This window comes from Chlorocebus sabaeus, chromosome 12 (assembly GCF_047675955.1).
Source record: "Chlorocebus sabaeus isolate Y175 chromosome 12, mChlSab1.0.hap1, whole genome shotgun sequence".
In the NCBI taxonomy this organism is placed as follows: Eukaryota; Metazoa; Chordata; class Mammalia; order Primates; family Cercopithecidae; genus Chlorocebus; species Chlorocebus sabaeus.
The window spans coordinates 13,774,669-14,034,241 of record NC_132915.1 but is presented as its reverse complement, the minus strand read 5'-3'; the positions used below and the strand labels follow the sequence as shown (position 1 = coordinate 14,034,241).

The 259,573-nt window shown below is 39.7% G+C and overlaps 3 protein-coding genes and 1 long non-coding RNA gene across 12 annotated transcripts; 1 reads left to right on the top strand and 3 right to left on the bottom strand.

The window, feature by feature from the left end:
- Positions 1-34,745: 34,745 nt before the first annotated feature.
- GKAP1 (G kinase anchoring protein 1) lies at positions 34,746-115,744 on the bottom strand. 3 transcript variants are annotated; one of them, XM_073021493.1, is made up of 13 exons: positions 115,459-115,744; positions 114,921-115,052; positions 104,322-104,580; positions 99,593-99,736; positions 88,997-89,074; positions 84,534-84,657; positions 80,255-80,277; positions 63,969-64,125; positions 48,537-48,634; positions 43,566-43,629; positions 37,832-37,902; positions 37,246-37,323; positions 34,746-35,068 (listed from the first exon to the last, which is right to left on the bottom strand). In XM_073021493.1, exons 3-13 carry the CDS (start codon positions 104,535-104,537, stop codon positions 35,021-35,023), a joined length of 1,101 nt encoding a protein of 366 aa, XP_072877594.1. In that variant the 5' UTR covers positions 104,538-104,580; positions 114,921-115,052; positions 115,459-115,744; the 3' UTR covers positions 34,746-35,020. The 3 variants fall into 3 exon arrangements, with proteins under 3 accessions (XP_072877594.1, XP_072877595.1, XP_007967795.2); XM_073021494.1 differs by lacking the exon at positions 115,459-115,744 and adding an exon at positions 115,157-115,411; XM_007969604.3 differs by lacking the exon at positions 63,969-64,125 and having other exon boundaries at positions 48,537-48,638; positions 115,459-115,743.
- Positions 115,745-115,812: 68 nt separating this feature from the next.
- Positions 115,813-144,564, top strand: LOC119624385 (uncharacterized). 2 transcript variants are annotated; one of them, XR_005240464.2, is made up of 5 exons: positions 115,813-117,797; positions 118,235-118,363; positions 128,800-128,849; positions 140,352-140,878; positions 142,130-144,564. It is a non-coding gene; the product is annotated as an uncharacterized lncRNA (long non-coding RNA). The 2 variants fall into 2 exon arrangements; XR_012094741.1 differs by lacking the exons at positions 115,813-117,797; positions 118,235-118,363; positions 128,800-128,849 and having other exon boundaries at positions 139,127-140,878.
- On the bottom strand, positions 134,344-220,022 carry KIF27 (kinesin family member 27). Of its 6 annotated transcripts, none has more exons than XM_037998559.2 (19): positions 219,870-220,022; positions 219,370-219,441; positions 212,737-213,117; positions 205,277-205,477; positions 200,495-201,453; positions 194,437-194,580; positions 185,830-186,036; positions 183,613-183,782; positions 183,024-183,127; positions 180,994-181,149; positions 177,837-178,042; positions 174,424-174,621; positions 165,398-165,511; positions 162,567-162,743; positions 154,839-155,054; positions 149,341-149,547; positions 146,120-146,318; positions 139,944-140,108; positions 134,344-135,199 (listed from the first exon to the last, which is right to left on the bottom strand). In XM_037998559.2, exons 3-19 carry the CDS (start codon positions 213,032-213,034, stop codon positions 134,715-134,717), a joined length of 4,206 nt encoding a protein of 1,401 aa, XP_037854487.1. In that variant the 5' UTR covers positions 213,035-213,117; positions 219,370-219,441; positions 219,870-220,022; the 3' UTR covers positions 134,344-134,714. The 6 variants fall into 6 exon arrangements, 5 of the variants coding, with proteins under 5 accessions (XP_037854487.1, XP_007967797.1, XP_007967796.1 ...); XR_012094740.1 differs by lacking the exon at positions 219,370-219,441 and adding an exon at positions 136,140-136,244 and having other exon boundaries at positions 135,093-135,199; XM_007969606.3 differs by lacking the exon at positions 219,370-219,441.
- Positions 220,023-237,056: 17,034 nt separating this feature from the next.
- On the bottom strand, positions 237,057-253,063 carry QNG1 (Q-nucleotide N-glycosylase 1). The gene is made up of 4 exons (XM_007969611.3): positions 252,541-253,063; positions 251,760-252,019; positions 243,155-243,350; positions 237,057-237,542 (listed from the first exon to the last, which is right to left on the bottom strand). Exons 1-4 carry the CDS (start codon positions 252,875-252,877, stop codon positions 237,310-237,312), a joined length of 1,026 nt encoding a protein of 341 aa, XP_007967802.1. The 5' UTR covers positions 252,878-253,063; the 3' UTR covers positions 237,057-237,309.
- Between the last annotated feature and the right edge of the window lie 6,510 nt (positions 253,064-259,573).

Sequence of the window (259,573 nt, the reverse complement as noted above, 5' to 3'; positions counted from 1 at the left end):
TAGTGTAGTGACATAGATGATTAATTCAAAGGAAGATAGATGTATAGATACATGCCTTAGAACTTACTTGCTTTACAATAGAAGTTCAGAGAAAGGAAACATTGGGGCAGGGGAATGTGGACAAGTCAGAGGCTTTTGAGGGAAATGATTTTGAGCCAGCCCTTAAGGAATGGATATGATTTTAAGCATGTTGAGAGGGACAATGTCTTGAGAAAGAGTTCATAATGGAAAATAGAACCTCTCCTAGAACACCAGTCTCAAAGTGGGTCCATAGCCTAGGAACAATTGGAACATTTCATGAATATCTCTAGGGCTACTTAGAAATCAAAGGAAATAAAGTGTTCCAGTTGTTTCTGAGTCTTCGGGCTGGAGAAGAGGTGGTGGTAAAGATGGGTGTTTATTAATTTGCCAACTAAAACTTTAGACCCTGGGTAGAAGGTGCAAGTATTAGGTTGGTGCAGAAGTAACTGCAGTTTTTGCCATATTTTAATGACAAAACTGCAGTTACTTTTGCACCAACCTAATACATGTACAGCCACTACAAACTTTGGATAAAAGGTGCTAAGTAGGATCCCACAGTTTTCTTGGTGCTGTACCAAGCACTGCATAACACACAGAAGCAAAGGGGGCACTGGCAGCAGCAAAAGGTAAAGAGAGCCTCTTTGAAGAACACAGCTGGGGCTCTATTCATTTTTTCGCTTTTTATTTTGAAGTAATTATAGGAAGTTGCAAAAATAGAACAGAGTTCTGTGTACCCTTGCTTCCCCCAGTGGTAGCATTTGATATTGTTGCATAATATCAAAATTAGGAAATTGACATGTTGACTACAGACCTTACTGGTTTTTATCATATTTTTTACCTGCATTTATTTGCATGTGTGTGTGTATGCATGTAGCTCTATGCAAAATTCCATACATAAATTTGTGTTACCATCACTGCAGTCAAGATAGAGAATTATTCTATCACCAGTCTCACTATTTTTAATCTTTCCTGTATTACAGGGTTTTTCAACCTTGATACTATTGACATTTAGGGTCAGATAATTTTATGTTGTGGGGGGCTTTTCCGTGCATTGTAGGATGTTTAGCAGAATCCCTACTCACTAGATGTCAGTAGCAGTCCCACCCTACCCCCATCATGACAATGAAAATGTCTCTAGACTGTGCCAGATGTCACATGGGAGGCAAAATTGCCCCTGGTTGAGAACCAATGCTGTACAGAGAGCTGGTGAAATCATCCTTACCATCTGCATCTTTCCTCTTATTTCCCCTTACAAAGTGGAGTAGCAAATGTTACCAAGTATCAAAAGAATGATATTTCACTAGGAAGTCTTTTTAATTCTGAGTCTATTAGAATACCCATGATAAACTTCATTGCGAATTTTTCCCAGTAGATGGTAAGTGTTGCCAGGATTCCATTATAAACTTAATCTCAGTTACTGCAATCTCACCTACTCATCCCTTATCAAGAGTCTGGAATTTACTCAGGTATTATGAAAATGCCTGAAAATATTTGAAGACTATTCTCCTTTGACCTCTCTTACAAACAGGTTACTGCTAATAACCTAAGACACAGTCCCTAAGGCAAGCATTGAATATTTTGCAGAAGTGTTAAGACTGGTTCTCCTGGAAACATATGAATAGAAGGATATATATTTTGGTAAGTAGACTCAGGCTTGGTCTTATTTTGTGTAAAACTCTAAGCCTGGTGATTTCAGTGGACAAATGTATTCAAAACAAACATATTTGAAATGTGTTTCTTGACCTTAGGAGGTTACCTTATGTGGAGAGTCTGCCATCATGTATAAACTAAGCAAATGAGCCATGGGGAAATTTTAGGTGATTACTGAGGACAGGAAAAAGTGGTTCGAAATTTTCAAAATCTGCAGTAAGAAGTATGATGCCAATCATCCAAGAATTCCAGAGGATACTAATGCTTCTGGGGGGAAAAATATAATGCTTCTGGAAGCTGAGAGGTGTTTAAAAAAGAAAGTATTGTCTTCCCATCATTCATTGCACTTGAATAATTCTTACAGCCTTTTTCCCATTTGAGAATGGTCAATGAGTTGAAAGGTCAAGGCAGAACCTGTGGCTTATCCAAGTTGTTCTATAATCTGTCAAATAACTGTGAAGGATCTGAGTCCCTACTTACAAGCTATCAGTTTCATGAATACTAGCAGAAAACACAAGACTCCTACATGAGAAACAAAGGTCTTTGTTACTCACAGCCATTATCAGTGGCCACTGTGTCAGCATTTTCTTGCATCAGTTACCCAAGCCCTAATTTCCACAGGGTGATACAAAGAGAGCTAGGTGACACCTGTACACACAGTGGTTTGCATTATAGGAGAGGAAATCCAAACATGGGAAACCCAAATCTTTTATAATAGGCAGTAAGCATGACTTCCATTTGCTCTGTAGGAAGATACTTTATCTTCTAAGACTGTTCACTATAGAAATACCCTTGAAAAAATAATCCAGGCCAGGTTTGGTGGCTCATGCCTATAATCCCAGCACTTTGGGAGGCTGAAGCGGGCAGATTGCTTGAGCTCAGGAGACCAAGACCAGCCTGGGCAATGTGGCAAAACCCCATCTCTATATAAAATGCAAAAGTTAGCTGGGTGTGGTGGCACACACCTGTTCTCCCAGCTACTCAGGAGGCTGAGATAGGAGGATTGTTTGCACCCAGAGGTTGAGGCTGCAGTGAGCTGAGATTGTGCCACTGCACTCCAGCCTGGGCCATAGAGCAAGACCCTATCTCAAAAAAAAAAAAAAAAAAAAGAAAAGACAAGACAAGACAATTGTCCAGAAGAAAGACAATGTATTAGTTTGCTATTGCTGTTGTAACAAATTACCATGTACTTAGTGGCTTAAAACAACAGAGATTTATTAACTTACAGTTCTGGAGATCACAAGTCCAAAATTGATCTGAAAAGGCTAAAATCAAAGTCTGTGTTTCTTCTAGAAGCTGTAAGGGAGACTAGATTGCCTTTTCCAGTTTCTAGAAGATGCCCACATTCCTTGACTTGTGGCCACATCACTCCAACCTCTACTTTCATTGTCACATCTCCTCTGACTCTCTGCCTCCCTCTTTCCTTCATAAGGATCTTTGTGATGATGTTGGCCTACTGAGATAATCCAAGATTCTCTTCCCATCTTAGTATTCTTAATTACACCGTGCAGAGTCACTTTTGCATGTAAGGTAACATATTTTCAAAGGTTACTTTTTTCTTTTTTCTTTTGGTTTTTTTTTTTGAGGGGGAGTCTCACTCTGTCACCCAGGCTGGAGTGCAGTGGTGCGATCTCGGCTCACTGCAAGCTCCGCCTCCTGGGTTCATGCCATTCTCCTGCCTCAGCCTCCCAAGTAGTTGGGACTACAGGCGCCCGCCACCATGCCCAATTAATTTTTTGTCTTTTTAGTATAGACGGAGTTTCACCGTGTTAGCCAGGATGGTCTCGATCTCCTGAACTCGTGATCTGCCTGCCTCAGCCTCCCAAAGTGCTGGGATTACAGGCGTGAGCCACCGTGCCCAGCCAGGTTTTTTTTTTTTTTTTTTTTTCTTTTTCTTTTTCTTTTTTTTTTTTAAGAGATAGAATCTCACTCAGTCACCCAGGCTGGAATGCAATGGCACGATCACAGCTCACTGCAGCCAAAACCTCCTAGGCTCAAGCAGTCCTCCCATCTCAGCCTCCCCAGTAGCTGGGATTACAGGTACACACCACCATGCCTAGCTAATCTTTTTATATATATAGAGAGAGAGATGCATTCTCTCTCTGTTTCACAGGATGGTCCCAAAATCCTGGGCTCAAGTGATCCTCCCACCTCACTCTCCTAAATTGCTAAGATAATAGGCCTTTGCCACTGTGCCCAGTCTCAAAGGTTCTGCAGATTAAAATGTGGACATCTTTGGGCAGCCATTGTTCTATCCACTATAGCCGGGCAGTGTCTCTATTCATCAGATGTGCAGAATCATGAAAGACCTATAAAGAATTGTCTTTCGACATCCACCCCTTGTTTCTGTACTTTCTTGACTTCTGGCAAACTTTCCCATGAGTATGCCACACTGATAGTCACTTTGATGAATCTTCACCAGAGGCTGGGACCAAATCTATTCAATTTGTTTCATACAGCATTAATAAGACTGGTCAACAAGACTACTGGTAGCAAGATAAGGCCAACCTGCAATATTAATAACCATGTTTTCCAGGGTTCCAGGCCCAATCAGCTGACAAATCTCATAAAGCTTTAGGGTCTACTTTGGCTGCCTCCTTGGCATTATGTATTGATTTTTTCCACTTGGCCCAAGGAATATATCCAAGTACAGCAAGATGTATTAGCATTTGCACATATTTCATCATGGCCTGTAAGGAGGAAATCTAAGGCAATTACATCAATCAACAACCCTAAGCAGTGAAGTGAGGCGGATTTGAATCCCTTCCAGAGCCAATATGATATCACTGATCATTTCAGCTGAAGTTAGGAAAAATTTTGTTTCATTCTTTTAATTGGCTGGCTCACATTGTAAGAGTAACTGGCACAGGTACATATATACATAGCAAGTCAGTTATCCCTCTGAGAAAAATCTTCTAAGTAATCTAGAATAGCCTCATTTGCACAGTTCTCCCAGTTATCTACTGATGGTGTTTCCTGAAACACTGGAAGCTTTCTTATGACCACCTCTACAGTGTAAGTCACTGTAAGGTGTTTTGGGGTTTTGTTTTGTTTTGAGATGGAGTCTTAATGTGTCACGCAGGTTGGAGTGTGGCGGTGTAATCTCGGCTCACTGCAACCTCCACCTCTTAGGTTCAAGCAATTTTCCTGCCTCAGCCTCCTGAGTAGCTGGTACTAGAGGCGCACACCACCACACCCACCTAATTTTTGTATTTTTAGTAGAGATGGGGTTTCACCATGTTAGCCAGGCTGGTCTCAAACTCCCGACCTCGAGTGATCTGCCTCAGCCTCTCAAAGTGCTGGGATTACAGGCGCGAGCCACTGCACCCAGTCTGTAAGGTGTTTTTAAGATAAGGCAAGTTACTGGCTGACTTCTACATAAGAAATTCATGAGGCAGGCGGATCACTTGAACCCAGGAGGCAAAGGTTGCAGTGAGCCAAGATCGCACCACTGCACTCCAGCCTGGGCGACAGAGTGAAACTGTCTAAATAATAATAATAATAATAATAATAATCAATCCTGGGAGTATACATTGTGCACCTGGAAAGAAAACATTGTTTATAATTATCAGAGCCCCCAACATGTGATTCGCATTAGGGCCTCCCAGATGGTTGGTGGGCCTTAGGATTCCCAGTACAGTTTGAATAACTAAGCCTAGTTTTTATTTATGGAGGGACTGCCTAAGGGCCTTCAGTCCATACCATTCTATTTGTCCTTGCCACCAGCCAGGTGGTATTCATCTACTCTATAGAATGACTAGCAAAGTTTACAGGAACAGGAGTGGGAAAGATATCCAGAGATGTCGACAGATGTTTTGCATGAGAGATACAGGAGCTGGGCCATTTTCTGCTCTTTTCAGTAGTTTTCTTATTAAAGGTGAAGGAGTATGGCAATCAACTGCAGTCAGAGCTGTCTGGCAGGATGTGGCAGACACAGTCAGTTATATTCAAAGTGTTTGCTCGTTCAGGAGAGCCTCACCAGAGTATTTTCCTTCATGAGTAAAGATTCAGTGATGGCTCTGAAAGATATATCATTGATGTTTCTACCTTTCCTATGCCTCCCAAACTCTAACATGTTCCTTCTCCTAGTGCTGAGGTTGTTTAATCTACCTCCTCCACCACCACGCTGGGTGCGGTGGCTCATGCCTATAATCCCAGAAGTTCGGGAGGCTGAGGCAGGCGGATTATTTGAGGTCAGAAGTTTGAGACCAGCCTGACCAACACGGTGAAATTCCGTCTCTATTAAAACACACACACACACACACACACACACACACACACACACACACACACACAAAATTAGCCAGGTGTGGTGGCACATGCCTGTAATCCCAGCTACTCAGGAGGCCGAGGCAGGAGAATCGCTTGAACCTGGGAGGTGGAGCTTTCAGTGAGCCAAGATTGCACCACTGCACTCCAGCCTGAGAGACAGAGCAAGACACCATCTCAAAAAAAAAAAAAAAAAAAAAAAAAAAATCAGTGTATCTCAATCCAGACACACTGGATTTCACCTTTTTTTCAAATAATTTCCTTCTCACACCCAGACCTTGTATCCAGAAAGGTAAAGTGTAACAACAACAACAAAAGGACATTTTTCTAAAACATATAGAGTCCCATTGTGTCCCCCATTTTGGTCCACATGGGTTACTATAGGGAGAAATGTTTCCAACCACGTGGTCATTATCCTTATGACCTGGGACCTTGTTAAACAAGAGCTAAGTAGCTGAACCAGAATTAAATCCCTTAGGCTCCCTTTTGGCTGGCCGCCACCCAGAGGATGTACCAACTGGGTCAGCCTGTGATTGCCATTAGGGGAAAGAGAGAAGCATCATGCCCAGGAATTCCCAGGGTAGAATTCTGAATTTTCAAGGCAGATTTATAAGCAACACATGCCCCACCCAATCCCATCCCTTTTGTCCTGATCATTATCTAGGAAGTGGCCAAGAAAAGATGATCCCTTTCTGGGGACAGCCCCATTCAGTGACCAAAATACCTAGTACCAAAATGTGTGGACTAAGAAGAAATGTGAGAGATAGAGTGAGAGATCTTTTTGAGTTAATTTTTGAGGTAGTTGTTCCAATGCTCACCAATACCAAATGCCTGTGGATAGTGGGAGCATGGAAGGTCCGTTAAGTATCTTGATTGTTAGCCCACTGAGGGGCTTTTGCCATAAAAGGCACAGCAGTACTAGATTGCAAATGGTCCAGAAACTCAAAGGCATGATGTAAATTAGTTTCAAGGACCACAGCAGTGTGGCTAAAGTCAGCTGATTAGACTGGACCAGTTACACTATAACGTGAAAAAGTGTCAACAGCAGTTAGGCACCACCAATATCCACGAGAGGGGGTCAAAAGTCCAGTGAAATTAATATGCCAGGAGCATGATCTTGTTCACTGTGAGACGAATGTGTCCACTTTTGTCAGGAGTCACAGGTTTGGCGTGCAATGGTAGCCTTTGCATTAGGTGTTTAGATTACTCTGCCTTGTCTATGATGCTGAGTGTGTGCCATGTCTAGTACAACGATGCACACAGGCATCTGTGTCAGGGCAGTCCAAGCTTGATCAGTGCTTGACTCCAATCAGCCTCATCAGAGATTGGGCTTTTACCATGGACATCTACTTAAGGCACCCACACAGTCGAGTCAGCGGCTGTGATTTGTTTCCACAGTTCATGGCCCCAAAGAGGAGAGTTTTCAGTCTGCTACTTTGTAGTTTCCAACTGCAGACCAAAGAGCTAGGCCAGTGCAACAGCCCAAGAGTTAGTATTAATATAACAAGGTTCATCAAGAGGACTATGGTCAGAGATAAGTCATTGGCCTTGAATTCTGCCTACTAGTACAGTAACCACATCCATTTTTGGTTCTACATAGTCAACACTGGGGTTGAATAGCCACCACAGCTCAGAGAACTCCCATCAGGTTTCAGTTTGGCCAAACCATGAGTGAATTAGGCACAGGCATTTAGGATAATGAATTGTGACTTGAGGGCACCACTGAGCTGGTGGCTTTGGTTCAGATAGAAAAGTCAAGAGGAAAGGGGAAAGATAAGGTTTCCCCCAGAGAGATAGGTGCCACTTTCTCCTATAAAGCCAAGATGCTTCTAGGGCCAGAACAGTGGCATTCTTGAATATATTGTTTCCATTTGACAAACAAGGCTTATTGAGCCCTTCCCACCTTGTTGGTCATTCTGTCCAAGTTGATGCCCCCCAAAATGGGAATATCAGGCTGGAAGTCAAAAGGCCTTTATCAGTCAGGCACTGTGTTTCAGCAAGAGCCCAGTAGCAAACTACCAGGTGCTTTTCAAAATGGATATATATGGTTGCTATGTCAGGGAGGCTATGAGTCCTAAACCCCAAGGGCACCTCCAGATAGAAGCTGCCCCCCTTTGTCAGAGACTTCAATCAGCAAAATCATCAACTTGTAACTTAGAGGGGTCGTTACGACTATGGAGCCTCAGACACTAGCACTTTTCTACCTGCAGCTTTTCCCAATCAGGAGACTCTCCTATGGCACTTACAGGATGAGGGAACACATCAATTCCTATTACACATTCATATGTAAAAGCAATATACGATACACTGATTGAACCATGGGTCCCACCTACCTATTAGCTCTCCTTCACCAGGTAAACTCTGCCCAGATTCCATTAGCTGAATCCACATGCTAGTGCCTCCCATGGAACTGGGTAGAATAATGACTCGGATGCCTATATCCAGCAAGACCATAAGAATTGGAATTCCTCCCCTCCCCAAAGTTCCCCAACACACTTGACAGGTGCCTAGACCTTTGGTCCCCCTTGGTGACCAGGAGACTCCTAATCATCTATTCCTTAAAGCAGGTTGGGGTAGTAGGGGAGGGAGAGATTGAGAGGCACAGGAGAGAGTGACTATGTACAGTAAGCGAGGTGCATTTTAAGCTATGCAGTGGCTGACGGCAGCTTAACCAAACAAACTTCCAGTGTTTTCCGTCCACTGAAAGCCATATATAAGGTTGCAAAGTCTTAATTCTGTGGCAGCCAGAGCCACATTTTCCAGGTATGTCTGGGGTTTGTGCCCTTTGGGATTGGCTCACAAAATATGACCTTTTTGAGGAGTCCACCTTAATCTGGGATATCTACTGCCCCATTATGAAAATAACATCTCTTAAATTCAACATAAGTGATAGGTGGAGTTTTCCATGATGGCAGGGCTGATTACAAGAAGTTATCTAGATTTCTTTGGGTTTGTTTCTTATTCTTCAGTTGGTTACCTCATCAACATTGTAATCTCAGTCTAAGGCAGTTTCTTAGAGCCTTAATAGTAATCTGAATGCCTCATTTATCATTTCCCACAGGAGTTATCTCTCAGGAAAATCTCTCTCAGAGGACCAAAGCTTTTTGTAGCAGTCCATGTGCACTGCAAAAAATTCCAAGACCTTTTACTGTCATCTCCAGATGGATCTAAGATTAGTATGATAGACTAAAGGAAGGCCTGAGCTGTAAGATAGCGTAGCTGTTGCCTTTCTTATCAAGCATTACACACCTACTCCCTCATCTCCCAAGTAAACCAGTCAAAGTTCTAAAAATGTATTGGGTTTCTGCCCATAGCATTTGCATATTTCCCTTTTATGTTCAATGTAGGTGTTTGAAAGAAGGCAAAATTTAGCTGTAGTTACAATGGAGTAACTTGCAGATTGACAAAGAAGTTCTCTCACCCAGAGGAGAGTCAGCAACAACCAGGCCACCATTTGCGTAGCTGTCATTAAACCTATTTCCCAGTAGTTGGCCTGCGACCACCTTTCCAATTCCTCCTCATTAAGAGGCAGTAAAATGGAGAACGATGTGTAGCCTGATTGAGAATACAATTTAATCAATAGGTTCCTTTGGACTTCCTGATGATTCCCTAAAATCCCATTGACCAAGCCACAAGACCCCTATCTTTCCTCTTCCAAAAAGCCATATCTCTGACAGCATCCTATCCTGGGTATCAAAACTTCCAAGAACTTTGAAGCATTGAGGTTTTACTCTACATGCCAACTAAAAAGTTAGTCTGGGGCCAGGCATGGTGGCTCATGCCTGTAATCCCAGCACTTTGCGGGGCTGAGGCAGGTAGATCATCGGAGGTCAGGAGTTTAAGACCAGCCTGGCCAACATGGTGAAACCCTGTCTCTGCTAAAAATACAAAACTTAGCCAGGTGTTGTGGCATGTGCCTGTAATCCCAGCTACTGGGGAGGCTGAGGCAGGAAAATCACTTGAACCTGGGAGGCAGAGGTTGCAGTGAGCCCAGGTCATGCCATTGCACTCCAGCCTGGGCAACAGAGTGAGACTCCATCTCAAAAAACAAACAAACAAACAAACAAATAAACAAGTTTATCTACCACAATTTTATAGATGTGGATAGAAGACACAAGACTCCTGAAACAAAGGACTTTATTACTCACAGCAATACAGTAGGCAAAGTATCAGCATTTTAGTGTGCCAGTTCCTCAAGGCCTAGTTGCCAGAGGGCAACTCAAAGAGGGCCAAATGTCATCAGTACATGTAGTAGATTGCATTACAAGAAAGGAACTCTGAGCTTAGGGAACCCAAATCTTTTATAATAGGCAGTAAACCTGCCTGCCCTTTGCTCTCACAGGGAACACTATCTTGTAAGACTAAGTATTTTGAGCTTTGCATGCTATACAGTCTCTGTTGCAATTACTCAGCTGTTGTAAGCACTAAAGCAGCCATAGACAATATGTAAATGAATCAGTGTAGCAATCAATGTTACAATAAAACTTCACTTGTGGATATTGAAATTGGGATTTCATATGTTTTTCATATGTTATGAAATGTTTTTGTTTTGTTTTTTTCAACCATTAAAGAATGTAAAAACCATTATTACTCACAGGCTGTAGGAAAACAGGCAGCAGATCTGATTTGGCCTATGCTACTCTAAAGAATAAGACCCTCAAATTAGCATCAGTCCAGCTAAGAAATGGCAACACTTTAATTAATTTATTATTTATAAGTACATTCCCCACATTGGGAGAATTTAGAGTTACAGAAAAAAGAAAAATCACTTAATTACTAAGGTTTACAAAAATGCTAATTGTAAGAACTCCATAATAGTCTTTTTTTTTTTTTTTGAGATGGAGTCTCGGTCTGTTACCCAGGCTAGAGTGCAGTGGTGTGATCTTGACTCACTGCAACCACCTCTGCCTCCTGGGTTCAAGCAATTCTCCTACCTTAGCCTCCTGAGTAGCTGGGACTACAGGCAGGTGCCACCATGCCCAGCTGATTTTTGTATTTTTAGTAGAGATGGGGTTTCACCATGTTGGCCAGGCTGCTCTCAAACTCCTGACCTCAGGTGATCCACTGCCTCAGCTTCCCAAAGTGCCGAGATTACAGGTGTGAGCCACTGTGCCTGGCATCCTAATAGTTTTGTTTTTTTGTTTTGTTTTGTTTTGTTTTTTTTGAGATGGAGTCTCGCTCTGTCCCCCAGGCTGGAGTGCAGTGGCGCAATCTCCGGCTCACTGCAAGCTCCGTCTCCCGGGTTCACGCCATTCCTGCCTCAGCCTCCTGAGTAGCTGGGACTACAGGCGCCCGCCACCACGCCCGGCTAATTTTTTGTATTTTTAGTAGAGTGGGGTTTCACCGTGGTCTCAATCTCCTGACCTCGTGATCCGCCCGCCTTGGCCTCCCAAAGTGCTGGGATTACAGGCGTGAGCCACTGCGCCCAGCTATCCTAATAGTTTTCAATTAAGTTCAGGGTGAAATGCTCAACTGTTTATAAGCTAAACTCTGAAGTTTCATGAAAGATTAAACTCTGTCTCAATTGTGTATAATCAAGGTGCAATCCCTGAAGAGTACGACTATATTAATATACATATTGACTATCTTAGTCTGTTTTGTGTTGCTATAACAGAATAGCCAGGGCTGGGACATGTTTAAATAGAGGTTTATTTCACTCATAGCTCTGCAGGCTGGGAAGTTCAAGAGAATGGCACTGGCTTCTGGTGAGGGTCTTTCAGTTATGTCATAACATGGCAGAAGGTCACAGGGGGCAGTGGACATGTACAAAAGGGAGCCAAACAGGAGGAACCTCACTTTGTAACAACCCACTTTTGAGAGAACTAATTCACTCCTCAAGGGTGAAAACTCACTTGGCATTAATCTATTCATGAGAAATCTGCCACCCATAACCCAGACCCCTCTCACTAGACCCCTACCTCCCAACACTGCCACACTGGGAATCAAATTTCAACATGGCTTTTGGTGGGGACAAACCACATCCAAACCATCACTGCAAGACAGTGTCATAGCTTGACTGGGATAAGCAAGAAGTTTATGTATGGGATTGGTAACCTAAATGTGGAAAGCAAAACTTAATAGCTTTTAGAAGCTAGCAAAGGATTTCTTTAAAAAGATGCAAAAAGCACAAATCATAACAGAAACACTTACATAATTACATTAAAATAAAAAAAAAAACCTGTCTCTACTGAAAATACAAAAATTAGACAAGCACAGTGACCAGCGCCTGTAATCCCAGCTACTTGTGAGGCTGAGGCAGGAGAATCACTTGAACCTTGGAGGCGGTTGCAGTGTGCAAAGACCACGCCACTGCACTCCAGCCTGGGCAACAAACGGAGACTCCATCTCAAAAACAAAACAAAACAAAGCAACTTCTGGCTGGGTTCAATGGCTCACAGCTGTAATCCCAACACTTAGGGAGACTGAGGCAAAAGGATCACTTGAGCTCAGGAGTTTGAGACCAGCCTGGGCAACATAGTGAGACTTAATCTCTACAAAAATAAAAAACAAAAATCATTAGCCAGGTGTGGTGGTGCATGCCTTGTAGTCCCAGCTACTCAGGAGGCTGAGGCAGGAGGATCACTCGAGCCCAAGGGGTCTTCAAGGCTGCAGGGAGCCATGATCACATCACTGCACTCCAGCCTGGGCAACAGAGTGAGACTTTGTCTCAAAATAAATAAATAAATAAATAAATAAATAAATAAAAATAGAAAACTTCTGTACATCAAAAACTTTATAAACAAAATGAAAAGACAAGCCATATGCTGCAAAGTATATGTGGGAAACATAAACAACAATTAGTATCCAGAATATATCAAGAATGCCTGCATATAAACAAGAAAAAAATACCTAAAAGAAAAATGGGCATTTCACTCAAATGTAAACACCTAAGAAATGCTCAATCTCATAGTTTATATGGAAAAATACAAATTTAAACAAGATATTATTTCATACCCATTATACTTATAGGCAAAAACAAATCTGACAATTGTAAGTGTTGTTAAGGATGTGAAGAAAAGGGGAGTATCACATACTGCTGCCGGGAGTGTAAATTGGTATAGCCACTTTGGAATGTAATACTGACAGTATCCAGTAAAGTTTCTGATACTCACATCCAACAATCCAGCAATTCTACTTCTAAGTATAGGCCTTAGAAAACTCCCTTATAGTATCACAAGAGACATATACAAGAATATTTATTGCCACACTGTTTGTAATAATTAAAATGGGAAATAACATATTTACATATTCATGTAGCAGAATATGATACAGCAAGTAAAATAAGCAAACCAGAGATATAGGTGTCAATTTAGTAAAATCTAAAAAACATTCAGCAAAAAGAAATGCAAGTCGTATATCACTACATATAGTATATCATTTATATCAAGTTTTAAAATATGCAAAATAATATATTATGATATAAAAACATGAATAGGAATAACAACAAATAAATGAAGATAGTAACCACCTTTGAAAGAAAGGGAATGGAATTGGGGAAGAATACATGGAAAGTGGGGTCTCAATTGTACCTGTATTACTTTATTCCTCAAGCTCAGTGAGACATACATAAATGTTTTATTCTCTACCTCTGAATACCTCACTGATTTAGACAGATTCTTTTTAAACTTTCAAAGTGAAGTAGTATCCTTCTCCTTTCTCTTCCTAATTCAGTCCTGAAGTCAACAAGTGGGTTCAAGAGTGGAGGAGAAGAAGGCGGGGGGCATGGTGGCGGGCACTATAGCCAGAGCTGAGTGTCAGAGACTGAGCAGGGTGAGAAGGGCATTCCCACAGTGGAGTGGGGAGGCAGCACCAATAGGAGATGGGTTACAAATGAGGACATTCATCAAATAAATACAATTGATCCTCATTGCTTGTGGATTCCATATTTGAGAATTTGCGTCCTTGGCAAAATGTATTTGTAACCTCAAAATCAATACTTGCGATGCTTTCGTGACTATTCACGGACATGTGCATAGCAACAAAAAACTTAAATTGCTGGATGTACACATTCCCAGCTGAGGTCTTCTTGTTTCATTTCAGCACTCATACTGTAAACAAGTATCTTTTCCACGTTTATTTAGTGCCAAATTTTTTTTAAAAGGCATTTTTTTTTGTTTACTTTTGTGGGGATTTCACTGTTTACAATGGCCCCAAGCATAGGGCTGAAGTGCAGACCAGTGTTCTTAAGCACAAGAAGGCTGTGATGTGCCTTATGGAGAAAATACACATGTAGATAAGCTTTACCTAGGCATGAGTTATAGTGCTGGGGCCATGAGTTCGATTTTAATGAAAGAACAACATATATTAAATAAGGGTCCTTAAATAGAAACACACATAAAAGAAGGTTATGTATTGATCAGTGGATAGAAATGTTGTGACCAGAGACTTGCACCAAACCCTGTGCTTCTGCTCTGACCAGTTGTTCAGTATTTAGTAATTCGGTGTTCCCACGGACTTTATACAGTGTAACTACTGTGAGTAATAGGACTCAATTGTATGGATATAAAGGACAATGGGAGCCAGGTCTCTTACTGTCTGAGAAGGGAATTACAAATACGGTAAGGGAGAAAACTAGAATGAAATTTACAATACTGGATTAGAATCAGTTGAACTCATGGTTTTCAGTATAGATACAGATATAACTACAGATGGAAATGTATGTATGAGTGTATGTATTCTTCTTCTTAAAATAATTTCAGGCCGGGTGTGGTGGCTCACGCCTGTAATCCCAGCAGTTTGGGAGGCCGAGACGGGCAGATCACGAGGTCAGGAGATCAAGACCATCCTGGCTAACACGGTGAAACCCCGTCTCTACTAAAAATTAAAAAAAAAAATTAGCTGGGCGTGGTGGCGGGCACCTGTAGTCCCAGCTACTCGGGAGGCTGAGGCAGGAGAATGGCCTGAACCCAGGGGGCGGAGCTTGCAGTCAGCCGAGATCGCACCACTGCACTCCAGCCTGGGCGACAGAGCGAGACTCCATCTCAAAAATAAATAAATAAATAAATAATAATAATAATAATAATAATTTCAACTTTTATTTTAGATTCGGGATACACGTGCAGGTTTGTTACAGGGGTATATTACATGATGCTGAGGTTTAGGGTATGAATGATCCTGTCACCCAGGTAGTGAGCAGAGTACCCAACAGGTAGTTTTTCAACCCTTTCCCTCCTCCTTCCGTCCCCTCTCTAGTAGTCCCCAGGGTCTATCATTGCCACCTTTATGTCCATGAGTACTCAATGTTTAGCTCCTAGTTATAAGTAAGAATATGCAGTATGTTAATTTGCTTAGGCTAATGGCCTCCAGCTGCATCCATGTTGCTGTAAAGGACATGATTTCATTTTTTTTTTTTTTTACAGCTCTGTAGTATTCATATAACAGAATATGATACAGCAAGTAAATTTTTTTACAGCTCTGTAGTATTCATATAGCAGAATCTGATACAGTGTATATGTACCACATTTTCTTTATCCAATCCATTGTTAATGGGCACATAGGCTGATTCCATGTTTTGCTATTGTGAATAGTGCTATATTGAACATACACGTGCATGTGTCTTTTTGGTAGAGCAATTTATTTTCCTTTGGTTATATACCCAGTAGTAGGATTGTTGGGTTGAATGGTAATTCTATTTTTAGTTCTTTGAGAAATCTCCAAACTGCTTTCCACAGTGGCTAAACTAATTTATATTCCCACCAACAGTGTATAAGTGTTCCCTTTTCTCTGCAGTGTTACCAGCCCCTACTGTTTTTTGATTTTTTAATAGCCATTCTGACTGGTATGAGATGGTATCTCGTTGTGGTTTTAATTTACATTTCTCTGATAATTAGTGATGTTGGGCATGTTTTCATATGTTTCTAGGCCACTTATATGTCTTTTTTTTGAGAGGTGTCTTCATGTTCTTTGCCCACTTTTTAATGGGGTTGGTTTTTGTTTGTTGAATTGTTTAAGTTCCTTATAATTCTGGAAATTACTTTGTTGGCTGCATAGTTCATCAATATTTTCTCCCATTTTGAAGGTTCTCTCTTTACTTTGTTCATGCTTGCTTTTGCTGTGCAGAAGTTCTTTAGTTTAATTAGGTCCCACTTGTCAATTTTTGTTTTTGTTGAACTTGCTTTTGAGGACTTAATAATAAATTATTTCCCTAAGCCTATGTCCAAAATAATGTCTCCTAGGTTTTCTTCTAGGATTCATATAGTTTGAGATCTTACATTTAAATCTTTAATTCATCTAGAATTAATGTTTGTATATAGTGAAAGGTAGTGTTACAGGATCCTTGAGGTGTCACTTTTCTGGGCAGAAACCTCTGTGGCTGGTGGTGCCTTTGCCTGAGTTTTGCCTGGGCCTGCTGGATTCATTCTGCCCACTAGACCTAGAAAGCTGCCCTCAGTTCATACTACCAGCCTAGGTCCCCTGCCTGCCAAGGGCAAGCCAGGATGGAGTGGCAAGCGTTGTGTGACTGAGACAGCATGGGGTCCAGCCACTGTGCACAGTCAGGCACACCGGCTGGTGCAGTGGGGCAGGCAGCTCCAGGTGCTGGCATGGGTGATGGTTCTCTGCAAGGGTGCGGATGGACCAGGCACATGACAAGCAGCTTCCACAGCTATCAATAGGGAACGTAGTGGTGCCTGGAAGCTTGGAGACTCATAGGGCCCCAAAGAGGGAGTCACAGCCCTGGCTCAGGGAGCTCCCAGGTCTGGGTTCCCTGAAGGGCCACAGCTCTTCTCTCCTTATCTTCACTCTCAACACCAGGAAGCAAGGGGTGTGTTTCAGCCTTGATTGTGTTGCAGCTCTTTCAGCCCTGCCATGCAGCAGGTTCCAAGTTCTTGTCCTGTGTCCAGGAAGAATGAAGTATGAAGACAAGTGGAGGGTGAACAAGGTGAAGAGGAGCTTTATTGAGTGACAGAATAGCTCAGAGGAGGCCCTGAAGTGGGTAGCTCCTCTCTGTAGCTATTCATCCCAAAGTCTGCTCAGCTCTGGCTGAACCCAGGGCTTTTATGGGCCTCAGAGGGGAGGAAGTACACACTGATTGGTCTATGGGTGGGCCTTGGGCAGGCCTGGAAAAGGCACCACAAGTTTCCACTCTGGTCTGTGGGACTGGCAGCCTGGCCCTCAGGCTTCAGGCCCTCCTTGACCTGAAGGTGGGGCGTCATCAGGGACCTACCCCATTCCACCCAGGAAGCTGTCTGCCTCCTGCTGTAGGTGCTCAGGCTGTAGGTGCCAAGGGGTGCCTGTAGGCCTGTGTCAAGCTTCTCTCAGCACCCCCATTGGCTTCCCTCCTATGCTCATTAGTGCCCAAAATCTAGAGGGGGCCAAGGTGGCAGAGACTGGCATGTCAACACTGCCCCAAGCGTGTGCACACCTGGCCAGGCTGTGACAGCACCTGGGGTTGATCCCAACTTTGCTCTGAGACTGGAGCAGGTATCAATAGCATGGAGAAGCCAGGCAGTGGGAGCAGGCATTTCTGCGCCTGTGGGGGCGGTGGGCAAGGCCCCCAAGAGTGCAGGGATACCTGAGTCCACAGCTGCAGTTTGGGCAGCAGCAGCTGCACCTGGGGCAAGGCAGGGATCCTGCCTGCTCTATGCAGTGGGAGGCCCATGTCCACAGTCACAACTTGGGCAGCCGTGGCTGCACCTGGCAAGCTCCTGCCCCACCAACTTGGAAGGGGTGAGGTACCCACTTATCCCTGGCTCCCGCCAGCTCCACAGAGTGTACAACCTCAGCCACACCTCCTTGCTGCAACCAGCATGATGGCAGTGGCCACTCCAAATGGGTTGCCACTGCCAACAGTAGGGGTCCAGTTTCATTCTTCTGTATATAGCTAGCCAGCACCATTTATTCAAAAGGGAATCATTTCCTTATTGCTTATTTTTGTTGACATTGTCAAAGATCGGATGGCTATAGGTGTGTGGCTTTATTTCTGAGTTCTCTATTCTATTCCATTGGTCCACATGTCTGTTTTTGTACCAGTACCACGCTGTTTTGGTTACTGTAGCCTTATAGTATAAAGTTGGGTAATGTTATACTTCCAGATTTGTTCTTTTTGCTTAGGATTGCATTGGCTACTTGTGTTCTTTTTTGGTTCCATATGAATTTTAGAATAGTTGTTTTCTAGTTCTGTGAAAAATGCCATTGGAAGTTTTATAGGAATAGCATTGAATCTGTAGATTGCTTTGGGCAGTCTGGCCATTTTAATGACATTGATTCTTCCAATCCATGAGCATAAAACATTTTTCCATTGGTATGTGTCATCTACAATTTCTTTCTGAAGTGTTTTGTAGTTCTCTTTATAGTGATCTTTCACCTCCCTGGTTAGATGTATTTGTAGGTATATTTTTTGTGGCTATTGCAAGAAGGATTTATTATTGATTTGCCCTCAGCTTTAACGTTATGAATATATAGAAATGATACTGATTTATGTACATTGGTTTTGTATTCTGAAATGTTACTGAAGTCTTTTCATCAGTTCTAGGAGCCTTTTGGTGGAGTCTTTAGGGTTTCCTAGAAACAGAATCCTACTGTGAAGTTGTTAGCTGGTTGCCTTACAGTTTCTGTTATGTGGCTGCTTTGTAAGGTGTGTGGGCTATGTACTGGTCTGTTTTTTTTTGATAGTAGGTATCATTCTGTCATTAGCATGTTTAGGACTCCCTTAAGGATCTCTTGTAAGGCTGGTCTAGTGGTAACAAATACCCTTAGTGCTTGTTTGTCTGGAGAAGATTTTCTTTCTCCTTCATTTACAAAGCTTAGCTTAGTAGGATATGGAATTCTTGCCTGGAATTTCTTTTCTTTAAGGATGCTGAAAATAGGCCCCAAATCTCTCCTGGCTTGCGAGGTTTCTGCTGAGAAGTCCACTGTTAGCTTGATGGGGTTCTCTAAGAATCAATGTCATTAAAATGGCCAGACTGCCCAAAGCAATCTACAGATTCAATGCTATTCCTATAAAACTTCCAATGGCATTTTTCACAGAACTAGAAAACAACTATTCTAAAATTCATATGGAACCAAAAAAGAACACAAGTAGCCAATGCAATCCTAAGCAAAAAGAACAAATCTGGAAGTATAACATTACCCAACTTTATACTATAAGGCTACAGTAACCAAAACAGCATGGTACTGGTACAAAAACAGACATGTGGACCAATGGAATAGAATAGAGAACTCAGAAATAAAGCCACACACCTATAGCCATCCGATCTTTGACAATGTCAACAAAAATAAGCAATAAGGAAATGACTCCCTTTTGTGTATGATCTGACCTGTTTCTCTAGCTGCCTTTAAGACTTCTTTTCTTTAGTGTTGACCTTGGACAGTCTGGTGACTATTTGCCTTGGTGGTGTTCACTTTGTATAATATCTCACAAGTGTTCACTGGATTTTTTATATCTGGACATCTACCTCTCTAGGAAGATTATGAAAATTTTCTTGAATTATTTCCTCAAATACATTTTCCAGGTTGTTTACTTTATCCCCTTCTTTCTCAGGAATGCCAATAATTTGTAGGTTTGGTTTCTTTACACACCCATATTTCTCAAATACGTTGTTCATTTTTAAAAAGTAGTTTCTCTTCATGTTTGTCTGACTGGGATTATTTCAAAAGACTATTCTTCAGGCTCTGAAATTCTTTCTTTAGCTTGGTCCAGTCAACTGATAAAGCTCTCAACTACATTTTGAAATTTCTTAAGTGAGTTTTTTAATTCCAGAAGCTCTGATTGGTTTCATGTTAAGCTGTTCATCTCTTCCTTCAGTTCCTGAATTGCTTTATAAGTTTGTGTTGATTTTCAACCTTGTCTTGGATCTCATTGAGCTCTCTTGTAATCCATTCTTTGAATTCTTTTTCTTTCTTTCTTTTTTTTTTTTTTTTTTTGAGACAGGTTCTCACTCTGTCACCAGATCACTGCAGCCTTGAACTCCTGGGCTCAAGCAGTCCTCCCACTCAAGATCCCACCTTGAGTATCTGGGACCATAGGCAGGCACCACTACACCCAGCTGATTTTTAAAATTTTTCTAGGAACAGGGTCTTGCTGTGTCATCCAGGCTGGTCTCAAACTCCTGGCTCCAAGCGATCCTCCTGCCTTGACCTCCCAAAGTGCTGAGATTACAGGTGTGAGCCACCACAAAGCCTTGCTTTGAATTCTTTACCTGTCATTTCTGAGTTTCCATTTTGGTTAGGGACCATTGCTGGAGAGCTAATACAATCCTGTGATGGTGTCTCTATATTCAGATTTTTCATGGTGCCAGAGTTTTTATGACAGTTCCTTTTCATCTGGAGACACTGGCACTTCTAATTTTCATAAGTATTTGTGTGCAGGTATATTATTTTCCTATAATATTATTGGGTGTTTTTCTCCATTCCCTTCTCCAACCCCCACTGCCAACCCTGGGGGTGTGACTGTAGAGAATGCTGGGTAGGGTCTTTTGACTTTGCTTCTATAGCCCTGCATACTTCTTTTGGCAGGTTTTATATTGCATTGTATAGTTTGACTTGCAAGCCAGCGGATAGTACTTACAGGTAAGAGTCGTCTGCAGCCAACATGGATGGGTATATGCTTGATCTTATTTACTGGAAGATGTTCCCTGTTGCCTCAGACAATGGGCTGATCTGTGGAGTGCACAATCGTCTGAACTCTCTGCTCAGTCCTGAGGGGGCAGGGCAAAATGGGCAGGGCCAGACAGGGCAGGCCCATGTACAGGTCCCTTCATGGCAGGCGCAAGCATCAGCACCAAGGGAGTATCCAGTGAGTGACCACCAGGCACCCAGAGGTGTACCTAGGAATGGAGCTGAGAAACTTCCTCAGTCCCAATTTCTCTGCAAGGGGTAAGAGAGGGGACTAAACTCCTCATCCAGGATAATGGGTACTCCAGATACTTAGAGGTCTGCCTGGTTTTGGAGTGTAGAGGGCCCTGCTGCACCAGAATCTCTGCAGTGGAAAGGTGGGGCAGCTCAGGCTGCTAATCCAGGTCAATGGGTGGTTTAACTCCCTGGAGATGTGCCTGGCTGTGGGGCAGAGAGGGCCCTGTTTCACCACAGTCTAAACACAGGAAGGATGGGCCAGCTCAGGCTACTGATTCAGACAAGTGGGTACTTTGCATACCTGGATATCTGCCTGGACATGAAGTAGAGAAGGCCCTCCTGCACCAGGATCTCTGCACAGGAATGGTAGGGAAACTCAGGCTGCTAACCCATGCAAACAGGTGCTCTGAATGCCTAGAGATCTTTCTGGGTGTGGAGTGGAGAGAGCCCTGCTGCACCACAATTTTTGAAGAGCAGGCTGGTACATCCAGCAATGACATACAGACCAGGTTTAGGTCATCAATCTGGCCCTGGCTGCAAGTCTTGTTGCCCAGGAGAAACTGCAGTGGTAGCTTTTCCTGCCTTAAGCCTGTGGCAGGAGAGAACACAATTCCTTCACCTACTGGTGAGGCCCTTTCTACAATTCTGGTTGTAGAGGCCCCTAGCCCACTCCAGAGCAGGTGCTACAATCTCTGGCCTAAAACTAAAATTCCTGCATGACCATGTTGCCAGGTCACCAAAGAATGACTAACTTTGTATGTGCCTGAATTAAAAAATGGCATCCTGCTCCCAGCCCTCACTCTAAGAAAATGCCTGTAGCTTTTCCCAGTATCTTTCCCTCTCAGTGCCTCCAAGCCTTTCCCCAGGCTAGCTCCAGGGCCTGGGACAAACAACATGCCCTCCTTCATCCTGGGTTGCTTGGATCCTAGTAGAAAGGTAATATGGTTTGGCTGTGTCCCTACCCAAATCTCATCTTGAATTGTAGCTCCCATAATCCCCATGTGCTGTGGGAGGGATCCAGTGGGAGGTAACTGAATCATGGGGGTGCGTTTTTCCCATGCTGTTCTCATGATAGTGAGTAAGTCTCACGAGATCTGATAAAGGGCAGTTCCCCTGCACACGCTCTCTTGCCTGCCACCATGTAAGATGTGCCTTTGCTCCTCCTTTGCCTTCCGCCATGATTGTGAGGCCTCCTCAGCCATGTGGAACTGTGAGTCCATTAAACTTCTTTTCTTTATAAATTACCCAGTCTCGGGTATATCTTTATTAGCAGCATAGGAACAGACTTATACAAAAGGTAAGTCACAGAGGAAGATTCTCTGTCTCACATACTGGGGCATCACTCACTTTTATCAGCTAGATGCCATCATGGGGGCTATTTGCTTGTGTTCTCCTCCCTGGGATCTGGGGTGTCCATCATGATTTTGGTAGATTCCCATTTTCCTTCTTGAATTAAAGCTCACAGAAGTGTTCTTTATGTACTATCTTGCTATTTCCTAGTGGCTGAGGCATACTAAAAGCCTCCTACCTGCCATCTTGGAAAAAGAAAAAAACAAAGACATGCATGTATATTCTTAGCTCTGTACACCAAAAGACCTAGGAGCAGCAGTATCACAATAGCAATCAGCATACCTAGCACACAGATCTTGGCTTTTAAATACCATTCTCTTATAAAAGAAACCAGGGTTCCTTGGAGAATGCCCAAGTCACGGGGCTGATTAGTAAAAGTACATCTTTTTTGTTGTACCAGAAAGCAAAAACGTGCTAAAAAAATTATGGGACATGTCTAAGGGGCACCAAAAACAGCTGAGAGAGGCTCCCAATAACCAAACTGAGGACAATTCGAACAACAAAATAATAGATTACAACTCACTGAAGGAGAAACCATGAGTCCACAAAGATATAAATAAATGAATACATCAAAAACTTGGTTAAGATAGTATATTTACATAGTTTTAAAGGAACTGACACAAGTTGTTAAACAAAGGGAAAAAGAGTATATGGGAAAGGCCAGGCAGACACCACCTTAATCAAATCATCAAAGTGAACATCATCAGGAATGGGACAAATCTGTCTCATGCATCACCTAATAGGATGCAGTGAGAGGAATGTGGCACCACTATTATGATTTTACAGCCTAAAATGCATAATTTAAGTCCAATCATGAGTAAACATTAGACAAATGCAAACGGAGAGGCATTTTACTAAATAAATGGCCTGTGTTCTCCAAAAGTGTCAAATTTATGAAAGTCTAGGAAAACTGAGAAACTGTTCCAGACTGAGGATGACAAATGAGACATGACAACACAATGTAACATGTGATTCTGAGCTGGATGATTTTTTAATAAAAGACATTATTGGCCAGATACAGTGGCCAAAATTGTGCCACTGCTTGTGCCTGGGCGACAGAGCAAAACTCTGTCTCAAAATAAACAAACAAACAAACAAACAAAAACTTAACAAAATGAAGCAGTGACCTCTAAAAGACAAATAAATTTGGTGAGAATATTGTATTGTGTTGGAGTAGCTTTATTCACAAGTTTTAACAGAATAATTGGGCTGATAATTGGGCATATAAACACAGTAACTCTGATTTCAGCAAGATACTTGACAAAAACCTCTTACAATATCTGATACGGTTTGGATGGTTTGTTTCCTCCAAATGTCGTGTTGAAATGTGACCTCCATTGTTGGAGATGGGCCTAGTGGGAGGTGTTTGGGTCATAGGGGCAGATGCCTCATGAATGGTTTGGTGCTATTCTCGCAGTAATGAGTGAGTTCTCATTCTGTGAGTTCACGTGAGATCTGCCTGGAACTTCCTCTCTCTCACTTGAAAGGAAGTCTCCAGCAGCGTACACCAGGACTTTGTACTTTTGCTTTATATTCTGTCCACTATTACTTTCAATGTGGATGACATGAGTGATCTTGATCAAATGCACAGATATATGTATACCTATTATGTATCCACAAAATTTTTTAAAAAGCGTAGAGGATAGCATTTAGAAGACTAGCTAATATAGCAGATGACAGAATCATTTAAAATTTCTGTAATGATAGGCCAAAGCAAATTTAGGAATAGTGAATAGACATAACTATAAATAAACAAATACATTCTAAAGAGCTGGTTTGATGGTAGTGCAACCGAAAAAAAGACTTGGTTTTAGTCAACTAGAAACTTAAGTAGCCTAGCTACCGAAAATAATTTAAGTGTAGGCTGCATTAAAATGGGTTTGCCATCTAAGATAAGAAAGATTTTTGTACTATGAACTATTCAAACTACATTAAAACAACTAAGTTAAGTTCTGAGAGCCACTTATTAAGAGGAATAATGACACACCAGAGTGTACCCAGAGGAAAGTGATTTCAATGAAAGATCTATAAACTACACGAGAGACATCTAAATATAAGTTGCTATTCTTTCGGTGTTCACTATTGACTAGGTCCTGTACTAAATGCGTTACATCCATTATCTGATTTTATCTCCTCACAAGGGTCCTATGAAAGTGTTGTTATGCTTAATTTACAGGTAAGATCACTGATGCTTAGAGAAATTAGGTATCTTTTGTCAAAACATAGGACTAGTAGTAAATGGTGTACCTAGGCTATAAGCCCAGGTTTGTTTTGGTTTTAAAGCCTGTGTTCTTAAACCCTACTACTCTGCCTTCAAAAGGCTGGGAAAGTTCAACTTGGACAAGAAAAAAGTCTCAGTGTGAACACGATAATTGTTTCTGAATACACTACAACCAATTATGTGGTTCCTGAGCACAGAATTATGATCACTGAATGGAAACTAAAAAGAGGCAGTTCAGTGCATCCCAAAGTATATTAGTTTGTTCTTACACTGCTATGAAGGAATACCCGAGAGTGGGTAATTTATAAAGAAAAGAGGTTCAATTGACTCACGGTTCATAATGGCTGGAGAAGCCTTGGGAAACTTACAATTGTGGCAGAAGGGGAAGCAAGCATGTTCCTCTTCACATGGCAGCAGCAAGGAGAAGAATAAGCAAAAGGAGGAAAAGCCCCTTATAAAACCATCAGCTCTCATGAAACCTCACTCACTACCACCACAAGAACAGCATGAGGGTAATTGCCCCATGATTAAATCACCTCCCACCAGGTCCCTCAAGCAACACGTAGGGATTACAGGAACTACAATTCAAGATGACATCTGAGTGGGGACACAGCCAAACCATATCATTAAAAGGAGGAGGCTTTAATAATTAGAAGTGCTCAACAATTGACTAAATTTGCTTGTGAATGTTCATGAAAGCCAAATGAAAATATAGTACTGGCTGGGTGTGGTGGCTCACACCTGTAATCCCAGCACTTTAGGAGGCCGAGGCGGGTGGATCATGAGGTCAAGAGATCAAGACCATCCTGGCCAACATGGTGAAACCCTGTCTGTACTAAAAATACAAAAATTAGCTGGGTGTGGTCGCACACGCCTGTAGTCCCAGGTACTTGGGAGGCAGAGGCAGAGAATCACTTGAATCTGGGAGGCGGAGGTTGGAGTGAGCCGAGATCACACCACTGCACTCCAGCCTGGAGACAGAGTGAGACTCTGTCTCAAAAAAAAAAAGAAAAGAAAAGAAAATATAGTATTACAGATGTAACAGAAGGATTCTTGTATTGGCTGAGCCTGGCAACCTCCAATATAGTTCTCACTTTAAAATTTGGTGGAGAAAAAAACAACTAAAATTTTTCAGCACAAATATTGTTTTTTCAACCTAAAAAAGAGGCTGGGTTTCCCCTACGAAACTGTGAATTTAAAAAAAAATCAGTATAAAAATACATCTAAGTGAACAGTGTAATTAGAATGTTATTCTAAATATAGGCTGAATTTGATAAATGAAAACATTACAGGCAGGCTAGACTGGGCTTAGACCTATTTTTGTAGGAGTTTAGACTCCGTAAAATATCTTACACAACAACTAGCCATTTTTTTTAGAAGGCTGTATCTTAAAATTCACTGCTAAGCAAGCCAGTACAATGCAAGGGAGGAAGGGAGAGAGGAAAGAGAAAGAGGAGGAAGAGCAGGAGGGAAAGTATGCTTTCAAAAGGAGTAACTTTTCTGCAAAGTGGAAGCCAAATCTCTTAGGTTCAGTGTACTAAACATACAAGTTCAGCCACTGTGAAAAGCAATTTGGCAATTTCTCAAGGAACTCAAAGCAGAATTAGCTCTCAACCCAGCAATTCCATTATTGGACATATACCCAAAGGAAAATAAATCATTCTATCATAAAGACATATGCATGCGTATGTTCATCACAGCATCACAGCACTATTCACAAAAACAAAGACACAGAACCAACTGAAATGCCCATCAACGGTAGACTGGATAAAGAAAATGTGGTACACAAACACCATGGAATACTGTGCAGCTATAAAAAAGAACAAGATCATGTCCTTTATAGATACATAGATGGAGCCAGAGGTCAGTGTTCTAGTGAACATGGGAACACAAAAGCAAATACCACATGTTCTCACAAGTGGGAGCTAAACTTTTGAGTACATATGGACACAAAGAATGGAACAACAGACACCAATGCCTACTCGAAGGCGGAGGAAGGGAGAAGTGTAAAGATCATAAAACTACCTATCAGGTACTATGCTTATTACCTGGGTGGATAAATAATCTGTATACTAAACCCCCATGATATGCAATTTACATATATAACAAACCTGCACATGTACCCCTGACCCTAAAATAAAAGTTGAAAAAAAAAAAAGAATTAAAGAAATAGATCACATGGCACCCAAAGTAAAAGTGGGTGAGGCTGGGTACAGTGGCTCACACCTGTCATCCCAGTACTTCAGGAGGCCAAGGCAGGATTACTTGAGCCTGGGAGTTTGAGACCAGCCTGATCAATGAAACAAGACTGCCACCTCTACAAAAAAGAAGAAGAACCAAGGTGGAGAAAAAGGAGAAAGAGGAGGAGAAGGGGAAGAAAAAGGAAGAGGAAGAAGAAAACATAGCCTTTATTGAAATGCAGAAGTTATTTTTGTCTTGTTTAGTGTTGGACCATTAAATCTATTCTACCACTTTATGCTTCAACACTGCCTCTACCCCAACATGCTCCAAAAGATAAATGCAAATCTTTATGAATTATATTATCAGTATTTTAAGTCTAAGTCTTAGAATGAAGAGACTGAGGCAAGGGACAACTAAATGGCTATCATCGGGTAAATGGTCAACACAGCCAAAACATAGTCTGGGTTTTCTGGATTTCCATCCCATTTTCCTTCTTATTAGACATTAACTCACTAAAGGCCACTGCATCTCACAATTATCTAGTATCTACAGCTCACTTCAGAAGGGCTATTATAACTTTTTCCATTTGGTGGAAAAGCTGGATAAATAATACTTCTGTATCCCTGATTAATACAATAGCAGTAAAACTGTAAAGGCCTTTATTAAATAGCTTCAGGGAGCTGGGACAAAGACAAAAAAACTTTACATCAAATACTAAACACATTCGCCCCAAATTTCATAATATTCCCAATATGGAAACTGCCTCCATGTTTTCACCTCCAAAGAACAGAGGACAGTTTTATTTTTTCCTAAATAGAGCAGTTGGAAGTAAAATTCAACTGCTGAGCAAACTGCCTAAAAGGGAGACTATTTTAGTAATTTTTCCTTTTCATATTAGCAACAAAATGGGAGGGGCATGGTCTAAGGCATGCCAAACTGTGTTTATTCTTCCATTTTTTCTACATTTCAATTTACTCTTTTCTGAGTTTTACATCAATTAAGTTATCTTGTTAGAGATACATATTTGTTTTAGTCCTAAGAAATACTTGACTGCCTTGACAGAGTTGTTTGTCAAGTAGGTTAAGCTTCTCCAAAGATAGGAAAACTAATGAAAAAAAAGTTTAAACTTATATTCAGAACTCTTAGTCCTTAAGCAGTGGTGTGCTGATAAATGTTTAACAAATGCCTGGGGTGGGGATGGGGGTGTATTTGTAGCTTGTATCATTTGCCAATTTCCATGCTGTAAATATTCCATCATACTCAATTTCAAGATATCAATATGATATGACATTGCTGAGTATGAACTTGGGAAAAGATGCACACAATCAATGCTCTAAAGCAAGTAAGAGCTATGGCCAATGCATTACTTTGATCTTAAATCAAAGATTACTACTCAACATATAGTATTCCCATTTGCAGTCATGTATACTTTTTAAAGTACACTTTTAAAATTTACATGGTGTTCAAAAATTCCCCCTTTTGCTCATTATTAGCAAAAGGGCAAAATTGAGAATATTTTTAAAATCACAAAAAAGGCAAAATGGACATTTAGAGTCTTCCAGGGCCCAGACACATCCATACATTTTTAAGAGGGAGCAAAAAACCTAATTGTTTCTTCCTAGAAATATTTAAATAGTTTATTTTATTTAAGGGTCTAGGATCTAGGATTATTTTAGTTTTCTAACATAACATGGAACTGCCTTATAGAGAGTATTTAAGAGATGCTTGCAAACAGTCTCCCCTTTATGAATTAATTTTGTGATATACATTATATGGTACATAAAGCACATCTATATATAAATATAATTTAGATATATATTAAGATATATGTAAGTATGTAATTGTATCCAAGGTCAAGGAATAGAACCAGCAGCCCAGAAGATCCCCCTAGTGTGTCTCTTCCTATCATAATCCTCTCCCAGTCCCTAGAGGTAAACAATAACATGATTTTCATGGTAATCATGTATTTGATTTTGTATGTTATCATCTGTAAAATATCAATATGCAATTAATTTTGCCTATTTTCAAATTTCCTATGTCTAAAATCATACTATTTGTATTTTCTTTCTTCTTTCACATAATATTGTTTGAGATCCATCCATATTGTTACTATATAGGGGAGGCTTGTTAATCTATTTCAGATGGACTTCTTTTCCCCAGTTTTTTACTATAACAAATGATGCTTCTATGAATATACACACAAGATTCTTCAGGGTATATATACTTAAGGGTGGAATTGCTGGGTTATGGGATCCATGAATCTTCAGCTTTGCAAGGTAATCCCAAAATATGTTCCAAAATGGTTGTAACAATTTACACTACTGCCAGTTCTGTAAGAGAATTTTGGTGGGTACAAATTTCATCAACCCTGGGTATTATCAGACTTTTAAATTTTTGCCATGTTGGTAGAGGTATTCTGTTGTTGGATAGAATGTTCTGTATATGTCTGTTTGATCTAACTGGTTTATCCTGTGGTTCTATTTTCCTTATCTTCTGTGTGGTTGTTCTATTTAATATTGAGAGTGGGATATTGAAACCTCCAACTACCATTATAGAACTATTTCTCCATTCAATTCTATTAGTTTTTGCTTCATAAATTTTGATAGTTTATTAAATGCATAAATGTTCATTATATCCACTTGCTGTATTGAACATTTGATTAATATATAATGTCTTGTCTCTTGCAACCTTTTCTGACTTAAAGTCTATTTTGTCTGATATTATGTAACCACTTCTATTCACTTTAGGTTACTACTTGCATGGAATATCCATTTCTATCCTTTTGCTTTCAAACCTATTTGTGTCTTTGGATCTAAAGCAAGTGTCTTCTGGGGAGCATTTAGTTGGATCATGGTTTTTATCTACATCCATTTTGCCAGTCTCTTTTGATTGGATTATTTAGTCCATTTACATTTAAAGTAATTACTGATAAGACTGCTGTCATTTTGCTGTTTGTTTTCTATATGCCTCATAGCATTTTGATTTCTAATTTCCTGCATTACTGTCAGAAACATTTAAATTCTTTCTGTGTATATTCTTTTTTTTTTTTTAAAGACGGAATTTCACTCTTGTTGCCCAGGCTGGAGTGCAATGGCACAATCTCAGCTCACTGCAATCTCCACCTCCCAGGTTCAAGTGATTGTCCTGCCTTAGCCTCCTAAGCAGCTAGGCTTACAGACCATTTAGATTTTTCTTTATATGAAGAGCCTAATATTCTGTTTTCTCTACTTTTTATTGTAGGGAATACATATAACATAAATACACATAGCATAAAATGTATAATCTTCACCATTTTTAGGTGTACAGTTTAGTGACATTAAGTACATTGATATTACTGTACAATTATCACCACCGTCCGTCTCCCATCAGGTCCACGGCTTTTCTTTCTTAAAACAAAAGTTTTATTATTGATTCAATCTTCTATTTATTTGTGGTTTAATCTTGGTGAATTTTCTGTTTCTAGGAAGTTTTCCATTTCATCTAGGTTATCGAATTTGTTGGTGTACAATTGTTCATAGTACTTTTATCCTGTTTTATTTCTCTAGAATTTGTAGTAATGTTCCCACTTAGATTTCTCATTTTAGCAATCTGAGACTTCTTCCTTCGTTTCTTAGTCTATCTATCTGAAGTCAATTCTGTTAATCTTTTTGAAAAACCAACTTTTAGTTTTGTTAATCTTCTCTTTTTCCGGTTTTTATTTATCTCTGCTTTAGTCTTTATTATTTCCTTCCTTCTACTAGCTTTAGGTTTAGTTTGTTCTTCTTTCTCTAATTCCTTACTCTGCAAAGTTAGGTTGCTGATTTGAGATTTATTTTTTAAGGTAAACATTAATTTCTCCCTTAGCACTGCTTTCACTGTGTCCCTTATGTTTTGGTATTTTGTGTTTTTTTCATTTGTCTCTAAGTATTTTGCAACTTCTTTTGTAATTTCATCTTTATTCCATTGGTTAAGAAGATGTTAATTTCCACAAATTTGTGAATTTTTCCATTTTTCTTTTGTTACTGGTATCTAACTTCCTGTCTTTGTGGCTGGAGAAGATACTTTAACGTCTTTTAAAGTCTACTGGTGGAAGATGAGTCAGATGAGACAAAACAAACTAACAAAAAAATGGAAAGTCTTTTGAAATTTAGCTTATGGCCTAATATATGGTCTGTCCTGGGAAATGTTCCATATGCACTTGAGAAAAAACAGGTATTCTGTTGTTGGGTAGACTGTTCTGTATATGTCTGATTCAATTGGTTTATTCTGTGGTCCAAGTCCTCTATTTTCCTTATCTTCGGTGTGGTTGTTCTATTTATTATTGAGAGTGGGATATTGAAATCTCCAACCATCACTGTAGAGCTGTATCTCCATTCAATATTATTAGTTTTGGCTCCATATATTTTGATAGTTTATTAGATGCATAGATGTTTATTACATCTACTTGCTGTTTTGAACACTAATATATAATGTCTTGTCTCTTGCAACCTTTTTTGACTTAAAGTCTGTTTTGTCTGATATTATGTAGCCACTTCTGTTCTCTTTAGGTTACTATTTGTGTGGAATATCCATTTTTATCCTTTCACTTTCAACCTATTTGTGTCTTTGGATCTAAAGCAAGTGTCTCGTGGACAGCATTTAGTTGGATCATGGTTTTTATCTACACCCATTTTGCTAGTCTTTTGATTGAATTATTTAGTCCATTACATTTAATTACTAAGACTGCTGTCATTTTGCTGTTTTCTATATGTCTTATAGCTATATGCCTTTGCAATATTCATATAACCTCATGGGAGAGGCCAGACATATATAAGTGATGAGGACAATTTCATTACCTTTGTGTTTTTTTCTTCAAAGACAGTCATGAAGTGGAATTTTTCATATAATGCTGGTTTTGGAGGCCAAGACCAGCATTTTAAAAAATTTTAAGTTCAGGGATACATGTGCAGGTTACCTAGGTAAGCTTGTGTCACAGGGGTTTGTTGTACAAATTATTAAATCACCAAGGTATTAAGCCTAGTACCCACTGGTTATTTTTCCTGATCCTCTCTCTCCTCCCACTTTCCACCCTCTGGTAGGTGCCAGTACATGTTGTTCCCCCTATGCGTTCATTTAGCCCTCACTTATGAGAACATGAGGTATTTGGTTTCCTGTTCCTGTGTTAGCTAAGGATACCGGCCTCCACTTCCATCCATGTTCCTGCAAATTTTTGCTTTTTTTTTTTTTTTTTTAAATGGCTGCATAGTATTTATCAGGTATATGTGCCACATTTTCTTCATCCAGTCTGCCATTGATGGTCATTTAGGTTGATTCCACATCTTTGCTATTGTGAACAGTGCTGCAATGAACATATGTGTGCATATGTCTTTATGACAGAATGATCTATATTCCTCTGGATATATACCCAGTAATGGGATTGCTGGGTCAAATCGTATTTCTGTTTTTAGTTATTTGAGAAATCGTCACACTATCATCCTCAGTGACTGAACCATTTTACACTCTCACCAAGAGTGTATAAGCATTCCTTTTGTCTCCACAACTTCGCCAGCATCTGTTATTTTTTGACTAATAGCAGCCATTCTTACTGGTGTGATGTGGTATCTGTGATTTTGATCTGCCTTTCTCTAATGATCAGTGATGTTAAGCTTTTTTTTCATATGATTGTTGGCTGCATGTATGTCTTCTTTTGAAAAGCATCTGTTCATGACTTTTGCCCACTTTTTAATGGTTTTTTTTCTTATAAATTTAAGTTCCTTATAGATAGATGCTGGGTATTAGACCTCTGTCAGATGCATAGTTTGCAAAAATTTTCTCCCATTCTGTAGGCTGGCTGTTCACTCTGTTGGTAGTTTCCTTTGCTGTGCAGAAGCTCTTTAATTAGATCTTGTTTGTCAAATTTTGCTTTTGTTACAATTGCTCTTGGTTTATTCATCATGACATCTCTGCCTATTTCTATGTCCAGAACAGTATCGCCTAGGTTGTCTTCCAGAGTCTTTACAGTTTTTGGGTTTTACATTTAAGTCTTTAATCCATCTTAATTTTTGTATATTGTATAAGGAAGGGGACCAGTTTCTGTTTTCTGCATATGGTTAGCCAGTTATCCCAGCACTATTTATTAAATAGGGAATCCTTCCTCCATTGCTTATTTTTGTCAGGTTTGTTAAATATTAGATAGTTGGAGGTGGTGCGGCATTATTTCTGGGTTACCTATTCTGTTCAATTGAAGATTAGCATTTATGTGTTCATCTTTGTTATCACACACACAAAACTGTACTTTATTTTTATTTTTTTTGAGACAGAGTCTTGCTCTGCTGCCCAGGCTGGCATGCAGCAGTGTGATCTCAGCTCACTGCAACCTCCACCTCCGGGGTTCAACCGATTCTTGTGCCTCAGCCTCCCCAGTAGCTGGGACTATAGGCATGCACCATCACAACATTTTTGTATTTTTAGGAGAGACAGGATTTCACCATGTTGCCCAGGCTGGTCTGGAACTCCTGGCCTCAAGTGATCCACCTGCCTCAGCCTCCCAAAGTGCTGGGATTACAGGTATGAGCCACTGTGCCTGGACTAAAATCTTGTATTTTAATGAATCATAATTGTATTTTGCTGCCTTTACTAAAAACAGTTGAATCCCATAAACTAATTATTACAGCAATTAATCAGACCAGTGAAAAATCTCTCATTTATTCCTCCTACACACCAATGCCCTCCACCCTTTTTTCTTTTTTTTTTTTTTTTTTTGAGAGACAGTCTCTTGCTCTGTTGTCCAGGCTGAAGTACAGTGTTGCAATCACGGCTTACTGCAGCCTCAACCTTCCAGGCTGAAGCAATCCTCCCACCTCAGCCTCCAAAGTAGCTAGGATGACAGGCACGTGCCACCACACCTGGCTGATTATTTAAAAATTCTTTGTAGGAATGGGTTCTCACTATGTTGCCCAGACTGGTCTTGAACTTCTGGGCTCAAGTGATCCTTCCACCTCAGCTTCCTAAAGTGTTGGGATTACAGGCATGAGCCACCAAACTCAGCTACCAATACTCTTTCTATTCCCAGTGAGGCATGTTCTCAAGCCAAATTTTTTGTTTGTTTGTTTGCAATCTGTATACCTTTTTTTTTCTTGCTCTACTGCATGAGGTAGGATCACCTATACGATACTGACATGGGGGAAGTGTGGAGATTAGACAACCTTGGCTTAGCCCTTATCTTATGGTGAAAGCATTCACAGACATTATTATTATTAGTTTTATAGAGACAGGGGGTCGCCATGTTGCCCAGGCTGGTTACGAACTCCTGGGCTCAAACAATCCATCTGCCTCAGCCTCCCAAAGTGCTGGGATTACAGGTGTGAGTCACCGCAACCGGCCCTAATTCTTTTTTCTTTGTCACCCAGGGTTCAGTGGTAAGATCACAGCTTACTGCAGCCTTGACCTCCCAGACTCAAGTGATGCTCTCACCTGCGCCTCCTGTGCATAGCTGGGGCTACAGGCATGTGCCACCATGCCTGGCTAATTTTGTTTTTAGAGACAGGGTCTTACCATGTTGCCCAGGCTTGTCTCGAACTCCTGGGCTCAAGAGATCCTCCTACCTCTGCCTCCTAAAGTGCTGGGATTACACACATGAGCCACCATTCCCAGCCCACAGACTGTTTTTCATTCTGCCTGCCTGGAATGCCTGTCAATAAATTTACAGAAAAAGTATCTACCCTCTAAAAGTTATTTCATGCAAGTTTTTTCAATCTCCAAACAATGTGATTTCATACTCTAGTATCTATGGTAATTATTTTTTGCTCTTGTTTTACCCACCCCCACCCTCTTTTTTTTTTTTTTTTTGAGACAGATTCTCTCTGTGTCGCCCAGCTCACTATAACCTCTGCCTCCCAGGTTCAAGCAATTCTCCTGCCTCAGCCTCCCCAGTAGCTGGGATTACAGGCGTGCACCACCATGCCTGGTTAATTTTTATATTTTTAGTAGAGATGGGGTTTCACCATGTTGGCCAGGCTGGCCTAAAACTCCTGGCCTCAAGTGATCTGCCCACCAAGGCCTCCCAAAGCGCTGGGATTACAGATGTTAGCCACCGCACCTGGCCTACCCACTCCCACCTTCTATTTCCCCTAAGCATAAGCTACTTGAGGGTATCAGCCATATTTCCTCTTGCATGTCCTGTAGGGTTTAGTGTGCAGAAAGTGCTGAGAAAATATTCACTAAACTGAAAGGACCCAACTGACTGGCTATGTTGTAAGCAAAAATACTTTCATGTTTCTGAAACTTAACAAATCAAACGTATTAGTGGAAGAGTAAATTAATTTTATTGACTGATGAAAAACTAAAGTGATAAGAAGTATGGATAGTAAACAATAACCACTGAATTCTGCTGGAATTCTCTATTTCTTCTTTTTCACTTTAAGCCAAAAGAAATAAAATTATAGACCATTAGTGAGCTAGTTGCTTTTAGTTCCTTCAACAAAAACTGCATAGTTTAGCAGTTGCACGGCATTAAATATATACAATTTTGCAAAATCCTGAAAGTTTTAAACTTTGTGTTGACTTCAAAGGCTAATTTAATCACCTACACTGGTCGGATTCAGAGTTTCTTTTCCCTTTTCTGCCACCCTGTAAAAAAAAAAAAATAGGGCAAATTATTTACGACATACCATTTTGGGGCCACTTCATTTTAAAAATATAGACCAAAGGCATCTTGGGGTATGAGAAGGAAGCAATTTCTTTTTTGATTTTGTTGTAAATTTGAGTCTACATACCGCTACATTATTTTAATATGGTTATTTTTTATAAATGGTTAAAGTCGGTTTTAGAAAAGTTACTTCTATTTGAATAAGAGTTGTGCCTTAGTAAGGTCACCGATATTTTATTTTTTTAGAACTCATTTTGACTATTCCAGAATTAAAGTTTTTGATCAATACTAAAATAAATGATACACTTAATTTGTTCCATATGATCAGTAAATTTAGTAATTCAGTTCATTACCTTTTGGGTAATTCAATTTATAGTTCAAGTTCTGTTGAGTTTTGCTCATATTAGCATTAGAAATTTGATTGTGTTCATTAGTGGATTGAAATCTAGGTTATGGTTTTCATATTGCTCAGTTGCATATATAAATTTAATGAAACATCACTTATGGTATCTGACTTGAGCCAAGGAAAAGGAAAGGCAGCATAAAGGACAAGAAGAGTTTTACATAAATATTTTAACATAACATAAACATAGTATTTTCTGTTTTATTCTGATTTAAAAAGCAAATGCTCATTGTAGGAATATGGAAAGTACAAACATGCAAAGAATAAAATTAAAATCATCAATAGCTACTCTACCCCCTTCAATTTAACCATAAATAATGGTTTGATGTATTTACCTTATCATAGTTGTATGTACAGTTTTTCCCATTTTTATAAACTATGGCAATGGTATCCAAACTTAGTTGATCATCAGAATTACCTAAGCAGTAATATTTTTAGAATTCTGACATCTAGGCTTTGTCCCACACCTATTTAATTGGCTAACAATCTTTCAAAGTTTCCAAGTGATCCCAATGATCAGCCAAGTTCGGGAACTATTTTTTCTGTGGAAGTGCATTTCTGAAAGAGAGGTGGTTGTATCAGGGGCATATGGAGCCCAGGCTCATTTGATAATGATGGCAGTTTCTCTTTGTTTCTTTCATTCTTTTTCTGACTATAACTATTTCTACATCAACATTATAAAACAAAATGAAACAATACTCGAGCATAAGAATGCTGTCATTCACTCGTGACCACATAAAAATTTTGCAAAGATTTTATTCAGAGAAAAACAGTATGAATAGGTTTTTTGGAACATGAGATGTGTAATGACAAGTATCAAAAACAAGATTTATTTCCTGTTAGCAGAAAAATGAAAATAAGTTTAGCAAAAATATTTTTTGAAGTAGATACCCACTATACATAAAACTCCTACCATGCTTCTCGATGAGATTTCTTAAAAATCCAAAACAGCAAACACACAAGAATCCTTGTCAAGGTCTCCCAGGTAAAGGGAATTCTCCTTCTGGGACTGATTCAATTTTAAAGCCAGGGCTAATCAACTGCTATGTTCTCCAAACCATCAGTGGCTTTTGAGCTTTTTTGGCTATGATTCCAGTTAATGTATTTTATATTATGATTTAGAAGCACACATATATATACACACAAATATATATGACACACACACACACACACACACACACACACACACACAAAGCACTGGTATTTTTAATTGCTTAATCCTGGAACAAACTGCTCAATGCTAGCTTGTAAATGCAGAAGAAATGACAGAATTAGAATATCACTATTTTGCAATCATAAAAAAAAGACACAAATATCAATGGATGCTAAAGCCACTAGGTGAAAAGGATATTCATACAATCTCAAAGTATCACCTCACATATTAATTATAAAAGGGAAAATATATATTTACAATGGAGATATCTGGAAGATATTGCTGTACCCAAGTGATCAACCTTATAAACAGGTTAACTGTCCTTTTGTGCCTTTCCCCAGTATGATTCAATGGCATGCATGCTGTATCATCTATGTAGTCCCAAGGATTTTCCTGAATTATGCTAGTTATTGCTGTATATACCAATGTGCAGAATAACTTTAACATCTTTTACATTGTAAATTATACGACCAATAACAAAATTATCAATATATTTAGTGAATAAATTTTGGCCTATGAACAAAATACTGCATTTATTCTACACAGTATCTACTCCAAATGTGTTATTTGTGATAAAAACACTTATAAATATAAAAGCATACCTGGTATTTGGCTAATTCTGCTTGTAATACTTTCACTTTAGATCTTTCTTGTTCTAATGCAGCATGAAGTGAAGTCACCTGTAACCAAATATTCAATAAGAAAAAGACATTTTGGGGTTTTTGGCAAATACTCTAATTCTTAACATATTCACAATGATAGGTTTTTGACAACTAAACGGATGAGTAACAGAGGAGAAACTCCCCCTATAATTTCCATTTGGTATTGTACACAGCTCTATATTAAAGATGGGGCAAAGTGTCCTGAGAGAAGAAGACAATAACGATGTGAAGGGGAGAAAAATCAAGCCCAGATACAGGGTAAGTTCTGTCTGTCCTTTCTGTCTCTAAATTCATGGTTCATTAAAATACAACCTCATCATCCCCCATTCTTCAGTGGGAAGGACATACCTACCTCCTTTAGTGTTGTAAACAGAATCTTCATTCATGTGCTATTACATAATAATAAAGTACAATTTACACTACTTCCTTACAGTGCTGATGGGCTGTATTTGTTTAGTCAAGTTTAATAATTCAAGACTAAAGACAGCTTAAGAAAACCAGTCATGTATGCTCCACAGTTCCTTACCTGAATAGTGAGCTCATTCTTGATACTTTGTGATTCATCAACTTGAAGAAGTATTTCTGCCTTATCTTTCACTGACAAAAAAGGAAAAACAGCAGTATAGATTTCCCAGTCACTCAAATACTTTAACAATACTTCAGGGAACTAAGACATAGTACTGCAATTAGAACAATGATTTCTTGTCATACTTAAAGAATGTACTTCTTGACCTTGCATAGCTCTTACTTTTCACTGGTAAATTCTTTTTTGTTTGTTTGTTTTACATTTTCACCAGTAAATTCTGATCATTATCACCACAGCATTTTTTTCTTAGAAATTTTACATTTTTTGTGGTGTCAAAATATTTATTGCTGGGCATGGTGGCTCACACCTATAATCCCAGCACTTTGGGAGGCCGAGGAGGGCAGACCACTTGCCAGGAGTTGGAGACCAACCTGGCCAACATGGCGAAACCCTGTCTCTACTAAAAAATATTATACAAAAATTAGCCAGGTGTGGTGGCACATGACTGTAATCCCAGCTACCTGGGAGGCTGAGGCATAAGGATCCCTTGAACTGGGGATGTGGTGGTTGCTGTGAGCCGAGATGGTGCCACTGCACTCCAGCCTGGGCGACAGAGTGAGACTCTGTCAATAAAAAAATATATATTTTTTAACTGCACAAATATGGTGCAAGATTAATTTTTACATCTACTCTAAATAGGACAACGATACAAGAAAAAAAATTCACACATGGAAAAAATTTTAAATAACTTGACTAATCTTAAAGCAAGATTTTAAAAACAATTACAGTAGCTCACGCCTGTAATCCTAGCACTTTGGGAGGCTGAGGCAGGCGGATCACCTGAGGTCAGGGGTTTGAAATCAGCCTGGCAAACATGGTGAAATCCTGTCTCTAGTAAAAATACAAAAATTAGCCGGGCATGGTGGTGCATTCCCGTAATCCCAGCTACTCAGGAGGCTGAGGCAGGAGAATCACTTGAACCCATGAGGCGGAGGTTGCAGTAAGCCAAGATCGTGCCACTGCACTCCAGCCTGCATGACAGAGTGAGACTCGTCTCAAAATAAATAAAAACAACATAGAGTGCTTTTTTGTTGGATTGTTGGGGTGAGCATACTATAATGCCAACAAAATTATTATTCTCTGACTTTTCATACCAATAAAGCAATGTCAACTAAATGTAGCTCATATGATCACAAATGATCATATGACATGTGTGGTCTCTTAGAACTATTCATTTTTTTTTAGGGGCTTTTCTCTCTTGGTGGAAGCAAGATAGCTATAGTTTGGCCCTATGTTTCCTAAGCTTCAGAAAGTTTCACATGGCTGACACCTTAACTCATGGTAATGGCTAATATATGAAAAACTAACTCCTCACTTTGAAAACAAACTAGGAGAGACTAGAGAGGTAAAATTGTAGTAAAATTAGCAAAGGAGGAAATGTTCAAATATATGAGTACTGACATCACCACAGCTCTGCCAACGTAAGATTGTAGTTCAAATTTATTTTCATAGTTTAATATGATAAGATGAAACAACCTATCAAAAATCAATTCAGTCTCTCAAGAATCAACTTGGGAACTTTTACAAATTATGCTTTCTACTCCTCCATCCCCAGGATTATAAACACTTGCTGAAAACTAGTGATTTTAAATAGTTATGTAATATTTCAATTACAGTCAGTTATCCTATAATGCTTGTTTTGAAAACACAAATTTGTTTCAATGAGGTTGATGTATTAGGTAACAACCTGAACATATCACAAATTTTCAATCCACTTAAGAACAATTTTATGAACAGAGAAAACCACACCCACATGTACTCCTTGAATATCTACCAGCTACCTTGGTTCACTGTGTGTTAGGAATCACACCCATCTGGCCTGACAACTTTCCATCCTTCCACCATGTAGCAGTAACACACAAGCTGTAACCCTTCTGAGACCTATTTCCCCACAAGCAAACTTTAGGTTTTCTTCAAGGTAAAGTGCTGTATTTATGTAATATTTATGTATTTAACCATTTTAGCATGTGTAAAACTGTGTTACTGTTTTTAGTTTCCCATCTTTTTTTCATGTGTCACTGACAACGTTTTTAAGTGTTGTGCTTCTAACCTCCCTTTTTCTCATAAGTATTGTGGGTTTTTTTTTTTTTTGAGATGGGTGTATTAGTTCATTCTCACACTACTATAAACAACTGCCTGAGAATGGGTAATTTATAAAGAAAAGGTTTAATTGACTAATAGTTCCACATGGCTGGGGAGGCCTCAGGAAACTTATAACCATAGAAGAAGGCACCGCTTCACAGGGTGGCAGGAGAGAGAATAAGTGCTGAGCGAAGGCAGAAGCCTCTTATAACACCATCAGATCTTGTGAGAACTCACTATCACGAGAATAGCATGGGGGAAAGCACCCCCATGATTCAATTATCTCCATCTCGTCCCACTCTTGACATGCGAGGATTATTACAATTCAAGGCGAGATTTGGGTGGAGACACAGAGCCAAACCTTATCAACAGGGTCTCACTCTGTTGCCCAGGCTGGAGTGCAGTGGCATGATTACAGCAGTCTCAGCCTCCTGGGCTCATGCAATCCTCCCACCTTAGCCTCCTAAGTAGCTGGGACCACAGGCATGCACCACCATGCCAGGCTTTTTTTTTTTTTTTTTGAAGCAAAGTTTTGCCATGTTGCCCAGGCTGGTCTCAAACTCTTGGGCTCAAGCAATCCACCTGTCTCAACCTCCCAAAGCTGGGATTACAGGTGTGAGCCACCATGCCTGGCTATCTTGTGTGATTTTGCAGAGACTAGTGATTTTTAGGAACACATGCTGCATTATTACAGAATGACCATATTTACATTTACATTATAAGTGTTACAAGTATTTTCATGTAATGATCCTATATAAAATTCTACCTATCGGATTACTTATACTATGGACACTGTTGTTACTGATAGAGATTCTTAATCTATTTTTGAGAGCAAGTTTTTATCAGTTAACTTTCTCAATTTCCACAGTATTTTATGAGGAAATATTATTTTATTTTTACATATTTAGAATTTATACATCCAATACACAATGATACTCTTCATTTCTGCACTTAGAAATATATCTTCTAAATAACTTACTTTTTTATTTTCATAATTTTGTTCTTTAAAAGACCCACATGGAGATCAATAACATGCACAGGTCTAAATTAATCTCAAGATATAGACATTTAAATGTCCAAATAATGTCTTTCCCCATAATTTTTTTTTTTTGAGACAAAGTCTCACTCTGTCAGCCAGGATGGAATAGAGTGGCATGATCTTGGCTTATTGCAACCTCTGCCTCCTGTGTTCAAGTGATTCTTGTGCCTCAGCCTCCCAAGTAGCTGGGATTATAGGCACGCACCACCACACCTGGCTAATTTTTGTATTTTTAGTAGAAACAGGGTTTCACCATGTTGGCCAGGGTGGTTTCGAACTCCTAACCTCAGGTGAGGAACACCTCTGCCTCCGAAAGTGCTGAGATTACAGGCATAAGCCACTGCGCCTGGCCTCCCCCTATAATTCTTTAACTTCTATTTGTATAATAACTAAGTTATAAAAAACATAAGGTTGAATCTACTTCAAGAGTATTCATGTTCTGTTCAACTGGACATGATTTCTGATTTTTACTCATTGTTTGACAACTACTTTGTAATACAGTTTAAATTTTGTTTGGACAGTTCTATTCCAAGTATAGTCATCCCTTGGTAAACAATTGCTTTCAAGACCTCCCAAGGATACCAAAATCTAAAGATGCTCAAGTCCCTGATATAAAATGGTCTATATCTGCATAAAACCTATGAATAGCCTCCCATATGCTTTGAATCATCTCCAGATTACCGGCCGGGTGCGGTGGCTCACGCCTGTAATCCCAGCACTTTGGAAGGCCAAGGCAGGTGGATCACGAGTTCAGGAGATCAAGACCATCCTGGCCAATATGGTGAAACCCCATCTCTACTAAAAATACAAAATTAGCCGGGTGTGGTGGTGGGCTCCTGTAGTCCCAGCTACTCGGGAGGCTGAGGCAGGAGAAGGGCGTGAACCCAGGAAGCGGAGCTTGCAGTGAGCTGAGATCGCGCCACTGTGCTCCAGTCTGGGCGACAGAGCGAGACTCCATCTCAAAACAATAAATAAAAAAAAAATAAAACAAATCATCTCTAGATTACCTATAATACCTAATATGGCATAAATGCTATGTAAATAGCTGTTACACTGTATTGTTTAGGGAGTAATGTCAAGAAAAAAGTCTGCACATGTACAATTTCAAAAAATATATTTTTGATCCACAACTGACTGATCCACAGATAGGGAACCCATGGATATGGAGGGCTGACTGTACCTTCACAGCTGAAAACAATCTTTGGTATTTTTTCATTTTTCAAGGTGAATTTCACAATTTCTTAAGAGCTATACAATATTCACAGGAGCTATCTTTGGAGTTTCATTAGCATTTATTAATAGGAAAATTGTTGATTACATTTCATTTTGTCTATTCAGAGAAAGATTTTCTCCTTTATGTCTTAAACTCTGTTTCTTTTATGGTTTATAATTTCCTTTGCCTAAGTCTCATATTTAAAAATTAACATATATTTCCTTTTTTATTATGAATGGAAAATTTTCATAAAACTTTCAGGATAAATGTCACTAGGTATACACATAGTGAGAAATGCAACTGATTTGGTGGGCTTTTGTATATCAGCTTTACTAGTCTTATAATCTGTAATCATTTTTTGGATTGATTTCCTTGGCTTCCTGCTGGTAACCTCTTGTCAAAAGTTTACAGAGTAGCAGCAAAAGTATGAAGAGCAGTGGCGAGGGGAGAAGGAAAGAAGAAAACAAAAAAGAAAACCTCTAGTGATGACAGGCTGCCTCCTTCAAGAGCTGAAAAGCAGAATCCTAAGCAAATATTAGGCTTGTTTTCCCTCTAATATAGTTCAGTAAGCTATAAGAATTGAATTTTAAGAGTTTCTTTTACCCAAATAGTTATAAACTGGTATAAAAGGTGCTGTAAGAGTGATCTAATAATAACTTTATGAGCAACTATCCAGCTTCTTTTTTTTTCTTCTTTTTAGACAGTCTCGCTCTGCTCCCCAGGCTGCAAGTACAGTGGTGCAATCTCGACTCACTGCAACCTCTGCCTCCCGGGTTCACAATTCTCGTGCCTCAGTTTCCCAAGTAGCTGGGATTATAGATATGCACCACCACGTCTGGCTACTTTTTGTATTTTTAGTAGAGACGGGGTTTCACCATGTTGGCCAGTCTGGTCTCAAACTCTTGGCCTCAAGTGATCTGCCCACCTTGGCCTCCCAAAGTGCTAGGATTACAGATGAGCCACCATTCCTGGCCAACTCTCTAGCTTGTATCACTCTGGGAAGCCTTTCTACTTTGTTGAGTCCCTTTTTCAAATGTTTTTATTGGCACATAATAATCATATATATTTATGGGGTGCATGTGATATTTTGATACAGGTATACAAAGTGTACTGATCAAATAGGTATTTAAGATATCCAGTAATTCAAACATTTATCATTTCTTTGCGTTGAGGGCACTTCAAATCTTCTAGGCATTTTGAAATATACAAATTATTAACTATAATAACCCTATTGTGCTACCAAACACTTTTGTTGAGTTGGTAAATCACACATTTGAAAAAGTACCTTCAGATATTATTTAAGATAAACTTTTAATTACAAAAACGTAAAATCCACTTACTTTCACCTTCCTGAAGCATTTTCAATAATTGTGCATTTCTTGCCTTTACTTCCTTATACTTTGCCTAATAGTCAAAGAAAAAAGATTTAGTTTTTTAAGTAAGTGATATAATAATTACTTACTGTCAACTTACAGAGCTCTGAATTCTAGGCTTGCTCAAAGATATAATTATTTTTGAAACAAACAGGATGGAGGAAAATGTATTCGGAACTATCTACAACTTAAATTAAATCCCTGGCACAATTAAATCCCTGGCACAATAATATATATCAATATTATATGTGATTGAAAATTAAAGAAGAGAAGGATAAAAGTGGAGAAAACTCAATTTTCCTAAAGAATCTTCTTTTCTTCCTCAGATAAAACCCTTATACAATTCAAAATCATTTAAATGAAAACCAAAAGGAAAATGAGCCACAGTTCTAAAGCAGTGTTGTCCAGCAATACACTAGGACTTTCTACATCTGCTCTGTATTTGCCGCTGTCCAATATGCGACTACTGAAAGAACACTAGCAATGTGGCTGGTGTGACTGAGAAAAATTAATTTTTAAACTTTAAATTTAAAATGCAATAGACTTGTAGCGGATACTGAATTTTATAGGGCAGTTCTATACCTTCTCAGTTGAGGATTCACTAATCATTTGTTACTTCACTGACTAAATAATCACTGTTACAATTTTTGGTTGGCATGAATTAGTACTTTATCCAAATATCTTTCAACTCTTTTTCAATTTCTTTTTCCAGATGGCTTCTTCTCACATTACATGATGATACAAGTACACATTTATGAACAAGAAGGATTGTGTTCCCACATTCGCATCCATATTTTAGGCAATTTTACCCCCATGCTACCCTTATTCAACACATCTTATAACACTCTCTGTATCACTTATTTATTTACTTTTTTTTTTTTTTTTTTGAGATGGAGTCTTGCTTTGCCGCCCACGTTGGAGTGCAATAGCGCTATCTCAGCTCACTGAAACCTTCGCCTCTTGGGTTCAAGCGATTTTCCTGCCTCAGCCTCCCTAGCAGCTGGTACTACAGGTGTGCACCATCATGTCTGGCTGATTTTTGTATTTTTAGTAGAGATGGGGTTTCACCATGTAGGCCAGGCTGGTCTTGAACTCCTGGCCTCAAGTGATCCACCCACCTTGGTCTCCCAAAGTGCTGGGATTACAGGCATGAGGCCACTGTGCCCAGGCCTGAATCATTTATAAAGATTTAATACATTAATACATTAGAGAAAACAATGCATTTAACATATATAGAAAAACAAAAACCTAAAGAAAACATTAATATAAGAAAAATCATTTTTTCCTCTCAACATATACATAGATATGTATAGTAGTTACCAGATTCAAATCTTTTTTAAAAAACAAATTAAAAAGTGTTTTAAGTCCAATAAAGATGGCTTTTACTAAATATTACTCTGTCCATTAAATCGCTGATAAGTAAATAATGTTTACTGAATAATACTGCAGTCAATACAATAAAACAAAGTAAGCGCTGTACTGAATATAAAGGTAGGAGGACTGGTGAGAAGCTCATAAATGAACAAGGGAGACCAGTCAAATGGAAACATAAAAATATAACGGGGGAAAACACATATACTCAACTACAACTATATTCGCTATGAATATAGAAATAGTCATTGTGAATATGAAACTACACTCACTACGAAATTCCCAGCCTCAGGGCTTCAACCTATGTTAGTATTTCACCAAACCATCTCTGGCTCAAGCCTTTGTTCAAGGTCCAGATCAGTCTTCATGGAGGTACCTCTTACTCAAGGTTTAGGGTCTAAAATATCTCACAAAGCAAAAATTGCAAATCAGCATGATTACCTGTGACAATTGTTTGCACTGCTTAAAAACTGCATATATAAAAATATAAATGTATAAAATACCACTAACATACAGCTTATAATAAAGAGCACATATGAAATACATAACATTTTTGCTAGTATATTTAATTTCATGACAGAAAGCATACAAAGTTGATAAAATTAAATATTCATGTATTGTTGCTGCGCTGTGTCTAAAAAAACTAGCCATTTAAAACGCAACATGTCCAAAATGAAATCTATTAGTTCCCCTTCCCCAAACCAGTTAAAGATGTGTTTAAAACGCAACATGTCCAAAATGAAATCTATTAGTTCCCATTCCCCAAACCAGTTAAAGATGTGCTCTTCCTCTTACACTCTATACTTATCCATTGTTTTAGCAGGCTGTCTTCACTCCAAGCCTCAGCAACATGCATTATCATCCCAAGTATCTTCCCAGTGCCATCCCACAGCAGCTGCGTCATTTTACATTCCCACCAGCAGTGAACAGGTTCCAATTTCTTGACATCCTTGCCAGCACTTGTTATGTATACATTTTATTTTAAACCACAAATCTTAACTCCTCCCTTAGGCTTTTTAAAAAATTGATTTTTAAATCTATTATTCATCTCAAGTATTCTTTTTTGACTAATATTAACTCACATAAAAATTACTTATTCAATGCCTGTAACATGCCAGGTACCTAATAATCATCATGCCACTTCCCTTCTAAAGATCTTTAATGCTATTTTATTTTATTTTATTGAGATGGAGTCTTGCTCTGTCACCCAGGCTGCAGTGCATGGCGTTATCTCAGCTCGCTGCAACCTCCGCCTTCCAGGTTCAAGCAATTCTCCTGCCTCATCCTTCCAAGTAGCTGGGACTATAGGTGTGCGCCACCATGCCCGGCTAATGTTTTGCATTTTTAGTAGAGACGAGGTTTCACCGTGTTAACCAGGATGGTCTTGATCTCCTGACCTTGTGATCCACCCGCCCTGGCCTCCCAAAGTGCTGGAATTACAGGTGTGAGCCACCGTGCCCAGCCTAATAACCTCTCTAAAATCCAAATGCCTTCGAATTCTGACCCCAACTCATACCTGCAATCTCAACTTCTAGTTTCCCATTTCTCTGAATGTCAGCCACAATGTACTTTCCATCATATTCCCATGCTTTTGTACACATAATTCTCTCTACCTGGAAAAATCATCTTTTCTATGAGATCCTTACCAATTTTTGATAGCAGCAACTCATTCATTCCTCTGTCTGTTCTTCTGGAGCACTCTGTCATATCCTACACTGTACTGCAACTATTTACATGTTTATCTTCCCCCATTAATCTATAAGCTTCTTGTTAACTCATCTTTGTATTCTCTGTGCCTAGTACAACAAAAACGAAGGGAAATGTAAATGAAAAGCTAAGGTAAATGAGTGGGTGCAGTCAAAAAAAGTTTTAGTAGGGATGATTCTTAAAGGCATGAGTAGAAGGAGGAGGTAAATTTAAGAACCATCAGGGCTGGAACTTGATTTATTTTTTTTCACTACCACATGCACAGGGTGCAAAAAGTATCTGGCACATTATAGGCACTCAATAAATAATTGAGTGAATTCATATTAGTCAAAAAAGAATGATACTTGATATGAATAACAGATTTTAAAAATTGTTTTTTTAAAAAAAACCTAAGGGGAGAGGTAAGATTTGTAGTTAAAAATACACTGTATACATCACAAGTGCTGGAAAGGATGTGGAGAAACTGGAACCCTCGTTCACTCCTGGTGGGAAGGTAAAATGACGCGGGTGCCATGGAAAAGTTTGGCAGTTCCTCGAAAAGTTAAATGTGGAATTATATAGTCCAGCAATTCCACTCTTAGGTGTGTACATACCCAAAAGAACTGAAAGCAAGGACTCAGATACTTATGCACCAGTAAACAAAATATATACACACAATGAAAAATTATTCAGCTATAATAAGGGATGAAATTCTGACACACGCTACAACGTGGATGAACCTTGAAAACATTATGCTAGGCCAGGCGCGGTGGCTCACACCTGTAATCCCAACACCTTGAGAGGCCGAGGCGAGCGGATCACGAGGTCAGGAGTTTGAGACCAGCCTGGTCAACACAGTGAAACCCCGTCTCTACTGAAAATGCAAAAATTAGCCAGGCCTGGTGGTGCATGTCTGTAGACCCAGTTACTCGGGAGGCTGAGGCAGGAGAATTGCTTGAACCTGGGAGGCGGAGGTTGTGGTGAGCCAAGATTGTGCCACTGCACTCCAGCCTGGGCAGCAGAGCAAGACTGTCTCACAAAACAAACAAACAAACAAAAAACCACATTATGCTAAGTGAATATGCCACACATAAGAGGATAAACACTGTATGATTCCACTTACATGATGTACCTAGAATGGGCAAATTCATAGAAATTAGAGGTTACCAGGGTGTGGAAAATGAGAATGGGGAGTTCTCTGTGGGTAAGAGTTTCTGCCTGGGATGATGAAAAAGTTCTGGAAATAGACAGTGGTGATGATTACACAATGCTGTGTAAAGATACTTAATGCCCCACTGAATTATACAGTTTAAATGGTTATATGTATTTTACAACAACAAAAATACATTTTATACTATGTGTAAACTATACCACAATAAAGTTGATTTTTAAAAAACAAAATACGACCAGGCATGGTGGCTCATGCCTGTAATCCCAGCACTTTAGGAAGCTGGGGTGGGCGGATCTCTTGAGGCCAGGAGTTCGTGGACAGACTGGCCAACATGGTGAAACCCTGTCTCTACAAAAAACACAAAAATTAGCCAGGTATGGTGGCTCATGCCTATAATCCTAGCTACTCAGGAGCCTGAGGCAGGAGAATCGCTTGAACCAAGACAGAGGTTGTACTGAGCTGAGATCATGCCATTGCACTCCAGCCTGGGCAACAGAATGAGACTCAAAAAACAACAACAACAACAACAACAATAAATAAATAAATAATCAATCATTCAGATTTTAAACCATTAATCAAAGAGTTTAAGAACATAAAAAATAGAATGACTATTCCCATGAATTGCATATTAAACATATTTACATATAAGAAAAACAAAATGTGAAAATATATAGAATTATTTTCTTTAGCAACAGTAAATGGACACAAACCTCCCACTGAGTGATTACATTTTTCAGCTTCTGGATTTCAGCATCTTTCCTTTCTAGCTCTAACTTTAGTCTTTCAATTCTTCCATCTTTCAGAACCACTTCCTGAAAAGAGAGAAACAACATTTTAGGACTTTGATTATTCTGCTAATCCTGGTTTATAATATTCCTTTGTGAAAAGTTTAAGAGGAAAAATTCTGACCGTAATTTTCTGAGGCCATCTTATGCTGTTGACTACATTTCCATTTTCACTCAATTATATAATCTTAATATATACAATGCAAGCAGGGAAGTATTTATAATTAACCCAAACATACTGACAAACAATATCAGGGCTTTCAAAGGATATTTCCATCCTGGAACAAACATATTAAAAAGTGCTCTGTGACAAGTTGTTATTAGTCTATCTTAAAAATTCAAAAATTCAAAATATGACTAAAAATACAAAATAAATAAAAAATATAAAAACTAAAATAAATAGCTTTTCTCTATATTAGCAATTAACAGGTAGAAGACATAACTAGAAAAATAATTTCCTCACAACAGCAAGAAAACCTAACCAGAAGAATAACACTAAGAAGTGATTAGGACCAACACTAAGAAAATTATAAAATCTTGAAAATGACACAAAGTATGGTTTGTAAATAGGAAGGCTACAGGTTACTTTGTAAGTTCAACTAACATTTCAATAGAAATTCCAGTAGGATGTTGTTCTTTGGAACTTATAAAGATAGTAAAGACTTCATCTGGGAGAATTCAGGATGGAAGCAAAACAAAAAGTTAATCTGATGAAGAAAGATTTGCCTACCAATTACATAAGGCAAAATAAATAAAATCATGGCACCTAGGTTGACAGAACAATGTACCAGAAAACAAAGTCCAGAAGGAGACTTGAGATATAAGAATTTATTGTAAGTAAGGATGATACTTTTAAAAAGTGAGAAAATGCTGAATTACAGAATAATGGTAGGTTATAGGACAAATGGCTAACTGGGAAAAATCAGATTAAATCGCTGTCATCTTGCACCATATACCAAAATAAACAAATTTAGTGTAAAAAAAAATCACCCCAAAGTCATACTTTTGATGAGAATATAAATGGTTCTGTTTATCTAAGGAGTAATGTGGCAACATCAACGTAGTACTCTACAAATACTCACTGAGCATCTAACTTCTAGGAGCTGGGTACACCATGGTGAACCGAACCGAAAAGATTCTGTGCTTCTTTTCTAGATTAGTAAAGCTCTTTAAAGTGGTGACACTTAAACTGAACCTTGTGTGATGAGTAGGAATTGGCTAAGTAAAAAGGGGAAGTGAGAGCTTTCCAGGTAGAAAGAACAGTATGTTTAAAGGCCTTGCAGGAAGGAAGGGCCTGGAGAATTTGAAGAAAAAAATAAGCCAGTATGGTAAGATAGTGAGGGGGAAGATGGTCCAAGATGACTTTGGAAAAGCCAGTAGAGACCTGATCCTGGAGGACCTTGTAAGCCATAAGAACAATCTGCACATTATTCTGAATAAAACAGAAAGCAGTGAAGGAGGACTGCTAGGTTAGATTTGATTGTGTGAGACTTATGTTTGTAAAGGATCCCTTTTCATGCTGTGTGGAAACGAAATGGAGTGAGGTAAGACAGGTAGAAAGATCCTTTAATAGCTACTATAACCCCAGGTCAAATAAGATTATGCTTTGGATTAGGGTGAAAGCAGTATAAATAGAGAGAAGTATATTTGAGAAATAATTTGGAGGTAGCATTTGATGAAAGGTTGAAAGAATGTGGCAGGTGAGGAAGAAGATGGACACTACAATCTAAGTGTCTAGTTTAAGTAATGAGGTGAATAGGTCAAAATTAGAAATATACTACTATTAAGTTCCAGAATCTCACTTTTAGGAATTTATCTCCAAAAGATAAATGAGGTAGCGAAGTATCTATGAAAAGTGTTCATTGTAGATTTATCACAACACAAAACTGGACATCAATTTAAATGTCAAACAATAGGATATAGGTTAAATATATAGTAAATTCAAAAACTGAAAACTAAGTCACTAAAAATGCTGATATAGAGCTATAAAATAATATCTGCATGATTCCAAAATTGTAGTGTGTGCAAAGAAAAAATTCTGGAAGAACATACACCAAAACTTTAAATTATAACTGTGTGAACATGGGATTATGAAAGATTTTACTTTATTGTTTAAAATTTCCTTTTATCAAAATTATTTTATACTGAGTAAATAATCATGGAATAATACTGTTTTACTTTTGAATAAAAATAAACCATTATGTATTTTTAGAAATCTTGATGAATATGATTATCTTTGAATAAGAAGCCCTTCTGAAATTGACATAAAAAAAGAGGAAAAATGGAAAAGATTCATAGATGTGATTTGATGAAAGATCTCAGAAAAAAAAAAACTGTAACAAAATAAAAAGGTAAAGGAAAAACAGAAAATGCAACCAATATGATAGACATATGACCAACAAACATGAAAAAAAGTACAATCTCGCTAGTAAGCAAATTCAGGTTTTATTAAACTAGTACTTTTTTTTCCTTCTTCTTGAGACAAAGTTCTCGATCTTATCTCCCAGGCTACAGTACAGTGGTGTGATCTCAGCTCACTGCAACCTCGCCTCCCAGGTTCAAGCAATTCTCCTGCCTCAGTCTCCCAAGTAGCCGGGATTACAGGTGCCGGCCACCACTCCTGGCTAATTTTTGTATTTTTAGTAGAGACAGGGTTTCACCATGTTGGCCAGGCTGGTCTTGAACTCCTGATCTCAGGCGATCCACCTGCCTCGGCCTCCCAAAGTGCTGGGATTACAGGCGTGACCCACTGCACCAGGCCAAACTGGTACATTAAAAAAATTTTTTTTCTTAGTATAAGTAATTGGAGGCAATTTACCTATAAACTGAATTATTTCATGTATAAGAATTAATGTCCCAGGCACAGTGGCTCATGCCTGTAATCTCAGCACTTTGGGAGGCAGAGGTGAGCAGATCACCTGAGGTCAGGAGTTCGAGACCAGCCTGGCCTGTAACATGGTGACCCTCTACTAAAAATACACAAACTAGCTGGGGGTGGTGGCACATGCCTGTAATCCCAGCTACTCGAGAGGCTGAGGCACAGGGATAGCTTGAACCTGAAGGGCAAAGGTTGCAGTGCGCTGAGATTTCGCCACTGCACTCCACCCTGGGCGACAGAGACTCCATCTCAAAAAAAAAAAAATTAAAAAAAAAAAATCAATGTCCTGAAATGCTCACCATTTGCGTTTAACTGAAAAAGTGGTCCATCTAACAGTTTCTACATTGATGAGGGAAAAAGTATATATCCATAGAAAAGTAAGACCACACCAAAATATCAGTACCCTAGCTGTTTTCTCTAGGTGAATGAGATTAGGGTCATTTTTCTCCCACTACAACTGAAAATTGGGGATGATAATGATATCCACCAACTTCATAGTTAGTTGTTAATAATCAAATGAGATCATACATTTTAAGTACTTAACACAGTGCCTGGCATATACATAGCAAACTCTCAAATATTTATTTTTGCCATTATCATTTCTTCATTTTACTTATCGGTAGTTCCCAAAATTTCTACAAGAGATACTACTTTTTAAAACAAAGTCATATTGTTTTAATGTATACTCATTTTTAATGAAGTCCTACATTTCAATAAAAACCTTTTAAAAAGTATCTTCTAAGTAAAAAATATTATACTAAAATGAGGATGAAAAGATGTACAAGATAAAGCCTATGCCTACAAGGCATCTGTAATCTATTAAAAATGACAGGGAAAATGTGTGATGTGAAATGTGCCATAAGAAAAACGAAATGCTATGGGGTACAGAAAAAGGAAAATTATATCCAGGTTTTCTGTGTCTCGGGTTTGGGGTTCAGCTGAGGCAGTGAGAGAGAGCTTCTGGGAGGAGATGGCATGTGAAATGAATGAAATGAACCTTGAATAAAGCTGGGACGCACCCAGCATTCTGTGACAGGAGTGGTCTGCTCCAGCTAGAAGAAAAATTGGAAGAGTATAAACAGCTAAAGATAATTAAGGATATCCTGTATAACAAGGTTTTCAAACTTATTTGACAGTGCCCTATGATAGGAATGTTTTACATAGACACACAGACACATGCACACATAGAAACAACTTTCACAAAATATAAATAGGTGTCACATACTCTGACATTTTCTCCTTTCCCATTTTTTGGTAGCAACCTACTAAACCGATTTTAGGACCTACTGAATGGGTTGGGAAACTCAGTTTGAAAAGCATAGCCTAAGGACTTTAGGTGTCAGGTCAAGGACACTGTACTTAATTCAACAGACACTGAAGTTTAAGGGCACAGCATGGCATGATGGAAGTAATGATTTATAAAAAGGCATTTGTTAGCAGGGTGTAACACATTATCTGGCATTAAAGGCAAGAAGCATGAAGATTGGTTAGATTACTGAAATAATGCCAGTAAGAGATAATGAGAGGCTAAATTAGAGAATGTTGGTAAGAATGGAAACAAAGATCTGAAAAACATTTCAAAGATTTAAAACTCTAAAAATCTTGAAAAACAGAAAAGTGAAAACAACAACAACAACAACAACAAACACACACTGTAGAATCTGGATACCTAGGTAAAATGAGGAAACCAAAAACTGAAATGACAGAAGTCAAGCCAAATGCTTGGTGTGGAGAGGAAGATGATGAGCCTGGGTTTGAACACAGTGAGAGTAAGGTATGCATCAAACAACAGGATGGAATATGCCACAAAGATAATTAATAAAACAGAGCCCCAAAGGCCACAAGAGGGGACGGGATCAGGGATGACTGATCTACCTAGTGCTGGTGCAGTTGCGGAGAAATTAGTAAGCTCACATCCTGCTGCTAGAAGACAGTATGTTGAATGCACCAAGAGCAACACAGACGCTTATATCCTTTGATTCAATTACTATCTAAAACAATCTACTCCAAGGAAACAATTCACCAAAAAATTAAATGTATGATCAGTGACTATCAAGCCATCAATTCTAAACAATGTTCAATAATAGGGCAAGTACTAAGCAACTTACAGCATGTTGATTTGGCAGGATATAACACCTGGTTTACAAAAGGGGTTAGAAAACTAGATTCATTATTGTTATAATTATTTTAAAATACCTATGCATCTAGGCATTTTCCTAGAAAAACACTATTAACAAATGAAACTAGGCTAGGCATGGTGGCTCATGCCTATAATCTCAGTAATTTGTGAGGCTGAGGTGGGCAGATCACTTGAGGTCAGGAGTTCGAGACCAGCCTGGCCAACATAGCAAAACCCTGTCTCTAGTTTAAAAAAAAAAAACAAAAAACAAAAAACAAAAATTAGCTGGGTGTGGTGGTGCATGCCAGTAATCCCAGCTACTTGGGAGGGTGAGGCAGAAGCACTGCTTGAACCCAGGAGGTGAAGGTTGTACTGAGCCAAAATAGTGCTACAGAACTCCCGCCAGGTGACAGAGTGAGACTCCATCTCCAAAAAAAAAAAAAGGAAACTAAATGTCATGTTAAGAATGACAGACTTAGGGTTGATTTACTTTTCACCTTTAAAAATGCCTAGTATATCAATGTATGCACAGTTAAAAAGGATTTTAACCTTGGAAAGCAGAAGAGTTTTCTTTCTCTGAGAAAGAAGCACAATGGGTAGAGGAAAGAGGTATACACAGAAAGAGAAGTGGATAATTCTTTAAATGGCATGAATCCTCTTTCCTCTCCTTTACACTTAATGAAATGCTATGAAAAAATTCTAATTTTTTCACTTAGGAAAAACTTCACATATGCAAAAGAATTTTATGTATGACACATTAGGTAAAAAGAAAAATAAACCAAAAAGCAGATTAAGAATTTGAACATTACCAATACCTTACCAATACCATATGCCTCTCTCCAATCATACCCCTTTTCCCTCCTCTCCTGAGGATATCCATGATTACAGATTATGTCATTCTTTTCCTTTGTTAAAGTCTTTTACTACATGTATATGAAGCCCTGAATAATGTATTACATTTCTATTTTTAATTTTTATTTATTTTTTTGAGACAGGGTCTTGCTTCAATGACCAGGTTGAAATACAGTGGCATGATCACAGCTCCCTGCAGCCTTGACTTAACAGGTTCAATCAATCCTCCTACCTCAGTCTTCTGAGTAGCTGAGACTACAGGTGCATGCCAACACACCTGGATAATTTTTTTTTTTTTTTTGTAGAGACAGGGCTATTTAAAAAAATTTATATGAATGTCATCAAATTATTATTTGGTGACCTGTGTTTTTCATTGAATGCTATGCTCTTGATATGCATCCATGTTGCTATGTATAACTACAACTTACTCACTTCTCTTATTCTTTTGCTATTACAAACAACTGAGTTTTGAACACTTTTTTTGGACATGTCTTCAAGGTTTAATCTAGGCATAGAATTTCTAGACCATAGTGTCATGCCCATTATCTTCAACTTTAAAAGTGAGTATCAAATTGTTTTCCAAAATGGTTATACCAATTTACATTCCCACTAGTGGTATGTTAATGCTGTTCTATATCCTTACTAATAATTAGTAGTCTTTACCTTCCTTCGGTTTTTTCCTAGGCACTGCAGTGAAATTAATATTACTGTAATAAACTTTGCTTTCTGCTCAAAAACCTTCAAAAATTCTTTAATGTCTGCTGACTAAATTATAAACCAGTCTTTAAATTCGCTACAATCTTTTCCAACTTAACTTACCAAATTTATATTACATTCCTCTATAAACCTTCTATTTTAATGAAACTGGTTTATACTTCATTACCTCCATACTTTTACTCAAGGCATCCCAGTTTCTTCTTCATCTCTGCATGTTCAAATTCTATTGTCTTTATAGAATGGCTGAATGGATTAAGAAATAAGACCCAATGATCTGTTGCCTACAAGAAATACATTTCACCTATGAAGACATACATAGACAGAAAATAAAGGGAAGAAAAAAGATATTCCATGCCAAGGGAAACCAAAAAAGAGCAGAAGTAGCTATATTAACATCAGACAAAATAGATTTCAAGACAAGAACTGTAAGAAGAAACAAAGAAGGTCGCTATATAAAGATAAAAGGGTCAGTTCAGCAAGAGGACATAACAATTTTAAATACATATACACCCAACACTGGAGCATTCAGATAAATAAAGCAAATATTATTAGAGCTAAAGAGAGAGATGGGCCCCAATACAATAATAGCTGGTGATTTCAACACTCCACTTTCAGCACTGGACAGATCTTCTAGAAACAAAATCAGCAAAGAAACACTGGACTTAATCTGCACTATAAACCAAAAGGACCAATAGATATTGACAGAACTTTTCATCCAACAGCTGCAGAACACACATTCTTTTCTTCAACACACAGATAATTCTGAAGGATAGACCCTATGTTAGGTCACAAAACAAGTCCTAAAACATTTTTAAAAATTGAAATAATATCAAGCATCTTTTCTGACCGCAATGAAATAAAACTACAAATCAAGGACAAAAGGAATTTTAGAAACTATACAAATACATGGAATTTAAACAATATCCTCCTGAATGATCAGTGGCTCAACAAAGAAATTAGGGAGGAAACTGAAACATTTCTTGAAACAAATGATAATGGAAAAAACACACCAAAAGCTATGGGACACAATAAAGGCAATACTAAGAGGAAAATTTATAGCTATAAGTGCCTACATCAAAAAAGAAGAAAAACTTCAAATAACCTAACAATTAATGTTAAAGAACTAGAAAAGCAAGAGCAAACCAAACACAAAATTTGAAGAAAAGAAATAATAAACATCATAGCAGAAATAAATGAAACTAAAATGAAATCAATATAAAAGAAATAAATGAAACTGAAATGAAGAACCCAAAAGTTGATTTTTTGAAAAATTAAACAAAATTGAAAAAAATTTAAAAATTAAAACAAAAAACAAAAGAAAAATTAAAATTGACAAACCTTTAACCACATTAAGAAAAAGAGAAGTTCCAAATAAAACAGAGATTAAAAAAAGGGACATTACAACTAATACTACAGAAATTCAAAGGATCATTAGTGGCTACTATGAGCAACTATATGCCAATAAATTGAAAAATCTAGAGGAAATGGACAAATTCCTAGACACATACAACCTACCAAGATTGAACCATGAAGAAACCCAAAATCTGAACAGACCACTAAGAAGATTGAAGCCATAATAAAAAGTCTTCCAATAAAGAAAAGCCCAGGATCCAATGGCTTTACTGCTGAGTTCTACCAAACACTTAAGGAATTAATACCAATCCTACTCAAACTATTTTGAGAAAAGACGAGGAGGGAATACTTCCAAATTCCTTCTATGAGGCCCTGATACCAAAACCAGACAAAGAAACATCAAAAAAAGAAAACTAGAGGCCAATATCTGATGAATATCGATGCAAAAAACCCTGAAAAAAATACTGAATTCAACAACAGATTGAAACAGAATGAAGGGCAAAAACCACATGATCATTTCAACTGATGCTGAAAAAGCATTTGATAAAATTCAACATCCCTTCATGATAAAAACCGTCAAAAAACTGGGTATAGAAGGAACATACCTCAACATAAAAAAAGCCATACACAATAAACCCACAGCAAGTAATATACTGGATGGGGAAAAACTGAAAGCCTTTCCTCTAAGATCTGGAACAAGACAAGGATGCCCACTTTCATCCTGTTATTCATTGTAGTACAGGAAGTCCTAGCTAGAGCAATCAGACAAGAGAAAGAAATAAAAGGCATCTAAATTGGAAAGGAAAAAGTCAAATTATTCTTGTTTGCAGATGATATCACTTTATATTTGGAAAAATCTAAAGGCTCCAAAAAAAACTATTAGAACTGATAAACTTAGTAAAGTGGCAGGATACAAAATCAACCTTGAAAAATCAGCAGCATTTCTACAGGCCACAGAGAACAATCCGAAAAAAAATCAAAAAATGTAATCCCATTTACAATAGCCATAAATAAAAGTAAATACCTAAGAATTAACCAAACAAGATCTCTGTAATGAAATCTATAAAACACCAATGAACGAAACTGAAGAAGAGATGACAAAATGGAAAGATATTCCATGTTCATGGGTTAGAAGAATCAATATTGTTAAAATGTCCATAACACCCAAAGCAATCTACAGATTCAATGTAATCCCTATCAAAATACCAATGACATTCTTCACAGAAATAGAAAAAACAATCCTAAAATATACATGAAACCACAAAAGACACAGAACAGCCAAAGATACCCTAAGCAAAAAGAAGAAAACTGAAAGAATCATGTTACCTGACTTCAAATTATACTACAGAGTTATAGTAACCAAATACCAAGGTACTGGCATAAACACACACACACACACAGACCACTGGAACAGAACAGAGAACCCAGAAACAAATCCACACACCTACAGTGAACTCATTTTTGGCAAAGGTGTCAAGAACATACACTGGGGAAAAATGTCTATTCAATAAACGGCACTAGGAAAATTGGATATCCATATGCAGAAGAACGAAACTAGACACCTATCTCTTCCAAAAACCAAATAAAGCTGGAGTTGCCACATGATCCCACAATCCTGCTGGGTATATACCCAAAAGAAAGGAAATCAGTATACTGAAGAGATATCTGCACTCCCATGTTTATCACAGCACTGTTTATAATAGCCAAGATTTGGAAGCAACCTAAGTGTACATCAACACATGAATGAATAAAGAAAATGTGGTATTTATACATGATGGAGTACTCTTTATCCATAAAAAAATTGTTATTTGCAACAACATGGGTGGAACTGGAGGTCATACGCTAAGTGAAATAAGCCAGAAACAGAAAGGCAAACATCACATGTTTTCACTTACTTGTGAGATCTAAAATTCAGAACAACTGAACCAATGGAGTTACAAAGTAGAAGGATGGTTACTAGAGGCTGGGAAAGGCAGCGAGGGGGTGGGCAGGAGGTAAGGATAGTTAATCTGTACCAAAAAATTAGAAAGAATGAACAAGACCTAATATGTGATAGCACAACAGGGTGACTATAGTCAATAATTTAATTGTACATTTAAAAATAATTAAAATAGCATAATTGGATTGTTTGTAACACAAAGGATAAATGCTTACAAGATGTGCTCACGTAAGCATTGCATGCCTGTATCAAAATATCTCCTGGAACCCATAAATATATATACCTACTATGTAGCCACAAAAAATAATTTAAAAAAAAAACGCAAAGAAAACCCAAATCCTACTCTAAGTTCCTAATTCAAATGCTATTTTCTCCTCACAAAGCCATCTCTGATCCCCTTTCCTGTGAATTACTATAGCATTTTAACAGTGTATCTTTTCTGGGGCTTACCATTTTTTGCCTGTACAAAAATAATTATCTATTAAGTACATACTGGTGGAAAACATGTTCTGCTAAACATTTTAAATCATAATCTATAACTTCCCTAATAGTGTAAGAATGGCAGGTAATTTCATCCCAATGTAATACAACTGATAAAACTGTTTGATTTCAAAGTTTGTTCTCTTTGCACTATGTCACACTATCACTTCGGTTTTATATCATACTGCTACTTAATTATTTAAACGTGTTAATATCAAGTTATATACCCAACTTCTTTCTATAAAGGCCTTGAGGAACCTAATTATGTGCTGAAATATACAAATATCATTCCTTCTATCCAAAAATGATCTCAGGTGGCTTTAAAATTTAAGAAGATACTACAAAGGGGAAAATCATAATGAAAAAGGAAAACCATACTCAATGAAAAAGGAAGAAGTGAATACACTAACCGTAAATGTTAATTAACATGGTTGCTTGGTGATATAGTTTGGCTCTGCCCCCACCCAAATCTCATCTTGAATTATAATAATCCCCAAATGTCAAGGTGGAACCAGGTGGAGAGGGCAGTTTCCCCCATACTGTTCTATGGTTAGTGAGTGAGTTCTCATGAGATCTGATGGTTTTATAAGGGGCTTCCCCTCTTTGCTCAGCACTCATTCTCTCTTCTGCCATCCTGTGAAGAGGTGCCTCACACCATGATTGTAAGCCTCCTGAGGACTCCCTAGCCACACAGAACTTTGAGTCAAACCTCTTTTCTTTATAAATTACCCAATCTCGGGTATTTCTTCACAGCAGTATGTGAACGGACTAATACAGTAAATGGGTACCACAGAGAGTCAGGGGCTGCTGTAAAGATACCTGAAAATGTGGATGTGACTTTGGAACTGGGTAACAGGCAGAGGCTGGAACACTTTGGAGGGTTTAGAAGACAGGAAAATGTGGGAAAATCTGGAACTTCCTAGAGACTTGTTGAATAACAATGAAGTCCAGGCTGAGGTGGTCTCAGATGGAGATGAGGAACTTGTTGGGAACTGGAGTAAGGGTCATTCTTGCTACGCTTTAGCAAAGAAACTGGTGGCTTTTTGCCGCTGCCCTAGAGATCTGTGTAACTTTGAGCTTCAGAGAGGTGATTTAGGGTACCTGGTGAAAGAAATTTCTAAGCAGCAGAGCATTCAAGAGGTGTCAGAGCATAAAAGTTTAGAAAATTTGCAGCCTGACAATGCAGTAGAAAAGAAAAATCTATTTTCTGGGTAGAAATTCAAATCCACTGCACAAGTAAGGAGGAGCCAAATGCTCATCACCAAGACAATGGGGAAAATTTCTCCAGGGCATATCAGAGACCTTCACAGAAGCCCCTCCCATCACAGGCCTGGAAGCCTAGGAGGGAAAATTGGTTTTCTGGGCTGGGTCTAGGGCCCCTATGCTGTGTGCAGCCCACAGACTTGGTGCCCTGTGTCCCAGCTGCTCCAGCTGTGGCTAAATGGGGACAAGGTATAGCTCAGGCTTTTGCTTCAGAAGGTGCAAGCCCCAAGTCTTGGCAGCTTCTACATGATGTTGGTCCTGTGGGTGCACAAAAGAACTGAGGTTTGGGAACCGTTGCCTAGATTTCAAAGGATGTATGGAAACTTCTGGATGTCCAGGTAGAGGTGTGCTACAGGGGCAGAGCCCTCACGAAGAACCTCTGCTAGGGCAGTGTGGAAGGGAAATGTGGGGTCAGAGCCCCCACACAGAGTCCCTACTGGGGCACTGCCTAGCAGAGCTATGAGAAGAGGGCCACTGTCCTCCAGACCCCAGAATGGTAGATCCATCGACGGTTTGCACTGGAAAAACCGCAGGCACTCAATGCCATCCGTGAAAGCAGTCAGTTAGCAGGGGTTGTACCCTGCAAAGCCACAGGGACAGAGCTACCCAACGCCGTGGGAGCCTATCTCTTGCATCAGCAAGACCTGGATGTGAGATGTGGAGTCAAAGGAGACCATTTTAGAACTTTAAGATTTAATGACTGCCTTATTGGATTCCAGACTTGCATGGGGCCTGTAGCCCATTTTGGCCAGTTTCTCCAATTTGGAATGGGCGTATTTACCCAATGCCTGTACTCCCACTATATCTAGGAAGTAACTAACTTACTTTTGACTTTACAGGCTCAGAGGCAGAAGGGACTTGCCTTGTCTCAGATGAAACTTTAGAGTTGGACTTTTGGGTTAATCCTGGAATGAGTTAAGACTTTGGAAGACTTTTGGGAAGGCATGATTGTGTTTTGAAATGTGAGGACATGAGACTTGGGAGGGGCCTGGGGCAGAATGAGATGGTTGGCTGGGCCCATGTGTCAAAGGTGGGACCAGGTGGGAGATAACTGAATTATGGGGATGGTTTCCCCCATACTGTTCTTGTGATAGTGCGTGAATACTCATGAGATCTAATGGTCTATAAGGGGCTTCCCCCTTCACTTGGCACTCATTCTCTCTCCTACCACCCTGTGAAGAGGTGCTTTCCACCATGATTGTAAGTTTCCTCAGGCCTCCCCAGCCAAGTGAACTGTGAGTCAATTAAATCTCTTTCCTTTATAAATTACCCAGTCTTGGCTATATCTTCATAGCAGCATGAGAATGGACTAACATGCTTGGATTGCACATAAAATTTGGAAGTCGAGGAAAGATAAGAAAACATTAAATTTAATTCAGTGCCAGAAAGAACCTCATGAGTACATCAGGGTAGGCAAGGGTTTCCCACTACTAAGTTGAGAATAGATTTTCCATAAGAAATAGTGTTATTTATAAACAAATCTTATTGCTGCTTTAGAGTAAAAAGTTCTTAAAGCTTCTCCTGTATACCATATAACACAAACATTAATAGATGGTGTTAATTTGCTATATGACTGAATTTACCAGTCTTTGTGGTAAACAAAGAGATAACATCCATTGAAGAGAGGAAAAGATGGAAAACAGATGGGAACCAGATTCCGAATTTGGAATGGCTATTGTAGGAATTTGTCAAAGTTAGAAAGAGATCAATCAAAGGACCATTAAGAAGAAATGAGACTATGGCAAAAGTTACATAGCACTGATTTTCAGATAACATTAGCAGTGTTTTAAAAAATACTTTTTAAACACCTGGTGGCTGGAGAATTAAAATAGGCAAGGTAGACAATATTCTGAGAGCCAGTGCTACATACTGGCAAGAAAGGAATCACAGAAAAATTAAGGAAGTAAGGGTAAAATGTTCATGGGGACATTACTGAAATTACTACAAGTTTCAAGCTGGGAGAATTGATGGATTGGAGGTCAATATAGGGTAAAGAACAGGTTTATAGTTAAGACGAAGTAAGAGACTAGTGGTTATGGTGAGAAAAATAAATGCAGACATAGAGGTCTGAGAGGTAACACACTTTCTCTGTATGATGGAATTTAAGATGTGGCAGTGAGGATCTTGGAGTATGTCTCACCTCTTCCTGGTCCCATATAACCAGGACCAGGGTATGAGGAGAGAAAGCATTTTTTTCTCCCTCAAATAATATATTTTGGGTAACACCGGCATGTAGCAGAGGCTGGCAACTTTTTCTGTAAAGGGTCCAACAACAAACATCTTAGACTTTATGGATTTTATACAGTCTCTGTCACGTATTTTTGTTGTTGTTGTTGGAGTCTTGCTCTGTTATTCAGGCTAGAGCGCAGCGGTGTGATCTTGGCTCACTGCAATCTCCGCCTCCTCGGTTCAAATGATTCTCCTGCCTCAGCCTTCCAAGTAGCTGAGACTACAGGCACCCACCACAACACTCGATTTTTTTTTTTTATTTTTAGTACAGACAGGGTTTCACCATGTTGGCCAGGCTGGTCTCGAACTCCTGACCTCAAGTGAGCCGCCTGCCTCAGTCTCCCAAAAGTGCTGGGATTACAGGCATGAGCCACAACACCCAGCCATATTCTCTCTTTTCTAATTTTTAAAATTATTTAATTTTGAAACACAGTCTTGCTCTGTCACTCAGGCTGGAGTCCAGAGGCACGATCTTGGCTCACTGCAACCCCACCTCCTGGGTTCAAGCAATTCTCATGTCTCAGCCTACCAAGTAGCTGACATTATAGGCATGTGCCACCATGCTTGGTTAATTTTTGTATTTTTAGTGGAGATGAGGTTTTGCTGTGTTGGCCAGGTTGGTCTTGAACTCCTGGTCTCAAGTGATCTGTCTGCTTCAGCTTCCCAGGCTGCTGGGATTACAGGTATGAGCCACCGTGTCAGGCTCTTTTCTCTTTTTAAAATACTATTTTGAAAATATGAATGCCATTCTTAGCTTACAGCCCTTGTAATAACAGACCACTGACCAGATTTGATTCATGGGCTATAGCTTACTCTGTTGTATAGGATAAAATTCTAACTTCTTAGTTTCACAGAAAAGACATTTCTGACATAAATCCAATCTATTTCTCCAGTCATGTCATCCCAGACTTGCTTAACCGTAAACTTTTTAGTTGCAGAATTTTTCAGTTTCCTAAATATTTAGTCTAGGGCCTTTTATATTTCAGGACGTCTATTCTTGCAGCTCCCTTAGACCCAAAGTCTTTCTCTATTTCTCAGCTTATACAGTTCCTCACTATCCATACTCCATCCCAAATGTCACTTTTTATATAACCATCACAATTCACCCAAGCAGTGATCAATTACCTTCACTATTCAAAACCTCTTTTTTATTGTTCATATCTCCCTTAAAGTCTTCATTTGTGCTGAATGATGATCCTTTTACAGGTCTACCTCTCCATATCCCACAATTCTGAGTGTCTAAGGGAAGAAAGGTCTTATCCATCTTCATGTTTCCACTCCCTCCTATGAGTGCCTAACAGTACATAGCTTATGGCACATGCTCAGCAAATAGTCATCAACGAATGAACTAGTTCATATAGTATAAGTATACTTCATACTTTCTAATATAAATATTTGAGTGATAATTACTAAGATCATATCCTAAACTACTACTTTACACAATAATTTGATTCTACTGCTTACTTGTTTAAAAAATAAAAATTACATTTCAATTTACTGTGATTTTAAGAGAATTTTCTATTTTACATGCCTGGTTGTGTTCATGAGCTGTACAATTATCTGTTCCATTATATTCTGTAAGCTGTTCTCTTCGTTTTTCTCTAATAAGAATTTTATGAACATCATCTTCCAGTCTATTGAAGAATCCTCCATCATGTGATAAAGTCTGAGAAGAACTCAATTCCTGTCAAAAATGAATTATGATTTACTATCATTCAACATGCATTGTTATGCATTTAATACACCTAGTCAACCACTAGAAGGGATACGCATTTGGTACACCTAGTCAAGCACTAGAAGGATTAAAAAAAAGAAAGAAAAATGACAGCTAAGAGACAATCAACCACTTAGTCCTTCTCCATCTCCAGAAGATAAAACAGTAGAGACACATTTGGAAATTTCCTTTCATCGTATTTTTTGGACTTAGATATTGCTTTTTAAATTTCTGTTATTTATATACTGAACAACTCACCCATTTAATGTGTACAAGACAGTGGTTAATATATTCAGAGTTGTACAACCATCACCCCAATCAACTGTATGACAATTCCATCACCCCAAAAAGAAACTGTACCCATTAGCAGTCACTCCCCATTTCCTCCTAATACCTGCTGCCTGCCCCAGGCAACACTAATCTATTTACTGTCTCTATAGATTTGCCTATTATGGACATTTTGTATATATGGAATAACCCAATATGTGAACCTTTGACTGGCTTCTCTGACTTAGCAAAATATTTTCAAGATTCATTCATATTATGGCTTGTAGCAGCACTTCATTCCTTTTTATTGCCAAATATCTCATCCTACATTTTATTTCTCCATTCACTGGTTGATAGACATTCAGGTTGTTGCTACTTTTTGGTTATTATGAATTATGCTGCTATAATATTCATGCACAAGATTTTGCATGGACATATTTTCAATTCTCTTGCATATATACCTAAGAGTAGAACTGCTGGTGACTCTATGTTTAACCTTTTGAGATATCACTAGATAATTTTCCAAAGCAGTCCATCATTTTACAATCCCATCAGCAGTCTAGCGGGTTGCAATTTATCCGCATTCTTATCAACACTTGTTCTGCCTTTTTCATGATAGCCACTGGGTGTGAAGTGCTGTCTCACTGGGGTTTTCGGTTGCATTTCCCTGACAGCGAATGGTGCTGAACATCCCTTTTGTGTGCTTATTGGAGATTTGTATATCTTTTTGGAGAAATGTCTTCTTAGATCCTTTGCCCATTTTTAACTGGGTTACTTGTTTTTTTGAGTTGTAACAGTTCTTTATATATTCTACATGTCTATATCTTATTGAATATGATCTGCAATCATTTACTCTCATTTCGTGGGTTGTCTTGGCATATTCTTGATGGTATTCTTTGTATCACAGAAGTTTTTAAAGTTGATGAAGTCCAATTTTATCCAAGACACCACTGCCTAACTCAAAAATTTACTTCTATATTTTCTTCTAAAAGTTTTATAGATTTAGCTCATGTGTTTAGTTCTGTGATCCATTTTGAGTTAATTTTTGTACACAGTGTGAAGAAAGGGTCGAAATTCACTCTTCTGCATGACGATATCTAGCATCATGCGTTGAGAAGACTATTCTTTTGCCCTTTTAACTGTGTTGGGACTCTTGTCCAAAATCAATAGTTTGTTTCTGAACTCTTAATCTTATTCTACCAATCTGTAAATGTCTATTCTTATGCCAGTACCACACTGTCTTGATTATCATAGCTTTATGTTGCTCAATCTTTTACATTGCTTTTTTTTTTTTTTTTTTTTTTGAGACGGATTTTCACTCTTGTTGCCCAGGCTGGAGAGCAATGGCATGATCTTGGCTCACTGCAACCTCTACCTCCTGGATTCAAGCAATTCTCCCACCTCAGCCTCCTGAGTAGCTGGTATCACAGGCATGTACGTCCAGCTAATTTGTATTTTTAGTAGAAACGAGGTTTCACCATGTTGGCCAGGCTGGTCTCGAACTCCTGACCTCAGGTGATCCGCCCGCCTTGGCCTCCCAAAGTGCTGGGATTACAGGCATGAGTCACTATGCCCAGCCTTACATTGCATTTTAAAATAATTTTTATATAAATTCTACATGCCAATAGAAGATTTGTAAAAGGTAAGATTTTTTATCACTGTCTATCCAATTATATAATAGAAATTTTACATTCTCCAAGAGAAGGAGCATTTCCTCTTCAACATCCGGTTATGAAGACAGAGATTGAAGAAAATATTCCTTTCACTCATTGGTTTCACCTATGTCCCACATTCTCTCTCCCGATCTCAGCTCACTACAACCTTCACCACCCAGGTTCAAGCGATTCTTGTGCCTCAGCCTCCCAAGTAGCTGGGATTACAGGCACATGCCACCACTCCTGGCTTTTTTTTTTTTTTTCCAGTAGAGATGGGGTTTCACCCCGTTGGCCAGTGGGTCTCAAATTCCTGACCTCAGATGATCCACCCGCCTCAGCCTCCCAAAGTGCTGGGATTACAAGTGTAAGCCACCATGACTGACCCCACATTCTTGAGCTACAGTTATTCACAATTTCACAATTTTACCCATCTCAATTGTATTTGTGGGCAAATGACCCCAAGGTTCAATAATTGTTCATACTTGTCACTTCATATTATCTTAGAAAGTAAAGTGTTTGAAAAAAAATTTATTTGTATATCAGTGCTTACTATATGAATGACATTAAAAATGATTGTACAACACTTTATATTTTGCAAAGCACTTAAACAAACATTACCTATTTGAATTTCATAAACATCATGAGAAGTTGATAGAGCAAGTATTATTTCCCCACCAAGTAATTATGGCCTTAAGAATGCATGTGCAATTGCTAAGGGATACAGGTATAACTCTAAGATTACTGCTTCATAAAAATAGTTCCAGTATATTCTTGTAATATTCTATTTTACAGCAATAAATACAGAAATGCTAAAAACACTGCTGAGCTTCTGTGGAAGGAATAACATACTGCTACCAACTAATCAGCCTCTGGATTTCATATCACTAGAGATTATAATTCTAGCCAATGTCCCTGTTTGTTGATAGTTGCTCCTATTACCATCATGCCTATCACAAAGGGTATGCTGTCTCTTAAGTATTTTTGAGTGAGGCACGAAGTTTCTTTCTGATCTAGAGATGGGATTTTTTTCAAAAGATTTATTGATAAAAAAACTACAGGGGGGAGAAAAGCAAAAATAAATCAACTACTACATCCCACACATATCAGAAAAAAAGATAAAAATATGGCAAATGTAAGAATATGAAATATTTAACTTAATAAGTCTAGTCAATTCAATTTCAGTTTAATTCAAATTCTGCACACCTATTTGGTACCAAGCATACAATGAATAATTCAAATTCTGCACACCTATTTGGTACCAAGCATACAATGAATAAGACACTATGGTGCTTATATAAGTATAGACATACAGATCAATGGAACGGAATTGAGGATCTAGATACGAGCCTTCATATCTATGATCAAATTTACTTTTTAAAAAGGTGTCAAGGTATTTTATTAAGGATATAAGAGTGTTGTGCTGGGAGAAGTGTCTATGCATATGCCAAAAGGTAAATTTGGACTTTCTTCACAATTCACAAAAATTAACTCAAAATATGGATCACAGACTTTAAAGGAAGAACTAAAACCATAAAGCCTCTAGAATAAATCATTATGGCTTGTGTTAGGCAAAGATTTATTTAATGAACACAAAATGCACAATCCACAAAGTGACAAACTAGACTTGATAACAATTTAAAATTTTTGTGCTTCAAAACACACAATTAAAAAACCAAAAAGACATCCCCAAAATATGTACGTCTATTATGTATCAATAAAAAATTAAAAAGAAAAGGCAAGGCACAGCCTGGAAGAAAGTATTTGCAAATCATGTATCTACAGCGGATTTGTTTCCAGACACATAAAGAAATTATACAAATCAATAAGAAAACACACAAAAATGAACAAAAAATTTGAATAGATATTTCAAGAAGATATAAGAATGGCTGATAAGCATATGAAAAGATGTCTGAAATCACCAGTTATTAGGAACATGCAAATTAAAACTACAATGAAATACATTACATACCCACTAGAATGGCTATAATCAAAACAAGAGATAATATCAAGTGTTGACAAGGATGCACAGGAACTAGAACTCTCATATATTGCTGGGGGGAGTGAAAAATGGTAGTCATTTTGAAAAACAACTTGACAGACTCTTCAAAAGTTAAACATAAATTCACCATACAACCCAGTCATTTCACTCCTAAGTAACCACCTAAGAGAAATTAAAACATATCCACACACAGACATATGTCAAATGTTCACAGCAAGCCTATAACCGGTGAATAAACAACATTTATACAATGAAATACTATTCAGTGGTATACTGCTGCTGCATGCTACAACATGGATATACCTCAGAAACATTATGCTAAGTGAAAGAAGCCAAACACAAAGACTACACATTCTATGAGTCCATTATAGGTTACAAGAAACTGCAAATCTCTAGAGACAGAAAGTAGATCAGTGGTTGCCAGGGGCTGAAGGTGGGAGTAGGGATTGACTACAAATGGTTATGAGGGAACTTTCTGAGATTATGGATACGTTCCAAAACTAGACTGTGTTTATGGCTGTACAACTATGAGCAAATTACATACTTGCAATAGGTGAATTTTATAGTACTTAAATTATAACTCAATACAGCTGTTAAAAAAACAAACAAAAAAACACCCTTGATCCCACACCAGTCTACTTAAAAACTAGAATATTACCTATAGACCTTCTGGCCCATCCATATACTCTTCCCTTAGTCTCATCTTCGTGCCTCCAGGAGGAACCATTACCTCAACTTAGTGTTGATCATTTCCATGTTTCTGTTGTTTTACAGATGCACCACTAAATAATAAAATTTCATTTTGTTTGGTTTCTTAACTTCTTATTACGAAAATTTTCACCCATATATTCTACACTTAGATTTAAGGATTTTCTATATTTGAACCTCCTTTTTGCGCCTAGGTACTTTATACTAAAGTACAGTTATTATGATAGTTCATCTCGAAATTCTTTCACATGCAGCTATAAAACAATTGTCCAATTTAACCATATTATCATTATCATAACTAACAAAAATCATATTTGTTAACATCACCTTATTCCTACTTATTATTATTTTGTAGACAGTTTTGCTCTAGGCATGTGCCATCACACCTGGCTAATTTTTCTATTTTTAGTAGAGAGGGGTTTCACCACGTTGGCCAGGCTGGCCTCTGACCTCCTGGCCTCAAGTGATCCACCTACCTCGGCCTCCCGAAGTGCTGGGGAACTGCGCCTGGTCTATACCTACTTTACGTTTAAATTTCAATTGTATAAAAGTATTTTATTGCTAATCTAATAAAAGCCTACACATATTGCATTTGATATCTCTTTTTTTTTTGAGACGGAGTCTCACTCTGTCACCCAGGCTGGAGTGCAGTGGCGTGATCCACTGCAAGCTCCGCCTCCCGGGTTCACGCCATTCTCCTGCCTCAGCCTCCTGAGTAGCTGGGACTACAGATGCCTGCCACCACGCCCAGCTAATTTTTTTGTTTGTTTGTTTGTTTTTTAGTAGCGACGGGGTTTCACTGTGTTAGCCAGGATGGTCTTGATCTCCTAACTTCGTGATCCACCCACCTCGGCCTCCCAAAGTGGCCGGGATTACAGCCGCTACCCACCGCGCACGGCCTGCATTTGATATCTCTTAAATCTTCCTCAATCTAGAGAACCTCATCCACACCCAAACTTTTCTTCTCCATAACAGTTTCTTGTTGAAGAGACCAGGTCAGTTGTCCTACAAAGTTATCTCTCTTCTAAATTTGCCTGATTGTTCCTTTTAGGTATCACTTAACTTGCACTTCTAACTCCTACATCTCCTGTAAAATGGAAGTCAGATCTTAAGGTTTGATTTACATATAGATTAAACATTTTTAGCAGGAATACTTAGTTCTGCTGAATTTTAAGTTTTATAAAATTGGTATCACTCTGATGCATTCCTCTGAGACTGGTTCTTCACTCAACATTCTCTTTTGGATTCATCCATGTTGTTACCTGGACTTAAATATTCATTTGCTTTCACTACTACGTAATCCATTGTGTGATTATACTAAAATTTATCCATTCTACTGAAGATAAACATTTGAATTTTTTCAAATTTGTTTCCTGAGTAGTATGGAGGTCATGATGCTGGGCCATTGCACACATAAATATTTCTGTACATGGTTCCTAGGAAATACATGCAATCTTCTCTAAGGCATGTGTACCTACAAGTGAACTGCTAAATCATAATCTGTATCAGAGGTGAACACACTACAGCCCAAAATGCTGCCTCTTTTTCACAAATGAAGTTTTACTGGAACACAGCCGTGCACGCTCATTCATTTAAGTATTGTCTATAGCTGTTTTTATACTACAGTGGCAGAACTAAGTAGTTGTGGCAGAGACTGGATGTACCTCAAAGCCTAAAATATTTGCTACCTAGTCCTTCACAGAAAAAAAACTGCTGACTCCTGGGCCATAATGAATATTTGACTTTATATGAACACCAAACTCATGCAAAATATTTGTACTAATTTGCATTCCCACCAATATAAACTGATCCAAAACTCGACTGATCTATAATCTCTGAATCTTTTTTTCTGTACACTTTGTAATTTCTGCCTGCCTGTTGAGTGGAAAAAAACCAGTATCTCAGTGTGATCATAACTGCATTTCTCTGGTTAGCAGCAAAATCGAATATTTTGTATGTTTTTGCTATTCATATTTCCTATTTTGTGAAATGCATAATGTCACTTGTCTATTTTTTATATTTTTATGAGACAGTAATCATTTGATTGGAGTTCTTTATCTGAATACTAATGCTTTATCAGTTCTGTTTTGAAAATAGCTTTTTCCCATTTGTGCCTTGTCTCTTTATATCCATTCTGGTATGTTGTGGAAAGTAAGTTATTCATTTTGAGTGACATCTACTTTATCAACCTTTTGTTTTATGGTTAGTGTTTTTGCTAAGTATTCCCCTAACCCTATGCCACAAATATATTTTACTGTATTTTATAGTTCTAAAAGTTATAAAATTTGCCTTTCATATATGCATTTAATTTATATAGAACTGATTTTAATGTGTGATAGAAGGCAGAGCTCCAATTCGGATTTTTTTCTAATATGGCTAAGAAAGAGTCCCTTGCTTTTTCATATATAAGACATTACGATGTTAGAATATTTAACACAGTGTAATATCAGCACAGGAATAAAGTCACCAGCAGAACAAAATAGCTCAAAAACAAACACATGCATATATGGAATACCGATAAATGACAGAGTGACATTATATACGGTTCTTCTTTAGGAGTTCTTAGCTACTTTTTGGCAATTGCTTTTCCATATTAGTAACTTGTTGAGTTTTTTTTTTTTCTTTTTGACACTCCTGCCTCAACCTCCTGAGTAGCTGGGATTACAGGTGCCTGCCACCAGGCCCAGGTAATTTTTTTTTTATATTTTCAGTAGAGACAGGGTTTCACTGTGTTAGCCAGGATGGTCTTGATCTCCTGACCTTGTGATCCACCTGCCTCGGCCTCCCAAAGTGCTGGGATTACAGGCGTGAGCCACTGCGCCCGGCCAACTTGTTGAGTTCTTAAAACTCCAGGATTTTCACTGCAACTGCAAAGACCCTATAGATCAATTTGAGAAAAACTGTCACTTTCATTACAATACTTTCATATTTCCAAGGGCTCCAAAGTCACCTTCTCAAGGACTAGCCTCTCAGCTTTACAGTTTTAAGATACCTTAATATACAGTAACACGCAAACTTCAAAACGGTCCATGTATATGTGCTATTTCTCTTTTACCACTCTTGAGTGCTTTTAACTTATTTCAAGAGGGAATCTAAACAATGATGTTCTGGCCAGGTATAATAGCTCACACCTATAATCCCAGCACTGTGGAAAGCAGGAGAGTTGCTTAAGTCTAGGAGTTCAAGATCAACCTGGGCAACATAGCAAGACCCCATCTCTACGAAAAGTAGAAAATATTAGCTGGGTATGGTGGTGTGCACCAGTAGTCCTAGCTACTCAGGAGGATGAGGCAGGAGGATCACTTGAGCTCAGGAGATTGAGGCTGCAGTGAGCTTTGATCACACCACTGCCCTCCAGCCTGAGTGACAGAGCAAGACCCTGTCTCAAAAGAAAATGGTATTCTTCCAGTCAGAATGGCTATTATTAAAAATAAAAAAATAACAGATGCTGATGAGGTTGTGGAGAAAAGGCTTTTACACTTTTGGTGGGAGTGTAAATTATTTCAAAGACCTAGAGGCAGAAATATGATTCAACCCAGCAATCCCATTACTGGGTAGATACCCAAAGGAATATAAATCATTCTATTATAAAGATACATGCATGCATATGTTCACTGCAGCACTATTCACAGTAGCAAAGACATGAGATCCACCCAAATGCCCATCAATGATAGACTAGACAAAGAAAATGTGGTACATATATGCCATGGAATACTGTGCAGCCATGCACAAGGATGGAGCTGGAAGCCATTATCCTCAGAAACTAATTCAGGAACAGAAAACCAAATACTGTTGTGTTCTCACTTATAAGTGGGAACTGAATGGATGAGAACATATAAACACAAGGTAGGGGGGAACAAAACACACTGGGGCCTGTGGAAGAGCGGGGGATGGGGGAAGGGAGAACATCAGGAAACACAGCTAATGGATGCTGGGCTTAATACTTAGGTGATGGGATGATCTGTGCAGCAAATTGCCATGGCACACATTTACCTATGTAACGAACCTGCAAATCTTGCACATGTACCCCTGAACTTAAAATAAAAGTTGGAAATTGAAAAAAAAAGAACACGGTGTTCTTCAATGAGCTATTACATTAAGTATGACATTATATACAAGTTAAGTTTACTTTTTCTCACCCCTAAGATGAACCTGATGGACTCAAATTTTGAACTTGACTTGAAATAATTATTATTAAACTCTTGTTATGCAAATAATACTATGCTCTGCATGGGCTACTCTCATGGAATTCACAGTGTACTGAGAGAGACAACTAGTACATGAAAGAGTAACAGACCCAATAATTAAGCACTCTTCTGTACATCAGGGATGGCAAGAATCTGTAAAATATGCACCAATTTCTTCTTTTGTAAATGGCAATATAATTAACTGATAATTGTACTTTTTCTTGCTGAGCAACAACAGTATCAGAATTCTTAACGCAAAGCTCCATAAAAGCCCTAACAATACACTTCAACTGGCAGACAAAATGAAACCTACTATGTGCCTGTTATATCATTAAAGTCCGGGCGCGGTGGCTCAAGCCTGTAATCCCAGCACTTCGGGAGGCTGAGACGGGCGGATCACGAGGTCAGGAGATCGAGATCATCCTGGCTAGCACAGTGAAACCCCGTCTCTACTAAAAAATACAAAAAACTAGCCGGGCGAGGTGGCGGGCGCCTGTAGTCCCAGCTACTCGGGAGGCTGAGGCAGGAGAATGGCGTAAAACCGGGAGGCGGAGCTTGCAGTGAGCTGAGATCCGGCCACTGCACTCCAGCCTGGGTGACAGAGCGAGACTCCGTCTCAAAAAAATAAATAAATAAATAAATATCATTAAAATGTACAGGAGAGACAGACCAAAAAAGTCTAGAGAAGGTTTTGGTGAGAAGGCAGAACATTTATTCATCAACAACATTCATTTACATTACCTACTACATGCCAGAAATGAGGACTACTGGGGACAAAGTTAACAAAAATAGGCAGTAAGGAAAAGGACTCTCTATTCGATAAAATGTGCAAGGATCGCTGGCTAACCCAATGCAGAAGACTGAACTGGACCCCTACCTATCACCATATACAAAGATTAACTCGAGATGGATTCAAGACTTAAATGTAAGACCTAAAACTACAAGAATCCTAAAATAAAATCTAGGAAATACCAATGCGGACACTGGCCTCACGAAAGAGTTTATGAACAACTCCTCAAAAGCAACTGCAGGTCGGGCACGGTGGCTCATGCCTGTAGTCCCAGCACTTTGGGAGGTCAAGGTAGGCGGATCACTGGAGCCCCGGAGTTTGAGACCAGCCTGGACAACATGGCGAAACCCTGTCTCTACCAAAAATACAAAAAATTAGCTGGGAGTGGTGGCATGTGCCTGTAGTCCCAGCTACTCAGGAGGCTGTAGTAGGAGGATTGCTTGAGCCTCAGAGGCAGAGGTTGCAGTATGCCGAGACCATGCCGTTGCACTCCAGCCTGGGTGACAGAGCAAGACCCTGTCTCAAAAAAAAAAAAAAAAAAAAAAAAAAAGCCAATTGTAACAAAAACAAAAACTGACAAATGGGACCTAGCTAAACTAAAAAGCTTCTGCACAGCAAAAGAAACTATCCACAGAGTAAACAGACAACCCAGACAATTCTTTTTTTTTTTTTTTTTTGAGACGGAGTCTGGCTTTGTTGCCCAGGCTGGAGTGCAGTGACCGGATCTCAGCTCACTGTAAGCTCTGCCTCCCGGGTTTACGCCATTCTTCTGCCTCAGCCTCCCGAGTACCTGGGACTACAGGCGCCCGCCACCTCGCCCGGCTAGTTTTTTGTATTTTTTAGTAGAGACAGGGTTTCACTGGGTTAGCCAGGATGGTCTCGATCTCCTGACCTCGTGATCCGCCTGTCTCGGCCTCCCAAAGTGCTGGGATTACAGGCTTGAGCCACCGCGCCCAGCCTCTTTTTTTTTTTTTTTTTTTTTTGAGAGAGTCTTGCTCTTGCTCTGTGGCCAGGTTGGATTTTTTTTTTTTTTTTTTTTTTTTGAGACAGAGTCTGGCTCTGTTGCCAGGTTGGAGTGCAGTGGCATGATCTCGGCTCACTGCAACCTCCACCTCCCGGGTTCAGGTGATTCTCCTGCCTCAGCTCCCGAGTAGCTGGGACTACAGGTACACATCACCACACCCAGATAATTTTTGTATTTTTAGTAGAGATGGGATTTCACCATGTTGGTCAGGATGGTCTCGATCTCTTGACCTCATGATCTTCCCACCTCAGCTTCCCAAAGTGCTGGGATTACAGGAGTGACCCACCACGTCCAGCCCCCCATTTTTTTTTAAGTCATGGGGTCTCACTCTGTCACCCATGCTAGAGTACAGTGGTGCTATCATAGCTCATCCTGGAATTCCTGGGCTCAAACAATCTTCCTGCCTCAGCATCCAGAGTAGCTGGGACTACAGGTGTGCACCACTGAGCCTAATGTTTTTTACAAAACTTTTTAAGAGATGGGATCTCACTATGTTGCCTAGGCTGGTCTGGATCTCCTGGCCTCGAGCATTCCTCTTACCTCAGTCTCTGGAGTAGCTGGCATTACAGGCGAGAGCCACCATGCCTGGCTCTGGGCTCATCTTGTGTACTCCCTGTCATCACTCTAGATACAGCTATTTCTCCAAGGAGTCCTGGTTCCTTTTATTGGAGAATGGTTTTAGAACCAGTAATCAATTTAACATCACAAAAATAACCTCACATTCTATGGCCCCTGATGTGATATGATAGGAAATATATCACACCATCTAGGAAATACTCTTGCCCCTTGACTCAACTCCTCAAGAAAACAACTTGATGGATGACAGAGCCTTGGCAGATGATAAAAAAGGAAAAAAAAATTCTTTTTTTAAAGAAAACAACTTGAGTCAGGCACAGTGGCTCACTCCTGAATTCCCAACACTATGGGAGGCTAAGGCCGGTAGACCACTCGAGGCCAGGAGTTTCAGACTAGCGTGGGCAACCCAGCGAAACCCCGTCTCTACTAAAAATAAAAAATTAACTGGGTGTGGTGGTGGGTGCCTGTAATCCCAGCTACTCGGGAAGCTGAGGCACAAGAATTGCTTGAACCCAGGAGGCAGAGGTTGCAGTGAGCCAAGATCGCGCCACTGCATTCCAGCCAGGACAACACAGAGAGACTCTGTCTCAAAAACAAAACAAAACAAAAAAACAGAAAAGAGAAAAAAAAAAAAAGAAATGACTCTGTCAAATCTCAACAGCTAATTAACGGTTTGTAAGAAATTCTGTAAAGCTATAACCCCAAGATCCTCAGGTAATCATGTGATCTCGCTTGAAGTGAAGGAACAGATAGCAGCTGAGAGTAGGGAGTGAAATGGAGAGTCCTAAAGCTGTCTAAATGCTTGGATCCAGTCAACTATGAGGTCAACTCTCCCCCTATTCTTCCATGATGTGGTTATATGAATCAAATAACTGTCTCTGTTTTGTTTATGCTGAATTGAGTTGGCCTTCTGTTGCTTACAACCAAAGAGAGCTAACAAATGTAACACACACAAACAAGGAAGGGCTTAGTAACAAGAATGAGCTCAATACACTGAGAAGAAAAGAGGTTGAATCTTTAGGTAAAACCAAATTCTAGGTGAGATTTATTTAAAGCTAGATTAAATTTATTTGCTTTTAAAATTTAACAGTCTAAAAAAAAAAAACAAGAAACAAAATTTAAAATTTAGGCCAGGTGCAGTGGCTCACACCTGTAATCCTGACACTTTGGGAGGCTGAGGCGGGTGGATCACGAGGTCAAGAGATGGAGACCATCCCGGCCAACATGGTAAAACGCCAACTCTATTAAAAATACAAAAATTAGCTAGGGATGGTGGTGCACGCCTGTAGACCCAGCTACTTAGGAGGCTGAGGCACGAGAATCGCTTGAACCCGGGAGACAGAGGTTGCAGTGAGCACTCCAGCTTAGCAACGGAGCAAGACTCCACCTCAAAAAGAAAAAAAAAAAATTAATAGTCTAATTTTATTACTGCCACACTCCTGTGTGTTGGTAGCATTAACTAACAGGGTTCACTATTTGGTGTATTTTTCTTTATTCCTTATTTTCAATCGCACTCTGATCATTTATCATAATTTTAGAAATCAACAGATCCAACATTACTCTTCATAATATAACTAGGGCCTAAAGTGAATAAATTATTTGTCCACACTCATAATCAGCTAAAGGTAGACATGTGGAGCATAGTGCTAAAGCACAGTGCTGTAAGAAGGAAGTAGGTTGTAGAGACAGTTTGGACTGGGTTTGTCCCCTGGTTCCTTTCTTCACACAGTCCTTTTCATTTTTAATATAATTTTTACATAAGTAGTACACGGACATGACAGAAAATTCAGAAGCTTATACTATAAAAAGCAAGCTATTTCTTGTATCCCTCTGTCTGATATCTACCCCACCGTCGCCTTTGACAACCACTGTTACAGTTTCTTGGGTACTCTTCCAATGATAATGCATTCAAGCATATTGAAGACTTGATCGTTTAGACTTCAAGACACACGATGGTCACTACGATTTTTAAAACTAAAACTATACTAGAAGGACCAGAGTTTGGAAGGCCAGAAAAAAGTAGGACTAGAGAGAAATGAGGATCTATGAGATTCCCTTCCTAACAGTTCTGGCATTTAAAAAGCAACATATTAAAAAACAAAACAACTTCAGTCCAACAGAAAAAGACTAAGAATCAAATAAAACTCCTGAAAAGGCACGATTTGTTGAGATTTTATAAAGAGGTATGTACAAGCACCTACTCTAGACAGAAGAAAAAAGAAATAATGAAATTAACCTGAGAACAAGTTTAGTTAACAGAGGAATATATATGCAGTTCAAGTACACCTCATCAACCCTCAATAAAGTAAAATCTTTTCCCTCCTGAATTTTATCCAATAAATATCTGATTTAAGAGGAGGTAGGTAAGAAGAATATTATTCTCCACAGATGTTAAGAACTTTAGAGTAGCCATGAAAAAAAATCCCTTGGCCTAAGTAATATATTAAAGATGGAATGAATTAAGTCAATCATTCAGCATACAATGTTAACAAAACCAGTACATTTGTAGGAGCAAATAACATTTTATTTAAGAGTTCAAATGAAAGTTTCTTTAGGGTTTTTTGGATTCTCTGTGGAAAAAAAAAGATCTTCTAAATTCCTAGATCAATGGTATAACCATTGTAACATTTAAATATTTAAGTCCCAGAAAGTAATACCTCTAATGGAAATGGAACATAATTTTGGCATGCTTTTAACATGCATCAAAAGGTACACCAGTCAGAATAGCTATTATTAAAAAGTCAAAAAATAACAGATACTGACAGTGTTACAGAGAAAGAAATGCTTATACACCGTTGGTGGGAGTGTAAATTAGTTCAACCATTGTGGAAAACAGTGTGGCGATTCCTCAAAGAACCAAAACCAGAAATACCATTTGATCCAGCAATCCTATTACTGGGTATACACCCAGAGGAATATAAATGGTTCTATTATAAAGACACATGACGTGTATGTTCACTGAAGCATTGTTCACAATAGCAGACACAGAATCAACCTAAATGCCCATCAGTGGTAGACTGGATAAAGAAAATGTGGTACATATACACCATGGAATACTATGCAGCCATAAAAAAGAATGAGATTGTGTCCTCTGCAGGGACATGGATAGAGCTGGATACCATTATCCTTAACAAACTAATACAGAAACAAAAACCAAATACTGCATGTTCTCACTTATAAGTGGGAACTAAATAATGAGAACACATGAACACACAGAGGGGAACAAGACACACTGGGGCTTACCAGAGGGTGAATGAAGGGTGGAAGGAGGGAGAGCATCAGGAAAAATAACTAATGGGTACTAGACTTAATACCTGGGTGACAAAATAATCTGTGTAACAAACCACTGTGACACAAGTTTACCTATATAACAAACCTACCCATGTACCCCTGAACTTAAAAGTTAAAAAACAAAAACAAAAACAAAAGGTAATGTGAATTACGTATTATTATAACCAATTTCTTAATTTAGTTATAAGGGAAATAAATTATAATTAGACTGTATTTAGAAATGTGGAACTTAATCATTAGAAATCTTCAAAATGAATGTTATGTATCAGGTAATTTAACAAGACAGAACACAGTTCTAAAATTATAAGGAAACACAAAATATATTATTCTACATACAGAAGCTTGTTTAAATACAACTCATCTTTAATAATTAAATAGGATCTTGTCAGTTTGCATTTTTTGTCTTCTTTCAAATCAGGAAAGAAGAAAAGGCAAGCATCAGACAGTTTATAGAGTTATCTTGCACTATTGTAGAATAATGCATTACACAATGTATACCTGCCTTCTTATTTGTATAACAGTATCCCCCAAATAAATCAATGGAAAAAAATAAATTGGAATCAGTTCAAAAGTATGTTTGCCACTTTCAAACATGGAATTAATATTCAGTCCACATATGTAGTCATTTAAATTTTAATCTAAGAAATGATGACAATGGTGCAAATAACTTTAAAAAAAATCAACCATCTGTTTTAACAACAAATCAATTCTGTGTTTGCATGCACAGTAGTGAGGAACTAAATTAATAATATAATCACAGAATTATTTAGATGTGATTTTTTTAAGAGAGAGATTTCATTTTCCTAGCCTGTCAAGCAAATGTCTGAAATAAACAAAAAAATGGTCAGAAGCCATATATATAAGTGAAATCAAGGACCATCTGACCATAAAAAAAAATTAAACAATGGAATTACTAATAAGAACACATATATAATAGAAGAACAAAACTTTGAAATTATTACCTTAAAAGATAAAAATAATTTCAACATTTTGTTATTATCTTCCTCAATGTTACAGGATTTTTAAAATAGCAGAATCTCCCAACTAAAAGATTTGGAGAGGCTGTACTACAGTATTTAAATAACAGAAACAAAAAACCCCAAATCCCCAACACCAGGAAGTGTAGGAGACACTAACAGTGAATGGTAAGAGAAGTATATAATCAGGTTACTCTACCCATGAGTACATTTAAAGAATCACAGTTCATTTCAAATTTCCATAATTCCAAAATACTATGAGACATCTTCTCAGGATAAGTTTTTAATAAAGATTAAAATACAAAGTGGGAGATTAAACCACTTTTCTCTGAGATTTTAAGCTTGGCACACACAAAGTAACCTTTGGCTCATACACACATATACACAAATTAGGATGATAAAGCCAAATGATATTATGCTTCATGCAAATAATCTTGTTTTTATTCTATAGTAATGCATTTTACATCTTTATATAATGGCAGAAACATGACTGGGTGCACTCAAGACAAACCTATGGGTTGTCCTTTAAATGATTATGTCTCAAAAAAGACTTACTGCTAAATATTAAAAGTATTATTCTTAAAATCATCAGTGTTTTCTACAAGATGGCTACAATAAGACTTACCTCAGTCTTTTTACTAATGTGATCTGTAAATGAAAAAGAAATAAAGATGAAACTTTATTGAAGGAATTTAACATATAAAAATGTTTTAACATGTAAAAAAAAAAAACACCAAACGGACAGAATTTCAAAATTATCTCATATGAGTTACAGAATTCATTTAAGAGTTTTCTAGGATTCTCATCTGATTTACTTTTCTAGGTTTAAGATGTTAAAATTCAGTATATAATTACTAATTTACTCAGCTTAAGGATCAAGTCTTATTATCCTAGTAAATGACACCCATATCAAGGGATATTATTGCATTTTAAGCATAAGAATTCCACAGTTCCACATAATTTAGTTTTTTGATCCACATAATTTGGGAGGTGGGGGGAGCAAGTTAAGGGGACACAAATATGTCCGAAATCAAATTACAGGCTACTACAACTACAAAAAATGTTCAGATTGCTGCTTTTGTGTAACGAAAAGGTAGAATAGTAATTTATGTCCTTTAAAACTATTAGCTATTTTATTTTTAAAACATACATCAAGGTGATTTAATAGTACTATAAAAAAACCTAAAACTTGATATATATTTATACAATTAACACAAAAAATAACCCATAACAAATATATCTAGATGAAAGAAATTACTGGCCTAGAAACAACACAGCATTTCTGGAAAGCAATTACCAAGAGCAGAATGAGGAAAGCGTAAGGGAATTTAAAGTACAAATAAGGCCAGGGGCGATGGCTCACACCTGTAATCCCAGCACTTTGGGAGGCCCAAGCAGGCAGACCACCTGAGGCCAGGAGTTTGAGACCAGGCTGGCCAACATGGTGAAACTCCATCTCTACTAAAAATACAAAAAATTAGCTAGGCATGGTGGTACATGCTTGTAATCCCAACTACTTGGGAGACTGAGGCATGAGAATCGCTTAAACACAGGAGGCGGAAGCTGCACAGAGCCAGGATCGTGCTATTGCACTCCGGCCTGAGCGACAGAGCAAGACTCTGTCTCTAAATAAAGTACAAATAGTGAGCAAGTATTCTTATTTAAATTGGAGATGATCAGGATGGATATCTAATACTTAACAATGCTTCTTGTCTACAGCAGAAGTTTTCTATTCTCAAGGACTAAAAATAATATAACTTTCTTACGACTCAGAATCTAAAAGTTGGTCCAGTTCTCTAAAGAATTTCTTGATCAGAACAGTGTCCATAAACACAGTAAATGCCAAAATCACCAACTTCAGATCAAACTACCAAATCTTGGTAAGTTACACAGTCACTCTTCTAGCATGTTCTATTTAGCATACAATGTGAAGCCAGAACCTAAGGAAGAACCTCAACTGTGTTAATCATGACTTGCAAAAGCTGTGTAGCTTCTCTTTAATAACATATTGATAACTCGGGAGGCTGAGGCAGGAGAATGGCGTAAACCCAGGAGGCGGAGCTTGCAATGAGCTGAAATCCGGCCACTGCACTCCAGCCTCGGCGACAGAGCGAGACTGTCTCAAAAAAAAAAAAAAAAAAGAACAACAACAACAAAAAACACACCGATGTTTTTCTTTTTTTTTTGAGATAGAGCCTCACTCTGTCCCCCAGCCTGGAGTGCAGTGGCACGATCTTGGCTCACTGCAAGCTCCACCTCCCGGGTTCACGCCATTCTCCTGCCTCAGTCACCCGAGTAGCTGGGACTACAGGCGCCCACCATCCCCAGCTAATTTTTTGTAGTTTTAGTAGATATGGGGTTTCACCGTGTTAGTCAGGATGGTCTCGATCTCCTGACCTCGTGATCCGCCCACCTCGGCCTCCCAAAGTGGTGGGATTACAGGCGTGAGCCACCGTGCCTGGCCATACTGATGTTTTTCTAAAATTTACATACTACCTAAGAAATTAAATATGGAAAAAAGGAGTTTTAGAAAGCATTATTTCCATGTTTCTGCCTAGTTCTTAATAAAATGTCTTTTTTTTTTTTTTTTTTCCTGAGACAGAGTCTCCCTCTGTTGCCCAGGCTGGAGTGCAGTGGCGCGATCTCAGCTCACTGCAACCTCTGCCTCCCGGGTTCAAGCGATTCTCCTTTCTCAGCCTCCCGAGTAGCTGGAGCTACAGGCATGTGCCACCATGCCCCGCTAATTTTTTGTATTCTTAGTAGAGACAGGGTTTCACTGTGTTAGCCAGGATGGTCTTGAACTCCTGACCTAATGATCCACCCACCTTGGCCTCCCAAAGTGCTGGGATTACAGGTGTGAGCCACCGCGCCCGGCCATATTTGTTTTTTTAACTCCCAAAGCAAAGCAACTTAATCACTGGCAGCCTACAGGGAAAAACTTTCTTGATCCTCAAAGGAAAACAATATAATCTTCTAAATATATTCTCTGATTTTCAAAGTAAGGCTTATTTCTGAAAGCAGTATTTTAGGTTTTTTTCTTTTTGAAATTATTGCTAAGGTAGGCCGGGCGCGGTGGCTCAAGCCTGTAATCCCAGCACTTTGGGAGGCCGAGACGGGCGGATCATGAGGTCAGGAGATCGAGACCATCCTGGCTAACACGGTGAAACCCCATCTCTACTAAAAAGTACAAAAAACTAGCCGGGCGAGGTGGCGGGTGCCTGTAGTCCCAGCTACTTGGGAGGCTGAGGCAGGAGAATGGTGTAAACCCGGGAGGTGGAGCTTGCAGTGAGCTGAGATCCGGCCACTGCACTCTAGCCTGGGCGACAGAGCACGACTCCGACTCAAAAAAAAAAAAAATTATTGCTAAGGTAATATTTATCCTCACAGAACAATGCCCAATGTACTAAGGCTGAATTCATATGAATCAAATAAAATGCTCTGTCAATGAACAAATAGCTGTCCATACGGTGAGCAACTATTCTGACTGGGATAGACAAAGCGCTGTTCAATAAAATTTTCTGTGATGATAGTAATGTTCTATAGCTGGACTAATATGGAAGCCACTAGTCATATGTGACTACTGAGCACTTGAAATATGGCTGGTGCAATTAAGAAGCTACATTTTCATTTTAATTTTTACTTAAATTGCCACACATGAATAGCAGCTACCATACTGTACAGCACAGGCTAAGTATTTTTTAACATTTCCCACATTAAAAATAATGTGCTTTGTGGTTTTTCTTCAAAAGTTTAGTGGATAGTAAAATTCCTTCTGTCTTCTCCATTTGATAAAAAACACAAATGATATTATAAACACTTTCCTGGTAATAAGTCTTGCCCTAAAATTTGTATTTTAATTTTTTAAGATGCAGTTCCAGGTAACTTGAAGACATTGACCAATAATGGCTGAAATATGAAAACATTATTCCTGGCTTAGTGTAAGCAAAATCAGTTCATGTATAAGGAAAATAATATGTTTCAAGATGACTCAAACTACAAATGTCAATTTTTATTTTCAGTAAGTTTTAGAACAGAGACAAACTGAAAAACACAAAAAGATAAATTCTTACTAAAGTTTTATGGGGTTTTAATGACTGATTTTAAATTACTTTAAGACCCCAAATGGTTTTAGTTTATTTCCCAACAGTTTTGTCCCTTCCAAAACTCATGTTGAAATTTAATTGCCACCAGGTGTGGTGGTTCACGCCTGTAATCCCAGCACTTTAGGAGGCCAAGGCGGGCAGATCTCCTGAGCTGAGGAGTTTGAGACCACTCTGTGCAAGATGGTGAAACCTCGTCTCTACTAAAAAATACAAAAGACTAGCTGGGCGTGGTGGCACAGGCCTGTAGTCCCAGCTACTCAGGAGACTGAGGCACAAGAATTGCTTGAGTCACAGAAGCGGAGGTTGCAGTGAGCCACAATTGCACCACTGCGCTCCAGCTTGGGCTACAGAGTGAGAATCCATCTAAAAAAAAAGAAGAAATTTAATTGCCATTGTAACAATATTAAGAGGTGGGATCTTTAACAGGTAATTAGGCCATCAGAGCTCCACCCTCACAGGTGGGATTGGTTATAAAAGGGCAAATTTCGCCCCTTTTTGCTCTCACTCTTGCCATGTGATGACTTGTCAAGAAGGCCCTCACCCGATGCTGGCATCTTGATACTGGACTTCCCAGCTTCCAGAACTGTGAGCCAATAAACTTCCTTTCATTATAAATGACCCATTCTCAGGTACTCTGTTACAGCAGTACAAAACAAACTAAGACACAGGTTTACATTTTTTACATTCTACATGATACATGAACAACTTTTATTGTTTAAAAATTATAAAGATATTTACAACTGAAATATAAAATAGATGTAGAATAGTTCTTTTAGCATAATAGCATTGTATATATATTACCTTCCGAATGAAAATCTTTTAGTGATACTGTGAGAGGTTTGTCTTTTCCCTGATGATTCTTTCTTTTATCTTTTTTATTCATAACTTTGGACTGAGTTGAAGTATTTTCAGCATTTTCATACTCCTAAAAAGAATTACCAACAATAATTAAGTTCAGTTTACAAACTGTAAAATAAACTCACCAATAGGTAATATGTTTCTTAAAGTTTATTTTTTTAAAAAATAAAAGGCAAATAAAAAACCAAAATTTAGGCCAGCCAAATTGTATAAACGTATACCTCTTTATTCATTTACTCAATCCCTTACATCTTAAACATTAAAATGAAAACAAAAAAAGTTACACCTTGGTCTATAACCCCCGCCTCGTTGCTACCTTCCTCCTTTCAAGTCCAAATTTAAGACAATAATCAGCAATTTCCTGCCTCATCCCACTGAAATCTGGCTTCTGCTGGTCTCTGACACTAAAATTAAAATCAACCTCCTCTTTATCGCCAAATCCAAAACACTTTTTTTTTTTCCAAGCATCTCTTGGTTTTCTTAATACATTTCTGACTACTGCTAAGCTTCCTTTGCTGGCTTCTTTTCTCAACCGTCTCAAAAGCGTAGCAGGTGTTCACATTATCCCACTCTTAACCTATTTAACCTTTATACCCACTGCTCTTCAATCTCAAAGTTTAAAGTTCTACCAATAAACTAATTATTTCTCTATAGACAGACAACTGAACTGGAATGTTCAATAAGCATCTCCACATGAAATATATTCTATCTTTCCATCTCACCACCTTGCCTTCCCCACTCGATCCTTTATGAAGTACCTTGTTATGCCGCCACCATCTGCACATCTGTCTAAGTTGGAAACCTCAGAGTATCCTTGCCTACTCTCCTACACACCTTACAGCCAATTAATTACTAGGTCTTGTTTAACTTATCTCCTGAAGATCTCTTAAATTCATTCTCTGTTCTTTGTACATTCAGTCATTTCCCCAACTCCCTTTTGCTTGGATACTGCAACAGTCTCTAATTTTAGCTCCTCAATCCATCTTCTACACTGCTACACATGAGTTTCTAAAATGAAAACCCAAAATCAATCTAAAAGTTAAAATGATTAGGGCCAGGCACGGTGGCTCACGCCTGTAACCCCAGCACTTTGGGAGGCCGAAGTGGGTGGGTCACAAGGTCAGGAGATGGAGACCATCCTGGCTAACAGAGTGAAACCCCATCTCTATAATCCCAGCACTTTGGGAGGCCGAGACGGGCGGATCACGAGGTCAGGAGATCGAGACCATCCTGGCTAACACGGTGAAACCCTGTCTCTACTAAAAAATACAAAAAACTAGCCGGGCGTGGTGGCAGCGCCTGTGGTCCCAGCTACTCGGGAGGCTGAGGCAGGAGAATGGCGGGAACCCGGGGGGCGGAGCTTGCAGTGAGCTGAGATCCGGCCACTGCACTCCAGCCTGGGCGACAGAGCCAGACTCCGTCTCAAAAAAAAAAAAAAAAAAAAAGAAACCCCATCTCTACCAAAAATACAAAAAATTAGCCAGACGCGATGGCAGGTGCCTGTAGTCCCAGCTACTCGGGAAGCTGAGGCAGGAGAATGGCGTGAACCCGGGAGGCGAAGCTTGCAGTGAGCCAAGATCACACCACTGCACTCCAGCCTGGGCAATAGAGTGAGACTCCGTCTCAAAAAAAAACGATTAAACAGCTTTCTGCCAATGGATGTATAAAAACCAATCTCCTTGCCTAGTACATGAAGTAATTTATGTCCTATCCTTCTGGCTGTATCTCCAGAAGTTCTAGGTGCTTACATGACAGTTTTTCAAATATGCTATATTCTTTCACATGTATACTTCTTATATACTTGCCACTCCTTCCTTCAGAATGCCTACTTTCCTCTTGTCTACCTCATGAACTTCTAATACATCTAATAAGACTCTTTTTAAAGAATCCTTTCCTAAAACCCATCCCCATTAAAGGCACTGAAAAACCTAGTTTTCTGAATTTCCACTGCACTGAGAACATACATCTTTCAATACTATACACTGTGTCTCCCTCCACTACACTCAAGGGGCACATTTTGGCTATTCAATAATTATTTGGTGAAAAACTGACAGAACAGAACAGAAAATGCCATCTCAGTCAGGCATGGTGGCTCACTCCTGTAATCCGAGCACTTTGGGAGGCAGAGGTGGGCAGATCACCTGAGGTCAGGAGTTCAAGACCAGCCTGACCAACATGGAGAAACCCCGTCTCTACTAAAAATACAAAGTCAGCCAGGGTGGTGGTGCATGCCTGTAATCCCAGCTACTCAGGAGGCTGAGGCAGAAGAATCGCTTGAACACGGGAGGCGGAGGTTGTGGTGAGCCGAGACTGCGCCATTGCACTCCAGCCTGGGCAACAAGAGTGAAACTCTGTCTCAAAAAAAAAAAAAAAAAAAAAAAAAAGAAAAGAAAAGAAAAGAAAATGCCATCCTAAACTTTATCTGTTATAAAAATCCTTAGGCTAAAACAAATGTATTAAGAGTTGTTTTATTGAATATTGACTTTTATCTCAATGACTACACATCAATACAATCCCATCGAACTACCCATTGCATACAAAAGAAGTTCTTCCCTTCTCTTAGTCATTATTATCTGCTAAAATCAGTGATTTTGAGTATTACACCTATGACTGTGCAAAGAACACTGGCTGGGAGTATGACATTTTATCAACACTATTTACTCTATTTCTCCTCTAAGGATACAGGTAATCCTTCTAGCTTTAGAATCTAGACATATATCCATAAATCTAACAGCAAGAAGTCACCTTTGTATAATATTCTATTTGATAAATTTTATCTCCTAATTGAGCAAAACAGGATTACTTCTCCAGTGTAACCTGATAGTCCATTTAAATGATTAAATCATAGTAAAACTAGCTGTATCAATTTTTGTAATTTTCCTGCTTTGTGTCTAAATGGCTATGTAACAATAATGGTTATAGTTCATTCTTCATCATTTGGGGTAACGGAAAGAGGGATATGGAAATGAAACACATATAATATACACAGCCCACTTTATTAGCAACTTTTTTCCTTTTCCCTGGAACTAAGTTCAATAACTAGCAAAAGCAATGCTGTGAATTTTTTTGTTAAGATGGGATCTCCCTTTGTTGCCCAGGCAGGAGGAGTACAGTGGGATGATCATAGCTCACTGCATCCTCTAACTCCTGGGCTCAAGGGGTTCTTCCACCTCAGCCTCCCAAGTGGCTGGGAATACAGGCTCACAACACCATGCCTAGCTAATTAAAAAAAAACATATATTTAGAGACAGGGTCTTGCTGTGTTAACCCAAGCTAGTCTCAAACTCCTGGCCTCAAGCAATCCTCCTGTCTCAGCCTCCTGAGTAGCTGCTGTGAATTTTAATTATTTGCTTCTTTTCATTTTGGATGAAGACACTAATGTACAAGGACATGGCCAAAATGTCTTAAGGATGACCAGAGACCATTTAAGATCAACCACTGAGTAATCACAGCTTGAACAAATTTTATAAACCAAAAAATAATCCCAATAAATATTAAAGAATAAAATGTTAAATGATATTAATATAATGAATACTCACACAACTTAAATACAGAAACTGGAAACCAACACTTCTTTTTACTCAAATCCTCCTACAATAACAAGCTATAGAATGCATTTCAGCACACAACCTAATATCAAAGTTCAGTGACAAATGCTGAGCTTTCAAGGCCAAAATTTCAGAAATGGCCTCCTACTTTGATTGTAGTGTATCTCTGGCAGAGGTCTCTTAAAAAATGCCCGTGTACTATAGTAGCCCATATTAAAATTTTAAATCCACTTATTTTCTATGTTCATTTAAAATTAAAATAATCAGCCGGGCACGGTGGCTCACGCCTGTATTCCCAGCACTTTGGGAGGCCAAGGCAGGTGGATCAGCAGAGCTCAGGAGTTCGAGACCAGCCTGGCCAACATGGTGAAATCCCATCTCTACTAAAAAACAAAATTTAGCTAGGTGTGGTGGCTCACGCCTGTAGTCCCAGCTACTCAGGAGGCTGAGGCGGGATAATTGCTTGAACCTGGGAGGCAGAGGTTGCAGTGAGGTGAGATCATGCCACTGCACTTCAGCCTGGGCAACAGACTGAGACTCGGTCCCAAGAAAAAATAATAATAAAAATAAATTAAAATCATCTGTTGTGAATTTTATTCTCTCTCTTCCCTTCATCTTGGGTGGGGAAATTCCTTAACTAAACGTTCCAAGTCGCCAAAGCTTTAGACCAACTGTTTCCGTTCTATCTCAAAACTTGAGAAGGAATCCTATTATAAACACTTCTTGGTAATATTTTATTACGGTAATGAATTTTTGGATAAACTTTATAGAAGAAATTTTATGTAAAATTCAAATAGGTTGATTTTAACCTTACCACTTAAACTTCTAAAATATCTAAATCATTAAGTATGTAAATACCTTTTTGTGTTCTTCATATTCTAATTTACTTAGTAATAATGCCTTCTCAAGATCTGCTTCAAACATTTCAGATGTCAGCTAAAAAAAAAAAAGTTTCACAATAAACAGACAGTATCATTACATCACAAAAGCAAAATAACCACACACATTACTATATATAGAGGAAAAGAAAGCAAACATGTTAAAAAACAATATAGATTCTCCAAAGTTATATAACCATGCCAAACTAGGAAGCCTATACTCTATAGAAGACATCAAAATACAAACTTCCAATTTTGAGATTTTCATTTCTCCTCTTCATTGTTAATTATCTGTTGTATATGATATAATCTTACTTTTTACCTTAATAAAAAAAATCTTACCAAATTATTGGCACTATAATAGATGTCAAAGGCAACATTCAGTTTAGGACACCAAGAATTATGAGCGATTATTACTCAAAAATATAAGAATACTAAAAAAAAACTCAATAAGCATTATTGAACACAGTATACCACTTCCTGGATATAGAAAAAACCAGAGGTACAGAATAAGGTTGCCAAATGTCCTGGTATATGCCAGGTGTTACAGAATAATTGTTCATAGTGCATCTTTTTACTCTCAAAATGATAAACTATATGGTTGCTTTAAGTCATCTAATAATGATTCTTTGCGATATACATTTGTTCCTCTTTTTCACTAATCAATCTCACTTTTTTTTTTTCCTGAGACGGAGTCTCGCTCAGTCACCCAGGCTGGAGTGCTGTGGCACGATCTCGTCTCACTGCAAGCTCCGCCTCCCGGGTTCACGCCATTCTCCTGCCTCAGCCTCCCGAGTAGCTAGGACTACAGGCACCCGCCACCATGCCTGGCTATTTTTTTTTTGCATTCTTAGTATAGACAGGGTTTCACCGTGTTAGCCAGGATGGTCTCGATCTCCTGACCTCGTGATCCACCCGCCTCAGCCTCCCAAAGTGCTGGGATTACAGGCGTGAGCCACCGTGCCGGCTCACCTAACTTTTTAAAATCTAGCTTTCACCATCCTCCAATCCAATTAATCTCTACAGGACTTACTTTTCCTAATTGCCAAAGAGAATGCTGCAGTAGTTGGATGGAACTTCGGGTTGTCCACTGCGGGGCATAGGTGAGTGTGTTTGCAGCTGTATATAAGACAGTTGCAACATGACAGGTGTAAACATCCTGGATTTGTATACATGTGTGTGTCCATATGTACAGGGTAACAAAAGCATAAATTTAGTGGGCATCTCTTTTTTTTTTTAATCAGTCCAGAATCCCTTCCTCCATTCCTTTAAATGACTGCAATTCATTCCAAAGTCCCATGGTCTCAGCAGGACAGCCAGTCACATAATTCTGTACACTAAGCACTGCCATACCACACAAACACCCAAGCTATCATCACCAATGACAAAAGATGGGGGCAAGTGATCCAATTCCTTTTTTTCCTCCCAGGAATTTTGAGAACAAAGAAAAAGCAGGTGGAGTTTAATTATCTGATGATAACCGTCAAAAAATGACATCTACTAGCTCATGCTTCTCAGCACTCCCAAATTCCTTGGTTTCCAGCTTTCCCAAGACCTAATTATTTAGTTTTTAATTCAAATCTGAGAATCACTCAGTATCCTTCAAAAAAGTTTTTTTTTTACCTAAGTTAATCATAATTATTTCTGTTGCTTAATAATTTTTAAAAATCTAAACTAAAATAGAAACCAACTACAAAAAGAAGTGATCTGTTTCAAAGAGACACCTTAAAAACTAGAAAAATATTAATACTGGACACTATGAACTAAACATTTCTAAACAAAGTCATCCCTTTGAAAGCATCTCATCTAATCGTATGCTGATACAATAAAAAGAGAGGAAAAATGATTAAGCTTACACAGAAAAACAATCTAACTCAGAAAAATACAATTAGAATTAAAATGGTAAGTAAGGATATATAGGACTAGAAAATCAGATTAAGCCCAGTGTAAATTATACATACTTTATGGAATAACTGAAGTGAAAAATTAATCTAAACTAGAAATTAGCAAGAAAAAGTAATAAATTAATCTTTTAGGCTTATTATATACACTTATGTATATGGGTATTCAACGGTTATAACATAAAAGGAAATTTACATCAATTTCTCCACCTAACCTCATGGCAAACTGATACAAAATGTTTCACTACAGTTAAAGGACAGTAATCATCCTAACAGAAAAAGTAACAAAACTAGGCCGGCACAGTGGCTCATGCCTGTAATCCCAGTACTTTAGGAGGTCAAGGTGGGGGGATCACCTGAGGTCAGGAGTTTGAGACAGCCTGGCCAACAGGGTGAAACTCTGTCTCTACTAAAAAAAAAAAAAAAATCAGCCTGGCATGGTGGTGCATGCCTGTAGTTCCAGCTACTCAGGAGGCTGAGGCAGGAGAATCGCTTGAACCCAGAGGTGGAGGTTGCAGTGAGCTGGGATCGCACCACTGCACTCCAGACTGGGTGGCAGAGTGGGACTCTATGTCAAAAAAAGAAAAAGTAACAAAACTACTTGTTTATTCTGAACAAAGTTGGTTCAATTTGCCACTAAACTTTTAATCCCTATTGATGGCATTTAATTATTATAGAAAGGGCATTTGAGATTATTTTTAATATGTCACATAGTCTGACGATATTCCAGAAATAAGGTAGTGGGCAGAACAGGTTAGGAAGTGGAAGTCTTGTTAGACGTCATTTTTATTTTTCATATTAACTCACAGAATTTAAATATTAAGGCAGCTCATTCTAATAGCTTGATAAAAACTGAACGACATCGAAATTTTAAAGTAAAAAAATATGGCCCTCCCAGTAACTGATTCTAATAGTAGTTCGGACTTTAAATTTACCTTTTAATTGTTAACATAAACTAGTATACGAGAAAATGCAGGTAGACAAAAATGATTTAAATTTAAATTTTTGAAAACTAGAACAAATCTTCCAAAAATTTCACTGTATGATCAATCAGCCACTAAGGATTCATTTAGAGTTTTCTAGGGGCTGTGCCCTCCCTGCCTATGGGGCTTAATTTAAAGAAGCAGCTTAATTTTGGTCTTTGCCCTTGAAGAATTCCTACCCAGTTGAGGATGTAAGATTAACGTGTATGAGCTACAGGAATAGAATAAGACATTAAAAGAGCCACAGAAGTTGAGAAAAAGAAGACCAACAATAAACGTAATTTTACGTTGGTATTTAAATGTAGATACAATTTGGATAGGCAGAAACAGAACTGCACAAAGAGCCACATTATGTTAATGTTACAATATTCAGAATAGCTATACTATGTGATACTAAGGAAAGTCATTCTGACAAAAAGTGAATTTTAAACATTACAAGAAGAAGACGTGGAAAAAACACAGGCTTTGGGAGATCACAGAAATGGATAATTTAAATTCCTATTCCACCCATGCTAGTTGTGACTTCGAACAAGTTATATTAACTTCTGTGAATCTCAGAATATTTAAAAAGATCATTGGAATATCAACTGTACAAGGCAATTTTGAGGATTTAAACTTGTAATACGTATGAAGTACCTAGCACAGTTTCTGGCATAAGAGCAGTACCAAATGAATTAGAATTACCCTCCCATGTTGCAGAATAATAGAAAATAAGATTGCTTAGTTAGGGCAGCATTAGGTTCCAGACACTTCCTAAAATTTAAGGATATAGGGCAGATAAAAGAGGAATGCTAACATTAAATAAAAGTAATTTTTAAGACATAAACTGGAATATTAGAAAAGCGAGAACCTAGAATCAATGTGTCTGACTAAGCCATTGTAATCTCAGACAGTATATGGGCACCTGGACCAAAATGTAGCAGTGCAGAAAATAAAGAAGAGACTGATCAAGTTTTGGAACACTGACAATATAAAGTGTGAAAGAATCAAAGATAAGGTTTTTGACCTTAGATAATAGGGAGAATGGTAGCACAAGACCAACACATATCAGAAAAGAGAAAGAAAACATGATTCGAAATTCTCTAAACATATCTTTATTCTCTGTCAAAGACTGCTATAAATATAGCTGACAATCTACTTAATCAGTAAATGTACAAGTAAAAGAGAGAGGGAGACAGAGACAGAGACTGGGCCTATAAGACAGGCTCCAGGCAATAAAATGCAAATAAAAGCATACTTTTAAAAAAGTACCTTGTTTAAGTTTGCAAATGGTAAGTTCCTTATTATTTTCTTTTTATTTATGGGAGGAGGAGGAAAGGAAGAAAAAGAGGAAACAGTAGGCCTAAAATGCCTACAGAATTCAAGAAGATACTTACATGTGCCCAAGATGGAGTACTTCAGATCCCCTTCCTCTTGACTTCCTCATTGCTTCCTACTCCCCATCTAGTAGTAAAACATTTTTTTTTCTATTTAAGCAAACCTATAGCTCAATCAGTTAAAGAGTATGAAGAACCAATGAAAAACCTAAAGGACAGTAAATATTTTGGTGCTAACATTTTTTAAAAATTAATTTGTAAGTCTAAGTACCATTACAATTTTACCCATTTAAATCCAAACAAAATAAATTCCAAATGAACAGTCTTCAATTATCATAGGCAACATGGAAATATAGTTATTATAAAACAAAAAAGATCCTCATTCTGAAGATATCTAATACTTATAGCCAACTGATTACACTTAATAGCAGTAGTGCATAGTGGTCCTCTAACCCATTAGATTTTCAAAGTGTAGACTACATATCTTTCAGTAATTTGGAAGGCAAGATTATTTTCCCAGAAATCTTACAGTAGTCTTATTGAACATAATTACTCCAAAGGTTGTCAGAGTTCTACAAAAATGACATATATCATTCACATTCATCACCACATTCAGTTCATCTCAGCTAATGTATTTTTATGTCTTCTGAGTGCTGTTTGCATTTACTAAGTGTGCATTTTTGTTGTATGCTTTATCATACCCCCAAGCAATAAAAATGGTTCATGAGTCATGAAAGAATTAAAAGTAGTAATGAAAATAGAACCATAAATAATGCAACTTATAAAAACACAATAAATTTTGAAATTAACAGGACTCCAATACAGTGAATATAGAATATAAATGTGTATGTGTAAGGACAAGAGTGATGTCACAAAAGGAACAGAAATTTACATTTAAGAGTGATGTCACAAAAGGAGCAGAAATTTACAAATTAAATTGTAAATTTACATTTACATTTAAAGTTATAAATAGAAAATTAAGATAATGAATAAATTTTTCATTTGAGTCATCAATCTTTTGCTCTCAGCTACCTGTCAAGAAATCTGGTCAGAAGACTGGGTGTGGTGGCTCACGCCTATAATCCTAGCACCTTGGGAAGCTGAGGTAGGTGGACTGCTTGAGACCAGGAGTTCAAGACCAGCCTGGGCAACATGGCAAAACCCCATCTCTACTAAAAATACAAAAAATTAGCCAGCCATGGCACAGTGTGCCTGTAGTCCCAGCTACTTGGGAGGCTGAGGCGGGAGAATCATCTGAGCCTGGGAGTCGAGGCTGCAGTTAGCCATGATTACACCACTGCATTCCAGCCTGGGCGATGGGAGTGAGACCCCGTCTCAAAAAATACACGAAAATTTTAAAAAAAGAGAGAAAGAAACTTGAGGAGACCAGTGGCCTGAAGATATCACAGTTTTTGTTTCACTTTCGAACAAAGCCTAGGGACCTGTAGGAGTCTTTCCAGAACAACTACTAAGTAATGCTTTCTAGCATAAAAGTGATTAATTTTGTTGCTAAAGAGCCAAAAATACAATGGATTAATTTGAATTTATACCCCTTATAAGGAAACCAGGTAGTCAAACTACTGCCAAGGGATTTATTACACCAGTCACACAGTTAATGATAAATATTACACTCACGAACAAACAAAACCAGAACAAGTTATTGGAAAAAAACCTTTATCAAATGAACTGAAGGATGTCACATAAGAGAGAACTTGCTATTGTGGACATACTAACAGACATTTCACATCAGAGTGAGAAAAATACCAGTGACGTGTAGACTTTGAATCAATAAAGTAACAGAAGAAACACACAATAAAATTCGGTCTGTTAATCACTGAAACCCTTAAGAGATTTTTCTACTTATTTTTTGAGTCATGACTTCTTAAAAAAGGTACACTGGAATCGATAATATCAGTGCATCATGAATAAAACAGATTATACCTAAAAAAATCTACACAGAGATTTATTCATAGACAACAGCTGTTGGTGAACAATATGTTTCTTGATCTTGATTTAATCATTTTAAAAAACAGTGGCTGCGCATGGTGGCTCACGCCTGTAATCCCAGCACTTTGGGAGGCTGAGGCTGGGGGATCACCTGAGGTGAGGAGTTCAAGACCAGCCTGGCCAAGATAGTAAAATTCTGCCTCTACTAAAAAAAAAAAAAAAAAACAAAAAATTAGCCAGGCGTGGTGGCACATGCCTGTAATCCCAGCTACTTGGGAGGCTGAGGCAGGAGAATCGCTTGAACCGAGGAGGTGGAGGTTGTAGTGAGCCAAGATCGTGCCACTGCACTCCAGCCTGGGCGACAAGAGAGAAACTCTGTCTCAAAAAAAAATTTTTTTTTAAGTGAAAATTATGCATACAACCAAGTCAAAACCATGACTTACATGTTTTTTTGAAAAACAGCTTTACTGGGATATAATTTACATATCATTTTATACATCATATATCATATGACACCCATTTCAATTAAGAAACATAAACACCTTTTGATATATACATCTAAGCAAATAAATGGGTAGCGAATATAAGACCACTTTTCCACAATGAAGTGTGCTGGGATAGATACAAGTTAGCTACTACTTAGAATTAATTATTTATTGAACTAGCTTACTCACCACTAGTGTTTTTTTTAATTGTACTCTTCATTTAGATTTCCTTTTTAATTGGCAAGAGCACATCTCAGAAAAATTTGCAGAAAGGATAATGGTGGTATACTCTCTCAGTTATTGTTATGTCTGAGAGTGTCTTTTTTCTTTTTTTTTTGAGATAGGGTCTCACTCTGTCACCCAGGCTGAAGTGCACTGGCATGATCACGGCTCACTGCAGCCTGAGTAGCTGGGACTACAGGCATACGCTACCACATCCAGTGAATTTTTGCATTTTTTTGTAGAGATGGGGATTTGCCATATTGCCTAGACTGGTCTCGAGCTTCTGGGCTCAAGTGATCTGCCTACCTTGGTCTCCTAAAGTGCTGGGATTACAGACATGACCTGCTGCACTGGGCCTGAGTGTGTTTCTTTTACATTCACACAAATGACTTCTAAGCTAGATGTGGAATTCTTGGTCCTAACATTTTGGTTCTAGTATTTAAAGTAGCCAGCCTGATTCCTCATCCTGTGTAGGCAACCAGTTTTCTCCTGTGCATATATTTATACTACTATTGCCTTATTCCTCATTCTTAAAATTAGAATCTAATTCTTAAAAGACTTAAATTTGGTGTTCTTTTCAAGCTTAGATTCAAGTCTTAAGCTTAGGGAAATTTTTATCAAAATAATCTTTTTTCTTTTTTGTAGAGCTGGGGTCTCACTATGTTGCCCAGGCCAGTCTCAAACTCCTGGCCTCAAGCAATACTCCTGCCTCAACCTCCCAAAGTGCTGGGATTATAGGAATGAGCCACTGCACTCGGCCTATCAACATAATCTTTAATACTTGCCTCTGTTCTATTTGTTTCAGGGACATTAATTATGCCTCTGTTGGATTTAAATTCAGTGTTCCAATCTATCATGTCAATTTTATCAGAAAAACTTATCTCCAATTTTCCTTCACACAATTGGCTCAGCTTTGTAGATACTCTGGTCCTTCTAATTAAGTTTTTAATCTGCTATGAGTTTATTTTGCTAAATTTTAAAATTCACCCATATCACTTTTGTTTTGTTTTGTTTGAGACGGAGTTTCACTCTTGTTGCCCAGGCTGGAGTGCAATGGCATGATCTTGGCTCACCACAACCTCCGCCTCCTGGGTTCAAGATATTCTCCTGCCTCAGTCTCCCCAAGTAGCTGGGATTACAGGCATGCGCCACCATGCCTGGTTAATTTTGTATTTTTAGTACAGACAGGGCTTCTCCATGTTGGTCAGGCTGGTCTCGAACTCCTGACCTCAGGTGATCCACCCACCTAGGCCTCCCTCCCAAAGTGCTGGGATTACAGGTGTGAGCCACTGCGCCCGGTCCTGTCTCAGTTTTAATTCACCCATTTCCCTTTTAATTTCTCTCAGTCACTTTTTCATTTTAGTCCATTATTTTATCTTACCTTGTTATATAACATTACTATCCCCTTGACTTTTATAAAATGTTCTAGCCTCTTGATTTTTATTAAAGCAAAACACAGGTGCTATCTAAAATTGACTTCCGTTTCCTGCAGCAAATCTTTTTCAAGGTGTGCTTTCACTCCAGATACTAAGTACAATGTTCTTTTCCTTCATGTGGCAGAAACTTTTCTTCCATTGACATGAGATCAACCATGATCTAGTGTTTGCTCATAAATAGGCGAACTGGGTGCTTTCCTACTGTCCATCTGGTTGTGTGTTTAATTCTAGCTCTCAGATTGTATGCTGAGACTTAGTTGATGTAAATTTGTATTATCAATATGGTGATTTAGGATTAGGAAACTTTGTTCCTAGCATAATTTCTCTTTTGTGTTTGACATAAGCAGCCAAATAACAGCTAAGTTTTCCATGTCCAGCTTTCTGTCTGGCTCAGCCCTCCATCCCCGAAATTTCTCATACTGTGTCAGGAAGAACACCCACCATACTGTATGCTTTCTGCCTAGTATATAGTCATTGCGTGATCCCTCTAAATGTAGCTACTTTTGAAATCTATTATTAATTTATTAGTAATAATAAAATAGATTCCAAACAGTATACTGTCCATCAGTTGCAAGGCTTGCCCTTATCTCTTCCTCACCTCTCAGTGTAATTATCCCAAGATCTACTCTACTACCACACATTATCTTCTTCCAAGTGAGGCTCCCACATAAGGTTCTAAGTCTTCCTAAGTGATCCATCAGTAGTATACTCAGCAGAAATTCATCAAAGTTCCTGGGCCTTCAATGGCATCCTTATATAGGATCAGGGCCAAGTTAGACTATTTCCTTTTCATCATTACCTGCTCATTTCAGCAGCAATCAGTGGAAGCAGAAGAAAAGGCAATCAGATATCTGTGATCAAGTTCCCATGTTGCATGGAATTTATTTTGGTGCAAATTTGAGTAGTTTTCTTCCATTAGTTCTCCAGTGCACTTTAGGCCACTGGGAGAAATTCTCTCCAATGAAGACACTGGCAAATTCTATTACTGGCTAAACAAGTAGATCATTAAAACATTTATATTTGTAAACAAGAATCGGTCATAATGAATATTTTATAAGGAAAAAAAGAATCAACCCCTAGAAACAGTACAAGGTGATTTATCCAGTATACCAGTGCCTGGAACTGCCATTTGAACAGCACTACTGCATGGCTCTATAGTAATAACTGATGCTCATAATGATGAGCCTGAGGCACTGCAAAATCCTAAAGAAAATGTTATAATTAGCATAGTTTGTGTTAAGAGAATAACTTAGTATAGTCTATTTACTTTAAAACTGATAATCCAAGAATGACAGAAATAGCCACTCTACTAGACCTAATATCTGCTAGAACGATACTCATTCTGAATGTATCAAATGATAGTCTGACAGGCAAATAAATAACTCATCACTTACTATATACATACAGCATCTCCTAGAGTACATTCCACGCTTAGTATGTTATTTTCCTAGACTCCACACACAAAAAAAGATATGTATTGGTCTTAATGAGTTATCTATTTTATTTGGTTTTTAATGACATTTAATAGAGACATAGAAGAACAAAATATCATGTAAACAGGTTAAAGAAACAACAGTAAAGTTTCCCAAAAGCTTTCTTTTTTAAGCAAAACTGTCACTGGGTATTATTTGTTTTGTTTTTTGTTTTAAGACAGGGTCTCACTCTGCTGCCCAGGCTGGAGTGCAGTGACAAAATCACGGCTCACTGCAGCCTCCACCTCCTGAGCTCTGGTGATCTTCCCACCTCAGCCACCTGAGTAGCTGGGACCACAAGTGTGCGCCTCCCTGCCCAGCTAATTTTTCTATTTTTTGCAGACAAAGGGTTTTGCTATGTTGCCCAGGGTGGTCTCAAACTCCTAGGCTCAAGTGATCCACCTGCCTCAGCCTCCCAAACTGCTGGGATTACAGGTGCGAGCCACCACTCCCAGCCTAGACACTGTGTATTTTTAACAAAAGACCTCTGCCCTACAAATGTGATTTTCTTACCTGGAATAATTTAATACTGTTCCCCTACCTTCCCTGTCTCTCCCTGATTTGTAAAAGGCAGATGATTTTTAAAACCACAAAATAACTGCTTCGTATTGCCAAAACTAACATAAACAACAAATGTATCAATTTTGTTTTTGAGTAGATCAAAAACAGAACCCCTTATTAAAAGCAGCAAATGTGAATTAATCCAATACAAACTGCTTCTCAGAACAGTGGTGACATGAATTCAGAGGCACCGCCATCTGAAAAATCCATAAATTCAATGAATAACGAAGCAATTTTATTTACTTAGTTGTACCTGCTCATCTCTTTGTCTCCACTCTTGCCAATTTTCTTCTCGTGAATCCTTCTGTACTGGGTTTGACAATGGAAGATCATGTTGAGCACTACAAACAGCATGGGAGGATTTCTGGGGAATTTTCTTAAAGGCAAGATTCCTGAGCTATAATAAAACAAAGAAAAAATATATTAAATTCAGTTTACCAATCCTGGGATACTAATGATTTTTTTAATTTAAAAAAATGGTATTTTTATACTTCTACTTCACTTGTTTTGCTAACTCACACAACTAAAGTTATTATTTGTGTTTTGTATAATCTTTGTAGAACGTTAATTTTGCCAGCATTTGAGATAATATTGGTAGAGAAATGAACTGATTAAGTGAAAAATGTATTATACTCTATTATACCTCCATTTTAATCATTCTTCTTTACTAAAGAGAAATTCATAGGAGTAGAAAACAGTAAAACAAGTGTGCTCTTAAAATGCAAAACATAGCCGGGCTCAGCAGCTCACCCCTGTAATCTCAGCCCATTGGAAGGCTGAGGCAGGTGGGCTGCTTGAGCCCAGGAGATTGAGATCAGCCTCAGAAATGTGGCAAAACCCAATCTTTACAAAAAATACAACAACAAAAAAAAACTAGCCAGGTGTGGTGACATGCACCTGTGGTCCAGGCTACCCAGGAGGCTGAGATGAGAGGATCACCTGAGCCTGGGTAGCTGAAGCTGCAGTGAGCAGTGATCATGCCACTACACTCCAGCCTGGGTGACGGAGTGAGACCCTGTCTCAAAAATAAAAATAAAATAAAATGCAAAACAATATAGCTAAGAAGCATACACATTTAAAAGTTTAAATAGTGAGAGATCGCCTAAACAACTCTGACAACTACTTTGCTAGTGCTAAAAAATACAGGGCCTAGTCCACAAAGTAACATAATCAACTAAAACAGTATGGGCCAAGCCACTCCCAACAATAAAAATAATCTGAGACAAAGTAGTTGAAACAAGAGAGAAAAATACTGAGAGGCTGTTATGAACTGAATTTGTTAAATTAAGTTTAGCCAGCAGACTGGGCATACTGCCTATGAGCTAGCCCTGCTCTGCAAGGAGCAGTTAAAAAAAAAAAAAAAAAGTTTAGTCTAAAGCTGCCTCCTTACATTTTTTTTTTGGCAGAGTCTCGCTCTGTCGCTAGGTTGGAGAGCAGTGGTGCGATCTCGCTCACTGTAACCTCCGCCTCCCAGGTTCAAGCAATTCACCTGCCTCAGCCTCCCAAACAGGTGGGATTACAGTTGGATGCTACCATGCCCAGCTACTTTTTGAACTCCTGACTTCAGGTAATCTTCCCACCTCAGCCTCCTAAAGTGTTGGGATTACAGGCATGAGCCACCGCGCCTGGCCCCCACTGCTTCTTTACATATTTTAAGTTCAACTTGAAAGTTTCCCCATACATAGTGAACTGTAACCTAACAATATATAAACAAACTGTAACCTACTTTTGTACCAATCACCCAGTTTTAGCCAATCACAGGTGGCCAACTGTCAAACTATGTTCAAATGAGGCAAAGGTGGAGCTGTAACCAGTCCAGCTGTTCCTGTACCTCACTTCTGTTTTCTGTCCATAAATACTACCTGACCATCTGACAGCCCAGGAGTAGCTCTGAACCTATTCTGGTTCTGGGGGCTGCTGAATTGTGAATCGGTCTTTGCGCATTTGAACTGTTCGATTTAATTTATCTGAAGTTTTTAACAAATTGTATTCTCCCTAAAGACACCTTGAAGCCCTAACCCCCAGTGTCCGTGAATGTGACCTTATTTGGAATTTGGGTCTTTAGAGATGTAATCAAGTTAAGATGAAGTCATGCTGAATTAGGTAGGGCCCTAATCCAATATGACTGGTGTCCTTATACAAAGAGGTGAAGACACAGATACACAGAGAATGCCACATAACAACACAGGTAGAGATTGGGGTGATGACACAGCAAGCCAAAGGAATGCCATGGATTGACAGCTGCCACTCAGAAGCTAGAAGAGGCATGGAAATATTCTACTCAGAGTCTCAGAGAGAGAATGGCCCTGTTGACGTGTGGATTTGAAACTCTACTAGACTCTAGAACTGTGAAAAATAAATTTCTGTTGTTTTAAGCCACCAAGTTTGCGGTATTTTTTTATGGCAGCCCTGAGAAACTAATAAAGAGGCTTTCAATTGTGGATTAACAATTTTAACCAGTAATATCAGGTTGGTGCAAAAGTAATTGCAGTTTTTACCAAGTACATTGTTCTATAAAAGGAAATAAGATAGAAACAACACCAGTAGCTGGTTTCTGACTTGGAAAGGACATTCAGGAGGAGATGCTGCTGGAAATGAAGCACTGGTAGGTTGGCTGCTGTTTGCTTTACAGAAAGTAAAGGCTGATAGAACTGCAAATGGCTGAAGTGCAAAGGGCGGATCCTTCACACTCATTTTGTTTTACATTTTCTGATTCTCTAATATAAACTCCATTATTGCCTTATTTTCTGTTTCCCCCAAATCATCTTAATTCCTAAAAGAAAATAGTGGGCAATCAAAAGTTCTGAAAGATCTGACTTCTGAAAGGTTATCATCTAGTGAGGAAAATGTCTTTCCTTTAAAGTAACTGTGTGGATAGCATTGTAAAGAATATTTAGAAAGCAATGGAGATGGAAATTTAACAGAAAAATATAAAGTGAAAATACTTTTTTCTAAGTCTTGGGACATTACTATGGGAATAAAACACTTTTACTACTTCTTTCATTAAACAATAATAAGGAAGGTCCTTATATACCCAACTCTTCCTTCTATTAAAACAAAACACATACTAGAGTTGTATTTTAGCATTTCTTTTAAAAACAATGGGCACATTAAATGTTGGTCATATAACTAATGCTAAGGATGTCTAGGAAAAAAGGGCCTTCTATACAGTTTTTACTCTGAAGAAAAGAAATGGGCCGGGTGCAGTGGCTCACACCTGTAATCCCAGCACTTTGGGAGGCCAAGGCGGGTGGATCACGAGGTCAGGAGTTCTAGACCAGCCTGGACAATACTGTGAAACCCTGTCTCTACTAAAAATATAAAAATTAGCCAGGTGTGGTGGCGTGCACCTGTAGTTCCAGCTACTTGGGAGGCGGAGGCAGAAGAATCACTTGAACCCGGGAGGTGGAGGTTGCAGTGAGCTGAGATCATGGCACTGCACTCTAGCTTGGGTGACAATGCAAGACTCCATCTCAGAAAAAAAAAATGACCATCGAATGCATAAAAATGTACATTCAAGGCGAGTCACAGAGGGTCAGAAAGAGAGCTGCACACCTGTAATCTCAGCACTTTGGGAAGCTGAGGCAGATGGATTGCTTGAGGCTGGGAGTTTCAGAACAGCCTGGGCAATGTACTGTGACCCTGTCTCTACAAAAAAAAAAAATTAGCTGGATGTGGTGGTGCTTGCCTGTAGTCCTAGCTACTTGGGAGGCTGAGGCAAGAGGACTGCTTGAACCCAGGAGTTGGAGGTTACAGTGAGCTATATGCCACTGAACTCCAGTCTGGGCAACAGAGAGAGGCCGGCGCGGTGGCTCACACCTATAATCCCAGCACTTTGGGAGGCCAAGGTGGGTGGATCACCTGAGCAACATGATGAACCCTGTCTCTACCAAAAATACAAAAAATTAGCCTGGTGTAGTGGCGTGTGCCTGTGGTCCCAGTTGCTTGGGAGGCTGAGGTGGGAGGATCACTTGAGCCTGGGAGGCAGAGGTTGTAGTGAGCCGAGATCGCACCACTGCATTCCAATCTGGGTAACAAGAATGAGACCCCGTCTCAAAAAAACAAAAACAACTAGTCATATGATTTTTGCCTATAACAGTAGAAAACAGGAAACAACCCAAATGCTTATCATGAGTTCAATTAAATAAAGTATGAAATAACCACATAATTAAATATTGTAAAATGTGGATTCATTTAAAATAACAGAGATCTGTATTTACTAATACGGAAAACCGCTCATGGCTAATATTTTTTAAAAGCCAGTTATGAAACAGTCTATTAAATAATCCCATCTTCATTTAAGTATAACATGGATATATATATACATGTATATATTCATATAAATTTATATATGTGTACAGAAAACACATACCAAAATATTAACTGGTTATATTTCTGGTTATATCTGTAAGTGACCTTTGCTTCCTTTTAAGACTTTCCTAAACTTTATGCAATGAACACACAAACTTCCACAGTCAGAAAAAAATGTATTTTAAAAATGTTCAGGCAGGGTGTGGTGGCTCACGCCTGTAATCCCAGCCCTATGGGAGGCTGAGGCAAGCAGACTGCTTGAGCCCAGGAGTTCAAGACCAGCCTATGCAACATGGCAAAACTCCACCTCTACAAGAAATGCAAAAATTAGCCAGGCATGGCAGTGTGTGCCTGTGGTCCCAGCTACTCAGGAGGCTAAGGTGTGAGGATACCTTGAGCCAAGGAGGTTGAGGCTACAGTGAAGTGTGATCATCCCACTGCACTCCAGCCTAGGTGACAGAGTGAGAGCTTGTCTCAAAAAAAAAAAAAAAAAAAGATCATTACATTTGATTTTAAATATACACAAATTCACATCCATTCATTGAAGTAATATTTACAGAATACCTGTGTAACAGGTACTATGAATACATAGGTGAACAAGATAGTATCTGTTCTCAGGATGATTATCGTCTATTGGGAAAGCAGACAACACAAATAATTTTAAGTGTTACCTCATTTGCTTCACTCTGTTGCTGTTCCTTCTTTTTTCTTCTTTTCTCTCTTTTTTTCTCATTTGTAGTTGACTTGCTTCCTAAAGTTTGAGACTTTCCAGTATTTCGACCTTTACCTTTTCCAGGTTCTGAATCAGAACCACTGCCACTATCCACTTGTAACAGGGCAAAACGAGAAGCGGTAGTGGGAACAGAACTAAGTACTGCTGAGGCCATCGTAAAGATTTTTCTTTTAAGATACTTCTGTCAAGAACAATTTCTGTGGGGAGGGAGAAGAATAGGCAGATGGGTAAACAAACACTCAGTAAAATCTGTTGTAGATGCTAAAACAACCATATGTATATGAAGTAAATTTCTTCTGACACTGGCTTTAGTAAATTTGGATTAATACCCACAGCACTATTAGCAGTAACATACTTTTATATTTAAGCAAACAATGTAACATTTTACAATAGAAAAATGACATAAGATTTCACAGATATAATGTGCTCATTTTTCCATGTATACTTTAAAAATGCATGGTTTTCCTCTCTCAATAATTCTGTAATATATACATATTTATAAAGAACATCCTAAATCAATATGGTTTACAGTGGAAAAGAGTATCATTTTTTCATTATACACAAAAAAGGATCTTTAGTCCAACTACGTGTTAACTCCCAACTTCCAATAAAAGAAAAAAAAGGAGTAAAGACAGAATACCATTTTTATCATATATAAAATATTACCGTAAGTTTGATTCTGGAGACTGTGATTTAGAACTGACAGCAAAAATAAAGAGCTTAAATTCTCTTAACCAAAGGAAACTTTTCAAAATGCCTTCTGCATTATGTTTTAGTTCACTAGCTTCCATGCAAGCATAGGTGAGTGTAGCTTCATGTCATGTGCTGTCAGCTTTTCCACAACCGTTTAGACTTAGAAGGGACCTTAAAAGTCCCCCAGTAGCTCCTAATCCAAATCCTTTAGTTATACAGCTAAGGTAAGTGGAGTTTAAGTTGGTTATGTGACTTCCCTTAGTTCTTTCTGGAAGTTAGTGGCTGAGTCTCCACTTGGACCTAGATTTGCTGAACCTTAATCTGAAAGTCCAAATTAAGAAGCCCTGTAACAACCAGAAGACTAAGTACTCTTCCAACTAAAAAAGACACAGATTGTCTTAACAGAACAGCAACTCAGAAATTTGTATTTTGAAATGTTTCAGGTACACAGAAACTGAATAAAGTATTCGGTTTGAAAAAATTAAGATGAACACTCCAAGTAGCCAGCACAAAGGTTAACAAAACGTTAACTGACTCCTATGCTTCTCTCCAACTGCATTCCCCCACTGCACCAGCCAGAGGTAACAAGTATCCCGATTTCCGTATAACTTACTCCTTTGCTTTTCTTTATAGTTTTATCCTATGTCTTGATTCGCAGTGCTCATATCTGAATGAACTGCTGTCATTTCCACAATATCCCACTGGTTACATATATATTTCTTACTACATCACATTATCACACAGGTCCACCCTATTCATTGTGGGAAAGGGCTATGTAAAGGTGAATACTAAGAAGTAAGGATCATTAAGATCCATTCTGAAAGCCAACCATACACTATCGTTTGTATGTTTTCAGGAGGAAAGAAAAATGAGCAGCACATATTCAATCTTCCACCTTAAGTAACCAGAAAAACATTAGGAAATCTTTCAAGTTTTTGGTACACAATGAAGAAAAATCACAGTAAGAACTGAGGTCTGAAGATGCTGTCTAGCCGTCATTAAATCATTGCATTTTTATTACAATATCATGTTAAGACAAATTGCTTCTGTGTCTAGAAATATGCAAATCAAGACAAAATATGACAATGTACAAAGATGATACCACATGATAAATTGTGACAGATTTTTGCTTCCAATCTTTCCTGCAAGCATGGGAATGAAAGTTTCATAAGTTATGACAAAGGAGAAAATGTTTCAAAACGGAAAAGAAATTCCAGAAATATTATCAAAAAGATGAATTCTGCTTCAACCTCAACATATTTTATTAAAATAATCCTATAGGCCGGGTGCAGTGGCTCACACCTGTAATCCCAGCACTCTGGGAGGCTGAGGTGGGTAGGTCACTGGAGGCCAGGAGTTTGAGACCAGCCTGGGCAACATAGTGAGACCCTGTCTCTACTAAAAATACAAAAAATTAGCTTGGCATGGTGATGCGCACCTGTAATCCCAGCTATTCCAGAGGCTGAGGCATGAGAATCTCTTGAACCCAGGAGGTGGAGGTTGCAGTGAACTGAGATTGCACCACTGACTACAGCCTGAGCAACGGAGTCAGACTCTCTCTCAAAAAAATAGTAACAATCCTATATAAAATGTTACTTTCTTGAGCACTCAAGGTACAATAATCCTATGTAATTGTTCAACTATCATTATATTCAATTTTAAATGTTGGGGCTATTAATTGGAAGTGGCAGCTGTATTACTGTTCACAAATATTCACTGTCCCTCCCTGAAGGGGAATTACACTATACATCACTTCTCTGTTGAAGGCAGGCATAACTAGGTAACTTACTTTGGCCAGTGAAATATAAACTTTAAAAAGCTTTACAAGTCAGTGTGTGGTTCAACGTGTCCTCTTTTCCTTGCTTCTGTGATTGCAGAAGCATATACTGAGATGGAATCTCTATCAGCCAGATCTAATAAAGTCTGCAACCACAGTGAACAAAGCCCCCTTACTAACCTGTGATGGACATATAGCTTGAGCAAGAAAGCAACTTTGCTGCTTTCAGCTGCTGAGATTTTCAGATTGCTCTTGAAGCCTTATCATGACTTATAACTTACACAAAGAAATTTCTTTCTATTCTAGGACTGATATGAAAACTGTGAATTTCATATATGGATTATTTGCATGCATTAAATGTTCATAAATTTCTATTCTGAAACATCTCTCCAAGGCTCATAGAAATTTTATTTCTGTAGCATAAGACAGCTATCTTACCAGGATATCCTTAGACAGTCTCCCTTGGGCCTTGGGGCAGCCGGAAACCCCTGAAAAAGTAAGAGCCTCTGTTCCAGTCACTTCCAGATACAAGCAACCTCATCCGGTGCTCCTCAGTGGGTAGCTCCTGCACATGCCACTCTGGAGTTATGTCAACTATGAAAAGGGAAGTGCTCCAAGTCCTAGTAATCTACCTCAGCAGACAACTGCAGAATGCACTGTTACTCATTATTATAGACAGGCTTGTAAAACTGTTGGAAGATTATGTTCAAGGTGCCTAAACAGCAAGGCACAAGGTAGAATAAGCAGGAAGTCAAGAACAGGGGAGCCCAAAATCGAGGGAGCAAGGTTTCCTTAAAGTAACAGCCTTAAATCTCTGTATTGATTATATTTTTCCCCATTTGCCAGTGACATCCATTTTCAGCAACATCAAATCTAGCTGCAAGGTGACTGCTCAAACAATGCATATGCTTTCTGTCACCTAGAACTTTGTCATTACTTTTAAACACTTGAAATTAGAAAGTCCAATTGAATCTGAAATCCTGTCATTCACTGATTTATTCATTTGTTTATTTTTGAGACAGGGTCTCGCTCTGTCACCCAGGCTGGAGTGCAGTAGCCTGATTATGGATCACTGCAGCCTTGACTTCCTGGGCTGAAATGATTCTCCCACATCAGCCTCCTGAGTAGCTAGGACTACAGGTGTGTGCCACCATGCCTGGTTAATTTTTTCTACTTTTTATAGAGATGGGGATCTTCCTATGTTGCCTAAGCTGGTCTCAAACTCCTGGGCTCAAGTGATCCTACTGCCTTGGCCTCACAAAGTGCTGGGACATGAGACATGAGCCACCGCAACTGCCCCAAATCCTTTCATCTTTATCACAAGGAATTTTCTATTACATTTTTGATGAAAAGAGCTGTTAGATTATTTAAAAATAATTTCAACTGTTGCAAATTACTGAATGCTTAGATAAAAATTGCTTGTTTTTATTACCTCCTCATACAAATGAAGTTTTAATGGACACTCAATCCTAAGAAATCATTATTTAAAAGTCTAGATCAGGAACTGAATATTTTCATTGGTGGATAAACTGATTTTAAAAATGAAAAGTTAATGTTCACAGAAGCAAGTACAATTATCTCATTAGAAACCCTGAAAAGAGTCTGAAGTTTTATAGAAATTCAACATTTAGTGTCTTTCCTATTAATTTATATTGTTTTACTTATCCTAATCATATACTATAACAAAAACGTTTTTCACATTTTTTTCCATCTAGTTCAATACAGACACCTTTAAATCTCTTTCCAGTTTTGGGAGAATGAGATGCCTCTGGTTCTTTGTGTCAGTAATGCAAAAAGCAAATGGCAGGGAGCACCAGCACAAGACCACTGACCTGGAGCCAGAATGCCCATCACACCCAACCTGCTACTTACTGTAAGTCCTTGAGCAACCTACTTGATCTCTCTGAGTTGTTGTAAAGACTGAAGAAGTTAATATATGTAAAGTACTTAGAACAGTAGCCAGAAGCACTCACTATAGTCATGCATCACTTAACGATGGGGACACGTTGTGAGAAACGCATCATTAGGTGATTTCATCACTGTGTGAGTATCACACAGAGTACTTACACAAACCTCACTGGTACAGCCTACTATCCACCTAGGCTACATGGTATGGCCTAGTGCTCCTAAGCTACAAATCTGTATAGCATGTGACTGTATCGGAGGCAACTGTAACACAATGGTAAGTATTTGTGTATCTAAAGAAAAAGTACAATAAAAATACTGCTTTATATGTCCATCATTGACCAAAACAAAACATAGTTAATGCAGCACATGACTATATACGCATTTACGGGTGTTACTATTATTATGACACTGAAATGTGCCACGAGACACTATGAGACATAGGAGAATTGGTACAAACTATTTAAAAATTTGACTAAGCATGCCTGACTCCACTGCAAAGTGTTTTGAAACTTAAACAACATGTGGCCCCTATACAAGCTAAGGCTTTAATCTTTGAAATGAAAGAAAAAAGTTTTTAGGCATTGAGTAGTAGGTGAGTGGTCAGCCAGTGAAAAGAGTTAAAGACCTAAAGATTACACATAACATACTACAGAAGGAAAATACCTATCTACCAGAAACCCAAGAGTCACATTTGAGACTATATCTTAAATAGTGGGCATATAATAGATACTAAATGTTTCTTGAATGAATGAAAAGTAACAAAAGAAAGACAAAACAAAAAGAAAGTATTATGACAAATACTGTTAATCAAGAAAAAAATCAATGACAAACACTCAAAAGACAAAATTATTTTTCTGGTAAAGCAGCTACCTATGCTACGTCACATCAGCAACCTATGTGTTAACATGTCTTAACTTCCGAAAGGGTAAAATGGAAAGGGGGAAATGCTCCTTTAATGATCCCTTGTTTGATCAGGGTAAGGTGCAAAAAAAAGAGTAAGACAGTGGCAGCCACTTGCCATTATATTACACTTTACCTAACAGTAAATATTAAAGACAAAAAATACTACTACTTAATCTGCAGCTAAGGGGATAGGAGATGAAACAACTGGAAGGGCTCAATCATGTGCTATGTTATACTTAAAAAAAAAATAGCCAACATATCAACACATCATCCACCTCAACAGCCTTGACAGAAATCTACATACTATGTCAAAAGGTACGCTGACCAGTACTTCAGAAGTGGAAAAGAAGGAAATGTAATTTTAAATGAAAGAACGGACTAAAACTTAATATGAAAATAATCCCCAATTTCTAAATATGTCTATTATTTATACACATACCAAAAAGAAGAAATACATGGGATTACTCACTAATTTTCCTTACTATAGTTTTTACTATTTCCCCAAATGTTCTATAATGACTATATATATACACACACATACACACACACACACACACACACATATATATATATTTTTTTTTTTTAACTGAGACAGGGTCTTACTCCCACACCAAGGCTGGAACAGTGGTGTGATCATGGCTCACTGCAGCCTTGACTTCCTGGCCTCAGGTGATTCTCCCACCTCTGCCTCCCGAGTAGCTGGGACTACAAGCATGTGACACCATGCCTGGCTAATTTTTTGCAGAGTCAGGGTTTTGCCATGTTGCCCAGACTGGTCTTGAACTCCTAGGCTCAAGTAATCCCCTTACCTCAGCCTCCCAAAGTGCTGGGATTACAGGAATGAGCCACCATGCCCAGCTCTACAATGATCGTATTACTTTCAAAAAAAAAAAAAAAAAAAAAAAACCCAGAAAGAACAAATGGTTATCTATACACAAGTTGAAAAAGTTAAGCATAATGTAATCAATACAATATTGATTTTTTTGCCCTGTGTCAAAATTTAGAAAGGGCAACTACAGGTCAGAATTGACAATGAGACGCCTTTGGCCATTCATATCAGTGATGCAGAAGTCAAATGACAGACAGCAACTATCGAAGACTAATATGTTGCATACTTTTAAGAGAATATTACCCTCATTAACTAATTTTTCAGAATTTTCAAAAAGATAATCATGTTATGCAATCCAGGAATTCCTCTGTAACTTTTTTTTTTAACCTTGATGAGAAAGAAATAAACAGGGAGACTATGAAAACATTAGGCTTTTAAAAGATACTATATTTCAGGTCATGGCTAGGTAACGTTAGTATTCCTTCAGTCTTGTGTCCTAAACTTCTGCATCTCCACATACAGTCACATCTAAGAGATGTTAGGATAAACAGATTCAAACACAGCTCTTCTCCCTCCCTCTCTATACTTCTTCAAATACATTTGGTCTTTAAAAGTTAGACGCTTCTATGCTCAGTCATTTATATACACATTATAATTAAGGCATACAATGCAAATGAAAATACACTGGACTGCCAATTAAGTTACATATATTAGTCTATGAATATGGTGGCTAATACTGTATATTAAATATTTGCATATTATTAAAATACTACACAAATCAGGTTTTTGGTGCAGAACTCTAATGATTATTTTATTTATATATTTCCCCTCTTCCCTTGGAGCTCCTTTTAAAAACAATTTCAAGGATATCTGGGCTCAGTGGTGCACACCTGTAATTTCAGCAACTTGGGAGACTGAGGCAGGAGATCACTTAAGTTCAGGAGTTTGGGACAGCCCAGGCAACATAGCAAAACCCTATCTCATAAAATAAATGATAAAACTAATTTCAAGGATAATGTATAGTTGAAGGAAGACAAAATAAATCTACAAGATAATTTTAAAAACAGAAACACTTCAGGGCAAAATGTGAAATAAACACACATTCTCAATATGCAGGCAGTTCACCATTTATAAATATATATTCTACTATCTTCCACAATGTAAAGACTACCACTAGTAAAAACTATTAATTTATACTTAAGATGGCAGCAGGCCAGGCGTGGTGGTTCATGCCTGTAATCCTGGTACTCTAGAAGGGCTGAGGTGGGCAGACTGCTTGAGCCCAGGAGTTCAAGATCAGTCAGGGAAACACGGCAAAACTCCTTCTCTACAAAATGTACAACAGTTAGCAGGCATAGCAGTGCATGACTGTGGTCCCAGCTACTTGGGAGGCTAAGGTGGGAGGATCACCTGAGCCTAGGGGTCGAGGCTGTAGTGAGCAGTGATTGTGCCACTGCACTACAGCTTGGGTGACAACCTGAGACCCTTTGTCAAAAAAGAAAAAAAAAAAAAAGATGACAGCAATGTCAAAAGTATAACAAAGTCTCTATTTTACAAATACTTCATACCCAAAAAGCCAATTATTTGACTTATTAAATGTAACAGCATGTTAGCGCTTTCTACGGCAACCCTCTTTCTTCAGATTTTGCATGTACTCCAAGAAAAAACAACTTGAAATTTCTTGAACACACCATCAGTTTACTTGTTCATATCTTTAACTATGCTGTTCTCTTTTGTCTACGATGCCATCTATCTCTTAAATGAAAAACTTCCATTTATTCCTCAAAATCATGCTCAGGTGCTAGCATATCTATGAAGCGTTCTCTGACCTGTTCTAGAAGTCAAACATTCCGCCTCTGTAATATTTCCATATTTTAAACTTACTATTATTGAATGAACTCCAAAAAATTATTTCTTTATTGTTGTGCCTAGTCCCTAAGATCCTGGTTTCAAGATCCTGAAAGACAAACAGTTTCTATTCACCACAGAACCTGACACACAGAAGACTCATTTATTGAACTTAGTGTTTTCTTCAAGTTTACATTCTTCAAGTACACAGCTATCTATGCAGTGAAAGATGTGCTCTACAAGTAGAAAAAGAAAAACATGAGGTACACAATAGACAATCCTCAAGTCCCATAATGCAGATGTGCATGAGCAATTATTAGCAGTTCAAAGTTGTTTCATTACGGTAAGTGCCATTCTAACTAATCGCCACAACCAATTTTGTCTAGGAAGCATATCTGGTTTTAAAGTGTTGATTTAAGCCAGCTGGGCTTGCTGGCTCACGCGTGTAATCCCAGCAGTTTGGGAGGCCAAGGTGGGTGGATTACGAGGTCAAGAGAGAGAGACCATCCTGGCCAACGCAATGAAACCCTATCTCTACTAAAAATACAAAAACTAGCTGGACGTGGTGGTGCGTGCCTGTAGTCCGAGCTACTTGGGAGGCTGAGGCAGGAGAATCGCTTGAACCTGGGAGGCAGAGGTTGCAGTGAGCTGAGATTGCGCCACTGTACTCCAGCCTGGCAACAGAGCGACAGACTGTCTCAAAAAAACAAAAAACAAAAGTGTTAATTTAAAAGAATTAGGATGCATTGGTTGCTTAAGTAAACTGCTTCTAAAAATGAATAGCCTAAGCTACAAGCAAGAGAATTTCTTTTTTTTTTTCCTCTTTCCATATACATTGGGTCTCACTATGTTTCCCAGGCTGATCTCGAACTCCTGAGCTCAAGTAATCCTCCAGCCTTGGCCTTCCATAGTGCTGGGATTACAGGCATGCACCACCACGCCGACCTAAGCAGAAGAATTCCTAAGAAGCTGGTAGTCTTGGCCTCTATCAAGGTTTGGAGGCACACTGCCATTATGACCTTATCCCTCTCCACTATGACCTCACTAGAATCAAGACAGACAGCAGCAGTCATACCTCAGTCCAGAAGACCACAATTAGGGAACTTCAGCACACACACACACACACACACACACACACAAATTATATATATAAACTCCTTAAGAACAACCAAATATATCACTTTTTATAAGATGAATGATAGCCATCTTATATTAACACTACCAATTAGCCCGACCAAAAAGGTATCAATGTAGATGCCAATTAGTGTGGCCTCACTGAAACATAACTTAGATCTAAATTAACTGAGCGTAATACGAAACGGTATAACTTAGATCTAAATTAACTGAGCATAATATGAAATGGCACCAAGTATCACTGATTTAACACCTGGTGAAATAAAAAATTGTGTTATTTCATGTTCTGTTCTTCAAATAACCAGACAGTATCTTTCACTTTGGCTTCTTAAAAATTAGGGTTCACAGGCTGGGTGTGGTGGCTCACACTTGTAATCCCAGCACTTTGGGAGGCCCAGGTGGGCGGATCACGAGGTCAGGAGTTCGAGACCAGCCTGGCCAGCAAGGCGAAATCCTGTCTCTACTACACACACACACACACACACACACACACACAAAATTAGCCGGGCGTCTGTAATCCCAGCTACTCAGGAGGCTGAGGCAGGAGAGTTGCTTGAACCTGGAAGGCAGAAGGTGCTGTGAGCCAAGATAGCGCCACTGCACTCCAGCCTGGGCAACAAGAACAAAACTCCGCCTCAGGGAGGAAAAAAAAGGGTTCACAATCAGCAAATGTGAAGTGCATACTAAAACTCTGCTCCAAACACACTGTAAATAAAGTAAACCCAATGGGTATGCCCCAAACTCCATTTTTTCCTCATCGTTAAGTACTGCCATCCCTCTCCAATCTGCAGTTCCCAATTTCTGTACGCCAAGAAAGTTAAAAAATACAAGCAGGTACTGAGTGAGGACCTGAGGGATTCTCCCACGAGTAAAGTACATATATTTTCATTTGCCCACAATGTTCTTTTGGTCAACTTCTGGGTTTTGCTCTTACTCCAGAACTGAAGCTACTGTAGTGTTATAAATCTGTTGAGAAAGAAATCTAGATTTCTATGAAGATTTTTAATATTTTAATTAGCCAAAAAGCTTCTCAAATATTTTTATAACTACAAGTCACATTTATTAAATGATTCCAGTTACAATCCCAAGCACATTTACTACACAACAGACAATGCTAAATGGTGAAGACAAGTGTCTCTGGCTTTTTAGTATAAGACAGATGATCTTTCATTAGTCCTTCCAATTAAAGCATTAGCATCAACTCTGAAAAATCTGGTGAAAGAGTGAAAAAGAGGATGAAGAGAAAAGGCAATCAGACAATTTGATAAACTATTTTTGTCATTACTGTTCAATATTTATGAAGCACCCTAATGCTCGAGATCTGACAAAAATTCGGAAACGCTGTTCCAAACAACAACAGAAGAAAAAAAATCAAATTCGTTTACTTTTCAATAGCTGGCGGGGGAGGAGGAGGAGCACTATATTCAAAAAGTAATTCACTATACCTCATTCATGAATGAAAGCCAAATTTCACCCATAGGCTGTTAACCGATGCTCCGAAACTTATTCGCAAAGTACACAGAGAAAGAAATTGCGCTGGGCGACACCTAACTCGGGCAGAGAAGCGGCTTCAAAACCTGAAAGGGAGAAAACGAGTCAGGTCGTTGCTCCAGAAATTTCCGAGCGCCCAGCTCCCTGGGAGGGAGCGCGGGCGCCAGCGGCGGGGAGGGGACGGTGGCACCTGTCACTCGAGCGGCCCCCGCGGGGTCTCAGGAAGCTCAGCGGCCGCCGGCCTGGGAGTCTGGTGCGAGTCCCTCTCCGCCGCCCGGAGCCTTGCGCCCAGCGTCGGGCCGCGGCCCTTTCCGCGGAGCGGCCCTCCCGTGCCCTCTGCCCAGCGGCTCCGGCCAGTGGAGCCCGTCGCCTCAGGCCGAGTCCCCGCCACCCGAGCCCCGGGGCGCCGAGGGGAGCGCTGTCGAGCCGCTGCCTACGCCTCCGGGGCGCCGAGCGGACCACCGCGAGGCGGGCCCGCCTCCGCGTACTCACCGGGCCTCCCGGGCCGCCGGCTCGGCCCTCCTCTCCCTCCTCCCCCCGCCGCCGCCTCTCCCGCGGCTCCCCGGGCGGCCACACTGGGCGTTGAGACTGGTCTGGGTCAAGTGTCGGCAGGGCTGGGGGCAGGCTCGCGCCGGGCTGGGGTCGCGGTCGGCCCGCGGGCTGGGCACTAACGGGTCCCGGGGCGCCGGGGCGGACCGCGGCGGTGAGCGCGGCTGCAGGCTGCGGTGAGGGGCGGGGAGAGCGCGGCTGCGAGCAGGCGGGCGGGCGGAGGGTGGAGGGAAGCCCGAGCGGAGGGGGCGGCGTGAGAGCCTCGGGGCGGGGGCGGGGGCGGGGCCTGGCGCGTCCGCCGTGCGCGGGGGTTTGTTTATTTTCGCGGTTGGTGGCGGCGCTGGCGCTGGTTAGAGGTTCGCCGGTGACGTGCGCGCCCGAGTTGGGGGAGAGGACCAGAACCACCTGCTGGAGAAGGGGAGCTACGGGGGCCGGGCAGGGTCCAAACGCCTCACGTAGGCGGCGGCACCACGGTCTTCGGGGTCACAGGGAAGAGAAGGGCCCTCGAGCGGGTGGAAGGAAGGAGGCCTCCCGAGGGAATGAGACTCCAGGCCACTCCCCCGCAGCAAGGCAGGATCACCTGCGTCTCGGAGAGCAGTTAGAGGGCCCTGGAGTGGAAAAGGGCGGTGGGACCTGGTAGCCCAGGTTCCCTGCAACGTGGGGTTCGACCTCCAGGCAGTGAAGTAGGGATGGTCCTGCAAGTCAAGATTCCAGTAGCAAGACTGCATCAGCTCTCTGTGAGGAAAATAACTAACATTTCTCCGTTCCCTGTAGAGTTGCAGGGCGCTTTAACGTTATCTCCATCAGGTAGTAGTGGTCTAACTTTACGGGCGAAGTTAAGTGACTTACCCAAAGCCTCACAGCTAATAAACGGGAGAGCCGGCACCCAGCCGTACTGGCTTCCAATTCTGTGAGCTTACCAGTGCATCACATTATCTCCATAAATCCCCCTGATTCAACTAATAGTAGACGCCCCACAGGTAAGATGCTGCAGAGTTACAGAGGGGAGTTGAAGATATCTTTGCCTTCAAATAACTAAGGAATAAAACAAAGATAAAATAGACAATAAAAGACAAACCATGATAGGTTCCATGTGAAAAGTGGCAGAATACTGCTGGGAATCAAAGAACCGTGTATATCTGTCTTGGGGATAAAGAAAGAAAGGCAGCGTGAAGGAGTAGGCATTTGGGATTAACCTTGAAGGAGACAGAGTTTTACAGCAAGAAGGGATAGCATGAGTATATATATGAAGGCGAATCAGTGAAAGTTGTGTTGGGGAAAGAGCAAAGACTCCAGGGTATGTTGAGAAGTGGCAGAGACAAAGGAGTATGGGGCCTAAGATACCAAATGGATGAATTTGTATGTAATTCAGCATTTTGAGTTTTCATGGTTCAGAAGTTTGGGGGAAGAAAAGGAGGTTTTTTTTATTTGCGCTATTGATTTATCTGTGAGGAGAAGCAGAAATTAGAGGTGGAAAAACTGACAGTTCTACTGTAGGCCAGGTAAAAGGTAACGATGAGTCTGACCTAAAGGGACAGCCAGGGGAATTTAAAAGAGCATGGTTGAGAGATGATGTGCATGCAGAATCTATAGAATTTGGCAACTGATTGATTAATTGTGGGTAGGAAGAGAGAAATCAAAGAAAGTAGAGGTTTTGAGTTTGTAGGTAATTGCAAGATTGAAAAGAGACAATTACAAACAAAGGAAAGGAGAAGCTACTTCTTGAGAGAAGATCAGTTTAGATTTGGACATTTTAAGAATTCAAAGGGTTGTCAAGACAGCCAGAGAGCCATGGACACTAATATGTTAGAAATAAAGGTTTTGTAGTGCGAGAAAGAGGACCGAACTAGAAAATAGACTCATTAATAATCAGCCTAGCGGTGATATTGCTGTGAGATAAAAGAAGAAGACAAAGGTCAGAATCTTGGAAAACACCCTCTTTAGAGTCTCACTCCTCAAAACGTGGTCAGTGGCCCAGCAGCACTGACATGAGGATGTTAGTTAGAAACTCAGAATCTCAGGGCCCGCCCCAGACCTGCTGAACCAGCATCTTCCACTGAACGAGAATCCGAAGAGATTTGTGCCACATCAAAAACTTTGAGAAGCTCTGATCTAGGTGAGCGAAGCCAGCAAAGAAAGGGTGTAGAACAGAAAGTGGGAGGAGAATAGGGTAATGCAGAATCATCAGCAAGGTAAATTGGAGTTTCACAAAAGCAGGACTGAAAGGAGTGTTGATCAACAATATCCAAAACCACAGAGGTTGAAAAGCACAAGGAAAGAAGGTATGTTTGCATTTTGTGATTAGGTAGTAGGGTCTTTAAGACCACATGGTTCTCATTGAAAGCCTGGAAAGAAAGATTCCCTTTCTGGTCGAGGTTGGTCTAGGGATCCCATCTTCCTCAGTTCCTACATATATGGGACATACCGAGATACGTAGATAGATTTGACAGTGGGAGAAAGTAGTTTCCCTTCCCGTTGCTTCTATTTTCTCAGCAAAATGAGGAACAAGATCATTTTGGCAGACTGCTAATTGTCCATCACAATTTAGTCTCCCCTTCTCCCTGAAAACACAGACTGCTTTTCTCAGCCTGTCTTCCAGTTGCATATGGTCAAGTATTAAGTTATAGGACGTGAGCAGATGTTATATCTGCCACTGTCAGGCCAAGGCGTTTACTTTGAGAGTACTTGTGCCTCTTTCATGCATTTTCCTTTCTGCCAGCTGGACCGTGGACACAGTGACTCTACTTCAGTTATGCAGATGACCACAAGCCTCTGGAGTTGGCAGAGCCACAAGAAAGAAGGTGCCTGGATGAAGGAGAGCTACCCACTGACCTGGACACCCAATTATGTGAGCAAGATATATTTCTATTGAGTTGGAGCCATAACATTTTGCAGTCTATTTGTTATAGTAGTTTAGCCTACTCTAGGTAATGTAGTCCTTAATGGGAAGTAATGAGAAAAGAAGAGAGAAGAAGGGAGGTGAAATCAGAGTTTGAGTGAGGGAGAATGAACTGACTAAAGAACATGGTAAAGTTTCCAGGCATTACTAAGAGCCCCATTGAATAAGTGGTCATGAATTTAGAGTGAGGCTAGCCACTTGGTTATGCAATTTTCTCCAGCCATAATCAGTTGCTCATGTGCAGGCACTGAGTAGGCAGTTTTGGCAGTAACCAGGACTGAGATTTGACCAGGCAAGCATAATGAGGAGCTAAGGGCAGAGTTGGTGATGGTAGACGCAAAGGAGGCCTTATAATTTCAGAAGTGGTAAGAAGTAAAGTTACGAGAGGAGTGAAGAACGGTGGAAAGATGGTAGAGTGACTGAATTGGTGTTTTTGATTAGGTTGAAGAATTGTTGAAGTTTAGTTACTATATGGAATGACCTTGGAACGATAAGAGATGGATGGAGAGTGGAGGCTTGAATTAAATTAGAGGAGGGGCTGTAGTTATCAGTAATATTAGAGTGTACGGAATGCATTTGAGAATGGATAATTGAGGTACCAGAGGGTACCAGATCCTCTGAAGGGAGGTCAAGGAATTGAGATGCAGTAAGGATTTTGAGTGAACATCCACCTAGTTATATATATATCTATTCTACATATGTACATACATATATACACATACCCCTCACAAAGAATTACCGCAAGAGTAATACCACAATAGTGTTGTAGTAGTGTGTAGTTTTGGAGAGAGTGATAGTAGCCCTAGTACTAAAATCTTTCATCTATGAGTGAGGGGTTGAATTCTTCAAATTAGGCTGCACAGGGACATCAGTGGTTTAATATGTTAAACTCTTGCAAATATCACATTTCATTAAACAGATGCTTTCACGTTTTATGTTGCTAAAGTAAGATTTCTAATTGCTTCTCTCCGACCTCTCAAATTACAATGGTAACTGCCTTCTTTTACAGGAAATGCCCATCTGTCTGTATTATAAACCAGACACATGCCAGGTTTTCCAGTTTAAATGACAGTGCTTTAAAACTTGTCATAGACTACTCTGTCCTACCTCCAACGTGTATTTCAAGTAGATACATCTACAGTGATGCTAGCTCTGCCACATCAAACAATGCACAGTAAATGTTCAAAATCTACATTAAAAACCTCGGTTATAAAGAGCTAGATACCCTGTTTTACATGATGTGATTATTATTCATTGCATAATCAGAACATCTGTATCAGAACATCTCATATACCCCATAAATATATACACCTGCTGTGTATGCACAAAAATTAAAATTACTATTATTTTTGAGATGGAGTCTTGCTCTGTCAACCAGGCCAGAGTGCAGTGGTGCAGTCTCAGCTCACTGCAACTTCCGCCTCCCTGGTTCAAGCAATTATCCTGCCTCAGCTTCCCAAGTAGCTGGGACTACAGGTGCATGCCACCATGCCTGGCTATTTTTTGTATTTTTAGTAGAGACAGGATTTCACCATGTTGCCAGGCTAGTTACAAACTCTTAATCTCAAGTCATCCACCCACCTCAGCCTTCCAAAGTGCTGAGATTACAGGCATGAGCGACAGCACCTGGGCCAAAACTTAAAATTAAAAATTAAAAAATTAAAACTTCAGTTATAGCTTAAGTTAACAATAAGTGGGGATTGACTAAAGACCTGATAAATTGAAAATAAGATTACTCGTACCTTGGGAAATGATGTACTATGTTATATAACGTAGGGGCTTTGGACTCAGACTGCTAGGGGTAGAATTATGAGGTTATTGTGAGGATAAGACACGTTACACACACACACACACACACAACCATTCTAAAGACTGCAAGTACATATAAGCATTAAGTTAGGTATGGTTATTCTATTATCATACTTATTTCTAATTATTATGGAATTGCTTTGACTGTACATGGACTTTTCCTACTTAGAAAATGTTCATTACATCTGTACATGTTAAAACCCAGTGGCAAGGGGACTTCTGGTTAAGCATAGTTCATTGAACACACGTTTGTCTCCACTTACTCCAGAGACCTCATTAAAATGACAGTAAAGGAATAAAAAAGATATAAATCTATAAAGAAAAAGCACACAGGGAAAGAGCTCCCCGCTGAATAAAATGCCAACAAAACTTAGGAACATGGAAAACAGATGAATGAGTGATCACTGACTTACCAAAGCCTCCAAAGTGACTACTTAAGCTTTTGGGAGGAGGCAGAACCAGCCGTTAAGTGAACCTATCCATGTCGCAGCACCCTGGAAAGGCTCTAAAACTAGAGCTGCCTTCTCTTCGAAAGTAGAGGGAGAGCAGGGCTGAAAAGGAGAATTCACTGTGAATGTTTTCTAAAGAGAATGAGATCCTGCCTCCCCTATATACCCTACTCCATTCCATGCTGCCCAAATTCACCAGAAGATAGGTGGTTTACTTTCTGGAGAGGTTGATTCAGAGCTTTCCTGGGCACCAGGCAGAGCTGAAGACAGGGATGACTCACTACACAGAAAAGCAGAATTAAGTGAACTTGTGCATATTAAATTATCAGGCAGACCCCTTTCCCCCAGCTTCATTCACAAATTCAGATCCTAGAATACTGGGATCCTGTCAAGAGACTGGAAGCTTCCTCTTAGGGGAAAACCAGCTGCTCCAAGAGAAGAGGTCTCCAAATACTGAGGTTTGGGGATCGCATGGTAAAGAGTGTGGCTTGTTGCCTGTCTCCTACGGTCAGCCCAATAGTCAGCAATCCCTGATTGTACCTACGAGGGCTCTCATCAACATTTGATTGCCTCATTCTTTTATTTGAAAAATTTTGGCTGGGCGCACAGGCTAACACCTGTAATCCCAACACTTTAGGAGGCTGAGGTGGGAGGATCACTTGAGCCCAGGAGTTCAAGACCAGCTTGGGCAACATAGTGAGATCCCATCTCTACAGAAAAGAATAAAAAATTAGATGGGTCTAGTGGTACACACCTGTAGTCCTAGCTACTTGGGAGGCTGAGGCTTGGAGGATCATTTGAGCCAGGAGTTTGAGGCTGCAGTGAACTGTGATTGCACCACTGTACTCCGGCCTGGTTGACAGAGTGAGACTCTCTAAAATAATAATACAAATTTTAAAGGTTTTTTAAAGATACGGTATCTCTGTGTTGCCCAGGCTGGCCTCAAAGTCCTGGCCTCAAATGATCCTCCTGCCTGTGTAAATTAGTTCAACCATTGTGGAAGACAATGTGGCAATTCCTCAAAGATCTAGAACTAAATACACTATTTGACCCAGCAATCCCATTACTGGGTCTATATCAAAAGGATTATAAATCATGCTACTATAAAGATACATGCACATGTACGTTTATTATGGCACTATTCACAATAGCAAAGACTGGGAACCAACCCAAATGTCCATCAGTGACAGACTGGATTAAGAAAATGTGGCACATATACACCATGGAATACTACGCAGCCATAAAAAAGGATGAGTTCATGTCCTTTACAGGGACATGGGTGAAGCCGGAAACCATTATTCTCTGCAAACTGTTACAAGGACAGAAAACCAAACACCACATGTTCTCACTCATAGGTGGGAATTGAACAATGAGAACACTTGGACACAGGGCGGGAACATCACACACCGGGGCCTGTTGGGGAGTGGGGGCTGGGGGAGGGATAGCATTAGGAGAAATACCTAATGTAAATGACGAATTGATGGGTGCAAGCAGACCAGCATGGCACATGTATACCTATGTAACAAACCTGCACGTTGTGCACATGTACCCTAGAACTTAAAGTATAATAATAATAACAAAAAAGATCCTCCTGCCTCAGCCTTCCAAGTAGCTGGGACTACAGGCATGAGCCACCATGCCCAGCTATCACCTTATTCTTAAATGTGGTGAACAGCTGATTATCTCCATTTATTTGAAGAAACCTCCTTACATGAAAGACAGAACCTACAATGAACAAACAAGAAAAGAAAAAAAAAAAAGAGCTTCAGTGGCCAGGTGTGGTGGCTGACACCTATAATCCCTGCACTTTGGGAGGCCGAGGTGGTTGGATCACTAGAGGTCAGAGGAGGGTGGATCACTAGAGGTCAGGTGTTCGAGACCAGCCTGGCCAACATGGTGAAACCCCATCTCTACTAAAGATACAAAAAAGTAGCTGGGCGTGGTGGCACACACCTGTAATCCCAGCTACTTGGGAGGCTGAGGCAGGAGAATTGCTTGAACCCAGGAGGCAGAGGTTGCAGTGAGCTGAGGACAAGCTACTACACTGCAGCCTGGGCAATAAAAGCAAAACTCAGTCTCAAAAAAGAAAGAAAAAAAAAAGGACCTGGAGGAAATAAAAGCAGTGCAGAAAGCAAGAAAACATGTCAAAATCAAGAAATTCTCAAAAATTTTAGCTTCCATATACTCTTCTCCCTCAGAAAACTGCTGGAAGGAGCACTCCATCCAAGTAAAGGTGTATATCAAGAAACAGAAAAACATGTGGCTAGGCACAGTGGCTCACACCTGTAATCTCAGAACTTTGGGAGGCTGAGGCGGGTGGATCACTTTAGGCCTGAAGTTTGAGACCAGGCTGGCCAATATGGTGAAACCACGTCTCTACCAAAAATAAATAAAAAAATTAAAAAAAAAAAACAACCCGATGTGGTGGCACATGCCTGTAATAACAACTACTTGAGAGGCTGAGACAGGAGAACCACTTCAACCTGAGAGGCAGAGGCTGCAGTGAGCTGAGATTATGCCACTATACTCCAGCCTGGGTGACAGAGTGACAGTCTGTCTCAAAAAAGAAAAAGAAAAACGTGGGATCTGGTAAACCGGAACTCCAACAAAGCAGAAAACAGAGAATTCCCTAGATCAAGCTTTTCCAACCCGTGGTGTGTGGCCCAGGATGACTTTGAATGTGGCCCAACACAAATTTGTAAACTTTCTTAAAACATACTTTTTTGTGGTTTTTTATTTTATTTTTTAGCCCATCAGCTATTGTTAGTGTATTTTATGTGCGGCCCAAGACAATTCATTTTCTTCCAATGTGGTCCAAGAAAGCCAAAAGATTGGACACCCCTGCCCTAGATGAAGGTGAAGAGAGGTTCCAGGAGGTCAGCTGTGTAGCAGGCCTGGAGAGCACACTAGAGGATGGAAGCCTCTAGAAGGGATGTCTCCAAGAAAAGAAAATGGAAATGATGGATTACCTAATATGTCTGAACCTTTTGAACAACATTTCACAACTCTGGTGGAAAATACGGGGATGTAATTGTGATAGGTATAGAGAAAACTAAGTAACCTGCAGGTGTGGTGGCTCACATCTGTAATCCCAACATTTTGGGAGCTGAGGCGGGAGGATGGCTTGAGCTCAGGAGTTTTGAGACTAGGCCAGGCAACATTTTGAGACTTTGTCTCTACCTTAAAAAAAAAAAAAAAAAAAGTCAGGTGTACTGGTACACATCTGTAGTCCCAGCTACTCAGGAGGCTGAGGTGGGAGCCTGGGAAATTGAGGCTGCAATGGGCTGTCATTGCGTCACTGCACTCCAGCCTTGGTGAAAGAATGAGATCCAGTCTCAAAAAAAAAGAGAGAAAGAGAGAGAGAGATAAAACTAAGCTACTTAAGAAAAAGGGAATAGCCAGACACAGTGGCTCACGCCTGTAATCCCAGCACTTTGGGAGGCCTAGGCGGGCAGATCAGGAGTCAGGAGATGGAGACCATCCTGGCTAGCATGGTGAAACCCCGTCTCTACTAAAAATACAAAAAATTAGCTGGGTGTGGTGGCGAGTGCCTGTAGTCCCAGCTACTCGGGAGGCTGAGGCAGGAGAATGGTGTGAACCCAGGAGGCGGAGCTTGCAGTGAGCCAAGATCACACCACTGCACTCCAGCCTGGGCAACAGAGCCAGACTCTGTCAGAAGAAGAAGAAAGAAGAGAGAAGAGAGAAGGGAGAAGGGAGAAGGGAGAAGGGAGGAGGAGGAGGAGGAGGAGGAGGAGGAGGAGAAGAAGCAGCAGCAGCAGCAGCAGCGGAGGAAGAGGAGAAGAAAAGAAAAGAAGGAGGGGGGGAGGAAAGAGAAGGAGGAAGAAGGAGAAAGAAGGAAGGAGGAAGAAGAAAATAATAAACTCCAAGAAAAACAAAATAGTCATAGCCATAAAAAACAACGAAATAATGTCCTTTGCAACAACATGGATGCAGCTGGAGGCCAATTATCCTAAACGAATTAGTGCAGGAACCAGAAAACCAAATACCATGTATTCTCACTTACCCCTAAAAGTTAGATGCCCTTCCTCCATACTTCCACAGTACCCTCTATATTTTTACCAGAGTCATTATATTCCTCTTTACTTTGTGAGCCCTTAAAAGTAGAGACCTGGTCTGTTTTACTCGTTGGTATGTCACTACAGTGCCAGGCTCATTGTTTGCATTCAAATGGTTGTTGCATGAACAAATTCAAATGTAACTGCCTGTTTACTTGTCTTTCCTCAACAGGCTGTATGTTCCTTGGCAGATGGATCTGTGGTTTATTAAGCTTTGTTTCTTTTAGCATTTAGCACTCAGCATGAAGACCTAGCGCATAGAAGTTTATTGAATAAATTAACTTTGTCAGCAGTATAATCTTTAAAATACAGTATATAGCATTGAGGAATATATAGAAAGTATTCTCAAGATACAGAGAGACATGGGTTGCTCAGGATTGTTCGTTTGTGTTTCACTTATAGGAAAAATACATATGAAAGATCTCATACTATAGACTACAAATGCCAAATGACCTGCTGTGCTCTTACCACCCTTAGCCTAGAAATAAAATAGAAACAATTCCTAAAGAAATAGTCTTTAAAATAAACAGCTAAAATTTTATCAACAACAACAAAAAAGTAGTTGGGGTTTCTGCTCATTAAATTAGTTTGTATGGTAAGCACCATCTAAGTTTCTTGATTCATGGCATGTGTTCTTAAACCAATTTACTATCCACTAAAAATAAATAGTGATCAATATATAAAAAGCAGTTGTATTTCTTGACACTAGCAATGAACCATCTGAAAATGAAATTAAGAACACAATTCCACTTACAGTAGCATCAAAAAGAATATTTAGAAATAAATTTAACCAAAGAAGTGTAAGATATGTACACTGAAAACTAAAAAACATGGTTAAAAGAATGGAAAGACAGCTGAAGTTCATGGATTGGAAGACTGAATATTGCTAAAATGGCAGTACTCCCCAAATTGATCTATAGATTCAATGCAATTCCTATCAAAATTCCATCTCCCTTTTTGTAGAAATCGACAACTGGTCCTCAAATTCATATGGAAACTTAAGGGACCCCAAATAACCAACAAATATTGGAAAAGAAGACAAAGTTCATGGATTCACACTTTGACTTCAAAATTTACTACATAATCAAGATAGTGTGGTTCTTTCATAGGACAGACATATAGACCAGTGGAATAAAATTGAGTGCAGAAGTAAACCTGTATGGTCAATTGGTTTTCAACAAATGTATGAAGACAATTTAATGAGGAAAGAATAGTTTTTTTCAACCAATTATGTTGACACAACTGGATATCTGCATGCAAAATAATCAAGTTGGACCCCTACCTCATACCATGTACAAAAACTAATTCAAAATTGATCAAAGACCCAAATGTAAGACTTAAAACTGTAAAGTGCTCTTCTTCTTCCATCAAAGCTGGTTGGGTGTGATTTCCATGTTCAGATACAATTTATGATACTTGCTCCTTTCGAGCATGCATACATTACAGAAGCATTTTTTGATCAGTATGTTTACATGTAGTTCTTACAGCTTTATGTATATATGAGCTCAGAAACATTATTACCATCTGAAAAAGCACCCCTAATTTTCTATTTCCTTACCCTGATTTACTCTCTCCATAAGTAGTATCACTGGACTATAAGTTCCTTGAGGGATAGGGCTTTTAGTTTTCAACTCTATCAGCAAAAATATAAAGGTTGATAGAAAATACAAAGCAGGGAAATGCCTATAAATTAAAAGCCTGTAGAAATTCCCATCTTTACATTTTAGCATGTACATATAGATGCCATTTTTTAATGTTTTCAGAAAATAAATAACTTTAGCTACCAGCCCACCCTTTGGAAGACTTACAGATTATTTCCCATGTAAGAACTTAACCCCACAGTGCTGGCCCATGTCTTGAAGGGTGAAGGGCCAACTAAACTCACATAATCAAATGCTTAAACCTAGCTTCCTTTCTCATGGGAGATACTGAATTTTGTAATAAACCTTACTAAGAATACCTCATACCACTTAAGGTAACTCAGGAAAACTGTATGTTAGTATTCTTCTTTTCTGATTTATTTGTTCACAATCGACTAGAATACTTATGATTGTAGGTTCCATTACCCTTAAAGTCTTGACTTTCTCTTTACTTGGCTGCTCAAGTCATAGGTGCTGTGATCTAGAGAAAAAGTATTCCTTACACTGGCAAATACTTGCAAACTAAGGGGAATGAGTTTCCCTCTGAATGTTTATGAAGGACAGGCCACTATGGTAATGTTAAATTTAATTATAATACACTTCTTGTATTTAGGAGCTAAAAGTCTCAGATGCTAAATGAAGACTGATTTGCTTTTTATTTGATCATATACCTATACTTGTGCAAAAAAATTACCTTCTTGTTTTATAGTTTCTTTGGGGGGAAATAGGGTTTAAAATTCATATCAGTTTTAAGAAAAGTTATTTTTCTAGACATAGTTCAACAACTTACAAATGTAATTGTTACTAAAAAAGTAAGTAATAAATAGCCAAAAACCGGTGGTCAAAGATCCAGTAGAAAACATCCTCTTTCACTCATAAATCAAAGAAATAGTCATGAAGCATTTCTATGCCTATAAAAATAGATTCAGCAAGTCTTTAAAACATTTTTGCTAGAATTCACATGAATCTTCCCAGAGAATACTCTTATTTATACTGTTGAAACATATATAACTAAAATTGAGAATTTGTTTAGAAGATATATATAACTAAAACTGAGAATTTGTTTAGATGTCTTATGATTTGCATATATATAAAATAAACAACCATGTGTGCCAGTTATCCCATTTTGACATCCAACTGTATAGAAAACCTACTTATAATCTTAAACATATATGACGCTTCAATTTTCAAAGTGCTTTCATTTGATAAAGCATTTATTTGATAAAGCAAGACTATTTACTATGTAGCAAAAATAGTAATTTCCCTCCTAATTACTTTGTGTTGCATTTGAAAAATATGATTTTGATTTTAGGTGCGGGGTAGTGATTCATAAATAGTTTTTTAAAGACTGGTTTAGAAAATATCATTTAATGTACTCTATTAATAAAATTACAGCCTGTGTCATTCTAGTCATGTCTAACAGCTGGTGACACCTGGAGCTAGCCAGGAAAGTATCTGGTGAAACAGATGGGCTTAGCCCCAGGCCTTGAATGGAACAATTCAGATGCTGCCCAACTCTCCCAGGTGATGGAAATTTCAAAAGGAGATTAACTCCTCAGTATTAAAATACCTTGCCCTGTTCTCATTATTCCCATCTAGAAAAAGCATGCTAGAAAGTAACGACAACACTTTGACTTTAATAGTTATAAATTATGAAAATGATCATTTAGTTGAACTCAGATAACTCCTCACTGCTTTTCACTCCTAGAGGATAGGATGAAGTTCAACTACAGCCCACAAATGAAAATGAGTAATGTTAATCCAGCCTCTCAAGGCAGGCCAGTAGCTGCTGGCTTGTAATCTTGAATTAAAGTTTTTTATACACAGGTTTTTCGGTAGACAAATTCAGGGATATTTTAGCAGAGGGAAAAAATAAGCAAAATAGTTGAGATATCATTGTTTTGCAAAAATAAATCCCATTTTGCCTACAGCAGTTTTTCGTTTGTTTGTTTTGGCATATCATTCATGGTTCTTCAAAGGTAAGATCACTTAAGTCCTGACTGCCTTCCTTCAGTGTATGTTTGTTAGGTGATTGGAATTTACCACAAACTGCTATTTCTTGTAATTCTCTATTGAATGGCTCCATAATTTATATTCAAATATGATCTAGGATGGCTTCTTTTCATAATATCCTGAGTGAATAGTAAATATAGGAAAAGGAACCAGTATAAAAATATACCAGTATAAAAAATAAAAACCAGTACAAAAAATAGTTGTCTATTTTTAAATGGCAAAGCCAGTACTAATCAAGAGTATTCTTTAGTGTCTAGAGATAGCCAAAGGTTGAATTTAAGTTTCAGTCCTTATGCTAGAGAAATATATTCTCTCAAAATATTTTTTGAAAATCCTTTGCTTGTCTATGGAATGCTTTCAAATAAATCTCCTTCCCTCCTGTCTCCCTCCCACTCCAGTCATCTGTCTTAGAGCTATTGGAATCCTGGATCATTGTGGGAAATGAAAGGTAAGTAAGTACATGCCTATAATTTGTTATTGGTAAGTGTGGAGTGGGGTCCAAGGAATGGTTCGTTTAAAAATAAGACACTTCAGACCACATAACTTTTTTTTTTAATTTTTTGAGATGGAGTCTCCCTCTGTTGCCCAGTCTGGAGTGCAATGGCGTGATCTTGGCTCATTTCAACGTCTGCCTCATGAGTACAAGCAATTCTCCTGCCTCAGCCTCCCGAGTAGCTGGGACTACAGGTGTGTGCCACCACACTTGGTTAATTTTGTATTTTTAGTAGAGATGGGGTTTCACCATGGCCAGGCTGGTCTTGAACTCCTGACTTCGTGATCTGCCTGCCTCGGCCTCCCAAAGTGCTGGGATTACAGGTGTGAGCCATTGTGCCCAGCCAATCACATAACTTCTAACAATATTTACCATATTGGACTCGAAAAATTGTACCTTGCTTTGTATATGTACTGTAGTAAGCTTGAAAACACAATAATACAGTTTACAGATAAGGTTTAAAAATAGTTCCTTTTGGTCTACTTTAATTATATAATTATTAATAGTTTCAAATTTCCAAGAATCATTAAGTATACATTTTTAAAAATATATTGAATTTTATTTTCTTTTCTTTTGTGAATGATTTTGTTCCTTAGGCATATAGGGATCTTGCTCTTTATAACAGACTATGAGATTGTTGTGTTTTTCTTTTTTTTTTTTTGAGATGGAGTCTAGCTCTGTTGCCCAGGCTGGAGTGCAGTGGCACGATTTCAGCTCACTGCAAGCTCCGCCTCCCAGGTTCACGCCATTCTCTTGCCTCAGCCTCCCCAGTAACTGGGACTGCAGGCGCCCGCCACCATGCCCAGCTAATTTTTTTGTGTTTTGAGTAGAGACAGGGTTTCACCGTGTTAGCTAGGATGGTCTCGATCTCCTGACCTCATGATCCACCCACCTTGGCCTCCCAAAGTGCTGGGATTACACGCGTGAGCCACAGGGCCGGGCCCTGTATTTTTCTCTTAAAGTACTGTAGATAACTGAATAGAGTTGTGTGTTATAATTAACCAGTAGAACATAATATGTAAGTCTAATTCAATATATTTGGTTTCAATCAAATTACAGTTAGCATTTCAAATAGTGCCAATTCTGTTGACTTACTGTAGAAATTCCTGAAGGAAACATAAAAACAGACAAATGAGAACTATGCAAAATATCAAAAGCTATCATTGTAACATCAACTTTTTCTGGGATTTCTTTTCATAATTTCTTTTGTTCTGATTACCTCCATGTTGAAGTCATGTTGGGGTCAACATGAAAGCCATTATAAAAATCAAACACTATTCCAGTATTTGATGCTTTATCTTTGTATGCAGTACAGTCCAAGGAATGGAAGGAATCGCAGCAGTCAACCTTGGTGTAGGCAATAAGGGATGCATTATTTACAGATAATTTAAAAACAAAAAAACCTATGAAAAGTGAGCCTGCTTTTATCAGCAGCAATGACAGTGATAAAATACTTCTCCTTATTGGGCAGAGGCTCCCCAGTACCCTACCCTTGGTGTACGTCTGCCAACATAAGCTCAAAAGTACTAGATGCCCAATGCTTTTGAGATGCTTATTGCAGATGGATCTCATTCTCGCCTTTATTTTCAATTTTTGAAAATATAAATGTAGAAGAATATATTATCAGTGTTAAGGCAGCCTACAATCTGTTATAACTTTAAATGTAAAATATACATAATGAATTTTTTTAAAAAAATTCCAATGAAGTTGAGAGAGGAATTGTGGACATAAGTAACTTTCTACCTGAACTTTTAAATACTGATACCCCACTGTTTGAAAGTCACGACTAGGTGCCTAAGGAAATAAGTGAAAAATCAAAATATGTCATACTTGCATTTAATGTATGAGAATTTGTTTTGACCACAGAACCCAACTCCCACTGAGGATTTCACTCCCTGATAGTCATTCCAAAACTTAGTATAAGACTTTTATTTTTTTTCTATATAAGGAATTTAGTCTCAAATAAGCATTCCTCACTTTATTGGCCTAGACTGAACAAGGCAATGGCTAGTGGCAATCTAGTCCACAATTAATGAAGATCATATTTTTGCTGACTCCTTGGACCCTGAGTTCATGAAGATATGAAGCACTGAGGCAACAATAAAAAAATACATTAACAAAAATAAAGCACACATTAAAGCACAAAAGCACCTTCATCAATGTTCTCACCACCTGTGGTTCCCACCTTACAGAATTTTCCATCTGTTAGCTATAACACTCTAGAGTTAGGAAAGTAACTAGTACTTTACAAATATTTTTCCTTTCAAATGCTTTGTTACTGTTAGAGAAAAAAAGAACGTAATAAAAAAAAGAAAACCACAAACATTTTATATACATGCAAAAAGGCAATAAAGTGACAAAATGTTTAGAAAAAGCATGTGAAAAAGAGTAAAATCATTATTAGTAAATGTAAAACAATAATTTTACTTGCCTTGGTTAGGTGTCTGATTTTTTCTTTCCTTTGTGAGAACACTGACTAAACTAGAATGACCAGAGGTTCATTTCCAGAATATATTATTCATGACGTTATTTATATGTGTGTTTGCATATGTGGCATGAAATCTGTCATACTATGTAAAGGATATATGTTTCACCAAAAGGCAGGAAAAAACCATACCTTTGTTATTTAGAAATCAACTCACAGTTGCATAATCAAACCTAATCATTGTTGTTTTCATATAAATTTTGCTTTATTAGTGAGTTGGCTTTGAGGAAATGTGTATTTCCACGGTAAACCAAGTATGTGTTAATTTCTTGAGCAAGTAGGATTCCAGTATCAGAATACATTCTTTTTTTTTTTTTTTTTTTTTTTTTTTGAGGCGGAGTTTCACTCTTGTTGCCCAGGCTGGAGTGCAATGGCACGATCTCGGCTCACCACAACCTCCGCCTCCCAGGCTCAAGCAATTCTCCTGCCTCAGCCTCCCTAGTAGCTGGAATTATAGGCATGCGCCACCACGCCCAGCTAATTTTGTATTTTTGGTAGAGACGAGGTTTCTCCATGTTGGTCAGGCTGGTCTCGAACTCCTGACCTCAGGTGATCCACCCGCCTCGGCCTCCCAAAGTGCTGGGATTACAGGCGTGAGCCACTGCGCCCGGCCTATCAGAATACATTCTTAAATACATTATTTCTAAATAAGGCATAGCACATTACTTAATCTTACAAGGAACTTATAATTAGGATCTTCATTAATAAATACATATTTATAAATATATGATTGCTATGCTTGTTAAAGGCACTGACCGTTGACCATTATATATTATTTCTATATGTATATATACAAAGTGTATCTATATATAACTATGTATCATTATATGATATAAAATATATAACAAAATAATGTATAATGTATACCCTATATTTATATACAAGTATATATACACTATATATATACACAAGTGTTTATATACAAGTGTATATATATAGACAATGGTAAAAGGTCAGTGCCTTCAACAAAGCACAGCAATAATATATTTAAATAAATATGTATTTATTAATGAAGGTCCTAATGATAAATTCCTTGTAAGATTAAGTAATGTGCTATGCCTTAATTAGAAATAATTAATTTACATATACTTGTTTTACCTGTGGAAATACACATTTCCTTATATACCTGTATATATACAAGTGTGTATATACATATATAAAATATATATATATAAAAAATGGCAAAAGGTCAGTGCATTTATACATATTTATAATGTGTATGTTTTACCTTTGGTTTATATGACTTATATTTATATATATGAATATACATAAATTTATAAAAATGGAAGACTAGCTGGAAACCAGAATCTGACTTCAATCTGGTAAAAATAAAATTTCCCAGTTAGTTTGTAAATTAGTTTTTTGAAATTTAGAAAATAGTATCTCATTGGACCAATATTAAAAATTGTTTCATTCCCAGGTAAGTCTACAGAAATCTATTTAATTTAAATAAATGTTAGTACCATGCTTAAAAGAGAAACTATTTTCCTTTTTATAAGCTGGTTTTGTTTTGATTTGTTTCCTAAAGGAACTGGTTTTTAGCAAGGAGACCGAGAAACTCTACTCCCTAGGGGCTAGCAATGAGAGAAAGGAAGCCTTAAGTCTTTGAGCACAGGGTGACAGTTTGGGTCCTATGTGAGGTGATCAAGTCCATAGTAACAGAGGGAAGGACAAAAGGAAAAGGTCTGTAGCAGCACTACATTAGAAAAAATGGATTCAGCAAGGAAGTGGGTGACTCTGAGTAAGCATCCATGTCAGGATGGTTTTGCTACAGCCCCCACCCAAACATTAATTTAAGTTTAAGAAACTCAACCTTGGTTGACAAGTGAAAGTTTGGAAAAGTAACAAAGAACAACTTAAGTAACAAAATAATTTCTCAGGTCATTACAATGGATGTTTCCTGTAACTGAAAAATATAGTTAAAAAGTACAAGCTGGCCGGGCGCGGTGGCTCAAGCCTGTAATCCCCGCACTTTGGGAGGCGGAGACGGGTGGATCACGAGGTCAGGAGATCGAGACCATCCTGGCTAACACGGTGAAACCCCGTCTCTACTAAATATTACAAAAAACTAGCCAGGCGAGGTGGCGGGTGCCTGTAGTCCCAGCTACTCGGGAGGCTGAGGCAGGAGAATGGCGTGAACCCGGGAGGCGGAGCTTGCAGTGAGCCGAGATCTGGCCACTGCACTCCAGCCTGGGCGACAGAGCAAGACTCCGTCTCAAAAAAAAAAAAAAGAAAAAGAAAAAAAAAAAAAAAAAAAGTACAAAAAAGTACAAGCTACATTTGGTGGGTAAACTGTTTAGTTCTTAATTCCAAACTAAATTGTACATTATATAGTAAAATTTTGGCCAGAAAAACTTGGAGATTTTAGTAAAAATTTCATTGACATATTTACAGCCCCAATGTAGTTTGGCCAGTTTGCAAAGCCTGACTAAGGAGGTTGTAGAGAAAAATATCAGACTTAAGCCCATCAGATCATTAAAGATGCTTTGGCGAGACTTCAGGCTTTACAGACATACTCTGTATGACCGGAGATGTCATAACCAGTGTTCTTTCTCTTGAAATGTTACAGTGCTTTAGTTTTATTCTATCATTTCCCTATTCCATGGAACAGCATCCACTTCTCCCAATTTTAGTAGCATAGTGAGAGATATATTGAGTGTATAGAGCAGGAAAGGCATGAAAACTTATATTGCATAATATTAGTAAACAAAAAATATAACATTATAAATTTTTAAAAATCCAAAAAAATTCCAGAAACAGAACAGTGAGCATGTTTAAAAAGTCAAGACTGACCATTTCTGGGAGCTCTGAGGACTGTAAATGAGCCTCAATCCATAAAGCTGAGAGGTTGTCTTAGCCCACATATGCAGCAGGTGACTCCCTCTGACAAAAGCAGTATTTAGCTGGATCTTTTAAAAATAACAATATACTTGTATTTGAGAATAACAATAATATAGTTATATTGTAAAATACTTTTATAATATAATGTACATTTATATTATATAATAATACATACTTGATAGATATTTTAGTCTATTATTAGTTTTATTCTTCAAATATGCCTGGAAAAACATTTAAGTGTATTTATAAATGTAAATATTTAAATGTTATCAAGTATTGGAAAACATGTTTGATTACTATGGAAATATAAATTAAACTCCCCAAGTATTCTATAGAAGATGTACACATCTATAGTATATAAAAGAATTAGAGATTCCTTCCTCCCCTTCTTCCTTTATTCTGAGGAAAGAGGTAGTGAAATTGAGCTTTAGTTTTTAACAGGTTAGAAAAAGGAATCTTTTTACATATCTACTAAAAGTTCTATTATTAAATATCTAAGTTTTTAAGTCACTTGGTTTCCTAGATACTTCGATGGAATCAGCAGCCATTGATACAACCCCAACTCCAAGACTGGAACGTCGCAATGATAGTTCTAAGGCGGAAATTTGACGTAATTCTTTTCGACACAGTTTTACCGGTGTAATACCATGAAGCTGTCCCACATTTCCCGCAACCAGAATTTGGGATGATAGTCGACTGTGAGATTTTGTAAACTGATTATCACCTATTTCTGTTTTATCCTCATTACTTAACATATGCCCACTGGGGGGTGCTAAAGAACTATGAATTGGAGGTAATTCTGGGATATCTTCCCAGAGCTTCTGAGGATTTGGCTGTGTTCTTAAGCTGCTTGCTGAACTGTCCATTTCTCTTTCTCTTCCACTTAATTTCATACTTTCAGGTCTGGATGCCCATTTTAATTCTTCTGAAAGCATGCCTCCTCCTTCTGGCTTCAGGACTCCATCTCCAGCCTCATGATCTAAAAATAATCCCCAAACCAAAAAATTAGATATTATTTCCTCAAAATTAGGTGTTTTAATCAAAACATCTTAACATAAATACATTATTATCACCCAATATGCATAATATTTTTCAACTTTTTTGTTAAATGACTTATTTTAGATGAACAGATGTGTGAATATATTTTTATTTCACTTATAGGCATCTTGCATGTGAATAACTCACAACTTTAATTCATGGAACAAAGTTGAGAAATAGTCTTTCGGGGGTTTGGTACTCCCTGGAAACATAAGAGTGCTTTGGGCGCCTCTTGTGCCTTTCCATGCTTGCCTTCTCTGCTGGTCTTGCTACTAGTGAATTCTAAATCATGGCCAAGTGATGCCAGCACTGGATAATATTGGCTCTGCCCCGTATCTCAAGGGAAAACTCTGGGACTTGGCATTATATGTGTGGAAGTCTGGTCTTGGTTGGCACTCCCAGCATGATAGCAGTGTTCTGCTGTCTGAATGTACTATGGGGTGTGTGCCACAATTTCTGTCATCAAAATGGAAATGAGAGAATACGCCCTAGGTGGGGACACCCCACTGGAATTAGAGGGAAGAGATCAAAGCTAGAGGTTCTTAAAGAATATCTGATATCAAAGACAAAAACTTGCTTAAGGGAAATGCATTATAGGTACTAGACCTAATATGATGAAAAATGCCAACTTTAACATTGATGCATGCTTAGTATACTTTTCATCCTGCGAAGACAACGTTTTTCTTTTCTTTTTTTTTTTGAGATGGAGTCTTGCTCTGTCGCCCAGGCTGGAGTGCAGTGGCACGATCTCGGCTCACTGCAAGCTCCGCCTCCCGGGTTCACACCATTCTCCTGCCTCAGCCTCCTGAGTAGCCGGGACTACAGGCGCCCGCCACCACGCCCGGCTAGTTTTTGTATTTTTAGTAGAGACGGGGTTTCACCGTGTTAGGCAGGATGGTCTCGATCTCCTGACCTCAGGTGATCCGCCCACCTTGGCCTCCCAAAGTGCTGGAATTAAGGCATGAGCCACCGTGCCTGGCCCAGTCCTGCAAAGACAAAGTTTTAAAACACAGGTTGCACATTGGCAGCTCCCAAGACAAATCTGGCCCAGAGACATGTTTTGCTCAGCCTATAATGTTAGTAATACTTGACTCAAAATTTAAAAATTGAAAAGTTTCTTATAAAAATAGAGATTTACAGCTTTTATAGAAAAACTGTAAGAGTTAACAGTTTCTAAATTGCAACAGCAGCTGGAACACAGTTGCCACTGACCATTTAGATGACTGCTGCAGTCCCCACTGCTCACTGTGGCTTCCCTGGCTCAGGTAGGCATTCTAGTTTGTAACCCCTGGTTTAAAACATAACTGACTCTCTAGTTTTTAAAATTACCTCAAAATCAAACAATCTAAAATAGCAAATGATCTAGATCCTCGTACATGGAACTCATACAAAGTTGACCACAGACAGTGGCTCCCAGACTTTGCTGTACTTCAGAGTCACTGGGAAGCTTTTAAAAATGTTGCACCCTAGCTGGATGCAGTGGTTCATGCCTGTAGCCCCAGCTACTCGAGAGGCTGAGGTGGGAGGATTGCTCAAGCCCAGGAGTTTGAGGCTGCAGTGAGCCATGATTGTACCACTACACTCCAGCCTGGGCAACAGAGCGAGACCCCAACTCTAAAAAAAAAAAAAAAAAAAAAAAAAAAAAAAAAAAAATTCGTGCTCCCCAGATGACAGTATGTGGGGGAAGGAGTAAGACATCTTATTTTCAAAAGATGATAAGAGGCTCATTGCTGAGGCTCACTCCAAAGCCCAGTTGGATTCTTCACAAGAAAGTTTCCCTTTTCCAGAATTTTATAATTGAGGGAACCAACTAGGGAAAGATTAATTTGCCCAAGGTCAGATGACTAGTGAAAGAAGTAAGGATTCCACCCCAGATCTTTTGACTCCATTATCCTTACACATAGTTTTATAGTGATTTAAATTGATACGAGGATAGGTTTAAATATAAGTAGAGAGAATGCAGGTTCATATAAAACTGATTTTATCCTGTTAGAAGACATATACACTGTAACATAGGATGACCATCAAGTGACCCAAGATATTTTAGTCAAAAGATGAATTTTTCTGCAATATGAAAATGCCAAAAATATTCAAAGAAAATATAAGTCTTGTAGACAGTCTTCTATCAAAACCCACTGAACTGCCAGGCACGGCGGCTCACGCCTGTCATCCCAGCACTTTGGGAGGCCGAGGCTGGTAGATCACCTGAGGTCAGGGGTTCGAGACCAGCCTGGCCGAAATGGTCTCTACTAAAAATACAAAAAATTAGCCGGGCCTGGTGGTGGCACCTGCAATTACTCGGGAGGCTGAGGCAGGAGAATCACTTGAACCCAGGAGGTGGAGGTTGCAGTGAGCTGAGATAGCGCCACTGTACTCCAGCCTGGGTAACAAGAATGGAACTCCATCTCAAAAACAAAAAATAAACAAAAAAACACTGCACCAAATACCAAGATAGTTATTTATTAACTAGGATACTGATTATTAAGCATGTAAAACATTTTCTGGAACTCAAGAGTTTGATATAAATTGCTACATTTTATAATTCAAACAAACCTTGTTTCATGTCATTATATTAGAGTAGCATTATGAGATAGGATGTAGTGTAAACTATATCCCCAATATAGTTGCAACTGTATATTTTAAAGCATGGGGAAAATATGAAAAGAATTATGCTCAAATGTGGGTAGGATTATAACTGATTTGTTTTCTTCATTTTCAGATTTTTCTATAATGACTATACATTACTTTTTATAGCCAAAAATAGAAGTATTTTAAATGTTTCTAGGTAGAATAGCAAATTAGCTGAATAGTATCTCCAACGTCATTATCAAGACTAGACTCCTTGGGTTAGTTGGTCAGAACAGTGTTATTCTCATTGTACACCTCTCCAAAATTAACTATGTTTTAGATTTGTGTGTTTGGTTAAAGAGCAGGATGAAGATCCTGATTTCTTAAACCTGTATATCACATTGTCATTTTAAAGAAATGTCTAGTAGACTCAGTGGCATAAACATGGGCCATTTACAAACTAGATGTCTAATATCAGATACCTCAAATTTGACAGTAGATTTTTTTTAAAAGCTAAAGTGGTCTTATGTTGATTATTCTGTTTCTTACTTGATACCTGTTTACTTTTTAATTTTTGGCAAGTAATGTTTCAAGTTAAAGTTTTAGCTATATATAGCCAGCAGTATTTCAAGTAAATGAGTTTATCGGTAAGTACCTCTGTATTACTATACTGAGAATCAGAAAGTGTCATCTCTTTGGCAGGATTTATATGTTTGTATCACATCTTTATCCTAAGGCAACTTTTATCCTGGAATACTGAACCAGCAGTCAGAAGATGAGGGACAACATTGACTATGTTATAGTTATTGTTCTGTCCATACGTCACTTGCCTTCTCTAAGCGTCAATGGCCTCATCTGAAAATGCAGTTAGCAGACCTCAGCCTATCCTGAGTTTGGGGGCTAAAGGGAATTATTTTTGAAAATGTCTATACATGATAAGTGTCACAAATATAAGTTAGCATTTTTTTGAGACAGAGTTTCGCTCTTGTTGCCCAGGTTGGAGTGCAATGGCATGATCTCGGCTCACTGCAACCTCAGCCTCCCAGGTTCAAGTGATTCTCCTGCCTCAGCCTCATAAGTAGCTGGGATTACAAGCATGCACCACCACACCCAGCTAATTTTGTATTTTTTAATAGAGACGGGGTTTCACCATGTTGGTCAGGTTGGTCTTGAACTCCTGACCTCCAGTGATCCACCCGCCTTGGCCTCCCAAAGTGCTGGGATTACAGGCGTGAGCCACCGCACCTGACCAATTCTACTTCTATGACATATTCAGCATGTATCACTTCATTGCTCATCCATATTATTTTTCACTGGTCTTCTTACATCTTGTGTGCCCATCTTTAAGTAGTTTTCTTTCCAGGTAAAAAATCAGTGTGTGCCTAAAAGATTTTAAAGTCAAGCTTTTCATAAACTATACTTAAATTACTGAAGTTATTACAATTAAGTTATTAGCATTATTAGCTAATTCTTTTATACAATGTAGACTTTATTATTTTAGAAATATTGATTCCTATATATTCAGCTATCTTAAAGAGGGTATATTTTAATCATAGCAATATATTACCTTCATAGTATTTTTTACTTTTGCAAAGTATATTTTGTCATATGTTATCATTTCATTTAGGAATGCGCTAAATCTACATATCTACATATAATTATACAAGGAAACATCTTCATCTTAAAAATAGGTTCTATTGTATTTTTTAATTTCCAGGGATCATGATATATAAAAAGACCTGATTTATCTTAAAAATACATACTTTTATCTACCTTACACCTTTTTAAATGATAATCAGAAGGCTTAATTTACTATAAAATTGAAATACAACAGCTATGTTAGATTATAGAGTTAATTTAGGGATTAAATGAGTTAAGGTCTACAAGCCCCTGGCACATGGCAGACAATCAATAATTGATCATTTCCTTTGCATCTATAAGTTTGTTCATTCATTCACTTCTCATGTGGTTCTATCTTAGACAACGATTTTTGTTTACAGAGACAAACAGAAGTATCAATCCTAAGTAACCCAATCAATTGGTAAAGGCTACACTACAAAGCTGGCATGACTTCACCAAACGCTAGAGAAACAGAGTGACAACACTAAAAGTCTTACACTCTGATGGTGCTAGTTGCCGCCGAATTGCTTCGCCTACCAGTTCCTTAAGTTTCTTCTTAAGATCCCGGCTGGTTTTCTTATAGAAATAAAGATCTTTTTCCAACTGCTGGATTTTATCTTCATATGTTTTGAAAGTTTCCATAATGCCTTCTTCATCTTGTTCTATACAACAAAAATTTGCATTTAAAATCAGTTTTACATAAATGATGCAAAATTATGTTTTTGTTTGTTTGTTTGAGACAGAGTTTCACACTGTCGCCCAAGCTGGAGTGCAGTGGCGCGAGCTGCTCGGCTCACTGCCAGTTCCGCCTCCTGGGTTCACACCATTCTCCTACCTCAGCCTCCCGAGTAGCTGGGACTACAGGTGCCTGGCACCGCACCCAGCTAATTTTTTTGTATTTTTAGTAGAAACGGGGTTTCATCGTGTTAGCCAGGATGGTCTCGATCTCCTGACCTCGTGATCCACCTGCCTCGGCTTCCCAAAGTGCTGGGATTACAGACATGAGCCACCATGCCCAGCTGCAAAATTATGTTTTAACACAGCCCCTGGACTATATAAGCATGTTACGCATATCTGTTACCTGAATGGGTTTGTTTTCAGCCACAATTTGGATGTCAGGTATTGATGCCAAGTATTGACTGTGTCTGTGAGGGTGTTGCCAAAGGAGGTTAACATTTGAGTCAGTGGGCTGGGGAAGGCACACCCACCCTTAATCTGGTGGGAACCATCTAATCAGCTGCCAGTGAATATAAAGCAGGCAGAAAAACATAAAAAGGCAAGACTGACCTAGCCTCCCAGCCTACATCTTTCTCCATGCTGGATGCTTCCTGTCCTTGAACATCAGACTCCAGGCTCTTCAGTTTCGAGACTCAGACTGGCTCTTCTTGCTCCTCAAGCTTGCAGACAGCCTACCATGGGACCTTGTGATTGTGTAAGTTAATAATAAACTCCCCTTTATATATATATGTAGACAGATATATTTATAGATAGATATATTTATATAGATATCTATATATATTTATATAGTTATCTATATATATATTTTTTTATATATATATGTATTCTATTAGTTCTGTCCCTTGTCCCTCTAGAGAACCCTGACTAATATAGGTTTTGGTACCAGGAGTGGTTCTAGAGGAACAGAATATTAAGGATGGAGTTCTTTTGTTGGTTTTGGGGTTTCTGGAGTTAGCTGCTTAATCTGATTAGACCCAGAAATGCTAAGGACTCTACTTCTAATAGTACGGAGAATACTGATAGTCCTTGGCATGAACTGTTTAGGGAATTATGCAAAATAAATGCATTTGACACTCCTGATTCACTGCTCATGAGAGGCAAGGAGTTTAGTGACTCTGTACGTAATAAATTTGACCATATGTGGAGAACCACGGAACATAATGAAACTGGTTGGTTGCTCCTAAGTTCAGTGGACAAAGTGATGAAAGAAGATGATGAACTCTTCTACCTCAGTAAAATTTCTAGGGGTCCAGTGGTGTGGGGCCTGTCGAGATATTCCTTCTAAGGTGAAGGATAAGTTTCTGCATTTGGCCCTTCCTACAACCAAGAAAAGAGGCACAACGCCTAGTGGGCCTATTTGGATTTTGAAGGCAGCACATTCCCCATTTGGGTGTGTTACTCTGGCCCATTTATCGAGTGACCTGAAAGGCTGCCAGTTTTGAATGGTGTGCAGAAGAGGAGAAGGCTCTGCAGTAGGTCCAGGCTGCTGTGCAAGCTCCCTGCCCCTTGGGCCATATGACCCAGCAGATCCAATGGTGCTTGAGGTGTCAGTGGCACACAGGGATGCTGTTTGGAGCCTCTGGCTGGTCCCCATAGGTGAATCACAGCAGAGGCTTCTAGGATTTTGGAGCAAGGCCCTGCCATCTTCTGTAGATAACTACTCTTCTTTTGAGAGACAGCTCTTGGCCTGTTACTGGGCTTTGGTGGAAACTGAATGTTTGACTATGGGTCATCAAGTCACCATGTGACCTGAACTGCCCATCATGAACAGAGTGCTTTCTGACCCATCTAGCTATAAAGTGGGTCGTGCACAGCAGCATTCCATCATCAAATAGAAATGCTATATATGTGATCAGGCTCAAGCAGGTCCTGAAGGCATAAGTTACATGAGGAAGTGGCACAAATGCCCATGGTCTCCACTCACCACCCTGCCTTCTCTCCCCAGCCTGCACCAATGGCCTCATGGGGAGTTTCCTATGACCAGTTGACAGAGGAAGAGAAGACTAGGGCCTGGTTCACAGATGGTTCTGCACGATATGCAGGCACCACCTGAAAGTGGACAGCTGTGGCACTACAGCCCCTTTCTAGGACATACCTGAAGGACACCAGTGAAGGGAGATCTTCCCAGTGGGCAGAAATTCGAGCAGTGCACCTGGTTGTGCACTTTGCATGGAAGAAGAAATGGCCAGATATGCGGTTATATACTGATTCATGGGCTGTAGCCAGTGGTTTCGCTGAATGGTTAGAGACTTAGAAGAAGCATGATTGGAAAACTGGTGACAAAGAATTTTGGGGAAGAGATATGTGGATGGACCTCTCTGAGTAGTCAAAAACTGTGAAGATATTTGTATCCCATGTGAGTGTTCACCAACAGGTGACCTCAGCAGACGAGGATTTTAATAATCAAGCGGGTACGATAACCCATTTTGTGGACACCACTCAGCCTCTTTCCTCAGGCACCCCTTTCATTGCCCAATGGGCCCACGAACAAAGTGGCCATGGTGGCAGGAATGTGGGCTCAGCAACAGGGATTTCCACTCACCAAGGCTGACCTGGCTACAGCCACTGCTGAGTGCCCAATTTGCCAGCAGCAGAGACCAACACTGAGCCCTCAATATGGCACCATTCCTCAGGGTGATCAGCCAGCTACCTGGTGGCAGGTTGATTATATTGGACCTCTTCTGTCATGGAAAGGGCAAAGGTTTGTCCTCACTGGAATAGACACTTAACTCCGGATGTGGGTTTGCCTATCCTGCATGCAATACTTCTGCCAAGATTACCATCCGTGGACTCACAGAATGCCTTATCCACTGTCATGGTATTCCACACAGCATTGCCTCTGACCAAGTCACTCACTTCATGGCTAAAGAAGTGTGGCAGTGGGCTCATGCTCATGGGATTCACTGGTCATTCACACGATGAAGGTCCCTATCACCCTGAAGCAGCTAGATTGATAGAACAGTGGAATGGCCTTTTGAAGTCACAATTACAACACCAACTAGATGATAATACTTTGCAGGGCTGGGACAAAGTTCTCCAGAAGGCCATATATGCTCTGCATCAGCATCTAATATATGATACTGTTTCTCCCATAGCCAGGATTCACGGGTCCAGGGACCAAGGGGTGGAAGTGGAAGTGGCACCACCCACCATCACCCCTAGTGATCCAGTAGCAACATTTTTGCTTTCTGTTCCCGCAGCATTACGTTCTGCTGGCCTAGAGGTCTTTGTTCCAGAGGAAGGAACACAGCCACCAGGAGACACACAATTAAAAGTTAAGATTGCCACCTGGACACTTTGGGCTCCACCTACCTTTAAGTCAACAGGCTAAGAAGGGAGTTACAGTGTTGGCTGGGTGACCTGGACTATCAAGATGAAATCAGTCTACTACTCCATAACAGAAGTAAGGAAGAGTATGCACGAAATACAGGAGATCCATTAGGGCGTCGCTTAATATTACCATGCTCTGTGATTAAGGTCAATGGGAATCTACAACAGCCCAATCCAGTCAGGACTACAAATGGTCCAGACCCTTCAGGAATGAAGGTTTGGGTCACTCCACTAGGAAAAAAACCCACAACCTGCTGAGGTGTTTGCTGAAGGCAAAGGGAATACAGAATGGGTAGCAGAAGAAGGTAGTCATCAATACCAGCCATGACCACGTGACCAGCTGCAGAAACGAGGACTGTAACTGTCATATTTCCTCCTTATTTTGTTAAAAACATGTTTGTGCATGTATACACTTGTACGAAGAAAATATCTTCATTTTCCTTTTCCTTTATCACGTGACACAAGATTTATTGACTTCACATCAGCATTTAAGTATTGTTAACTTTCTGTATTAGCGTTTGGGTTGGGGATTGGTGCATTTCTGGTTGTACGAAGGACAGCTGTATTATGTTAGGTGTAATTATAACCTATTATCTTTATTTGAAGATTATGTATGATCTCAGGAGATGTGTATACATGAGTTCAAGTTGACAAGGGATGGACTTGTGATGGTTAATACTGAGTGTCAACTTGATTGGATTGAAGGATGCAAAGTATTGATCCTGGGTGTGTCTGTGAGGGTGTGGCCAAAGGAGGTTAACATTTGAGTCAGTGGGCTGGGGAAGGCAGATCCAACCTTAATCTGGTACACCATCTAATCAGCTGCCAATGCATATAAAGCAGGCAAAAAACATAAGAAGGTGAGACTGGCCTAGCCTCCTAGCCTATATCTGTCTCCCATGCTGAGTGCTTCCTGTCCTCGAACATCAGACTCCAAGTTCTTTAGTTTTGAGACTCGGGCTGGCTTCCTTGCTCCTCAAGCTTGCAGACAGCCTATTGTGGGACCTTGTGATCGTGTAAGTCAATACAATAAACTCCCCTTTATATTTATATATATATGTCCGATATATATCCTATATATTTTATATATCTCGTGTGTGTGTGTGTGTGTGTATATATATCATATTAGTTCTGTCCCTTTAGAGATCCTTGATTAATACAGATGGGGTCCTACTATGGTGCCCAGGCTGCTTTCAAGTAAGCCTCCTACCACAACCTTCCAAAATGCTGGGACTATAGGCATGAGCCACTGCACCCAGCCACAACTTTGTTATGAACAATTTGTACAGCTATAGAAATGAATGACTTTTTTACTTTTTTTTTTTTTTTTTTTTTGAGACAGGGTCTTACTCTGTCACCCAGGCTGGAGTGCAGTGGTGTGACCACAGCCACTGCAGGCTCAACCTCTGGGACTCAGGTGATCCTCCCATCTCAGCCTCCCAAGTAGCTGGGACTACAGGCGCGTGCCACCACGCTTGGCTGGTTTTTTGTATTTTTTGTAGAGATGGGGTTTCACCATGTTGTCCAGGATGGTCTCGAATTTCTGGGCTCAAACGATCCTCTTCACTCAGCCTCCCAAAGTGCTGGGATTACAGGGATGAGCCACCATGTTTGGCCAAGTTTTTATATATTCTTATTTGGCCATAGCATGAACTTTTGTGGTATAATCCCAGTCACTTTAAAAAATATTAAAATATCAGTTTCAGAACTAAACTAAGGTAAGGAGAGCATATTAGAATGTAATGATGTGTGAGATCTTGCAAGGAAATTGTCATTAGGCAACTGGTTGCTAATTAACCAGTGACAGAATTAACTTAGAGGCAAATTGCCTCAACACTCAAATTCACAGATTTTTTCCAGTTTTCTGCTTACTCAGGTTGCTTCTTCCAGATCCCTTTTGATCTATTTTCAGTTATGGGTTTATGAGAATCAAGACTAAGCAGCTTGAATTGAAGGAGTAACAGTATCACCTAACAATGATTTTGCTGCCATAGTAGCTGTCTGTATACTGGCCATATGCTTAGGTAAAATGAGGCCAGATCACTCTGAGAGTTTTCTCTCAGAGTTGGGGTGGTGAACTACTGCTCACTGATAATGGTACGTGCCCATCAATGGCAGTATAATTTTGACCCAAGATATAACTTTAATGCATAAAATTTTATAATCAACTGACAATTATAACCAGAAATATAACTAGGAATATGACAGAACCTATCACTTTAATTTTGTGAGTGGAAAATAACTTAAATATGATAGTATTATATCCCTGGGAAATAAAAAAAAATTCAACTGTATACCAAAAAGCCTGAATTAATCCCACATTTCTACATAAAGACTAGACCAACAACAAGCTGACAGGATTGTAGCAGTTCTTATGTGCATACTGGAGGCAGGCAGAAGGGAGGGCATTCCAAGCACGAATAGCCCTACAACAAAGTCAACTGTCCCAAAATGCAGCAACCAAAGCATGTAAAGCCCAAAAACTTAGACAAGTAGCAACTATTTAAACATGTTGAGCTTTTAAGTGATCAAATTCTGTCGTGTCTTCCTCCAGTACCCCCACCTACACATCGACTTTACCTAACTGTCAAAAAGGGGAAGTTACCTTTGAAATGATGTAACAGCAACTGCATCTTTTGTTCATGTTCCTTTTGCTGGAGGGTCAGTCTCCGGTCACACTGCAATTTTAGATGGTCCAATGCAGATTCTAATTCACGAACCATATTATCCCGTTCCAGAACTTTCATTTTCATTTCTTCATTATATAACTGTTGTTTCCGTTCAGCTTCTCGCAAATTCACCACCTAGCAAATACATATTTTGACCTGTTAAGTGTGTCTTAGATAAGCTAATATAATAATCTACTTTTCTTAGGCTACTTAAAGATCAATTTCCTTAATCTCCATAGTGTAAATGATTCCTGCCAGGTATTGGGTCCTTAGGCAAATGCTTTGCAACATATTTACAAAACAACCTAACAGCCTTTTGAATATGTTGGAATTCAGGCTAGGCACGGTGGCTCATGCCTGTAATCCCAGCACTTTGGGAGGCTGAGGTGGGAGTTTGAGACCACCTGACCAACATGGTAAAACCCTATCTCTACTAAAAAAAAATACAAAATTAGCTGGGTGTGGTGGTGCATGCCTGTAATCCCAGCTACTTGGGAGGCTGAAGCAGGAGAATGCCTTAAACCCGGGAGGCGGAGGTTGCAGTGGGGCCAAGGTCGCCCCATTGCACTCCAGCCTGGGTGACAAGAGCAAAACTCCATCTCGAAAAGAAAAAAAAAAAAAAAAAGAATTTGTTGGAATTCTGATTTGATGACACTTTCTATTACTTTTTTTTTTTTTTTTTTTTTTTGAGATGGAGTTCGCTCTATTGCCCAGGCTGGAGTGCAGTGGCGCGATCTCGGCTCACTGTAAGCTCCGCCTCCCAGGTTCACGCTATTCTCCTGCCTCAGTCTCCCAAGCAGCTGGGACTACAGGCGCTCACCACCACGCCCAGCTAATTTTTTGTATTTTTAGTAGAGATGGGGTTTCACCGTGTTAGCCAGGATAGTCTCAATCTCCTGGCCTTGTAATCCACCCGCCTCAGCCTCCCAAAGTGTTGGGATTACAGGCGTGAGCCACCGCGCCCGGCCAACCCTTTCATTTTTAATGTACTGTCGCTCTAATAATCACCCTTCCATAATTTCTTAAATGTAATCTATGTGGTTTACATTTAATAATTCTGTAACTTTATTTCTCTAGTCTAAGTGGATAGTGAGAGGGTAAAGATTCTTGAAACATCTAGACAATTCCAAGTTTAAACTCCAGAATGGATGTTATAAATAAGTGACAGTTTGGGTGTTTTGTTGTTGTTGTTGTTAAGATGGAGTCTCACTCTGTCACCTCAGGTTGGAGTGCAGTGGTGTAATCATAGTTCACTGCAGCTTCCAACTCCTGAGATCAAGTGATCCTCCCACCTCAGCCTCCCACATAGCTGGGAGCACAGGTACATGCCATCATGCCTGGCTAATTTTTTAAAAAAATTTTTTCATAGAGACAGGGTCTCACTATGTTGCCCAAGCTAGTCTTGAATTCCTGGCCTCAAGTGATCCTCCTGCCTCGGTGTCCCAAAGCACTGGGATCCTCCTACCTCAGTGTCCCAAAGCCACCACACCCAGCCATGTTATGCATTTTGTCTATTGGATTCTTCCCTGCTGATGTAAAGTAAAAATACTTCAGATAATGTCTACATCACAGAACTTGTTAATAATCTAATGACCTCTCCAGAAAAATAATCATTAATACAGGGGTTCCCAGGATCAGAAAATCCACTGACCTTAGTCAGGTTGCCTTGCTTTAAGAGTAGCACAAGGGCCAGGTGGGGTGGCTCACACCTGTAATCCCAGCACTTTGGGAGGCCGAGGCAGGAGGGTCACGAGGTCAGGAGTTTGAGACCAGCCTGGCCAACATGGTGAAACCCCATCTCTACTAAAAATACAAACGTTAGCTGGGCATGGTAGCATATGCCTGTAATCCTAGCTACTCAGGAGGCTGAGGCAGGAGAATTGCTTGAACCCAGAGGGCGGAGGTTGCAGTGAGCCGAGATCACACCAGCCTGGACAACAGAGTGAGACTCCGTCTCAGGGGAAAAAAAAAAAGAGCAGCATAAAGAGTTATCTATATCAAAGGACTCCACCATCTTTCTACCCTCCAAACATGCAATAATAGGATGCACTCTCATCAATAACAGTAACAGCAGCTTACTACTGATGATGATTATCCAAGAGGAGGCTGTGCATAACATTTGTCATTTTTCTTCCTTATTTTACAGAATTATAATTTTATTTAATTTTTTTGAGACAGGCTGTTGCTCTGTTGCCCCAGGCTGAAGTGCAGTAATGATCATAGCTCACTACAAACTCAAATTCCTGGGCTCATGTGATCCTCCTGCCTCAGCCTCCCAACTATCTAGGACTACAAGTGTATGCTACCACACCCGGCTAATTCTGGTATTTTTTGTAGAGACAGGATCTCAAATTCTGGGCTCAAATGATTCTCTTGACTCAGCCTCCCAAAGTGCTGGGATTACAGGCATGAGCCACTGCGCCCGGCCTTAGGACTTAATTTTAAAATATCAGTGTTTCATTTTTCATTAATTGTCAGATATTCCCATAAATTGAATGTACTTTTCAGAGAAAGGGTTATCTCATTGTTTAACACTTCATAATATATATCTTAAGTGGAAAAGACATTAGAGAAAAGATGGATATAGTTCTCAATGCTGTGAAACATCTCTGGATTAGAAAATGGTTTAATCTGTAAAAAATACAACATTTTAATTGATTTAGGTACATTCAGGTTAATAAAATCTATTATTATCTTTGCCACTGATACACCACTTCATCTTCATTTCAACTAATACATGACGAGAAAGTACAGATTCCTCTACCCTATAGCAATGAAGGAAAGGGAATCAAAACTTGGAGGGCCTTTGATTTTTCATGAGTGCCAGGTAGCAACATCCAAATCTAGAAATCATCCAAGAAATAATGAGCAAGGAATATAACTTAAATTCTTTGGTTTTAAAAACTTTCAAAAAGGACTTCTTTTGAAAGACCCTCTAACTTTAAGAACCTCACAAAGTTAGGCCTACATATTTGGATAATCACAAAGCTTTCAGATGACAACATTTAGTTCTATAAAGAGAAATCATGCTTAAATTTGTAGTTACACCATCAAATTTTTTAGTCTTTCAATTTCTTTAAAAATTCAAAATAAATGTAGGATGTAAGCATCTTGACCCATCTTTATAAGAAAAATATTCTGACCCTCAAAAACAAACCTTATTGAAATATCTGAAAAGAATAGCTCTAATCTCAACAGGACTCAGGCAAGCTATTTGTTCCAAGACATTTGCTTCACTATGAGAGAGGTTATGGAATGATGCTCTAAGTGAGTTCCGGCGACGCTGGATACTTTCATTCTTATATTCAATTGCAGCTTCCAAAGCTTCAATCCCTTCTTCAAGTTGGAAAAGAACATGTTCTTCCTAGATATAACAGAAATCACTCATTTTAAATGAAATAGTTTAACTTTGATGTCATATACTCAGATCCTACTAAACTATTTGAGTCTAATGGACATTACCACTCTTTTACTAGATTTTAAGAAAATGTTTTTTGAGTGCTTGCTATACCATATATACACACATGTATACACACACACACACACACACACACACACAACATATTAACATAATCGTTAAGCCCTCACAATAAACCTGATGGAATGAAATGGAAAAGACAGAAGTTTAGGTGAGTTCTGAAATGTTCCAAGGTCATACAACAAATGCTGATCATCTAATCCAAGGAATATACTTGAACAAAGCCTAAGCCCACAGGATTAGCAGTATTGTCATGTATCTCCTCCATAACCCCTAAAGTGCATATTATGTGTCAATATTTCCACTAGTGAGATCCAGAGATTTACTGTTGTCCCTTCAATGATCTATCAAAACAATATACTGCCTAGAGGGAATAACTTACTCTAAACATTTAGAATAAGTTAAGAACTAGTAATAAAAAAAAGCACAATATGGCATTAAAAAGTAGTGAGGATTTAAGTATCTGACATATTTCATAAGATTCCTATGAAATGTTATTAGAAGGAAAATGTAGGCGTTATAAAATAGGGCAGCATAGTATTTTTTCACATACCAGAGAAGATCGATGAATCCCTGTCGGAAAACCTACAAGTTTTTTTTTCTTTTTTTTTTTTTTTTGGACACAGGGTCTCACTATGTTGCCCAGGCTGAACTCAAACTCTTGGCTCAAGCGAACCTCCTACCTTGCCCTCCTGAGTAGCTGGGACTACAGGCACACGCTACCATGCCCAGCTCTTCCAGTTCTTTGAACTATCCAAATACATGTTATGTTGGTGATACAAATCTCTGGCAAGGAATTACCTCAGATTGGTGAGACTTGGATATATGTTTCCATATACCTATACCTATTGTGGAGGCCACCTCAATAAGTTCCTGTGGCAGACTGTCTTGTCCATCTGCACACCCTTATTGCCCAGCACAGTACTTATTATATAGTTTGAACTCAGTATCTGTTAAGAAAGAGGAGAAAAAATTTTTCATGTGTCCTTGGTTACAGGACCCATGTTATTTCTCTCCACTCCTCCCCCTAACACCCCAAAGGAAAATAATGTGAATATTTCTTTCTTTCTTTTTTTTTTTTTTTTCTTTCTGAGACAGGGTCGTGGTGGGATCTCAGCTCACTGCAACCTCCACCTCTTGGGTTTAAGGATTTAAGCAATTCTCCTGCCTCAGCCTCCCAAGTAGCTGGGATTATAAGTGCATGCCATCACGCCTAGCTAATTTTTGTATTTTTAGTTGAGAAGGGGTTTCGCCACATTGGCCAGGTTGGTCTTGGAACTCCTGACTTCAGGTGATCTGCCTGCCTCAGCCTCCCAACGTGATGGGATTATAGGTGTGAGCCACCATGCCTGGCCAAGAGTGTGAATATTTCTGATCTACCTAAAGAAAAATGCTCATCAGCCATTCTTTTTCTCTGTGCAATCACTAACCATATGGAATTTGATAGTTTGATCATTGCTTCATAAGGAATAAAATAATATTTACCTTTTCAAGAAAAAAAACCCTTAAATACTAAAATGTACTTAGGTGAACAAGTAAGAAGAGCCACAAATAAAAGTGAATTATCCAAAATAGAGTAAGTCCTTATCATCAATAGGTTCTTGGAAGCTGTGACTTTAAGAGAAACAATATATAATACAATAATTTTTTTTTCCTATTAACTTCATAACAAAAGCAACTATGTTGAAGGAAAACAATGTAATTTGAGGACCTGATGTACATGGTGTCTCTTAAAGTCACAATTTCCAAGAACCTATCCACAATGTTCAGTGAGGACTTTACTGTACTTGACTTTTGAATTCATACTGTGACTATATTTAATCAAAAACAAATGTGAAGAGTTTGCCTTTATACGTGGCTGAGGACAATTTCATATAAATTCAGTTTCTATGGTTTTGGATCTAAGTTAAGGAAGTACTGAGATAATATAAGGTAGTATGAATATAGAAACCCAAGGACAGCCCGCTCCAGTGAGGCTGCAGCATATCAATGTTTGTAGTTCCCTCTAACTCAGCAATAGGTATAGGTTGACAAGATACGTGGCAATGGGAAACTATCCTGGGATGAAAAATTTGTCACAATACAAACCACAGGTTATCAAGAGTTGACTGTTTTATGATTGAACACTGCTTTTCAACTTTAATGTGTACCGAGGAGCTCACTAGAATTCAGATTCTGATCCAGCAAGTCCAATTGGGGCCTAAGGATCTGCATTTCTAACAAGATCCCAGGTGATGCTGTTGCTGCTGGTCCAGAGCCCAAGTAAAATGAAACAAAAAACTAATGATAACTTTTAAGCAAGCACTGCATAGATTTCTCTATAAATTATATGTTCTCAGCAGGGTGCGGTGGCTCATGCCTGTAAACCCAGCACTTTGGGAGGCTGAGGCGGGTGGATCACTTGAGGTCAGGAGTTCGAGACCAGCCTGACCAACATAGCGAAACCTCGTCTCTACTAAAAATACACAAATTAGGCTGGGCGCAGTGGCTCACGCCTGTAATCCCAGCACTTTGGGAGGCCAAGGTGGGCGGATCACGAGGTCAGGAGATCGAGACCATCTTGGTCAACGTGATGAAACCCCATCTCTACTAAAATACAAAAAATTAGCCAGGCGTGATGGCACGTGCCTGTAATCCCAGCTACTTGGGAGATTGCAACAGGGGAATCGCTTGAACCAGGGAGGTGGAGGTTGCAATGAGCTGGGATCATGCCACTGCACTCTAGCCTGGTGACAGAGCAAGACTCTGTCTCGGAAAAAAAAAAAAAAAAAAAAAAAAAAATTAGCTGGGCATGGTGGCACAAGTCTGTAATCCCAGCTACTCGGGAGGCTGAGGCAGGAGAATTGCTTGAACCCAGGAGGCAGAGGCAGTGAGCCGAGATCGCACCACTACACTTCAGCCTGAGCAACAGAGACTCCATTTCCAAAAAAAAATTGTATGTTCTCATAAAATGCGAAATTGAAAGTTTAAAAGATTAAATAAAGATAATAGTTCTTATATTTTCCTCCCTACTTACTAAGCAACTACTCTGTATTATTAGAAACCTAAGGTTCAAGTATTCTTTAATTTTAGTTTCTGAATTTTACCAAAAAAAAAAAAAAAAGAGCACTGTGACTTGTCTGTAGTAAATTGTTGAGTAATCTTCTATTAGTGTAATGATCTAAAATCTATCAATTTCCATAAAGTAATAAAATTAGGAAAAATATTTTAATTTACTGTAGAAAGAGAAAATAATCCTAAACAAGTTTAAAGACATTAAGATAGCAAGCCATTCCAACTAGATTTTATTGATACCTTGTGTCACATCAGAATCTCATGCTCTTGATCATCTGCTAGTGACAGATCTATTTGGGAATATTAACCTTGGCTTTAAAATTGTGGTAAGAGCAGAGCCTCACTTGAGAGCTACACTAAGAAGAACCAACCATGTGGAAGAAAGGTACATAGAAGCTCATGTGACTAATTAGAACTCTACCAGTTGTAGGAGGCTTATCCTTCCCTCAAACCCCAGTCCAGAATAGCTGCAAAATAGGTATCATGCATCATACTATATTTTCACCACAAATCTGTAAATGCTTTTTGTTACAGGATCCCACATGAAATAGAAACCTAAATATTTCTTGATATTAATGGAACTCTACCCTACTGCAAACATAATTTGTTAATTCTCATCTCTGTGCCTTATTCAAAGATGTTCTATCTAAAACGGACTTCTCATATCTGCCACTGCATATCATGTTTTTCATAATCTAGCTCAAGATTCTGATCTACTGAGGCTGCCTTGATGAATCTTCCCCCAAATGATCACTTCATTGCTTTGAATAAATAATGTACGAGGTATAGCTGTAAATACATTATCCACAACTTGATTTTCAATGTCCTTCAGAGTTTAGAGTTTTCTTATATTTTTACCTGTTTTCCCAAATAGAATATTAATTTCTCAAGGGAAACATAATACTTTTTTTTTTTTTTTTTTTTTTTTTTTGGCTTCTTCTATAGAGCTTAGTTATAGTCACAGGCAGGCAGAATTCCTTAAATATTTGAATTCTGCTGTATCTTAGGCTCTCATGTCTTCAAATCTATAAGCCTTGGACTCCAATTTAACACCTTGGGAGGACAACCTGGCTCTCTGTTCCTCTGCACATTTACCCAGCTTAAATTATAAAACAGGGCAATAGAAGTCTATAATGTTCCTTTCAACTGCCACTTAGCCCCCAGTCAAGGATTAATTTGTAAATCAATCCTTTCATCAGTTCTCAATGAGCAACAATCTAACGTTATCCTTGCTCCTATTTCTCTAACGTTATCCTTGCTCCTATTTCTTAACTAGTCCCCTTAACTTCCTGTCACTTGCTCCAAACTAAAACACTACAAGATTCACCAATGTGTGTGATTCTCAGCTATTTACCTTCTCTGAGCAACTTTCCCTTGCTTTGGTAATGATAAGACACCAACAATAAATACCTGGGGAGGCAGTTCCGATTCAAAAATTCATCTTTCTCTGATGAAGTAAGGTACAGGTACCACTGCCAACTGACTGAAAATTTTGAAAAAAGACAAAGTCTGGGGCAATTTGACAGCCTGTAAATGAATCATCTTCTACATAGTTTTAAAAAACTAGAACTAAAACTATAGTTTTAAAAAACTGTAACTGTAACTAAAAGGTCTTTTACTGGGATTGGAATTTTATGCATCTATTTGGCTGGACATAATATGGACACTGGGCCTTCTCAACCAAGGTTTCATGGAAAGAATTAACCCCTAATTCCTTAGGCATCTGTTGTATGTAATAAATTACCTAGTATCATTCATGAAATATGTATAGAGAAAAGTCAGGTGCCCTCCAAAAGAGTCCCTCAAATCATTTTCTATGTTCTGTGATTTCAGACGAGAAACCCCAGCCGAGGAAGCAAATATACTCAAGGAAAGTAATAGTTTCCAAATGCCTGGCAGTGCCAGGAAGGGGCCATGTCCATGGACCACTATGTAAGGATATCTCAGTCTCTAGTCAAGCATGGTTTATGGTGCCAAATAAGTGCCAGGTGAATTCACTACATCTGACAAAATCTCAAAACCAAGTTTAACGGATAATATTTATGATTATGTGAAAAAGACTGAGGAAATCACTCCAGTGATCCATCATACAGCACCTCCAGTTCCAAAGAATACTGACTTACTTCAGGTGATAACACTCTGCCATTTTTAAGTTTTTCATCCACACTGTTTCTTCGTTTCTGGAGCTGATCCTTTTCTTTCTGGAGGACTTCAACTTGTTCTGAAATCTTTATTTTCTCCTCAGCTGTGCTGGTCTGGAGCTGCACATTCTTTTCAGACAACTCTTGTTCCAATAAGTTCAGGCGAGTTGATATTTTCAAACTATCTGTGTTTAAGGCCTAAAAGATACAACCCACCAGACACCAAAAACAGTTACTAGAAATCTAGACTGCATAAAAATTAGGAAAAACATAGAGAAAATTGCTAAATGAATATATTTTTAGGTTTTACATTATTGAGGGAGGGGGTATTCATTTTCTTTTTTTTTGTTTTTGAGATGGAGTTTTGCTCTTGTTCCCCAGGGTAGAGTGCAATGGTGCGACCTCAGCTGACTGCAATCTCCGCTTCCCAGGTTCAAGCGATTCTCCTGCTTCAGCCTCCCGAGTTGCTGGGATTACAGGCGCTTGCCACCTCGCACAGTTAATTTTTTGTATTTTCAGTAGAGACAGGGTTTTACCATGTTGGCCAGGCTGGTCTTGAACTCCTGACCTCAGGTAATCCACCCGCCTCAGCCCCCAAAGTTCTGAGACTACAGACGTGAGACACCGCGCCCACCCGGGGTGTTCATTTTCTAAAATCTTAAGTTGAATGCCTTTTTTAAAAAAACGTTTATTTAGCCAATTTTCCCTGTACCATTTATTAAATAGGGAATCCTTTCCCCATTTCTTGTTTCTCTCAGGTTTGTCAAGATCAGATGGCTGTAGATGTGTGGTATTATTTCTGAGGACTCTGTTCCGTTCCATTGGTCTATATCTCTGTTTTGGTACTAGTACCATGCTGTTTTGGTTACTGTAGCCTTGTAGTATAGTTTGAAGTCAGGTAGCGTGATGCCTCCAGCTTTGTTCTTTTGACTTAGGATTGTCTTGGAGATGCGGGCTCTTTTTTGGTTCCATATGAACTTTAAAGCAGTTTTTTCCAATTCTCTGAAGAAACTCATTGGTAGCTTGATGGGGATGGCATTGAATCTATAAATAACCTTGGGCAGTATGGCCATTTTCACGATATTGATGCTTCCTATCCATGAGCATGGTATGTTCTTCCATTTGTTTGTGTCCTCTTTGATTTCACTGAGCAGTGGTTTGTAGTTCTCCTTGAAGAGGTCCTTTACATCCCTTGTAAGTTGGATTCCTAGGTATTTTATTCTCTTTGACGCAACTGTGAATGGAAGTTCATTCATGATTTGGCTCTCTGTTTGTCTGTTACTGGTGTATAAGCATGCTTGTGATTTTTGCACATTAATTTTGTATCCTGAGACTTTGCTGAAGTTGCTTATCAGCCTAAGGAGATTTTGGGCTGAGACAATGGGGTTTTCTAAATATACAATCATGTCATCTGCAAAGAGGGACAATTTGACTTCTTCTTTTCCTAACTGAATACCCTTGATTTCTTTCTCTTGCCTGATTGCCCTAGCCAGAACTTCCAACACTATGTTGAATACGAGTGGTGAGAGAGGACATCCCTGTCTTGTGCCAGTTTTCAAAGGGAATTTTTCCAGTTTTTGCCCATTCAGTATGATATTGGCTGTGGGTTTGTCATAAATAGCTCTTATTATTTTGAGGTACGTTCCATCAATACCGAATTTATTGAGCATTTTTAGCATGAAGGGCTGTTGAATTTTGTCAAAAGCCTTTTCTGCATCTATTGATATAATCATATGGTTCTTGTCTTTGGTTCTGTTTATATGCTAGATTATGTTTATTGATTTGCGAATGTTGAACCAGCCTTGCATCCCAGGGATGAAGCCCACTTGATCATGGTGGGCTTGATCATAAGCTTTTTGTAGAAAGCTGAAACTGGATCCTTTCCTTACTCCTTATACGAAAATTAATTCAAGATGGATTAGAGACTTAAATGTTAGACCTAATACCATAAAAATCCTAGAAGAAAACCTAGGTAGTACCATTCAGGACATAGGCATGGGCAAAGACTTCATGTCTAAAACACCAAAAGCAACGGCAACAAAAGCCAAAATTGACAAATGGGATCTCATTAAACTAAAGAGCTTCTGCATAGCAAAAGAAACTACCATCAGAGTGAACAGGCGACCTACAGAATGGGAGAAAATTTTTGCAATCTACTCATCTGACAAAGGGCTAATATCCAGAACCTACAAAGAACTCAAACAAATTTACAAGAAAAAAACAAACAACCCCATCAAAAAGTGGACAAAGGATATGAACAGACATTTCTCAAAAGAAGACATTCATACAGCCAACACACATGAAAAAATGCTCATCATCACTGGCCATCAGAGAAATGCAAATCAAAACCACAATGAGATACCATCTCACACCAGTTAGAATGGCGATCATTAAAAAGTCAGGAAACAACAGGTGCTGGAGAGGATGTGGAGAAATAGGAACACTTTTACACTGTTGGTGGGATTGTAAACTAGTTCAACCATTATGGAAAACAGTATGGCGATTCCTCAAGGATCTAGAACTAGATGTACCATATGACCCAGCCATCCCATTACTGGGTATATACCCAAAGGATTATAAATCATGCTGCTATAAAGACACATGCACACGTATGTTTATTGCGGCACTATTCACAATAGCAAAGACTTGGAATCAACCCAAATGTCCATCAGTGACAGATTGGATTAAGAAAATGTGGCACATATACACCATGGAATACTATGCAGCCATAAAAAAGGATGAGCTTGTGTCCTTTGTAGGGACATGGATGCAGCTGGAAACCATCATTCTTAGCAAACTATCACAAGAACAGAAAACCAAACACCGCATGTTCTCACTCATAGGTGGGAACTGAACAATGAGATCACTTGGACTCGGGAAGGGGAACATCACACACCAGGGCCTATCATGGGGAGGGGGGAGGGGGGAGGGATTGCATTGGGAGTTATACCTGATGTAAATGACGAGTTGATGGGTGCTGACGAGTTGATGGGTGCAGCACATACATGGCACAAGTATACATATGTAACAAACCTGCACGTTATGCACATGTACCCTAGAACTTAAAGTATAATAATAATAAATAAATAAATAATAATTAATTAATTAAAAAGGAAGGCAGAAGGAAGAGGCACTCAAAGGACGGAAAAGAGAAAGAAAATTTCTAGGCTATTTGGATAGTTTAGTTAAGATATAATGAAACCTTGCGCCAACCTGGAGAGAAGATCAGCCAATATAAAGTTAAGCCTCCCTTAGCTTTACCTTACATTCCTGTCATCCCAATGTCACCTGGGTCTGGTCCCTATTATTCATAACAATTTGCATTGCTGTGTTCCCTGGAATTTGCAAACTGTTCCTTTATTACGACAATGCTCTTTTCTCTTCCTCCATCTCCCTTTCTCAGTTATAGTACTTTGGGCTAGACAGGCTCATCCTAAACAAAGGATTACTCCACTGAGTAAAGGAATGCTGAGCCAAATTTGGGGCCCTGTCTCCAATCTCTCAGCAGCCTTCCTAATAAACCCTGCATCAAAATTCAAAAAAAAAAAAAAAAAAAAAAAAAAACCTTTATTTAAACTCTGAGTTTACTACCAAGAATTGCCTTGACTAGGTTTTCAGAGGCAGTATTTTTCTTTTTTCTTATTTTCTAAACTGAACTTTTCTTTCTTGGCTCACATTCTACATTGTAGAATTATGTACTAGGGGTTGAGCTTTGGTGTGTTTAAACATATGATTGGTTGGCTTAAACATATAATTTGTTTTTACTCTTAATTCATTATGATGAGAAAATATGGCCAGATTTATGGAGATGTTCATTATGGTCAAATTTCAGGTAATTTGTAAAATATTTTTCACAGTAATTATCTGCATATACTACCATAAGGTTTATTATATAGACACATACTATCATAAGGTTTATAATTTTAAAAAAGCATTCCCCTCCCCCAAGCTTTTAATTGAATCCTACTCCCAGACAGCCACCTTCAACCTTTTCAGTTGGTTCTTCTGGTGTTTATGTCTATGTTTCTGAATGACATTATCAATTTTAGACATTATCTATTGACTGTGTATTATGGGAGATGAGGATTTAGCACTCTTATAGCTACTCTACTTCCCAATCTCCTCCATTCTCCCAATATAAGTTACATTACAGTTTTTAGTTCAATCAATATTCATTTTCATTATTATAACTTTGTTATTCATAGGTGATCTAGTGTGAAATGATCATGCTTCTGTGTTGATACAACTTTTTATTGCACCTTATAGCTAATTCTTCTCCAAAAGAACTATAAAATTCCTCAACACTTTTTCATTTGATCAAACTTATCAGGAAATCTTTTCAATCCGTTCTTTTCTGGAAACATTTTGCCTGGAGCGTCCATCCTGCTCCACACTGGACCAGTTGTCCTGGGTCTTCCCTTTGGTATTTCCTGAGAATTTCCATGTTGCAGCACATTTTCAGAATCCCGAGTCTTCCTTTTTCAGAGTTTATGCCATTATTTTTGTGGAGCACATTCTCTAGTAGTTTCCTTGGACAGGCTTAATGGGAGATTTTTGTTTTTGTTTTTTTTACCTGAAAATGCTTATTATAGCTTCACATTTGATTGACAGTTTGGCTAAGAAGAAAATTATTTATTAGACTTAATTTTCCTCATGAGTTTAAAGATTGCTTCAGATCTTAAACTTGTCATGAGGAAAGCTGAGAAGTTCAATGCCATTCTGATTCTTGCAATTTATAAGTAGTCTTTTTTGTCTAGATGCTTTCAGGACCTTCTTTTTTCCTCAGTGTATCCAAACCTTCACAATGCTATGTTTTGGGTACTCATTTTGCTGGGCCCTTGATGGGCTATTTCAGTCTAGAGTCTCATATTACTGGTGTTGAGAAAAAAAAATTTTTTTTTTTTTTTTTGAGACGGAGTCTCGCTCTGTCACCCAGGCTAGAGTGCAGTGGCGTGATCTCAGCTTACTGCAAGCTCCGCCTCCCAGATTCACGCCAATCTCCTGCCTCAGCCTCCCAAGTAGCTGGGACTACAGGCGCCTGCCACCACGCCTGGCTAATTTTTTTGTATTTTTAGTAGAGACAGGGTTTCACCGTGTTAGCCAGGATGGTCTCCATCTCCTGACCTCGTGATCTGCCCACCTCGGCCTCCCAAAGTGCTGGGATTACAGGCGTGAGCCACCGTGCCTGGCCAAGAAAATTTTTTATATGATGTCTTTGATAATCTCTTCTGTTTTCTCTGTTGTATCTTTCTGGAATTCCCATTACTTGGATCTTGGGCTTCCTGGATTTATCTGCCAATTAAATTTTTTTCTCTCCTACTTTCTATTATATTTTTACTTACTTTTGGGGATATTTCCTCAACTTTATCCTCTGACCCTATTTTTTGAGATGGAGTTTTGCTCTTGTTGCCCAGACTGAAGTGCAATGGCACCGTCTTGGCTCATTACAACCTCTGCCTCTCAGGTTCAAGCGATTCTTCTGCCTCACCTCCCAAGTACCTGGGATTACAGGTGCCCACAACCACGCCTGGCTAATTTTTGTATTTTTAGAAGAGACAGGGTTTCACCATGTTGGTCAGGCTGGTGTCGAACTCCTGACCTCCAGTGATCCACCCACCTTGGCCTCCCAAAGTGCTGGGATTACAGCCATGAGCCACCGCACCCTGCCTATCCTCCAACGCTTTTAATTTCCAAGAGTTCATGTTTTTAATAACTTGTAGTTCTTTATAGTCATCTTTTACCACACTGAGGATATTAAGATTTCTGTGAAGTTTTTTCCGCTTCTTGCTCTATCTCTAATGTCTGTGAGTTTATTTTTTCCTTTTGTTTTGTTTTCTGTCTTTAATAGTGGCATTCCTGAAATGTCCATCATATTTCAGATTCAGGTATCAAAAAGCTGCTAAGATTTGTGGTGATAGCATACATGTGGGCCACTTAGTTGGCAGCTTCCAAATTTAAGTGTTTTTATATCTTTTTAGATGTTTCAGAAAATATGTTAATCTCCTGCTAGGAAGTATAAATCTGGGCCAGCATTCTTGGATCCAAGTAGAGATTAGGAAATAGATGTTTCACAATTCATATGCAGACTTGCATTCATTCCCTATTTGGAGTTTTTTGACTTATCACAACCTTTGCAGTGCCTGGTTCAATCTTCGGAAAATAAATTGGTCCCAGAGTGAGAAAAAATAGTTTCATGACTATGCCCTGTTTTCATCTTTATGCTACTCTTGCCTTCTGAAAATCTTGGTCCCTTCATTTCTGAATCTTTTTGATGTTCTATGTGAATTTTATCTCTCTAAAGCTGTTATTTTTTTTTAAAAGGAAAACATCTAAAGCATTCCTAAAATGCCCATCACATTTCAGAGTCAGATATTAAAAAGCTGATAAGATGTATAGTGACAGCATATATGTAGGATCTTGGCCTGGTTCTCATTTGTGTCCCTCTAGGTACTTGGACTGCAGCATCTTCTGTTCTGCTAAGTTAATAAGCTCTCATCTATTTGCTTTTCCATCTTTTCTTTTTTTGGTAATCTTTTGTCCTCTGTTATCTCCTCTACTGTCTTTTCCTTTTTATGGCTTTTCAAAAAACATAATAGCTTTAATGAGATATAATCTACATACCATACAATTCACCAATGTAAAGTATATAATTCAAATCTGGGCATGGTGGCTCACGCCTGTAATCCCAGCACTTTGGGAGGCCAAGACTGGCTGATCACAAGGTCAGGAGTTTGAGACCAACCTGACCAACATGGTGAAACCCCTCTCTACTAAAAATACAAAAATTAGCTGGGCCTGGTGGCACGCGTCTGTAATCCCAGCTACTTAGGAGGCTGAGGCAGAAGAATCTCTTGAACCGGGAGGCAGAGGTTGCGGTGAGCAGAGATCGCGCCACTACACTCTAACCTGGGCGACAGAGCGAGACTCCATCTCGAAAAATAAAAAATAACAATAAAGTATATAATTCAATGGTTTTTTGTATATTCACAGTTATATAACCATCACCACAATCAATTTTACATTTTCATCACCCCCCCAAAAAAAGAAACCCCACACCTATTAGTAGGCATTCTATTTCCTCCCCAGTCCCCCACCAACCCTAGGTAACCACTATTCTACTTTTTTGTCTCTGGACAGAAATGGAATTGCCTATTCTAGAGACTTGATATAAATGGTATTATACAAAGGTGGTCTTTTGTGACTAGTTTCTTTCACCTAACATAGGTTTTCAAGGTTCATCCATGTTGCAGCATATATCAGTACTTCATTCCCTTCTATTATCAAATAATATGCTATTGTATAGATAATCAGTTTATCCATTCATCACTTGATGAACATTTGTGTTGTTTTCAGTTTTTAGCTATTATGAATAATGTTACCATAAATGTTCATGTTCAAGTTTTTGTGTGGAAACATGCTTTCATTTCTCATGGAGACATACATATAGAAATAGATCTATCTATCCATCCATCCCTAGGAGTGAGATTACTGGGTCACATAGTATCTCTAAGTTTAGCCTTCTGAGGAACTACAAGATGATTATCCAAAGCAACTGCACCATTTTCCAATTTCACAGCAGTGTATGAAGGTCCCAATTTCTCCACCTCCTTCCCCACATTTCTTATTATCTGTTTTTCTGATTATAGTCATCCCAGTGGGGAGTGTAGAGTGGTTTACAACCAGAATCAAATAGTGTATTAAACAGAATACCTGACTAGATCTCAATTTCTTATTTTCCAGGTGACTCTTCTCCTGTAATAGAGCCTCCTTCTTAGAAACTATGGCCTCCCGTTTCTTTAAGTCTTCTTCCAGCTCCTCTAATTCTTGGCGTTGGTTCAGAACTTTCTCTACTTCTTCATCTAACCATTTCTTTTGCTCATCCAATTTCTACATTAAAATTCAAAAAAAAGTTACTTGTTTTTCCTTCTGCCATAAAAATTACATGGTAACAATATAATTTCAGATTGGCTGAAATCTCTTAAATGAACATTCAAAAACTATCACTCAGAGTAACTCAGGTTCCCATCTGAAATCCTAAAGACATCAGTGGTTCTAATCAAGATGTAGCTATGTTGTTTTATAAAGAATTAAAATTTACTCCCCAGATATGTTAAACAGTCTAGGATTTTTTAGCCTGACAAATAAGGGACTGATAATTTTCTATGCCTATATTAAGAACATGCTGGAGTCTTTTACTCTGTTGTAGTGGTGCATATTTCCCTCACAGCACTTACACTGGTGGTTGCTCTACTTATCTGTCTCCCCAACTTGAGCTCCTTAATTGACTGCAGGGGCTGTAGTTTTTAACTGTCTATCCACATGGCTGGCATATTGCCTGGGCCACAGTAGGCATTCAGTAAAATGTTAAATGAATGAGTGAATCAATGCCTGATTCAGTCAATCAATGAAGTGAATAAATGAATACACACAGTGGGAGATACAGATGATGGAGTTTGGAAGGAAACCCAATTTGCATTGTAGCTTGTCAACCTCAAATAATTATTTAAAAAAAAAGAAAAAACAAAAATAAAAAATTGCTGAAAAGATCTCCAAAACAAACATCTGAGTACTCTCTTGAATTAAGGATACCCAGAAACAAATACAAACATAAATATAGATGGAATATGACTGTTTAAAAGGAACTCTACCAAGTGGACACGGTAATGAAGCACTGCCACCAAAACAATAAATAAATAGGAAAAGAAATCAATATAGTATTATTTCCTAGTCCTTCATGAACCTTCTAGAAACAGTTTCTAGAAATCTATAATACAATGAGACAGTGAATATGTATTAAAAAAAGAGAGCAAAATGGCCAAGGCAAAGAAGATGCATAGCTATTGAGTCTTCCAATAATACCAAGATATTAACAGTATGATCTTATAAGCACTATCATGTCCAGATAACACTGGAGCCTAAAATGTCATAGTAGCTCTACAATTATTAGGAACAGAAAGAGCAACTATAAAAATGTTAGTTTTGTCATATCCTTAAATAATCCAGTAGGAGATCCTAGGAAGTCTAGCAAGTAACTTAAATATATTCTACAAACATTTTTAAACTGTGAGTGGGGTTTGAAAGATGAATAAGAGATTCTTTTTAAGCTCCACTTAAAAGTAAAAAACCTAAAAAATTACGACTGGTGATGACATTTCTGGGTGGAATGGGTACACACCCATGTCAGAATGCACACATGTCACTATTAAATGTCACTAATAAAATGTAATATAAAATTTATGAAGAGAGAATAAATTTAAAGTAAGGTAGAGATAATTGCATCCTGGGTATTTTAAATACAGTATTTTTTTCTTACAGAAAATTTAAAATTTCAATTTCTTTGAACTTCAAAATTCGTTTGTGGATTATGACTTTCTTTTTAAAAGATGGCACTAAAATAATGGCTTTTTAATATATAGAGTACATATACAATCTGGCTTTCTTTGAATGTAGAGTTCTGATTTTTAGAAATATACTCGTCTTTGGCCGGGTGCAGTGGCTCACACCTGTAATCCCAGCACTTTGGGAGGCCAAGGCAGGCTGATCACAAGGTCAGGAGATGAAGACCATCCTGGCTAACACAGTGAAACCCCATCTATACTAAAAATACAAAAAATTAGCCGGACATGGTGGTGGGCGCCTGTAGTCCCCAGACTCAGGAGGCTGAGGCAGGAGAATGGCGTGAACACAGGAGGTGGAGCTTGCAGTGAGCTGAGATCACGCCACTGCACTCTAGCCTGAGCGACAGAGCGAGACTCAGTCTCAAAAAAAAAAAGAAAAAAAGAAAAAAAAAAAAGAAATATACTCATCTTCGTGAGATGGGAATAAATACAATCCAGTGAACACAGATTTCATGTTTATATTCTACAACATTCAAATAAATTCATTTCTACTGAAATAAGAATATATTGATTCTGCTGAGAGTAAGATAAAACAAAAATACAGTACATTTCTGGATGAGAAAATAATTTTGTAATAATAAAAGTTTCACTACTTGGGCAATAGGATTATTAGAAGCCCAAATCTTAGCATCACACAATATACCCATATAACAAACCTGAACATGTATCCCTGAATCTAAAATTTAAGAAAATAAAAATAATAAAGTTTCAAAACAAATACTAGAAATTTTGCATTCGGGTGGCATCTAGTGTTTGAAGGTTTTATTCAGAGTCCACCAGTTTTTACATCTATCTATCTATCTATTTGTTGAGAGGGAGTTTCGCTCGTTGCCCAGGCTGGAGTGCAGTGGCGTGGTCTCGGCTCACTGCAGCATCCACCTCCAGGGTTCAAGCGATTCTCCTGCCTCAGCCTCCCAAGTAGCTGGGATTACAGGCACCCGCCACCAAGCCCGGCTAATTTTTGTATTTTTAGTAGTGACGGGGTTTTACCATGTTGAGCAGGCTGGTCTCGAACTCCTGACCTCAGGTGATCCACCCAACTTGGCGTCCCAAAGTGCTAGGATTACAGGCGTGAGTTTACCTCTATTTAGACAACCATCAGATTGAAGAGAAATGAGGAAACACTAAATAGAATTGACAAACCTGGAGTTGGTCTATACTTCCAAACGAACCTTTTCTCCTTTTCAAGTTACATGCATCGAGATCCTCAGCTTTTGGTTTTAGACCTTCTTCCTGTCCTGTTTTTAATTGTAGTTCCTGTAGAAAAAGAAATTGAAAACACCTTATTGCATTTACACCTGACCATTAAGTATGCTGATGATAATTATTTTCTTTTTTTGGAAACAAGGTCTCGCTCTGTCACCCAGGCTGAAGTGCAGTGGCACAATCACAGCCTCAAACTCCTGGGCTCAAGCCATCCAGTGACATTTTCTTAACATTTACTTCCTTAGTCACAGAAAGAGAAAATGAGCAGATGACAGCTGGGGCTCTATTTGAGAAGAAAATAATGTGGGGATTTTTTTGTTTAAAAAATTTTTTTAGAGATAGGCTCTCACTCTGTAACCTAGACTAGAGTGCAATGGTGTGATCATAGCTCACTGTAAGCTCAAGCTCCTGGGCTCAAGTAATCCTCTCACCTATCTCAGCCTCCCAAGTAGCTAGGACTATAGGTGTGCACCACCACATCCAGCTAATTTTTTTTTTTTAGGGATGGGGACTTGTTATGTTGCCCAGGCTGGTCTCCAGTGATCTTCCTGGCCTCCAGTGATCCTCCAGCCCCAATTTCCTGAAGGGATTAAAGGCATGAGTCACCATGCTCAGCCTTAATTTTTAATTGACAAATAATAATTGCACATATTCGTGAAGTACATAGTGATTATTTCAATACATATAATGTATAGTGATCAGACCAGGGTAATTAGCATATCTAAGAAGAAAGGAATGTTAGCTCTTACTGAGGCAATAAAATATAACTGCAAAAATTAAGATTTACTAACAAAACTGAGTGTTTTTTTCATTCTTCATGAGTGTTACACATTAGCATAATAAGGATAAGACTCTGAAATTTGTAAGTGGGTTTTTCTCTTCTGCCTTTCTGAGTTCATTACCTTCATAGTTACTCCACCCAAGACATCCATCTGCTGTGAGTATATTAAAATTTATTATAGTAAAAATGCAAAAAGAAAAGTAATGTTCAATTTCTGGTGTTCAAAAATGGGAGTTGCAATATAAGAATAGACTTGGAAGACAGATCATGGTCTTATGAAGCGTATTTTTCAAATTTCTTTAGTTTCCATCCACATCTTTTTTTTTTTAGACGAAGTCTCACTCTGTCACCCAGGCTGGATGCAATGGCACAATCTCGGCTCACTGCAACCTCCGTCTCCCAGGTTTCAAGCAATTCTCAAGCCTCAGTCTCCTGAGGAGCTGGTATTATAGGTGTGTGCCCCCACACCTGGCTAATTTTTGTGTTTTCTTTTTTTTTTTAGGAGAGATAGGGTTTTACCATGTTGGCCAAGCTGGTCTTGAACTCCTGACCTCAGGTGATCCGCCTGCCTCAACCTCTCAACGTGCTGGGATTACAGGCATGAGCCACCACGCCCAGCCTCCATCCACATCTTAAGGGTCAAGTCAAGAGGTGCGATGTTGGCCAGGCGTGGTGGCTCATGCCTGTAATCCAGCAGTTTGGGAGGCCGAGGCAGGCTGATCACCTGAGGTTAGAAGTTCAAGACCAGCCTGGCCAACATGGTGAAACCCCGTCTCTACTAAAAATACAAAAATTAGCTGGGCATGTGCCTGTATTCCCAGATACTCAGGAGACTGAGCACAAGAATCGCTTCAACTTGAGAGGCGGAGATTACAGTGAGCTGAGATCGCATCACTGCACTCCAGCCTCGGTGACAGAGTGAGACTCCGTCTTAAAACAAAACAAAACAAAAGGCACAATGTTCACGGTGCCCTCCAGGGGTTTAGAAATGACGTTGTTCATCACTAAAGCTTCGCAGGACAGGAAGGAGGACATGAGTCAAAGTGGGCCAGTCCACATACTCTGTATTACTGGTCTATGATGGATAAGCACGCAATTGAAAGTGCTGAGATACTTTTATAGCAATTTGACAAAATAATTTTATGTTTGATGACTCTTAACAATTTTTAAAATGGACTTTTATTTGTGTATTTTAAATTTCACTTTGCTACTAATTCATGTTTTATAAAAGTGTTAGGCTGTGACAAATTTATAACAAAATAAAAACTATACCTTCTCCACAAGTAATTTCAGAAGCACTGATAGAAAGGAAGTAAAAGAAAAGCCTAGGCCGGGCGCAGTGGCTTACGCCTGTAAGCCCAGCACTTTGGGAGGCCGAAGAGGGCAGATCACGAGGTCAGAAGATCGAGACCATCCTGGCTAACATGGTGATACCCTGTCTCTACTAAAAAATAAAAATAATTAGCTGGGTGTGGTGGCGGGCACCTGTAGTCCCAGCTACTCGGAGAGCTGAGGCAGAAGAATGGTGTGAACCCAGGAAACGGAGTTTGCGGTGAGCCAAGGTCACGCCACTGCACTCCAGCCTGGGCGAGAGAGCGAGACTGTGTCTCAAAAAAAAAAAAAAAAAGAAAAGCCTAGTGCTCTCCAGCCCTGGGAATGGCAGAAAGGAGAAAAGAGACAGTAAGAAAGACTTGTTTCCCAATTGTGCTCTGAGTTTTGGTCCAGAAAGGGGGATGATAAGTAAAGGTATCAGTGAGGACAGAGGGGCCCCTAAACTATTCAGGAGAGAAAATGCAGACTGCAGTGCAGAAGCCCCACACCCATATACAACACTGCCCAGCCTTGCTGAAAGAGCAGAGAGGTACAATTAGGAAAGAGACCCTAATTGGACTCCTTGGTCTCATGTGGCATGGATCCTGAGTTGAGAGCTAATGTAGGTACTCATTATGGGGAACTGGCTCCCAAACTAGGTATAAGGACAGGCTACTGGGCTAGCAAGCTAGACAGAATGCCTAGTAGCCTCAGCAGGGGCTAATAATGCTAGTGGGAGATGAGATGAAGGGAAAGCACCCCCATGCTCTAAACCAGAAGCAAGACCAAACTGTGAGTTATACCAGCCAGGGATTTCATCATCAGGGGCTAGCAGATTAGACAGGGTAAGGTGGACAAGGGAGAACAATTTCCAGCTGCTCACAATCCTCAACTCCAAGGCATAGGATAAAAGAAAGCTATACACCCAACCACAACATACACTGGATGCCATCTTAGGGAGAGAAGCCTAGGGAACAGGAGGCTAAGAGACTAAGCATTCTTATTCAAGAGACCTGAGAAGTATTTAAAGGAAGTGTTTACATTTTTAGAACAAGGTTTGAACAGAGAGAACATCTGATTAGTTTCCACCATATTTCCAGCAATAATCATGACATGGATAGAAGAAGAAAGGGGTACTCACAAAGAAGACAGGTGCTATAGACTAAATAAAGAAAAATGTTACACCCATCTGGGTTATGAGTGAATTTAGACCCTATTTTTTTTTTTTACCACCCATAGTTCTTGATACTTCCCTAGCTCTAGTTCATAGCTATAATTTAGCCCTGTCATAGTCCTAGAAAATTTCAGGATGATGAAATAAAGCTACCTTAAATAAAGAGACCTTATACTTGGAGTTGACTCTCTACTATTTCTGTTTGTCCACATACACTTTAAAAGTATACTGAACCTGTAATCCCAGCACTTTGGGAGGTCGAGGTGGGTGGATCACGAGGTCAGGAGATTGAGACCATCCTGGCTAACACAGTGAAACACCGTGTGTACTAAAAAGACAAAAAAAATTAGCCAGGCGTGGTGGCGGGTGCCTGTAGTCCCAGCTACTCAGGAGGCTGAGGCAGGAGAATGGTGTGAACCTGGGAGGTGGAGCTTGCAGTGAGACGAGACCTCACCACTGCACTCCAACCTGGGTGACAGAGAGAGCCTCCATCTCAAAAAAAAAAAAAAACTATACTGCAGTAGTTCTAATTCCCTCTTCCACATGTTGCTCCAGACAATGCCTTTTTTCTTACATTGTAATCTTTGTTATACATATTAAAATAACTGTGTACCAGGCACTGTGCTAAGCTTTTTATATCTATTTAATTATCCCATTTAGCCCTCACAACAATCCTATGATATAGGGGCTATTATAAAATCCATTTTATAGATGAGGAAATGGGTGGTTAAAAAGTTTAAAATCACACCACCACCCACAATTTCAGGAGTTCTCATATCTTTTCTTCAAAGCCTATCCATGGACCTCAGTTAAGAACTGCTGCTCTGAAGAGAACCTACGCAAAAGTTGTACTATTCTTTAGAAATGGTTTAGTCAAGTAGAAAAGAGACAGACAGGGGTGTCAGAAAGTTAGCTCCAAGCAGACGACAAATATTCTTTAGGACTGTAAGCAGGTTTTCTGTTTTTGCATTAAGTGGAGGATACATCAACAACATATCTTTGGGAAAGTCTGTTCCTTTTTCTGGAATACCTGCTATCCCCCATAAATGGGTCATTTCACTAGAATTAGAGATCTGGCAAGATGGAATAAAAGTGCCCTAGGTGGCAAGGTGTGGTGGCTTGTGCCTGTAATCCCAGCATTTTGGGAGGCTGAGGCAGAAGGACCTCTTGAGCCTAGGAGTTCGAGATCAGCCTGGGCAACATAGTAAGACCTCATCTCTACAAAAAGTTAAAAAAATTGTGAGGTACGCTGGCACGTGCCTGCAGTCCTAGCTATCTGGGAGGCTGAGGGGAGAATTGCTTGAGCCCAGGAGGCCAAGGCTGCAGTGAGCTGTGATCACATCACTGCACTCAAGCCCGGATGACAGAGCAAGACCTTGTCTCAAAAAAAAAAAAAAAAAAAAAAAAGTGCCCTAGATAAGAAGGTAAACAGTTTGAGTTACAAGCAGAGTTGCACTTCAGCAGACTTCTACTCTTTGAAGAAGAGAGTGTCTTCTTTTCCCTAAGCATGGATTTACAGAGTGCTATGTCTTGCTGGTTTAAGCCATGGCCTATGAGAGATGAGGAGTTAAAACTCAAAGACCACAACACCAAACAGGTGCGCCTGATCTTCACATTGGAAGAAGAGCTAAAACAAAACAGACTAAGTTGTTGGCAGCAGAAATGAAAATTGGACAGATTCATGGTGTTTTAAAGATATACTCTGAAGGGCTTTAGTGGTTCATTGGATATGCATAAGAAAGAGGCAAGAGCCAATGATGATGCCTCAATTTCTAGCTCACCCAACTGATATATCATGTAAGGCACATTGGAGAACTACATTTTTTCACCCATGAAGGGAGCAGGGAGTGGGGAATCATGGAAAGGTAAGTAAGGAAGATCATGAATTCATCTATAAGACAACCTAGGGAAGAGGCTGGAGCTCAAAGAACAGACTTGGGATTAAGCACTAAATTTGGAAATTTTCAGTTTAATTGCAGCTATGGAAAAGTATCCTATACTCACCTAGGATAGAGTATAGAAGAGGGCAGAGACCAGAACCATGAGGAACTCCCATATTTAAAAGGACTAGTAGAGTGGGATGAGCTAGCCAAGACGGAGAACAAACAATCAGAAAGAGAGGAAAAAACAAGGAAAGTATAATGTCACAAAGGCAAGGGGAAAATACTACAAGATGGAGGGAGTGCTGAACTGTGCTGGATGCACAGTATTAAGATAAGGACTTTAGTGACAGAAAGAGCACTAGTTAACTTCTCAAGAGCTGTGAAGTGGGTGATAGAGCCAGAAGCCAGCTGGAGAGGATAAGAGAATGAATGAAAGCAGAAGTAACAGAAAGAAATGCAGTCAACTTTCCAAGAAGTTTGGTAACCATACATCTATGGCCAGTTGATTTTTTTTTTTTTTAATAAAAATTGGGGCCAAGCATGGTGGCTCAGGCCTGTAATCCCAACACTTTGAGAGGCCAAGACCGGAGGATCACTTGAAGCCAGGAGTTCAAGACCAGCCTGGGAAATACAGCAAGACACTCTCTACAAAAAGTAGAAAAAAAAAAAATTAGCCAGGTGTGGTGGTGCACGTCTGTAGTCCCAACTGCTTAGGAGGCTAAGGCAGGGGGATCACTTGAGCCCAGGAATTGGAGGCTGCAGTAGGCTATGATCATGCCACTGCACTTCAGCCTGGGTGACAGAGACCCTGTCTCAAAAAAACAAAACTGTACATATGTAAGGTATACAACATGATATTTTGATATACATAGTGAAATGATTAGTCAAGCTAACATATTTATCACTTCACATAGTTAGCATTTGTGTGTGTGTGTGTGTGTGTGTGTGTGTGTGTGTGGTAAGAGTACCTGAAATCTACTCTCTTAGCAAATTTCCAGTATACAATAGTCATCATGCTGCACATTAACTCTCTAGACTTATTTATTCTACACAACTGCAACTTTGCACAACTTGACCAACATCTCCCCATTTCCCCTATCAGCATTTCTCTATTTCCCCCTCCAAATGATTTTTGATAAGGGTGCCAAATCCATTCAGTGGAGGAAAGAACAGTCTCTTCAACAGATGGTACTGGTACAACTGGAGTTCCACATGCAAAAGAATAAATCTGGACCACTACTTCACACCATATACAAAAACTGACCCCAAATGGACCAATGACCTAAATATAAAAGCAAAAACCATAAAACTCTTAGCAGAAAACATAGGGGTAAATCTTCTTGACCTTGGATTTAGGCAATGGATTTTTAGACATGACCAAAAAGCACAGGCAACGAAAGAAAAAAAATAGATAAATCGGACTTCAACGAAACTAAAAATTTTTGCATATCAAAGGATATTATCAAAGTATAAAGAAAACCTACAGAATAGGAAAAAATATTTGGAAATCATGTATCTGATAGGATTTAATGTCAAGAATATATAAAGAACTCATACAACTCAACAACAAAGACAAAGAACCAAATTAAAATGTGGACAAAGAACTTGAATAGACATTTCTCCAAAGAAGATATATGAACAGCCAATAAGCGCACGAAAAGATGCTCAACATCATTAGTCATTAGGGAAATGCAAACCAAAACCACAATGAGATACAACTTCATACCTACTTGGATGAGTATAATAAAAAGAAAGAAAGAAAACAGGTGTTGACAAAAGTGTAGAGAAATTAGAACATTTACACATTGCTGGTGGAAATGTAAAATGGTGCTGCTGCTTTGGAGAACAGTGGTTTCTCAAAAAGCTAAGCACAGATTTACCATATAACCCAGAAATTCTACTCCTAGGTACATACTCCTAGGTACATACCCAAAGGAATTGAAAACAGAGACTTACTTGTATGCCAGTGTTCGTTGCAACATTATTCACAATAACCAAATGGTAGAAACAACTCAAGTGTCCACTGATGGAAGAATTGATAAAGAAACTGTGGCATATCCATACAATGGAATATTATTTGGCAACAAAAGGGAATGAAGTTCTTGTACATGCTGTAATGTAGACAAACCTTGAAAATATTATCTAAGTGAAATGAGCCTGACACAGAAGGTAAAATATTACATAATTCTACTTATATGAAGTATCTAGAATAAGCAAATTCATAGAGAAAGTAGATTAGAGATTACCAGGGGCTGGGGGAAGGGGAAAATGAGGAGCTGCTATTCCGTAATAGTTACAGAGTATCTGTCTAGGGTGAAGAAAATGTTTTGGAAATAAATAGTGGGGATGGTTGCACAAGATTGTGAATGTAATTAATGCCACTGAATTATACACTTAAAAATAGTTAAAATGGGCCTGGTATGGTGGCTCACGCCTGTAATCCCAGCACTTTGGGAGGCTGAGGCGGGCGAATCACCTGAGGTCGGGAGTTCAAGACCAGCCTGAACTGGTAGAGAAACCCCGTCTCTACTAAAAATACAAAATTAGCCAGGCATGGTGGCACACGCCTGTAATCCCAACTACTCAGGAGACTGAGGCAGGAGAATCACTTGAACCTGGGAGGCAGAGGTTGCGTTGAGCCAAGATCACACAATTGCACTTCAGCCTGGGCAACAAGAGTGAAACTCCATCTCAAAAAAAAGAAAAAAAAAAAAGTTAAAACGGTAAAATTTATGTTATATATATTTTACCACAACTTAAAAATTAATAATAAATAATCAGTAACTTGGTTTAAATGTTCTTTAAGGTCCCTTCCATTGCTGAATTCTATGATTTTTTTTTTAAGGTCGGAAAATAGGTTATATCCATTGTTGAAAATCTAGGAAATCTGGGGCATACTGATAATGGGAGAGGCTAAACATGTGCAGGGACAGGGAGTATATGGCATATCTCTGTACCTTCCTTTCAATTTTGCTGTGAACCTAAAACTGCTCTAAAAAAAATAAAACCTTAATTTTTAAAATATCTAGGAAATCTCCAATTATGTCCCACGCCTTGGGTTCAGCTTAACATTTCAACGGAACAGAGCCTGGCACATAGTGCTAGATAAGTGTCTGTACTATGATCATCATCATCTTTTTCAAAAAAGCCCTGTGGGACAAGTAGGATTAAGGCTATTTTAGATAAGAATAAACAGAGAGGGTAAAATTTTTGAGAAATTTGAGAAAATTTACTTTTTCAATAAATCTCTCAGCCAGCAACTGAGCAAGCTACTGAGCAAGCTAGGATTTGAACCCATGATAGCCTGGTCCAAGAACCTAGGCTGACACCACTAAGTTCCTCCCCAGCCCAATCTATTCTAGAACTGCTGTGCATACAGATCTGATCATTTTTCTGCGCACTGTGAATGAAATGGTACCACTTTACCTGGTGCTTTTTCTATGTAGCCACATAGACAATGCATATCAAAGCACTTTGAAAACAGAAAATCCTATTCAAACGGTATGTATTATTTAGAAAGTTGGCTTTATAAATGTATGTTTTTGACAGCTTCAATTAAAGTTAAGATCCTACTAAGAGAAATTACCATTGTACCTTCTTTTGTGAAGTCAAAGCCTTCAAGACAGTACTCAGAATTCAATAAATAGGTTTTACTATGTAGCTGAACAAAGCTTTAAAGTGAATAAGGACAGCAGTAAAGGACAGGTCAAGGGTAGATACTTCACAAGCCAACTGAATGAAGACCATGGCTTCGTTAGCTCTGAGTCGTTTAACGTTTCATATTATACTTAGCAGGAATGTATGACAATATTACTTTGATTTTTTGCTGGTCCCGCTTAATTACTGCATCCAGTTGCTTCCTTTTTTCATTTTCTTCTCGAAGTTTTCTTTGTAGCTGTATCTTTTGATACTTCATGTGATCTACACTCTGCTCTAGTTCATTAGCGCGTTTTTCATTTTGGATTGACAGTGATGCCAGTTTCTTACTATCTTGTTGCTTCTTCTGTAAGACCTGAGATCATATGGAATATTTCAAAATGAAAAACTGAATCTCTCACATTCCTCAACTAAATTTAATCTTTTCATTTGATGGTAAAGGAAGAAATTTTCCCTAGATTTTCATTTATTTTTGACAGGTTCACAAACAATCATTTCCTCTCATACATTTCCATTTTTGCAATTAGGGAAACCATCATAATTTTTATCACATATGTAAAAGTATAAAGAATGATGAGACTTCCTGATGTGGACAACAAACAAAATGAAACAGATGATTTGCTTTTTATTAATAAGTATTTTAATTTAAAAAATAGTTAAAACATTATAAAACTGAATTTATATTTTAAAAGAGTCACTCTTATACACCCCTAATCTACCTGTCCTGATTCCCAATGCAAAATTACCAATTTCTTAAATATTCTTCCAGGAAAAAAGTATGCATATGCATGCAAATAGCTTCATATATATTCTATATAGACTACTGTCTCCCTTTTTTCCTACTTATCTCAGGGGTCTTTTCATATAGATTTGTTCTGGGTGGCTGCAGCATTCCACTGTGCTGTTGTTTTTATAGCTACAGCTATAGCCTAAATCATTAATCCCTGAGTTAGGATGATCAGAGCTGATAACATCTTCCCTGAGAGTGACCAACCATTATAATTACTATTTTAACATTTATCTTAAATTCCTTCTCATCTAACTAAAATTACGTATAGATAGATTAGACTTTCAAAGTGTTCACACCACTAATATAAACTACTTGTGTTACAATTTAGTCCTGACCAAACACATATTAGACTTGTATTATGTGATTAGCATTGCACTAAGTACCAATTAGGTGGTATAAAAAAGGTAAAGGGATGTCATTCATAAATTATGCAAACCACAATTAATTATTTCCTTTATCTTGGCAATAAAGTGTTAGCATAGGCAAGTTTTGTTTTAATTAAACTAAGTATCCAAGAGGCATTGCTGCTTAGAGCAGTGCTACTCAAAATGTGATCTGTTGACCAGTGCTAGTTCACATTGTTGTCAATTTGCACCCCTCAGCATACTAATAGATTTGATTGATGTTTTCATGCAAGACTTTTTTGATCAAGAAAGCTGTGCAATGATTGACATTTATCTCATCGCAGAAGAACAATCTGCAGATGAACTACTTTGGGTACCACTGGCTTGGAGGCCACAGGCCTTTGCCGTTTCCAGTACCTAAATCTGGACACTGGCTTTGCCACTTACAATTGACAGTAATTACAATACTGCAGCAAAAATTATAATGCCAGCATTTTAGTGTCTTTTTCACATAATAATAAAAATATCAGTGTAAATCCTGAAAGTCTTAAGAGTGAGGTACTGTTGCCATTGTCTTTTGCACTTATTCTATAGTTGCTCAAAAGTGCATCTGTCAGCATTAAACTATTAATGCAGCATGTAATGCTCTACATATACCTAAAGCCATTAAAAACACAGGTTTTTGAAGTCCTTAATTTAAAAATGTTGTTTTAAAAATTGAAACAACTTTTTTATACCAATAAAAATATTAGTATTTCAATATTTTAAAACAGCATGATATGGCTGGGTGCAGTGACTCACACCTGTAATCCCAGCACTTTTGGAGGCCGAGACAGGCAGATCACTTGAGGTCAGGAGTTTGAGACTAGCCTGGCCAACGTGGTGAAACCCGTCTCTACTAAAAATAAAAAAATTTGCGGGCGTGGTGGTGGACGCCTGTAGTCCCAGCTATTTGAAAGCCTGAGGCAAGAGGAGCATTTGAGTCTGGGAGGAGGCAGTTGCAGTGGGCTGAGATATATGCCAGTATGATATGTTAAGAGTACTGAAAACTGGTATTGTCATCACCACTATGGGACTCTGACTGAGTTATTTTGCCTTTCTAAACCTTTGTTTCCACATTTGTAAAATGACTAAAAATGCCCACTTCAAAGGATTAAATAATGCATATAAACCATTTGGTATGTATAGGCCCTCAACAAATGGTAATTACTGTCCTCCTCATCCTCCTTATCCCCATGAGTAGTGCATGGATATGTCAAAGGTACAAAATTTCTAAAACTATGTCTTGTTTCTGTCCTCTGCTGTATCAGATGTTTCTTTTGAGGTAAAGTTCTACACCTTTCATTTCCTTTCCTTATCAGTACTCTTAGCAGAAAAGGATATACAGCCGGAAGCAAAGCATGGAAAGGTGAATTCCAAAGTGGAAATAACTATTCTGAAGGGAAATGGAAGGTGTGACATAGATAACCACCCTATGTCCTCCTTTAAGCAGTTCAAACATTCAAGTCATATTATTTTAACTTGATGTTGACTTGAGAAGCTATTTAGGTAACAACTTTTAGTGGAAATATCCAGATGTTTGAGGTGGCATTAGAAACCCCAGGAGGGACTTTTCTGGCCTGTCACACCAGAATATCCCGGTATATTACAATATACCAGGCACACCAGAGGTATATTGTAAACACCTGTTTTGTTGAAAGCAAATAACTGGCATAGTTCAGCAATAATAATAATGCTGTGAATAGATTAATTACAACTCTACCTATAATGGAAAAATATAAATATAACACGAAAGCAGTAGATCATGAGAGGTAAAGAAATAGAGGAGGCATCTTAGAAAGTTCATTATGATCAGACTAACAAAGCACTGTGACTATCTCCAAAGCACCTGGAAATGACTTCTTCACACAAAATCTCTATGTGATGGAATATTTCTCACAGAATAGAATGTTTAACTGTAGCTATTTCTAAAGTTAAAGCTAAAACCAGGCATTAGGAAGTTAAGGATAAGTCACAGTACACAAAGTTATTAACCCTTCTTAAGCCAATCAGTTATGGTTTCAGAAAACCATATCTCGAAATAGTTCTCATTTGTTGAGTGTCTACAAAGTGTCATATATGTACCAGCTGTTTTATTTGTATTATTTAACCATTATTTAATCCTTTGTCCTTCAGGAAAAAAACACTATTTTGTGGTTGTCTTTATTTCTTACCATGTGGTTTTTTGATATGAAGATTGAAAGAATATACTTCTTCGATGAAGAAATATACTACCCAGATTGTAAAATATGTAAATCGACCAGCACACTAAAAAAGTTGACACCCAGTTTCTCTTGCTGGTATAAACGGAATCCCACTTCTTTCCTAACTCAGTACAAGAACCCTCAGAAGCAAGAAAGCTTAAGTAAGTTTTCTCAATTACATTTTTTAAATTACCTGAACTCTCAGCTTTGCAGCATCCATCTTTTTACGGAACTCTTTCTGTAATTTTACCTTCATTGCAACATCAGAAAGATCTTTGTTTTCCAGCTCCTGTAGCTGCTTTTGTGTTTCAGTTAGTTCGACTTTTGCCTGTTCTGCGTCATGCTCTAGCTTTGTTACTTTCAAAGAATACTGCTTGCTTACAGACTTGGCATCGTTACCTTAACCATAATAATAATAATTATTAGTATAAATTATGTAAAAAGAAGTTAAACATCAAAAACATAAAAATACTCTACTCTAAAATCCAGCCAGGCAGTGATACTATTTAAGGCATAGCATTAAAAACCCAGTTGTCCCCACCCACCCCCATCAAACACAGCTTGCCATCAGGCCTCTTAATGATTAATTCCTTAATGATTGTTTCCATCTGCGGCCAGTCTCACTGGTTCAATCTTTGGCGTTTAGAGTGACATTTCTGGTCCTCTGAATTTGTAGTTGAGCTTTGCTGGCATCAAACTCAGTTAAGAAGGATATTTGGAGTGACTGTCCTCTTGCTTAGTATACTCCAGCCTCCTGCTACCAATAATCTGTCTCCTTGAATTCCTTTTTTAAATTACTATGAAAAATTTTAAATATAACAAAAGAAATAATAGAATCCCCATCATCCAGATTTAAAAGTTATCAAGATTTTGTCACAGCTGCTTCAAATATGCCTTTTGTTTTACTTTGCTTACATATTATAAAGCAATCCCAGATGTCATTTCATCTAACCTATACATACTTCATTTTGTTAAATTCCTTTTACTTATACATACTGCAATCAGCATTCATACAAAATATGGACATAACCAAAAAGTCATTATCACACTAACAATATTAATACCAATCAGCCCATATTCAGACTTTCCCAATTGTCTCAAAATGTGTTTCACAATTGGTTTAATCAGGATCTAAACAAAGTCCACAATACATTTGATTGTTATATCTCTTAAGAATCTTTTCATCCACAGCTGACTCTCCTTTTTCACTAACCTCAACTTATTCAATATTAATTCCTTTTAAATTCTTTTCTTATTAATATATAGAACAGAAAAAATAGAATATAGATATTTCTATATCTCTTTTTATTCTAAGTCCAGCTAGTGACCCTAAAAGCTTGGTTTTGATTTGCTCTGAATAGGCAACTGTCCCTGAACTAGACTGGCAAACTCGTGGCAGTAAAAAATAGGAGTCTAAAGCTCAGGGGATGAATAATCACCAGAGACAGTGAATTACACTATATATTTATTTAGAAAGAGTCTCGCTCTGTCACCCAGGCTAGAGTGCAGTGGTGCAATCTCCTCTCACTGCCACCTCCGCCTCCTGGCTTCCAGTAATTCTCCTGCCTCAGTCTCCCAAGTAGCTGGGATTATAGGCACATGCCACCATGCCCAGCTAATTTTTGTATTTTTAGTAGAGACAGGGTTTCACCATGTTGGCCAGGCTGGTCTCGAACTCCTGATCTCATATGATCCGCCTACCTCGGCCTCCCAAAGTGCTGGGATTACAGGCGTGAACCACTGCACCCAGCCTATTATACTATTTATATAGCTGGTTATACTGCTATCCAAAAATACTCATCATTTTTTGATAAACGTTATTTAACTAAATGCATTGTGAACTGTCCTCTGACTCTAATTTACGATTACTTGACTAACTTTAAAATACAACTACTATATTTTAACAAATCATTTTGGACTATTCATTAATTGTTCAACACACCAATATTTTATGAACCACTAAAAAAATACAGTGCCAATTACAACATGTTTATTTTATTTTTTTGAGACAGGGTCTCGCTCTGTCACCTAGGCTGGAGTGCAGTGGTGCAATCATGACTCACTGCAGCCTTGACCTCTGGGACTCAACCAGTACTCCTACCTCAGCCTCCCAAGTAGCTGGGACTACAGGCATGTGCCACCAAGCCCAGTATGCACCTGTAGTTTTTATAAAATTTTTTTGCAGTGTATTAGACTTGATAAAATATAGTATAGATGTCCTGTTATTACTTACTGCCAACTACTTAGTTGGCAGAAGTAGCTGCTATTCAAGAGAAATCTTCAGTGAGAGAACATTAAGGGCATTAAGTTTTTTGTGTTTTGGGGTTTTTTTTGACATTTTTTAAGAAGCATCCTCTGCTTAGCTACTTTCCCAAAGCTTTCTCCTTTCTCATTCCTAGTGACATGTGTACTATGCATCATTCTAGCTCCAGTTACCCAGATGTTTAAATTAGTTTGACCATGCTGCTTCCTCACAGGCAGGATCAAACCCCAGTTGACCCCTCTTAGGAGTATCTAGGAGCTGATCTAGAATCAGGGTACTGCCTGTGGAAGTTGAGGATATTTACCCACTAGAATCAACGACTTTCTTTCAGAAAGGTTATCTTACTATGAATCTCACTAAACAAGCATGTTTTTATAGCCTGGTATACCCAATGTGGTTGCATTAAAATAGAGGATACCAGAGCTTACACAGAGAAGACCCTTTTCTTGCTCATTAGAACCAAGGGCAATTTGGAGCTTTCCTAAAAATCCTCAGAGATGGTGACTATCAAAAGTGTCAGTGAGTGCTTACTTTTCAATGCCCTCTCACTGAAGACTTCTCTTGAATAGCAGCTGCTTCTGCCAACTAATAACAACAGGACATCTATACTATATTTTATCAATTCTAATACACTACAAAAAAAATTATAAAAACTACTGGTGCGTACTGGGCATGGTGGCACATGCCTGTAGTCCCAGCTACTTGGGAGGCTGAGGTAGGAGGACTGGTTGAGCCCCAGAGGTCAAGGCTGCAGTGAGTCATGACTGCACCACTGCACTCCAGCCTAAGTGACAGAGCAAGACCCTGTCTCAAAAAAATAAACATGTTGTCATTGGCACATTAAGTGCCACAGAATTTCAGCACAATGCAGAGTTCACTGGTTAGAACAATTCAGAGGTGAAATTCCAAAAGAACAAAATTCTTTTGATAACTAACCTCCACACATTGGCCTAAAAACTCACCTTCTTACACCAATCCAAGCTAAGTGGATAGATCAGAGCTTCAAATACTAAAGTAACTGTTACACATCAGAAGCAATTTTAGAAGTTTTCTTTCCCATATAAGCTGGTTCACAAGATACTATTACCTGTTTTTATTAATTCTTTAATCAGATCTTCCTTCATCTTGATGTTAATTGTAAGTTCTCTCATTTTTTGTTTAGCTTCAGTAAGTATGCGTTCTGAATTCTTTAATTTTTGCAAATTCAATTCTTGACTCTCCTGGAGATAATCAATCTTTAAATCTTAAAAAAAACACACACACAGAAATAAAACTATCTGCTGGTAAAATATTCAACAGAAGTAGAGTTAAAAAAAAGAAAAGCAGACACAAAAGCAATTTAGAGGTGGCAGTGGAAGAGACAAAAAAGAAGGGAAGGAAAAAGGGGAAAAAATACACAGCAATTGGGACTCTAGCATTACAGCTTATAGTAAGAGTTTTTATTTTCTTACAAATTAATACATGTATGTATATATTCTTTCATAATATTCCATAGGTTCAGACACACAGTTTCTCATTGCCTTTAAGATGAGTTATTTGAGACAGGTGTAAAATTTCCAGATGGATAGAGGGGTGAATTTGTTTCCTATCAACTTCTACTTTTATTGTAATTGGAGAATGCAGACTATACCAGGCTACTCAGAGTGTGGTCTAGCACTGTTTGTTACTGCCTGCACCAGAATGTAAATAAACTATGTCACTAGGTATACTGCTGTAGTTCAGGTGACATTTTTTTCATAGCCAGACTTTCTCAAGGAAGAAACTAGTGTAAGCTCATTTACATTCCAACGTAAGTTTTTTTCCTGGTTGCAGAGCAGTAACAAACAGCTCAAGCATGGCTGCTTGAGTAGCATTTACCTTTATTATTTCCACATTTTTATATTTATTTTAGTTATACTTAAATTTTTGGCTCATAAAGCCACGTATAGGTTCTTAAAGAGATGCTCTACATTTTCAAAGTGTAGCACTTACGTTATTTATATTCCCGATTCCCTTACTTTTTGTGGGTCAATCACACATTGACCAAGAGAGATGAGTTAATAAAATCTACTACTACCAGCTGGGCACAGTGGCTCATGCCTGTAATCCCAGCACTTTGGGAGGTCAAGGTGTGCAGATCATAAGGTCAGAAGTTTGAGACCAGCCTGGCCAACACAGTGAAACCCCATCTCTACTAAAAACACAAAAATTAACTGGGTGTGGCAGCACACACCTGTAGTCCCAGCTATTTGGGAGGCTGAGGCAGGAGAATTGCTTGAACCTGGGAGGCGGAGGCTGCAGTGAGCTGACACCACACCACTGCACTCCAGCCTGGGTGACAGAGAGAGACTCCATCTAAAAAAAAAAAAGTTGTGAAAACTATAGGTGATTTTTTTTTTTTTTTTTTGAGGTAGGGTCTTGCTCTGTTGCCTAGACTAGAGTGCAGTGGTGTGATCTCAGCTCACAATAGCCTTGAACTCCTGGGCTCAAGCGATTCTCCCACCTCAGCCTCCCTCCTGAGTAGGTACGCACCACCACGCTCAGCTAATTTTCTGTAGAGAGACGATCTCACTATGTTGCTCAGGCTGGCCTCAAACTCCTGGCCTTAAGCAATTCTCCCGTTTCAGCCTCTCAGAGCACTGGGATTATAGGCATAAGCTACTATATGTGGCTCGTAAATGTTTTTGATGTTGTTATTGATGCATAAAAATTCTTAGCAGTTGTGTACTAAAACATTACCAGCACCCAGTACACTAATTGGGCTCTAATGCCAAATACATAATTGATGTTAGGCACAAGTCCCAGTGAAGGAGTAGACACCTAGTACAATTACTTATACTGTACTTTAACATCATTAGGAATACAAAGCGTATCAATTGAAGTCTGAATATAAAAATCCTTATTCTGAGGGAGTAAGCCTGTATCTCTAGCCATAATTAATTGATAGAAAATCTTTTTTATTAAGGAGTAAAAGAGGTAAAACAGAGAACATAAAAGAAGTTCTACCAACCAGAAAAGCATTTGTACCAAGTTCTGGTCTTTGAGAATTCCTGGATGTTTCTTAGAAACTATCAACTGAGGAAAAAGATAAGTGTCCTATAACCATTAGGTCTACATTATGTAAGGAAATCTATGTACCTTCATTCTCCAAATTTGACTTTTGTGTTTCATCCTGAGTATCATTCAGTTCAACAAGGGAACAAACAGAGTCTGGCTTCTGAATCCATGAACGACTTCTACATCTAAAAAAAAAAAATCAGAAAGTTAACTCATTTGTTAGCGTTTTCTAATCTGCCCTCAAATTAGTTTCCCCAGAAAGTGACAGTAATGTTAAAACATTATTAATTACATTTAAAAACAGAATGTCACTAATATTGCTTAAAATAAAAGGATGCCCCCCCACCCATGTTGAATCAGTAGAAAAGTCATGTTTGTTGCCACCGTGGCAGCAGAATAAGGAAATCCAAAAAAAAAAAAAAATTCCCTCTGAAAATTAGAATCTAATTATTATAAAAGCTCTAAAAGCAAAATTATTTTTCAGTTATAAGACTGATGATTTGTGTTCAAATACTATTTTCATAACACATTAGATGATAGTACATTTAGCAAAAGTTACCTACTCTTATATTAAACAAAAGATATACTCCAATGGAAAAAACCTACACTTCTATATTTATTGCAGCATATAATTCTAAATATTTATTAAATCAGTGTATATTTAACATACCTAGTTCCAGATTTCTCTTGGCCTTCCGATTCTTCATCATCACTGTTATCAGAAAATTGGCAGTGGAGGACCTCATCTTGTTCTTCTATGTGACCCAACAGCATCCGACTTCGTGTTCGAAACCCAGCAAATATTCGATCCAGAGAGTACACAGGCGGGCTTGTGTGGACCTTCCCAGTGATTCCCCCACCCAACAACAAAAAAGTGATATTTTAAAAGTCGAATTTTATCCTATTATTCTCAATGCTGTTAAAGGAGTTATTAGATTGGCACTCTTAAAATAGCCAATCACTGGAAAATGCTCCCCTCAAACAAAAGTCAAAATTAATTTAACGATACTTTGTGCCTCACAGACAAATACTTCTTTCAGAGTATACACAGCTCCTCCTCTTCTGGACAACTCTTCTATCTTCACTTATGGAAAATAGTATTCAAAAATGAAACGAAAAGCACGCATGGAAAACATTCCAGCTCTTAAACACAGCACAGACACACCCCAACAAATGTGCCCGCTTCCCCATCTTCCCAGTTCAGAACACCTGGAGAACTGTGGTGCTCCAATCCAAATCCCGCCACAGGAAGAAACCCAGAGCCATCTCCATTCCCTCTGCCAGGGCAATATTCCTAATTTGAATACAATGTATATATTTATTCTTTATATATGGTGGTTAGGTATAGCTGAATTAAGGCTCTAGGAAAAATATTTAATATATGTCATAGGACAAATAAAATTGTATGGCTAGCCTGGGAATTTTCTATAGTATAACATTCTTCTATTGGAAATGCACTTTAAATTCTCAAAAAAAAAAAAAAATGACCTTGGAAAACAACAACAACAAATTAGAAATTGCCTTTATACCTTTGTTCTGGTTTCTATTACAAAATATTTCCTTTTCATCACCTCTGTAACCAAACCTCGAGATGACTTCTCACAAAAGGCAATAAAATCTTAGAGGTGACAGTCCATTTATCAATATAAATTATTATAAGCTGTTAAATTGTAACATATAGTGGAATATGAGTATCACATGATGTTTAGGATTCACTCACTTGACAACAGGCCCCCGTCATGTATTCTCTCCTAAAAAATCCTACCTGATTCTGAAAATCATCTTATATCTGATTTTTGTGCTTCTGCTGTCAGTCACCTAATTAGATCATCTGTCACATCGGCATCATGATAGACAGGGGTAAAGTTTTTCAGGTGGCCTCCCAATGGGAAATGAGGGAGGGGAATTATTTAAGGAAGAACCAACTCAACAAGTACTGATCTAACGAGTACAACATACTAGACATGGCTATTTTATCCCATAACTGGCAGGCATCTAGTTTTCTCTTCTGAGAGTGTGGGAATTATTTAAGGAGCAAATAATAAAACCTTTTGTTCAGAAACTTCATTCTCTGGGATTGTAATTTCCTTTTAAAATTTCTTTTTACAAAGAAAACCAAATGTCCAGAGCTATTATAGTATTCACACCACCCAAGGCTGCTATTATAGTATTCATACCACCTAAGGTTGCCTGATGCAAAGTCCATGGCACTGCTCATATATCACTTGCCTTTCATTTCTTATCCCTCTGACTGTAACAACCAGAACGATCTCACGTAAACAAATCATTTCCCTTCATAAAATGAGGAAATAGAAAGCAGAATTCATGAACCTACTAAACCAAAACTTATGAATCTGCTAATTAAATCTTTTCCATAATAGAGACTCCTTAATAATTCTTAAAACTGTGTGTGTATATATTTACCAACCACACAAACTAAAATTCATATTGATATTTATACTGTCTTGATTATGTCTACTTGGTAAGACTGAATAACATATAAATATTATTTCAAAAATAATGACAGACCAAATAAGTTGAAATAAATACCCTCTAACATCTCAATTTTGTGTGGTTAAAGGAAGAAATAAATTCATGTAGATATTAAACTTGGTCATGTCTGAAGATATCATGGCAAAGGATACCTTTTTGACATTGATGTGGTATAGACATTATCTCCATCCAACTATTCCCTCCAAATGTAACTATGTATTCTCTTGCTTATTAGTTTTTTTATTAGAAAGAAGTATGCTTAAAAGATATACACAAAATTCCATAAAACCTAACAAAAAAAAAAATCTGCTGAGACTGTACAAATACACTGTGATATTATAGCTAAAATTTTTTTAATCTCAAAATAAGAAAAAGATTAATGTTTGGACTTTACCTTCCTGGAATCTTGTCTTGATGGGATATAAATATAATGCCCCAAACGAGTATCAAATGGTACAGTATATGGTCTCTTTTCAGGGATCCCGGCATCTGGCCCATCTCCACAATTTTCTTTAGCTGAAGAAGTCACTGACAGGTTAAGTTTTGTTAGTTCTTCACTCAGTTGATCCACAAGAAGTTGTTGTTCTATTATTTTTTCATTCTTTGTAGAAAAGAGATGAAAATTTTTAAAATACAGCACTTCAGTACATTTAGATTATGATTAAAAATGAATTTTACATTGACCAAAATCACAACTATTTGAATAATACAGTCAATTCTCATTTATCCAGAGACTAGCCTTCTGGTGTTCACAAGTAATTAACATTGTTCTAAGTGGTAAAACCTTTTCAATAGTAAGGAGCAACAAACACAGCCAAACAAGTTAAATACTCAAAGATAACTCCCCATCCACTGTGACTGGTTGCTTTGCCAACCTGAAGCACTTTGATTAGCTATTTTTATTAAAGCATGGACTTTCTGAGTGAAATCCAAGAAGTAAAAAGAAACAAAAAAGTTGAAAAAGTGGAGAAAGAATTGTAGACAGCAGAGTTTGCAGCAAAGGAGGCAGAAGGAGGTAACAAGCGCAGGAAGTGAAAGCCTCAGTGAAAAAGGAAGCCAAAAGCACAGAGACAGAAGATAGCCAACTGACAGTCCTGAGAGGAAGAAGAAATTGGAAATCAAAGGCAGAACAAATTGTATATCAGGAATGTGGGTGTGTGTGTTTGTGTGTGTATGTGGTTTAGTTTTGTGTATCCTCTAAAGAAAATTTTTGAAGTGTATCAAATCCAGAAAGCTCTAATGTCAATCTTTGTTTTATAAGCACAAATTTATGTAAATAAGAAACAGTCATTCATCTTAATACTTCACATGCACTACAATATTTAAATAGGAAAAAAAAAACCCTTACATTTTCATTGTATAAATGCTAAGCAATAAAAATGCAACCTTACTTAAAAATCATATATTCAGATAATTGAAATATACAACATCAATGGCATATAAATTGGAAAGGATTCAATGGAGTTCTTACATTGTCTGGGAAAAGGATAAAAGTACCAATTAATATTAGAGTACACGGTATACTCTCTAGGATAACCACTAAAAAAAAAGAGTAAAACTATAACTTCTAAGTTAGTGGAGAAAACAACAGAAAAGGAAAAAATAACCAATGATTCAAAAGAGGGAAAAAGGAACACAGAGGCAGAAGGATAAATAAAAGGCACAATGGTAGATTTTTACCAAAACAATAATTATGTTTAATAAATGAATTAAATAATGAAATTAAAAGATAAAGACTATCAGAAAGGATTTTAAAATTATCTAACCATATGGTGCTTACAAGAAACATATCTAAAATAGACACAGAAAGATTAAAAATAAGATAGAAAAAGAGATACCATGTAAATATTAATCAAAAGAAAGCTGGTGTAGCTGTAGTAATGTCAGGGTGGACTTTAAGGCAAAACTCATTAGAAGAGATAAGAAGAGGTAAAAAGGATTAAAAGAGCAATTCACCAGGATGGTATAACAATTCTACATTTGTATGCACTTAATAACACAGCTTCAATATTTATAATGCAAAAACTATCAGCACTTCATGAAGAAATAAGACAAATCCAAAATTATAGTAGGGCTGGGCACAGTGGTTCACACCTATAATCCCAGCATGTTGGGAGGCCAAGGCCAGTAGATCACTTGAGCCCGAGAGTTTGAGAGCAGCCTGGATGACATGGCGAAGAACCCCTTGTCTACAAAAAATACAAAAATTAGCAGGGCATTGTGGTATGCACCTGTGGTCCCAGCTACTCAGGAGGCTGAAGTGGGATTGCTTGAGCTCAGGAGGTTGCGGCTGCAATGACTCATGATCGTGCCACTGTGTCCCAGCCTGGGTGACAAAGTGGAGATCTGTCATAGTGGGAGATTTCAACATCTTTATAAATTACTGATATAACAAAAAGACTTCCATGGTGAGTAAAAAATGTAGATTTGAATAACAGGATTAATAGTACCCAATGATTGCAGAATGCATATACTTCTCAAGTACCTCTGTAACATTTAGAAAAATTTGCTTTATTCTGAGCCAAAAAGCGAGTTTCAATACATTCAAAGGACTGAAATCAGAGATAGTATGTTATCTGATCACAATGCAATAAAAATTGATAAAACAAAAATAAATCCCCTATGTCCTATAAATAAAATAACTAGGTTATTCACAAGTCAAAAAACAAAAAGTCACAATGAAAATTAGGAAACATTTTGAGCTCAATGTGGAGGGCAAGTCAAGATGAACTTAGAAATATATAATGTTAGGCCGGGCGCGGTGACTCAAGCCTGTAATCCCAGCACTTTGGGAGGCTGAGACGGGCGGATCACAAGGTCAGGAGATTGAGACCATCCTGGCTAACACGATGAAACCCTGTCTCTACTAAAAAACACAAAAATTAGCCGGGCGCGGTGGCGGGCGCCTGTAGTCCCAGCTACTCGGGAGGCTGAGGCAGGAGAACGGCGTGAACCCGGGAGGCGGAGCTTGCAGTGAGCTGAGATCCGGCCACTGCACTCCAGCCTGGATGACAGAGCAAGACTCCGTCTCAAAAAAAAAAAAAAAAAAAAAAAAGAAATATATAATGTTAAATGCATATGTCAAAGAAGAGAAGCTAAAATTTAATATACTAAATATTCATCTAAAGATGTTAAAAAGATAGCAGAAGGTTACCCCAAAAGTAGAAGGAATTAAATAATAAAGGGCAGAAATTAGTGAAATAGTGAACAAACTAATGAAATAATAAACAAACATACACTAGTGAGGATTAACAAAGCCAAAAATTGTCTCTTGAAGAGACTAATGAATTGGTAATTTTACTAGTGAAACTGCAAGAAAAAAAAGTGAGAGAAGGCACAAATAATCAGGAATGAAAAAGGGGACATGTGACTACACAGCTAAAGATATTAACGAATAAAAGACTATCATAAACAAACTTATGCCAATACATTCGAAAATTAGATACAATGGTCAAATTCCTAGAAAAATAAACCTTATCAAAACTGGAGGAAAAGAAAATACTAATATGATTTAATTCATAAAACATACCCCCAAAGAAAATTTCAAGTCCCAAATGCCTCACAGGCTAATTCAACCAAACATTTAAGAAAGAAATAATACCAATTTTTCACACACCCTTCCAGGTATAGGAGGACATTAAATAATCCATATTATGAGGCCAGCATAACTTGTTATAATATCTGACAAGAATATTATGAGAAAGAAAAATACAGGACAAGCTTACTGACAAATATAAACATCATACTAGCAAACAAAATCTAGGTCAATCGTACAGAAGAGTTAATATAGCAGACCCGACTGCTATCTTTTAGAAGACCTGCTATGAGGTTGTCAGATGTCTGAGAACTTGGATTTTGGGAGTGTTCCTAAACGCTCTGGTAATACTGACTCACTGTGCTCAACTATTTGCACAATCAATGTGGTTTATGCTGTACTCCTGCTTTCCTTCAGGTAATCTGGGACTTTGGTTCATGCTAGGCAAAGGGTGCCTTCACGACCCATCCATCCTCAATATAACCCATAGGCACCAAGTCTACTTAGTTTCCCTGGCAGATAACATTTTATAGGTGTTGTCACCACTCATTGCTGGGGGATTAAACACATCCTCTGTGACTCTGCTGAGAGACAAGTCTTAGAAGTTTGTGCCTGGTTTCCTCCAGACTTTGTTCCATGTGTCTTTTTCCTTTGCTGATCTTGCTCTGCATTTTTTCACTGTAATAAATCCTAGCCAGGAGAATGAATATATACTGAGTTCTCCTAGTACGTCATTCAATGTGAGGGTGGTTTTGGGGAACCTCCAATACAACAGTACATCACAATATCAACAACAAAAAGGGTTTATTCCAGGAATAAAAGATTGATTAAAAATTAGATCGATCAGTGTAATTCACCATATTAGCAGAATAAGGAAGAAAAATCATATGATAAAGAAAAACCATTTGATAAAAATCAATATCCATTCATAATAAAAATTCTCAGTAATTTCCTTAGTTTGGGAAACGGTAAATTAAAAATACCTATAGAAAATATAATACTTCAGAGTGAAAGTCTGAGCTTTTCCTCTATCATTGGAAACAAGACAAGGATGCCTTTTTTTTTTTTGAGATGGAGTCTTGCTCTGTCGCCCAGGCTAGAGTGCAGTGGCGCAATCTAAGCTCACTGCAAGCTCCGCCTCCTGGGTTCACACCATTCTCCTGCCTCAGCCTCCCGAGCAGCTGGGACTACAGGTGCCTGCCACCACGCCCGGCTAATTTTTTTTGTATTTTTTAGTAGAGATGGGTTTTCACCCTGTTAGCCAGGATGGTCTCAACTCCTGACCTCATGATCCGCCCACCTCAGCCTCCCAAAGTGTTGGGATTACAGGCGTGAGCCACGGACCCCGGCCAAGACAAGGATGCCTTCTATCACCACTTGTATTCAACACTGCATTGGAGATCCCAGCAAATACAAGAAGGTATTTTTATAACAACTTTATTGAGACAAAATTCACATACTATAGAAACCAACTATTTAAAGTATACAATATAGAAGATACAGAAGAAGAAAAAGATACAGAAAGTGAAAGGATTATAAAGGAAGAAATGAAACTTTTATTATTTGCAGATGACATAATTATAAATGAAAATCCAAAAGAATTTACAGATTTAGGATTAAAAAGCGAGTATAGGCCGGGTGCGGTGGCTAATGCCTGTAATCCCAGCACTTTGGGAGGCCAAGGTAGGTAGATCATTTGAGGTCAGGAGTTCAAGACCAGACTGACTGACATGGTTGAAACCCTGTCTCTACTAAAAACACAAAAAAATTAGCTGGGCATGGTGGTGCACGCCTGTAATCCCAGCTACTCAGGAGGCTGAGGCAGGAGAAGCACTTTAACCCAGGAGGCAGAGGTTGCAGTGAGCCGAGATCATGCCACTGCACTCCAGCCTGGGTGACAGAGTAGAACTCTGTCTCAAAAAAAAAAAAAAAAAGCAAGTTTATAGCCAGGCATCGTGGCAGGTGCCTGTAATCCCAGCTACGCAGGAAACTGAAGCAGGAGAATCGCTTGAGTCCGGGAGGCAGAGGTTGTAGTGAGCGGAGACTGTGCCACTGCACTCCATCCTGGGTGACACAGTGAGACTCCGTCTCAAAAAAAAAAAAAAAGAAATTACTTCCAAAATGTTTGGATCCTTTCCATTTATCTTGGGAATTTTGAAGGTTCCCCACCTGATGGTAACTGTAGGCACTCCTGATCAAAAACTGAGTTTAGTCAGGTTGCTGGATATATAAGGTATTAATATCTAAAAATTAGTACAGTTCCACATACCAACAATTAGGGAATCTGAAACAATAAAATTTTTTAAAGATTCTATTTATAGTGATAGAAAAAAAATCAAGTACCTACAGAGAAATCTATAAATTATTTGCAATATTTCTGCACAAAAAAACGTAGGCCATTACTAAGAAAAACCAAAGGAAATCTAAGTAAATAGAGAACTATACCATGCTTATGGATTAGGAGACTCAATCAAAACATGTTCATTAATTCTAAACAGATATATAAATGTAATTCAATGTTAATTAATTAATGTTAACCAACTTGATTGAATCTTTCCGTAATGTATACATACATCGAAACATTACACTGTATCCCAGAAACATACAAAATTATTATTTGACCATGAAAAATAAATAAATGAAAATAGCATTTTCATCTAAGTGAAAGAAGTCACACACAAAGGCCACTTACTGTATGATTCCAGTTATATGAAATGTTTAGAATAGGCAAATCCATAGAAGTAGAAAGTAAAGTGGTTTTTGCCAGGGGCTGAGGAAAGGAGGAAAATGAGTAGTGACTGCTAATGGATACAATATTTTCATTTTGGGTGATAAAAATATTCTAAAATTAGACGGTGTGATGGTTAGACAACTCCGTAAATACATTAAAAAATCACTGAATTGTATATTTGAAGGGCTGAATTCTATAGTATGTGAATTATATCTCAATAAAGTAGTTATTTTAAAAAATTTAAAAATTCAAATAAAATTTATATGGAACAACCAAGACATCTGGGGAGTGGGGAGGGAAGGAGAACAGCAGAAGGCCTTGATCTACAAAATATCTAGACTTATTATAAACCTACAATAAATAAGAAATGTGATCTTGGCTCAAGGATATACAAATCAACCAACAGAATAAAAGGCCAAGAAATAGACAAGAGATTCATGCACAAATGGACCACGATTTATGATAAAGATAGCACTCAAAACAGTTGCAAAAAGATGGTTTCCAATAAATGATGCTAGGACAAATGAGTATCTATATGTTTAAAAAATGAAATTTGATCTTTACTTTATTCCACACACAGAAATCAATTCCTGGGGGACTATACAGCTAAATGTGGAAGGCAAAACAATAAAGCTTCTGGAAGATAATACAGAAAGTATCCTCAGAGGAGACAATTGGTGTAAGGAAAAACTTATTAAATAGAGAACAAATATCATTAACCATAAAGAAAAAGATTGACGAATTTGATTACAACAAGAATTCTTCATCAAAGATACCACTGAGAGTAAAAGGCAAGTCACAGAAAAATTATTTGCAATCATATAAGTGACAAAGCACTCATACCCAGAATATACAACAAAATTCTACAAATTAATCTAGAAGACAGGTAACTCAGTAGAAAAACAAGCAAGAGACTTGAATGAGTACTTCACAAAAGAGGATATCCAAATAGCCAAAAATACATGAATAAAATGCTCAACCTCACTAGTCATCAGGGAAATGCAAACTAAAGCCACAATAAAATACTACATACCTACCAGATTGGCTGAGATTTAAAAATTAATAACAAATGTTGAGAAGCATATGGAACAGTGGGAATGCTCACATAGTGCTGGGTGGGAGTGTAAAATGGAAAACAATCTGGTATCACCTACAAAAGTTGAAGATACACCTACCCTATGGCCTAGCAATTCAACTCCTAGGCACAAATCTCCAAGAAATGTATGTGCATGTGCACTGAGAGACACTGAAAATTCACAAGAAAATTTCACAGAAAACCACAAATGTCCATCAAACAGTAGAACAGAAAATAAATTGTGGTATAGTCATACAATAAAATCCTATGTAGCTATAAAACTAAACAAACCACAGCCACACATTACAGATAAAATATTAGAATTTACAGAAAAAATATTACAATTAAAAAGTGGATGAATCATAATAATGTTCAACAAAGCAGCCAGATACTGAATAAGCTATACTGAATAAATTAATAAAAATTCCAAAACCTAAACTGGAGTGTTGAAGGATACATATTTAGATAGTAAAACCATAAGAAAAGCAAAGAAATGATTACCATGTAAGTCAAGAGAGTGGTTGTCTTTGAGGAAGAGGCACTAAGAATTTTGAGGCGCTGGCAGTTAGCAATTTCTTGACCTGGTGGTGGTTACCCAGCTGTTCTCTTTGTGATAAATCACTGATTAATACATATTGTTTTGTATATACTTTAGTTTTATGTTTTTAAATTATTATACAATTAGGGCCAGGCATGGTGACTCATGCCTGCAATCAATCTCAGCACTTTGGGAAGCTGAGGTGGTACGATCACTGAGCCCAGGAGTTCGAGACCAGCTTGAGCAATACAGTGAGACCCCATCTCCACAAAAAAATCAGAAAATTAGCTGGGCATGGTGGCATGCACCTGTGGTTGCAGCTACTTAGGAGGCTGAGGTAGAAGGATCACTTCAGCCCGGGAGGTCGAGGCTGCAGTGAGCTGTGATTGTGCCAGTGCACACCAGCCTGAGCAACAGAATGAGATCCTGTCTCAAAACAACAACAACAAACAACAACAAAATACAATTAGAAGGGTTAAAAAAGAAAACAAAAATCAAACAACGTGAAAATCAAAATCTGATGTGTGCTAGATTAGATTATTTCTCTGGGTATTAGTTATTCCCTGATAGGAAGCTAAAGGCTTTAAATGATATTAACTATTTGGGGTGATGGGAGAAGTCACAGCCAGGGAGTACAATATTTAGAGGCATACTATGTTATACTGTAGACATATCCATGTTAATAGGAAAGTTAAGATATAAAATTTGAAAGATGTTTAACCAAAGTTAAAAAGCAAATCACTCACAAGGTGTAAGAGGATAATTTAATACATTTCAAAGTTTAAATTATGTATTTACCTTCCAACTCCTAATAATATTTCCTAATACCTTGGCAAACAACAGGAAGGAAAAGTATGGAAAAAATAACCATGATATGATTTATAAATTAATTTCCTGGGTATTATCTTTATATTTCTAAAACCAAAGTCAAGCTAACAATAAAAATGTTTCCATTTAAGCAGATTTAAGGGAAAAACTAATAATTCTTTCAGGTGCCTATGTTCAGAACTCTTCAAATGAACATCCTCTTTTTAAGTTCCCATTTATCATTTAAAATGCTACTGTGTTTAATTAGGTACTATTTCAAGAAACTATACAGAGTTAGATGCATTAAGAAACTACCTGCAATCTATTCACTTTTTGCGCTTCTTTCAAAGATACCGCATGCCCTTTGTTTTCCTGTACCATCATCTGCACTTGATTCTTCAGTTCCTTCACCTCTAGTTCCTTCTGATTAAATACTACTTCATCAGCAGCAAGCGCACACTAGTGGGGAAAGAAGGCACAAGTGACATTCACCACTGAAAATAATCAAGAAACCTCATATGATAACACAAAATGGTGATTAGATTATAGCCTGATGACGTCTCATGAATTTTTTTTTTTTTCATTTTCAACTTTTTCTGATTTCTTTCTAAGGAAGGCAGAGTTGAGAGAACCTATCATTGCTATGACATAGGAATTCATTACCATGAAGACAGAAGATTTTCCTGATTTTTCCTTCCTGTATATAAAAACTAGTTGTTTTGGTTCTAGAGTACCTTCATTAAGATTTTTACAAGTTTGCTAGAACTATTACAAGATTTTAATGTGGATCACTCAAAGAGCTCACATTTTCCAAATTGACATATAGGGTTATAAGAATACATTTGGGCATCTGAATGAAGTAGATTTGCTGATTTTGTACACTTTCGTCATGAAGAGATATATTCTGAAGATGTCGAAAAATGATTAAACAGTTTTACTTCTTGGTTTCTAATAAATTTGCCTATTTTTAAGAACACTTGGGATATGTAAACAATAAAGTAGTTTTTAAATTAAATAAACAGAAAATTATTTGTCAAGTGCCTCATTCCATATGTTGGCTTGGCATTTAAAAAATCTCACTAAATAAGATGTTGGCATGGATGCGGTGATCAGGGAACACTTCTACACTGCTAGTGGGAATGTAAACTAGTACAGCCACTATGAAAAACAGTGTGGAGATTCCTTGAAGAACTAAAAGTAGAACTACCATTTGGTCCAGCAATCCCACTACTGGGTATCTACTCGGAAGAACAGAAGTCATTATACAAAAAAGATACTTGTACACGCATGTTTATAGCAGTACAATTCACAATTGCAAAATTGTGGAACCAACCCAAATGCCCATCAATCAACGAGTGGATAAAGAAACTGTGATACATATATGTATCTGAGAGTAAAAGGCAAGCCACAGAAAAATTATTTGCAATCATATAAGTGACAAAGCACTCATACCCAGAATATACAACAAACTTCTACAAATCAATCTAGAAGACAGGTAACTCAATAGAAAAACAAGCAAGAGACTTGAATGAGTACTTCACAAAGGAGGATATCCAAATAGCCAAAAATATATGAAAAAAATGCTCAACCTCACTAGTCATCAGGGAAATGCAAACTAAAGCCACAATGAAATGTGGCTTTCCTGGCAACAACAGCGAAACTCTGTCTCCAAAAAAAAAAAAAAAAAAAAAAGAGCATTTATCTGTTCAATGTATTTGTGTTCATGTATTTTTTTCTGTGTTCAAAACTTGGAATAAAAAGGGCAATAAAGTCCCTTAAGAGATACTTTAAGAGATACTTATGAGCAGGTAGAATGTTCCAAACATTGACTCATGGTGAAAAATCAAGGTTGCAACACTATCTGGCAGCTTCTAAAAATAAGATGGTAACTTCAAAATGACACTTAACTTCCCTAGCAACAATCCAGCTGTTACTCTATCTGCCAGACGGCCCACGATCTTACCTTGGCTAAGAATTTTTAAAATATGTACTGACCTGCTTGCCTAATAGGCTCAAGAATAATAGGGATTGAGAAAAGGATATCCTTGCTTGTCGCACAGACCTGCTGGTCACCTTGCCCAGCAATCCCCCTAAGCAGCTGAGTTTACCAAGCTGCCTTCACAGTAACCCCTGGGATGTAACCCTACCTACAACTACTGAGTCCAATCCCTTAGCTGCCACTGATGTATATCATAGGCACGGGCAGGTGAAAAATAAATGAGAGGTATATATAGTAATAAGCTAACATACATTATGTCTTAGAACAGGCCAGGCATCCTCATTGCTTTATGGGAATAAATGCTTTAATATTCGCACAACCGTATAAAGTGGGTATTACTGTTTTTATTTTACAGATGGGGAAACTGAAGCACAAAGGTCAACTATTTGCCCCAGGTCATACAGCTAGTAAGCAAACGAGGCAGGATTCAAACTTAGGGAGTTTGGTATCCATATTCTTAACCAGTATGTTATTCTGCCTGTCATAGAAGAACAGAAAATAAAGTTTTAAGAATGATTTTCTAGTCAGGTGCAGTGGCACACACCTGTAGTCCCAAGATACTCAAGAGGCTGAGGTGAAAAGTTATGTCCCGAGTGGCTGGGACTACAGATGCATGCCACCACACCCAGCTAATTTTTTTTTTTTTTTAATTTTTGTAAAGACAGGGTCTCACTCTGTTGCCCAAGCTGTTCTCGAATTCCTGGGCTCATACGATCCATCCACTTTGGCTTTCCAAAGTGCTGGGAATACAGGTGTAAGCCACCATGCTGGCCAAAACAATTTTTTAAAGAGATATATGCCGGGCACAGTAGCTCAAGCCTGTATCCCAGGACTTTGGGAAGCAGAGGCGGGCAGATAACTTGAGGTTAGGAGTTTGAGACCAGCCTGGCCAACATGGTGAAACACCGTCTCTACTAAAAATACAAAATATAGCCAGGCATGGTGGCAGTGCTTGTAATCCCAGCTGCTCAGGAGGCTGAGGCAGGAGAATCCCTTGAATCTGGGAGGTGGAAGTTGGGCTACATGGCAACATACTGTCTCTGCAAAAAATACAAAAATTAGCCTTGTGGCCGGGCGCGGTAGCTCACGCCTGTAATCCCAGCACTTTGGGAGGCCAAGGCAGGCAGATCACCTGAGGTTGGGAGTTTGAGACCAGTGCAACTAACATAGAGAAACCCCGTGTCTACTAAAAATACAAAAAATTAGCCTGGCATGGTGGCGCATGCCTGTAATTCGAGCTACTCGGGAGGCTGAGGCAGGAGAATCACTTGAACCCAGGAGGCAGAGCTGGCGGTAAGCTGAGATCATGCCATTGCACTCCAACCTGGGCAACAAGAACAAAACTCTGTCTCAAAAAAAAAACAAAACATTAGCCTTGCATGGTGGCCTGTGCTCCCAGCTACTCAGGAGGCTGAGGTGGAAGGACTGCTTGAGCCCTGGATGTCAAGGCTGCAGTGAGCCATGATCATGCCACTGCACTCCAACCTCAGTGACACAGGGAGACCCTGTCTCCAAAAAAAAAAAGAAAGAAAGAAAAAGAAACCCATTTGCTTTTTGCAATCTACTATTTCCCAAAATAATCTGATCATGGTACTTTTTTCAACAAAACTGTTAATATCTTTAGGATGTAATAATCTAGAGAACATAATCGAGGGCAAACTTAAATTTATTTTCCAACACGTGGAAAGAGGAACTTACTACCTACCTTACCGCCAAGCAATCGGTTTGATGGGCTTCCAATTTCAGCCACCTTAGAAGCATGACAGAAAAGTGCTTCCTATTACCAACTCCTATATATGTCCCAACATTCAAGCTTCCAATTACCAGTACTTCCTGTTCCACCAGTTTCTTATACTAATGAGGAAGGGTCTGCTCTACCTATGCAGAATTGCTACGTTTCAGAAAAAAAAAAAGAACTAAAAAAAAAAATGATTTAAAAAGTATTACATGTTTCTATGTCATTATTTATTTATTCATTTATGTTTAGAGACAGGGTCTCACTCTGACCCCAGGCTGGAGTGCAGTGGTGCAATCACAGCTCACTGCAGCCTTGAACTCCTGGGCTCAAGCAATCCTCCCACCTAGGTCACCAGAGTAGGTGGGACCACAGGCATGTGCCACCATGTCTGACTAGTTTTTTCATTTTTTGTAGAGACAGGGGTCTCATTTTGTTTCCCAGACTGGTCTCAATCTCCTGGGCTCAAAACAACCCTCCAGCCTCAGTCTCCCAAAGTGCTGTGATTACAGGCATGAGCCACTGTGCTGGCTGAGACTAGTACATTAATGTAACAAGATAGTTTCAAATCTCATATTTCAAGTAACGAGAAATTTCCGCTTGTTGAGTTTGCTGTAATAGGAAAGAAGAACATCCACAATTATCTGAAAATTCAGTGAAATACTCCTCCCGGCAGGGCGCAGTGGCTCACGCTTGTAATCCCAGCACTTTGGGAGGCCAAGGTGGGCGGATCACGAGGTCAGGATATCGAGAACACGGTGAAACCCCGTCTCTACTAAAAATACAAAAAATTAGCCGGGCGCGGTGGCGGGCGCCTGTAGTCCCAGCTACTCAGGAGGCTGAGGCAGGAGAATGACGTGAAACCGGGAGACGGAGCTTGCAGTGAGCCGAGGTCGAGATCGCGCCACTGCACTTCAGCCTGGGCTACAGAGCCAGACTCTGTCTCAAAACAAAACAAAACGAAACAAAAAAAAACTCCTCCCTTCAAACTATACAACTATGAGGCTGAATTTTCTTCACAAACTTCAACGAAAACAACATATTGCAACAAACTGAATACTGAAGCAGATATGAAAATCCAACTGTCTGTTATTAGATCAGATGTTTGCAAAAATGTAAAGGAATTCTACTCTTACTAAAATTTTTGTGTGTGTTGGCTGGGTACAGTGGCTCACACCTATAATCCCAGCACTCTGGTAGGCCAAGGCGGGCAGATCATGAGGTCAAGAGATGGAGACCATCCTGGCCAACATGGTGAAACCTCGTCTCTACTAAAAATACAAAAATTAGCTGGGCATGGTGGCGTGCACCTGTAGTCCCGGCTACTTGGGAGGCTGAGGCAGGAGAATCGCTTCAACCTGGGAGGCAGAGGCTGCAGTGAGCCGACATCATGCCATTGCACTCCAGCCTGGTGAGAGAGCAAGATTCCATCTCAAAAAAAAAAAAAAAAAAAAAAAAATGTATTAGAAAATATTTTTCATTAAAAGTGCTCTTTATATTAACATGTAATTGGGTTACCGTTAGTTTTGAATGAATAAATAGCTTAGATTTTTTCCAGTTTTAATTCTAACACACTAAATACCAATAGATATAACCCACATGAACAAAAGCTCTTTGAGGGATCTCACTTTAAAAGTGTAAAGAAGAAGTCCTGTGATCAAAAAGTTGGAGAACTTGAGAACTGCTCTAACAGAGGATAATACAAATGCCTTCTTTATAATATTACATGTAAAAAGGCTTTGAGGAAATATTTCTAGCTAGAGAAATAAGCTTAGAGCTTTAAAAAAAAAAAAAAGGAAATATACTTAAACCATATTTCCTTTTTAAGTAAAAAGCTATCTTTTCAAGTTTTCCTATTTTGAAAAATGGACAGAACGATGGAATCTGGGAGCCATGTTATCTCAGGAACAACTGAAGGACCATTCATTTGCTCACTAGATTGCAAACTCCATCCAAGCAAGCAGTAACTAGGTGTGTCTGTCCTCTACCATTCCCACAACATACAGTCTTCACACAATAAATAATTTCTGAATGAAAAGTGGGGAAATGTAAATCTGAACTCAATACATGTACATATAACACGCATACATGTACATACCTACATTCCTTAAACATTAATAAATAGGCTAATTTGTTAGGTTTTTTTTTTTAAAACCTATACTCCAAACACAAGAGATGAAGTATTTCTTTTCTTTCAAGAACTACTGACCCACAGAGGGAAAAAAACTCAGTAAAAGATAACTTAATTTTATTTCTCAAATAAGTTCATTTTCAGTCTCTAAATTGACAACCAGGTCCACAAAGTTCTATTTAATAAATATAACAAATTAAAATACACTTTAACCAAAGGAGAAAGGAGGAGGAGTCAAGAAGAGTATGAATTGTGAGGAGGAAGCAATAGGAAAGGGGAGGGTAGAAAGAACAAAGTGAGAGAGGCAAGTGGGATTCTATATATAAATCACTTTTTAAAAAACCTAAAATTCCAAAATGACTCTTAGAATTTACTTGCCCAAATAAATTTAGTCCTTAAAAGAGTTATCCATAATAATGTCTAAATATGTTAACACACACACCCCCAAAATATGTACATCTATTATGTATCAATAAAATAAATAAATAAATAAGTGATGTCTAAGTACCTGGCATTTCTTAAGCTCTCTCTTCAGCTGGAGAACTGTAACATGCTCTGGTCCTTCTTCCAGACTTGCAGTGCCTCCAATTCCTCGAAATGAGGTGACCACAGCCTTCCTGACCTCTTGGATCATGTTAAACCACTCCTGCAGTTTGTATTGCTGCTTTTGGTTTAGTCTGACAGTATCTTTTAAGTCAACCAGGAAGGTAAAGGCTTCTTCTACACAACATTGGTAACCCAGACATTCTCCCTGAAGCTGAGCTACTTGCTCCTCAAGAGAATGAATCCTATTTGTATCAGGACTCCCTTCTCGATGGATCTGGCTAGTTTGGCTGACATTAGCCTGCTGGCTTTGCAAAGCTTCTCGAAGCAATTTAATCTCAAATTCCATTTCATCTATACGGTCTGACTCGGGGCTGAAGTTTACAGTGGGTTTGTTTCTAATGTTCCGTGCTCTGTTGGCATATTTGAGAGAATTTAACGACTCATCAAAATTCGAGGAGGAGGGGCTGACACATGTGATCATGACAGTCTTAGCACTGCCTCCCAGAGAATCTTTCAGAAGCCGGGTAATTTTAGCATCCCTATATGGAATATGTGAACTCTTCCTGCGTGGGTCCCCCAGAGCGCTTATTACATTTCCTAACGCCAGCAATCCACTATTGATTTGAATGGATTCTTTGAACCGTTCACCAGTATTCCCCGTTTTGGTTACTCTTTCTGATCCTGCCAAATCCACAAAGTGGAACTTTGAGACAATATGCCGAGGTGAATACCATGATCCATCTTCAGCTGCCTCCACATTTTTATGAACTTGACAAATGCTGATTGTAAAAATTGCGTGTGATCTGCTGGAGTGCTCATTCATTTGGGTGGTACCTGTATGTCTGGCTGCATTCCCCGTCTCCAAAAGGCTCATCACTTCATCTGCACTCTCCACATGGCATTCCTTGGCCCCAACAATCACTTAAAATAGCAATGACATGTTGTTAAGCCAAGTTTTCATCAAAACCTAGTATAGTTAACAGTTACCATTTGCTAAACAGTCTGGCCAAGATAGTCTCTTTTTAAAAAAGTCAAATGCATTTCAAATAACAATAGTAACATCAGCAACATCATCAAATAATTTTAGATAATCTCCCAAAGAGACTATTTTAACAGACAGCACTCATTTTGATGTTTAAATTCTAAAAGCTATAATTTTTTGAAAAAACAATCTAGTTTGTCTTGAGTCATGAGTCACACTCAATTCCTTAAAATGAATGACAAAAGAAAACATTCTTCATTCCAGTCTTTTGATTTGTAAAGCCCAATAGATTAATCTTTTTTATTTTTTTCTTGAGACGGAGTCTCTGCCTGTCACCCAAGCTAGAGTGTAGTGGCACAATCTTGGCTCACTGCAACCTCCACCTCGGGTTCAAGTGGTTCTCCTGCCTTAGCCTCCCGAGTAGCTGGATTACAGGCGTGCACTACCACACCTGGCTAATTTTTTTTATATTTTTAGGAGAGACGGGGTTTCACCACATTGGCCAGGCTGGTCTTGAACTCCTGACCTCAGGTGATCCACCTGCCTTGGCCTCCCAAAGTGCTGGGATAACAGGTGTGAGCCACCGCACCCGGCCTAGGTTAATCTTTTATAAATTAATCGAATACATAATTCAAAAGAGTTAATCAGTAGATTAGAAGAATTAATTAGTATCAATTAAAAGGCATTAGTTGGCCAGGCGAGGTGGGTCAAGCCTGTAATCCCAGCACTTTGGGAGGCCGAGACGGGTGGATCACGAGGTCAGGAGATGGAGACCATCCTGGCTAACACGGGGAAACCCCGTCTCTACTAAAAAAATACAAAAGACTAGCCGGGCGTGGTGGCGGGTACCTGTAGTCCCAGCTACTTGGGAGGCTGAGGCAGGAGAATGGCGTAAACCCGGGAGGTGGAGCTTGCAGTGAGCTGAGATCCGGCCACCGCACTCCAGCCTGGGCGACAGAGCAAGATTCCGTCTCAAAAAAAAAAAAAAAAAAAAAGCATTAGTTTTTTTTTTTTTCAGCTTTATTAATAATCAAGCCATCCTTGGCTTTTAAGTTTTTTGGTATTGTGAGGTCATAATCAATGATGAGTAAAAAAATTCAATACAAATAAAGTTGGTTATTCGTTTTAAAAACAGGTATGGTTTATATAATATCAGAATGCAAGGTAGACAGATGAGATGGCAATTAAAACACTTTGAATACCATAATGTACTGTACTCAAAAAAGAAAAAAAGTTTTTATTTCAATCACAGAATGAACTAAAAATAACCTACATTTACTACCTGCGTTATTTGTTTATATCCAAAAATACTGCAAAGACAAGTAGGTGGACTTAGGAATTGAATCAGAGAAGGAAAGCTCCTGATTTCATGCTCAAATTATATTGCCATAATTCATCTTTACTCAGATACTGTCACATCACTATTTCTTTAAAAAATAATCATTTCACTTTCATTATTTCCATCATGACACTTTTTAAACAACCCAGTTCCTGTAAGTCATAGTAAAACTTTCATTAACTGTTTCATTAAATTTTTCCAATGTTAGGCTATAAGTGAGCACGACAGTTCTCAAACCCAGATGCAAACCACCTGGTAGCTTTATAGAAAAGAAAGTGCCAACACCCAGGCACCACCTCAGACCCATTAAATCAGAACCCCTGAGAAGTAGGACCCAGAAATCAGTATTTTTAAAAAGCTTCCCACATGTACTAATTGTGCAGCAACCAGCATGGACATTACTGCTTTACACGGAGACTCTAAAGAAATATGTCAAACAAATGCACTTTACTTGTGAGTGGGACATTATGTAAGACATACTGTAATTTAAGATCATTTGTAACATCCTTCCAAAATTTTTTCAACATTGGTATCAGATATGAAATATTTTCATCAAGTTTATCAAGAGTGATAGTGAAGTGTATATACTTCTGTCCTGCTTGATATTTTACAAAGAAGCATGTATTATTTTTGTAACTGTTTGATAAAAGATAAAAACAATCAATAATTGTATTCCATAAGGTAAAGGAGCTCAAAACATTAGTCTGAATTATATCCAGAAGAGAGAAACTGTACTGAATTATCTAATAAGACCATAAGCTACCATATATAGTTTCTTCTCAAAAAACAAAAACAGGTCTGGCGCGGTGGCTCACGCCTATAATCCCAGCACTTTGGGAGGCCGAGGCGGGCAGATCACGAGGTCAGGAGTTTCAGACCAGCCTGACAAACATGGTGAAATCCGTCTCTACTAAAAATACAAAAATTAGCCAGGCATGGTGGCACGCACCTGTAATCCCAGCTACTTGGGAGGCTGAGGCAGGAGAATGGCGTGAACCCGGGAGGCAGAGCTTGCAGTGAGCCAAGATCATGCCACTGCACTCCAGCCTGGCTCACAGAGGTGAGACCCTGTCTCCAAAAAAAAAAAAAGAAGTCACTGCAATATTATTAATAATAGTTAAAACCTGGAAACAGCCTAAATGTCCAACAATGGAATATTAAGTAACTATAAACACATTCATAAGATAAATTACCATATAACGATGAAGAGTCATAAGTATGAAAAATATTTAATCATATGTGAAAATGTTCACAATATAAATATTAGGTGAAATATAAAATGCAAAACTGTGTGTAGGGTTGCAAGTATATATATTTTAAAAATTATATGTACATAGAAAAATAATTCTGGAAGGAAACACACCAAAAAGAGAAGTTGGTATTTCTAGGCTCTAGGATTAAAAATAATCTTTAACTTTCTTCCTTATACTTTCCTGTTTTCAAAATACTCTATGATGAACATGTTAGCTTTTGAACTGGAAAAGCAGAAATTGTTATTCTTCAAAATATTTGCAGTTTGACCCTCCCATTCTAACCTTCTCCCATTTCCAACAAATGAATATTGGTTAACGGAATTAACAGGCTACTAACGCAGAAAGTCAGACCTTGAGGAACACAGCAAGAAAAACAGGTAAATGTCAATATGAAAAAACAAAAATATAAACTCTTAACTTTAAAAAAAGAGGAAGAATTACGTGTGCTGGGACAAAAATCAAAGAAAAGAAAGGCAAGTTCTGGGTCAACTTTGATAAATGCTTAAAGCAAAAGCCATCCCCAATCTCAGGGTAGAGTTGAGAGGAAAAAAGATATAAAAACAAATTTAGCCTATATCACAGTCTCACCTGAAGTCGGTCTAGAGGGGAACAATGATAGGAAATCAATATCTTGCATTACAAATTAATAACTTCACCTTACCAACCAGTCTGAACTACTTTTCCATCTGAGTAATTTAAGAGAGATTAATAGGCTGGGAACAGTGGCTCACACCTGTAATCCCAGCACTTTGGGAGGCCGAGGCGGGCGGATCACGAGGTCAGGAGTTTCAGACCAGCCTGACAAACATGGTGAAATCCGTCTCTACTAAAAATACAAAAATTAGCCAGGCATGGTGGCACGCGCCTGTAATCCCAGCTACTCGAGAGGCTGAGGCAGCAGAATCACTTGAACCCAGGAGGCAGAGGTTGCAGTGAGCCAAGATCGCACCACTACATTCTAGCCTGGGTGACCCGGGTGATGGAGCGAGATGCCATCTCAAAAAAAAAAAAAAAAGAGATTAATAATCAATAAAGCTGTTCAAGTTAAAAGTAAAACTAAATTCATTTTGCTTCTGTATGTTTTTAAAGATTCCTTGGAATATATCCAGAAACTGAATTAAAGCATGTCTGTTTGCTAATGAAGGCAACTGATTAAGCGGGCTACTTTACCGGTATTTCCTTTCTCATCTTCTCGGATGTGAAGATCCTTCATGGATGTCTCCAATTCTAGAAGATCTCTTAGGTCTTCCTTGTACACTTCTATATAAGATACTTTCACATTAAAGTCAATGCTAGGATGTTCAGAGATGCTTTGAAATATTTCTTGAATAGCTCGAGGAATGATACCCTTTTGGCCCTCCACAACCGAAGCTGAAAATTTAGAAAAAGAAAGCACATCTGGAACTTAAAACAAAAGAAAAGCGACAACCCCAATTTTATAGTTAATTTATTTTATTACATTTCTCTCTATTATAACTTTATTTTTTTTTTGAGACAGAGTCTTGCTCTGTTGCCCAGGCTGGAGTGTCGTGGTGCAATCTCAGCTCACTGTAACCTCCGCCTATCGAATTCAGGTGATTCTCCTGCCTCAGCCTCCTGAGTGGCTGGGATTACAGATGCCCACCACCAGGCTATTATAACTTTTTTAAACCGCAACTATAAAATTCACAAGTAAAAGTTTTCACATGTATCCCCTTACCAAGAATTCATTCAAGCATTCATTGAACAAGTATTTATTTAGTATCTACTATGTGCCAGGCACTATTCTAGGACTCTGCAATCCACCAATAAACAAAACAGGGAGGAAAGAAACCCCTTCCCTGGTGAGATTCTGCTGACAAAAGACTGACAATAGCAAAAAAGAATAAGTGATAAGTGAATTATATGGCATATTAAAAAGTATTAATTGTACCTGGAGGAAAAAAATACAGCAGGGTAAGGGGACTAGAAGTGTAACTACCAGCCAGGAGATGCTTGCAACTTTAAACAGGAAGGTCATGGTGGGCATCATTCAGAAGGTGACATCTGAGAAAAGACTTGAAACAGGCCGAGCGTGGTGGCTCATGCCTGTAATCCCAGACTTTGGGAGGCTGAGGCAGGCAGATCACTTGAGCCCAGGAGTTCAAGACCAGCTTGGGCAACGTAGTGAAACCCTGTCTCTACTAAAAATACAAAAATTAGCTAGCTAGGTGTGGTGGCTCATGCCTGTAATCCCAACTATTTGGGTGGCTAAGGCACGAGAATCACTTGAAGCTGGGAGGTGGAGATTGCAGTGAGCTAAGACAGCGCTACTGCACTCCAGCTTGGGCGACAGAGGGAAACTGTCTCAAAAAAAAAAAAAAAAAAAAAAAAATTTAATAAGAAAATATATTTGAAAAGTCCCAGGAATGAAACAGACATTAAGTGGCACAGGCGAATTTCAAAGCACGTAGATGTGGTAGAAATGTACATTTTAATATAAATGATAAAACTATATGGAGTGGCATTTTATTCCATAAATAGGCCATACTGTGGTGGCTCACACCTGTAATCCTAGCACATGGGGAGGCCAAGGTCGGTGGATCGCTTGAGCTAAGAAGTTTGAGACCAGCCTGGGCAACATGGCAAGATCCCTTCTCTACAAAAAATACAAAAAAATTTCGTGTTGCATGCCTATGGTCTCAGCTGCTTGGGAGGCTAAGAAGGGAGGATTACTTGAGGTTGGGAGCCAGAGGTTGCAGTGAGTCAGGAGACAGAGCCTGGGTGACAGAGCAAGACCCTTTCTCAAAATAAATAAATAAATAAACAAACAAACAAACAAACTTTATCTTTCCCAATTCACTGTTCATTAAATACTAGATCCAGAGAGGTGGCCCTTGGCTCATAAAACATCATTCTACACAAAGGGCTTCCCTTGCCTAAAGCCACTCCACCTCTCGGATATTCACTACTACTAGTAGGAGCCATGTTATAAAAACGTTGGTGTTTTTGGCCATGCACAGTGGCTCACGCCTGTAATCCCAGCTCTCTGGGAGGCCGAGGCAGGTGGATCACGAGGTCAGGAGATCGAGACCATCCTGGCTAACACGGTGAAACCCCATCTCTACTAAAAATACAAAAAATTAGCCAGGTGTGGTGGCGGGCACCTGTAGTCCCAGGCTGAGGCAGGAGAATCGTGTGAACCCGGGAGGCGGAGCTTGCAGTGAGCCGACATCATGCCACTGCACTCCAGCTTGGGCGACAGAGTGAGACTCTGTCTCAAAAAAACAAAAAAAGTTGGTGCTTTTAGATGACATATAATTTCTAAAGCAGAAAATAGCTGTAAAAAGCAGGAAACTGACCCTAGGTAAGACCAATCTATTTCACAGTCTTTTGCACTAAAATATCTTTCTCTTTAGATCATTTATTATGGTCTGGGTGGAATCCCAATCACTGGAGCACAATTCATTTATGTTGGCAAGATTTTTTTTTTTTTTTTTTGGTGAGACAGAGTCTCACTCTGTTGCCCAGGCTGGAGTGCGGTGGTGCGATCTCGGCTCACTGCAACCTCCGCCTCCCAGGTTCAAGTGATTCTCCTGCCTCAGCCTCCCAAGTAGCTGGGACTACAGCCGTGTGCCACCATGCCCAGCTAATTTTTTGTGTTTTCAGTTGAGATGGGGTTTCACCGTGTTAGCCAGGATGGTCTCGATCTCCTCACCTCACAATCTGCCCGCCTCGGCCTCCCAAACTGCTGGGATTATAGGGATGAGCCACCACGCCCGGCCAAGAATGCTTTTCTTAAAAAATTCCTATATTTCTTTACACGTCACCAAGTGTATCTGTTCTGAGATTTCTGGATGGGGTGAAAAGGTGCAAGGAGCTTGAGAGTAGAAAGGGATAATGGGAAAAGACGGAGAAGCAAGCCAAAGTTGATCGTGACAGAGAATGTGTGCACAAGGAGGTGCAGAAAGGCCAGTTATGCCCAGGCCTAGACTCTCAGTTCAAGAATGAGAAAGGGAACATCTCTACACCTCTTCTCCTCCAACACTATCTAAGCCCACAGCTTCTACAACCCAGAACACAGACCAGTACAGTAACATTATGAGTAAACACGTATTTCTGTTCCCCCTTGCTTCAAAAAGGAGTTAAAGCAGGTTTACAAATAGGCGTAGGAGGGGCTCAAACAGATACTTCTACATCAGTGTTCATAGTAACATTATTTACAGGAGCTACAATGGGGAAGCAAACCAAACGTCCATCAAAAGAAGAATGGATAAATAAAACATAGTATATATATACAATGGAATGTTCTTGGAAAAAGGAATGACGTTCTGATAGGTGGCATAACATGCTAAGTGAGAGAAGCTAGACACAGGAGGAAAAATACTGTATGATTCCACTTCTTTTTTCTTTTCTTTTTCTTTTTTTTTTTTTTTTTTTTTTTGAGACAGGGTTTCACTGTGTCACCCAAGCTGGAGTGTAGTGGCACAATCATGGCTCACTGCGGCCTTAACCTCCTGGGCTCAGGTGATCTTCCCACCTAAGCCTCTGAAGTAGCTGGGACTACAGGCATGTGCCACCACATCCAGCTAATTTTTTGTTGTTTTTTGTAGTGACAAGCTCTCACTATGTTGCCCAGGCTGGAGTGCAGTGGCGCGATCTCAGCTCACTGCAACCTCCACTTCCTGGGTTCAAGCAATTCTCCTGCCTCAGCCTCCTGAGTAGCTGGGACTACAGGCACCCACCACCACACCCAGCTAATTTTTGTATTTTTAGAAGAGATGGGGTTTCACCATGTTGGCCAGGACGGTCTCGATTTTCTGACCTCATGATCCACCTGCCTTAGCCTCCCAAAGTGCTGAGATTACAGGCGTGAGCCACCGCGCCTGGCCCACTTTTATGCATTTTGTTTTGTTTTGTGAGACAGAGTCTTGCTCTGTTGCCCATACGGGAGTGCAGTGGCGCAATCTCAGCTCACTGCAACCTCTGCCTCCCAGGTTCAAGTGATTCTCCTGCCTCAGCCTCCAGTAGCTGGGATTACAGGTGCACACCACCACGCCTAACTAATTTTTTTGTATTTTTAGTAGAGATGGGGTTTCATCATGTTGCCCAGGTTGATCTCAAACTCCTGAGCTCAGATGATCCTCCCAAAGTGATGGGATTACAGACGTGAGCCACCACACCCGACCTCCACTTATATGAAATATCTAGAATAGGCAAATTAAAAGAGACAGAAAGTAAATCAGGGATTATCAGAGAATGCCGGGAGAGCTATTGCTTAATGGGTACATAGCTACTGTTTGGGTGATGAAAATTTTGAAAATACTGGTTATTACTGCATTAACAATTAGTATATTTGATGCTGCAGAACTCTACACTTGAAAGTAGCTAAAATGATAAGTTTGGTTATCTTTATATTTATATTTACATGTACTTTATCACAATTGTAAAGATAGTAAAAAAAAAAAGTGTATAAAATTTAAAATAAGTGGAGGGAAAAACTGAGACTTTAAAAGTTTCTGTAGGCTAATTTAGAAAACCGCCCGTCATTTTTAGCATTGTTCCATGGAAAATGTATTCCAAGCAACAAACAGTTGACTTACAAATGAAACTTAAAAACAACTTGCTTCCAAGTTGAAGATTACCAAAATTTAGGTTTTTGGCAACAATCATGCTGAAAATCTAAGTTTCCATCAACTTCAATGGCTGCCTTTCCCCTCATTTAAGAGGCAAGACTGCCATCATGTGGTAAGTAAAGTAAGTAATGGGTTTTCTTCTAATACAGTACAAATGAAGATTCCCTTTTAAGAGCTTGTAGGAACTAGCCTGTAGGAAATATCTAAACCTTTCAAACTGTAGCATAGATAAGCAATCTTGATTATCCAGAACAAATAATTGACCAGAAATAGTTCAGTTATTCCCCACATCAATAGATAACAAAGCACAATTTAAAAGACGTATCAAAAAGCTTAATTTCAAATATTTATAATAAAGCTCCAATATGTATTTTGATAACTTAAATATAAAATTTGCAATGTTAGTCTTATATTCCTGAAATAAACCATTTCCAAGAGAAAACCTGCAAAGTTTTATAACTCAACAACTATCATTTAGCTATTATATGGTATTTAAAGAGTACACAAAAGTTTTTGGAAAAGGCTATACCTTGTAAAGGTAATTCCAAAGTTCTGAAAAGCAGGAAAATGAATATTAGCTAAATAAGCATCATATTTAAAAATAAAGTCAGGCATGGTGGTTCACGCCTGTAATCCCAGCACTTTGGGAGACTAAGGCAGGGCAGATCACTTGATCTCAGATGTTAGAGACCAGCCTGGACAACATGGCAAAACCCTGTCTCTGCAAAAATAAAAAATAAAAAATTAGTCGGGAGTGGTGATATACCCCTGTAGTCCCAGATACTCAGGAGGCTGAGGTGGAAGAATTTCTTGAAGCCTCAACCAGAAGGTTGAGGCTGCATTTAGCTGTGATTGTGCCACTGCACTCCAGCCAGGGCAACAGAGCAAGGCTCTGTCTCAAAGCAAAATCAAAAACAAAAAAAAAAAAGTGAGACCCCATCTCTACAAAAAAGTTTTAAAAATAAAGTAAAATACATTTTAAAATAAGAGAGTTTCATTCTGCCCTAGTGCCCGGCATGGTAACCTAGATACTGCAGATGCTCAATAAATATTCACTGGGGGATGGGGGGGACGGGGCAGGGAAGCATTATTTGCATGGTCAGTAACCAAAAAGCAGATAACTGACCCAGAATTGGTGCCCTACAGAGACATTCTGGGAAACAGAAAATCCTCATTAATACACCAAAAAATAAATCCAACTTTTTTGGAGACAGAGTCTTGGTCTGTTGCCCAGACTGGAGTGCAGTGGCATGATCTTGGCTCACCGTAGCCTCCGCCTCCCAGGTTCAAGCGAATTCTCTGCTTCAGCCTCCCGAGTAGCTAGGATTAGAGGCATGTGCCACGACGCCCAGCTAATTTTTGTATTTGTAGTAGAGACAGGGTTTCGCCATGTTGACCAGGCTGGTCTCAAACTCCTGGCCTCAAGTGATCTGCCTGCCTCGGCCTCCCAAAGTGCTGGGATTACAGGTGTGAGCCACCGCGCCGGGACTGAAATGATATTTTACATTGTTAAATGCAAAAAGAAAGTTACAGAATCACAGGCATAATATCTCATTAAACAAACAAAAACCAAAATAACTACATAAGTGAGAAATATGCATCAAACTTATTTCTTTGGGGTGAGAGGAGTTGTCACTTGTTTAATTTCTTATGCATCGCTTGCAGTCCTTCTTATAATAAATATTTCTTTAATTTAAAAATAGTAGAAAGAAAATACCATCCAAAATGTTCTTAATAGTGGTCTACTTCTTCTGATAGAGAGAATTTTAGAGCAATTAAACTATGTTAGAATAGATAACTTTAATAACTTTTTCCCTTACAAAATTAAAATAGCACTCATGGTCTCCTAATAAAAAAAAAAGTATAGCTATAATTAAGTCACCAGCTTCTGAACATGTATAACTCCTATTGGTATAAAGCATATAATGGGTCATTAGGATTATAAAACATTTGCCAATCAAAAAAAAACAAAAATCCCTACAATCCTAAAGAAAAGCCACAATTTATACTAGAAAAACTGAATTATTTTTTATTGTAAGACCCTGAAACAATCTAGTATCTGTGATCTCCTAATCCTGCAGAATATACAGATTTTTTCTTTTAGTTGGGGAATATTGGCCTCTTGAAGTTCCTCCATTTTAATCTTTGGAATAAAGATTTCCTTAAACTACACAACCACTCTCTGAGCCACTACCCATCCATGCATGTAATGAGAGAAGTTTCTTTTTTAATTTTTTTGTTTTGTTTTGTTTCAGCTCGTATCTGAACAGCTAGAGAAAGAAGTTTCTGAAAGCCATGTATTTTACATTTGTGAAATATGAAAATAGAAAAATACTGAGAGCCACTATTCATACAGAGAATACTAACTAAAACTTTAGACAATGATGCATATGTGCACTATTCAGAAGTTTGTTTTTAGTAGAAAACTATCAATACAGTAAACAATCTTAACAGAGGACTTGGCTGTCAGTTCCCCCACTCTATTACCAGACACTTAACTAAAATGATTTCCAAGGTTCCCTCCAGCTCTACATGAGATCCTATGATTCTATATTTTCCAAACTATAATTACAAGCAGGAGAAATTATGTCCCAAAGTATTCAGAATTTAAAAAAGAAATCTGGCTAGAATATGAAAAAAAGATACTCTACATAGTAAATTTTTCCTACGGTCCCTAAGTCCTGACTGTGGGACTCTTAATATTTACAACTGGCTTGTTAAAGAACGCAAAATCTGATGTTAACTCATTTATCTCTATTTTAAATTCTGTTCAAAATAACAAGGGCTGACCACTGAAAATTATCTTAAACTTCTTTCCTTAAGCAAATATAATCCTAAGTTAGATTGCTTAATGAAACTTCAATATTTAAAAACAAACCTTTCAAAGATGATGATCTTATGATCACATTTGATTACATTATTCATTCCTTCACTATTCAATTAATATGCTAAGCACCTACCACGTATCAGGTATTGGTCATGTTTTAGCTTCTTTCTAGCATCACAAATAAAAGTCAGAGAGTATGAGAATCTTACCAATATGGCCTCCTCCAATGGTGTATGTCTTCCCAGATCCAGTTTGTCCATAGGCAAAAACAGTTGCATTATAGCCCTCAATGAGTGACAACACTAGGGGCTTTATACATGTATTATAAACTTCATCTTGAGTGGAATTTTTGCCAAAAACAAAATCAAAAGTGAAGACTCTGTCTCTCCCAATGATAACTTGCTGGCTGTTTGGAATAACTCTCACACAAACTTGATGATTATGAAGAACTTCTTTGCAAAGCAGAGGTCTAATTCTTACAGCAACTTTTACTGGTATTTCTTCCATGGCAACTTAGATTTTACTAGATTTTCTACTTAATGTTCAGTATCTAGTGTGAGAAACTTCCATCTTATGTAAGATCTGGATTCCTGTGTATCAAAAATAAAAAACAAATTTTAATTACTGATTCCTTTTATCCCAATAAACTAACCATCTTCTAAAGCAAAGTCAGTTAGAACAGGTTTTGTTTCAACACAACACAGTTACAAAAATCAAACCTGTCTTGTAAAATACATTGTAAATTTGTAGACAAAATAGTACGTCTTGGGTTTGCTTCAACATAATCTAGAGTATGGGGTCCATGAGTTAATAAATGACGAAGCTAAGTGGTAAGTACATGGGATTTCATTGTGCCTTTATTTCTACAGTAATAATATTTCCCAGTTCATTAATCTAAATATTAAATAGCCAGGGAGTTAGAAAATTAAGGCGAGGAGATAATTAAGGAAGGAACTGTACACATGTTTTTTTGTTTGTTTTTTGAGATGGAGTCTCGCTCTGTCGTCTAGGGTGGAAGGCAGTGGTGTGATCTCCGCTCTCTATAACCTCTGCCTTCCAGGTTCAAGTGATTCTCCTGCCTCAGGCCTCTTGAGTAGCTGGGATTACAGGTGCCCACTACTACATCCGGCTAATTTTTGTATTTTTAGTAGAGACAGGGTTTCACCATATTGGCTAGGCTGGTCTCAAACTCCGAACCTCAAGTGACCTACCCGCCTCGGCCTCCCAAAGTGCTGGGATTACAGGCATGAGCCATCGCGCCCAGCCTGTACATGTGTTAAAAACAAACATTAGTACCAGATTTTATAGCTATGCATTGAAAAATAGCATTTCCTCTTTGCCACAATTATTAGAAATAAATTCATGAAAATAGTTCTAAGAATTTCATAAGTCAATATAAATTTAAAACTAAATTTTTATTCAAAAATAATCAAAACTAACAGAAAAACTGCTTTTTCTGCTTCTAAATATTATGCTGTACTTATTTCTGAAGATCTCTGCTAGAATTAATACATTAAAAATTAAATTGTTGGCTGTAGTTTCCCGGCTAAAAATATATATAAATAAATAATTGATAACCACATTTACAATGAACACTCTGGCTTTTTTTTTTTTTGAGACAGAGTCTTGCTCTGTCGCCCAGGCTGAAGTACAGTGGCGCGATCTCGGCTTGCTGCAAGCTCCGCCTCCCGGGTTCACGCCCTTCTCCTGCCTCAGCCTCCCAAGTAGCTGGGACTACAGGCGCCTGCCACCATGCCCAGCTAATTTTTTGTATTTTTAGTAGAGATGGCGTTTCACCCTGTTAGCCAGGATGGTCTTGATCTCCTGACCTCGTGATCCGCCCGCCTCAGCCTTCCAAAGTGCTGGGATTACAGGCGTGAGCCATCGTGCCCAGCCTAACACTTAAAAATACATTCAAAAAACAATTCCATTTACAATAGCATCAAAAAGAATAAAATATTTAGAAATAAATTTAACAAAAGATGTGTAAAACATATACTCCGAAAACTATAAAATACTGTTAGAAGAAAGCACAAGATGTACATAAATGAAAAAAATCTCATGTTTATGAATTGAAAGATATATTAATATGTCAGTATTCCCCAAATTGATCTACAGACTCAATGCAATACCTATCAAAATCTCAGCTGACTTATTTGCAGAAATTGACAAGTTGATCCTGAAATCACAGAACTCAAGAGACACAGAATAACCAAAACGATATTGGAAAAAGAACAAAGTAAGAGGACTCACACTTTCCTAATTTCAAAACCAAGCAACAGTCATCATGATAGTGTAGTACTGGCATAAGGATAGACACATAGATCAACAGAATAGAATTGAGAATCCAGAAATAAACCCTCACATTTATGGGCAATTGATTTTCAACAAAGGTGTGACGACAATTCAACTGAAGTCTAAGAATAGTCTTTTCAACAAATGGCTATGGGACAATGGATAAAATAATGAAGTTGGACTCCCTACCTCACATCATATACAAAAGTTAACCAAAAATGGACCATAGACCTAAACATAAGAACTAAAACTACAAAACTCTTAAAAGACAGGAGTAACTCTTCATGACCTTGAATTTGGCAATAATTTCTCAGATATGACACCAAAAGCAGTAAAATTAAAAATACCAATTTGAACATTACACATTGTATACAGGTACTGAAAAATCACACTGTACCCCATAAACATGTACAATGATTGTGTCAATCAAAAATAATAAAAGCAAAAAAATAAAGATGAAGTATAGATTAAAAAATAAGACCCAGCCTGGGCAACAAAGTGAGACATCATATCTACAAAGAAATTTTTTTTTCAATCAGCTCAGCATGACAATGCACACCTGCGGTCCCAGCTACTTCGGAAGCTAAGGCGGGAGGTTGGCTTGAACCCAGCAGCCAGAGGTTACAGTAAGCTATATTTGCGCCACTGCGCTATAACCTGGACAACAGAGCAAGAACTTGTCTGAGAGAGAGAGAGAGAGAGAACAAGAGAAATGTTGGGGGTGGGGGAGGGAGAGAAAGGAGGGAGGGAAGGAAAAACTGGACATCGAAATTAAAAACTTTGTGCTTCAAAGGAAACTACCAAGAAAGTGAAAAGACGGCTGGGCACAGTGGCTTATGCCTGTAATCCCTTGGGCACTTGGGGAGGCCGAGGTGGGTGGATCACGAGGTCAGGAGATGAGACCATTCTGGCTAACAAGGTGAAATCCCATCTCTACTAAAAATACAAAAAAATTAGCCAGGCGTGTTGGCGGGCACCTGTAGTCCCAGCTACCCGGGAGCCTGAAGCAGGAGAATAGCATGAACCCTGGAGGTGGAGCTTGCAGTGAGCCGAGATTGCGCCACTGCACTCCAGCCTGGGCGAGGGAGCAAGACTCCGCCTCAAAAAAAAAAAAAGTGAAAAGACAACTCACTGAATGGGAGAAAATATTTGCAAGGCATGAATCTAACAAGGAACTTGCAACTACAATATATAAATAACTACTACAACTCAAAAAGTTTTTAAAAAATTTTAAAAACAGGCAAAGCATCTGAAAAGGCACTTCCTCAAAGAAGATATACAAATGAATAATGAGCACATGAAAAGATGCTCAACATCATTAGCTATCAGGAAAATGCAATCAAAACCACAGTGAGAGTCCAGGTGCGCAGTGGCTCACGCCTGTAATCCCAGAATTTTAGGAGACTGAGGTGGGAGGATCACCTGAGGTCAGGAGTTCAAGACCAGCCTGGACAACATGGTGAAACCCCATCTCTACCTAAAATACAAAAATTAGCCAGGCACAGTGGCTCAAGCCTGTAATCCCAGCACTCTGGGAGGCCAACGTGGGAGGATCACCTGAGGTCAGGAGTTCGACACCAGCCTGAACAACACGGTGAAACTCTGTCTCTACTAAAAAATACAAAAATTAGACGGGCATGGTGATGGGCGCCCATAATCCTAGCTACTCAGGAAGCTGAGGCAGGAGAATCGCTTGAACCCAGGAGGCAGAGGTTACAGTGAGCTGAGATCAAACCACTGCACTCCAGCCTGGGCGATACACCAAGACTGTCTCAAACAAACAAACAAACAACCACCACAATGAGATACCAATCCACATCCACTCGCACTGTTACAATAACAAAGACAGACCATAAGTGTTAGCAGGGTGTAAAGAAATTAGAACCCTCATACACTACTGGTGGGAAGGTAAAATGGTACAGCCACTTTGGAAAACAGATTGACATTTCCGCAAAAAGTTAAACATACAGTTATCACTTGACCCAGCTCCCAAGAGAAATGAAAACACTGTGTTTGCATAAAAACTTATATACAAATGTTCAGTTTTGGAAGGATAAAGCTTATACTAAATTTAACGAGTAATCTATGACAATGTTTAAGTGCAGATGATGAAAAGTAATGAGTTTGAGGTGAGGCTAGGTTCTTTGGAGAAGCTGCTGAGTCTTGAAGATTACCATTAAGTAACAGAGACAACTAGACTGAAATAACATTTTATTAATAACACTAATAACAGTGAATTGATAATATTAATATTCACTACCCTTGGAAAAAAAAAACCGTGGCCCAGCACAGTGGTTCACATCTGTAATCCCAGCACTTTGGGAGGCCAGGGTGGGTGGATCACTTGAGCCCACCAGCCTGGCCAACATGGAGAAACCCTGTCTCTACAAAAAATCAATAAATTAGGCAGGCATGGTGGCGCACGCGCCTGTAGTCTCAGCTACTCAGGAGGTTGAAGCGAGAGGGTCCCTTGATCCCAAAAGGGTCGCGACCCTGTCAAAAACAAAACAAAATAAAACAAAACTCGCCGGGCGCGGTGGCTCAAGCCTGTAATCCCAGCACTTTGGGAGGCCGAGATGGGCGGATCACGAGGTCAGGAGATCGAGACCATCCTGGCTAACACGATGAAACCCCGTCTCTACTAAAAAAATACAAAAAACTAGCCGGGCGAGGTGGCGGGCGCCTGTAGTCCCAGCTACTCGGGAGGCTGAGGCGGGAGAATGGCGTAAACCCGGGAGGCGGAGCTTGCAGTGAGCTGAGATCCGGCCACTGCACTCCAGCCTGGGCGAGAGCGCGAGACCCCGTCTCAAAAAACAAAAACAAAAAAAAAAAAACTCTGCAATGGTACTCTGCATTTGTAATTCTGTGAGTAGATGGCATGAAGAGGATCACAACAAAAAAAAATTAACATCACTCTTCTAAAAGTCCCCTGAGAGTAAAAAAATATCAGGTCCCTTGGGCTGTAAAACCCCAAAAGAGAGTCAACAAACTATCTTTAATGGCTGAAACAAAGAGATACACCTAACCTTAGAAGTTTTAAAATCATTCTAATGAATTTTACCCTGGAAAAAAAAAAAAATGCTCATGTGTTTGATAAATCCTTTCTTGGATCTTAAAGAACTCTATAATCATTTGGTACTGGAAACTTTTCCAGTTGCAGGAATGCTGAGTTAATTCTTCCAAATGTCTCTGAAAACCAACATTTGAAGTCACCATACAGATTAGTTTATTTCTTTGTATGCCATCAAATTAAAGCAAAACTCATGGACGATGCTGAGCCAAACCTAACTGCTTCCAATGAAGTTGCTAATAAAAAATGCCAAATTGGGATATTTTCGTTTCTTGGGTTTTTGTTTTGTTTTTGAGACAAGGTCTGGCTCTGTCACCCAGGCTGGAGCACAGCGGCACCATCTCGGCTCACTGCAACCTCAGCCTCCTGGTTCAAGCGATTCTCGTGCCTCAGCCTCCAAAGTAGCTGGGATTACAGGTACCACGCCAGGCTAATTCTTGTATTTTTAGTAGAAACGGGGTTTCACCATGTTGCCCAGGCTGGTCTCGACCTCCTGGCTGAAGAGATCCACCCGCCTCAGCCTCCCAAGGTACTGGGATTACAGATATGAGCCACCATGCCCAGCCTCATTTCTTGGGGTTTTTAATGGTAATATCTATAAACAATTTGGTTATAAAGGCAACTGAAACTTATTCTAAGCATTAAAAAAAAATAATAACGGGGCCAGGCACGGTGGCTCATGCCTGTAATCCCAGCACTTTGGGAGGCCAAGGCAGGTGGATCACTTCAGCCCACGAGTTACAGACCAGCCTGGGCAACAGGGTGAAACTCTGTCTCTACTAAAAATACAAGAATGAGCCAGGCAGTGGTGACGCACCTGTAGTCTCAGCTACTTGGGAGGCTGAGGTTGGAGGATCGCTTGAGCCCGGAAGGTTGAGGCTGCAATATGCCACTGCACTCTAGCCTGAGTAACAGAGCGAGACCCTGTCTCAAAACAAAACAAACAATAATAAGGGTCCACAAACATAGGGCTTGTAAAACATCAATATACAAGAAACAAAGTTTTTACACAATCCATAGCACTTATACTTCTTCAGATTCTGATCAATTATAGTCATCAGAAACATACGTATTATGTCACCAATAAATGACAAAAAAGGCGAAATCTGATTGGCTGGTCGTATTTAAGTATACTCAATGGGTTTTTGAAATCTGAGGAAAGGCAAGAGAAATATTTAATCCCTCATGTCATGTCACTGGTCAGGAATGAGTGTCTCCAAAAACCGCTGCCATCCCGTCCCCTTGATTTCCCAGAAAGCAGTGGTTGTCTGAAATGTGTGGTTTGTTAATCATTTTCATAAGAAACTTCCCAGTAGATGGATAGTAAAACGCATGAGGAGCTCAGAAAAGGCCCCAAATGCGTAAAGACAAAGGAGTAAAGAAGGGCAAACAACAAAGATTTTCAACACTGTAGACGGCTGTGTTACTTAAAAGGTGTTTCAAAGAAAGAATCGGGGAGCTTTGCTCTTTACAGCACCTGCCTCCGAGGGAGGGCGCTCTCGGGCTTGAATGCGCCGAAGTTTCAACCTCTACAGTGGGAAAAAGACGCCTGCGACAAAACAAAGCGCTCGGTGATGGTGGCCCTCGCGTCGCACCTCACGCCGTGCGGCTACACGAGACGAACACGGGGTGCGCTCCGAGGGGCCGAGTCCCGCATTGGGGTCGATCCCCGTTCCCCGGGCCCCGCTCCTCAGGGCTGAGCCAGCTTCCTCCGGAAGGGGCGCTCTGCCTCCAGTCGCTCGCCGGGCTCCCATTCCTGACCCCAGACCCCTCGGGCGCCCCCATAGGCCTCGCTGGCGCCCCTACCGCCCACCCTCTGGCTCCCACCCCGCGGCGGCCCAGACCCCAAGCCGGCGCCTACTAGTCCCAACGGCGGGCTGGGAGCGCGGGCGCGGCGGGCTCCTGGAGGGCGGGTGCCACGGAAGGGAGGGCGCCCCACTTCCCCGCACCGCCCGGCCAGGCCCGCCGCGCACTGACCGGCTCGGGACAGCCCAGGGCCCTGGCGGCGAGCGCTGGACTCCTCAGCTTCGCTCTGCCACCCCGCGCCGCGCCGCCGCCGCCCGCGTCTTTTGTTGTCGCGGGTTCTCCTGGCAACCGGCGAAGCCCGCCTCCCGCCGCGTCTTCCCCGGGTCGCGGCGTCCTGGCCCCGCCCCCGAACCTGGCCACGCCCCCAAGCCCGTGCGCAAGAGTCCTGCGTCCCCAGGAAGTCTGCAAAAGGCCAGCTCCCGGGTTTCCCTGCAAACCCGAATTGTGTCCCACTAACGCGCTGGGACCGGTCTGTGAGGCCTGAGCGCAAGCATCTTTCCACGGGTTCGTGAAATGAATGAGAACGATTCCACACTGTGTTTCAATACCTTAGCTACCAATTCAGTTTATTTTTATTGAGTAAAACTTGCATAACATAAACCATCTTAAAACTCACAATTCAGTGGCGTTTAATGCGTTCACAGTGCATCAAACTATCACCTCTGTATATAGTTCAGAAACATTTTCATAACCCCAAAAGAAAATCTCCAAACCAGTTAGCAGTCATTCCTTCCAGTTCCCCTCTCCCCACAACCCCAGCCAGCCACTAATCTACTTTCTGACTCTATGATAGATTTACCTATTCTGCGCATTTCATTATTGATGGAAGCATTCAGTATATGACCTTTTGTGTCTAGCTTCTTTTGCTTAGTGTTTTTTTTTTTTTTTTTTTTTTTTTGAGACGGAGTCTTGCTCTGTAGCCCGGACTGGAGTGCAGTGGCCGGATCTCAGCTCACTGCAAACTCCGCCTCCCGGGTTCAAGCCATTCTCCTGCCTCAGCCTCCGCAGTAGCTGGGACTACAGGCGCCCGCCACCTCGCCCGGCCAGTTTTTTGTATTTTTAGTAGAGACGGGGTTTCACCGTGTTAGCCAGGATGGTCTCGATCTCCTGACCTCGTGATCCACCCGTCTCGGCCTCCCTAAGTGCTGGGATTACAGGCTTGAGCCACCGCGCCCGGCCTGCTTAGTGTTTTCAAGCTGCAGTCATGTTGTAACAACTGTCAAGACTTTTTTTTTTTTTTTTTTTTTTTTGAGACGGAGTCGCGCTCTGTCGCCCAGGTTAGAGTGTAGTGGCGTGATCGCGGGTCACTGCAACCTCTGCCTCCCGGGTTCAAGCGATTCTCCTGCCTCAGCCTCCCGAGTAGCTGGGACCACAGGCGCGTGCCACCACACCCGGCTAATTTTTTGTATTTTTAGTAGAGATGGGGTTTCACTGTGTTAGCCAGGATGGTCTGGGTCTCCACTGACCTTGTGATCCATCCGCCTCGGCCTCTCAAAGTGTTGGGATTAGAGCCGTGAGCCACCGCGCCCGGCCCTTTAGATGGAGTTTCGCTCTTATTGCCCAGGCTGGAATGCAATGGCGCCATCTAGGCTCAACGCAACCTCCACCTCATGGGTTCAAGCAATTCTCCTGCCTCAGCCTCCGGAGTAGCTGGGATTACAGGCATGTGCCACCACGCCCGGCTAAGTTTTCTGTATTTTTAGTAGAGACGGGGTTTCGCCATGTTGGGCAGGCTGGTCTCGAACTCCCGACCTCGGGTGATGCGCCCACCTCGGCCTCCCAAAGTGCTGGGATTATAGGCATGAGCCACCCCGCCGGGCCTGTTTTCAGGTCTGAATTGCTGGGTTGCATCGTAGTATTTAACTTTACCAATTTAGCTTTAAAAGCTTTAGTGCCTCCTGTTTTTAGTAGCACAATCTAAGCATCTTCAAAAATACTTCCTTCTCTCATGAAATATACGAATGAAGGTGGGGAAAAAAGCTGACTATTTATGGTTTTTATTTTTTTTTCTTTTAACTGAATTATTTAAATTTTTAAAAATTCAGGCTGGGCACAGTGGCTCACACCTGTAATCTCAGCACTTTGGGAGGCTGAACTGGGAGGATCACTTGAGCCCAGGAGTTCAAGACCAGCCTGGGCAACATAATGAGACCCCCCCCCCACCCATCCCTACAAAAAATCAAAACTTAGTCGGGTGTGGCCGAGCATGCCTGCAGTTCCAGCTACTCTGGAGGCGGAGGTGGAAGGATCGTTTGAGCCTGGTCGGTCAAGGCTGCAGTGAGCCATCGTTGCACCACTGCATTCCAGCCTGGGGGACAGAATGAGACTCTACCTCAAAAAAATAATACATAATACATAATTTTTTAAATTCTAAGATTTGAATTGATTATGCTGCATTTTTGGAACTCTTTTGGAAAACAAACTCACATTATGACTGTGAATTGGTGAGTCAAACTGGTTTGCTGACAAAGCTTCAATAATTAATAGTACATAACAATTTAAGTCTAGGAATACCCGGAAGTCTCAACAGAAGTTCTCAAGAGGCCACACAATTGCAGAGAGGAGGTCAGCAAATGCCTAACAGCATTAGAATGGGGCATTTTCCATTGTCCCCAAATTGATGTCTTGAGTCCAGAGTTAGAGAAAAGGAGTTAAGTACTTAAGTTCCCCACATTGTAAAGTCAATGCCAGTCATTGCCAACCCTTCCTCCCTAGGATTTATAGCAGGACTAAGCTAATTCCATTCAAATTCCAATCCTATCTCTTTTTTAAGTCTCTGTAAGAAAGAGTAGGCAGTGGAGTCAAGGGGTCTTGGGCCTTGCGGGTTGGAGACTAAGCGGCCTCCCACCTAAATCAAAGGAGGCTCTAAGAGTGACGGGCAAACCGTGTGTGATGTGCAAGAAGAGGAAACCTGGCCTTCTGGTGGGAGCAACTATGGGAAGAAGTAAACTGATCTGCTTCTCGAGAGTGGAGCGAAGCAACTGAGAAGGCGCTGAGTAGAGCAGCCTGTGTTCCTACAGTTTAGGAGGGGAGAACCTGTGATTTGCTCATGGTCTAGGGTTTCCTTTGGAGGGTACCCAAGCTTGAGCCCCATGAAGATTGTCTTGAGGACTGTCTCCTGCAGATAAGTCCCAATCAGTAAGAGGCAGTGGGAGGAGCTGGGCTTGGGATTAACAGAAGTAATTGAGCCAGTGCTGGATCTTCTTACAGGAACTATGTCTTCTCTTTAAGGGAACTGTATCTTTCAGGTCCACTGAAGAACTCTGCATACGTCCCATGGGAGACCAGCTTTGGGATGCTTGTCCTACAGAGAAAAACATCCATGCCCAGTCTACTTTACTAGAAAAGCAGTAACAAACGGAAGATTACAGCTAGACCAAATTAAATAAAGAAACACGTGCCCTTTTCCCCTAAATCATCTTCCCTCACCCACATTTTGAGAAAAGCTGGGTCCGGGAAAGAAAGGAAGTATTAAGGAAACCATAGATCGTACCTCTTCTCCCACTTTAAATTATTTTAATGTTGCTATAATGTTTGATGGTTTCACTTAAATTCTCTGGCAGAGAGAAAAGAAGCTTTATACTTTAAAAAATGGGATTTCTGGCGGGGCGCAGTGGCACACACCTGTAATCCCAGCACTTTGGGAGGCTGAGGCGGGCGGATCATGAGGTCAGGAGTTCGAGATAAGCCTGGTCAACATAGTGAAATCCCGTCTCCACTACAAATACAAAAATTAGCCGGGTGTGGTGGCATGTGCCTGTAGTCCCAGCTACTCAGGAGGCTGAGGCGGGAGAATCACTTGACTCCAGGAGGCGGAGGTTGCAGTGACCCGAGACTGCACCATTGCACTCCAGCCTGCGTAACAGAGCGGGGCTTTCTGTGCCACCATTTGCCTTTGGCTCCTTAATTTAGTGGAGAGAATGTTAGCTTTCCTAAGGAAACATACTGCTTGGGGCCTGTCAGCCCATGCCAGGTGGATTTGCTTGGCCTAATGGTCAAACTGGGCAGCTACAATCTCCACCATTCATGAGGGGAACCTTGGGAGACTAGGAAAGAATCCATCACCCCAACCTGAAAAGCAAGCCTGGGACAGTGGCTTTCGAATTTGATTGATACTGAGCCACTATCAGAAATTCACTTGACATCATGACTCAGTACACAGGTATGTGTATAAATGAAAACAAGGCCAGGCATGGTGGCTCACGCCTGTAATCCCAGCACTTTGGGAGGCCAAGGTGGGAGGATCACAAGGTCAGGAGACCATCCTGGCCAACATGGTGAAACTCCGTCTCTCCTAAAAATACAAAAATTAGCTGGGTGAGGTGGCATGTGCCTGTAATCCCAGCTACTAGGGAGGCTGAGGCAGGAGAATTGCTTGAACCCTGGAGGCAGAGGTTGCAGTGAGCCGAGATTGCGCCATTATACTCCAGCCTGGAGACAGAGCAAGACTCCATCTCAATAAATAAGTAAATAATAAGTGAAAACAAAAGTTTTGGGAAACAATACTTACCTTTACTAAGTGCAATGTTCTATGTATTTTATTTTATTCTATTCTACTTTTCTTTTTCTTAGAGACAGGGTCTTGCTATGTTGACCAGGCTGGTCTCGAATGCCTGGCCTCAAGTGATCCTCCCATCTCAGCCTCCCAAAGTGCTGGAATTACAGGAGTAAGCCACCATGCCTGGCCCTATTCTACTTCAATTTTTTTTTTTTTTTTTTTTTTTTTTTTTTTTTTTTTTTTGAGACAGGGTCTCACTCTGTCTCCCAGGCTGAGTACAGTGGTGCAATCATGACTCACTGCAGCCTCAACCTCCCAGGCTCAAGCAATCCTCCCACCTCAGTCTCCCAAGTAGCTGGGAATACAGGCACTGGCCACAATGCTCAGCAAATTTTTTATTTTTTTGTAGAGATGGATTCTTGCTGTGTTGCCCAGGCCGGTCTTGAACTCCTAGCCTCAAGTGATCCTGTGCCCTGGCCTCCCAAAATGCTGAGATTACAGGCATGAACCACCATACCCAGCCCAATTTTTCTTAATGTTGATTACAACCCTTTAAATTGATTTCATGACCTACTAATGGATTGCAGTCTGCAATTTGAAATGTTCTGGTCTAAGGTAACAATCTGGTTGACAATGGATCAAAAATGACATTTTCAACTACTAAGCAACACCTATTCTCTTATTTATCTATTGCTGAACTATTTCCCCAAATCTTAGTGGCTTAAAACAAATTTATTGGCTGGGCTCATTGGCTCACACCCGTAATCTCAGCACTTTGGGAGGCCGAGGTGGGCAGATGACGAGGTCAGGAATTCGAAACCATCCTGGCCAACATGGTGAAACCCTGTCTCTACCAGAAATATAAAAATTAGCTGGGCGTGGTGGCAGACACTTGTAATCCCAGCTACTCGGGAGGCTGAGGCAGAGAATTGCTTGAACCCTGGAGGCGGAGGTTTCAGTGAGCCAAGATTGTGCCACTGCACTCCAGCCTGGTGACATAGCAGGACTCTGTCTCAAAAAAAAAAAAAAAAAAAAAATTCTTATGTCGTAGCTTCTATAGGTCAGAAATCTGAGCATGGGTTAGCTAGATTCTCTGCTTCAGGGCTCTCACGAGGTTGCAATCGAGGTATCAGTCAGGGCCATGATCATTTCAGGGTCAACTGGGGCAGAATCTGTTTCTAAGCTTCTGTAGTGTTTGGTGGTAGTTCTTTTTTTTTTTTTTTTTTTGAGATGGAGTCTCGCTCTGTCACCCAGGCTGGAGTGCAGTGGCGCAATCTCGGCTCACTGCAAGCTCTGCCTCCCTGGTTCACACCATTCTCCTGCCTCCGCCTCCCGAGTAGCTGGGACTACAGGCGCCCGCCACCACGCCCGGCTAATTTTTTGTATTTTTAGTAGAGATGGGGTTTCACTGTGTTAGCCAGGATGGTCTCAATCTCCTGACCTCGTGATCCACCCACCTCGGCCTCCCAAAGTGCTGGGATTACAGGCATGAGCCACCACGCCCAGCCTGTTTGGTGGTAGTTCTTGAGTGCTGTTGGACCGAGGGACACATTCCTGCTGGCTGTTAGTCAGAGGCTGCCCTCAGTTCCTTCCCCTTAGTTCCTTGAACAGGTGGCCCTCTGGATCACATTGGGCATTTAAGACGAGCCCTGGAAAGAAAACCAGCAAGAGAGAAGTCAGAGTCACTTATAACTTGATTGTAGACAGGATATCCCATCACCTTTGCCACATTCTGTTCATTAGAAGCAAGTCACTGGGTCTATCCCACATACAGGGGACGGGGTTGCATGAGAGTATGACTACTAGGAGGCAGGACTTATTGGAGGCAACCTTTATTTCCTCCCCCGCTCCACCCCCTGCCCTATTCTGATCACCAAATTCTGCTTGTTTTATATCTGAATATTTCAAATCCTTTCTACTCTAGTTCAAGATCTCACAATCACTCACCTAGACTACTGCAACAGCCTACTAACTAGTCCCCCTGTCTCCAGTCTTGCTCTTACATATCCACCCTCCACACCTTCTACACTGATCTATCTACGACATGGATCTCACTGTCTGTCCTTGACCTAAAACCTTTCTGTGATGGCATGGAGAATACCATTCCTTAACAGCTGGAACGGGAAATCCATGTGTGGACAGACAAGTTTCGCTGAGAAGATGCTTTGCTAGCCTGTCCCTAGGTGGAAGATAAGCCTCCTAAGCCTGATTTGGTTAGTACCCAAGCTTCAGAGAGGAGGGTGGTGTTGCTCATATGAGACAAGGGAAAGAAAATTTGACTGCTCTTGAGAAGGAATGAGGAAGATAGGGAAAGGGGGTGGTGTTCGGAGAAGTTGAAGCAGAGAGGAGACAGAGGATAACTGATAGGGGAATCCCAGGGACGCTGGGAATGGCTAATGGTGGCATTTATTGATTGATTAATTGAGTCTTGCTCTGTCACCCAGGCTGGAGTGCAATGGCACAATCTTGGCTCACTGCAACCTCTGCCTCCCGGGTTCAAGCAATTCTCCCGCCTCAGCCTCCTGAGTAGCTGGGATTACAGGTGCGCGCCACCACGCCCGGCTAATTTTTGTATTTTTAGTAGAGACAACATATCACCACGTTGGTCAGGCTAGTCTCAAACCCCTGACCTCGTGATCTGCCCGCCTCAGCCTCCCAAAGTGCTGGGATTCCAGGCGTAAGCCACCACGCCCAGCCCAGTGGTGGCCTTTATGTTCCTGCTGTGAAGTGTGCAATTCAACCCCCTTCCTCTCTCTCTCCTGCAAAATCTTCAATGATGTCTGCATTGCTAACTGACACATTTGTCCAGTCTGGTGCTGGACAAAACCAGAGGTTGACCATGTGGACCTAGAAGGCAGAAGATTAGAAGAAAGCCGAAGGTGTAGTGGGTCATTTCTGCAATCCCAGCACTTTGGGAGGCTGAGGCAGTAGGATCAGTTGAAGACAGGAGTTCAAGACCAGCCTGGGCAACACAGTAAGAACCCCTTCTCTAAAAAAAAAAAAAAAGAAGAAAGAAAGAAAAAAAAAATTAGTTGGGCATGGTGGCATGCACCTGTAGTGCCAGCTACCTAGGAGGCTAAGGCAGTAGAATTGCTTGAGTCCAAGAGTTGGAGGCTGCTGTGAGCTATGATTGAGCCACTGCACTCCAGCCTGAGTGACAGAGCAAGACTCTGTCTGTAAAGTAAAATTTTTTTTTTTTTTTTTTTTTTTTTTTTTGAGACAGAGTCTCGCTCTGTCGCCCAGGCTGGGGTGCAGTGGTGCGATCTCCACTCACTGCAAGCTCCGCCTCCCGGGTTCACGCCATTCTCCTGCCTCAGCCTCCCATGTGGTTGGGACTACAGGCACCCGCCACCGTGTCCGGCTAATTTTTGTATTTTTAGTAGAGATGGGGTTTCACCGTGTTAGTCAGGATGGTCTCGATCTCCTGACCTCGTGATCCACCCATCTTGGCCTCCCAAAGTGCTGGGATTACAGGCGTGAGCCACCGCGCCCAGCCAAAGTAAAATAATTTTTAAAACTAAACTGAAAAATCGTAAGATGTAAAAATGTTCAACAAAATTCACTAAAATGATAACCACCATCATCTCTGGATGGTGGAGTTAAAGGTTGCGATTTTTTTTAAAAGACAGGGTCTTACTCTATTGCCCAGGCTGGAGTGTAGTGATTTGATCACAGGTCATTGTAACCTTGAACTCCTGGGTGCAAATGGCCCTCCCACCTCAGCCTCCAGAGTAACTAGGATACAGGTGCACACCACCATGCCTGGCTAATATTTTAATTTTTTTTTGTATTTGTTTTTTGTTTGTTTGTTTGTTTTGAGACGGAGTTTCACTCTTGTCACCCAAGCTGGAATGCAATGGCATGATCTCGGCTCACTGCAACCTCCGCCTCCTGGGTTCAGGCGATTCTCCTGCCTCAGCCTCCTGAGTAGCTGGGATTACAGACATACACCACCATGCCCAGTATTTTTAGTAGAGACGGGGTTTTGGCATGTTGGCCAGGCTGGTCTCAAACTCCTAACCTCAGGATACACCTGCCTCGGCCTCCCAGAGTTCTGGGATTACAGGCGTGAGCCACCACGCCTGGCCTAATTTAATTTTTTGTAGAGATAGGGTCACCGTATGTTGTCTGGGCTGGTATTGAACTCCTGGTCTCAAACCTTCCTTCCCAGGTTGGCATCCCAAAGTGCTGGGATTAGAGGTGTGATTCACTGTGCCTAACCTGTTATTTATCTTTATGTCTCTATTTTTGAGCACAGTCCATGTCTAATACATAATAGATAATTAGCACATCCCAGAGAGTCAGTGAATGTTTATGGAAATAAAAAAAATAAAAAACAGAAAACAATCAACTTGCTCAAGCCTACATGGTTAGGTGGCAAAGGCAAGACTGAAGCTTCCATCTGTCAGAGGACAAAGTCAACACACCTCCCCAGAGGCTGAGCTGAGCAGAGCTGCAGTTTTCTATATAATGCATCTCAAGTTTTGTTGTTTGTTTTATAGCTCATTGGCTCCAAACATGGACTCCAAACATGGCTCCAAACATGGACTGTATATGGCATTTGATTGATATGTACCTTAGTTCTCTTTTAATCAATAACAATTACCCTCACCTTTTAAAAAATTGTAGTAAAATGTACATAACATAAAATTGACTACCTTAACACTACTGAGCTGTACACTTTAAAATGGTTAAGTACTTGCCGGGCACAGTGGCTCACACCTGTAATCCCAGTACTTTGGGAGGCCGAGGTGGGAGGATTACCTGAGGTCAGGAGTTCAAGACTATATGGCCAAAATGGCAAAACCCCATCTCTACTAAAAATACAAAATTAGCTGGACATGGTGGTGTATGTCTGTAATCCCAGCTACTCAGGAGGCTGAGGCAGGAGAATTGCTTGAACCCGGGAGACAGAGGTTGCAGTGAGCCGAGATCACACCACTGCACTCCAGCCTGGGCAACACAGCAAGACTCCATCTCAAAAATAAATACATACGTACATACATAAAATGGTTAAGTACCTTCACACTGTTGTACAGCCAATATCCAGAACTCATTTCATCTTGGAGAACTGAAACTGTACACCCGTTAAACAATAACTCACTATTTCCTTCTTTCCCTAGCCCCTGGCAGCCACCATGCTACTTTCTGTCTCTATGGATTTGACTACTCTAGGTTATAGAAGTGGAGTCATAGAGTATTAGTCCTTTTGTGACTATTTCACATACTATGATGTCCTCAAGTTGCATCCATGTTGTGCCTATATCAGAATTTCCTTCCTTTTTATGGTTGAATTAATATTCCATTGTATGTATGTGTCACAATTTATTTATCCATTCATCCACCGATGGCCACTTGGGCTGCTTCCACCTTTTGGCTATTGTTAATTATGCTGCTATGAACATGTATGCATAAATATCTCTTTGAGAACCTTTCAGTTTTGGGGAGTATTGCTGTAGATTGAATGCTTGTGTTCCCCAAAATTCATATGTTGAAACCCTAACCCCCAATGTGATAGTATTTGCAGGTAGGGCCTTTAGGAGGTAATTAGATTTAGATGAGGTCATGGGGGTTGAACCCCATAATGGAATTAGTGGCCTTTTAAGAAGAGGAAGAGGCCAGGTGTGGTGGCTCTCACCTGTAATCCCAGCACTTTGGGAGGCTGAGGTGGGAAGATGGCTTGAGGCCAGGAGTTTGAGATAAGCCTGGACAACAAGGGGAGACCCTGTCTCTACAAAATATTTACAAATTGGCTGGTTGTGGTAGCATGTGCCTGTAGTCCTAGCTACTTGGGAGGCTGAGGGTGGGAGGATCAATTGAGCCCAGAAGGGTGAGGCCGCAGTGAACTGTGACCATGCCACTGTATTCCAGCCTGGGTGACAGAATGAGACCCAGTCTTAAAAGAAGAAAGAGACAGAGAGAAGGAAAGGAAGGAAAGGGAAGGGGAGGGGAGGGGAGGGGAGGGGAGGGAAGGGAAAAAAGGAGCTGCTATTCGTCCTATAGGATTTCTCACACTTTAGAATTGGCTGATCATATACTGTATTTTCATTTAACTTGTTCCTCTGTTTCCCACATTTCCTGTAAACCAGTAAGTTAGATCTAGATTCTTGATTAGATTCAGGTTCAATTCTTCTGGCAAGAATAATTCATAGATGGGAATAGGTACTTCCTGTTGCAACACACCAGGAGACATGTAATGTTTGCATATCCTGCTTTTGGTGATGTTAAGATTATAGATGAGTACAGATATTTTTCAGTGTAATTCATCCATTAAAAAGTTCCTCATCGGCTGGGCATGGTGGCTTATGCCTGTAATCCCAGCACTTCGGGAGGCCAAGGCGGGTGGATAACCTGATAGAGGAAAAGCTCTTCTTTATAGAACAATACCAGCTAATGAATGCAAAAAGGAATATTAGAACATTACCATTGTGCAACCCCTAACAAAATAATAGATATGGGAAATGATCCTCAGTGGCTTCTAGGTAAAATGTTGATGAGGAACTTTTTTTTTTTTTTTTTCCCAGACAGTCTCCTTCTGTTGCCCAGGCTGGAAGTGCAGTGGTGCCATCTTGGCTCACTGCAACCTCTGCCTCCTGGGTTTAAGCGATTCTCTTGCTTCAGTCTCCTGAGTAGCTGGGACTACAGACATGTGCCACCACACCTGGCTAATTTTTGTATTTTTAGTACAGATGGGGTTTCACCATATTGGCCAGCCTGGTTTCAAACTCCTGACCTCAAGTGATCTGCCCGCCTTGGCCTCCCAAAGTGCTGGGATTACAGGCATGAGCCATGGCGTCTGGCCTAGGATTAGTGCTTTCTTAGGACCAACTTAAAAAATAGCCTTTCCCTGGCTCTTTTTCAACAGCTCCCAATCCAAAATGATCCCCCACTGCTGAAGAGTTCTGAACATATGAAGGTATTGAAGGCAAAGTTGTCTTGGGTGCCTACCATCCCTTTCCTTTCTACTAGCAGCCTTTTTTTTTTTTCATTAAGAACTAACCCTGATCTGCCTGGTAGGCCAGGCAATCATGAGTGGCCCTTGCTTCCAGACCAGGGTCGGGGACCTAGGACCCAAACCAGGCTCCTCAGTCAAGTCTCTGATTTTTGCTTGGGTTATTGACAACAACTTGTACTGTTTCCTGGAATCACCAGATGTTACAATCATCTCTTTCAAGGAGCAAAAAGAAATATGAAGTATATGGCTGGAAGCGGCGGCTCAGGCCTGTATTCTCAGCACTGTGGGAGGCTGAGGCAGGCAGATCACCTGAGGTCAGGAGTTTGAGACCAGCCTGGCTAACATGGAGAAACCCTGTTTCTACTAAAAATACAAAAAATTAGCCGGGTGTGGTGGTGTGCGCCTGTAATCCCAGCTACTCAGGAGGCTGAAGCAGGAGAATTGCTTGAACCCAGGAGGTGGAGGCTGCAGTGAGCCAAGATTGTGCCATTGCACTCCAGCCTGGGCAACAAGAGTGACACTCTGTCTCAAAAAAAAAAAAAGAAAAAAAAGAAAAGAAGTATGAGATATGGTCTTTGTGCATTTTAATCCCTAGACTGTAGTTACATGATCATGGCTAAGGCCAGGTCTATCCCTGGGCTTATTTTGTTGATGCCTACAATTACTTTTTCACTATGCTAGTTTTAGTTTGATTTATTTCATTTAAAACTAAAATATCGTTAACCCAAAGGGCTAAAAGAAAGGAAAAGATACACAGTGTATGGAAAAAAGAGAAATTTAGCTGAATGGCACAATAATATGTTTCTCCAAACTTCCAATTGTTTAGTCAATAAATTGTATACCTGCAAGGAATTTTACAAATTACAGGCATGCATCACATAACTATGTTTTGGTCACCCATGAACTGCATACACCATGGTATTATATGGTATCCCATGAGATTATCCCATCCCAGTGGGACAAGACCAGACACAGAACCTTCAATTCCTTATTCTTTTTTACTTTTTTTTTTTTTTTTTTTTTCCGTAGAGACAGGGTCTTGCTATGTTGCCTAGGCTGGTCTTGAACTCCTGGGCTCAAGTGATCCTCCTGTGTGGGCCTCCCAAAGTGGTGGGATTACAGATGTGTGTCACCATGCCCAGCCCAATTCCCCATTCTTTGTCTCTCTACTAGAACTTTTTGTCCACCTAAAACCAGCATGACACAGAGATAAATATTTCCTGTTTGGCAATTGACTGAGATTTCTGATTGCAAAATAATCCCACATGGAAGTCCTCCACCTGTAACTTGTATACTCCTCCCTATAAAAGTCTAAGGCAAAACCACCCTGCTAAGAGACTCTGATCTTAGGATTTGGAGTGCTTTTCCTATTGTAATAGCCTGAATAGATCATTCCCTTACTTGTTTAGGTTTTGTATTTGACTATAGCATCCACCAAAAAGCTGGAAATTTTAAACTAAAGCAAAAAATAAAAAATAAAAAAAAAGTTCAAGCACACCTAAAGAAAGATGGGTCCCAGAGTTGCAAGGAAAAGGAAGATCTAGTTGCCTCAAAGCTGATCCCCTAAGTCATATACAGTCATTAAATCTGCATCTGGGGCAGACTGGGGTGCCAACCAGATTATTAAGCCATTATCCATTCAGCTTCAGGGGAGGGGACACTGTGAGGAAGCTCAATACATGATTTCTGAATTGAATGAAATGAAATCTGTTAATTTGCCTTGGTGCTAATTAGGGGGAAGTTTAAGGTTGATAAAGGAAAAAAAGCAGCCCCTGACAAAAAGCTGGCCTGGCACCCACAGCTATACCATGTTAGTCTTCTGTTGGACATAATCTCACAGAATACTAATATCAGAAAGGTTACTCAGAGACCATGATAAAGTAAGACTAAATAAGACCACTTCAGAATTTTGCGTAAACACAAATACAAGGGCACCGTGCCATGCAAAGTACCTAAACATCCTATCTCCACTAATATGAGTAACTGCCAACTTTTTTTTTTTTATTTTTACCAATGAGAGCTTTATCCTTGCTCTTGTCTGCCCTCCCTATAGACAAAATTTGAGGCAGTCAGTGGTAGAGCAGCCGATAGTATAACTGATCCTGCTTTCTGACAGTATCCAATCTCAACAGAACAGTTTCCTTAGACCCTGCCCCAAATAATCCTCCTCCTGAGACATCCCATGCTACAAGTAATAAATCTACCCTGTTTACTTTGGTTGGAAGGCATTGACAAGGTGCCTTGGCTAAACAACATGAGTTTGTAGAGCTAGGCAAATCATGAGGAAGCCTCTGAAGAAAAATAATAGAAATTTGTATACAAAACAAAATATTTTATAACTGATGGCAAATCAAAGGCTACTATAGGAAACTGAGTCACCAAGGAATTAGAAAAGACTTCTCTGAATGGAGGGCTATGCCAGGGAGTTTCAGGAGGCTGTGCACATTTTCATTATCTTTAAAAGGGTGTGCAGAATGAATTAACACAACTGAAAACACTTTCAGAACTTAATTCTACATTCCATTCTCTTCTGGAACGTCAGGAGCTATGCCCATGTTAATTGTGTTCCCCCAGACTACCCTGAAATCCAAGAGGGATGTTATCTCCACACAAATTCCCAAACATCAAAGATGTTAGAACTAGAACATTACCATTTTGCAATCCCTAATGAAATAATAGATCTGAAAAATGATCATCAATGGCTGTTAAAGCCATTAGGTAAAATGTTATTTTAATGCTCTTAGTCTGTATCGGGTAAGAAAATTATAAAATCCATGTAATGGGTGGCAAAAACTTCTTGCTGTTTCCCAGTATCCACCCATACTTTTTTTTTTTTTTTTTTTTTTAAGACTGGGCTCTCACTCTGTTGCCCAGGTTGAAGTGCAGTGGTGATCATTGCTCACTGTAGCCTGGACCTCCCGGGCTAAAGTGATTATCCTGCCTTTGGCTTCTCAAAGTGCTGGGATTATAGGAATGAGCCACTATGCCCAGGCCCATCTGTACTCTTTACACAGTTTAGCTGGTACCCAATGCCCATAATACATACCACTTTCCTAGCCTTCTTGGCAGTTAGTTGTGGTCACGTGACTAAATTCTAGTAAGATGAAACCAAAATGGAATGTGGTGGCTACCAGAGCCTTTCTTATCAACTCTTTTTGTTTTCTTTTTCTTTTTCCTTTTTTTTTTTAAAGTGATTGGATTTTGCTACATTGCCCAGGCTGGACATGAACTCCTAATTCAGTCCCTCCCCACCACCCAGTGGCTGAGACCATAGGAGCGAGCCATTGCACCTGGCTTCAGCCCTTTGTTTGTACTCTTCTTTATTGCTTCTTCAATCCTGCTACCTAGATTAGAATGCAGGCATCCAGGATTGTGATTCCAGGTTATGCTCAGTGTCAGAAGAGAAAAGGCAGCTGGGTGTGGGAAGCCACGGCTCACAGCTGTAAACTCAGTGCTTTGGGAAGCCAGTGGCAGGAGGATTGCTTGAGCCTAGGAGTTTGAGACCAGCCTGAGCAACATAGTGATACCCCATCTCTACAAAAAATTTAAAAATTAGCCAGATGTAGTGGCATGCGCCTGTGGTCCCAGCACTTTGGGAGGATTGAGTCCAGGAGTTCACGGTTACAGTGAACTATGATCTCACGACTATACTCCAGCCTGGGTAACAGTAAGACCATCTCAAAAAAAAAAAAAAAAAAATAGAGTGGAGAAGGAGAGGAAAAAGAGGGGCGAGGGGAAAGAAGGGAAGAAGAAAGAGGAGGGCAGAGAAGTAAAGGGGAGAAGAGGGAAAGGGGGAAGGGAGGACAGGGAGAAGTGCCGGAAGGGTGGCAGGAGCAGAGGCCAAGAGATTACACTGGAAACTGTTATGATGCTTTCTGGCACAAGTTACAGAATACTAATTCAAGATGCTGGAAATAATAAGGTAATGTGTTTATTATCTCACATATGAAGTCCATGGATAGGACGGGCTTAGGAATGAAAGGTATAGCTGGGCTCTAGCTCCACAAAATGGCTACCTGCATGATAGCAGGTATCATGCTAAAAGCATTGCTCAGAGGAAGAAAAGGGACCTTTGTCCTATATCTCTTTCTTAAAAGTGAAGAATCCTTTTCTAGAAGCTTCCCAGCAGACTTGTCATCCACTATCACTGTCCAGAACTAGATTATATACCCGTTATCAAAACAATCACAGGCAAGGAGAGTAAAGTGACTAGGAATAGTAAACCATTCATACAAGATCTGCCTGCAGAACTGGGGATGGGATCACCATCCCCTGAGTCACACAGGACAGGGATAGACAGAGGACCACTACTATGGTTGTGCAAGTTGTGTACTGCACAACTCCAGGAGGCCTCACTCATAGTCAGTCATTTGTAAGGTTATTATGACAAATTTCCAGTAGATGGCAGTAAAGTGCTTGGGAAAAGAGCATCTTTTTCTGACTTCTGAAGTCACAGCAAGCAGACAAGGTAGATACCTAACACAATCAAGAGTCTGTTAGAAAGAACGTGGCGGGGGTGGTGGGAAATGAGTACTTGACAGGTAATGAGAGTTCTGCAGCAGAAAGTAAATAATCTAACTTACAGTAAATCTTTTAAAATTATATATGGTAAATTCTATTTTAATGAAATAATCCATTCCAGGTTTAAGAAAAATTTTGAATATTTTTATTCAATTCCAATATAGTTACTCTGCAAAAACAAATTAGACAGACAGATATCCTAAATTGAAAATCATGATGTACAAAACCCACTATCATTACCAATAAAAAGTTTAAAATAAAGTGTCAAGATTGATTTTTACAAGAACAGCATTCATACATCAAAAACCTCTTTTTTATACCAAACGATTAAGGTATACTGAAAATTACTATACCTCAAGAAAATATATCAATAGATGAAATATTATCACTGAAGATTAGTCACATAAGGCATGATTAGTTTTAAGAAATTTAAATAGGGCCGGGCGCGGTGGCTCAAGCCTGTAATCCCAGCACTTTGGGAGGCCGAGACGGGTGGATCACGAGGTCAGGAGATCGAGACCATCCTGGCTAACACAGTGAAACCCCGTCTCTACTAAAAAATACAAAAAAACTAGCCAGGCGAGGTGGCGGGCGCCTGTAGTCCCAGCTACTCGGGAGGCTGAGGCAGGAGAATGGCGTGAACCCGGGAGGTGGAGCTTGCAGTGAGCCAAGATCTGGCCACTGCACTCCAGCCTGGGTGACAGAGCAAGACTCCGTCTCAAAAAAAAAAAAAAAAAAAGAAAAAAAAAAAAAGAAATTTAAATAAAATATTAAAGTTCCTTCACTATTTCTGTCAACTGCAAGTCCACAGAAAAAAAAAAGTAAGTCAAAACTAAACAGGCAGACAAATGATAAAGTTGGGAATATACAGTGATATGTCAGGAATTTTTTTTTTTGAGACAAGGTCTCCATCTGTTGCCCAGGGTAGAATGCAGTGGCATGACCATGGCTCACTGCAGCCTCAAACTCCTAGGCTCAAGCATCCACCCTCTTCAGCCTCAGCCTACGACGTATTTGGGATTACACAGCATGTCACCACGCTAGGCTAATTTTTAAATTTTTGTAGAGATGAGGGTCTCCCTATGTTGCCTAGGCTGGTCTTGAACTCCTTGCCTCAAGTAATCCTCCCGCCTTAGCCTCCCAAAGTGCTAAGATTATACATGTGAGCCACTAAATCTGGCCTAGGAAGATTTTTTTTTTTTTTTTTTTGAGAGGAAGTTTTGCTCTTGTTGCTCAGGCTGGAGTGCAATGGCACAATCTCGCCTCACTGCAATCTCCACCACCTGAGTTCAAGCAATTCTCTTGCCTCAGCCTCCCAAGTAACTGGGATTACAGGTATGTGCCACCACGCCCAGCTAATTTTGTATTTTTAGTAGAGATGGGGTTTCACCATGTTGGCCAGGCGGTCTCCAACTCCTGACCTCAGGTGATCCACCCACCTCAGCCTCCCACAGAGCTGGGATTATAGGCATAAGCCACTGTGCCCGGCCTAGGAAGTATTTTTTAAAGTGAGAATGGGTAATCAATTTCCTCATTCCTATAACCTCGATCATGTTCTCTAAATATCAAAGCAAAACTGTACAGATGATATGATATAAAATGCAGGGGGTTTTCTTTGGATCAGTCTACACTTGAGGTCAATAATATATGCAACGTGTGCGATGAAACGGAATTCCTTTCATATCTTCCCTATGGTCACGGGCATAGTCCCATAAGTAATAATCCAGAAGAATGGAATTGATCTCTCCACTAGGTTTTTCACCCTTTTGTTCAATAAGCTCCAGAAGACAATCCCGGATCAGCTCAACACACCAAAGCGAGCACCCTCTGATTTCCACCTCTTGCCTGTCTCCATATGAGAGCATTTCTCCTGCAAGGGGGAAAAACAGTAAGAAAAAGTAATAGTCAATGATACAAAATCTACTCAGAACTTTACTGTAGAACAAAACATAGTATTTAAATGGTACTCACTTTAAAACTGTAAACCTCAGACTTTATTTTTGGTAATTTAAATCATTTCAAAACGTAGGCACTGATTTTAAATTACAAGTTAAATTCCACAAAGATAGGGGCCACATCTGGCTTGTCTCAATATTCCCAGGACCTAGCATAGCACCTTGTACATACTAGCTCCCCAATAAATATCTGATAAATGAATAAGTGGTGACCATAAATTTAAAAATATGACTGCTAGTTATTAAAAAGATGGTATTTAAAATTAGGTTTGATACCAGAAAAAAAATATCATTGCAGGCTGGGTGCAGTGCCTCACACCTGTAACGCTAGCAATTTGGGAGGCTGAGGTGGGAGGATTACTTGAGCTCAGGAGTTCGACCAGCCTGGGCAACATGACAAAACCCTGTCTCTACAAAAAATACAAAAATTAGCCAGGCATGGTGGTATGTGCCTGTAGTCCCAGCTACTCGGGAGGTTGAGGTGGGAGGGTCACTTGAGTCCAGAAGACAGAGGTTGCAGTGAGCCAAGATCAGGCCATTGCACTCCAGTCTAGGCAACAGAGCCAACCCTATCTCCAAAATAAATAAATATTTATTTGGGGAATATCTGATCTTGCAAGGTAGGTACTGGCTGTGCCTTGCCACTGAGACTAGAGTAGGACTCATGGACCCATGTCTATATGCAGCAGTCAGATGCAAACTGTAGTGAGCTAGGTAGTGAACGTAGTACTATACAAAGGTACTGTATGTTTCCATATTTTTCTTATGAGAGAAGTCAGGAAGTTTGATTTTTATGGGAAATCTCCTAATTTTCAAGAGTTAGAAACTAATTAAAAATTGCTAACATCATTTTTCAGGCCAAACATAACACAACTGCAAGCTGTATTTGGCCTCTGGCCACCAAACTGCACCGCTGCACAAAGCCTCACAGTACCCAGGAGATCTTGTGATCTTAAGTAGTGTTACTTATGCCCCCCTCCATCCAACTCTCCCATGGGCTTAGGCACTGGTCAGTGGAACAGATGGGAAAACAGCGATTAACCAGGTTCCTCCACTTCCTTACTTTGAACCAGGTGCTAGTATAGAAGCCCATACCTTCCCTCTTCAGTTTTGCTGTTAATCACTTCCTCCAAATTTGACTATCAACTTGCTAAAACTGCCAAATCAACCAACAGAGTGGTCAAGGAGGCAGATGCTCCCACCCAAGTAGAGCTATTAGATAAGACCACTGCTCCACTTGGCGGCTGGACTGTAACCTTGAGGCAGAAGTACTCAGTTAAGCGGCACTCAGGTTCCTGACCCAGGGTCATAAATGTCTGTTGTTTTAACCACTAAATTTTAGCGTAATTTGTTACACAGCAATAGATAATAGTAGTGGGTTGAACTGTGGCTCACAAAAAGATACATTCAAGTCATAACTCCTGGTACCTGTGAATTTGACTTTGTTTGGAAATAGGGACTTTGCAGATGTAATCAGGTGAAGATGAGGTCATACTGGATTAGGATCAACCTTAAATCCAATGAAGGAAAGGTGAGATCCTGTCTCTACAAAAAATGGAAAAAGTAGCCAGGCATGGTGGTATGCACCTCTAGTAGCCCCAGCTAATCAGGAGGCTGAGGCTGAGAAGGGAAGATCGCTTGAGCCCAGGAGTTTGAAGCCGCAGTGAGTTATGATCATGCCACTGCACTCTAACCTTGGTGACAGAGTAAGACCCTGTTTTTAAACAAAAAAGAAAGCAAGCAAGAAAAGAAGAGGATACAGGTGGGCGCAGTGGCTCATGTCTGTAATCTAAGCACTTTGGGAGGCTGAGGTGGGTGGATCACCTGAGGTGAGGAATTCGAGAGCAGCCTGGCCAACATGGTGAAACCCTGTCTCTACTAAAAATACAAAAATTAGCCAGGCGTGGTGGTGGGCACCTGTAATCCCAACTACTCAGGAGGCTGAGGTAGGAGAATCACTTGAACTCAGGAGAAGGAGGTTGCAGTGAGCCGAGATGGCACCATTGCACTGGGCGACAAAAGCAAAACTCCGTCTCAAAAAAATAAAGAAAAAAAAAAGAGGATACGAAGAGACAGGAGACACAAGGATAAGAAGGCCATGATCGGTGTGATGCAGCTACAAACCAACGAATGCCAAGGACTGCTGGAGCCACAAAGTGCTGGGAAGAGGCAAGGAAGAATTATTCCCAAGAGCCTTTAGAGGAAGGATGGTCCTGCCAACATCTTCATCTTGATTTCAGACTTCTATCCTCCAGAACTGTGACACAATACATTTCTGTTGCTTGAAGCCATCTAGTTTGTGGTAATTTGTTATGTCAGCCCTAGGAAACTAATGTAATAACTAATACAGCAACTTACAGTATGGGGTAGAACATGGACTTCAGACAGAAAAAGACATTTGAGTGGACTGACAGAGATTAGAGTCAGGGAAGGTAATATGGCCCAGGTATTTGGTCTAAAAGCTGGCCCTGGAATCACAGTGAAAAGCTAAATTTAGTCAAATTGCATTGTTAGTTTTTTATAATTGGCCAAGTACTATGTCTTCGGTGAAGAGATGGGTTAAAGACAGTGGACAGAAATCTAGGTGGCACTTCCAAGGGCTGTCCCTGAGATACCCAGATGAGGGGAGAAGGGAAGGAATACCAGTGTAGCAAATCCTCAAGTTTGGAAGTACCATTGGAAGCCAGTTAAGGAAGGTCCTACCTCACCTGGTCAAACTAAGCTGGTCCTAGATTCCACTTAAGGTAGTTTTTAAAAATGAGTACACTATACTTATGTCTGTTACATTACATTTACAGTTCGTTTATTTTTGGTCTCGTTTTGCAGTAAAATACTTTTTGGAAAACAAAATCCAAATTTTACTTAAATGCACTAAGTGGCAAAAGAATTTGTCCACCCTATATCAAACTGGCTAAGGATAGGAGAGTACCCTTTTAGAAGCAAGGCATAAATGGAGGCAGTAATGACTGCCAATGGATATTGGAAAAGAGCCTCTGGAGTTGAAATGGATGGGAGAAGAAAATTCTGACATCTCTATACTGGATGCTGGATGATCCCTTCTCACTATGGTTTTTCTCATAGTAGCAGAGACAATTAAGTGCTATAAAAACTGAGAAGGAGATGGACAAATCACTATGAGCAAGGACAGCATTTGAGTGAAGCCTCTGTATAGGATTTGAATTGAAAAAAAGCTGGGCGCAGTGGCTCACGCCTGCAATCCCAGCACTTTGGGAGGCTGAGGTCAGGAGTTCAAGACCAGCATGAACAACATGGTGAAACCCCAACTCTACTCAAAATACAAAAATTAGCCAGGCATGGTGGCACGCACCTGTAATCCCAGCTACTTAAGAGGCTGAGGCAGGAGAATGGCTTGAACCCGGGAGGCAGAGGTTCTGGTGAGTCGAGATCATGCCACTGCACTCCAGCCTAGGCAATAGAGCGTCTCAAAAAAAAGAAAAAAGAAAAAGAAAATTTGGATGACAGAAACCAAGTAAGACAATGCTTAGAGATAGGAATGAACAGTGTGTACAAAAGAAAAAAAAAGCAACTTAATATGGCTTATGAAAGATAAGCCCTGATTGCTAAACGTTGTCCCTTTTAAAGGTATCCAACAGGCCAGGCGCGGTGGCTCAAGCCTGTAATCCCAGCACTTCGGGAGGCCGAGATGGGCGGATCACGAGGTCAGGAGATCGAGACCATCCTGGCTAACATGGTGAAACCCCGTCTCTACTAAAAAATGCAAAAAACTAGCTGGGTGAGGTGGCGGGTGCCTGTAGTCCCAGCTACTCGGGAGGCTGAGGCAGGAGAATGGCGTAAACCCTGAGGCGGAGCTTGCAGTGAGCTGAGATCCAGCCACTGCACTCCAGCCTAGGTGACAGAGTGAGACTCCGTCTCAAAAAAAATAATAATAAAAATAAAGGTATCCAACAATTAGTGACCCTTGACATGAGCACTATGACAAAAAACAGAATGTTCTTTTTCAAACGAGGAAATGGAAGACAAACAGATTGCCCATGGCAGCCTAAAAACCCAGTAGAGCCAACCACAGGAATAATGATACCTTTATATTCTGTGTTATTCTGATCTGGGGGATTCAAATCTATTTCACAAGAGGAAGTTATTCAATCATAGAATCTACTTCTTTTAAAAAACACATAAGGCCGGGGCAGTGGCTCACACCTGTAATCCCAGCACTTTGGGAGGCCGAGGCAGGTGGGTCACGAGGTCAGGAGATCGAGACCATCCTGGCTAACACAGTGAAACCCCATTTCTACTAAAAATACAAAAAATTAGCTGGGCATGGTGGCAGGTGCCTGTGGTCCCAGCTACTCGGGAGGCTGAGGCAGGAGAATGGCGTGAACCTGGGAGGCGGAGCTTGCAGTGAGCTGAGATCATGCCACTGTACTCCAGCCTGGGCAACAGAGCAAGACTCTGTCTTAAAAAAAAAAAAAAAGGAAAAAATACATAAAGAGGCCAGGTGCAGTGGCTCATGCCTGTAATCCCAGCATGTTGGAAGGCTGAAGTGAGAAGATTGCTTAAGCCCAGGAATTTGAGCACATATTTTTAAAATAAAATAAAAGAAAAAAGAAAAAAGTAGCAGAAAATTTTGCACCTAAAAGATAAATTAACATTAAAATCATATAATTATTTTCCTCATACAAGGAAATGTTATAAGCTAATTTTCACACAAACTTTTCAACCCAATTTACCTATGCTTATTTATCATAAGGCTCCTAGTCTTGATATCAATCATCATATCCAATAATGGTGAATAAGCCAAGAGAAGTAAGTGACTTGTGCAAGATATCCCAGTGCAGACTTTGGAGTCTCTTCACTAAAAAGTCAGTTCATATTACCTATCTTTCAGCCTACCCTTCATATCCCCATGTAGTGTGCTCTTCAGTTTAATTAACATTTTTCAAACACTATACCTGATGAACTGTCAGTGTTACTTTAATGTAACATAAATTTAGGTGTCATTAGGCTACGAAATTATAATGTTCAAAGAGCACAATTTTCTACAATATCCACATTTCACAGTGCAAACAAAAAGAAAAATCATTTTGTCTACATTTTATCTTTGCATTTTCCTTTACATATACTATGAACAATAAATAGTACTTTTTTTTTTTTTTAAAGCAAAGGAGACCTTTTGCAAAAAAAAATAAACCGCCGGGCGTGGTGGCTCACGCCTATAATCCCAGCACTTTGGGAGGCCGAGGCAGGCAGATCACGAGGTCAGGAGATCGAGACCATCCTGGCTAACACGGTGAAACCCCGTCTCTACCAAAAATACAAAAAAATTAGCCAGGCATGGTGGCGCGTGCCCGTAGTCCCAGCTACTCCGGAGGCTGAGGCAGGAGAATGGCTGAACCCAGGAGGCGGAGCTTGCAGTGAGCCCAGATTGCGCCACTGCATTCCAGCCTGGGGGATGGAGCGAGACTCCGTCTCAAAAAAAAAAAAAAACTAAACTAAACCAAGATCCAACAATTCATAGTATAACAAAGAATGACTTAAAGTTGCAAACCTTTGAGAAGCTTCTTCAGTAGTTCATCAGAGTATTTCAGGGCTCCAAGATGAGCAAGAACCTGAGGTAATCTATAATCAGCAAACATGGTGATACTGGAGATGTCCTTAAAGCAGCCATCTCCTTTTCCTTCCAATACACTCCACGTATCTGCTACAAGGATTTGGGCTCGTTTGTAAAAAGAAACTCTTTTCCCCTGATGAATGAAGAGAATATGAACGTTATCTGGGTATCTGAAAGCTTTATATATGCTATTTTTTAAAGGTGAAGGTTGAAACATTTTTTAAAAGGCACAATAATCTTACTTTGTTGGTAAGAATTTAGATTGGCTGGGTACATGGCTCCCGCCCGTAATCCCAGCACTTTGGGAGGCGGAAGTGGGCAGATTGCTTGAGCCCAGGAGTTCAACCAGTCTGTGAAACATGGCATAACTCCATCTCTACAAAAACCAAAAAATTAGCTGGGCATGGTGGCACATATCTATGGTCCCAGATACTCAGGAGGTAAGGTGGGAGAATCGCCTGAGCCTGGGAGGTCAAGGCTGCAGTGAACCGTGATCACACCACTGCACTCCAGTCTGGGTGACACAGGGAGACCCAGTCTCAAAAAAAACAAGAATTCATAGATCTTTTACAGGAAACAAAAGGATTTAATAAACATTAAATTTTCTATCACTCCAAACTCACTTCCCATTTTTCAAGGCACATAAAATACAATTTATGTAATCTTGATACTACTTAGTATTATTTTTCAATGGCAAAACTTCATATACACATTCCTGCAATATAATCCAAGGGCTTATTATTTTAAATGTGTAGATAGCATTCCTTTTGAAAGTTTATTAAATTAAAACACGTCTGTTTTTCTGATTGCAATATAATTGACATTAATTGTATAATATACAGCAAAGTATAGGCCAGGAGTGGTGGCTCATGCCTGTAATCCCAGCACTTTGGGAGGCGAGGTGGGAGGATCACGAGGTCAGGAGTTCGAGACCAGCCTGGCCAATATGGTAAAACCCCGTCTCTACTAAAAATACAGAAATTAGCTGGGTGTGGTGGCAAGCACCTGTAGTCCCACCTACTCAGGGGGCTGAGGCAGAAGAATTGCTTGAACTCGGGTGGTGAAGGTTGCAGTGAGTTAAGATCGTACCACTGCACTCCAGCCTGGGTGACAGAGCAAGGCTCTGTCTCAAAAAAAAAAAAAAAAAAAAAAAAAAGCAACATATAAAGAAGAATCATCCATAAGCTCAGGTCTGAAGAGAACTACAACATTCATTTTTAACTGTTTCCTTTCAGATAATATGATTAACTTATTTTATAAAGACATTAATTGATCAACAGCTAGAAAATAATAATATTTACCAACTTTGGAAATGGTCAAAGTTGATATGTAAGTCCAAATATGAAAATAAAATAGCCAATTATATTTATACATAGAAAAGACAAATTTAACCAAGCATTAGTGGGTTATAATTTAACTTAAAAATTCTAGTTAAGTGTGGTGGCTTACACTTGTAATCCCATCAATTTGGGAAGCCGAAGCAGGAGGATTGTTTGAAGCCAGAAGTTCAAGACCAGTCTGGGCAACGATGAAACTCCATCTCTACAAAACATGGCGAAACCCTGTCTCTACAATCACCACACCTGGCTAATTTTCATATTTTAGTAGAGACGGGGTTTCACCATGTTGGCCAGGCTGGTCTCAAACTCCTGACCTCAGGCAATCTGCCTGTCTTGGCCTCCCAAAGTGCTGGGATTACAGGTGTGAGCCACTATGCCCAGCCTACAGAAAAAAATATATTTTTTTAATTAGCCAGGTGTAGTGGCACGTGCCTGTAGTCTCAGCTACTCACCAGGCTGAGGCAGGGAGATTGCTTGAGACTGGGAGGTAGAGGCTGCAGTGAGCTGTGATCACATCACTGAACTCCAGCCTGGGCAACTGACTGAGACACTATCTCAAAAAAAAAAAACAAACCCAAAAAAACTCTGTAAATCTACAAATGCAAATCAGCCTAAACTATGGAAAAACATAGATAATTACAATCGACTATGAGTCCTAACACCAATAGTAATAACCTTAAATCATGTTTTATAAATGTTTGTTTATCAATATTACTAGCTCCCAAAATATATCCTGACCACCTTGGAGAATATTTTAACTTGTAAATGACATAAACAAATAAATACGAGATGAAAAGTTTAAGGAAAGGCTCTATACAAAAATTCCTTAAGATGATACTACAGATTCTTTTATTTACTAACAAAACGCCAATGATATGCTATCATAACAAGAAATAACCTAATATTGCTTAACCTTAAGATATGCCTATTGTAACAGATCCTGACCTATTTTTATTATACTAAATAAATTAAAACTTCTAAAGCTACATTTAACAAAGTCAGAATTTGTTTTCCAGAGCAAACACACATGTTCATTTTCTGACATGGCATAATGTCTCTAAATTAAATTGAGGGGCTGAAGGAACAAATCACAATTTAAAACATTCCTACATGACACTATCACCCTATATTCCTAAACCTATCTAAATATGACAACTTGGCAATTGTTCCTCTATATAAACTAGATTTAAATATGGCAACCAGGTTTCTAGTTCAAGTCTAGTTTATAAAACAGCACAAGACATGGCTGGGCACAGTGGCTCATGCCTGTAATCCCAGCACTTTGGGAGGCCAAGGCGGGCGGATCACCTGAGGTTGGGAGTACGAGACCAGGTGACCAACATGGAGAAACCCCGTCCCTACTTAAAAAAAAAAATACAAAACTAGCCGGGCATGGTGGCACATGCCTGTAATCCCAGTCACTCGGGAGGCTGAGGTAGGAGAATCACTTGAATCCGGGAGGCAGAGGCTGTGGTGAGCCGAGATCACGCCATTGCATTCCAGCCTGGGCAACAAGAGTGAAACTCCGTCTCAAGGAAAAAAAAAACATAAAAAACTGCAAGACTTAAGACTTAATTTATAAAAATGTCTGTCAAACACAATTACTACACCATAAAGTTTATTATAATAGAAGTCATTATCTGCTATTTTTAACAAGATTCATAGAGCAAAATGGAAAAAAACTAGGAATCAAACTTACGTAACAACCCACAGGGAAAAAAAACAAAAAATAAAAATAACAAAATCAGTGCTAGCATCTAAGAAAACATATAAATTATCATGTCACTGCTGCTTCCATGGTAGCAGACTAGTATATATAAAGAATAGATTATAATAGATATAATAATATATTAAGATTAAAAAAAGGACAAAAAGATTTAAGGGAGGAATCAAAAATAAATTCAAGTAATCTGTAAAACATTTTCCTTTTTTTTTCTTTTTTGGAGACGGAGTCTTGCTCTGTTGCCCAGGCTGGAGCGCAATGGTACAATCTCGGCTCACTGCAACCTCCACCTCCCGGGTTCAAGCCATTCTCCTGCCTTAGCCTCCTGAGTAGCTGGGATTACAGGCATGAGCAACCACACCTGGCTAATTTTTGTATTTTTAGTAGAGACGGGATTTCACCATGTGTGCCAGGCTAGTCTCGAACTCCTGACCTTGTGATCCACCTGCCTCGGCCTCCCAAAGTGCAGGGATTACAGGCATGAGCCACCACGCCCGGCCATCTATAAAACATTTTCTTGGTAAGTTCATTATGGTTTTAGAAATCAAATGATTTTGTAATCAAATTCTGGATCTCTAAAATATTAACTGGTATCACTAAAAATACTAGTAAATCTCCAAATAACAATTGCTTACATATTTCATGATATTGTTTTGTGATTTTAAGTATTTTTTAAATAGTACCTTTATAAAATAATTGTCAATAAAAAGCTCTATGACCATGAGTTAATTTTTTTTTCTTTCTCTTTTTTTTTTTTTTTTTTTTTTTTTGAGACAGGGCCTCACTGCTGCCCAGGTTGTGGCTCGATTCAGTGGCTCGATCACAGCTCACTGCAGCCTTGACGTCCCCGGGCTCAAGCAATCCTCCCACCTCAGTCTCCTGAATAGCTGGAACTATAGGTGTTCACCACCAAGGCCAGTTAATTTTTTTGTTATTTTGCAGAGATGAGGTTTCCCCATGTTGCCCAGGCTGGTCTTGAACTCCTGGGCTCAAGTGATCTATCCACCTTGGCCTCCCAAGGGTCTAGGATTACAGACAAGAGCCATCACACCAGGACAGTTAAGTTTTTTGAAAAAATTCTTCCATAATTTTGTCATGAATAAATAGAAAGTTCAAGGATTACCAATACTTAAGAACAACATAGGCCAAGTGCAGTGCCTCACGCCTGTAATCCCAGCACTTTGGGAGGCTGAGGTGGGCAGATCACCTGAGGTCAGGAGTTCAAGACCAGTCTGGCCAACATGGTGAAACCCTGCCTCTACAAAAATATAAAAATTGACCAGGCATGATGGCAGGTGCCTGTAATCCCAGCTACTCGGGAGCTGAGGCGGGAGAATCGCTTCAACCCGGGAGGAGGAGGTTGCAATGAACTGAGATTGCGCCATTGCACACCAGCAAGACTCCATCTCAAAAAAAAAACAAAAACAAAACAAAAAAAAGGCTGGCGCGGTGGGTGGATCACCTGAGGTCAGGAGTTCCGAGACCAGCCTGGCCAATATGGTGAAACCCCATCTCTACTAATATACAAAAATTAGCCTGGCGTGGTGGTGTGTGCCTCTAATCCCAGCTAACTCAGGAGGCTGAGGCAGGAGAATCGCTAGAACCCGGGAGGCGGAGGTTGCTGTGAGCAGAGATGATGCCATTGCACTCCAGCCTGGGCGAAAGAGCGAGACTCTGTCTCAAAAAACAACAACAACAATACCACTAAAAATAAAAAATAAAATGTTATCTATTGAAACATCAAAAAGCTGTTTTTTATATTTATCAGTATGTCATAGTAACAATTTGTTCATTAGAACTTTTACAAAGTACTGCATTACTCTAAATGAGAGTAACTTGAAGAGCTTAAAAAATAGCTCTTCTTTCACCTATTCATCAGGATCTTTGAGGGTGGTGTTTTGGAAATATATCTGATTTTTTTTTTTTTTTTTTTTGAGACGGAGTCTTGGCTCTGTGCCCCAGGCTGGAGTGCAGTGGCGCTCTCTCGGCTCACTGCAAGCTCCGCCTCCCGGGTTCCCGCCATTCTCCTGCCTCAGCCTCCCGAGTAGCTGGGACTACAGGCGCCCGCCACCGCGCCCGGCTAGTTTTTTGTATTTTTTAGTAGAGATGGGGTTTCACCGTGTTAGTCAGGATGGTCTCGATCTCCTGACCTCGTGATCCGCCCGTCTCGGCCTCCCAAAGTGCTGGGATTACAGGCTTGAGCCACCGCGCCCGGCCGTAATATATCTGAATTTTAAGGCTCCTAAGTGATTCTGGGGCACAGCCAGGTTGGGAAATCACTGATCTAAATCTGTCTAAGTTAAAAATTGTTAACTTTATTCATCTGTTCATGTCTAAAAATGAATGATAATCTCAGTAAATAGGTATACATTAAAAACACATGACTAGTTTGTGCAAATTGTTTATTTTTATTTATTTATTTTTGGGGGACAAGGTCTTGCTCTTCCAGGCTGGAGGAAAGTGGAAGTATCATAGCTCACTGCAGCCTCCACCTCCTGGGCTCAAGCAATCCTCCTGCCTCGGCCTCCTGAGTAGCTAGAACCACAAGGACACTACCATGCCTGGCTAGTTTTAAAATTTTTTGTAGAAATGGAGTCTCACGTGTTGCCCAGGCTGGTCTCGAACTCCTGGGCTCAAGCAATCCACTTACCTCAGTCACCCAATGTGTTAGGATTATGGGCTTGAGCCACCATGGCTAGCCCATTTTGGGGATTTTTCTGTAAAACTGTATTTTAGAAACAAGTACTCATGAAAAATGGTTTCTGTACCAATTTTCATTTAAAAATGTATCAGATTGGGTTGGGCGCTGTGGCTCACGCCTGTAATCCTAGCACTTGGGGAGGCCAAGGCAGGTGGATCACAGGGTCAGGAGTTCAAGATCAGCTTGGTCAACGTGGTGAAACCCCATCTCTACTAAAAATACAAAAATTAGCTGTGCATGGTAGTGGGTGCCTGGAATCCCAGCTACTCTGGAGGCTGAGGCAGAGAACTGCTTGAACCCAGGAGGTGGAAGTTGCAGTGAGCAGAGATGGTGCCACTGCACTCCAGCCTGGGTGACAGAGTAAGACTCCATCTCAAAAAAAAAAAAGTATCAGATTGGCTGGGCATGGTGGCTCAAGCCTGTAATTTCAGCACTTTGGGAAGCTGAGGCAGGCGGATCACTTGAGGTCAGGAGTTCAAGACCAGCCTGGCCAACACGGTGAAACCCTGTTTCTACCAAAAATACAAAATTAGCCGGGCATGGTGGCGGGTGCCTGTAATCCCAGCTATTTGGGAGACTGAGGCAGGAGAATCGTTTGAACCCAGGAGGTGGAGGTTGTAGTGAGCCAAGATACTGTCACTTTCTGGTACATTTTTTAAAAATTGAACTTTTCAGCAAAGCAAAACCAAAGCACTGTGCTATAAATGAAATGCAGTTATTTATAGCAGTATGAGAACAGACTAATACAATTGTATTCTTTTTTTTTTTTTTTTTTTTCCTTGAGATGGGAGTCTTGCTCCTGTCCTCCAGGCTGGAGTGCAGTGAGTGGTATGATCTCAGCTCATTACAACCTCCGGCTCCTGGGTTCAAGCGATTCTCCGCCTCAGCCCCCTGAGTAGCTGGGATTACAGGCACCCACCACTACACCCGGCTAATTTCTGTATTTTTTAGTAGAGATGGGGTTTCACTATGTTGGCCAGGCTGGTCTTGAACTCCTGACCTTGTGATCCACCCACCTCAGTCCCTCAGAGTGCTGGGATTACAGGTGTGAGCCACTACACCTGGCGAATTTATTTTATTTTTTATTTTATTTTTTTGAAATGGAGTCCAGCTCTGTCGCCCAAGCTGGAGTGTGGTGGCATAATCTCGGCTCACTGCAACCTCCACCTCCCAGGTTCAAAAGATTCCAAAAGAATTTTACAAAAACAAAATCCAGGTGCAGCCTGTGAGGGTCCAACAAAATGATCATCATTTGTTCAAGTACACTGTGTATGAAAAAGAAAACATAAAATATATATACAGTACACTGAACTTTGCAAGAATACTTCTGTTTTTTGAGATAGAGTCTAATTCTATCTCGCCCAGGCTGGAGTGCAGTGGTGCAATCTGGGCTCACTGCAGCCTCCACCTCCTGGGTTCAAGCAATTCTCCTGCCTCAGCCTCCTAGGTAGCTGGGACTACAGGTGCATGCAACCACACCCAGCTAACTTTTGTATTTTTAGTAGAGATGGGGTTTCTCCATGTTGGCAGGCTGATCTTGAGCTCCTGACCTCAGGTGATCCACCCACCTTGGCCTCCCAAAAGTGCTGGGATTACAGGTGTGAGCCACTGAGCCCAGCCAGAAATACTTTTTATTAGGGAGAGGTTAGTATACATTCTGATCTTTATCCAATAAAGTAACCTTCTTGAAGTACTAAAAATACCTAATTTTCCATAAGGAGAACATTACATGGAGGGTTCCATGTTTTTTAGGTTTGAAACATTTTAAAAGGAAAAAAAAAGACAAAAGTAAAGAATGAAATACTGATCAGATAATATAAGAAAGGAGATGAAACCCTGTCTCTACTAAAAAGACAAAAAAAATTAGCCAGGTGTGGTGGCATGCGCCTGTAGTCCCAGCTATTCAGGAGGTGGAGGCGGAGGTTGCAGTGAGCTGAGATCATGCCACTGCACTCCAGCCTAGGAGTCAAAGCAAGACTCAGTCTTGGGGTGGGGGAGGGAAGGCCGGGCACGGTGGCTCACACCTGTAATCCCAGCACTTTGGGAGGCCGAGACTGGTGGATCATGAGGTCAGGAATTCAAGACCAGCCTGGCCAACATGGTGAAACCCCGTCTCTACTAAAAATACAAAAATTAGCCAGGTGCGGTGGCAGGCACCTGTAATCCCAGCTACTTGGGAGACTGAGGCAGGTGAATCGCCTGAACCCGGGAGGCAGTTAGAAGTGAGCCGAGATCGCGCCACTGCACTCTAGCTTGGGTGACAAGTGAGACTCCATCTCAAAAAAAAAAAAAAAAAAGAAAGAAAGAAAGAAATGACGCCAGACATGGTGGCTCATTCCTGTAATCACAATACTTTGGGAGGCTACGGCGGGCGGATCACCTGAGGTTGGGAGTTTGAGACCAGCCTGGCCAACATAGTGAAACCCCATCTCTACTAAAAATACAAAAAATTAGCCGGGCATGGTGGCGCATCCGTGTAATCCCAGCTACTGGGGAGGCTGAGGCAGGAGAATCTCTTGAACCCGGGAGGTAGAAGTTGCAGTGAGCCAAGATCACGCCATTGCACTCCAGCCTGGGCAACAAGAGCAAAACTCTGTTTCAAACAAACAAACAAACAAATAAAAAGAAAACATAAGAAATGACTTCGAAACACTACTTAATTTTGTTAGTTTCTTCCACAAGGAATTTAAGTTTTTATTCTCCAAATGAGTTCTGGAAGTAAAAGAGTTAACTCTGAGATAATTAAGACTTCTTAAATCCCCAATAGAAGCAACTCACCTCAAACAGAGTCACATCTCTGTAAGAAGGAAAACTTTCAACCACCAGGTGCATTAACTTCTGCGCACTATTCTCACTTTCTCGGACGCAGTTGAGAAAAGAGCCTCCAAACTTCTCCAGCAGAATTTTCCCGGTTTCATTGAGAATCCGATGCCTCTCTTCTACTAAAGGCATGGACACGTCTGTGTCAGAACGAAGTATATTCCGAACCTGATCCAGGGTCACTGTCGCGTAGTACGAGGCACTAGTTATTGGTATCCCTTTAGTGAAAAAAATAAAATTCAGAGGACCAATGTCATACTTTTATATTCATCAAATCCTTGCTTTTACAACATGGAATTAATATGAAACCAAATGAATGTTATAGGAATGCACCAAAAGTGGGTGAATAAAAAATCTAAAGCAAAACTCTCATTTTCTACTTGTTCATCTGTGCTTATTCACCCATTTCTAACTACTGCAATATTACATCAGATGTATTTTGAGTAAATTGCTTTATAACATCGGTCCTTTTGTTTTTCAGGTGTCATTCAAATGGCATTCTTTATAAAACTGACTTATGCTACTGTAACTTTTATGCTGCAATGATAAATATTAACATCATTTCCCACTAAAATACGCCCCTTTTCATACTTCTATTTTAAGCAGGACTTGCAACGAACTTCAGGTTCGCTTCCCATTATTCCATCTCCCAACCCGCTCCTTGGAATCCCGCTACACGCTCCCCAAGTAAATGGAAACCTCAAAGGCTATTAGGTCCGACAGCGAGTATGGCACCAACCTTCGTCGAGGGCTCTGTTGACGGCGGCGCACAGGGACCAGTACCCACTGTACGTTCTCCCTCTGTGCCTCACCACACACTTGTGCTCGTCCTGCTCCGACCAAAAGGAGAAGTTGAGTGTGTCTGTCACGAACACCCAGTTGACCGCGGCCTCGTCGGCCGCCCTGGGGTTCAGTTCATGAAGGGCTTTCCACCCCTCCACGCGCAGCTCCGGCCCCGCCGCCTTGGCCAGCAGCAGCTCTGCCACCCTCCGTACGCCTCCGCTGTCAATAAACACATCCCGACTATTTTCTGAGATGAATTTAGAGGATTCCCTGGGATTTAGGTGCCCGTCCATTCTGCTCTTTGGGACCGGGCGGGTCAAACTCTTTTCCCGCCCTAGGCGGGTCAAGGTCCACTCTGCGCCTTGCGCTACTACGAACCGCGGGATCACAGGGCCTAAACAAGGTCCCGCCCTGCTAGGGAGTGGCACTGAGAACTTAGTGTAGCCAAGGTAAAGTTCTCTCCCGCGGCGCTGCCCCGATTAGGAAACGAGGGACCGCGGGGCAGCTCGCTGGGTAGAGGCCGCAAGCACTTCCGGGAAAGCGGTCCCGTTCACGCCCTCTCGGGCGCGCTACCAGGCTCCGCTTCCGGTTCCGAAGGTCTGGAAACTGCCAAGGTCTGGCGTTCACCGGCAGTGAGTTGCCCACCGTGGGAGGTGCATGGCGTTGCCATGTTGTACCTTTTCCCACCTTGCGTCTAACAGGAGGGACTCGAAGAGGGCGAATTGCCGCCGTGGCCTGGATCGCGATGTCCCCACCCGGCTCCCGCCCCTCTCCTTTCCCGCAGCCTGGGCAAGACACCCTTGGCAACGCCCCGCATCCGGGCTCCTTGGCCTGGAGGAGCGTTATGGCCCTAGTTCTGGTTGCTGAGGACTGAGCCACCCCCAGAATGCGACATGGGGCGGCGGTGCCTCCTTCCCCAAGCCCCAGGAAGTCGGTTTTGTTTTTTTTTTTTTTAAGTGAATTCCTGGCGCATTTGGCTGAACGAACGTTAGGATTAGTTGGAAGGTTTGGAGAAATGGATGAGGAAACAAATGTATTAAATTGTTAAATTAACCTTGTGTGCCTGGCAGTGTACTCAAGTACTAAATCTCACCTAGTCTGGGTCATGACAAAAGCGGCAATTGTGATCCCGCTTTTGCAAGTGAAGCTGAATGATTCCTTGATTAGCCCCCATCACAGCAATAGTTTGGGGTAGGTTTTAAACCTTTGATAACTGAGCCCCCTAAATCGAGGGCACTTTATGAGCCAATCACCAGTGCCAGTTTCTGGTCAAATAGTGACTGTATCAGTGGCCCTACTGAGAAGACATTAAAAAATAGGAAATAAGTGTCTCACAACTGCAAACTTATACAAGTACGTTATATTAGGAGAGAGGTGTAGAAGCCAGTTTAGTCATGATCCAAATTTGCCTGGTGATGAAGTTTTAGTATAAAGGTATACAGTTTTATTTCCTTTTGGAGACTTAAATCTCCATGGGTAACACAATGTTCACACCTTTGAAAATCACCTATTAAAAATAATCATCAGTACTCATCTCTAGTTGCGGACAGGAAAATCTCTTCCTTGGTTATTTTTGGAGGATTTGGAGCTTTTAAATTTGTTTGTTTGTTTGAGACAGAGTCTCGCTCTGTTTCCCAGGCTGGAGTGCAATGGCATGATCTCAGCTCACTGCAACCTCCACCTCCCAGGTTCAATTGATTCTCCTGCCTCAGCCTCCCAAGTAGCTGGGATTATAGGCTCCCCCCAACACACCTGACTAATTTTTGTATTTTTGGTAGACATGGGGTTTCCCCATGTTGGCCAGGCTGGTCTCCAACTCCTGACCTCAGATGATCCGCCCTCCTGGGCCTCCCAAATGGAGCTTTTTTTTTTTTTTTGAGACGGAGTCTTGCTCTGTCGCCCAGACTGGAGTTCAGTGGCACAATCTCAGCTCACTGCAATCTCTGCCTCCTGGGTTCAAGCAATTCTCCTGCCTCAGCCTCCCGAGTAGCTAGGATTACAGGCGCCTGCCACCACCACGCCCGGCTAATTTTTGTATTTTTAGTAGGACAGGGTTTCACCATGTTGGCCGGGCTGGTCTCGAACTCCTGATCTCAGGTGATCCGCCCGTCTTGGCATCCCAAAATGCTGAGATTACAGGTGTGAGCCACTGCACCTGGCCCCAGATGGAGCTTTTTTTTTTTTTTTTTTTTTTTTTGAGACGGAGTCTCGCTCTGTCGCCCAGGCTGGAGTGCAGTGGCGCAATCTCAGCTCACTGCAAGCTCCGCCTCCCGGGTTCACGCCATTCTCCTGCCTCAGCCTCCCGAGTAGCTGGGACTACAGGCGCCTGCCACTGCGCCCGGCTAATTTTTTCTATTTTTAGTAGAGACGGGGTTTCACCGTGTTAGCCAGGATGGTCTCGATCTCCTGACCTTGTGATCCGCCCGCCTCGGCCTCCCAAAGTGCTGGGATTACAGGCGTGAGCCACCGCGCCCGGCGGAGCTTTTAAATTTGACAGCTGTTACCCTAGAAAAGCAGATCTTCATCCTTCCAGTTTCTTCATTTTGGTAAGAAAAAAGAACTTTAAGGACTCCACTATGATACGTTTTCCAGAAAAAGTCACTAGTACATTAATACAGTTGTTAAGGAAATGTAAGTCTGTTGGCTTGGGATTTTTCCTTTCTACCACAGCACCTAAGTCTTGGGAGACAAATTGATTTAGCAAGGAAATCTAGCCATCTGCAAAAGAATCCAGAAGGGCAAATAACTTAGACCCTTTTCTTTCACTGAGGTTTATTGATAGAAAAAATCCAAATGCTGGCCAGGTGTGGTGATTCACGCCTGTAATCCCAGCTCTTTGGGAGGCCAAGGCGGGCGGATCACTTGAGTGCAGGAGTTCGAGGTCAGCCTGAGCAACATGGGGAAACCTTGTCTCTAACAAAAACACAAAAAATTAGATGGGTGTGGTGGCATGCGCCAGTGGTCCTAGCTTCTAGGGAGACTGAGGCGGGAGGATCATCTGAGCCCGGGTGGCAGAGAGATTCCAGTGAGCTGAGATCATGCCACTGCACTCCAGCCTGTGAGAAAAAGTGAGATGCCTGTTCCCCCTCCCACCCAAAAAGTCAAATTCCTACCTATGTTCAAGGTATTTAAACACTAAAAGTAGTACACAAGAATAAAACATGCTTCCTTCACTCAACGTTGAGATAAAACTCTGTGTGTCTGGGATTTTTGTTTTTGTTTTTTTTTTAAGTGTGTCTACAAGATTCTGAGAATACAAGAAGTGAGTTGGGCTGGCCGTAGTGACTCAGGCCTGTAATCCCAGCACTTTGGCAGGCTGAGGATCACTTGAGCCCAGGAGTCAAGACCAGCCTGGGCAACATGGCAAACCCTATCTCTACAAAAAAAAAAGAGAGAGAAAAAAATTAGCCAGGTGGCTGGAGTCTGTAGTCCCAGCTACTCCCAGAGGCTGAGGTGGGATGATCCCTTGAGCCTGGGAGGTGGAGGTTGCAGTGAGCTGAAATCACACCACTGCACTCCAGCCTGGGCAACGCACTGTCAAAAAAAAAAAAGTGAGTTCTTCACCTATTTAACATGGTTTTCCTGCTTTTTCCTTCCTAACAGATACTGTGATACTGTTTAGGAATCACTCCCTCAACCACAGTCCCTTGTAGCTTAGTTTAGCATTCTCTGACTCAGTGGTAGTCTGGACTGGTAATATCACCCTCTTGCCAGCAACTGGATTAGGTTTATGCATATTTCCCAGTTCACCTCAGTGAGTTGTAAGATTTGCAGAATGCTTGCAGAAAAGCTTTTCCTCACTCTTCCAGGAGAACTTCCAGCAGTGATTCAGGCTCGCTCTGGACCTGATTGAACTTGGATGTAAGGCCTGGAATTGCTGCAGTCCTTTTGACGGCAACCTGAGTTTGTTTTTGTTTTGTTTGGGTTTGGTTTTTTTTTTTTTTTTTTTTTTTTTTTTTGAGACGGAGTCTCGCTGTGTTGCCTAGGCTGGGGTGCAATGGTGCGATCTCCACTCACTACAACCCCTGCCTCCTGGGTTCACGCCATTCTCCTGCCTCAGTCTCCCGAGTAGCTGGGATTACAGGCGCCCACCACCATGCCTGGCTAATTTTTTGTATTTTTTTTAGTAGAGACGGGGGTTTCACTATGTTAGCCAGGATGGTCTCTATCTCCTGACCTCGTGATCCACCCGCCTCAGCCTCCTGGCAACCTGAGTTTGAAGTCAACACATGGGGAAGGGCAAGGCCAAAAAAAAACAGAAATAAATGGACTTCAGTAATGGGATTACATCAATTTTTCAATCTGTCCTACTTTTGGATTTTTTGTTTTGTTTTGTTTTTTGAGATGGAGTCTCGCTCTGTCACCAGGCTGGAGTGCAGTGGTGGGATCTGGGCTCACTGAAACATCTGCCTCCTGGGTTCAAGCAATTCTCCTGCCTCAGCCTCCCGAGTAGCTGGGACTACAGGCGTGTGCCACCATGCCCAGCTGCTAATTTTTGTATTTTTAGTAGAGACGGGATTTCACCCTGTTGGCCAGGATGGTCTTGATCTCTTGACCTCGTGATCTGCCCGCCTTGACCTCCCAAAGTGCTGGGATTACAGGCGTGAACCACCATGCCCAGCCCCCCAGTTACTTTTTAATCTTTAGTTGTGTGAGTTAATAAACTTCCTTCTAAGGCCAGGCACGGTAGCTCACACCTATAATCCCAGCACTTGGGGAGGCCGAGGTGGGCAGACCACCTGAGGTCAGGAGTTCGAGAGCAGCCTGGCCTACGTGGTGAAACCCTGTCTCTACTAAAAATACATTAAAAAGTTAGCCATGGCCGGGCGCGGTGGCTCAAGCCTGTAATCCCAGCACTTTGGGAGGCCGAGACGGGCGGATCACGAGGTCAGGAGATCGAGACCATCCTGGCTAACCCGGTGAAACCCCGTCTCTACTAAAAAAAAATACAAAAAACTAGCCGGGCGAGGTGGCGGGCGCCTGTAGTCCCAGGTACTCGGGAGGCTGAGGCAGGAGAATGGCGTAAACCCGGGAGGCGGAGCTTGTAGTGAGCCGAGTTCGTGCCACTGCACTCCAGCCTGGGCGACAGAGCAAAGACTCCGTCTCAAAAAAAAAAAAAAAAAAAAAAAAAAAAAAAAAAAAAAAGTTAGCCAGGCGTGGTGGCGTGCACCTGTAATCCCAGCTACTCATGAGGCTGATGCAGGAGAATCGCTTGAACCAGGAGGTGGAGGTTGCAGTGAACCAAGATCATGCCATTGTACTCCAGCCTGGGCAACAAGAGTGAGACTCCGTCTCAAAAAAATAAATAAAATAAATAAATAAATAAATAAACTTCCTTCTAGTTTAAAGCAGTTTTAAGTTGGGTTTTCTGTTATTTCACATGAAAGTAATCTTACACAATCTTATACAGGGAGCAAAGACAGACATGGTATTTGACATCTTATGATCGGGTGGGTAAGGTAAACAATCAAGTATCTAGGTAGGACTGTACTTGAAGCAACACAAAGCCAGAATATAATGACTAAACAAAAAAGTGATTGTTTTTCTCACAATAAGAAGTCCAGAGGTAGGTACCACAGGGCTGGTGAGAATGTCAGCAAAGATCTAGGCTCTTCACTTTCCTGCCTTACCACCCCTATCATGTGGCTTTTGTCTTTATGGTTGTGAAATGGCTATATGCTTAAGAAAGTGAAAGCAGCAAAGGGCCAGAGCAACATGTCAGCTGAGTATGTTTCTTTTGAAAATCTTTGGCAGAAGCTCTACCCCGTAGGCATAGGCTTTATTTATTTGAAACAGGGTCTCACTCTGTCACACAGACTGGAGTGCAGTGGTGCTCCAGTCTAGCTCACTGCAGTCATAGCTCACTGCAGCCTTGACCTCCCCAGCTCAAGTGATCCTCCTGAGTAGCTGGGACTACAGGCATGTACCACTGCACCTGGCTAATTTTTAAATTTTTTGTAGAGATGGGGTCTGCTGTGTTGCCCAGGTTGGTTTCGAACTCCTGGGCTCAAGCAGTCCGCCTGCCTCAACCTCACAAAGTGCTGGGATTACAGGCGTGAGCTACTATGCCCTGCAGGGATAGACTTTTGAAGAGATAGTGATGACCTCTAAACAACCTCTAAGCTTGCATTTTAAAGGTTAACAAAGGAGGAAGACATGATCAATGATGTGTCCATATAACTTTCCCCCCCTTGAACAGTATCCAAGTTAGATTATTCCAGTCATCAAGAGTCATCATTTTTGATTAGCTAAATAACATGTCAAGCTCTTGGGATTGATTATTGCTATATCTTTTATTTTCTATGATAGGCTATAGCATTAAAGAAATGGAGGGTTGACCAGGTGTTGTGGCTCTTGCCTGTAATCCTAGCACTTTGGGAGGCTGAAGCGGGCTGATCACTTGAGCTCAGGAGTTTGAGACCAACCTCGACAACATGGTGAGACCCCGTCTCTACAAGAAATAATTTAAAAAAAATTATCTAGGATGTGGTGGCATGTGCCTGTAGTCTCAGTTTCTTAGGCATCTGAGGCAAGAGGATCGCTTGAGCCCAAGAGGTCGAGGCTGCGGTGAGCTGTGTTCGTGCCACTGCACGCCAGTCTGAGCAACAGAGGAAGTTGCAAAAGTTGCCTAGAGCAGTGGATGGACAATAGACATCGCTAGTGGGGAGGACATAGTTTCTTCTATCTGCTGAAAGAGTTATGCATAGAAGTGAAATGGATTTTGTGGAGGTAAGACACCTCTTATTTTCTTTTCTCCTTGTATGCACAAAATGACAGACTGAATCCCCAAGAAGCCATAGCAGAAAGAGATATGGCTCACTACAGTGTAATTTTTCTGTTCCTTTTCTTCTTGATTTATCCATATTTAACATTTAAGATTGAGCACTTCCTTGAAATTCTCCCTTGGCTTGCAGGGCATTTATATTATCCTAGTTTTCTTAGTGTCATTGAAAGCTCTTCCTACTCTCTCCTTACTGAGTTTGGAACGT

Bases quoted from the DNA above. Each gene is read 5' to 3' on its own strand.
- GKAP1 (XM_073021493.1), bottom strand. From the start codon at position 104,537: ATGGCCTCAGCAGTACTTAGTTCTGTTCCCACTACCGCTTCTCGTTTT. The intron at 99,737-104,321 runs GTAACACTTAAA...GTTTTATTATAG, and splicing joins AACAGAGTGAAGCAAATGAG to CTCAGGAATCTTGCCTTTAA. The intron at 43,630-48,536 runs GTTTGTGTCCAT...TTTGACTATTAG, and splicing joins ATGTAATCACTCAGTGGGAG to GCAAAGTATAAGGAAGTAAA.
- KIF27 (XM_037998559.2), bottom strand. From the start codon at position 213,034: ATGGAAGAAATACCAGTAAAAGTTGCTGTAAGAATTAGACCTCTGCTT. The intron at 181,150-183,023 runs GTACATAGATTT...GTTTTTTTTAAG, and splicing joins GTCAAATTTGGAGAATGAAG to ATTTAAAGATTGATTATCTC. The intron at 155,055-162,566 runs GTATTCTGTTTA...TGTATCTTTTAG, and splicing joins AGAAATTGAGATCTAGTCAG to GCCTTAAACACAGATAGTTT.
- QNG1 (XM_007969611.3), bottom strand. From the start codon at position 252,877: ATGGACGGGCACCTAAATCCCAGGGAATCCTCTAAATTCATCTCAGAA. The intron at 252,020-252,540 runs GTTGGTGCCATA...TTTTCACTAAAG, and splicing joins CAACAGAGCCCTCGACGAAG to GGATACCAATAACTAGTGCC. The intron at 237,543-243,154 runs GTTTGCAACTTT...TCCCCCTTGCAG, and splicing joins ACTGAAGAAGCTTCTCAAAG to GAGAAATGCTCTCATATGGA.